General features: G+C 36.9%; 2 protein-coding genes, 3 long non-coding RNA genes and 2 pseudogenes across 23 annotated transcripts; 3 read left to right on the forward strand and 4 right to left on the reverse strand.

Moving 5' to 3' along the window:
• Positions 1 to 36353: 36353 nt before the first annotated feature.
• LOC111095349 lies at positions 36354 to 37912 on the reverse strand. The gene is made up of 2 exons (XR_005356298.1): positions 37690 to 37912; positions 36354 to 37166 (listed from the first exon to the last, which is right to left on the reverse strand). It is a non-coding gene; the product is annotated as an uncharacterized LOC111095349 (long non-coding RNA).
• A 13401-nt stretch (positions 37913 to 51313) lies between these two features.
• Positions 51314 to 54595, reverse strand: LOC119871137. 5 transcript variants are annotated; one of them, XR_005356753.1, is made up of 4 exons: positions 54099 to 54595; positions 53576 to 53784; positions 53043 to 53374; positions 51314 to 52804 (listed from the first exon to the last, which is right to left on the reverse strand). XR_005356753.1 is itself a non-coding variant. In XM_038532395.1 (4 exons), the coding sequence occupies exons 3-4, from the start codon at positions 53352 to 53354 to the stop codon at positions 52560 to 52562; spliced, it is 447 nt and encodes a 148-aa protein (XP_038388323.1). In that variant the 5' UTR covers positions 53355 to 53374; positions 53576 to 53784; positions 54130 to 54305; the 3' UTR covers positions 51314 to 52559. The 5 variants fall into 5 exon arrangements, 3 of the variants coding, with proteins under 3 accessions (XP_038388323.1, XP_038388322.1, XP_038388324.1); XM_038532395.1 differs by having other exon boundaries at positions 53153 to 53374; positions 54130 to 54305; XM_038532394.1 differs by having other exon boundaries at positions 53153 to 53374; positions 54099 to 54305.
• Positions 52597 to 123710, forward strand: TMEM161B (transmembrane protein 161B). Of its 15 annotated transcripts, XM_038532392.1 has the most exons (15): positions 70587 to 70701; positions 71582 to 71679; positions 73295 to 73398; positions 82472 to 82536; positions 85192 to 85275; positions 86776 to 86815; positions 87217 to 87314; positions 91793 to 91949; positions 110753 to 110904; positions 111403 to 111463; positions 111965 to 112105; positions 114758 to 114871; positions 116991 to 117165; positions 118434 to 118530; positions 119718 to 120075. In XM_038532392.1, the coding sequence occupies exons 8-15, from the start codon at positions 91885 to 91887 to the stop codon at positions 119993 to 119995; spliced, it is 1083 nt and encodes a 360-aa protein (XP_038388320.1). In that variant the 5' UTR covers positions 70587 to 70701; positions 71582 to 71679; positions 73295 to 73398; positions 82472 to 82536; positions 85192 to 85275; positions 86776 to 86815; positions 87217 to 87314; positions 91793 to 91884; the 3' UTR covers positions 119996 to 120075. The 15 variants fall into 15 exon arrangements, with proteins under 15 accessions (XP_038388315.1, XP_038388307.1, XP_038388312.1 ...); XM_038532389.1 differs by lacking the exon at positions 86776 to 86815; XM_038532390.1 differs by lacking the exon at positions 86776 to 86815 and having other exon boundaries at positions 71582 to 71670.
• Positions 90719 to 151302, reverse strand: LOC111095145. Its single transcript, XR_005356755.1, has 2 exons — positions 151213 to 151302; positions 90719 to 91087 (listed from the first exon to the last, which is right to left on the reverse strand). It is a non-coding gene; the product is annotated as an uncharacterized LOC111095145 (long non-coding RNA).
• A 4854-nt stretch (positions 151303 to 156156) lies between these two features.
• LOC111095147 lies at positions 156157 to 169717 on the forward strand. The gene is made up of 3 exons (XR_005356756.1): positions 156157 to 156649; positions 162535 to 162691; positions 168812 to 169717. It is a non-coding gene; the product is annotated as an uncharacterized LOC111095147 (long non-coding RNA).
• A 46118-nt stretch (positions 169718 to 215835) lies between these two features.
• LOC100685996 lies at positions 215836 to 253719 on the reverse strand (annotated as a pseudogene).
• A 22305-nt stretch (positions 253720 to 276024) lies between these two features.
• LOC119871383 lies at positions 276025 to 276148 on the forward strand (annotated as a pseudogene).
• The last annotated feature ends 12210 nt before the right edge of the window (positions 276149 to 288358 follow it).

Raw genomic sequence — 288358 nt, forward strand, 5'->3', positions numbered from 1 at the left:
TACTAAAGCAAAGGAAATAAAAGCAAAAACTAGGCACTTCATCAAAATAAAAAGCTTCTGCACAGTGAAGTAAATAATTAATAGAGCTAAAAGACAACCTACTGAACAAGAGAGGATATTTGCAAATGACATATATCCATAAAGGGTTAGTATCCAAAATTTATTAAAAAGTTTATACAACTTGGGGATCCCTAGGTGGCTCAGCAATTTAGCACCTGCCTTTGGCCCAGGGCGTGATCCTGGAGTCCTGGGATCGAGACCCACATCAGGCTCCCTGCATGGGGCCTGCTTCTCTCTCTGCCTGTGTCTCTGTCTCTCTCTCTTTCTCTCTCTGTCTCTCATGAATAAATAAAATCTTTTTAAAAAATCTTTAAAAAAAATTTATACAACTCAACAACCAAAAACCAAATAATCCAACTAAAAATTGAGCAGAAGACATGCCAGACATTTTTTCAAAAAGACATCCAAATGGCAAATAGACACATGAAAAGATGCTCAGCATCATTTATCATCAGGAAAATGCAAATCAAAACCACAATGAGCTATCACCTCACACCACAAGAAAAAACAAGTGTTGGGAAGATATGGAGAAATAGGAACCCTGGTGCACTGTTGGTGAGAATGCTAACTGATGCAGCCATTGTGGAAAATAGTATGGAGTTAGAAGTAGAACTACCCTACAATCCAGTAAGCACACTACTCCATGTTTACCAAACAACAACAACACTAATTCGGAAGGATATATACACCCCTATGTTCATTGCAGCATTATTTACAATAGCCAAACTATGGAAGCAGCTCAAGTATCTATCAATTGATGAATATTTGTGTATATATATATATAATTCAACCATAAAAAATACTATAACATTTCCATTTGCAACAACATGGATGGATCTAGAGGGCATAACAGTAAGCAAAATAAGTCAGAGAAAGACAAATATATGATTTAATTCGTATGTAAAACTTAAGAAACAAATGAGAAAAAGTAAAAAATGGGAGAGAGGGACGCCTGGGTGGCTCAGCGGTTGAGCCACTGCCTTTGGCCCAGGGCGTGATCCCAGAGTCCCAGGATCCAGTCCCACTTCCGACTTCTTGCATGGAGCCTGCTTCTCCCTCTGCCTGTCTCTGCCTCTCTCTCTCTCTCCATGTGTGTCTCTCATGAATAAATAAATAAAATCTTTAAAAGAAAAAAGAAGAGATAAAACAAGAAACAGATTTTTAACTATTGAGAACAAACTGATGGTTGCCAGAGAGAAGGTGGGTAGGGGGATGAGTGAAATAAGCAGTAGGAATTAAAAGTATTCTTATCATGAGGAATGCTGAATAATGTATAAAATTGTTGAATCAACATATTGTAACTTGAAACTAAACTTGTACTTTAACTTACTGAAGTTAAAATTAAAAACTTAATAATAAAGAGAGCATGAAGACATTTTCAAAAAATTAAATTAATATTAACCCAAATTAGATTAAGCTGTTTAATGGAATCCTGAGGGCAACCACTAACAAAATAACTCAAAAATAATAATAAAATAAATGACAAGAGAATAAAATGATATACTGAAAAAAATCTAAGATACAAAATAAAGGTAGTAGTGGAAGAATAAAGGAATAAAGAAGACATAAAAAAATAAATATCAAAGTGATGGACATAGGGCAGCCCCGGTGATGCAGAGGTTTAGCACTGCCTGCTGCCTGGGGTGTGATCCTGGAGACCCGGGATCGAGTCCCACATTGGGCTTCCTGTATGGAGCCTGCTTCTCCCTCTGCCTGTGTCTCTGCCTCTCTCTCTCTCTCTCTCTCTATGTCTCTATGAATAAATAAAATCTTAAAAAAAAAGTGATGGACATAAATCCTACCTTATCAGTAATTACATTAAATGTAAATGTATTAAATAGTCTTATCAAAAGACAAAGAATGGCAGAGTGGTTCAAAAAAATCTAATCATGTGCTATATAAAGAGACACCCTTGCAAAGATACAAATATGTTGAAAGTAAAATAATAGAAAACAGAATTATCATGGAAATAATAATAGGGAGCTGGAGTGGCTTTACAAATGTAATTTAAATAATATTCCCAGCTGAACCAGGAAAGGAAATTATGATTATTTTTCCTTTGTTGCTTAACTCTATTTGTTTAGAACTAATACTTGTCTTTTCTTATTTGCTTAACTTTCCATATATTTATGAATGATTCCATCCAAACTTTTAACAAGTTATATAAATCTCTCAAATGCTCAAAAGTATCAGATATTCCATTATTTTCTTTTTTTTAATATTTTATTTAAATTCAATTTTCCAACATATAGTATAACACCCAATGCTCATCCTATCATTTTCATCTTCCTAATGGAGACTCTCACAGAGTCTCTGCCACGCTCCACTATGAATGAGTTATCCTCTATTCCTGCATTTTTTTTTTTTTTTTTGTCCTGAGATTTCCCTTCATGAGCATCATGGTTATTAACTTCATCTCTCTGTTGGGTTGGAAATACTGTTTTTGGTTTGCCAGTTCTTTCTTGGTTTGATCCCTCATTTTGAAGAATTCAGCCTTCAGTAGCTTCCTGAGCAAAGGGAACAGGGAAAATATATTTCTTAGAACTTGCCTAGCTGAAATTTATTTATCCTACAGTAAATCTTGATTAAAAGTTTTCTTAATACAGAACTTTAGGACAGAAGTAATTTTTCTTCAGAATTTTGAAAGTGAACCCCAGTTAGCCTTGAACTTCCTCTATTCCAATGAGAAGTATAAAACTATTTTGATTTTTCATTCATGTTATGTAACCTGTTATTTTCTTTCTAGAATACCATTTCCATTGTACTAAAATTTTGCAATGATATATTTTGGTATGAGTATTTCATCTATGTTATGGAGCATTCTGGGGGCTCTTTTTTCTTTTTCTTCACATTCCTAAGGATATAAGGTAAAGATTTAACTTACATGTAGTATTTAGTGATCAATGCAAAGGACACAGGAACACAGTACAATTAGCAAAACTAGCTAATTAGCTCTTTTTTTTTAAACAGAAATTACTCTTATAGCATTTCCTTTTTTTTTTTAAGATTTTATTTATTTATTCATGAGAAACAGAGAGAGAGAGAGTATGAGAGAGAGAGAGGCACAGAGACACAGACAGAGGGAGAAGTAGGCTCCATGCAGGGAGCCCAACACGGACTCCATCCCAGGTCCCCAGAATCACTCTGGGCCAAAGGCAGCGCCAAACCACTGAGCCACCCAGGCTGCCCTAGCTTTTTTTTTTTTTTTTTAATTTTATTTATTTATTCATGAGAGACACAGAAAGAGAGGCAGAGACACAGGTAGAGGAAGAAGCAGGCTCCATGCAAGGAGCTGGATGTGGGATTTAATCCTGGGAATCCGATCAGACCCTGAGCCAAAGGCAGACGCTCAACTGCTGAGCCACCCAGGCGTCCAGCTAATTAGCTCTTAATCGCTTGATCTACAAGCAGCATAGCATAGGTAATTCTTGGTTACCTCATAAAAGAGAAGGAATAGCTGTTTGAAGCAAATGGATGGATTTTTTTTTTTTTAAAACAACTCCAATTTGGTGACTAAGGCAATGAAACAGAAAGACTGGCATAGTGAAGTTTTGTGTATAATGTTGGTAATTCTGGGTAATTGTAAGGAAAGGTTACCCCTGATCAAGATATAACAGACATTTTAGCTTTAATCAAATGTTCTAATGTGAGATAATCTTTCAGACTCAGAATGCCTTTTATTTTTCTCATGTTTACAAACTTTGCCACTTTCACCTCAAACATAATAGATATATTTTTGTGAGGTATAAATCCTTTGTAAAGCTGTGTTAAATCTAAATAAGATTGGAATAAAATTTAAGGAAATGTATTCTATTATCAAAATTCTATTGCTCAATTTTTTCTTCTTTTTTTTTTTTTTTTTTCTGAAGCTGAAATCAAAGCATTCATCCTAAGGTACACTACTATGAATACATAACACAATGACTTTTAGAGGCTATACTGTAAAAGTAAAAAAGAAGATGATGGAGGAAGGGAAAGGGATATGTTTAACTTGAGAACGTGGCAAATAATTTGTTTGAATGTTATTTTATTTGTAGTATTTTATCTCTTTAAATCCTACAACATAAAGATAAATAATATGTGCAGTAAAATGTCAGCTTTTCCAAAGTACACTTTTTTCCAATCCATGAAGATTGATAGACATTTAATAAAGAAGCTTTTTTAATTAAAAAATATTATTGAGATATTATTGACATAACAAACAAGTTTTATTGTTTTTTTTTTTTTAAGATTTTTATTTATTCATGAGAGACACAGAGAGAGAGGCAGAGACATAGGCAGAGGGAGAAGCAGGCTCCTCACTGGGAGCCGGATGTGGGACTCAATCCCAGGATGCTGGGATCACACCCTGAGCCGAAGGCAGATGCTCAACTGCTGAGCCACCCAGGAGTCCCAGTTTTATTCTTTCTTATGTTGGGAGATGAACCTGATACATATACATATATTTAATTGTCCTGTTCTCAAGTTACTTTAAAGATTGTATTTATTGAGGCACTTGGGTGGCTCAGCCTCGAGCGTCTGCCTTTGGCTCAGGTCATGATTCCGGGTTCCTGGGATTGAGTCCAGCATCAGGCTCCCCATAGGACACCTGCTTCTCCTTCTGCCCATATCTCTGCCTCTCTCTTAAAAAAAAAAAAAAAAGATTGTATTTATTTTTTGAAAGAGAGAGAGCATGAGCAGTGGGAGGGCCAGAGGGAGAGGGAGAGAGACTCTTAAGCAGGCTCCACACCCAGTGCAGAGCCAGATGAGGGGCTTGAGCTCACAACCCTGAGGTCATGACCTGAGCCAAAATAAGAGATGAACATTTAATCCAGATGCCCATCAAATTGCTTTAATTGTTATGGTAAAAAAAATGTTAATTCCTAGAAACAGTAATACTTCAACATCTTATTGAATTTCACCAGAGGGAAAACACTTCTAAGGATATGGTTCATTGCTCTCAACCATTGAATTTATAAATTCATCTAGAGGATCCCTGAGTGGCGCAGTGGTTTGGTGCCTGCCTTTGGCCCAGGGTGCGATCCTGGAGACCCGGGATCGAATCCCACATCGGGCTCCCGGTGCATGGAGCCTGCTTCTCCCTCTGCCTATGTCTCTGCCTCTCTCTCTCTCTCTGTGTGACTATCATACATAAATTAAAAAAAAAAAAAAGAAATTCATCTAGAAATTAGATAAATGACTCAGAGAAAAACAACTTTAAAGTGAGACATTTAATATGTCTATGATTACCTTTCTTTATCTTGATGTTATTTGTATAAGCCTAGTAAATCCTGAACGAACCTTATAAACTAGATTTTTAAAATAATATACTCTTTGAAAAATAATTTTGGGTTATAAGATTTAAGATAGTCATATTTCTGGACTCTCAAAAGATATTCTTGACCTCTCTCTTATTACTACTTAAAAATGTTATTTTGTTAATTACATAATGAGTTGTTTGGTTGAAATAGGAAGGAAAAATAAAGGAAGGTGAAAAAAGGAAATGAAGTGGTAACTGCTACAGAAATTTGAGAAAAAGGCAGAAATTACCAAATATTTGGGAACTGCATTTTAACATTGACCAACTCAAGGAACAGATATGAGACTGGAAGTCCAACTGAAAACTAATTTACCTGAATCCCTAATGGTAACAGTGTGCCATTTTAAATTGAAACAGTGCTCACTTTTTAAGATTCTGATGTAGTTATATGAGTTATTCTCACATCTAGAAATAAAAAAGTCAAGTTCTGATCTTTTGAATATAACATTTAAATCCTGTATTTTCACCAAAGTACATGTTCTTCCAAGTAGGATTCCTAAAGGTTTAAAATTTTCATTCTATCAAAAAGGAGAGCTCTGGTATTTTTCTTCCCACTTAATCCCACTCCTCCATTACAAGGTAGTCTGCAATGACATGCTGAGTGACGAATCATATACAACCTAAATTAATGCATGAACCTTTTTATTTTTATTTTTTAATTTAAATTAAATTAACATATAGTGTATTATTGGTTTCAGAGGTAGAGTTTAGTGATTCATCAGTGTTAAATAATACCCAGCACTCATTACATCATGTGCCCTCCTTAAGGTCTATCACCCACTTACCCCATCCTCCCATTCCTCTCCCCTCCAGCAACCTCCAGTTTGTTTCCTATTATTAAGAGCCTTTTATGCTTTGTCTCCCTCTCTGATTTTGTCTTATTTTCCCCTCCCTTTTCCTATGATCCTCTGTTTTGTTTCTTAAACCACATCGAATGAGATCATATAATAATTGTCTTTCTCAGATTTGACTTATGTCGCTTAGCATAATAACCTCTAGTTCAATCCATATCGTTGCAAATGGAGAACTTTCTTTCTTTCTTTCTTTCTTTCTTTCTTTCTTTCTTTCTTTCTTTCTTTCTTTCTTTCTTCTTTCTTCTTTCTTTCTTTTTTTTTATGGCTGAGTGGCATTCAATTGTATTTATATATGCCCCATCTTCTTTATCCATTCATCTGTTGATGGAAATCTGGGCTCTTTCCATAGTTTGACTACTGTGGACATTGCTGCTGTAAACATTGCTGCTGCACTGGGGTGCAGGTGCCTCTTCAGATCATACTACATTTGTATCTTTGGAGTAAAACCCTAGTAGTGCAATTGCTGGGTCATAAAGTAGCTCTATTTTCAATTTTTTGAGAAACCTCCATACTGTTTTCCAGAATGACGGCACCAGCTTGCATTTCCACCAACAGTATACAAGGGTTGTCCTTTCTCCACATCTTCACCAACATCTGTTATTTACTGACTTGTTCATTTTAGCCATTCTGACTGGTGAGAGGTGGTATCTCATTGTGGTTTTGATTTTTATTTCCCTGAAGCCAAGTGATGTTGAGCATTTTATTATGTGTCTGTTGGCCATTTGTATGCCTTTTTGGAGAAATGTCTGTTCATGTCTTCTGCCCATTTCTTGATTGTTTGTTTTTTGGGTATTGAGTTTGATAAACTAGACACTCCTTTTTTTAAACTTATTTTTTACTTTTTGTGTATATTTTTATTGGAGTTCAATTTGCCAACATATAATACCCAGTGCTCCCTCTCAGTGCCTGTCACCCGGTCACCCCATCCCCCTGCCCACCTCCCCTTCCACTACCCCTTGTTCATTTCCCAGAGTTAGGAGTTTCTCATGTTCTGTCACCCTCTCTGATATTTTCACTCATTTTCTCTCCTTTACCCTATAATCCCTTGCGTAATACCCTCCAGTTCCATCCATGTGGAAGCAAATGGTGGGTATTCATTGGATAAACTAGACACTTCTCGAGATGTATCTAGCAAGACGTGTCTAGAAAGAAGTTGCTGTGGCCAAGGTCACAGAAGTTGCTGCCTGTGTTCTCCTCTAGGATTTTGATGGATTCCTATCTCACATTTAGATCTCTCATCCATTTTGAGTCTATTTTTGTGTATGGTTTAAGAAAATGGTCCAGTTTCATTCTTTTGTATGTGGCTGTCCAATTTTCCCAACACCATTTGTTGGAGAGGCTGTATTTTTTCAATTATATGTTCCTTCCTTCCTGCTTTGTCAAAGATGAATTGACCATAAAGGTGAGGGTCCATTTCTGGGTTCTCTATTCTGTTCCATGGATCTATGTGTCCGTTTATGTGCCAGTGCCATACTGTCTTGATGATCACAGCTTTGTAATAGAGCTTGGGCTCTGGAATTGTGATGCCACAAGTTTTGGTGTTCTTTTTCAACATTCGTTTGGCTTTTTGGGGTCTTTTCTGGTTCCATACGAATTTTAGGATTATTTATTCCAACTCTAAGAAATGAATTGATGGTATTTTGATAGGGATCATATTGAATGTATAGATTTCTCTGTGTAGTGTAGACATTTTAACAATATTTGTTCTTCCAAACCATGAGCATAGAACATTTTTCCATTTCTTTGTGTTTTCCTCAATTTCTTTCATGAGTATTCTATAGATTTCTGGGTACTGATCCTTTGCCTCTTTGGTTAGGTTTATTCCTAAGTATCTTATGATTATTGGCACAATTATAAATGGGATTGACTCCTTAATTTCTCTTTCTTCTGTCTCATTGTTAGTATATAGAAATGCAACTGATTTCTGTGCATTGATTTTATACTGAATTTCTGTATGAGTTCTAGCAATTTTGGATTGGAGTCTTTTGCGTTTTCCACATAGAGTATCATGTGCATGATTCTTTTTAATGTTAATTTCTAACCCACAAAAGCACAGTCTCATACAAGAAGATTATACTACAAAACTTCAAATAACCACCTGAATAACTCTATTGAGGTGACTGTATTAAAGTAGATAAGTGGTTTGAATGGCCACATGCTCATGAAGGCCATATACCTTGTGAGCATAAATTAGTTAAAAAATAAATGTCCAACATGCTAACAGAAGTGATCTTCCAAATTATTTCAAAACACACAATTTCTTCTAGGTAGTATTCACCATGAAATTAGTTCTCACAATGACAAATGCCAGAGTCCTCCACAAAAGTCTTCCCTTTACACATAAAAAGCAAAGAGAGTGAAATGAGAAAGATTCAAACTTACATTATTCTCATGTTGTATGTAGATTTCCAAACTTTACTATGAAAATCTTCAAACTTTGATCTAATTTATGATCAATTTGTAAAGAGTGCTATAGATTCTTGAAAGATCATTTATCCTCTACTCATGGGGTACAAAATTAAAGATATTTATTTCTAACAATTAGAATTTGTATCCATTACTCTTACAGTTTTGTTTTGTAAATTTTGATGATATGTCAGATACATAATCACTTATTTCTGTTATAAAGTTACCTTTATAAAAATAAAATAATCATCATCTTTGCCCTGTTTGGTGCTCTTTCCTTGCCCTGGGTTCTACTCTGGCCATCATTAATAATTGAACATGTGCTTTTTCCCTTTTGTCCTTTTTCTCTTTGTTTTTACTTTGTTTGAAATAGTTTAGGTATCTTACTTTAAAACATTTCTATTTTGTTTGGCAATATGTCTCTTTGTAAAGAACACATAATTGACTTTGTATTTTGACTTAGTCTGAGAATATTTATGTATTTTAATTGAAAATTTTAACCCACTGACACTTACTGTCCTAGCTGACAGCTTCATGCATTTTAACATGTGTCATTTTTGTTTTTATGTTTCTTTGATAATTCTGTTGATTTCTATTTTGATTTCTATTTTTGCTGTAAGAAAATTGAAATTTTAGTACTTATTCTAGTGGTGTTGATAATATCTGATATTATCTGATAATTTTACTAAAGATTGCCATCACATTACATAAATAAATCCATGTTTCTTTAATGATTAATATACCAAATAAAATAAAAAGAATCAGGAGGACTTTGATGGAGCACTCAGTGTCCGCCACTCTGCTGTGGGTCTCCAGCAGATAAAAGGGGCAAGATGGTGGAGGAGTAGGATCCCCAGGTCACCTGTCCTCACCAACTTATAACTTTTAAATCATACTGAAAACCTACGAATTCGACCTGATATTTAAAGAGAGAACAGCTGGAACACTCAGAGAAAAGAGTTTGCACTTCTAACAAGTACAACTCATTTTTAGCCATGCTGCACTAAGCAAAATGACTAGAAAGAAGAACTCACCACAAAAAAGAATCAGGAACAGTACTCTCTGCCACAGAGTTACAGAATTTAGATTATAATTCAATGTCAGAAAGCCAATTCAGAAGCACAGTTATAAAGCTACTGGTGGATCTGGAAAAAAGCATAAAGGATTCAAGAGACTTCATGACTGCAGAATTTAGATCTAATCAGGCCAAAATTAAAAATCAATTAAATGAGATGCAATCCAAAATGGAGGTGCTAACAGTGAGAGTTAATGAGGTAGAAGAAAGAGTGAGTGACATAGAAGACAAATTGATGGCAAGGAAGGATGCTGAGGAAAAAAGAGAAACACAATTAAAAGACAATGAGGAAAGTTAAGAGAAATAAATGACAGCCTCAGAAGGAAAAATCTATGTTTAATTGGGGTTCCAGAGGTTGCGGAGAGAGACAGAGGACCAGAAAACATATTTGAACAAATCATAGCTGAGAACTTCCCTAATTTGGGGAAGGAAACAGACATTCAAATCCAGGAGACAGAGAGGTCCCCCCCAAAATCAATAAAAAACATTCAACGCCTCAACATTTAATAGTGAAACTTGCAAATTCCAAAGATAAAGAGAAAATCCTTAAAGAAGCAAGAGACAAGAGGTCCCTAAGTTATACGGGGAGAAATATTAGATTAACAGCAGCCCTCTCCACAGAGACCTGGCAGACCAGAAAGGCTGGCAGGATATATTCAGGGTCCTAAATGAGAAGAACATGCAGCCAAGAATACTTTATCCAGCAAGGCTCTCATTCAGAATAGAAGGAGAGATAAAGAGCTTCCAAGATAGGCAGAAACTGAAAGAATATGTGATCACCAAAGCAGCTCTGCAAGAAACATTAAGGGAGACTCTGTAAAAGAAAGGGGACACCCAAAGAAATAATCCACAAAAACAGGGACTGAATAGGTATTATGATGGCACTAAATTCATATCTTTCATTAGTAACTCTGAACGTGAATGGGCTTAATGATCCCATCAAAAGGCGTAGGGGTTCAGACTGGATAAAAAAGCAAGAGCCATCTATTTGCTGTCTACAAGAGACTCATTTTAGACCTAAGGACGCCTACAGCCTGAAAGTGAAAGGTTGGAAAACCATTTACCATTCAAATTATCCTCAAAAGAAAGCAGGGGTAGCCATCCTCATAGCAGATAAATTAGGGTTTACCCCGAAGACTGTAGTGAGAGATGAAGAGGGACACTATATCATACTTAAAGGATCTATCCAACAAGAGGACCTAACAATCATGAATATGTATGCCCCTGATGTGGGAGATGCCAAGTATCAATCAATTAATAACTAAAGTAAAGACATACTTAGATAATAATACACTAATACTGGGAGACTTCAACGGCACTTTCTGCAAATGACAGGTTTTCTAAGTATAACATCTCCAAAGAAACAAGAGCTTTAAATGATACACTGGACCAGATGGATTTCACAGATATTTATAGAACTTTACATACATATGCAACTGAATACACATTCTTCTCAACTGCACTTGGAACTTTCTCCAGAATAGACCACATACTAGGTCACAAATCAGGTCTCAACTGATACCAAAAGATTGGGATTGTCCCCTGCATATTTTCAGACCATAATGCTTTGAAACTAGAACTCAGTCACAAGAAGAAATTTTGAAGAAACTCAAACACGTGGAGGTTAAAGAGCATCCTGCTAAAAGATGAAAGAGTCAACCAGAAAATTAGAGAAGAATTAAAAAGATTCATGGAAACTAATGAGAATGAAGGTATAACCATTCAAAATCTTTGGGATGCAGCAAAAGCAGTCCTGAGAGCAAAATACATCACATTGCAAGCCTCCCTCAAAAAACTGGAAAAAACTCAAATACACAAGCTAACTTTGCGCCTAAAGGAACTGGAGAAAGAACAGCAAATAAAACCTACACCAAGCAGAAGAAGATAATTAATAAAGATTTGAGCAGAACTCAATGAAATAGAGACCAGAAGAACTGTGGAACAGATCAACAAAACTAGGAGTTGGTTTTTGAAAGAATTAATAAGATAGGTAAACCATTAGCCAGCCTTATTAAAAACAAAAAGACTCTAATTAATAAAATCATGAATAAAAAATAAGAGATCACAACAAATACCAAGGAAATACAAATGATTTTAAAAACATATTATGAGCAGCTATACGCCAATAAATTAGGCAATCTAGAAGAAATGGACGCATTTCTGGAAAACCACAAATTACCAAAAGTGGAACAGGAAGAAATAGAAAACCTGAACAGGTCGATAACCAGGGAGGAAATTGAAGCCATCATCAGACCTCCCAAGACACAAAAGCCCAGGGCCAGATGGCTTCCCAGGGGAATTCTATCAAATGTTTAAAGAAGAAACCACACCTATTCTACTAAAGCTGTTCCTGAAAGATAGAAAGGGATGGAATACTTCCAAACTCGTTTTATAAGGCCAGCGTCACCTTAATTCCAAAACCAGACAAAGACTCCACCAAAAAGGAGAATTATAGACCAATATCCCTGATGAACACAGAGGCAAAAATTCTCAACAAGATACTAGCCAGTAGGATCCAACAATACATTAAGATTATTCACCCTGACCAAGTGGGATTTATCCCCGGGAAGCAAAGCTAGTTCAACACTCGTAAAGCAATCAATGTGATACATCATATTGACAAGAGAAAAAACAAGAACCATATGATCCTCTCAATAAGATGCAGAGAAAGCATTTGATAAAATACAGCATCCATTCCTGATCAAAACTTTTCAGAGTGTAGGGATAGAGGGAAATTCCTCAGCATCTTAAAAGCCAGCTACGAAAGCCCACAGCAAATATCATTCTTAATGGGGAAACACTGGGAGCCTTTCCCCTAAGATCAGGAATAAGACGGGGATGTCCACTCTTACCACTGCTATTCAACATAGTACTGGAAGTCCTAGCCTCAGCAATCAGGCAACAAAAAGAAATAAAAGGCATTCATATTGGCAGAGAAGTCAAACTCTCCCTCTTTGCAGATGACATGATACTGTGCATAGAAAACCCAAAAGACTCCACCCCAAGGTTGCTAGAACTCATACAGCAATTCGGCAACGTGGCAGGATACAAAATCAATGCCCAGAAATCAGTGGCGTTTCTATGCACTAACAATGAGACTGAAGAAAGAGAAATTAAGGAGTCAATCCCATTTACAATTGCACCCAAAAGCATAAGATACCTAGGAATAAACCTAACCAAAGAGGTAAAGGATCTATACCCTAAAAACTATCGAACACTTCTGAAGGAAATTGAGGAAGACACAAAGAGATGGAAAAATATTCCATGCTCATGGATTGGAAGAATTAATATTGTGAAAATGTCAATGCTACCCAGGGCAATTTACACATTCAATGCAATCCCTGTCAAAATACCATGGGCAAAAAAAAAAAAAAAATTACCATGGCTTTCTTCAGAGAGTTGGAACAAATAATCTTAAGATTTGTGTGGAAGCAGAAAAGACCCCAAATAGCCGGGGGAATATTGAAAAAGAAAACCAGAGCCGGGGGCATCACTATGCTGGATTTCAAGCTGTACTACAAAGCTGTGATGATCAAGACAGTGTGGTACTGGCACATAAACAGACACATAGATCAGTGGAACAGAATAGAGATCCCAGAAGTGGGCCCTCAACTCTATGGTCAACTAATATTCAACAAAGCAGGTAAAACTATCCACTGGAAAAAGGACAGTCTCTTCAATAAATGGTGTTGCGAAAATTGGACAGCCACGTGCAGAAAAATGAAACTAGACCATTCTCTTACACCAGACACAAAAATACACTCAAAATGGTTGAAAGATCTAAATGTGAGACAAGAATCCATCAAAATCCTAGAGGAGAACACAGGCAACACCCTTTTTTAACTTGGCCACATCAACTTCTTGCAAGACACATCTATGAAGGTGAGGGAAACAAAAGCAAAAAATGAACTATTGGGACTTCATCAAAATAAAAAGCTTCTGCACAGCAAAAGAAACAGTCAACAAAACTAAAAAACAACCTACAGAATGGGAGAAGATATTTGCAAATGACCTATCAGATAAAGGGCTAGTATCCAAGATCTAGAAAGAACTTCTTAAACTCAACAGCAAAGAAACAAACAATCCAATCATGAAGTGGGAAAAAGACATGAACAGAAATTTCACCAAAGAAAACATACACATGGCCAACATGCACATGAGAAAATGTCCCGTATCACTTGCCATCAGGGAAATACAAATCCAAACCACAATGATCTCATTGTGGCGAATGAGAGTGAGAATGGTGAAAACTAACAAGACAGGAAACAACAAATGTTGGAGAGGATGTGGAGAAAGGGGAACCCTCTTGTACTGTTGGTGGGAATGTGAACTGGTGTAGCCACTCTGGAAAACTGTGTGGAGGTTCCTCAAAGAGTTAAATATAGAACTGCCCTACGACCCAGCTATTGCACTACAGGGGATTTACCCCAAAGGTATTGATGTAGGGAAATGGCAGGACACCTGTACCCCAATGTCCGTAGCAGCAATGTCCACAATAGCCAAACTGTGGAAGAAGCCTCGGTGTCCATCAAAAGATGAATGGATAAAGAAGATGTGGTTTATGTATACAATGGAATATTCCTCAGCCATCAGAAAGGACGAATACCCACCATTTGTTTCAACGTGGATGGAACTGGAGGGTAATATGCTGTGTGAAGTAAGTCAATTGGAGAAGGACATATGGTTTCATTCATTCAGGGAATATAAAAAAATAGTGAAAGGGAATAAAGGGGAAAGGAGAGAAAATGAGTGGGAAATATCAGTGAGGGAGACAGAACATGAGAGACTCCTAACTCTGGGAAAAAACCAAGGGTAGTGGATGGGCAGGTGGGCAGGAGGTGGGGGTGACTGGATGACAGGCACTGAGGGGGGCACTTGACGGGATGAACACTAGGTGTTTTGCTATATGTTGGCAAATTGAACTGCAATAAAAAAATACAAAAAAAAAAAAAAACAGAATTGGTAATACAAAGGAATTAGTACCCCCTTCACCCAACATCCAGATTATTGAATGTCTTTATACTGCATCTTTTAAAAGTGATTTTTGCCTCTTGTTTTGAAATCACTCCAAAAAAAGTTTTATTAATTTAATTCTATATTTCATTGTCTTCAATGTTTATAATTAATTTACAATACCGTAATTGAGTTTTCTGTTTGCTTTGTTTCTCATTTACCTGAAATATGTCTTCACAGTTTATTTAAGACTAGATGAATGGCATATGTTCTGAGACCTTCTATACCTGAGACTTTTTCTGCTGCTTTCAATTGTAAATGACAAATTTTGTTTTGGTTGAAATTTTTGAGTCTCAATCTTTTTTTCCCTCAGAGCTTTAGATGTAGCTCTATTTTCTTCTATTTATTATGAAATGCTATTTTGTTTGTTATAAGCTGTCTAAGACAAGCTCAATTCTTATTATAGGATAAAAACTGTTTTTTTTTTCCCTTTTTCCTAATGCCTCTAGGATCTTTTCATTTGCTTATAATTCCCTACAGTCATGGAGATATATTTAAATAGTATCTATTCCTAGTCTTGTCTTTTCATTAATTTTAATACCTCTTCCATCTATATAGACCAGTCTTTCTTCAGACTAGAAACTTTCTTCTGTTCAGTCTAAAGTTTCACTTTGCTTCCATTTGTTCACTCTCTGTTCCCTATGTTCTCTTTCTATAATCTTCTCTTTCAAAATTTCATTTTTCTCTTTCTTTATTACAGTAGAGTTAACCAAGTGTATCATCCTAATTGCCAAAATATTTTCTATATCTGCAATTTATTACTTGTGACAGTGTTTTCAGTTCTGCAGATGAATTTTCTTTTTGTTTTTTTTCCTGATCTTTCTTCCTATAATTCAGTTCACCTGGATTTTAGCCAATTCCCTTTTTCCAGGTCTGTTATCTCATCTTTTAGTTCCAGTTTCATAGAATCTAAATTTTTCTGGATTTTGAGGGATATAGAGAAAAGCTTTCTAAAATTTCCTATGGTAAACGTTATTCAAAACTGTGGTGTCTATTCATATCATAAAAGTGAAATACTAGAATTTCACATTGCAGAATATTTTCCTAGGCTTCATATTGGTTTTTTTTTCCTATGCATTTATGCTTTAGGAAAAAAAAACCTGTCTAGTTCAGTATTCCCCTCATTGCCTACTTGGTTGTTCTTAGATTCATTGCCTTAGATATTAGGTTGGAGGGATGGTTGATATGTATTTTTTGTATACCATTGTCTGGGTGTTTTTAAAACTGGAAGCAACCCAGATGTTATTCTTCAGCAGGTTTATGGTAAAACACACCAGTTCACCCACACTGTGGAATACTATTCAGCAATAGAAAGAAGAAAATTATTGATACACACAACATCCTGGAGTAATATCAGCAGAGAATTATGCTGAGTGAAAAAAAAAGCCAATGACAAAAGGTTATATACTATACGATTTCATTTACATAACATTCTTGAAATGACAAAATTATAAAAATGGAAAACAGATTAGTAGTTACTAGGGTTCAAGGAAGGAGTGGGAGTGAGTGCAGAATGAAGGCAGTTACAACAGGGATCCTTGTGATGGAAATGTTCTGTATCTTGACTGTATCAATTTCAGTATTCTGGTTGTGATGCTGTACTGTCCTGTACTGTATTGTACTAGTACCATGTGACCACTGGGGGAAATGACAGGTAAAGCGTGTCCTAGATCTCTATATTGCTATTTAGAACCCATGCCAACCTGCAATTAAATCAAAGTAAAAGATTTAATTTTAAAATAATTTTTTAAATAAAAAATATATTGGGCATTTACCAAGAAACCACAAAAGTGACAAAATGGATAGATTATTTGACAGGCATGGGGACAGAGCAACAAAAGATAGAAAAGTGAACCTTCCAGGATCCCTGGGTGGTGCAGCGGTTTAGCGCCTGCCTTTGGCCCAGGGCGTGATCCTGGAGACCTGGGATCGAATCCCACGTCAGGCTCCCTGCATGGGGCCCCCTTCTCCCTCTGCCTGTGTCTCTGCCTCTCTCTCTCTCTCTCACTGTGTGCTTATCATAAATAAATAAAATTTAAAAAAAGTGAACCTTCCAAAACTAAATACCCATAGGCAATATTCATGCTTACACTATATATACATAAAGTATCGTCGAGTACTTGCTCGGATGAAGTGAGCTTGCTTAGGTCCTCTGGCTGTGATCTACCAAAAGATTTCATCCTGAGAGAGGGAGGAAGAGAAAGTGGATCTCAAATTGATAAGCATTCTTTCTCCAAGGCATGGATTATTAAACTCAGTATGAGATCTTTGGAATAAGACCCCATCTGAACCTTCTAGGATTTAACTTGATTGCAATGCCATCTGATTTGCTCAGAGGTCATTTATTTTGCAGTTCTAAACATATAAACTGAAATTTGCTGTGATTTGGGAATCTTGCCTCTTTCACCTCTTAGTTGGTTGGTGCTAAACAACTGTAACAAAGCAGAATTTTCTGCAATTATTTGTGTAGCTTAATGGACAAATCGATGGCTTTTTCTCCTCTGGCCTCTGCTGCTGCCTCTCTACATTTCACATTATTTAATGCCCACGCTGTCACTAAATTGCTACAGTCCTAATATGATAGTTCTAATATGATAATAATGGCTAATCCGCACTGAGTACTTAGTATATGCCAGACACATGCCAGGCACTATTTAAACACTTCACATTTAAACTCATTTAATCTTACTAACAGTCCTGTGGGTTGGCTTTTGTTATTATCACCATTTTACAGATGAGGGACAGGGAGGTGAATTAATTTATCCTAGGTGACACCTGTGCTTCAAATACTGAAGCCAAGAAACAAATCCAAGTGATTTTAACTCTAGAGCTCATACTTTTAACCACTGTGCTTAATTGCCTTCCATGAAACTGTACTATATAGTAAAGTATAAGAAAGTCTTCTAAAAATTGTGTGATAACAAACATAGGATATGACAGATTCTGACTAGTTAGACCTTACATTTTGGTGCAGCTGAGTGACTGAATTTTGGCTACTGATATATGGGCAGTAGGGATACACATCACTTCTAGGGCTGATCCATAAAACCTCCCTGCCATGATTTTCCATTTGCTTTTTCCATCCTTTGATTGAACAGGATAGACTTTAAGGACTTGGAGGAATCTGAATCCAGGCACTGCTGCTGGTAGAGCTCCCTAAGCAGAAATCCATGTTGGGCCCTTGCTTGAGGGAAAGAACTTTCATTGTTTTAAACCTCTTAAATTTGGCATTGTTTATTGTTTGCCAATCTTGAGTCAATACAAGGTGTTATTAGTAGTATTTCTATCCACATTCTCTTCTGTCTTTCACTGTTTTTCTTTTCTTATCCCAAACCAAGCCCCTAACTCCCCAAGATTTTGTTCTCAGCCCTCTAATCTTTTTTCTTTTCACTCTCTCACCTGCTCAGCAATTTTGTGCTTCACTGATTAGTTCCATATGAATAAGTCCCAAGTTTCTTTCTTTTCCCATTCCTCTCTTTTGTAGAGCAACAATACTTTCCTGTCTTTTGGTCACCTCTGTGTAGATGCTTTCCCTCTAGTCCTTCAGACTAGCTATGGCCAAAACCCACCATGCCTTCTTCACTTATCTAGATATGTCACCCCTGCTTCTGTGCTCCCAGACTGGAATCAAAATCTTGAATTTATCTTTTACTTTCTCTGTCCTCTTTCTGTCTTTTCACAGTTCAAGCAATTGTTCCAGCATTCTCCCTGTTTTCTAGTCTTTCTTTTCCATGTCTAATGTCACTGTTCTTTTCTAGATTGCCTCTTTTGAACTTTGTAATGTCCTCGTAATTGGAATTTGGACTTAGACCTGCTTCATCCCAGTCTTTCTCTTCCCCCCCACCACTAATCAAAGATTTACTCAAATCATGCTTAAGTCCCCAATGGCTATTAACTGCAATTACTGCAGTTTTAATCATCACAACTGAATATTTGTAGTCATCAAATCAATAATAATAAAAATAGTTTTTAGTTTTGTCACTGCTTCCTACATTATGTCCTAACTAACTAGTACAATTTTGAATCTAAACAGTCCCAGGATTTTCAACTACATATCAGCATCTTCCTGTTTTTACCCTCATTTCTTGGTTTATCAAAATAGTGCCTTTTGTCAAGGTGTATCTCAAATGCCACTTCATTCATGAAGCCTTTTTTTTTTTTTTAATTTAAGAGACACTTTTTATTATGAGAAAACTTAAATGGACAAAATAATGTAAGGAACCTTCATATACTCATTATCAGCTTCAGTACTTAATTCATGCCTAGTCTAGTTTTATCTGTACCCCTACCTACTACCCTCCTTTTTATTAGGTGTCAAGCTCCATATACTCAGTCCCTCATCTGTGTGTAGCACTAACATTGATGTGAGCATTTTATAACTATTAGGATATATTTGCACCCTCTCCTAGATTTAAAGTCCCTTGAAGGTAAAAAGTGTCTGTTGCTGACCTTCAGCATCTATCCAGTACAAGCCAGTGCCCCAAAGCTAATAGGAAAAACAATAGCAATTTTTATTTTGAATTGATATACCTAATGTTATTTGAAAAGGAGTTATTTTCTCCAGAGTTAATAATTGTATCTTTTGACAAAATTATTTCTATCCACAGCCAACATGAGTACCAATCTTATTTTTGTATTTTCTGAGAAGGAGATCCATGTGCTTCTTTAGTAATCCAATGCCCTATTTAGATTATCTCAATAATCACTCAATTCTATGCTGAACCTTAGCTCAGGGTGACATTGGATAAATCATTTGGAATTAGCATAGTGAATATATTCTCTTTGCCTGTTTCCTTATTAGCAAATTGCATCTTCCCATTCTAGCTCACAAGAGAATTACAAGATTAAATAGGGTAGTCACCTATTTATTATACAAGTTATGAACGATTCAGAATTTCTTTTTTGTCCTTTCTAGATCTGTTGTCCAATTTTGTGTTTTTATTATTCATTAGCTCTCCCTTTAAAGGATGATGCAAAGGGAGAAAGAGGATGTTATGTTTAAATTATTCAGCAGTGGGGTCAGTAAAAAAATTTGGCAGGGTGGAAAATTAAAGCCATTAACTGAAATGAAGATCATCTGCCCTTCATTAACATGAATGATAAAGAATCATGTGTGAAACATTTTGAATTCCTTAGAGAAAGTCTTTATTTATGTTTGTTTATGTGAGTGTGTGCATTTTTATCATGGACATCCTTAATTTCCTCAATTCTGATATTTCACTGATTCAAGAATTTCATCATGCCTTGAGTATGTATAGAATTGAAACATGAACTTCACAAAATCATTTGCCATATTGCCACAATAATTTCTAATGTTGAGAATGAAACTGTGGGTTGTGGTATTTAGTTTCTGTTATGCTTATGCATGCTTTGGAGTGAAATACTAAATCCAACATTAAACCCCAAAATAGGGTTATATAAAAGACTATGCAAAGGGCTCTATCTGAATAGTTAGATTATTTTGCAAGGCTGATGTGGGAACAAGTCACGTAGGTAATAAGTGAGCCTGGGAATTGCCCAGCCTGTCATTTCAGAACATTTTTGTAGTTTCTTATGTATTGTATGTGTGGTTACTCTGATAAAATTATGCCATACGAGCAAAGGTAGGGATAATTATATACTTTAGTGGTATTAATTTGGAGATATGCAAAAATCTAAAGATACATCTTTATTAAAGCCAGGCTGTTTTATCATTGATCAAGGGATGTAGAGGACCTAGAGAAGTCATCTGGACCTCTTTACTTATATTGAATAGTGCCCTAAAATTGTGCCAAGAAGCCTCAAGGCCATACCAGATGTGTTGAGTGCCCCTATCTCCATGCCCATCCCTTTGTCAACCAAAACAGCTCTGCATTTATTGGTCTTAATGAAATGTTGTGTATGGTTGCTTCTTTTTTATTTTCAAATTTAAGTGATTACTCTTAAAAACCATTAGAAAATTACTGCTCAGACTTACCAACCACCCCCCCCTTCTACATAAGATTTTACTTGCACCTAAAGAATCTCTGACATAACAGTTAGGATCTCATTTTTATAGTCCAGTCATACATTATATGATTATTAGTCCATGCCTGAGTTAGACATTGTCTTTTGAAATCTTCATTTCAAATTACTTTAGTTATCAGATCTTTACATTAGGTAAATTATTGAGTTCTTTCCTTAAGAATTTATGTTTTTAAGTATAACTTTCCTCCACCCCTTACCTCTTGATCTCTTAATCTCTAGTTATTCTTTACAGCCTACCAAATTATGGGCAATCTCTGTATCCTGGCATTTGTAGTCCTCAATCACAGGGCACCAGAACTATCTACCACTGCACACTTCCATGCGCCTTGGAATACAGTAGAGCTCAGGGGCCAGAACAAGGTCTCACACATGCTGGGTTGAATTCAGTCTCATAGCAACAGTATCAAGCAACCAAATCTCTGCTATTTTCTGTTATGCTTCTCATTGTTAGGACCAAGTCACTAATTTTTTTAAAACCCTGAGAAAAGAAAAATGTTTTATTTTTCTTCTCTCTCTAAAAAGCAATGCTGCTTAAGCTTTATGGCAAGTGACCATGCATTTTTCTTAGTTCTGTGTTTCTTCTCTCTTTCAAGAAATAGCATATTTCCTCCACATTTAAAACATATTTTTCAGGACACACAAGTAATATATTTAACATTAAATCTGAGGCATTGTTATAAGGTTAATAAATGCTTAATAAAACCACCAGTTTACTTTCTAAAATCACATCAGAAAATAAAAATATAACTTTTTTTATGCTTGTAAATTCAGTACTTCTGAAAGATGCCAAATGAAAGATTGAAATCCTTCATTTATGACCCAGGCAAATAAAATAAGGTAATAAAACACAGAGCTCTATCACAGTTCTTTATTAAGCTTTCTGCTGTATTTTAGGAATACTTTAGAGAAGGCGTTCTTCACATTTAAAACCAAGAAATTTTAAATCAACAGTTTAAAAACTGTGTGGTACATTTTAATTTAATGTTGACTACAACCATGGGAACAATTAGGCTTACTTGTTTTTTGTTTGCTTCTATTCCTGGAAGATTTCTAATACAGTCTCAGTGACCAATTTTCTAGATATCTCTTGTAGCTTATCAGTTTGCTTCCATTCACTAATCATTAGGGCATTTGGATGCATTAGATAGAAATATGATACATGACAGATTTTGATAATGTATATAATTTACCTTAAATACTTTGTGGTGATTGCCAGTGACTGTATTAATTTTATATCTATATTTATATAGGTCATATATAAATATATATACACATATTTTTAGAAACTACATTATAGATCGAATGCTATGTATCTTCAATTGTAGAATATGCTTTTCTTTTTTCTCAAATGGCTCTTTTCAGTTTATTATATGAATCAGCTCTACTAATCACAGTTAAAAACTGCCATCACTTTTACATTATTTGTACAGATTGGATTGGAGGAAGTGGCAGAAGGAAGGGAGGTGCAGAGGTTCTGGAAGCACCGAGAACAGTGAGGAAGTTCAGGAGCTGGGTCCAGTGGTCTCTTTATAAGTTGTGATCCAATGCAATTCTCCTTAGCTTTGTATTTGCAATTATTTCAGGTCACATAAATATTTTCATTTGTTTACCAGAGTAACTTGTCTTTCCCACGCTCACATTCTCATATGAATGTGTTGAAATTAAATATATATGCATATATTCATACAGCAATGAATAATTTCTTGCTTTCGCTTGGAGTCCCTGTCCCTTAGAAACCATCGTTTGTTTACTGCTTCCATTGCATCGTGTTGCCTGTGGCACACCTCTCCCAGTTGTGTGGTCACATGGGCTCCTTATTGTGCCTTAGTTTCAGCTGCCCTGAGAGATTATAGAGTTCTCTGATCTTTAGTTTCTGACATACTACCCCAAACATAACATCAGATTTAGGAATATCAGTCCTGAACTTCCCACTTAATGTGATAACAAACAGAACACATTCCATACAACATGCCTTCCATAAGAGAGCTAAAGGTATACGATAGAAGAAAGGACAGTAGGCATGTTTCCTTCCAACATTAGCAAATTTAAATTTGCTGTGTTGTTTGTTACAAAATGGAAACTTTTTTTTTTTTTAAGATTTTATTTATTTACTCATGAGAGACAGAAAGAGGCAGAGACACAGGGAAGAGGGAGAAGCAGGCTCCATGCAGGGAGCCCGACGTGGGACTCGATCCCGGGTCTCCAGGATCACACCCTGGGCTGAAGGCAGGCGCTAAACGGCTGAGCCACCTGGGCTGCCCATTTTATGTTCTTTCATTCACTTTTTTCCTTACTACAACCCTATGAAGAAGTATTCCCATTACTCCCATTTTACACATGAAGAAACTGAAGCTTAAAGAAGTTAATAATTTTCTGAAGGGCACACAGATAAGAGAGGCTAGGAATCTTACTAGCTCTATCAACCTTCAATACTCAGAGTTTAAGCTTTTAAGCAATGCATGATATTTATCTGGCCCTTGAGGTACTCAAAATCTAATTAAGAGATAAAGAAACAAAAAATGAGAGAACATGGAACAATTAGTGAGCAATTATACCCCATTGCATAAAACTGTTACATGGTAATAACTAGCTTTCTAGTTTATAATCCAAACCATTATTTTAAAAAATTATATATGTATTAAGGAAGGAGAGCCCATCTTCACTTTACTTCTAAGAGAAGAAAAGTAATTGTAGCCTCAAAATGTGGGTTTGCTCTATAACAGAAAAGCTGAAAGATACCTAAAGATCATTTTTAGATGTTATTCATGAGTTTACTCCCCTTTGTCCAATGATCTTTATTCTTTATCTTCTACAGGAGTTTGTCTTTTCGTCCTAGCCTTCCCCTGTAGGAGCCCCAACACTCAGACCTCAGCACTTGATCTCTTTCAGTTCTGCAAATAGCTCATCCCTTCAGCACTCTTACTGTGCAGATGATCGCACTGTGTTTGATTCAGTGTGACTCTGTCTTCAAGAGGGAACGAGAGTTATTTCTTAAATCAGATATTGAAGTTACTACTCTTTCCTGTATTTCTTCTTTCTTTTTCACCTTAAACTAACACTTGATAAATACTGTCTCGTTGAACTTTGCTTTTTTATACCACAGAGAAGGCTTAAATGAGAAAATGTGAGCCCAATGCAAGAATCCACACCCTATTCCAGATCTGGTGCATTCCACTTTCCCTAATTCCATTCAGCCAATTCCTGAACATGGGATGCCTTTCCTTTACCATTCTTTAAGTTGTCACCTCATACTGCTGCTAGGAGGCCATTATGTTCTTTGACATCTATTTTTCTTGAGTCTATCAGCATAGTTTTCCTGTGTACCCCTGTATTGTTTGCCTCGTTACCTTTTAAGTCACTTATGTTCATAGTTTTGCACTGTGTTGCAGATACTTGTATCTGCTTCTAGCTAATGAGACTCTCCAGGGGGGAAATTACAGTTTTTAGAGAAAAATGCTTCTTCTCCGTTGCGGTATCAGTTTAATAGTTTTGGGTAAGTTTAACCACTGAAGGGAATATGGATAGAGATATTTTGGACCAAAGATTCCATTTTTACAAGAGACCTTATTTTAGAATTTTCTGGGTAGGCAGAGTTACTTAAATAAAGTTAAGAATTGAAGACTAGATACCAAGTGTCCTGCTTTTCTTTTGTTTCCAGGCAAATATCCCTAACACTGGATTCATTGTGATATCACATCTGTGGAATAAGTATTTATTGTACAGACTGAACATAAAGTAGTGCCTATGATTAAAATAGGCTTTTTTTAAACCTCAAACTGTAAAATCTGCAGCAAAAATAGTAGGAAAGAAAACATTTATAGGTGTTAGAGTCAAGCTTTGCTACTATTTATATATCTGCTCAAAATTACTGTTCTAAGAAAGACCAATTAAAGTAAGATACAATAAAAAATGAAAAGATAGTAGTCCCTCCCTTTTAAGTGAAAAAAGATCTCTGGTCCAACTAGGGAGTGCTGACTTGGAAAAATTGGTAGTTTGACACTGTGAAAGAAATAAAATTGTCATGAACAAAGGTGAAAAGGGATTATATTTGTCAAGAAGGAACTCCTACTGGATGAACTGTCTGAGGGCTGTGGCATGTCACATCTTGTCTTGGAGAGTTAATGACTGGTAATGTTGAAGGAATAGGTCTTTTGTCAGATCATTACAGCAGTCCTAGTTACAACTGCCTCAAGATGTAATGACTGGTTCAGATAAGGGGCCAAAATACTTCAGGTGAAACATGACTCAATCCAATCACCTTTTCCCTGATTAGGAGAAGGAAGCCAAGGCAGTTTTACCTAGAAAGCACTGAGGGTAAAGGCCTAGGGCAAGAACACAGAAGCTGCTTTTGGTCCTTAGGAAATGAGGGTTGAAGAGTTTGCTTGGCCTCCAATTCTGTGCTTGACTATACTTTGCTCAGTCTTGCTCTACTATAGAATATACTCTTCTAACTTAAGCATTCTGAAAGAGTGAGAATTAAAAATTAAAACTGGTAAATTAAATGAGACTGAATTAAAAATGGTATTGGTCCTTAGAAGAAAGGACAAGATCCTACACAGTTTAGGTACCTTAAGAATACTAGGAGATCAAAGGGGAAATTGTTTCCTTCCAGTTGTGCCAGAGGTCAAAATTATGCCTGGGTATAATGAAGAAGCATTGGTTTTTCTCAACTACTACTATATCCCAGATAGTGATGTGTTTCTAGAACTCACCTACTAATCTTAGCCTGAGGAAGACACAGAAAGACTCCTAACGAGAAAAACACCAAAGGACGTCATTATAATGAATACCAAATAATCCTCTAAACTGTACCTTAACAGTTAATTTTTAAGATACTTTCTTATGGTTTAAAAAAAAATCATAGAAGTTTAAAATGGAACAGCACCTAGTTCACTACTCAGCTCATGGTAGGTGATCAGCAGATGTTAGTATCCTCTTATTCCCTTATCCAAAAATAATTAATATCCTTCATTCCAGTTACAGAGTAGGTCAATTATAGAAATTTGGACAATTCTAAAAAGCATGAAGGAGAAAAAATATCACCTTATAATTCAGCTCTTCAAAGGTAAATATGTAAGATATTGATAATTCATTTTCTTGCCAACATTTTAAATACTTCACATACACAGATATCATCAAGCAAACTTTTTTTTATGATTTCCCCAATAGTTAGATTTCAGGGTTAACAGTGACCCATTAAAGAAATACAGATCTACTAGTGAATTATTTCAACATATAGATTCATCAGATACTGTATGAGTGAAGGATATTATAACAGAGTTGATTTGAAACTTTAAAAATTAGTTTCCACCCCTGGCAAAGGGAGAGTATCTCCTATTAAGCCAACTCTTTCACAGATGACAACAATACAGATGGAGAAAATATCAAAAACAATTATCTGAAGGCATGGGAATATGACCAAAAGCAATAAAAAAATTGGAAGGGAGTGAAAGCCTTAACTGATAGAGTTAATAACACTAAGTGAGTTTCCTATTTCTATGGGGTTTTTTGGCCAGCTGATGTCATGCTGGGCAACTAAAATCTAGATAGAAACCTGCTATCTTACTGCCTTAAAGAACTAATATTCAATTAACTTAACATTTGTGAATAAGTAGAGAGGAACAACAACAACAAAAAGCTGATGGGATAAATAGCAAGTAATAAAGTCGTAAAATTAAATACCACCAGAATAATAGTTACATTAAATATAAATTGGTTAAAAACTGCAGCTAGAAAAGCAGCAAAGAGCTCTTTGAAAGGATTAACAAAAATTATAAGCATCTAGCTAAACTGATCAAGAAAGAATAAAGAGAAAACACAAGTTATCAGTGTCAAGAATAAAAGGTGCACACTACAGATTTTAAAGACAGTAATGGATAGTAAGGAAATATATGAATATCTTTATGCCAACAAATATAACAATTTAGATAACATAGGCAAATTCTTTAAAATATAACTTACTCTAGTGACAAAAAAAAAAAAAGGAAAGTAAAAGAAAATCTGAATAGTCTTCATTTAGAGAAATTGAATTTTTTTTTATCAAAAATCTTCCCCTAGAGAAGGCTCTAGGCTTAGATGATTTCATTGGTAAATCCTATCAGACGTCTAAAGAAGAAATAACACCTGTCATATATAAACTCTTTTAGAAAAGGTAGCAGGAGGGAGAACTTCGCAAATGAATAAATGATACCTATTTTATCTTTTTTAAAAAATATTTTATTTATTTATTTGAGTGAGAGAGAGAAAGTGCAAGAGCAAAAAGAGCAGGGGGAGGAAGAAGCAGACTCCCCACTGAGCTGGGAGCGGGAAGGGGGCTCAATTCTAGGATGCTGCTGGGATCATGCCTGAGCCAGAGGCAGACACTTAACCAACTGAGCCACCCAGGTGCCCCCTCTGCTTTTTGTATTTAAGAAAACATTGTCTGCCTTAAGGTCATGAAGCTATTCTCCTATATTTTCTTTTAGAAGTTTATTTGTTCCACATTAGATTTTTACCCATTTTGAGTTAATTTTATATATAATGTGAGGAAGGGGTCAGGGTTCGTATTTTCCATACAGGTCACCAGTTGATCCAGAATCCTTTATTCAAAAGATCATCTTTTCCACTACTGACTTGTACTTTTGTCATAAATCACATAATTGCATATAGGTAATGACCTCCCCCAAATATTCTATTAAACCTGTTAATTATTCAAGTCAACAATACAATTGTTCGATTGGTGAACAATTTTTTAAGTAGTAAAAAAATTTTTTTAAAAATAAATGACGAAACTAAGTTTAAAAGAGCCCCAAAAAGCACATGGTAAAGAGTAGAAGGAAATGTACTTTCTATCCCGTTCATTAGTAGCCCATTTCTTTCTCTATAAGCAGCCACTGTGTCAGGTACCCAGATATACCAACCATGTCTACTTAATTCCTAGAGTACTGAAAAAAGAAAGCCCCTAATCCCAAAGTCTACACCCTAATTCTAATGTAATGACTTCTCTGTGTGATTCTGATATCAAGTTTCTGGGTGGTTCTGATACAAGTATATTCCAACATAATGTAAAAGTCCATTTTCCTTCACTCTTTTAAAAAGCATGTAGCTGGATTTTTGAAAGCCCAGTTAGACAGGGGCTTTATTTTATTAGGGGAATTTAACTTATTTATATTTATTGTGATTATATTTCTTCTGGCCATTTTATTGGGGATTTAGACTCCCCAGCACCCAGAACTGTAAAAAATTTCTGTTATTTATAAGCTACTCAGTCTATGGTACTTTGTTACAGCAGCCCAAATGAACTAAGATTTTTTTTACTTTGTTATAGACTCAAATGTTTAATGTTTTTTCCGTTTAAAATTATATTGCACTGTTTTTTAAAATAGCTACCATTTGGGGAAGGGTCCTGGGATCAAGCCCCATGTCAGGATCCCTGCTAAGCAGGGAGTCTGCTTCTCCCTCTCCCTCCGCTCTTCCCCTCAGCTGGCTCTCTCTCTCTCTCTCTCAAATAAATAAATAAATAAATAAATAAATAAATAAATAAATAAATAAAATCTTTAAAAAAATACAAAAAGCACTAACCATAGAAGAAAAGACAGTTATTAAATAGACTTCATTAAAATTAAGACCCTTTGTTTATCAAAGGACGTAAAATGAAAGAGTAATCCACAGAGTAGAAGAAAAATGTAAAAAATCTATTGACAAATGACTTATATCTAAAATATATAAATCACTAATATAATCAGCAAAAGAAAGACAACTCAATGTTTTGTAAAATGTGCAAGACTTGAATAGCCACTTCAAAAATGTAGATATGTAAATGGTCAATAAGCAGATGGAAAATGATTTAATATCATTATTGATGAGGGAAATATAAATCAAACCATAATCAGATACCACTATTCATGAAAGTGTTCAAAATCAGATACTATGACTCCTGTGCTTTGCTGGTGAGTTGGAAATTGGTAGAACCCCTCTGCTCCTACCATTTCTATCTCCCCTACAGCCACTAGCAAATTCTCATCATGCCACAAAATTCCTTTGCTCATCACAAGGTGATAGCTTTTCCTTTACAGTTCAACTAGCAAATATCAAGCACATAAAAATAGTCTAAGTATATACATCTGTACACCTGCCCTTCTTATTCATTCATCCTACCTTACTTTCCTTGGTTCCTTATTATAAGACAAAGGAACCTGTGTTTCCTCACTTATTAATGAAGGGATACTCAATCTATCATATTCAACTTAACAGGTAAATGATTTTTGCATTGATATTATTAGGAGACAGGGCATGTGGATAGCTCCTTAAAGACAAAAAACTTAAAATTTTATATTACCCTCAAGGGCCTCTGTATATATTAATCACTCTATAAAGAAGTAATAAATTTACTATGATTATGGTTAGAAAAAAAATGACCAGGATATTATGGAAGTGAAGTTACTCTTATACACATGGCATGACAGGGGAATGAATGATTTTCTTATTTTGTCTGAGTGTTACTTTCATTCTATCTCATTATATACAGTAACATATATTTTTTTCTATTGTAGACGCCCAGAGACCAAATGAAAACAAACAAAAAAATCCACTTCTTTTTCTCTTTCTCCTCATAGTCATTACATATTGAAATCACTGTTTTCTGTGGCCAGAGATTTCCTTCGAGCCTCTCTTGAAATGTAGACTGTGTTCTTCCAAGCTTTTCTCTCCACAGCATTCCTATAGTCAAATCAGAGATTTTAGGAACTAGTGTTACCTCTTGATCTTAATGCTTTCAAAATTCATTTTCAGGAAGAGGAATTGATAGAAAATTCACTTTTTTTCACAGGTAACTGCTTCAAGGAATTATCTTTTAAAATGCAAACAAATGAATTTCTAATGATAGAATTTTAAGGTCTAATAATAAACTAGTAAAAGGTTGGAGGTGAGAAATCTTCCCTCTAACCTTTCTTCTGCTCCTTATAACTATTAAATGATCTCTTTTCCAGGAAGGGTAATTTTGTTTTCAACAGACTGTAAAGTATAGCTATCTGATCTGCCTTTAGTCCCATGTAAAATTTGATCTTTTTTTTCAGACGTATTTCCTCAGAAACTAGGAGGAACTGTCAATGAGTTGAAGTTGAAAAGAAGTGTTTGTTTTTTTCTTCCCAGACTAAAATGACCTAAGTTGCAAAGACTTGGTGATCTCAGTTTTTCTGGAAAGTGCAGTGTTGTTTTTCATGGTTGGTAGTAAACAAAGAACAAAATGCGTCATTGGCAACACTTACCTAAAGCAACCTTTTAGCAGCTTACGATGCACCTGTTTGTAGGTAGGGCCCTAAATATAATAAGAGACCAGCATTCACAACTTCTATAAAAAACAACTTCATTAGCAGTTAAACAAGGTCCAACCATTGCTGCCTTTTTTCTGAGCATGCAAAATGCTTCCACTGTCAACAAGTGATATCATTTCAAAAGTTTATAAACATATGGTGTTTATGAAGCTTTAACATTTTAAAGTCAGTGCCTCATAGTATGGAAAGTCCATAATCCAGAGAGATCAATGGTATGTGTGTGTATATATAATGTTAATAAGATTCCATTATTCAAAGTATAAGTAAGTAAAGAATGCAAAAACACAGAAAGAGGTTGTGGGCTCAATTCTTTTCCATGTATAAACTGTGCCCTAGTAAAGGGTATAGAATCTTTTGAGGTTTCCATTTACTTTAAACTCTCTGCTTCCTTGGTCTTTTTTTTATAAACAGTAAATTAATAAGTAAACACCTGTGATATGGGAGTTGACATTAGCTTCCTTACACCTTAGCTAAAACTTAGCTAAGCTAGAACTTGATAGGCTTAACTTATATGAAACTTGATAGGCTTAGCTAAAACTTGATAGGCTAAAAAACTTAGAAACTCTGCCTTCGGTTTGTGTCTTTGACTTAGCTTCTTTTTTTTACATAGACATTTGAAACTAGGTATCTATAAGAAAAGAATGAAGTTATACAAGGAACTGGTGGCCATGACCTAAGAGACTAGTAGGACAAAATGATTAGGTATATTAATGATAATAATAATTACAGCTATCATATGTGGTACTTAGGACGAAAGGATTGGCTTTGAGCCCTTAATGTATACGAACTCATTTAATCCACGCAAAACCCTTGTAAAGTAATTATCATTCTCAATTTATAGAGGACAAAAATCTAAGGCAAAATTGTTCCTAACATAAGCATAATTAGGAACAGATTTGAACCTAGATTTGAACCTAAGTGGTCTGGCTTTGAAGTAACATTCATTAAGTACCTAAATTCATTCAATTATCTAATTAGTTTTCCAGTCTTTAATCAAATACTTATCAAATTTATTATTTATTTGTTATTTTTATTTTTTAAAAAGATTTTATTTATTTATTTGACAGAGGGAGGGAGAGAGAGCCTAAGCAGGGGGAGCCGCAGAGGGAGAAGGAGAATCAAAGTCCCAGTGCAGGGAGTCTGACATAGGGCTCAATCCCAGGACCCTGGGATCATGACCTGAGCCAAAGGCAGATGCTTAACTGACTTAGCCACTCAGGTGCCCCATCAAATTTGTCTTATGTTCTCAATACTGTGGTGGGCTCCAGGGCATACATGAATGAATTTAACCAGATATGGTACCTGTTCTTATAGAACATGAGGTCTAGTGATGAACACAAGCATTAATCAAATAATTATACAAACAAATGTAAAATTGCAGTAAACCTGGCATACAAAGGAGATACGTATGATGCCATAATGGTTAGTCAGGGAGATTGGGGAAAGTTTTGCTGCAGAACTGACATATGCACTAGATATGAAGGATGAGTAGACTTAAACTAGACAAAGAAGAAAAGGAAGAGATTTCAAGGCAGAGGAAAGACCACATACAAATCCTCTATGGTGAGTGGGAACAGAAGAGTTCTAATAATTGAAGAAAGACCAATGAAGTGGGATCACAGCAGGTAAGAGGGAGAAGAGTGCAAGACAAGGCTTAAAAGGTTAGTAAGTCCAGACCTGGCATTGCAAGATGTTAAACTGAGGCAGGGGTGCTGGTAAAATTACATAAGTAGATTTGTGTTTTAAAAGGATCATTCTGACTTTACTATTGACAGTGGAGTAGAAGAGGACCAATGGGTAATGGACATGAATAAATGAGTAAGATTATTGTAGTGGTCCAGGTGAGGGACGAATGTATCCTGTACTGGATCAATGGTGATGATTAAGAGAAGTGGATAGAATCAAGCTATGGTTGGCTTCAGTAGAAAGAAGAATCAATAGAACTCTCTTGCAAAAAAATAAAATAAATAAATACATAAATAAATAAATAAATAAAGAACTCTCTTGCAAATGTTCTAAGCCAATTTGGTCACACACAACTATTTTGTTTTTGTTTATGTTTTTGTTTTTGTTTTTGTTTTTGTTTAAAGTAGGCTCCACATCCAACATAGGACCCGAACTCACAATCCTAAGATCAAGGGTCATGTGCTCCCCACCGACTGAGCCACCCAGATGCCCCTATTTTGTTCTTTTTGACAGATAAAAGTAGCTACTAATTTTTGAGATAAATATGTGGGGTACTTTGACATAATCATGATACTAAATTAAAATAAAAACAAGTCTCAGACCAAATTCTGTCACATAAATAGACATTTAAAAAAACAGTTATTAGTAAGGAGGCTGACATACAATAGTGCATACAATCTCTTCTAGAAACTCAATTAAGTTTCAGCTCTCCCATCTTTTTATATACTGTAATGTTGTAGTTATCTATTGCTGCATAATAAAGTACCCTCAAATTTAGTGACTTAACATAACAATAAATATTTATTACCTCATAGTTTTTATATATTAAGGCTAAGTCAAATTGGCTGGGTTGTTTTTTAAATATTTTATTTTATTTTATTTTATTTTATTTTATTTTATTTTATTTTATTTTATTTATTTTATTTATTCATGAGAGACACACAGAGAGAGAGAGAGAGGCAGAGACACAGGCAGAGGGAGAAGTAGGCTCCGTGCAGGGAGCCCAATCCCAGGTCTCCAGGATCACACCCTGGGCCAAAGGCAGTGCTAAACTGCTGAGCCACCTGGATTGCCCTCACATAGAGTTGATATGAAAATCTATACAGAGATTTTTGTGCAGACTTAAGTTTATATTTCTCTAGAGCAAATATCCAATAGTTGGATTACTGGATCTTACAGTAAACATGTGTTATGTTGTGAGAAACTGCCAACCTATCTTCTAGAATAGCTGTATTATTTTACATTCCCACTAGCAAAAAGATACAGTTGCTCCACATCTTATCAATACTTGATATTATAAATATTTTAAATTTTAGCTACCCATTCTAACAGGTGTGTGGTGATATCTTATTGTGGTGTTAATTTGAATTTTCCTAATGGCCAATGATATTGGACTGTAATGATGTCTTACACTTATTGTGTTTTACATTTTTACATAGTGTTTTGCATTTTTACAAATATTCAATTAAGGGATCCCTGGGTGACGCAGCGGTTTGGCGCCTGCCTTTGGCCCAGGGCGCGATCCTGGAGACCCGGGATCGAATCCCGCGTCGGGCTCCCGGTGCATGGAACCTGCTTCTCCCTTTGCCTATGTCTCTGCCTCTCTCTCTCTCTCTCTCTCTTTCCCTGTGTGTGTGTGACTATCCTAAATAAATAAAAATTAAAAAAAAACAAATATTCAATTCTTACAAGTGTAGTGTGACATATTTCAAGTGATAAAAGGCCAATGTTATGTAAATCTAGAAAAGACAGACAAATGTAATTACACAAATGCAGAATCAAAACAATTGAAAACTCAAAAGGAACTGAAGGTAATTTAGTCAAACTTCCCCATTTTACAGAGAATGGAATATCAGAGGGACGCCTGAGTGGCTCAGTGGTTGGGCATCTGCCTTTGGCTCAGGGTGTGATCCTGGGGTCCTGGGATGGAGTCCCTCATCAGGCTCCCTGCATGGAGCCTGCTTCTCCCTCTGCCTATGTCTCTGCCTCTCTCTCTCTCTCTCTCTCTGTCTCTCATGAATAAATAAATAAATAAATAAAATCTTTAAAAAAGAGAGAGAGAGAGAGAATGGAGTATCAGAGAGGTTAAATGATTTCTCACAGGGCAGGAATCATACAAAAACCACACTTTTGATGCTCGAATCTCTTCTATAATGTCCAATCAAGTAAATGATGGAGTATGCTTGAATCCTTCAAGGACTGTGAATTCACTCTGTCTCTGTCTCTGTCTCTCTCTCCTTTTTTTTTTTTTTTCCAGTTCTGTTACAAAGTTTCTTGACATTGGGCTGAAATGGCCTATAAACAAGTGAACAAGTCTGTAAGTGTTTTGACATTGAACTGAAATGGCTTACTATAGCTTCTGCCACTGGGTCTAGTTTCGGCCTCTGAGACTTTCCTGTGGAAATGGTCCCTTTTCCACATACTTCAGATACTTGAAGACAGCCACCATGCTCTCTAGGCCAAACATTTACATTTTCCTCTAACCATGTCTTACACGAGCTCCTTTATCATTCTTCTTGCTTGTATGTAAACTGGTTCTAGATTTCATTTTTTTAAAGTTTTATTTATTTATTCATGAGAGACACACACACAGAGAGGATATAGAATATATATAGACATATAACAGTGATTATGACTATGATATCCTATCAAATAGGTTGTACATATATTTTAAGTCATTCATTTTACATTTTTTATAATATAATATGTTATAGATTTACTTATGTATATTTTATGTATGTTTTAGATTATTTCTTAAAGCAATTTCCTAAAAAAAAAAAAAGCTGTGTTGCATAGTATGACTTGTATACAACTTTCCAAAAAATTACCATTTTATATTTATCCAACGATTTTTAAGTATCCATTTCACCACATCTTTGCAAACATGGAATATTATTATTATTTATTGCTTTTCTTTAAATTTGTTGTCTTGACTTGTTTGTAATTGAGAATGCATTTTTAAAATATATTTTTATATCTTTATTGGCTATTTGTATTTCCTCCTTTGGGTGTTTAAGACCTTGTTAAATTTTAGAAAATCAGTTTGTATAAGCTATAATAAGAATATCAGCCCACTGTCATATTCTTGAAAAATATATATTTTCTCAGTTTATTAAACTCCTGAAGGTGTTTCACACATGGTAGGGTCAGTCTATTCCAAGTAGTTTTATGTAGTTAATTTAAAAAAATTTTTTTTACTAAATATGAGGCTTTAAAATGAACACTTATGTTGTAATATAGTTTATGTCCTTACAAGTCTGTTTCACTTACAAGATTTTAAACTATTATAATCCAAGGGCAATACTTTAATCATCTTTCTAAAGCCTAACATAGACATTTATACAGAGTAGATGATGGTCCATAAATTTGTGACATCTAAATTAGTGAGTAAACTTAAAAATCCCTATCAGTTTGTTGGACTCTGCAAATATGGTTACAGACTCCCCAAATTTTATGAATTTTAATTATGACTATCTAGAATTTAGCCCAGAGTCAACATTAAGCTGTTCAAAGATTTGTAAAATATTTTACCCTTTCCAACTTGAAATTGGATAAAAACTTGATAACTATGGGTTCTGTGTCCTCTCTCAAGTCAATGAAATGCAGTCTTGACCCAAACAGAGACTTTGTTTCTACACTAAAAGCCTCTGGAGAGGTTGACTGCTATCTAGGATTCAATACCCTTTGTGTGTTAAGTGATTCCCTGAAACTACTATCACCTAGCCCCTCCCAGCTCCCAACCCTAGCCCCAGTTACTCATAAGAATGTGATGAAAAATGTCAATAATGCCCATTAGGACAGATAAATATTGTTAATTGCGTCTTATTGGTGTACTAGTCTAGTAACCCTCAGGAAAAAATAAAATTAGACAAATTCTGTTTTACAAACCTTTGCTATATTTGGTTGATTACTGTTTTCTTTTATAGATGTTCTCAGAGCATTTTTTTAATAATTCCTTTTAGATTCTCCCCAGATCAATGTGATCCTGTCAGGGAATTAGAGATGTTAGGAATTCTCCATTGAAGGAATAAAGTCCCAGTCAAGAAAAGATTGAAGGGAATCCTTCCAAGTGATATGGATCTCCATATTTTATTACTGGAACCTCTTTAGATGTCCCTAATCCTTTCTATTTCTAAAGGTTTGTGACTGCCGGGTAATATTGAAAAAGTACTTTTTCCATGAGTAGTTTGGACAGAATTGAGTGAAGTATTGGCATAAAGATAGCTATTAGTGCTGCTACAGATCAAGAGGGCAGGGAATGGAAAACATTTGTCAATCAAACAGAAGCTCTCTCTCTCTCTCTCATAATATTAAATACTCTTTGGGGAAACTGAATATTGGCTTGACTTCCTGGTTTTGGCAATGCATGGGGTAACCCTGTCAGGTCTCTTTCAAACTGACAATCTCTGTCCAAGCAGAGACTGTATGGTCTGTATTTTGCTAATGCCAATCTGGTTCACATATTCCCTCCATGAAGTCCCTCAGACTTTCTCCACACTCCACCATCCATGTCACTACCATGACCCCACCCTCTGCCCATTCCTTCCAACGAAAACCTAGTCTACTTAGAGATGTTACTGGATACTTTTTAAACTCTGTGTGTTAACTTTATAGAGCTGCCATAACAAATTACTGCAGACTGGTGACTTAACACAGCAGAAATTTATTATTTTAGAGTTCTGAGGCCAGAAGTCTGAAGTCAAGATGTTAGCAGGGCAGCACTTCTTCTGAAGGATCTAGGATAAAACCTCATTTTTGCCTTTTCCAGCGTCTGCTAGCTGTCACCATTCCTTCACATGTGGCCACATTACTCCCATCTCTGGGGTCATACTGCCTCCTCTTTTCTGTGTTTTCTCCTCTGTCCCATAAGGATACTTGCCCCTGAATTTACATTCTGGTGGATAATCCAGGGCAATTGATCTCCACGTCTCAAGATCTTTAACTCAATTACATCTGCAAAAGACCGTTTTCCCAAAAAAAGGTAACATTCACAGTTTCCTCAGATTTGAGACATGGACATCTTTGATGTCATGCCCCCATTCAACTCACTTCATCTTGCTTAAGGATACAATTTTTCCCTTCTTCTTTCAAGCTGTACGTCTTGAAGCTTTGAAGAAATCCAAGAGAACTGTTCTTCCATCATCATCTCAGCTTTCAAGACTTGTGACTTCACTTTAAGCACTTCTTTGGAAAATTCAGTCCATTCCTTTGTTTCAGTTGCTTCTTTGGGAATTCCCTCTTCCCTGGGCAAATGAATAGTACACCAATGGGAGGGAATATCATTGAGTCAAAAAGCAAATAATTCCACATTTTAAATTTCCACTTCTAACCCTGAAGGCAGACATTTGTCCATGTTTTATGTTCTAGGATCTATTGTTTCCCATAATTCCTCAATGATGGGGATAGTTGTTCTCAGGCCTCTTCTGTGCTCTCCGACTAGTGTTCCACTCCAAAGCCTACAATAAGAGCTGTTCATATCAGATGACATAATATAAATTGATGTGTTGCTATTTACCATGACTACTGTGAGCCTAGCTTAGCATTTTGAATATGCTACTTCCATTACTCAGAACAATGCTATGAAAAAGACATAGTTGTCTCCAAGTTACAGAAGGTGGATGGGAAAAGGGGAAAGGAGATGCAGGATTATATAACTCCCCAAGTGTTGAAGCAGATAATTAAACTCAGATTAGCTTGATGCCACAAACATACACAGCTCTTTCTACTACGTCAACCTACCTTTCATGTTTCCTTTGCAGAGAATGAAGCAAAATAGTATTTAGGGAGGTCTGCTTTCTCTGTCAGCTCTAACCTTAGACCAGAGGCTGCAAGTGGGCTTTTCCCTTCCTTGATCATCTTCTGGCTCTGAATAGAATTTTAAAAAGCCTGTTCTTTGTCCTTTCTTAACATTTTTTTGCAAGTCTCACCTCATTTGGGGGTTTCAGTTTCCTTGACACTATTCTTTTGGGCCCATGTTACCTTCTTATAATTATCCTTGGTATGTGGTTGCTTTCTCCCAAGGTTTCTGTCACTTCCAATTAGCCAGGCAATTCCTCCTTGTTGGTCAGAATTAGGTTCCCCAGTTGCTCTGCTGGGACATCAAATCATGAGAAAGGCAAATCAAAAACTTGTCAAATGTTTTGCCTTTAGCTCAATGAAACTTTTAAAAGGTGACCAGGTATTTGAATTTTCTTTTTTGATTGGTGCATTGCTGCAGATATTGACAAAGGGTATACTATAGGGCACTGTGGTATCAATAATGAATTCTTTTATAAATAATTACATGTGGCAGGATATATTTGGAGCCAGTTTTAAATGTCTCAAATAAAACATTCTAAAGCAGTTTCAAGCTTCCCATATACATCTGATTATTCTAACACATTCCTGTTTCTCACCTCCTGCTCAAGTTAACCACATGAAAAAATATACATATATATATAATATATGTATTATTTATTTATTTTTTCATTCTAATAAACTAACTTTTTGTGCATCTCATTTTTAATATAATCCCAAACCAGAAAGTGGAAGGTGGGGTGAGGAAAAATGACCTTTCTATAGTAAAATAGATGTCAGAAAGTATATGAACTAGTCATAACACAGAGGGCTATGAATTTCAATGGGAAAATATTAGACCTTAGTTTTTGCTAACCTCTAAGTAAAAGTTAACATTTCTTTCAATTGTAACATGTACAATAAACCACAGTGTTATTAGAAGTCCTGGTGACATTTTCATCAATAAAAATCACAGATATTTAGATATTTTTCCCATCACATTACTATAGTTGTAGAAATCTCAAGATACAATTGGTATTTCCTTTTTTTTTTTTTTTTTGGTGTTCACTACTTTTAAATTATGGACATTATTATATCCTCTGCTAGAGTTTGTTATTTGGTGCATTAGTAAAGAAGCACATATATAGCATACTTTTGTTGAATATCTTGATTACTGTTTTTTAAAATAATTTTTTTCATTAATGATTCTATGTATATATTGTACAACTAGAAACATGATTCTAAAAAGGGTTTGATAGGCTCTACCAGACTGCCAAAGGGATCTATAGCACAAAAAAGATTAAGAATATCTTTTATGGACTCTGACATTGTGGTTAAGAACATGTAGTTTGTTCTCACATTGCTTAAGTTCAAACAAATTCTGCTCTGTCACTTACAGTATGACTTTGGCTAAGTTATATATATACTCTTTGTGCCCAAGATTCTTCATATGTAAAATGGAGGTAATACTTACATAAAATTCTTGCTATGAAAATGAAGTAATATCTACAAAGACCTAAACATGTTGCCAGACACACAGTATGTTATTTATCTCCATATCCACCCTGATGACAAAGTTTCTTTCAAATGCTATTTACACTTATCCTATATACAGATTTCTTTTTTACTATGTTGTCACTCTCTAAAATTTAAAATTATGTTAGTAGATATTGGCTAGTTTCAAATGAATATTTATAAAATATATGTGTGATAGAAGGAAGAATGATACAATGAATATTCATATGCCCTCCATCCAGATTAAAAGGAAAAAAGTCGCTTTAGAAAGGTTGAACATATAATTTATTATCTAAACCAGAGCCAATTTGAGAGTGATAGTGCTATTAGTTATAACACCAGGAAAATAGATAAACCAGGACTATTCTGGTTAAACCAAAATGTAAAATCACACTACTTTTATGTTCTTTTGTGCCCTTCCTTATTCTATACCCTTCCTTCTACAGCTAGAGAAAATCACTATTTTGATTTTGTGGTTATCATTCATTCACTTTAATTTATAGACATATCTTATGTTTGTACTCTTAAGCAACATATTGTTTACTTTTATTGGTTCTTTAATTGATAGAAGTGGAATCCTACTATAATATTCTTTTGTGAATTGCTTTTCTGCTCAACACTGTTAGAGATTTATGTCCATGGATTTGTAAGTTATTTTTTCCACTGTTGTATTCTACTGTGTGAGTATACACAATGTATTTAACCATTCTACTGTTGAACAGTTGGACTGTTTCTAGTTTTTATTATTATAAATAATACCGTTAAGAATTTTCTTACTTATTTATCCTGGAACACTTCTCCTGGACCATGAAGAATATACCTCTTCAAGGTTACTAAATAATGCTAAATGATTTTCCAAATTGATTATATCAGTTTATACTCTAACCAGAAATAGTAATGTATGTGTTCTGGGATATTGTCAGACTTTAAAATTTTTGCTTATGTGGTAGGTGTGAAATTGCATTTCCCTGTGTTTGCACATTTCTTTGGGTTTCTTCCTCTGTTAATTGCCTGTTTGGGGGAGTGGGTTATGGTGTAGAACATCATTTTGTTTTGTTTGTTTTTAAACTAAATTGTAGTAGCTATTTACACAATCTGATTGCTAATCCTTTTGTTAGTAGTACAGGTTGTAAAGATTTTCTCTCAGTTTATGGCTTTTCTTCTACTCTCATTATGGTGTCCTTTTTATTTATTTATTTATGTATTTATTTATTTATTTATTTTTTGCTTTTTATTACAGAAAATGCTAAAACATATATAAAAGTATGCAGAATAGAATAATGAGCTCCCATTTACCTATTACCCAGCTTCAACTATTATCAACTCATAACCAATCTTACTTCATTTATACAACCACCCACTTTCCCCATTTCTTATTATCTTAAAGTATATCCTCCACCTTGTATCATTTTATATCTAAATATTTCAATATGTATCTTTAAAAGATAAAGGGCCTTTAAAAATGACTATTTTAATATAATAAATAATTTATAATTCCATAATATTATCAAAGATTCAGTAAGCATTCAAATTTATAATTACCACAATTTTTAAAAAACATTTTATTTATTTATTCATGAGAGAGAGAGAGAGGAAGAGACACAGGCAGAGGGAGAAGCAGGCTCCATGCAGGGAGCCCGATGTGGGACTCGACCCTGGGTCTCCAGGATCAAGCCCTGGGCCAAAGGCAGGCGCTAAACTGCTGAGCCACCCAGGGATCCCCATCACAATTTTTTTTTTAAGTTTGAATCCTGATCCAGACAAGGTTCTGTGGTAGCTATGTTTCAAAGTGGTACCCAATGATTCCTACTCCCTGTTGTTCTCACCCTTGCACAATACCCTCTCACACTGTATCTAGGTTTGAATGTGTGATCAACCTGTTGGTCACATATCTGTGTGATGGTATGTCACTTTTGAGGCTAAATCAAAAGAGACATAAAAGCCATAGTAGCCTCCGCCCCTCTGTCTTGAATCACTTGCCTTAGAGGAAGTCAGACAGCTCTTTGGTGTGATGAACTAAAGTGTGATGCCAAGCAGCCAATAAGAGTAAGCCATCTTGGAAGTGAATCCTCTAGCACCAATTAAACCATCAGATGATGGTAGCCCCAGCTGACAGCTTATTGCTTCCTCACAAAACACCCTGAGCCAGAACCATTCAACTAAGCTGCTTCTGGATTTCTGATCCTCAGGTACTGCATGAAATTAGAAATGTTTGTTGCTTTAAATATTATGTTTTGGTAGTTTGTTATAAAGCAATAAAAATTAATAAAGATTTTGGTACCTGGAAATAGGGTACTGCCATAACAAATACCTAAAATGGAAGAGTGCCCTTGAAAGTGGCAGTGGGCAGAAGGTGGAGGGACTTGGAGGAGAGTGTTAGCCAAAGTTTGAAAGGTTTGTTTATAGATGCTTGATAACTTTGAAGAGGTGGCAGATGAGGTCTTTACAGATTAGAAAAGTCTTATTGAAAATTGGAGGAGGGGCACCTGCCTTCAGCACCAGTAGGTTAAGCGTCTGCCTTCTGCTCGGGGTCATGATCCCAAGGTCTTGGGATTGAGCCCCATGTCAGGCTCTGTGCTCTGTGGGGAGTCTGCTTCTCCCTCTCCCACTCCTCTTGCTTATGCACACACACTCTCTCTAAGAAATAAAATATTTTTTTTAAAAAAAGAAAGAAAACTGGTGGAAAGTGGCAGAAAGTTTGGCAAAGTTAACAGCAAAGTTGTCAGCTGAAGTTAATATGCAAAGTAGAAAATATGCCTAAAAAAAATGAGGATTTCCAGCCAGGATGTTAAAGATGTCACCTGGTTTTCTTCTTGTTGCCTACAGTCAAATGAGGGCGGGGGGAGATAAATTATGGAAGGAAATGGTAAACAATAAGGAGCCAGAACTTGCAGAGTTGAGGATTCCCAACCTCTCCAGGTGATGAATGATGTTAAAATTAGAAAATGGCTCTGAACAAAAAACAAATCTCAGGATGAACGGGAAAATACGAAGTTGAGGATGTAGTTAGTAAAGCCCTGTAGAGACCTCAGAAAATTCTAATGTGTCACCCTCAGATAATTTCCAACAGATAAAAAGGGTGTGCCTCACAGAACCTCTCAAATTACAGGGCTTCTAAGTTCAAGGATGTGGTGCATCTTTCCAAAGTAGAGAGGGTTTATATGGAAGAGTTACGGGTGTTGCTTTGTCTAATGACATGAACTCAACTAAAATTCACAGGAGACCCACAAAGCTTATAGGAGAATTATATTAGCAGAATATACTCTTTAAAAAAAAGACTTTTTAAAGAGAATTATATTACCATGCTGTTTGCCAGCCGATACTGAAGGAACAGAATACTAAATGAAATGAGAGTTTTGGATATCCAACTTTCTACAGGCAGAAAGCAAGCAAACAACATAGAGCTACAAATATGGACAAAGAAGGATAACTCAGCGAGAAACCAGAAGGCAGAGTGAAGAGTTATGGAAAATTATTCTCAGGCCTTGAAACTTTATTGACGAACTGCCAACCTGTTCCCAGGTGGATTTCTTAATTTCTGTCCACTGTATTCTCATTTCCCTCCCTTTGAATACACGTCTATAGTATAGGATAGTAGTTATCCTACCCATTTTACATTAGGTGTGTGGAAGCAGATACTGTGTGTCTTTATAGGTCTTCAGATCAAGAGGAACTCCAGTTAAGGAGCTGTGCTTAAGGAAGTATACCTGAAAAACCTCATTCACACCTGAGCTTGATTCGTATTTCTAGGATTTGAGCTAATGCTATAATGGGATGAGAGGTTTTCTTTTTCTTTTTCTTTTTCTTTTTCTTTTCTTTTCTTTTCTTTTCTTTTCTTTTCTTTTCTTTTCTTTTTTCTTTTCTTTCTTTCTTTCTTTCTTTCTTTCTTTCTTTCTTTCTTTCTTTCTTCTTTCTCTTTCTTTTTTTTTTAATATTTTATTTACTCATGAGAGACACAGAAAAAGAGAGGCAGAGGGAGAAGCATGGTCCATGCAGAGAGCCCAATGTGGGACTTAATCCTGAGATCATGGGATCACGCCCTGAGCTAAAGGCAGATGCCCAACTGCTGAGCCACCCAGGCATCCCTGGGATGAGAGTTTTAATGAGCTTTGGGAGAGGATGAGTGTATTTTGAATATTGGAAGAATGAATCTCTGGAGCCCAGATTGTGATAGTTCCCTCCCACACTGCATCAGGGATAATTTGTATGATTAATAGAATATAGGAGAGGTAATGGTATATCATTTTAAGTGGCTTTGGCTTCTGTCTCTTTCTTGGATCACTTGCTCTGGGAAAAGCCAAGTGCCATGCTGTGAGGACCCTTAGGCAGCCCTGTGAGTGAACCATCTTGGAAGTGGATCTTCTATCACCAGTCAAGCCTTCAGAAGACTGCAGCTTAGCCAATACCTTGAATGCAAACTCATGAGAAACTCTGGGCCAGAATGCCTACCCGAGCCATTCGTGGATCCCTGGCCCTTAGAAATTATAAGTATTTTCAGTTTTAAGCTGTTAAGTCTTTGTTGTGAAGCAGTAGATAACTAATAGAAATTCACATATCGCTTTATATGTCTTATTTTATATTATTTTTATTTAAGTAAGCTCTGTGCTCAAAGTAAGCTCTGTGCTCAAAATGCTTAAACTCATGACCCTAAGATCAAAAGTTATATGCTTTACCAACTGACCCAGCCAACTGTCCTACTTTGTATGTCCTTTTGTTGTTGTTGTTTTATCTTATTTTTAACCATGCTCCATGCCCACCATGAGGCTTGACTCATGACCCTGAGATTTAAGTCATTTGCTTTCCTGATTGAGTCAGCCAGGTAGCAATTTATATGTCTTCTATTTATCTATCTTTTAAAAAAGAGTTATTGATTTATTGATTGATTGATTTAGAGAGAAAGAGAGCATGTGTGTAGGCAAAGTGGAGGCACAGAAAAGAGAGAGAGAGTCTCAAGCAGACTCCTTACTGAGCACAGAGCTCGATGTGGGACTTGTTCTCACTATCCTGAGACCACGATCTGAGGTGAAAACAAGAGTCAATGGTTCAACCAACTGTACCACCCAGGCACTTCTATATGTCTTTTGAATAAGTCTCTTTTAATCTACAATTTCCTCTCTCCTCTCTTTCTCCTGCAACATATTTGTTAAAACTATTTTGTCCCATGATTTTCTATAGACTGGATATTCCTAATCATATAGCCATGGTGTTTAACATGTTCTCTATATTTCCCAGAACCAGGTTCAATTTTGTCAAGATTTTTTAGTTGGCGATGACATATTTTTCCATTAAGAGGCACATAAAGCTTCCTTGTTCATCATGTACAAGCTTCCATGTACATCATACTGTACAACAAATTTATTTATTCATTAGGAATCTCAAAATGACAATTTCCTAATTTAATACATGTATATAGAGAAGCTTCACTTCATTTACTATTTGGTTACCTGTGGTACAGTGCACTTAAAAAAGGCAGGACAAATGCTTAATTTTATAATACTTTTTAAAATTGGTTTTCAAAACAATGAATTCATTTCAGAGCATCCTCCAATGTTGACCAAGTAGATGCTTTTTGTAGTTTTACTAACAAAACTGAATTCATAGATTTATGAACTCGACTTAAAGACATTTCATAATTTTATATGTTCCAATCCACTGTTTTTGATGTGTTCCAATCTGTGTTCAGGGGGATATCAAGGTTTCTGTAAGTCAGTGAGTCCTTGTTGACAGGCAAATTGTCCCATCTTTGGCCAGTGGAATACTTTTCAGTTATCTCCTGAATCCATTTGACATGATTCTAGAATGGCTTACCTGATGTCTTGAAAAACATAAGTGTTCCAGGCTCATCTTCTACATTCCTGTGCCTAACTGAAATCAACTGCCACTGCAAAAGCTTATAGTGTCTTTTAAACAGAGGTTTTTAATGCATTTGAATATAATTCTTCTTTCTTTATTGAGTTTGCATTTCCCTACCACAAGATCATAATCTTGCTATCTTATCTTCTGAAGGTTTAAAATTTTTCCTTTCACATTTAAACTTTAATTTACCTTGAACTGATTTTTCTGTATGGTGTTAAATAGGGAGTTCCAATTTCATTTTCTTCTGTGTAGATATCTGGCACCATTTATTGAAGTGATCTTGCTTTTCCTGCTGGCCTGCAATGCCATCTGTCTTAAATTAAGATTCTTTATAAAAGTACATCTCTTTCTAGACTTATATTCCAGTATAAATAATTTTTTCCATTCCTAATATAAAATCACACTATCCTAATTACTGTACTTTTAACAGATTTATTGAGATATAATCCATATGCCATACAGTTCACCCATTTAAAGTGTTAAGATGGGATGCTTTTTAGGATATTCACAGATATGATATTCACAATCACCATAGTTAATTTCAGAACATTTTCATCACCTCAAAAAGAAACCCCATTTCCTTTATCTATTACAACCCTGTGCTCCCATCTCCCTAAACCTCACCATCCCTAAGCAATTACTAATGTACTATCTTCTATAGATTTCCTATTACAGAAATGTCATATGAATGGAATCATAAATGTGGTCTTTTATGACTGGCTTCTTTCACTTAGCATAATATTTGCAAGGTTCATCCATGTTATAGCAGGTATCAGTATTTCATTTCTTTTCTATAGTCAAATAATATTCCACTGTATGGATATACCACATTTTGTTTATCCTTTGGTAAGCTGATAGACATTTGTGTTGTTTCCACCTTTTGGCTATTATGAAACCTAACTAGTATCATTTTATAATAATTTTTGCTGTCTGACAAGTTAACTTTCTCCATATTAAATCTTCTGCTTCTGGAGTATATTGAAATTCTTGATCCTTTGCTTTTTCATAGAAACTTCAGAATTAGCTTGTCAAGTTTCTGGAAAAACTCAGCTGGTATTTTTAATGCAATTGCTTTCATTGTAGGGGAGATTTGCCATCTTAACACTAGAGTCTCTAAATACTTGAGTAAAGTATATTTTTATTAGACATTCTTTGATGTCTTTTAATAATGTTTTGTGATTTTTTTCCCTTAAAGGAAAAAATTTAAATTTTTAAATTTATTCCTATGTAATTCATATTTTCAAAATGATATGATAAATGATATCTTTTAAAAAATCATTTTCTAACAGTTCATTTCTGCTGGAGAGAAACACACTTTACTTTTATATATTAATATTATATCCAGAATCATTATAAAGTCTTATTTTAAAATTTATCTGTAAATTGTTTCTTCTTCATTTTCAATCTTTTTATCTTTTGTTTTTACTGTCATACAATGCTGGCTGGGATCTCCAATATGGTACTTTTTCCTGATTCTAAGACTGTTTCAAAAAGTTCATTGTTAAATATATTTGTTATAGGTTTTATTCTAATTTGTCAAAGGTTTTATCTGTGTCTATGTTAATTTTTTTAAAGTCTTTTTCTGGGCAATGTTTTCTTTTTTGAAAAATTTCTACTGATTCAATCTCTTACATAGTAATCAGACCATTCATATTTTCTATTTCTTCTTGAACAACTTTTGAAAAGTTACATTTTTCTGGGAAGCATCTACTGCAATTATATGTTACCATTTATTATGATAAAATTGTTCATGATATCTTCTGAATCTCTATAGCATTTGTAATGTCCCCATTTTCTTTTTTTTTTTTTTAAGATTTTTATTTATTTATTCTTGAGAGACACAGAGAAAGAGAGAGGCAGAGACACAGGCAGAGGGAGAAGCAGGCTCCGCACAGGTAGCCTGATGTGGGACTTGATCCCGGGACTCTAGGATCATGCCCGGGGCCAAAGGCAGGCACTAAACCACTGAGCCACCCAGGGATTCTCCACTTCCCCTTCCATTTTCGTTCCTAATATTCTTTGTGTCTGCTTCTTCTTGGGTAATCTTGTCGAAAATTTGTCAATATTATCATTAAAAGGTAAAACCTCTGACTTTGTTGCCTCTCTGTATTGAATATTTGCTTTTTGTTTTATTCATTTTTATTTCCAACACTCTTTTCCTAATTAATCCCTCAGGCATAGGGCAGATTATTAATCTCTAATTTTCAGTCTTCCTTTATTTAATATTTAAAGTTCCCAACTTCCTTGTAAGTACTGTTTTAGTTACACTCTATAGGTGTTAAGATGCAGTAGTTCTGTTATTGTTCAGTTCTGAATACGTATTTTCTATTTTTTGTTGAGAATCCTATGAATTTGGTCCAGCTTACATGAGAATGAGTTTATTTTTCAGATATATGGTTTCCTAGATTTTTGCTATTGATTTCTGTAAAACTAATCATATTGTGATTAGAAAATATCTAATATCAATTCTTTGAAAATTTAAGTTTTTAATGATTAAATTTTGAGATTCATGTGTACTTAAAATATTTTTTATTTCTACTTTTTGTAATGATGGACTTGATAATTTAGAATATTCCTTCTTCTGGAAACAACTAGAAAAGCTGAACAAAATATAAAACAAACATCTGACAGCATTAGAGAGCTAATGAGGCAGTGGAAAATCTGGGGAAAAAAAAGATTAATCTAGCATTCATGACAGATCTTCTTTTGAGGTATTTGCTGATTCCTGAGACGATAGCCTGAACAGCTTGAATAGCGCTTCCGACTGGAGTTAGAAAGGCAAAAACTGGAGTTCAGAGCCTGTGCTGGTAAACTCTACAGACTTCAAGTTGAGACCCCAAAAATCTATACCCCATATGAACTAGAAGTAGACCTGCTCAGAGTCTAATCATCTCAATCTCTGACTTGATTAAAGTAATTTTAGCTTACTAGTACCTAAAACCCCAGCCAGGAAACATAAATTCTTTCTGCAGAAAATATCATTTTAGACTTCAGAGTATAATTTCTTCCCATAATAGTTGGTATTCAATTAAAAATAACAACATAACTTAACAAAATGTTATAAATAAAAATAACATAAGTAATATAAAAAAATACAAGTAATAGGGGCATCTAGCTGGCTCAATCAGAGGAACATGTGATTCTTGTTCTTGGGGTTGTTAGTTCAAGTCCCACATTGCATGTAGAGGTTACTCAAATAAATAAATAATTAAACTTAAAAAATATATATGAGACATACGCAAGTAAATGAGACAATATGATAAACAACCACAGCAAGAAACAAAGGATCTTCAGATAATAGCAGACCCCATAGTTAGACACAGGTTTTAAATAATCATGCTTAATGTGTTTGAGAAAAATAAAAGATCAGATTGAAATAGATAACTGGTAGACAACTAGAAACCATAAAACAGAAACAAACAGAAATGCCCATACTGACAACAACCAAAAAAGTAATAACTGAAATAAATGGTTCAACAGATAGGTTTAACAGGTGAGAGACTATTCAAAAGGAAGCAGTGAACTCAAAGAAAGGTAAGAATTATCCAGAATGAACCATGAGAGGCAAATGAATGGATACATAAGGGATAATGTGAAATGATCTAACATACATTTAAGTGGAGTACCAGAAGAGGAGAAGAGGAAAGAATTGTGGAGAAGCAGTAGAAGAACTGGGAATTTTTCAAAATAGCATAAGAACATTATATCCCAGATTCAAGAAGCATTACAAACCTCAGAAAGAAAACAAACAAAATCCAAAACATTAGTTAGATCATAATAAAACTGCTTCAAATTTAAGACAGACATCTTAAAAGCAGCCATAGAAAAAAGAGATTACTTTTAAAAGGGCAAAAATAAAACTGACATTATTTCTCAAAAAAATTATGGAAGCTGGAAGCAATGGACTGTATCTTCAAAATGATAAAATAGCTAATTCAGTAAACATGTTTTTTGAAAATTAGAGTGAAATAAAGTTTCAGGATACAAAAATTGACTTTATTACCAGCAGATATTTATAAAAAGAAATACTAAAGCATGTTCTTTAGGAAGAAGAAATAATGATCCTAGATAGAGGCTCAGAAACTCAGGGTCATAAAGCGCAAGAGACAGGTAAATGGTTGAATAAATATAAATGCAGAGTAATTGTGTAAAAATGATGTATTTAGGAATTGGAGACATTAAGTATACACTATGTATGTAACGTAAGGGGGGTTGGTAAATATAGTTGATGTGTTCTCAGGTTGTTGTACCATCCAACAGATGGGAGAGGCACAATACAAATTACTAAAAGAATATTTAACTCTCAAGCTGATGGGGTGAAGGAAATAGAAGAAGTAAAAAATTAACCTAAAAGAATGCAAAAAAGGACAAAATTGACATAAGAGACATAGGACAAATAAAGACCAATTGCTATCTTAATAGATTCAAATCTAAGCATATTAGTAACTGTGTTACATGTAAGTGGATTAAACACTTCAATTAAAAAAAATACTATTAGAGTAGATTTAAAAAATATATGATCTCATCCCACTTTTCAGGTTAAAATGCCTTTCTCATCACACTCAGAATAAAATCCAAATCTTTTCCTGGCTTTCAATGCCAATATGACTTAGCCCCTTCATACTCCCTAAACTTACTCTTTTCTTAGTCACCATGCTCTCAACAGTTAGGCTTCTTTTGTTCCTAAAATATTCCAAATTAGTTCATGCCTCAAGGTTTTGTACTACTGTCCCCTCTGCAAACATGATTTCCTCAATTTTTGAAAAGCTGGATTTTCCTGTCAAATAGGAGCTTAAATGGTGCTTTCTTAGAAGCTTTCCTCAGTCACCTCATCTAAAAGCCATCTATTTTAATTGCTTGCCTAGCACTATTACTACCTTATGTTTTTATTTATGGTCTATTACCACTGAAATGTGAATTCCCTCATAGTAGGGACTAAGTGTCTAGGGACTATTTACCATTATTTCTCCAAGTCTAGAACAGTGACTGAAACACAATAGATACTTAGTATTTAATGAATGAAAAAGTTAACTTCGTTTTTAAGCAGTTAGGTATTATGATTTTGTTTATTGCTCTTGGTGGCTGTTTAAAGACTCTCCGAGTAGCAAAAGGTATCAAATGAAACCAAGATCCCATTTATATATGTTAAGGATCCTTGAAAATGTGCAGAGTATACTTTGTGTAAAATTTGCAGTAGTTATTGTAATTAATTAGGTATGTGGTGTGGTCCTAGAAGCAACTTTAGTAATATATAAGTAATGGAAAGTTTCAGAGGAAAGCTACTGAATTATTAAAGGGTTGCAATGTACTTCTGAAGAGCATTTTTCTTTTGTTTTTCCCAAATTAGTAAGATGAGAATTATAGAGAGGTTACAAGGCATAATTTTGAGAAAGAAAGAAGCTCCTTTCATCCATTCTTAAATAAAAGATAATTTTTGAAATTACTCCCTTACAGAAAGGTTTAGAAGGTAGTTCTAGGAATGGTGATTGATCTATTTTGGTAACTTCCTTTTTTAACTTTGTTCTATGTTTAGGATTTTTTTTTTTTCCTCCAAATCAAAGCAATCATACTGGTCACAATTTTGTAGCCTACTCTTTTCACTTGGAAGACAAACTTTTTCCATTAGAAAGACTAATAACTTAAAAAAAAAAAAGGTAAATAAAATCCCACTAAGTATACATGATAGAATTTGACCAATCTCTTATTCCTAATGATCGTTCCTATTTTTTTAACCATTATTACGTATTGCTGCAATCAACATTTTTGTTCAGAAAGCATTTTTTTTTTTTGGTTGGTCCATAAAGCATTTTAAGAGCAACGTAACTGAAGTGACTTTGTCCATAACATTCATTTAAATGGTATTTACGGGGGAGGTAGTCAACACAAAAAGAAGGTCCCAGCTTTCCAGGCACTTATGTCTAAACTATAAGGAGGAAAGTATAAAGACATCATATAAGCACATATTAATCGTATTTACTAAAGAAAAGCAAGAGTAATGGAAATTTCTCAGAAGGGGAGTTAATCAGGTAAACATTTTGCAAAGAATATGGAGCTGGCCTTTGATACAGTGATAGGTGTTAAAGACTGAAAGTGTTCCAGGTCAGTGTGGGTGTTGAAGGAGGATGTAACTTTTTGCTGGTGTTCTTATGTATTTGAGAACAGTTCTCACTCAGGACATTGCAACTCAAAACAAAGCCCTAATTATAAGCAGCCAAGACTTTTACCAAAGATTGGACTCCTAATTCCCTTGCAAGACTACTGAATTTCTTCCTAATTTCTATCATGTACATTTTTTATTCCCTTTCATAATTTTCCCATTTCTTTGAATCTCTGTCAAAGACTCTCATCTACTTTAGGGAATACAAATAGGTAAATCCCTCAACTATACTACATGCAGAAAGTAAAAATATTATAAAATATCTATGGGATTAAAAAAAAAAAAAAAAAGACCGGGAGATGCTGCCTTTAAACATACATGGTATGCATTTTAATCTTTTTAAAAAAATGTCACTTGTAACAGATTTTTCATACTGTAACAGAAACTGGAATATTAAAGGATATTAACCGAGGGTTATTTTCAACTTGTCAAATGCCAAATAAGGAACCCCATGATCTTTTAAAAATCATAAGCAGGTAACGAATACGGACTGTGATTTCCTTTCGTGGTTTTACTCTGGCAGGAATGGATTCCACCCTGATAATAATTCCTGTCTTACTGTCACATGGAGGAGAGGCTTTGTGAACCTCAAGGAGGCTGCCAGGTTTAGGACGGATGTAAGAACCAAAGTGTCAGAAATGAAAGAGTAAGACTTCACACAGTGTGTTGTCACTGACAGACTGATAGCCAGGTTCCTTCTCCACCTTTTCTTCCTCAAGGATAGCAGCTGCTTCCCGCAGATACACAAGCAGAACGACTCCAGTCCTTCTCTACCACGCTTAGCATCTGCAGATGCCCTGGGGCTTGTCTATTTACAGCGTCATCCCTATCCAGCAGAGGTAGGACCCTCGGGGAAGTTCTGGATGGATTCTCAGCAGGTCTGTCTCACAAACTATCTCCCAGCCCCACCCCACCGCCTGCTGCTTCCAAGGTCCTTTCTCTTGTCTGTCACATTATTATTCATCTCTCCCCAAGAGAAAATTTAAGAGTCAAAAACAACTCATACACTCAGTCTCTAGCCCCTTTTCTAATATAAAGCAATTGCCTTGTGGATGCTTCTTTGCGGATGGCTCAGAAGTGGTTCCAAGGGCCCTGCGACCATTCGTGGATTGGCTGCCATGCTCTCCAGGTACCCTGACAAGCAGGGTGCAACAACACCTCTAGCCACCGCTGCCTGCCCAAACTTTTGACTTCTTGGGAAGCTTCCTACTTTACCTTCCCAATTCCACCTTTAGGGCAAAACTAGACAGCGGCAAAAGGAGATCCTAAAAATGAAATTGTAGATACAGCCACGTCTTAAGCACGGATCCCCAAGTTGCGAGACTAGTTTCTGGGTTCAAGGTTTTCTGTATATCCACTTCAAGCACGCCTCCAGGACTGTGCCTTATGACCACATAAAAAGGCACAGAGCACAGAGTTGAAGCGCACAGATTTTTTTTTGGGGGTGGGGGGGGGGGGACGGGGAAACCCGACAACACAAATTTAAGGGGTGCATAGGAGTTTCACTTTTTTCCCAGCCGATGATCTATATAGTTTTTGTTTTTTTTTAAATAAAAGGAAACCGTCCATACTGGAATGTCATAAGTAGGCAGAACTGTCCTGGTTTCTCTGCTCTTGCTCCGTGTTCTTCTGGTTTCCACTGGTCTGCGGGAACAGTGAAGAGACGTCTCAGGATCAAATTCCACTGCCCTGCGGAAGGGGAGAGCTGCAGGGCACACTGAGGCAGGTGAAAGGACGACTCAGGGACAGCCAGGTCTGCGGAGATCCGGCAAGGCTCCAAGAAGGGGCAGCCTGCAAAAGGAAAAGGTAACAAGAAAGGGCGTGGCTCAGCTGGAGCAATTGATGACTGTAGTCCCAGCTGCCCGGGCACGGCCTGTGGTTTCCTCCGTCACTGCGGGGTCGCCCCCCGCCCCCGTCATCAACCTGCGCCCCCATCGCCCCCCACGGCGAGGATGCACTCGGGACCCAGCCACGCAGCCTACCTCCGGCTCCTCACTGGCGCTGCACGGCGCGCCGCCCGCCCACCTACCTGTGCTGCGCCTGCGCCTCCCTCGCGCGCTCTCAAGGTCGGCGCCGCCCCCAGCCTCTACCCTCAGCACCCACGGAAGTGGCAGGAGAGGACGTCCTGCGTCTCCTCACCTCTGCGTGGCGTGGGGTCGCCGGCGTTCAGGAGAGAGGGGCGGGACTTCCTGTCCCGCGCGGGCCGAACTTCCGTCAGAGCCGGAAAACTCTGTCCCTCGCGTTGTTTTAAGAGGCTCGGGGCGGCGGGGTGGGGAGGGAAGGTCCAGGACGGTCCCGGGGACTCCAGGGCGTCCTGTCCGCGACCTGTCCGCGGCGCCATGGTGAGTCTTCCTGTGAAGGCTGGAGGAACAGCAGTGGGGAGCAAGGGGCCAGGAGGTCAGTCCTGGGAAGGTGGCCAGTCGGGTGCCCAGCTGAGGATGGAGCGGGCTGGGGCTGTGGGCTGAGCCGCGGGGGCCGCCCCCCCCCCCACCGCCCCGGGGCTCCTGGGCGCCCGAGGAAGCGGCAGCCGCCCCGCCCAGCCGTGGGGCCCGCCTGCGCTACCGAGTAGGCGGCCGAGGGTCCGTGGCCCATTCACTGCGTGCGGCGCGCGGCGCCAGGTGGTCCCGGAGTTGACCTTGCCGGGCTCCTTGTCGCCGCCCCTCCCTCTTCCTTCGGCTGCTCGGCAGCAGCCGAGCACTTAAGATCTTAGAAATAAATCCCTTTAGCTTCTCCAGGTGGTCACAACGTATCCCTTCGTAGAGGGTCACCACCTGTCACTCAAAGAAAGGGCCAAGTCGGCTTGCCTTGCACGCTCAGCCCATTGGAAATCGGGAAGGGTGTCCGTCTGTCCAATGAAAAATTCAGGCTTCATTCATAAGGAGAGATTTTTATTTGGTAAGGAATATCGCAAATGCTGGGGCAAATAGAAAGAATGCGCTAACCGTAAGATTCGCAAGGGTCTCGAAAGTTAAGCAAGAAAAGGTTTTTTTTTTTTTTTTTTTTTCCCCCCTCTCTCTTTAGGGAGAAGTTAAACAATCCTAGAAAGCGCCCAGGTGTGTGGGGAGGTGCGATGAAAGGGAAGTACCGGTTGACTAGTAGGTCGGAGATTGTGTTACCCTCGGTCCAGCCGGTTCTGAGGAGGAGCTGTGTTAAGCTGACAGCTTCAAACCCAGGGCGGGCCAAAGTTCAGGAACCTGGGGAAGGATGATCTCAACCAGAATTTGAGTAACAGATATTTTGTTCCAGTTAATTCACGGGGACAGGCCATTCAGCCGGTCACTGATGATGAAACAGAGAATGGGAAGTTGCGGGCTTTGTCCTTGACCTTGTCATAGGTAAACAAGTGGGACGTCTTTGAGTTTTCCCTAAGACCTATGGGGGCTGGTGGTTCATTGCAGTAAGCCCCTTTCCAGAACACAAAAGGGAGTGAGAGGCATTTCTTAAAACCTTTGCTGTTTTCCAAGATCACAGGGGTCTGGTAAAGTTCAACATGGTCAATTATTTGACTATATAAGAGATTTCAGGTTCTCATCCGGAGGGCAGTCTGTCTTGGAATTTAGTCTCAGTACACCACGCTTTTCCAGGACCAAATGTTGACATTGTTCAGCTGTTGTGTTTGATGTTGGACTTCTCAATGACTTTGAGAAACTTAGCTGTGAAAGGAAAGAGCTTAAAAATGTGGTTTCTGGTGCAGTCTACCAGCTAATGTAACCTATGACACTTTTGGGCACTGGGTGGGTGTTTAACCTCAGTGAATAATAACACTCTGTATTGATTAAGAGGTCCCCCCCCCCCCCCCGCTTTTGTATCAGTGGAGACAAAGATAGGGAATAGGAGAATGAGAAGGAGCCAAAGACAATAATTAGCCTCTCTACCTCTACTTCCCCACCAGCCTTAATTTTACATAAAGGAAGAATCTGAGGACTAGAAATAAGCATCAGTTTACCCAAGGTAATAATAGTTTGGCATAGCTTGACTAAAACTCAGATCTCCACTTTAATTTAAGCTCAGTTTTGGACTTCTTGCTCTGAAAAGTTAAATAAAAAATACAATAACAATCCTTAAATTTAAAATAGCCACAAAGAAGCTGAATGTGAATTTATTCCCAGTATTCTGTAAGAGGAAGACTCAAAACTTGTAATTTTGTTTTAGGTTAAGGTAAACTCATGCAGTTTCTCAAAATGTCACTTAAGAGAATGTCACCAACTACCAGCCAGGTAGTTGAGTCTATTCTGGTATTGCTTACATTTCTGTGTTAATTTACTTTACTTTAGTGTTCTCGATCATGAAATTGATGTCTCTATATGCAAGTTTGGTCAAAGTGTTTGGAATATATCAAAAGACGGGGTTTAGCCATTAAATGAAGTAAGGGGTTGAATTTATTTTGATTACAGGTTGGTTAAATTAAGGACTTTTGCATTGCTTCGACCTAATGATGTGCAAAGCACGTAGTACTTGAACTCAGAAGACCCACATTCTGTCCATTATTAGTGATAGGATTTGGCAAAATCACTTACCTTAGGAAAGAGTTCCAGTTTCCTCCTAGATAAGAAAAGTACGGCTTGATGAAGACGAAAACACCGTCTAACTCTCACATTTCTGATTCTATGACTTTAGGACCTTTTTCAGAATAGGTATATGTTTCTCATGAAATAAAATTTAGTCTCCACCTTTTTTCTTTATCTTTTTGATTTTTCAAGTTTCATTTGTTTTATCATTTTTTTTTTTAATACATCATGTAGAAATCTTTGGGATCTTTGTCCATATGTTTGGGCAAGTATTTCACTACTGTCTGAAGTACTACTTCAGAATGGAAAACAAGGTCTTGAGACTTCTATATTATTTACTTATTTTAAAGATTTTATTTACTTACTCATTTAAGAAAAAGAGAGAGCGTGTGTACCTTTAGCTCAGGTCTAGATCTTGGGGTCCTGGTATTGAACCCCCAGTTGGGCTCTCTGTTCCGCAGGGATTCTGCTTCTCCCTGTACCCCTTCCCACTGCCACGAGCACACATGCGCTCTCTCTCAAATAGTAAAATCTTTAAAAAATAAAGTGTGTGGGCATAGGGTCGTTCATAGTACTCTCTTATTCTTTTAATGTCCATGAGGCCTGTAGTGATGTCCCCTCTTTCATTTCTGATATTACTAATTTGTGTCCTCTTCTTTTTTCCTCAGCCTGGATAGAAGCTTACTGATTTTATTGATCTTCTCAGATAACCACTTTTCCATTTCATTGATTTTTTTTCTGTATTGATTTCTTTCCAATTTTATTTATTTCTGCTGTTATTTCTTTTGCTTCTGCTTGCTTTGGATTTAATCTCTTTTTTTTTTTTTTTAGTTTCCTAAGGTGGAATTTTAGGTGTTTGATTTTAGATATTCTTTTCTAATATTTGCATTCAATGCTATAAATTCCCATTTAAGCATTGCTTTTGCTGTGTCCCATAAATTCTGATTTGTGTTTTCATTTAATTAAAAATATTTTGAATTTGTCTTGATTTTTTTTTTTTTCCTTTTTGAGCCATGTGTTATTTAAAAATGTGTGGTTTATTATCCCCATATTTTGGGATTTCCCAGTTACCTTTCTGTTACTGATTTCCAGTTTAATTCTAATTGTGATCTGAGGGCAGACATTGTATGATTTCTGTTCTTTTAACTTTGTTAAGGTGTGTTTTATGATCCAGAATGTGGTTCTTGGTGAATGGACATGTGTAGCTTGAGGGATGAGTTTTCAGGTTTTACCAATTAGCCATACTGTGGCAGAGATTTGGATTTCTCAGTTCTCTGACTTTTCCTGTAACTTCTCTCCTTCGCTGCTTCTTTCCTAAAGAAGCTTAGTTTAGATAATAGTAGAGACTGTTCAAGGTGCCTGGGTAACTCAGTTGATTAAGCGTCTGACTCTTGATTTCTCATGGTTCTGATATCTAGCTCCACATTTAACTTAGGATCTAAGACTCCCTCTTCTTCTCCCCCCCCACTTTCTTAAAAAAAAAAAAAAAAAAAAAAAAACAACAACCAAAAAACCTCTCAAAAACAAAGTACAGATTGTTCTCTTGTTTAGCATTTGGTTGATTCAAGATTAATTCTTAAAACTAGCTTATTCTCTGGACTTTGGTCCACTTTTTAAATAGTTTAGTTCTTTCATTTGTTCTAGAGTAAAAATGTAAAGCAAATTTAGTTGATTTTAGAAAATCAGAAGATAGTTGAAAGTGTTTATTTCTAAGAGATAATTTTTTTATTTTCTTAATATTGTGCCCATGTTACTAAGTCAAGCATGAACACAACTTGCTGCAAAGAAACTTTGAAGAAATAAACTTGTTTTTCTACTCCTTATGTACCACCTGCCCTTGAGTTACAGGGAAAAAAATTGTTGAAGTTCTGGTAAAATATACATTCTCTTGGTTTTGATTGATATGATTATACATTTTGTTTTACTCAGCATTTAAAAATCATGCTCTTATCTCAAAAGTATTATTTAGTCAATCATTCATTATTTGTTAAGCACGGTGTATCAGCTGTATCTGTATTCATGGCAACAGGGATATAACTGTTTTTTTTTTTTTTTAAGATTTTATTTATTTATTCATGAGAGAGACAGGGAGAGAGGGGCAGAGACATAGGCAGAGAGAGAAACGGACTCCGTGCAGGGAGCCAGATGTGGGGCTTGATCCCCGGACTCTAGGATCACGCCCTGGGCTTAAGGCAGGCGCTTAACAAGCCTCTGAGCCACCCAGGAGTCCCATAACTGTTTATTAAGCAGAGATAGTCTTGCCTTTGTGCAGTTTATGTTTTACTGGGAGATTCTGGTGATAATCAAATGAGACATAATATATGTTAATCATGACAAATATAACAAAGATAAAGTAGGGTAAGGGATAGAAAATTATTAGTGTAGTTATTTTAGATAGGGCATTCAGGGAAAGCCTCAAGAAGAGGTGACATTGGAACAAGTCATGTATTTAGCATATATGCCTGGTGTCTATACATATTTATGAACAGTACCCTAAAAATATACTGTAATATTAGGCACAAAGTTCATATTGTCTGTAGCTATATTATTCTTTCAATAAAGATAATATTAACCTTTTTTCCAAATAGCAAACAGGAAAGTTTTTTTTAAATAAACCTCTATAATAGTAGATAATATTTTATTTAATAGATTGATTTATGCTACCTTTATTTTTAAAAAGGTTTATTCATTCAAGAGAAAGAGAGAGAGAGAGAATCTCAAGCAGACTCCACACTGAGTGTGGAGTTCGACAGAGGGCTCAGTCTCAGGACCCTGAGATTGACCTGAGCCAAAATCAAAGTCTGATGCTTAACCAGCTGAGCCACCCAGGTGTCGCTCTGCCACCTATTTTTAGTCTTTTAAGTTACTATAGTTCTTGAAAGACACAATTCATTTACTCAAAATATCCTTATTTTACATTCATATCTTTCAGTTACTTAAAAGACTTAGTAATGCCATCGTTAAAGTAGATTAAAGTATCTTGTGTTTTGCCCATAAAGAAAAGATTTAGAAAAACCTGAAATCATTTCAGCTTTTAATACTTTGATATTGAGACTCAGGATCTTAATGTCTGATTATAAGGCTTTATTTATTTATTTATTTATTTATTTAAAAAAATTTTTTAAGGCTTTATTTTTTTAAAAATTTCTAGGTAGTATGAAAAAACAATCTGCTCATCTACACATATTTTTAAAAATGACGAGAAATTCCAATACATATATGGCATGGAAAGTGTGCTTGAACTAGAACTAGATGACCTCTATAGTTTGATTCAAGGTTCTGTGATTCTGAATATGTGAAACTGAATATCATTTGTTTACTTGAATGCACATTGACGGGATAAGGAGGGTATAGTCAATTTGGAGTTCAAGAAGAGTTTCACAAAGGATTGATTGGATTAAGTCTTTTAAGGGTAAGTGGAAGAATGTTAGGTAGATAAATTGAATTTTACTTTTCATCAATAACACTAATTAGTGACAGTTATTTAGGTGTTAATATTTACCTACTCATATTAATTCATTTAAATCTTCATGAAGTGTTTAATCTTGAATTTTTTTTTATCTCTACTTTTTTACCTACTTCTTTTAAAAACCTCTATCCTACAAGGTGTAGAAATGGAGGCACTGCAAAATTGGAGTAACTCTTCCAACGTCGTACAGCTAGCTAGTGGCAGTGGAATTTGACTTTAACCCAGGTGGTTTGGCCATTGTACTGTTGTGCCAGTCTTTTTTTTTTTTTTTTCTGTTGTGCCAGTCTTACCATTTATATTTGATAGGTTTTAACTTATGAGAGTATTAATTTCTAAAATGTTTCCCTATAGAAATAATATGCCGTTATATTTCTAGAAAACCTTTCCCAACCTAGTTAATAACTAATATTACCTCTTATGTAGTATTAGAGAAATTGTTACAGACCTACATAGCACCAATATTTAGCCTAATTTAGGTGCCAAACACATTGGACACTACTGCAGTCATAAGGGTTCAGTCCTTCATATTCCCTTCACCTTAACTGCATTCAGTTAAGGCATTCCTCAAACAGAATTTATTTCCGTCGTGCCTGGGAATGGGCTTCTGGTAACACTGATCAGGTGAGGAGTAATTAGAGAACTGGTGATGAATTTGAATTTATCATCATTGTAAGGAGAGTGTCACACTTGTTGCAAGCCTGTCTCATTGTTAGCCCATTTCTTTTTCTGAGGGCTCTAAGGATTGACTTGCTCCTTTTCCTTTCACTTGAACTACTTGTTGTTTCCAACTAGAACTTAGAATTTTCCCCGTTGTGAAAAAGAATATATTGTAGGCTACCCTCCCATATGTTCACACATCATAAAGGTTTTTGCTGCTAGGAGAGTTTTATTTTTAAAGATTTTATTTATTTATTCATGAGAGAGAGAGAGACAGAGACAGAGACACAGGCAGAAGGAGAAGCAGGCTCCATGCAGGGAGCCCGGTGTGGGACTCCATCCTGGGACTCCAGTATCACGCCCTGGGCCGAAAGGCAGACACTCAACTGCTGAGCCACTCAGGCGTCCCATAGGAGAGTTTTAAAAATCACTTTCCTGTGTTACTTCCAGCTGACCATAAACTCTTGATCATAAAGATCTTTTAGGGAAAAAAGTAGAAGCTCTAGATGATATGATAAGGCTTTGCAATAAATTCTTTGAAGTAGAGAGGTTTGGATTGTGAAGAAATGTGAGATGGAAAATTCTAAGGGACATTGGAGAGCGAAAGGGAGACTTTTCTCCACCGGAAATTACGAAGAAGGAACGGCAACAAGCTGTTCTGCTGTGTATTATAAATACATGATTATAGACTACCATCAGTTGATGTTACAAATAAGGCACTCTAAGGCTATGCAATGCTAGGGCTGCTTTTCTTTTTACAATAAACAATACTTTTATCTTTGTGATAAGTAGTAGAAGCCTTTTGAAATACTAATCTGATTGCTTATTTTTTTAATGTAGTTATCTATGTCTGCCCTTTACATACTGCTTAGCTAATTTTCGTTATCTTTTACCTTTTGTTTGCCAGTGTTTGCCCAAATATAATGATCTACTTAGAAAAGCAGTGCCACACTTTACTGCCTTTTTTTCCTGAAAGAAAAAGTCACATTGGAGGATTCTCCATCATAACTCCATTAAGTTAAATGTTTATTAAATATTTTTATTATTCCACTTTTAAAGTATAAATGATTGAGTAAAAATGTTTCTTTATGGTTTATGAACCTATGTATTCAAGTATGAGTGCTTATGACTAGAATCATTTGTTTCTGAATACAGTCATTCTCAAAAGAAAAGCCATGACTTTTTCCTGAAAGGTTTTGCTTTTATTAATAGTTAAATTATGTTTAAATTCATGCTTACTATCTCTCTCCACCTTTTCCCTATTAGATTAATTAACATTAGGACAGGGAGGCCTCACTATCATTTGTTACTAGACAGCTTAGTTGGTTGGGTAGGGCAGATGCTAACTAGAATTAGAATTAGTTGCAAACTAAATGTGTTTTCTAATCAGGAGGGACAGACAAGACAACTTGGGTAACATTCATTATAATGTTAAGTCATAATTATAATCGAAACATTAGCTCTTTAAGAGTAACAGTCTTTCCCAACTTGATTTTAACTATTATTTATTGAGTGCTTATCCTTGGTTTTGATAGAAAGCTTCTCACTCAGAAGTATTTAAGGTCATCATAGTTCTCCTGATAGTCACTGAAAGAAAATTGCAGGCCACAAAAAAACAAATCATTTAATAAAAGAATTGGCCAAATATCCAGATAAACTTAAAAAACAAAACAAAATAAAACTGTAGAACTATTGATATTCACAGATCTCTTTAGAGAAATTCCTCCACACCAGTATTGAGGGGAGAATGCTGGGCAGTGGGCTAGGTGTACTCCACATCAATTTGTAGCTCTGGTTTACTTGTAGGTCTTCTATAAATTTTAGCTCATTTAATCCTTATGAAGAAAGAATAATCATTCCTATCAGCAGTAAATGCACCTCACAGGCTTTAAAGGTGATTTAGAAATGTATATTTACTAAATATATGAATGCCAACAATCCATTGTATATTTAATTAAAATATTGCAGTCATCAACAATAAGATCTTGGAAGATTTTGGCGATCCTTTGCCAATTCTTGTCATTTTGTAGATAAGGAATAAGTCCCAGAGGGCTTGTCTGACTGCTACTAATGACAAAATGACTTTGATTTTCTTTTTTTTTACGTTTAATTATTCATTATATTAAAATATTTACAATAAGTGCATCTTTCTACTAGTTAAATTTTCTTGACTTTTGTATACGGCTTAAAATTTAGAGTTAAGCTGAAGTTTTTATTTTAAATTTATTTGATGAATCTTTATCAGTGTACTTACCAAAGTTGTTATTTCTAGTTTGTTTAAAAGAAAGTATTTCTAACACGTATCTATTGTATTAAATTGAGAGGATTATTTTGTACAAATAGATAAACCTCTTTCTCTGAGATACAGTATATTATCTGTTGATCTTAAAGTGAATAACTTTCTTTATGCTAAAGTTCAGTGCTTGGCATATAGTAGGAACTTGAAGGTAGAGAAAGATCCTGGGCAAATTAATGCTTTATCCTTTTATTTCATCTAAAGGGTAATATTCATCATATATTGAAAGCCTGCCATGTTAGGTACTTTCTGGGAAGTGGGTGTAGGGCTGTAGAAGTGAGATGAATACTGTATCAGTGGGGCAGAGACCCTTAAATTGTTGGTCATGGTTGAGCATGCTAAGTTTTTTAACAAGGAAAGTTTTATAAGGGAAAATGTTGAGGAATGGATAGGAGTTGGTCTGAAGTAGATGATTTATAAATGTCAAATATAAATTTATTAGTTTTGACTACAAATATACCCCCTACATATTATTTCCTGTAATGTCAAAAACACAGCTAAGGAAGAGTACCAGAATAGCGATGCCTTCTTCCATTGAACCTTTTGTTACTTATCAATACTATAATGAAACATTTATGCATGTCTTAGAGGTGAAGTGACTTATTAACATCTTTAAAAATATTTCATTCTTCATCAATATTTTAATTACTGGCTGGTATTACTTTTATATGAGATACTGCATAATTTACTCAACCTACTGTAACCAGAAAATCATCTTTTAAAATAAAAAACCATTAATTTCAACACTAACATATTCAAACGGTTAATTATATTTAATTAAAGTGCCCTCTATTCTTGTTAAAAAATGTTCTTGTCCTGTTTGTTGTTTGTCTTCCACTTTGCCTTATCAACTTATAGCAAGGAAAATGTCTTAAGTTTATTTCTAAATTCAGTCAAATTCCAAGGAATGGTTTTATATCATCATCTTAAGCAGGAATTCTGGAGCTTTTATTTTTGAATATAGTTAGGTTAAATTCATTCATTTTTCCAATGTTGTAGGTCTAATTAAGATATTTAGGATGTACCAAGACATTTTATTGAGGGTTTTTTATTTTTGACCTTAAACTTCATTAACTTTTTTATTTTGAGTTCGAAAATAGCAAAAATTTCTGTTTGTACTTTTTACTTTAAGAAATTAAAAACATGTTCTGTGTTCTGAAATGTGATGCTGCAAACCAAACACATTCTGTAAGCAGTTAAACTTGAAAACCTATGCGCTTGAATTCAAATTAGGGCTGTTGATAATTGTATTTTACTGTTTTCTTTCTCTCATTTTACCTTCTCATTTATATAATTCTTTTGGTAGTATTATTTTGAAGTATATGAAATTGCTGTTTTGTAGGTCAAACCAGTTAAATATCTGTGATTTCATATGATTCAGTTAATAAATTTATATTAAATCAATGGGTGACCTTGTTTAGCTGGTTTTCTATACAAACCTTTTGTTATTTTCATTTTATTTATTTAGCAAAGTATTCCTATTCTTATTTCCAGACCTGTTTATTGTCTGTAAGGGTTGGAGCTATGTTACAAAACCAGAAAAAGGCCAGGGTAGTAGACCACATAACCCTAAGATTCTCCTTACCTGTTCATGATTGTTTTATGCTGCTTTTACCTGCTTTGGCATTATATGGAAGAACTTCTCATATTAAATCTCCATTAAATCTAGATAGCCCACAATCCTATTAAAGACCCTACTAGAAGTAATCATTTTTTAAAAAATCTATCTGGGATCCATCAGTCATTCACATGTATAAGTTTATCAGACCTTCTTCTGAGTTTCTAGACCTCTTCTCAGTCATATTGCCAAGATCCTGGCCTTGGCATGGTTATTTTCCCCATTATGAAGATACATTTTTAAATATTTTTATATGTCGGTCATTCTAGTGTCCATCAGATTTTCCTCTTATTGCTCATTTTCTACAAAGAATAATTGTGTCCATTATTTCCATCTTTACGTAATCACTTCAGTTTTATCCCTATCAGCTGATGCTACTGTCCTTGTAGAGATACTTTTTTTTTTGCAGAGATAATTTTTTTTTAAGTTATTTTATTTTATTTTATTTTTTATTTATTTATGATAGGCACACAGTGAGAGAGAGAGAGAGGCAGAGACATAGGCAGAGGGAGAAGCAGGCTCCATGCACCGGGAGCCTGACGTGGGATTCGATCCCGGGTCTCCAGGATCGCGCCCTGGGCCAAAGGCAGGCGCTAAACCGCTGCGCCACCCAGGGATCCCTGCAGAGATAATTCTTAATCTTTTGCCTAATTCCCCTTTTTTCCTTTAAAAATCTTTTTGATTTTGGTTTTGCTTTTTTTTTTTCTTTTTAAGTAAGCTCTGCACAACATGGGACCTGAACTCACAAGTGAGTGTGTGCAGGAGTTGCACACTCCACTGACTGAGCCAGCTAGACTCCTGGTTTTTGCTCTTGTTTTTGAAGCAGTTTTAGTTTAGTTCTTATGGTGTTGGTTGGACTATTTCAGAGGACTTCTAATTTACCTCTTTGCTTCCAATTACTTTTAACTTTTTAATTTTTCCCCACAGTGGCAGTTAACCTTTCTAAAATATATTTGATTTGGTTCATTCCAGTCTTAAGATCTTGGACTCTGAGTACCTGTGTGCAATCCATATCAAAGTCTACAGCTTGTGAAGTTGCTCATAATTTTGGATCATGCCATTTACTTCTTAGTATCTATCTAAACTTTTTTTTTCCCTTTTTTCTGTAAGAATGGGATACTTCTTTAACCTTGTAAGATTAGGTCAGATGTCACCTCTGAACCAATGTTTCCTAGTTCTCCCATTTAGATTTAATCACTGCCTCTTTTGGAGTGTTCCCAAATCACTCGCATTGACCTCTACCATACCTTATCACATATAATTTGTAGATGGAAATTAGGAGTGGTTAACACTTTAAGAGTTTGATTAAATTACATGATGCAAGATATGAGTTGTTCCCTCACCTTGAACTTAGATACGGATTGGTTCTAAGACATAAGGTAGATTAGATTATAGCCAAAGCAGTGATATTTACATATCAAAAGATAGAATAATTTTTAGATAGATTTTTGTCTAAGGAAAGAATGTGCCAATTGGAATGCAGTTTTATCAGTTGAAATTCTAGAAGCTCAAATAGCCAAAATTGAACATATTTATCCAGAACTATTTACCATTGAGAGTGTTTTATTTTATACTCCAGCTATTCTCTGTATTTCTTCAAACTTTAGCACTGCCTGCATAAGCCATCCCTCAATTCTACCTTTTGCTCTAAATCACTACTCACCTTGGGGTACCTGGGTAGCTCAGTTGGGTTAAGTGTCTGACTCTTGATTTTGGCTCAGGTCATGATCTCAGGGTCATGGAATTGCGGTTTCAAGCTCGGCGCAGAGTCTGCTTGGAATTCTTTCTCCTTCCCGTCTGCCCCTTCACCTGCTTGTGCTCTTGTGCTCTAAGTAAATAAATAAAATCTTAAAAAATAAAAATAAATTACTACTCACCAGGCAGCCTACTTAAAATTTGACCTCCAAAGGATCATTAAGACAGTAATTGAATATACCCTTAGTGAACTTGAATGTCTGATCCACTTGATAGTTTTATGTTTCACTGTAAATTAGTTGATAAAACTTTTACAACTTCATTATTGTCAGTTTTTCATGTAGATAGTACCAGCAAAGCATGTTTTCTTTGTGTTCTGAAAAACTGAGAATGTAGCCGAGTTGCTGTCCTTAGGAAACCTGCCTCAGGTTTGTTAGTCCACTTCAGTTTCCTTCAGTCTACAGATTTCCTGCCCAGGGGCTGTAGGATTCTATCAATAGGCTAAAACTTCCTGAAATAATCTTTGAGATATTCCTCATTTTTATTCTACATTTGTTTTCTTTCATGTTCAGTCACACTCAGTTAATCTGACTGGTTTCCTTCTGACCTACTTTTATCTTTTTTCCCGCCTAGTCTCAACTGCTTCTACCTTAGTCTTAGGTGTTCTCTTTAGTTGATTAATATATTGCTATATCTCATTTTTCTTATGTTACATGGATTATTTCATCCTTGTACCACTGTCTACTGAAAAGTTTTTCAACACCTCAGCTAAATGTGTCCTCTTGGTTATAATGATTCAACAGTGTAAAATTTTGTCTTCATCTTATTTCTCACAATTCTTTGACATATGATACTAAAGTTTGCTTTGATTGAGCTAGGATTTTCACTGTCTCATGGTTACTCTATGTTCCCATTTGTCATGTAGCCTGGAATGCCCTTCATCTCTGATTTCAGTTTCCATGTTAGGTTTTGTCTACTCTGTGAAACTTTCATATCCGGTTTTTTTCTATTTCTGTTTCTACATTTCTATAATGTTTGTTCATCATGCCATGCAATTTTATGCTGCAATATTGCTGTAGTATATTTGTTGTTACCTTATGATAATCTTGGATTTTAAGTTCTGATAAGACTGATTCGTTGGTAGTAATGCCCTTCATTCAGTCGTTCAACAAATATCAAGACCCGTATTATGTGCCTTGAACTATTCTAAATGTCATTGTGTCATTTGGGATATAACAGTCATTGAAATGCAAAATTCCTTTGCCAAGTTCCTGATAACAGCCAGCAAGATATTGGGTGTATGTTAGACAGCTTGTACTTGTAAATTAAATTTTTGTTTGCTTTTCTTATATGTAGATGTAAATAATTCTATAGTGACATGATTTGGACTTAACATGATTTTTAGCATTGTTTGAGTGAGATCCTAACTCATTTGTCACATGACATATAGTGATAATATAGTTCTTATCACCAAAGTAAGGGACATTATATCTATAGTACTGCTACTATCTTTTGTACAGTTCTTCCTCTCAAACCTGAGCTTAGCTGTCTTGGTACTGCTGGGTGATCCGTCATCTATTCTTTGCATGTTATTCAGAGTGATTTTTCTTAAATATTGCTCCAATGGTACTACTTTTCATAGTTTTCCCATAGCCTTCGGGTTAAATTCTAAACCCATTTCATTTTGAAGCAGGTATCACTGATGGTCACCAGACTGAGCCATTGGGTCTTGACTTAGGCTTTATGTTCCAAAGTGTCCTTTCACAGCTTTTCATCCTTAATCATTTTTTTTTCTCTCTCCTTTTGCTGTGTTTTCAAAATCTTCTGCCTGTCTTCTCATCACTTTGTATTGTGATGGTCCATTTACTTTCCTAGCTCCCTGACTGCTCATTGGTGACAGGGACTGTGTTATTTCTCCCTATTGCATGTGAGCGATCTAATGATCATCAGCACATGTATTTTGTTGGTTGCTCATTAAATATTAATCAAATGCACTGAATTTAGTGGAAAAAGTATTAGGTTGGAAATTACGGGTTTGGGTTTTGGTTAAGTCTATAACTTTGATCTTTGTTTGAACCCTGATTTCCTCATTTATAAATTATTTAGAGATGGTTTAAGTGCTCAAAGTGTGAATTCTAAGTTTTATATAAATCTAGGTTGAAATAAAATGTATACTTTTAAATTATTTGAACATCGTTAAGAAGTCTATCTCAACATGTCTAGTTATCACTAAAACATGTAAACATTCAAGAGACAAAAACCAGGAAGGTCATTGGGTAATGTGGGGAATTCCGATTGGATGAGGGGCCACCAAATGTGGACTGTCCACAGTGGATGGGGGCTGGCAGCACAAGAGCAATGGGTGGGACAGCAGAGCAGAGACTGCCTGCTGTGGTGAGGGGCCACATTTATAGGGTGGAGTAAGGAAGTAGGGGACAAAGGGAATTTTCCCCGTTTTTGGTAATCTTAGGAACTGTACTTGGCTGTAATTGGTCAGTTAAGGCTTGTGGTTATTTTGAGGTGGGTTGCTTGATGAGCCTTTTTGCATTCAGCTCATGGTCACTATGGGCCCTTTTGCCTTACTGTGGTTTCCATTGCTCAAGCCTGTTGCCTAAAAGCATCCTCTACAGGTAATATCCTTTTTCCTTTTTCTCCCTTCTACCTTCTTCAGGGATATTATACTTGAAATGCTTTGAGGTGGTCTGAGTCCCAAGTATATATGCAAATATGGCTTCTAATGGTGATCAGCCTGTGCTGTGTGTCAGCTGGAGGGCTAGTTTAATGAAACAACAAAATATCAACTCCACTGAGTCTGACACAGAATTCCAAGTTCAAATTTAAAATTGTAGCACTTTGGGACTCTTGGGTGGTTCAGTGGTTGAGCGCTTGCCTTCGGTCCAGGGCATGATCCTGGGGTCCTGGGATCAAGTCCCACATCAGATTCCTTGTGTGGAGCCTGCTTCTCCCTCTGCCTGTGTCTCTGCCTCTGTATCTCTCATGAATAAATAAAATCTTTTTAAAAAAATTGTAGCATTTATATTTAAATTTTAGGAGTTTTATTTTCAATATTGACAAGATAAAATATTAGTATCCGATATATTTTATTTCTTGGAGGATTGTTTAATCTTCCTTGGCAAGAACTTTTTTTAACCTACCCAGAAATAATTACTGACAAAGATCAAAAGGATTATTCTAGAGACTAACTTTGCCTTGCTCTTCATGGCCTCAGGTTAATAGATATGTAAAGGTTGAAACCTAAGTTGCCCTAGTGTTTTACCCTTCTTGGGTGCTTATGAGCTATTTCATAAGTGACTTTTCCCAGTTCTAGTTATCAAGAGAATCAGGGCCTAGGGTCAATGAATCTAGACAGAAATGATCTCTTTGGTCAAGTTATTGTTTTGATACATTAATAAAAGCATTAAAGCTACTTGGGTCAGTGATCCATATGGTTGTGTTTGAGTTTTCGGCCATGATGGGCTTTGTAGCCTCACTACACCTCTGCCCAGTTAAAAAGCTTTCTATTGTGAAATATATGGTTGTTCATGGTTAAATTTATTTAATCATTCTCTTTAATTAAAAATGAGAAATGTCCAGGAAATTTTATTTTTAAGTTAAACAGTTCAAAAATTCTGCTTTTGTATAAAAGTAGACATAGATGCTAAGTTGGGCAGTGAAGATAGGTTATTAGAATGGTTTGTTTTAAAGTTTCAAATTGTTGTGTCTCAGCAAATTGAATACTTTTTATATTTTAAGCCTTGCAATGTATGTTGTAATTGCATACTAGTAATATCTCAAAAGTCGATCTAAATTTAGTGTTTGTAGTTTATTAAATAGGTAATATATAATTCTGTAAAATGATTGCCATTTTGAAAGTCTATTTGATGGACTTTTTTCTCAATATGTATAAAAAGGGAAAACTTTGGTGAAATGGTTGCCACATAATTCTACCTCTCCAAAAGATTAGATACATTCTTGGAAAGACTTACTGACTTCTATTAGAGTTCTGTCAGAAGAGTTGCATAATTGTTTAGCACAGTGTGTAGGTGAGGTTTTGAGAAAATATTTCCAACTTTGTTTAAAAAGGTGGAAGTGGCATAATAAAGGAATAGTGTGAGATTACAGTTTTGCTTTGACCATTGTTTAGTCAGACATTAACCACTACATTGAGATTGGTGTTTGCCTTTCTTGGGGTTGTTCTCATTCATTCCTCCTTTGCCTCCATATTCGATAAGCCTCTGAATTTTGCAATAAGATCTTCAGAATGCTTTTCTCTCCTGAGTACCAAGGATATCACTGTAATTTAAAGTTTCCTTATTTCTGGTCTGAGTCATTACAGACACCTAATTGATATTCCTAATTTTAATCCAGTTTGCTGATTTTTGTTTTTTGCCTTCACGTGGTTTACATCTTTAGTATTGTCTATCAGTGATATCCTGCTTAGTGATTTGGAATAAGAGGAGAGAGTTGAGCAAAATATCTTCCCCAGTTCATCACATTTATTAGATATGACTAAGATACGACTTCTGCTATTTAGGAGCTTACACTCTAATAAATTGGTATATATGTTTGTGAAAGATTGTACTAGATGACCTTGAAGATTCTGTGACACTATCACTGCTTTAAAGACTAGTTTGAGATTCACTTTGTCCACAAAACTTTCCCTGCCTAAAAACTTATCTTCTGCTTTTAAGTCTATAATCTCAAATAGACCAACCTTCTGACATACTTGCTAATATATTTCTTGGCCTTGTTCTGCCTGAAAGAGTTCTTTGTAATGGCATTCATTGTATGGAGATTGCAGAACTTCTATCACAAACCACACAGAAAATAGGATAGTAAATTCAAGTGATAGGAAATGTGAAAGTAGAAAGGTAAAAATGTAACCTCTTTGATGTTAGGTGAATATAAAAGTGGTCTGAACCTTAACCCAATTGGTAGAATTTAAGGCACTAAAATATCCACAGTAAAACCAGAGTTAAGGCAGGTTTCAAAAGCATTTTAAAAGCAGTCCTGTTTAAGAGCCATTTTTACTTCCTTTTTTTGGAGATCTGTCATATTTTTTCCTCTTTTTTTAATTAGGCATTTGGTCTTTTAGTACAGTAGTTACCCACCCTCACCGCCCTCCCCTTTCCTGCCGTCTGTGGTTTCACTTTCCATGGTTTCAGTTACCCACGGTCAACCATGGTCTGGGAGCAGATGATTCTCCTTCTGATATATTATTAGAAGGTCAGTAGTAACCCCATAGTATGTCACAATGCCTTTGACATTCACCTCACTTCATCCAATCACATAGGCATTTTGTCATTCCACATCATCACAAGGATGTAAGTAAGATATCTTGTGGGAGAGAGACACTACATTCATGTAACATTTCTAATTCTATTTTGTTGTTGACAGCTGTTCATCTCTAACTGAACCAGAGTTATAAATTAAATTTTATTGTAGGTATGTATGTACAGGAAAAACATTGTATATATAAGATTTGATACTGTCCAAGGTTTCAGACCTTCACAGGGGGTCTTGGAATGTAGTTCCCACAGCATAGGGGATGGGTGGGAGGGCAAAGGGGGACTACTGTAGTTGATTTATAAGAACTCTATTTGTAATATAAGGAAATTATCCCTTTGTGATGTGAGTTACAAATACTCTTTCCCAGTTAGTCATTTGACATTATTTATATTGTCCTCTATTACAGAAATTTGATTTTTTTTAAATTAATGAAGTTTATTTTTTAGAGTAGTTTTAGATTCACAGCAAAATTAATAGGAAATACAGATCATTCCTGTATACCCTTTTCTTGCACATGTTCAGTCCCCTGTCCTTCCCCCCTTTATCACCAGTTCACTCTATAGTAGTACATTTGTTGCAGAGATGAACAATCAGTTGAACAGTTTGTTACAATGAAGTTTAATTTTTTCAACTTATTTTTTGGAGACTGTTGGTATTTTTTGTAAAGCTTCTCTGTTCTTAAAATTTAGAAAGTTTATAGAATTAAAATTTTTAAAAGGCTAACTTAATAAAATAACAGTGATAATAACAACAAATACTACTAATACATATTGAGCTTTTACTCTGTATCAGGTGTAATTCCTAACTATGTTATTAGGTTGAATTAGTAGCTTTATTTTATAGGAGATATAATAGAAATACAAAATGTTTAAATAACTTGTGCAAAGTCATGGAACTAGTTGATGGCTGATTCTGTCCTAGGCAGTTTGGGTCTAGAATCCATGCTTGTAAGCCTGTACGCTATACTGCTTCTTTTTAATCACACTTTTACATTTTTTCTGTTTTTATTTTGTTTTGTTTTGTTTTGGTATATTAGGTTTGAGGTAGGAATTCAACTTATTTTTGGACTGCTTGGATAGAGGGAGGAGCTAGCAAAGAGAAGTATGAAGAATTGATCATCATGGTGTGAGTAAAGTAAGGCATGTGGTAGAGCTTGTGGGATACTGCTGTGATTTAAGATAAGGAAAGATAATTTGGCAAGATGAAATGATCTTGGTGGTAGATGTTTCAGTGGAGTGGGCTGAAGCAGAAGTCAGATGGGTACAGTGTGAGAGTATAAGAACATAGAAATAGAGAAAAAGTTGCTATGAATATGAAGGAGGAGGGCTGTAGAATGAGGGAAAATTGTTATATTTCAGAAGGATGAGAGACCTTTACAGATGCTACAATGTAGGTAGGAAGGATTTAGATACAGAAGACATTAAAGAAGATATAGTAAATAAGGTAGTAGTTGAGGCTTTTAAAAAACAAAGAAGAGTTTGGGCTCTGAAGCACAGATGCGGTGATTTGTATAGAAGATGCTTCGTTATTTCTAGAGGATATTAGGAAAAGATGGGTGCAGATAGACATGATTGCAAGCTTGTTGGTAGCAAGTGAGAGTACCCATTTGATGGTGGTTCTTTTCTTTTTTTTGAAAATTTTATTTTTATTTATTTGAGAGAGTGAGAGAGCCAGAAAAAGCACAAGCAAGGGGAGGGACAGAAGGAGAGGGAGAAGCAGGCTCCTGGCTAAGCAGGGAGCCTGACATGGGGCTTGATATGGGGCTTGATCCCAGGACTGTGGGATCATGACCTGAGCCAAAGATAGATGCTTAACTGACTGAGCCACCCAGGCGTGCCCTTTTATTTTTTTTTTTTTAGATTGATTTATTTATTTTGGGGGGGAGGGGCAGAGGGAGAGAGAATTTCAGGCCAGCTCCCTGCAGAGCAGGGAGCCTGATGTGGGGCTCTGTCTCACAACCCTGAAATCATGACCTGGACTGAAATCAAGAGTCAGGCACTTAACCAACTGAGTCACCTGGACGCCCTAATGGTGTTTATTTTCTTTATGAAGTAGAAGATGTTCTCTACTGAGTGGAAAGTTAGAAGTTTGAGGGAGGTTGGAGGTGTGAGGAGATGGAAGAAGGTTTTGAATTAGTTATCATAGAGAACAGGGAAGGATTAATGAGAGTAAAATAACGTTTTTGGATATTATTGAAGGCCTGTCCACTGGAAGTTGGTGATGACATCATGAATTAATTTTTTTTTTCTAGTGACTTTCAGGCCAGTTATCACAGTTTTAATATAGTTAATGCTTTTAAATCATTCACTTAATCATTTAATTATCAGTACCACCTTAGAAGTAAAAGCTAGGGCATACTCCTTTAAAGCTTGCCAAACTAGTATTTTAAGTGTATTGAATAGAGTAGTAAGTTTGGAGAAGGATGAAGAAATTGCTACTTTTCACTTCATTTTGATACCCTTAAATAATGGAGAAAGTTTCTTGGGAATTGATTTTAAATGTGCATGCTAACTCATTTAACTTTTATTAACATGGCTGTTACCCTTGGGTAATTTGTAGAGGATTATGAGATGAGATTAAATGTTTTAAGCTTAAACATGTGGTCTTGAATGCTTAAATGCCAGAATAATATGTATTTTAATAGTAAACTCATCTTTTTTAAGGTATAATTTTCAGAATGTATAGAAAATTTTCCACAGTGTCCTCAAATCTATATTCATTCATTGTTAAACTTGTTTGTTTTATACAGGGTGTGATAGGTATACAGCTGGTTGTTACCATGGTGATGGCCAGTGTCATGCAGAAGATTATACCTCACTATTCTCTTGCTCGATGGCTACTCTGTAATGGCAGGTAAGGCAAAGATAGGCTAATTGTGTCTGGCACTTACAAATCTCTATTTAGTTCAAATCTCTAGTTGATTGACTTCCCAGAAGTTAAGCATGAATTTGTTTTCTAAAAACATAACAAAAGAAGGTTATAAGAAAAATCTAGCTTCCTTATTTTTCTTACTTGAGATATTAGTAGTTTATTTTTTTAGTATAAAGGTAATTGGATCATGGTCAAGAATTCGGTCCTCCCCCTTTCCTGTCACCTTTTATCCATGGCCAATGAAAATACCAAATAACTTTACTATAGTTACCTTCTTAAAAGATTGGTTAACAAGGGGATGAGATTTTTTCTATTGTTGGAAAAAATGACTGAGAGTATATGTCTCATTATTGGTGACTCAGTTGAGAGTTTGTTATGAGAATTAGGGGTTCTTTGTTTTACCGCAAAGAATTTTAAACTTCAACTTGAGAAGGAGGAGGCAAAGTTATTTTGTAAGATTTTAATTTTGTCTACTGCACTATAAGCTTACTACTATTCCCAGCCCTTCCACAAAGGAGCTAGGTTTTCTTGTTGATATTTGTACAATAAAATAATAAAATTGAAGGTAAACAAGTTGAATATAGGGTATATGAGACAAATGCAGGAAGATTGCATAAAGAAATAAATGCCAAAATCCTGTGCAATTATGAAAGGTAAGTTATAGATTTGGTATCATGACTAAAGTTTTACTCTAATTGTTCATCTCCAGTGAATAACCAAATTCTGTTTACTGATTTGTAGGTCCATTTTCTTTTGTTTAAAACTTTTGGAGTCAGAAAACAATGGATAGCTCTTATCCTCCTAATGATTTCATACACTGAAAGACAAATAATAAGTCTTTATTATTAGCTAAAGGCTATTCTATCCATAAAGCTTAAATTTCCTTTAGAATTTATTTTCTAGTTAAATATTCTTCTCTATGCTTCATGCTTTTTTCATATCATTTAAATATAGAAAAATATTATGACTGCTTAAAATTTGATCACTGATATACAACACACAGACACATATATGGAATATGTGAGAGAACAGCTATTTAAAAACATGTTTTATTAGCAAAGTAAATAATGACTATAAAGTTTTAGTGAAATTGAAAACCTCTATCAGTTATTTTTAAGAAAAATCAGTCATTTGCAACTAGTGTTTAACTGTGTAGTCTTATGCCCTATATAGTCTTGTTTACTTTTTTGCTTATCAAAACCCTTTTCCATAGATCATGAAAGGATAAAAACCAGCTGGGCAAATTATCATACATTCTAAAAAAATGGAATCTGAAATTAATGAACTAGATTAAAAAATATGTTGAGGTAGCTTGTTTTCTACCGAGAATTCCATATTTATAGACTCTTTATGGTGAGTCTCCAGTGAGACTTTCAGATCTCTTTTTGGCTCTAAAGATCTTGGCAGTCTTGTTTCATTTTAGGGTACAAGCAATTTCCATGTTCTTACATAATATGCTTTCCATTGTTTCTATCAAACTTACATTCACCAGTAAAAACTAAAACTTCAGGGATTGAAAGCCTATTCTTTCCTCTTTGTTAATATTGGAATTATGTATTATAATTAATCTTTTACTTTTTTGACAAGACTGTTTCATAAATATACTACTAATTTGAGGGGGGAGTTCAGCCTTTAAAAGTAAACATGAAGTTGATAATATTTTGTGATCCTGATTGCTTTTGTAAACAGATTAACTTTAGTGTTAATTAATGCTGCCTCTAATTCCAAATCAGGTTCCAAGGATAGCAATCTGAATTTTCTAGTAATAGTTAAATCATTTAATTTCCTCTGTTATATTTTGTGTTTTTAAATTCATCAATTTCCTTTCTGTTATATTTTGTTTTGTGTCTTTCTTTAATGTTAATCCTGAGGTTTTTAGGTCATGAAGTCAGTGCTTAATTTTGTTGCCTAACAGTTGAATAGGATCGTTGATTTTATTCTCTTGGGATAATTATTATTTTATCATCCTTTTATGATATGAAATTATGATATGAGGTTAACTATTTTGATATTGATAAAATGTAAGATGTCTTCTAAATTGCTCACGTAAAAATATTGATCAGAAATGACAGTTTATATTTTAAACCATATGATGCTTTTGAGTTTAAAAAAGAGAAAGATCTGAGGGGCATTCTTTATCATCTGTAAAATGTTTAAAGGAATTTAAGAGGAGAGGCTCATGGTTTGGGAGTGACTATTGAATAGAACAATTCAAGTGAATAGATGTGTAGATACCATGATAGATTAGAAGAGAGACTTGTTTTTAGGTTCTGCATCTATCGTTCTAATATTTGTTCCCCTAATATATCTTCATATTGTAAATAAATATCCATATTTTTCTTAAAAGTTATGGCTTGTCTTTTTGTATCATATAAATTAATTTATGTCCATATTTCTCATCAGTCTGTGTCTTTTGGAATGGAAGGTTTAAAGTGCCATCAGATTTTATTATGTTTATTATAATAAGTAAGCCTGCCATTTACTTGAAGAAGTCATACCTTGAAGGAATAAACAGTTTTGCTTTTAAATTAGCAGCCATTTTATTTTTTTATTTTTTATTCTTAAAAAAGATTTTATTTGTTTATTCATGAGACACACAGAGAGGCAGAGAGGTAGGCAGAGGGAGAAGCAGGATGCATACAGGGAACCTGATGTGAAACTCGATCCCAGGACCCAAGGATCACGTCCTGGGTCTAAGGCAGGCTCTTAACCACTGAGCCACCCAGGCGTCCCAGCAGCCTTTTTAATATAAAAAAATTAACTAGTTTTCTAGATCTTGTTAAATAACATGTATTGCTGTTAGTGTTGTAGATCTCTAGTTTAACAGAAAAACCCACTAAAGTTGTTAGCCTGGTTGTTTTTTTTTTTTCCTTAAGATTTATTATTTATTTATTTATTTATTTATTTATTTATTTATTTATTTATTTATGATAGACACACACAGAGAGAGAGAGGCAGAGACACAGGCAGAGAGAGAAGCAGGCTCCATGCCGGGAACCCGATGCGGGACTCGATCCCCGGACTCCACGACCCCGCCCTGGGCCAAAGGCAGGCCCCAAACCGCTTAGCCACCCAGGGATCCCCAGTTAGCCTGGTTTAATTCCATTAATATCGCCTTTACAATGTTATAAAACTTAATCCTGATAAAAATTTTTATTTCTGTTATCCCATTTGGATGTGTATACATTATGAACTAGGTAGAGAGAAGGTGTGTTTGGGGTATGTCATGGCCCCAGAAATCTCAGCGTCTAAACTTAGTTTCTTAATCCATTTCCTCAGGAAAGAATCAGGGTCAGATGGGAGAATCAGGAAGGGATTGGGCAGGTCTCCAGGTAGATTCTTCACAAAATGATATTTTAAGGATTAAGCTGACTTTCAAGTGGTAACTTAGGGAGTCTACGCTTCTTCCTATTTGTTGGGTGTCTTGTTCCTCCTCCTACCTTGGAATCTTCTGTTACAGATGCTGAGCCATTTGACAACTGAAGGAAGTAGGCTATGCATCTTTTAGGTGATTCAAGGGGACTTGCTTAGAAATAGTTGTATCAGCTCTGTCCACATTCCTTAGGTTGGGGCCCTGTGAGTTCAGACCAAAGTGCATGGGAACCTGGGAATGTGTTATGTTTCATTGTACCAAGGAAGTAAAAGCAAGATTGAGTATCTGGTCCTTTTCTGCTGTAGGTGATGTGTTTACACATGAGAAAATAGGTTTTAACTTTACTCACATTCACAGGCTGAAAAATGAAACCGATCTAGGCTTTTTATCCTAGAGTTTAGTTCAGAGCATAGTATTTATTTTATGTATGGCTGCTTATCAACTACAGACGTTGTCCTGGAATTGACATACTTGAACAGAGTTTGGAATTTGATGGTGGTGAGCTTTTCTATGATTACTATGGCTTCTGTTGGCAGTATACAGAATAATCTATTTTAGATTTTTTTTCTACTTATTTTATGGTAGTGGTACTTAGCCTCATATAAACTATTTTTCAGGTTATATATTGTTAGTGTATGATTTCTTTTCACTTACTGTATTCTTCTGGCTTTTCTATGACTACATGGCCATCTTTTATTCTGAATTAAAAGACAACCTCAGCATTGATTTTGATTACCACAAACATGCTAAGTGTGAAGTAGAGTTTAAGAAGTATCATCTGTTGTTCAAATTATACGTCTCACGTCACTATTTGAAATTAAATTTATTCCACATTATTAAATTATAAATATTTTGTATTCCGTTCTTGCAGTTTTCTTTACTAGAAAAGATTTTTTTCTTCTCTAATGTTGTTCTCTTTTTTTACATGACTTTTTATGTAACTATCAAATTTTTTGGAAAGGATTCTGCTTTAACAAGAACTTAAGTAACAAAATCTCTTCTGCCTGTAACCTGTGAGCATGTATTATTAACCTTGAAAACTCAACTATGAAGAGTCTAGTGCTCTCAGACTGCTCAGTTCTTCCCTCTCTCCCCAAAAGGAGGAAAAATCATGGGAAGTTGGTTTCTCTGTGCCTTTAATATGAACTGCTTTCCGTAACATAAAGAACATTTCTAACAGTTACTTAGATCATCCAGAGGTGTTCTTTATCATGTCCAGTATACTACTGTATTGTAGCCAAAGTATTCTCTACTTTTTATTGTAATTAAAGTTCCTTTTTGTTTTGAAGTTTGCTTGGCCTCTCTTTACATGGAGGTAAGTGATAGGTTACATTCTTTGTACATTTGAATAGTGGGTTTTGCATGAGGAAGTAGGCTTTTTTTGCTTTATTTTTGTAATAGCTTCCTTGTTGATCCGCTTTCCATTTCCTTTATTGTTTAGCTCAAACCTAACACATTTTTTTCTACCCCTTTATTTCCTAAGGCTTTCACTTTGGTCTGCTACTTCCTATCATATGTCCCTCATTGAAAACATGTTACGGTTAGATTTATTCTGATTTTGTCTCATCCTATATTGGGTAAAGAGCGTGTAACAACACCTTCATATTCAGTTGCTTTAATTCTTTTTGCATGTTGCCTGATCCAAGTATCTGCAAGTTCCCTTTGGTAAGAGAAACCTACTATTCAAATGCACAGTAGGTGGGACCTAAGACCTAAGGGAAAGATTTAAATTGTCAGCTACCACCCTTATGGAATGCCTGAGTCCTTGCTCTCCTTGCCTTAGTGGTCTGAACTTCCAGTTCCAGAATGCGATGCTGTTCTATTAAAATTTCCAGTAAATAACAAGAGAATTGTATACGTATAGCGATATTTTAGCTATTTGTGCTAAAAGGTTTTCTAGGTTTTAAGTGGTATTTGTTTTTTCTTATTTTTCTTTTCACTTGTCAAAATTATTGAGATTTAGAATGAAGACTGAAAGTATCTTTAGTGATCTATGTTTTGAAATAGTTTTGTATGATTATTTATGTATTAAAACCTTTTTGCTCTCAGTACCAAGCTTTTCACTATTTGTTCATGTTTAGATTTCCATTTTAAATTTATGAAATTTTTACTTCTGAAAACTTTTAAAATGGTTTGCTTTAAATGACATTGCCATTTAATTTTATTTGAAAAGTCTAGATCAATACATTCTATATTTTCTATTACATGTTGTTTCAGTGCTATTGAACTTTAGTAAGAAAAGTTAATAGTCTGATAGTATTTATATAAGAGGTTTACATAAGAAAATTAATAAAAAATTATTTCAGTGATTTAGTGAAGTGGAACAGTAGGTTAACTTTATTATCTGAGACACTGCTGACAATTTGAATATAGGTGAAAAAAATGCCACTGAATAGCCAAGGTAAAGGTAATAAAATACCCTGAGATTAATGCCTTTAACTTAAATGCAAGAAGTTCAGTTTTTTAGTGAGATCTTATTAATACTTTTTATTTTTTAAAGTTTTTTCCTTGTTTCAAACACTATACATGCCTATGATATAGAAAAAGATAATAAATTGATAAGGAAAAATTAGAGGTAATGAACTGTATTCTCATCAGCTAAAGATAATCACTGTGTACATTTGTTGTACTTCCTTCTAATCTATTCATATTTTCCTGTCATGGTTGTGATGATATTGTATGTGCAATTTTATAACATTAATTCAAAACATTTTTTCTCTAATTGTATTTTTGTAACCATCCTTATTAACTGCTACATAGAATCTAAAGGTAATTAGCTTTTATGTCTGTCTTCCAAGCCCATATTAGAAAGGCATGGTGCAGCAATTACAAGCAGATTGCAAGTTATTTTGGTAAGATAGACATACCAACTAACAGCAAAAGAAAAAGCTAAAAACTGAGACATGAGCTTAAAGTGTATATTATGTGGGAACCACATGTATGGAATCCAACTGGGTATGAAGCACTGTTTGTTAAGGAAAACTATGCAACTCTGCTTCTAGGTTTTCTTTTGAACTTTCAGACCTTAGCTACTCCATGCTGCCTGGCGGTCTTTGTGTGCTCTACTTCTCAGGCAGCTTTCAACCTAAATCCTTTTTCCTCAAATACTAAGTAAGCTTGCCTGCATCAGCCTCAGCCTCAGGCTAAATTCTTGAAACCAGAGCCCAGCCCTTATTTTTTTCCCCACCAAACCCACAACCCTAGTTACATGATCAATCCCTCTTTATTTTTAAAAAAATGTTTATAAATTTTAATTTTGGCCTGAGATGGAGGCGTTCTGTTGGGGCCCAATTCCTGCATTTGTGTTCTACACCCCTTTCTCTCTAACTTTCACGTAGACTGCTCCTTTGGCCCTTTGATTTCTTGCTTGTCATTAATTGCTTCATTTCCATTAGATTATTCCTGTTAGCACATACACACATACGCACACTGTTTTGTTTTGTTTTAATGTTTTAAAGGTCTCCTATTGGGGCGCCTGGGTGGCTTAGTCAGTTAAGTGTCTGCCTTTGGCTCAGGTCATGATCCCAGAGTCCTGGGATCAAGCCCCACATTGTTTTAGGGCTCTCTATTCAAGGAGGAGCCTGCTTCTTCCTCTGCCACTCCCCCCTGCTTATGCTCTCTCACTCTCTCAAATAAAAAATAAATAAAATAAAATGAAATCTTTTATTAAAAATAACAGCAACAATAAATAGAGTCACAGCCCTTTCTCCCTTCTGCCTTAAAAAAACATGGCCCCTCCCATGACCATTTCTTAGTTTTGGTCTATTTCCCTGTTTTCCATTACAGCTGCATCTCTCACATGCATTGTCTTCATGAACTCTACTTTTTATTTCCTTATTAACTACTTAGCCTTCTACCATGTTTTATTTTCCCCTTAGGTGCTCTTATTGATTCCATAAATACCACAATTATGTAATGACTCCAGGTTACTTCTGAGCTTTAGATTCTTATGTATGGTATCCACTTGATGTTTTCACTTGATGTCTCATAGGCACTTAAAAACTTAGCATGTTTAAATTTTTGATTCTTCCTCTTCTGCTACATCTCAGAAAATGACCTATTGACTCAGTGTCCAAAATATATCTTCTTTCCTTGCCTGCTTCTAATTCACAGAGCAGCAAAAAAAAAAAAAAAAAAAAAGATGTTAAAAGGCAAAACGAGTTATTTTTGTCTCCTGCTTTGAGACCATTATTTTAGCTAAAATCTAAACCCCATACCATGATCCAAGAGGCTTTGCATGATCTGTTCTCTTTTTCTCTCTTTAGCCTCCCTCATACTTTTTTTTTTTTTTTTTTTTTTTTGCCTATGGTGCGACTGCCTTTTTGGCCTTTTGGTTACTGCAGTGTTCCGTGTTCTTTCATGCCTCTGTGCTTTTGGACATGCTCTTCTCTGCCTGAAATGCTGTTCCCTTCCATTCTTCTCATCCTTTAGGTTTCTGGGTAAATTCCTTATCAGAGGAGTTTTCCTAACCTACAACCTAAGGCTTGTCTCTCTCATTTTCATCATTTGTTTGGTTCTTTTGTGTAGTATCCAAATTGTGATTTTTTTGTTTTTTGGTCATTTTTTAATTGGTTAAATTCTGCCCCAGCTAGAATATAAGCATCAAGAAAGCAGGAACTTTGACTTTATTGTATGTGATATATCTCCATTGTCCATCAGAGTACTTGGCTATAGGGAGCTCTGTAAGTTCTGATGAATGAACAAGTGGATGGATAGGATAGTACAGGAGTAACAGACTAGAAGTGGCCCTAAGAGCACCCAGCATCCTTACATTCCAGCTTTGAACAATAATTATTACTGATGTAGATGACCTGAGTTGCCCAGTAAAAAGTATAGTAAGTGCAATCCATTTTAGAAAAATGGGTTCACAAAATGAGATTAAATAAGTTCGAGTTTATTTAAAAAGAAAATGGGTCCTAGAAAATGTAAGGATCGTAAAATATTTCATTATTATAGTGTTCTAAAAGTAACTTAAGTTTTCCTGTACTAAGAGTTCTTTCACTGATAATAGTGATTATTTCTCATAGCTAAATGACTGGTTTTAGTCTTTATAAGTGAGATATTACTTAAGTGTTCTTCTAAATGTTATGCACTCAATCCGCATCATTCATGGATTCTGTATTTGTGATTTGCGTACTTGCTGAAGTTCATTTGTAACCCCCAAATTCATACTTGTGGTGCTTCCAAGGTCATTCATAGATGTATCCAGAGTGGCAAAAAATTTTAGTGGCCCATTGCCCACATTCCCAGCTGATGCCTTGTTTCACCTTACATGTTGTAAATGAGTGTGCTTTTCATGGTCTATTTAGTATCATGTTGTTTACATTTTAGCTTTTTGTTGATTTCACTATTTAAAATGGCCTCCAAACATAGTGCTGAAGGGCTGGCTATCTAGTGTTTCTAAGCACAAGAAGGCTATGATGTGCCTTATGGAGAAAATTTGCTAGAAATATTCACAACTTAGGAAAATACTGTCCTTAATACTACAGTTATTAAGTAAACTTTGTTTAGGCATGAGTTATGGTGCTGTTGGCTGGGAATTAAATGTGAATGAATCAACAGTATATATTAAATAAGGTGTCTTTAAACATAAACACACATAAAACAAAGTTTTGTATTGATTGGTTGATGAAAATGTTGTGACCAGAGGCTCGCAGGAACCTAACCCTGTATTTCCCCTAGGAGCAATGTTCAGTGTTCGCGGCGACTTTATAGAACATAACTACCGCGAATAACAAGAATCGACTGTAAGTTAAAATTCTGGACTTAAATCGAAATTTCAGGAAGTCCCTCCTCACCCATGTTAATTATAGTTTAGAGACTTTTTGGTTGGGGTATATATTTTAAAACCTTTCAACTAAGAGGAAAACTGAATTCATTTTGGTTCAGTGATCCTTTTTGAGCACTTACTATATGCCAGTAACTGTACTAGTTTTGAAGTATACAAAAACAAGTCATAAAATCTTCACTCCAAGAATCTTTCAGTTAGGGGAGTATTTGATTTTAATCAAACTGGTCTGATACCAGCTGCAATTTAATTTTGACACTACCTGCAGTTAACGTAGACTCCATGGGTTAAAGACAAAAGTTCTAAGAATGCCTACGCTTCCAGATACTAGCTGCAAGTTCTTGGAATCCCTAGGCCACCCATACTTCTGAAAACTGACTACTGGCTACAAATTGGGGCGTTTCTATGACACCCCTCCTGTTCAATAGTTTGCTAGAACAACTAGGACTCAGGAAAGTGCTATACTTATGATTATAGTTTTATTATAAAGATGATACAGTAAGTGGTTTGGGAAGAACAGTTTCTGTGGCCTCTCTGTGGAGTTGGGGCCTGTCATCCTCTAAGTACATTAGTGTTTTGGCCAAGCAAGATGCTCCTCTGAGTTTCATTGTTCAGAGAGTTTATGGAGTTTCATTACATAGGTGTGATTTTAAATACGTGGACACATGATTGAACTTAATTTCTAGCCTCCATCTCCCTCCTGCAGATTGTATGTCTAAGAATCCCAATTCTAATCACATAGTTGATATTTCTGGTAATTAGCCACCATCCTGAAGTTACCTGAAGGTCCACCAGGAGTCCCCTAGTTAACATAACAAAGATACCCCCCCCCCCCCCCATCACTCAGGAAATTCCAAAGGCTTTTAAAGCTCTTTGTCCAGAACTGGGGACATGACCAGATACATTCTTTTTTATACCACAGGGCAAATTGCCTTATAAATAGTAAAAGGTAAATTAGAAGTTTGCCAGATAGGGTCATAGATGTTTATAAGCAGATAGAAGAATATATGCAGAAACATCAAGGGATGAATGAATTTATGGAATAAAATGTTTAGTTAGCTAGAATGTCATGTTCAACAGGGGAATTGTTGAAGGTGAGTCTGGTAAAATAGATAGTAGTCAGATCATGAAAATCTTTGGAAATAGGTCACAAATCCTATGCACATTTGGGCCTTACAGTTCGGATTTTAATGGAAAATTTCAAACAAAGAGTAAACATAACAATACAGTGAATATATGATGATTATAATGATCTCCTATGTACATATCACAGTTAACACCTGGTGGTCAGCTTGTTTCATCTGTGTTCCCCTTCATCTCTCCTACCCCCAACATACTATTTTGTAGCAAATATTATTTCATTCATAGATATTTCTGTGTATATCTTTAAAATATGTGAGCTTTTAAAAATAACTATAATCCTGTTTTTACAGCTAAGAGTTTAAGAGTTTTTAACAGTAATTTCCTAACATCATCAGATGCTCAGTCATTATTCAAATTGCCAGTTCTGCAGTGTTTTTTAAAAACAGCAAATCAGTTGCTAACATTTTTTAATTGAGATATTTTACTTTAAAAATTTAGATTTTTGTGATTGAAAAATTGGTAGGTTTAGCAATTTTAGGTGTATGTTTCTCCTTTATAAGAACAGAGCCTTGATCAAAGTCTTTGCCTAGCTGCCTACTCACTGCTTTACCTTGTGAAGACTCTTGGAAAGGAATTAAACAGGCATTTACCTTGATAGCATTTACATTACGGAAAGATAACTAGAGTTGGGATCAGAATGCATTTAGGAGAGTGTCCAGGAAAGACAAGGAGACCAGTTAGAGAGTGTTGGTAGTAGTCAGAGCTAGAGAGGCACATGTGCTGAACTCGGGTTCTTACAGGGGGCAGAGAAGTTTAGAATTTTAAGAGTTAAACAATAGAATTAATGACAAATATGTGGAGAGGACATACTGAAGATAAAACCTGAATATCAAATTTAGGTAGTTGGTAGATAGGAAATTCAGGTGAGACAGGAAATTGAGAATGAGCAAGGGAGTAGTGCTTGGGAGGGAATAAGTGATTCATTCAGGGTATTTTGATGGTGTGGTAAAGGTGAATACGTACACACAGTTGTTGGAGCCCTAACTTACATAAAGTTTGAGAATTCTCCAAGTAAATTAAAGGAGGGGAAGATAGGAAAGGTAAGCAAAGACTACTTGTAGTTTTGAGGACATTGAAAGGATGCTTTTTAAAACAACTATCCATTCTTTCTGTGTAAATGAAGGATAGGTGGAGAATTCTAATGTGCTCCTGCCAGCTTGCCTGCAGAGTCCATTTACTTTTAGTAGTACACCTATTAGCCTTAATATATAATAATAATTGTCAGTTATAAGAAATATATCTATAAACAGCATTGCAGGGTCTGGCATCTAGTAAGTGCTTGGTAAGTGCTGGATTTGAATTGAAACCCTTTTAAGGCGTAAGCAGTAGTATCTAATTCAGATTAGAGTTTTTCACCTGGGATTTCCCTTCAGTGTCTTCACAAATAGGAAAATCAATAAATATTTGTACAGTAAATGAATAATTCTGGTGATTTTAATTCCTTTATTTAAAAGGATTCTTTTTTTCTTAGTTTGAGATGGTATCAACATCCTACAGAAGAAGAATTAAGAATTCTTGCAGGGAAGCAGCAGAAAGGGAAAAGCAGAAAAGACAGGTAAGTTACATTGCTGAGCTTATAAAGTGTTAAGTGTTTGATACAATTTATGTAAAGATATTTTGTACTTTGGTTAAAGGAACATTTATTGCTAATGCTATGAGCATCGAAAAATTCAAGATTAAAACTCATGATCTAAGATAATTTTGAATTATGCTTTAAGAAAACCGAGTATGTAATAATTTAATATATGAGCACAGAAGTGATTGTTTTACTTAAGAATGGTTAATTATATTCTTGTGTTTAAATTATGAAAACAGTGTAGCCATCATACTAAAACTTGGTGGAGGTTGACTGGGGAGAAAACCAGAGCCTGTGTTTTGACCCTATAACTCTTTTACCTGTTGATTTGGGTTCTTTTCCAGGTTTTGCTGTTATTCAGTATTATGATTTTGGGCAAATTTGCCTGCTTTTGACCTCTTTTCTTCATTTTTCAAATAAAAAATGTAGGCAGTATAATTTCCTAGGTCCCATTCAGTTGCTGAATATTATATTGGCATTTTAAGTTATGAAGAAAACTTCCTGCTAATAAACTCCTTGAGTGGACCACAGCAGCGTTATCTGTGAAATGGAAGGACCAAACATAGTAATTTTGAAGGATCTTTCCAGCTTTAAAATTTTATATCTCTTCTTAAATTGAATTCTCAAGGAAAGTACATGATAATTAGCCTCTCTATATGGACCTTAGTGTCCTCAGTTGGGGAGGACTTCTTAGAACCTGAAAGTATGATTCTAATATATTACAAAATGTCAGTGACAACAAATTTATCACCAAATTTCTCATGTGTATCATAAAAATTATATTAACCTGGGCTAATGCATTTGTAGGTGCTAAAGTTTTTTTTTTAAACATTAATGATTATTTGTCATGAAATAGGAAATTCTAAAAAGACTTTTCTGATTTTGCTACCATTCTCTTTTACACTTATTGGTGCAAATATACCTTGAAGATCATTGGAATATTAAGTGTTAGCCCTCCTCTATATTATTTTAAAAAGGCTGTACATGTACAAAAAAGATACAAAAATGACACTGTTTTATTCCTGGTAGCAATAATTATTTTTTCATTTACTGACATGAATTAATATTTTTACTGAGGTTTTCCCAGAATAAATGAAAATTGTTTCTTGGTATTGTAATTACTGCTGTTGAAACTTAAATTTATTACTTTCTATGTATGCGTGATTGTCTTTAAAACTTAAATTTGGGAATGATACATGTGCACCTGAAGCATTCTTTTATTTTCCCCATTTGTGATTCAGTAAAAGCAACTCCAGATTCCTTTCACATGACTGAATTTCTTACACATATAAATCTTAATATATTTCTTCAACTCTGACTTGTTTATAGCTATAGGTCTTTTTATATGTATGTGTGGATATGTATAATTTCCAAGAGAAAGACATTTTGTCTTCAATTTGCTTTTATTCTTGTACCTAAAGTAATAGTTTCAAAGTGAAATACAAGGAAAGATACCAGTTCCTTGCCTTTGCTTTCTAGGGGAATTTCATGTCACAGAGGAGCCACTTTACCCTTTTAGGTATTCTGAAGTTTTCTTCAATATGTTTAAATATTATGTGATAATGGCATTACTTTAATTTTTGATTTGTTTTTATTCTTGTACCTAAAGAAAAAGAGGTTAGTTGTCTTTAAATCTACAGAATAGAGTGGGTGAAATATTAAGCTAGTAGTCAAGATTATGTCACTAATTTAGGTAACTCCCTGGTAATCTGCATATTCACATAATAATTTACATCCATATTTTGTAGTCTCCCCTGTAAAAATTACATTTGACTATATTTTACCTCCTTTTTGCTGAAATATTAGAAATTCTTTTTTTTACTGTGAAATTTAAAACCCCATTTGTGATTAGTCGATAGAAGCACTTAGATAACAGTATAGGTAACTTGTTTTTTGTGTCTTTTGTCTCATTTTTTATAGGAAATATAATGGTCACATTGAAAGTAAGCCACTAACTATTCCAAAGGATATTGACCTCCATCTAGAAACAAAGTCAGTTACAGAAGTGGATACTTTAGGTAAGGGAAATCTTGATAAAATGTTCTGTAAATCTCAATTTTATACTATGCTAAGTGAAAGTTTCATTTTATCTATTGTGGCTAGATTTATTGTTTGGTTTTTAATCTTTAAGTCCATTTTATAGAATATGAAATCTTTTTCAGAACTTAGAAGCTCAAAATGACTTCACTGAATTGAATTTTTTTTTCTATTCACCTAACCTGTACTAAGGATTATTTTTCCCATTTTTCAGAAGAGGCTGACTTACATGTTTGTTGCACAGTTTCTATTTTATGTTGAGATCACAGTCACTTTTCATTATTTCGAATTCTAGACTTCTTACCTTATATACCATTCTGCTCCTTCTATGATGTGGCTTGCAGAAATGCATTTGTGTGTTTGTGTTTAATTACCTGTACTTACAAGACTGAACTTTATGCTTATGTTTAGTAGAAAGGAAAATGACTTTAGAGAAATGAAATAGATAGGAATCAGAAAACTTATTCAGGATTTACTCTTACTTACAGGATATCTCTGTTAGGTTATGTAGTTTTTTCCGCCTATATCCCAATGTTTTAATGGTATAATAACTATAATGATTTTTTTTTTAATTTTTATTTATTTATGATAGAGAGAGAGAGAGGCAGAGACACAGGCAGAGGGAGAAGCAGGCTCCATGCACCGGGAGCCCGATGTGGGATTCGATCCCAGGTCTCCAGGATCACGCCCTGGGCCAAAGGCAGGCGCCAAACCGCTGCACCACCCACGATCCCTAACTATAATGATTTTATATTTAAAATTTATGTGAAATTATTTGAATCCTCTAAGAGAGTGGCATCTAAGGTGATACTGATTCTCAAACCTGACCATCAGAATCACTTGAGCAGCTCTTTGAAAAGAAAGATTCTTCATTTCTACCCCTGGAGATCCAGTAAATATAGAGTGGGTTCTGGGAATTTGTGTTTTTGTTCTTGTTTGTTATTGTTGTTTTTTTTTTAATTTATTTAAATTCAATTTGCTAACATATAGTGTAACACGTAGTACTCATCTCCTCATTTGAATTTGTGTTTTTTTTTAAATGCTCTTAGTGGTTCTGACTTTTGATCAGGTTTGAGAAATAATGGTTTACATGGTAAGTGAAGAATAAAAATAACATTAAAAAATAATTTTGGTAATGTACAAATATCATTATGTAATTGGTCCTTCATGGGCTAAGTCATAACCACCCTTGAAAAACCTTAGTAGATTCATGTAGCATCTCATGTAGAATTATTTAGTGATACAAAATGGCTTCAAGATATTTGAAAGTTGATTCTATATTTACAAAGATTTTTTTTTTAAGATTTTTTTTTTTTATGTATGTGTGTATATATATATATACAAAGAGTGTCCTGGAACCCAAAAATGTCAACGAGGAACAGTATAAATCAGTATCATTACAACTGTGTTGGGACTGGTTATATCATCCTCTTTTTTCTTTTTAATTATTTTTCATGCAAAATTTAAAATACTTGAAAGCACTTTGACTTTTTGACTGTCACATTAGTTTACTAATCTTTTATGTGGACTTACTTGTATAAAATGTTCACAGATGTGTAAATACAAGAATATATACACATTCTCCCTAATTTCTAATGCAAATTTTTGTCTTTTCTAATAACTGATGTTAAATAGTTAATTACCAGCTTATTAGCTTTATTAATGGCTTAAATGTGAGTATTTACCAGGCATTGTTTTAAATGCTTTACTTTTACTAACCTTCCAGTTCTGTGAGATATGTAACTGTAATGGACTTTTTTTTTTTTTTTTTAACTCTTTGAACTTCTAGAGTTAAATATTTAATTTGGTATGGTTTACACACCAAATGTGGTAGAGCCGGTTAGAACTAGGCAATTGGTAATGAACCTAAGAAGATTTTAATTGGAGATTGGGTGGCTCAGCAGTTAAGAGCTGTCTTCAGCCCAGGGCATGATCCTGGAGTCCCAGGATCCAGTCCTGCATCGGGCTCCCTGCATGGACCCTGCTTCTCCCTCTGCCTTTCTCTCTCTCTCTCTGTATCTCTCATGAATAAATAAATAAAATTTAAAAAAAAAGATTTAAATTAAGGCCTTAGCACACAACTTACTCAATATATTGTTTCATTTGTACAGTTTTAAAACTAATTGCAAATGGCACTAGTTTAACAACTGGCCACATAATTTCAAGAATAGAATAATGGGGAGATGTTTTATTTATGTTTATGTAATCATTTGTGAATGGATGCTAAGTATGTGTGTTTAGGTAAAAGTAATGGGTTTTCTCCCTAAATTTAAGGTACACTCATGAGCTTAAGGCAAACCACGAGGCTTGATGAACTCTGAGTTTTCTTTTGATTCCAGTAGCCTAATAAAAGGCACATAGTTAATTATATTATTGAATAGAAAAAGAATATAATACTTGTGTTAAATATATAGCCAAGCATATGTATAATTTGTACTTTTGTTGAATGTGTATATATTATTGTTATCCCACTAAGTATCTTTAAAGTGTGTCTTAATTTGTATTAGCTATTGATTATAAGAACCTTTTAAAACACAAAAATATTTGATATGTCACTTGGCTGTTTGCTCTGAGTGAATTCCCTGGAGGAAGCCTCTGTGAATGTGGGCATGAAGAATTGGAACACTTAATTCAGTTATTAATAAAAATTGAAAGCCTAAAATTATTGATATTGTCTACTCATTTAGATAAATGGATATTTGTATACCCAAATGGATATTTGTTTATCTGTCTATTCTACCCATTTCCCTGTCTGGAAAGTCATTGTAAAGGGTGATTATTAGAGGAGAAGTGATGTGACTAGAGCGTGAGACTCTTTCAACTACTTGAGGGTAAATCTTTAGACTTGATGTTCATAAGCTATTATATTTATCACCAAAAACAAAAAAACCTAACAGTTAAAATAACTTGAAGCATATTAAAAACTTACCCAATCATAAAAGGATGTAGAATTTTTGCTGTCTTATAGAAATGTAAGTTTAATTGGTTTGTTTTGATATTTTAAATAAGTTATGCTTTGAGTGGTATTTTATTTTCAAAATAGTTTTTCTGTGAATGCATGATTTTAAAATATTCTCAGATATTATATTTTACAAATAAAATTTTTTATAACAATGTAGATCATTTTATTATGTACCAGTGGGAACATAGAAATTACTGTTTATGTGTGTGACTTATTCCCACATTTCAAAACATCTTCTACAAAATGATGCTGATACTTTGGACTGTACTCAAGTAAAAGTAAACCAGAATATCTGAGATGAAAAGGGAGATGGAATCATACTTACTATCAGAGAATGCTAATTTTAATGCAAACCCTTTGTTGGAAGGGATATGGTTTTATGGAAAATCGACAGGCATTTCATCAGTTTTTCTTGCAGGAACATACGAGTGAATAAAAAGTGTATTTATTGTTATTTTAATCTGATTAAATCACAGAATTATTAATCCTCCTTTAGTGCATGCAGTTAATAACTGGCAAAGTTCAACTCTCCTACTTCACAGAAATGAAAAGTATAAGTAAACTTCTCTTTGTACACCAAGTTATGTCCTCAAGTTAAAGTATCATACTTTAGATTCTTTAAAAAAATCTTGAGGCTCCATTAATTGAATATCTGACTCTCAGTTCTGGCGCAGATCGTGCTCTCCGGGTTGTAGGACTGAATGAACCCTGAGTCAGGCTCTGTAGTCCGTGCAGAGTCTACTGGATGTTGTCTCCCTCTCCTGCTCCTCTCACAGCTCATGCTTTCTCTCTCTGTAAAATAAGTAAAAACAATCTTTAAAAAAAACAAAAACAAAAACAAAAACCTGGAGAGCCTGGGTGGCTCAGTGGTTTAGCGCTGCCTTCAGCCCATGGCATGATCCTGGAGACCCAGGATCAAGTCCCATGTTGGGCTCCCTGCATGGAGCCTGCTTCTCCCTCTGCCTGTGTCTCTGCCCCCTCCTCTCTCTCTCTGTCTCTCTCTGTCTCTCATGAATAAATAAATAAAATCTTAAAAAAAAAAAAAGAACCAAAACTTGATATTTATTTATTTATTTATAAAGATTTCTAAATCTATAAATCCCAGGACTCCAGGATCACGCCCTGAGCTGAAGGCAGATGCTCAACTACTGAGCCATCCAAGCATCCCATACTTGATTTTTAATTTCTGTAAAAAACAGATAATCAGCTGAGAAGATACCAGATCATTTTGCAATCATATATTTTTAACAATAGTTTAAATAATTTTTGGTAATTACTCCAGGTTTAAAAAAAATTAGGAAGTATTAAAATTAAATTTTAAGCATCAACATTCTTAATCTGTTTCCTGCATTTTTTGATTCTTGTATTTATAAACCTTACATTGCATATCAACAAGTAAATAAAGTCTAGCATGTTTAGTTAATTACAGATAATCCTCCTTAGCTATTTATTTATGAAAGTTTAAGTAAACTATTATTTTTAACCTTTATTTTTCAGCGTTGCATTATTTTCCAGAATACCAGTGGCTGGTGGATTTCACAGTGGCTGCTACAGTTGTGTATCTAGTAACTGAAGTCTACTACAATTTTATGAAGCCCACACAGGAAATGAATATCAGCTTAGTCTGGTGCCTGCTTGTTTTATCTTTTGCAGTGTATCCTTCAAAACATCATTGATATTAATTTATAAGTTTTTACTCCTTTTATAGCTAACACAATTAGATCTTGTCTCTGATTCGAAAAAACTTTAGATCATTGGAGAATATTTTTTTGTTGTTGAAATCCTCTTTACTTAATAGAAAAGACTTTCGAAGTAGAGGTAGATAGTTTAAAAAATGAAATTCAAGAAAAGATGCCAGTTCCTTGCCTTTGCTTTCTTTTGTGAATTTCATGTCACAGAGGAACCACTTTACCTTGTTTTATGTATTCCAAGATTTTCTTCTTTATGTATAAATATTATGTAATAATGATGTTTCTTTAATTTTAGATTATTACACCTTTCTCCCCCTTCCTTTTTCTTCCTTCTGTTCTCCCAAAATAGTAAGGAAACAAATGTTTTACCAAATCATCAGTCAGTTTTAGTGATACCAATGAAAATATTATAGCTATTTATCACCTTACTGGAACAATTTTTTAATCTTGTTAAATATGCTAAACTTTTTTGAAGAAATCTAAACCTCAGTAGTTAAAGTACATCATTTCTATTTGTTTTGCCATGGGAGTATCCTCTGGAGCTCTCAATTGTGTAAACTTACTGCATAGCTGTTAACCTGGGGTTTTCTTCACTGTCTTCCTAAGAATTCTCTATGCCTTTTTTTGGATCACAACATGTGTTCTTCCTTGCTTTACAGCCCTTTGTCAGAGTGCATTCTCCTATAGTGTCCTGGAAAGGGATGCCATGGTTTTTACTTTTGAAATCTTACATGCCTGAAATTATTTTTTTTTCCCTAATACTCGGTTGATAGTTTGGCTCAATACAAATTCTAAGAAAGAAATAGTAGGGATCCCTGGGTGTCTCAGTGGTTGAGCATCTACCTTCGGCCCAGGACGTGATCCTGGAGTCCCAGGACTGAGTCCCATATCAGGCACCCTGCATGGAGCCTGCTTCTTCCTCTGCCTGTGTTTCTACCTCATTCTCTCTCTTTCTCTCTCTCTCTCCTCCCCCCCCTCGGTATCTCATGAATAAATAAATTCTTTAAAAAAAGAAAGAAAAAAGCATTTTTTCCTGGGACTTTTGAAGGCTCTTGAGAAAGTAGATGCCTTCTTGCTCTTGGCGTTTGCCTCCCTTTCCCCTCCCATACACCCTCCAGATGCTTTTCTCTTTTGGTGTTCTGAAGTTTTCATTATTAATTATGTTAAATTCTAGGTTTAGCTTTTAAATCTGGGGAACTCATCCTTTATTACTGGGCAGTTTCCCCCCTTCTATTAAAATTAAACATTTCCTCTTCCATTTCTGCCTTTTCAGAGACAGCTCCTTTTTGTTTGATGTTTACAGCTGTTATTTCTCTGTGGGTACAAAGCTCGTGCTTGATGTTAGTTTTAGGCTTTAACTGTTGCCGTTTCACTCTGTCAGTGAGGACTTGGCACATCTTCCTGGCTTGTCATCTATCATTGATCATTACCAATTCACCTTGTCTTATAAATACAGTAATGTCATTTTTTTAGAGGAATTTTACTGCTTTTTTCTTCTCGTTCATTGTATTTATGTACTTAAAACAAATTCCTTTATACTGTCATTTTGGTGGGGATTAGGGAGAGACCAGAAGTCACTGGATGTGCTCAATCTGCTATTTTTATCCAGAAGTTTTATATTGATTCTCTGATAAAATTCTGTTTTCTGTCATCTTTTTCAGGGACTCTTAGTAATGACATGTTCTTTGAATGGTTTTTTAATATATCTCCCTTTTTCCATTTATCTTACTGTGTTTTCTTGATTTTTCTCTTAATTTACTCTCTTAACCCTTCTGTTGAATTTTTTATATCAATTAAAACAGTTTTTTTTAAGACTTTTGGATGTTCTGTTTTCCTAGCATTCTTGTGTCATGGATGTCTAATATCGTTTTAGTTCAAGTATATTAGTATCTTTTAATTTGTACCTTGTGTTATTTTCTGAGTATCCCCCTCCATTTTTTACTTGAATCATTGTCCTGTTAGAGATTGTTCTTAAATGTCTCATGACCTTTGATTATCTGTTTATTATATTCAAGAAGAGGCATTTAAAAAACAGAAGTTTTGTGCAAGTAGCTGGAACTTGTTGATTGGTGGCCTTTTTTGTAGGTGACTGAGTAGGGACCTTACATTATCCTTGAGGGGACTTTTGGATATCAGTGTGTGCAGGTTTTGGGGTCTATCATTTTCTCCAACAAGAATTGTCCATTTTTTCATTTTTGGGGTATAAGTCTGACAGCCAGTGTTACGGATACTGATTGGAGAAGGTTCAGAGACTTAGCATTTCATGTACAGGCATTAATTAAATGCATGTCTGAGGTCCCTCTCTGCCCCTTGTTTTCAGGTCTTTGTCACCCTGGGGTTTGCATGGTACTCCCCAAGCCCAATCTTTTCTGATATAACATCTTTAGATAGTATTTCTTCTAGGTTCTGCCAGAGTTGGGGAAAGGCCCTGACCTAATCTGTATGATTAGGCGAGACAAGATCTGCCAAGTCTGATTACTGCTATTATAGACGTTCAATCTGTCATCTGATTTTCATTTGTTCTGCAACCTTTCCTTCAAAGGTCCCCTCTATCTCTCATTTCCTTACTTTTCCAGAGCTGATGAATGAGTTGGCTTTCTTTTTACTGGGTTTCTCCCTTGTACACCCAGCAGAGCAGAGTAAACAGAAGCTTAAATCAGTTAGTGGTTGTCCATCTATTCAGACTGTCTTCCAAACTTTTGTTGACATTGCTTTTCTAGAAACTGTCAACTTTTCCTATTCTTTGTTTTTGATGGCCTTTCGTTTCTTTGCTATATGGTTAGTCAGATTTTGGGATTAAGCAGAATAAATGTATATCCTGTATCTTTTATATTTAACTATAGACTACTGAACTTTTAAAACTACAAGTGGATACTATTTTAAATATGATATGATTTGACATTCAACACCGGTGTGCTCCTTATTGATGCTTTTGGATTGATTGAGGTATAATGTAGACCAGAAGAGCCAGAACAAAGTCTTTAAGAGTTGACATCTTCACCAAGTATGTATTCTGCTGGATAGAAATACTGATCATATGTGTCAATTGAGGAACATCCCTGGGTATCTCATGCTATACTGATTTTAAGAGGAGATTTAGTTGAAGCAGTTAGAATATTACTTTTTAATTCTATAGTATTAAATATGTAAAAATACTGTGCAGTCAGAATAAAGACCCAACCATAGATGTCAAGTTATATAAACACACTAAAAATATCTTAACTTGATAATTAGCACTAGCTGACTACATGCCTTGTTGTTTATTTCATACTTTGAGTTCTCATGTTTTCTGAAATATTGCTTATTTTGGAATGTTCCTGTCTTAATTTTCATCATGGTTGATGGTCTGATATTGAAATGGTGTTTGTGGTATTTATGTAGAAATGCATATTTGATACCCAGTTTTATTTAATGTTATATAATTCTTAATTCCAATTTACCAGAGAAATTAGAAAGATGTACCTCTTCCCAGCTACTCAGATTATTGTTTATGTGAATAAATTTCATCTTTCATTTCACTCAGTAATGCCTAATAATGTGAGAGCAAAGGTCCCACACAGTCTTCAGTACTGAACTGCCTCTCCTTAGTTTTAAGTAGTGCACTCGTGAAATGCACCAAACAATAGCATCTCTGCGGGAATCTGGTAGCTGGCTGTCTCGCCATCCTAGAGAAGACAGAAAGTGCTGAAGGGCTTTAGAATCAAAGCTATTTTCTGCCAACTTTAACCCTCCACAAAGGGGATAGAGAAGAAGAAGGAAAGTAGAATTGTGTGTATGTTTAGGTACGTGATTCCCCTTCAAACTTGTGGCATGTGAGAAAATGACCTACTGCCTTCTGTGGTATGCAGGAAACCAGAATTCAATGCCAGCTATCCAGATTTAACACCAGGGAGGAGTCTGTTTATAGCCTTTTATCTTAGTTATAACATATCTGGTTTGCTTTTCACGCCATATGAACAGTGTATAACTGCAATGACCTCTGCCTGGCTTCTCTTTATTTTCTTATTGTATGTGCCTACTTATTAGTCAAACACATGTCTCCATTGATTACATAGGACAATAGCTCCACTTAATTCCAGAGTCACACATACATCAGTTGATTCAGAAATTCTCTGCAGTTGTTACTGATAAATTGTCCTTTGTTAAAATGGTCCCAAATTTAGACATGTATAAACTTAAATAATTGGTTCACTTAAAAGTAAGGAGGAAAACTGTTCTATTTCATGGTCATTTTTTTTTTCCTCCCCATCCGTTTTATTTGACATCCTTACATAGAACCACAGTTATAACTTCTACAGAATCTTGAAAGTTCTAAAAAGCACAGGAATGAGGTTTTTTCTTTTCTTTTTTTTTTAATGTGTGACACTGAAATCTTCAACTCTTATATGTAAAACTGGCCTGCCTCTTGTCATAGCTGTGTATTGTTTCAGCAATGTTGTACATGCATCTCAGCTATCATACCTTCTGGTCTCACTCCTAAACCCTAACTAATTTTCAGCTTTACTCCCTTGCCCATTTATAATTCTAACCACCTTATTTGACCAAGTGTGTGTGTTCCAGGTCCATTTATGCCAAATTACATGGTATGGGGAAGATAAAGGGTAAAGAAAGCCTTAAAGTGAGGATGGAACAGTTGTAAATTGTCTCTCCTGCATGATGGCCTGTGAAGTCTTAGAGTCAGTGGAGAAATGTTTACTGATTTTATAATGTAAAGTGTATCATTTTCATTTATGAATAAAGGAAAAGCAAAAGGTAAAAATGATGCTTACAAAAAATTCAGTAATCCTTTATATTTTAATTTTTAAAAGTTTTACTTCTACCAATCTATGGATTTTTTTTTTTCAAAGAACCTTTTCTTACAAATAAGCTGTATCACAGAGTAATATTGAGTCAATTACGTGAATTTGAGTGAGAAGAAAGCTATTCTACAAAGAATGATAAAGCTTCTCAGTAGTCCTATTATATTTGGTTAAAGGACTGGATCATTAGTCACATTTCCACACTGCTTGTATTTTACAATGTGGATAGTTTAAGGTACAAAACCCTATTATGTATGTTTTTAAGGCTATGCTTAAAATTTTTAATTTGCTTTGGTTGCCAGACATGCAAATTTCATACAATGTGAAAAGTTGGGAATGGTTTAAATGGAAATAAATTCTAAGGTTTTCTGTATTAAATATTCAATTCTATATGTAGATTTGTAAATTAAAGTGTGCACCTTAAATGCTGCATTTGTTTGCTGTAGGAAATAGACAACCAAAGCAAACTTAGCACAACATGGTCACCTTTTCTGTACCTTAAAGGATTCTAAATGACTGTATTCTTACTTTACAAAATGTTCTGCTTCATATCAATAAGAAAAATGAAACACTAAAACCCTGAGGTGAACTGCGTAAGCTATCAAGTCTCCTGGTGAGAAAGGAACAGAGTAAAAGCAATTGAATCTAAGCCAAAGTACTCAGTTAAAAATTTGTACATAGCATGATGTTTCAAAGATTATTTCTTTTGGAGATCTTCTGTGATACTAATATTGCCAAATTTTTTGCCTTTCAGATCAGAAACCTAGAGTTATGAAGAGAATTTACTTTGGGAGATAAAACCAGTATTTCTGGCTCATTAATTTATAATTAAGACTTTTTTTCCCTTTTAGCTAGGAAGTGATAATTTTCTTCCTACATCTAAAAATTTAAGGATAATCTTCATTGTTTTGCTTTATTTTAGTACAGAAGATTAGTTAATAGTTTTTTGTTTGCTTGCTTTTATTTTTAAATAAAACCTATGTTTTGTGCTTTTAAAAAATCTATGACTGTTGTTCTCTTCCACCATCTGGTTAGGTTAATGGTGGCTGTAAACTTTTGTGGGACAAATTTTAAACATACATAATAGTTTTTGCTTAAATCTGAGAGAAAAAAAAAAGAGAAAAAAATCTGAGAGAAATTTAAGTTCAGTTTCTTTTCTCTTTAAAGTAATTGAACCTTCTCTAAAAAATAAAAAAAAAATTTAAGTTTAAGTTGTCCAAGTTAATTGTATTTTTTAAGTTGGAAGACAGGATCAATTCTTTTTAGAAAGATTTTACTTGAGAGGTTATAAGGATTAATGTACTTTTCATTATAGTATATGTACTGTAGCAGATTCTTGGTATAGTTTATAGGTTTCTTTGCAGTGAGAATGCAAAGTACAGTGTGCTTTGAGTATTTTGGTTGCTTTTTATATAAAAATAGATGTAATAGGGTTAGCTATTTGAATAGGAAAAAATGTTTTATTGTTAGTGGTCACGAAAACAAGACTATAATCTTTCACAGAGTAGAAAACTTTGAGTTTACATGAAAATAACTTAGTTGAGTGGAAACACAATCTATTTTAAAAAGGATAATCAGGGGCGCCCAGGTGGCTCAGTTAGTTAAGTGTCTCCTTTGGCTCAGGTCATGATTCGGGGGTCCTGGTATTGAGCCCCACATTGGGCTTCATGCTCTGTGGGGAGCCTGCTCCCTCTTCCTCTGCCTGCAGCTCCCGCTGCTTGTGGTTTCTCTCTCTCTCTCTCTCTCTCAAATAAATAAATAAATAAATAAATAAATAAATAAATAAATAAATCTTTTTTTTTTAAGGTAATCGTGAATTTTATGAAAAAGTTTTGAGAAACCTCTGAAAATCTGTGTTTATTCTTAGGTTTTATCCATTAGATTTGTGTGTTGTGAACAAAATACTTATAATGTGATCTCTATTTTCCTTCTCAAAAAAAGCATTATAAATATCTTCAGGTAATTTCAAGATGTTAGGGTATAGAAAACCTTTTCTTAATATGGGAATTGAGTCTTTAAAACAATATAAGTAGAAACTAAATTGAAACAGTGTCTTGGTAAGTAGATATTCTTTAAGTTGTTATCCTAGATGTGAGAGAAATTTCCCATTTTAGATCTAAAAATTAAGCCTATTCATCATTTAAAAGCTCTTTTCGCCAGCTCAAAGATAAATATATTTAAAATTTCCTACTTGTTAAATCTTACCACTTGTCTTTGACTTTTCTTACCTGTTGAAGTTTTGGTTGAAATTTTGGTATTTGCATGTTACAGTTGTCTAATTCTAGTTGTGAAAAATGTTGATATTAGAACTTTAAAAATGTCAGCCATGTGGCAGAAAAAAATTTATTCCATCCCTAATGTTCTTTTCATTTCAGGGGTTAAGATTTTGTAATCTAAAGCAAAATAAGCCCTTAAAGTATGTGGCTCATTCATCTGGGACTGAGGAATTATAAAAAGGAAAAGAAAAAAAAAATGACTACTTGCATTGGTAGTTTTGCATATGCAGTTTAGAATATTTACTAATACAATAATCTTTATGAAAGCCTAACTTCTAGAATGATCTGTGAAAATAATAGCGAGATAAAGGTAGCAGAAGAGTTTACTCATAAAGTACTTGACTATTATTTCCATTAAATCCTAAATCAGGAAATGCTGTGTCTTTACCTAGTGTTTTTTGCTATACTTGTCAGTAAATAGAAGCCTAATTTTTTTGGTATACATTATCAGGTTATATTTATTTATGAAAGGACAAAAGTAAGTATATCTTACTTGTAAATTGTGGACAATTTATGAAGCAAGAACAGATTTAAAGAAACTAAAAGAAATTGCATTTTGAAAGCCATTCCTGTAGTATTTCAGGTATAGTCTATTATTTTTCTATATAAATGACTTATGGTTAATAAGCATATTCATGGGATTAGAGCATAAAAGGATTTTTCTTATTTCAAAATAATTTATGTAGGTATTAGAGAAATTTGATAAGTAGCTCAACAAAAAACTTTGTTACTATGTTAGCTAGTATAGACAGTCTCTGTAAATGATCTCAAAATAAAGTTACCACATTTGTCAGTGAGGAACTCTAAATGGGATATCACAATGTAGGTTTCTCCTGGCTTAAAAAAATAAGCTGGTTTTATATTCTGTTATGTCAAATGCTAACAAAAGTCTTTGTCTTCATAGGAAGTTTTTCTTTAGTCTACTACTATACACTACTTAATAACTTTGGACTCATTATATATTTGTTGAATAAAATGCACATTGCTCTCAAAGTTTGGTAAAACAAGCAGTTGAGTTTTGAGTTGAAACATGAAGATTTGGGCAGCCCCGGTGGCTTAGCGTTTAGCACCGCCTTCAGCCAGGAACGTGATCCTGGAGACCCGGGATTGAGTCCCGCATCGGGCTCCCTGCATGGAGCCTGCTTCTCCCTCTGCCTGTGTCTCTGTCTCTCTCCTTTTGTGTCTCTCATGAATAAATAAATGAAGTCTTTATAAGAAAAAAAAAAAAAAAGAAACATGAAGATTCTACAAAATGAAACCCCAGGTTAGACTTGAGTTGGTTCAGCAAATCTTTACAAAATTCTTCTGGCCAGGAACAAACTTTTAGGTCCTGTATTGCTGGAAAATACTCAGGTCTTTTTCTTTTGGAGGGAGAGTAGAACTCTTGGAAAAGCTGCCTGTTTACTTCTTATAAAATAGGTTAAATATTTGTTCTGTTCTCTTCTGGGTTGTGTATACAGCAGGTCTGTACCAGTGGATGATTAGAGTGTATTGAAATCATACAGTTTTATGATGCTAGTGTTTCATAGCATCGAAACATTTCTAACAGTTGATTAATATTAATTACTGTTAACATTTCACTATATTTTAATAAGATATGGAAATAATTTCAGTGCATGAGATTGAAAGGTTAGTAAAATATACATACGTGCTTTAGGCTGTGGGTTCATAGTTGATTAGGTTCTGTTAAACTCCAGGACGTAATGTACTTTTTTCTGGAGTTGAGGGTATGTAGTAGATCAAGACTTTATTAAAACCTAGATTGAATTTCTTGAAATGTTAACTTCTGTCAAATAATATATACACATAGGTTATATAGACAAAAGTACTTAACGTATTAAAAACGGAGTCTGCTTCCTGAACCTCCTTGCCACTTCTCCTGTTTTAGCTGGTTATTTTGGCTTTAAAAAATTTTTGTATTTCTGGGGCAGCCCGGGTGGCTCAGTGGTTTAGCGCCGCCTTTGGCCCAAGGCCTGATCCTGGAGACCCGGGATCAAGTCCCACGTTGGGCTCCCTGCATGGAGCCTGCTTCTCTGCCTGTGTCTCTGCCTGCCCCCCCCCCCCTCTCTCTCTCTCTCATGAATAAATAAAATCTTAAAAAAAAATCTTCCTTTAAAAATATTTTTTGTATTTCTGAATATAATACACTACTGTTACTTCGACAATTCTGATAGGTGAGGATTTTTCCGTTCTTAAATTATGGCATCCTCTGTGCTTCTCCTTTATGTTCTTAATTTAATTAATTTACAGTTTTACTGAAAAGTGTCAATATTCAGTGATTATTATACCTATGTAAATATTATTCATATGTGTACATTATAAGGTGCTATAGCTTCTTTTGTCATTTTTTCATTAATTTTTAAAAATTCACTTCTTTGCATTTATTATTATTATTTTTGTATTAATTCCACTTGCTTTTCCATATTGTTTTCCACAAGGTTGCTTATAACTTGTATATGTTCACCCACCCTCTTCCTTCCATGTGAGGATATCCTTCCCGGAAACCTCCATTCTCTAGCTTTTACCTGGAGGGATTGCCCTCAGGCCTACAAGATACCCATCTTCCTGGGACTTATTTTTGTTATCATCTTGGAATTCTCTTTGCCTTTCTCCCAAGTTTAATCTCCCATTTCCAGAACTCAGTATTTTTCACTTTCTTGGTTTGCTCAGATATTTTGGTGGAGCTTTCTGCCAAAGTGAGCATGCACGGTAACTAGTTTTAGACTGCAGTCTTGAAAGTGTCTTAATTCTGTACTCATTAACCTAAATATAGAATTTCAGGTCGTCGATATTTTTCTTCATAATTCTGAAGACAGTACTTCATTGTTCTCAATCTCAAACTTGACTTTTCAGAAGTACAGTGTCATGATATGGAATCTTTTGCATATGATTTTATTTTTCTTAGGAAGTTTTTACAATCTTTGGTTCTGAAGATTTGTGATCACGGACTCTGTTGGAAATCTTTTTTTCATTCTTTTGTGCTGGGCTTTTGGTAGGCTATTTTAATTTGGAAACTTTGCGTTTGGAAATATCTTTTATGATGTCTTTGATAACTTATTCTCTTTTGTAATCTCTCCACCACCTGTTCTCTTTCTGTCTATTACTTTTGTTAGTCAGATACTGTACCTCTTAGATTGGTCTCTCTTTTTGTCACGCTTTCAGCTTGATAGAACTTTCCTCAACTTTATCTTTCAAATCTTTTAAAATTTGTTTTGTGTGTTCTATTGGTTTTTGGTTAGCCTTATGAAATACAGATATATCTTATATGTAGATATCTGTGTATAAAAACCTACATGTAAAAATTTTTTTATTCTGCTTGTATCATCTTTCTTTCTTCCAAGTTACTTTTTCTCCAATGCTTTTTTTTTTCTCTTTTGCATAAGATGCTACACTCTAATACAGGGATTGATAAACTGGCCTGCTGCATCGGAGTTAAATCCTGTCTTAGCTCTTGAGCAGAGAATGGTTTTTAACGTTTTAAAGGGTTATTTAAAGAAATTAAAAAGAAGAATATGCTACAGAGACGTTGATGGTCCACAAAGCCTAGAATATTTACTATCTGTTAACAAAGTTTTCTGATCTTTGCTTTAATGTCTGTGGATTCCAGGCTTTTCCTCCATGTTTAAGAGTCAGAGACACTACAAGTGAATTGGAAACTGTATGTAAGTAGGGCTTGCTTAGCTTTCCTGGAAATTAAAACTTGGTAATGTTGAAGCTAGTTTTGTTACGGGTAGACCATAATGTTGTTATTTATTGGTTTTTTATTTGGGGCTTTTTGGTTTCTCTAGAAGAGAATCTAATCTCCTTGCCTGAGTGTGTGAATCTGCTGCACATGTTTGGAAGGCGAGAACACTTCTGATTATCCAGGCTTTCATTTATTCTGATTTCAGTACAGTTACCTTCATCTAAATTCTCTACTTCACATTCAGAGTTCCTTCAGAGGCCAAATCTTCATCTTCTGCTGGAGTCACAGTGAAGTTTGTTACCTGGCTGCACAGGGAGTGGAGAGTTGGGCATCCAATTTCTATTTAAGTAGAAGTCAACTCATGCCTGTTTCCAGCCTGACCTAACACTGCTGTGTTTTGTAGATTACTGTACCTCCTAACTTAGATTTTCATGGAAAAAGATTAAAAAAGTTTAAACATAACTGGGAATTGTATATGAAGTAAAATTAACTAAGTTCTTTTATCATTATATAATCTGTTTGACCTTATATACATTCCCATACTATCTTTTTGGTATTGAAAGTTCAGGATTTTATTCTGTTACATAGAAAACATGGTTTTTGCTAAAAATTACAAAGAAATCTTTTTTTTTTATTGGTGTTCAATTTACCAACATACAGAATAACCCCCAGTGCCCGTCACCCAATCACTCCCACCCCCTGCCCTCCTCCCCTTCAACCCCCCTAGTTTGTTTCCCAGAGTTAGCAGTCTTTACGTTCTGTCTCCCTTTCTGATATTTCCCACACATTTCTTCTCCCTTCCCTTATATTCCCTTTCACTATTATTTATATTCCCTACATGAATGAGAACATATAATGTTTGTCCTTCTCCGACTTACTTACTTCACTCAGCATAATACCCTCCAGTTCCATCCACGTTGAAGCAAATGGTGGGTATTTGTCATTTCTAATGGCTGAGTAATATTCCATTGTATACATAAACCACATCTTCTTTATCCATTCATCTTTCGTTGGACACCGAGGCTCCTTCCACAGCTTGGCTATTGTGGACATTGCTGCTATAAATATCGGGGTGCAGGTGTCCAGGCGTTTCATTGCATCTGTATCTTTGGGGTAAATCCCCAACAGTGCAATTGCTGGGTCATAGGGGAGGTCTATTTTTAATTCTTTGAGGAACCTCCACACAGTTTTCCAGAGTGGCTGCACCAGTTCACATTCTCACCAACAGTGTAAGAGGGTTCCCTTTTCTCCGCATCCTCTCCAACATTTGTTGTTTCCTGCCTTGTTAATTTGCCCCATTCTCACTGGTGTGAGGTGGTATCTCGTTGTGGTTTTGATTTGTATTTCCCTGATGGCAAGTGATGCAGAGCATTTTCTCATATGCATGTTGGCCATGTCTATGTCTTCCTCTGTGAGATTTCTGTTCATGTCTTTTGCCCATTTCATGATTGGATTGTTTGTTTCTTTGGTGTTGAGTTTAATAAGTTCTTTATAGATCTTGGAAACTAGCTCTTTATCTGATATGTCATTTGCAAATATCTTCTCCCATTCTGTAGGTTGTCTTTTAGTTTTGTTGACTGTATCCTTTGCTGTGCAAAAGCTTCTTATCTTGATGAAGTCCCAATAGTTCATTTTTACTTTTGTTTCTTTTGCCTTCATGGATGTATCTTGCAAGAAGTTACTGTGGCCGAGTCAAAAAGGGTGTTGCCTGTGTTCTTCTTAGGATTTTGATGGGATCTTGTCTCACATTAAGATCTTTCATCCGGGATCCCTGGGTGGCGCAGTGGTTTGGCACCTGCCTTTGGCCCAGGGCGCAATCCTGGAGACCTGGGATCAAGTCCCACGTCGGGCTCCCGGTGCATGGAGCCTGCTTCTCCCTCTGCCTGTGTCTCTGCCTCTCTCTCTCTCTCTCTCTCTCTCTCTCCCTGTGTGACTATCATAAGTAAATTTAAAAAAAAAATAAAAAAGATCTTTCATCCATTTTGAGTTTATCTTTGTGTATGGTGAAAGAGAGTGGTCTAGTTTCATTCTTCTGCATGTGGATGTCCAATTTTCCCAGCACTATTTATTGAAGAGACTGTCTTTCTTCCAATGGATAGTCTTTCCTCCTTTATCGAATATTAGTTGACCATAAAGTTCAGGGTGAAATCTTTAATATTCAAAGGAGCCCTCTGAGTTTGTAGATGTATTAATTGCATTTACAACTGAAGAAATTGGAGACACAGAGAGGTTAATTAAGTTTATGTAGGGAGGATCACATTGTAAGAGTAGAACCAAGATTCAGGCAGGCAGCCTAGATCTAGAGAATACTTTCTTCCCATCTATGTTACACTATAGTTCACGATAGCATATGATAGAGGGGGGAGCCTGGCTGACTCAGTCATATTAGCATCCAATTCCTGATCTCAGCTCAGGTCTTGATCCTGAGGACTGTGAGTTCAAGCCCTATGTTGGGCTCCACACTGGATGTGGAGCCTACTTTTTTTAAAAAAAGAAAAAAGCATATGACATACATAGCAGGTGAATTATAGTTGTGATTGCTAGGAGTTCAGAAGACAGGATGTCCGGGCTGGAGAGTTAGTGGTAAGCTTCATAAAGGATGTGGAGCTTGAGTAGGTAGGAGGAAGGGAATAAGGTAGTTCAGATAATAGGTTGTGATCTAAGACACTATAGCTGTTACATTTAGGAGGTGGTAAATATACCATTCTGATTTAAGTGGAGGCTTGGGGATTGTTGAATGAAAACTTGACCATAATGTTTGTTAGTCATATCGTAATATTACATTTCTGAATAACGTATGTGTTTTTTATACTGTGGGTTATGGGAAGGTTTTATTCTAATATGGGACTGAATAGTAAGAATCATCTGGTATTCAATATGAATTGTAGATGCAGAGATATAACACTTTAGGTAGTGATATGAGGAATATTAGGCTTCCTGCCTGGATTAGATTGCATCTAATTTTGTTTTTTGTTTTTTTCCATTGAAGGTTGACATATTTTGAAATTATTTTGTGGTAACAAAGTATTGCAGTGGGTGTAATATTTGAGAAATTTCATTTTGGTCATTTGATACCACTTTTGGCTAAGATGTTGTTTTGCTTTTTATTGTAAGTGAAGGAGTTGGAAATTGTCTCTAGTTTCTTGTATCCATTTTTAGTAAAAATGAAGCCATGGTTTTCCAGCCTGGGCTTAGGGCCCTTAGGCAATGAGAGAGATCATAGCAAATCTCAAAAGCAGTTCAATTGTGATTTGGTGGTGAGGGAGGTGGGTTGTATTTTGGTTTTTAATCTTACTCTGGTTTTCCTTATTCTTTCCCAGTGTGTAAGCTCTTCGTTATAATGTCAAGAGAGAGACCTATAGTGTTTGATACTCCTAAAATGAGTCACCAGAGTCATTTCTTTTTTTTTTTTTTTTAAGTTTTGGAGAAGAGTTCAATGAACGGAATCAGAATATCCTAGACTAGAGAAAAATTGGAGCATCTGTATTCTAGAATTTCATCATCAGTCTTAAACAGTGTTTTGTGTTTCATTCCTTGAATGCTAAAAGTTAGGATGAAGTTTAAAAGACTTGTAAAATTGTTCCTAATTTGCTTTCTTAGAATATGTGCTCAGAGATAGATTCTCTACTACATTATAAGAAAAACAATGATTTGCAGGGTGAAAAGCTTCAGTAGTCCTATTTATTGAAAAAGTCTTTTTTTTTTTTTATTATTTGCTTTCATAATGCTTACACTTAACCTGGTTTCAGCTCTTAGTAAAGTGATTAATGTCACTTAATCATAGATATAATGAGGTTATGCTTTTATAACTGCACTATTTAAAAAATTGTATAGTAGAATCTTACATGTGTAATGTAAATTAAGTAAGCAATCTTTGTTTTTTCTCTGAAGGATGTTTTAAGCAGAGAAGTCTGTGGTATTTAGTAATTTGAACTACTAAAAACTAAATTATAATGTAAATTTAAACCACAATGTGTTCGTTACTTTTGTTAATTAGCAAACTGTCCCACAAGCTTAGATTATGCAAAGTAGTTTAGGTTAATGCTTTGTAATGCTTTTTTCCTGCATGCACACACAGGTGTGCTTCCTCTCAGAAGCATCTTTCATTACAAACAATATATATTTCACCCAAGTTAATGGCATAGGCTTGCACTGATGACGGGGCAGTTTTTGCCTTTATTTCCCCTCACTGGAGACTTTTGATTACTGTCAGGCCCTATCTTGGGTATATAGTCCCCCCCCCCCCCCCCCCCCCCCCCCCGCAAAAGTCTCTATACTTTAAGCAACTATAGATTACCAGTGTTTGTCTTTGATACTAGTATAAATGCAAAAACTCTGAAATGAATATATTATTATGGAAGTGAAGAAAAAAGTAGTGGTAAGATATATGTAATGATTTAGTTGTAGAAAAGTTAAAAACAATTCATATTACATTTTAAAATGATGTGGAACCTAACTGTGCTTTGTTAAACCCTCATTAGTCATTTTAATTGAAATTGACATCCTATCAATTTGACAGTCCTCCTTAAGCTGAATATTACAAAATCATGCCAACTTTTGCAATGAAGTGATCTACTCCTACTGCATGTAAATAAGTTAGTAGCCATTAGCCAAAGTAGGAAAAAGATTGACAAATATGTTTAGGGAAAACTTGTTAGCTGATATAATGTTAGCTGATTTTAGGGAGAATTGTGAATGAGTAACAGATGGAATATCACAAAATATTACATTGGAAAGTAACTGCAATGTAAGTATCACTCCTGGAATTCTTACTGTAAATTGCAGAGGTTGTTGGTTTTACAGATGTATAAGACTTGAAGATTTAGAAAAATAATTTAGTTACCCCTCACCCCTTAGTGCTCAATATCATGGAAACTGACATCTATTATTGTGTAGGTTGTTTTTTACTTGAGTAGAGTTTCAGATTTCTTTCTTGTTCTGTAACCAGAGTACTGCAGAGATAAATTGAGCAAGGTAACTTTGTGATAGGGTGCTGAATATTTGCTGGAGGTTCATAATTGTAAACTAATGGCATATGCTTATTAGTATTTTTTTTTTTTAACATTAAAGAAGTAATTTGGTCAGGGGCACCAGAGTACCTCCATTGGTTAAGTGTCTGCCTTTGGCTCAGGTCATGATCTCAGGGTCCTGGGATTGAGCCCTAAGTCAAGGCTTCCTGCTGAGCAGGGAGCCTGCTTCTCCCTCTCCTTCTGTCTGCAGCTCCTCCTGTTTGTGCTCTCTCACTTTCTCTCAAATAAATACATAAAATCTGTATATAAAAAAAAAGTAATTTATTCAAATACTTAACCAGCATATATTTAACCTGAGTTATGGAGGATATAAAGAAGATGCTTAGACTACCTCGCAAATGGCTTCAGAAGGTGTTTGCTGAAGTTCTGTATGTGTATTCTGGTGTTTGTTTATATATATATATATATATATCCTAAAGCAGGTATTCACTATAGTAAATATGATAACATGCAGAAGTCTTTTTAATAAAAAAGTTCAGGGGTTATTATCTGGGTTTTCATTATCTGGATGTAGCTTTGAAGCAAATCAGGTGTTTTATTTATAGAATGTAGCATAAATATTATAACCTATGAAGAATTATATTAAAAAGTTGAAATCAGTTTCTAGTATAGCGATTTGTAGGTAGTATCTCCACAAACTAATGTGTAGATTGTATTCTAATATGCTTAGAAATATTTTTTTTTAGAGAAGTAATGCTATAAATGGCCTCTTCCCTGGCAATATTAGCCTAGGAGAGTTCATTTTGTCTACAATTTGGCTTACAGGACCATGGTTTTCAAAAGAAAATAACACCATTACTAATAATTAGGGAAACAAAAAGTATTTATCTTGCATTATGGTATTTAAGATAAAGAAGAGAGATTTATGTGAAAAGAGAATAGCTGGAGTGGAAATAACAGATGAGAATAGTAAATGGCAGGAAAAGGATGATACTGAAAAATGAGCTGAATATAGTATAGGGTGTTAATAAAATACTTTCCATCACACATTGTTCTGGGGGCCTGGTTACTCTAGAATAGGTGGGTAAGATGAGCTATTCCTATACTTCCTTCCTTCCTTCATTTATTTATTTACATTTTAAAGGGGGGAACTATCCACCACAAAGGCCTTAAGAAAAGGAAGCCACTACCTTTATAAAAACCCAGGCAGTCTTTTAAATTTATGACCATGGGTGGTAAATAATTTATATTTTTGTTATTACCAATAATAAAACCAGATCTTTAGACTAAAACATTTTCTACATTGAGTGTTTTTTTTTCTTTGAGTATATTATCCCGAGGAATAGTGTCGAATTTGATACCATTCTTCAAAAGATCGATTTACCCTTAAAGCATAGAAATTAATACTATTTTAGCTTACCTAAACTGCCATAAAAACATTATTTCTATGGCAAAATTCCTTCATTGATTGAGTACCTCCTGTGTGCCAGGCATTTTTCTTGGCACTCCAGCTACAGCATTGAACAAGAGACAATCTTTGATTTAATGGACTTCACATTCTAGGAGAGATTTATTTCAAGTTTCGCTTGAAAAATGCCAAAAAGTCAACTATCCTTATTACCTTTAAGTTGGCTTACTTTAGGATATTCATTATCCTAGATAGTATCCGGAAAAAAAAAAAAAAAGAGAAGGGGTAGTAAGTTTATTAACCATTTTTAAATAGGGCAAAAAAAAGACAGCTTCTTTTTAAGAAGTAAGGATGAGAGTTGGTATCCTTTCCCAGCTTTCCGTGAAGAAGGATTCTTCTGATCATGAGAGTGTTTGAACTATTCACTCTGTCATGGCAGCTCTATTTTTAGAAGGTTTCATGTGTTACTGCTGAACTACCACATAACTTAGGTACTGTATACAGTAGCAGAGGCAGTATAATAAGTTGTTAAGTGAACACTCTGGATCCAGACCACCTAGATTTAAACCCTACTTCCTCTAATTAAACTGTGTGATCTTGGGCAAGTTACTTGAATTTTCTGTGCCACAGTTTTAAAATCTGTGAAGTAATGATAATAGTTGGCTGTGTGAGTATGAAATTGGTTAATTGGTAATGCTTGGCACTTGCAAGTACTAAGTGACAGCTGTTACTATTTTCCATGCTTGACATACAGTTGATATAGAAGTTAACTTTTCTAGATTTTCTCTTGTTTGTTTCTGGCCAAGCACCTTATTATTTTGTTTGGCAGGTTTATGCTTTCAAGAACAATTTCATGTAATGGAAATCTGGGTTCTAGCCTTGCATCATCCACAGGTTTGATCTTGATTTGATCAATTAGTTGGAGGAGTGGAGGAGTTCAGATAAAATAATCTAAAATGTTTATGTAAGATAAAAGCATTTTAATTTTTTTAATAGGTGAGCATGTTGAACCTTTTTGGCTGTTTTGAGTACTCAACTGGAACTTATTTTTGTAGTTTTTTGTTTAATGGTGATCCTTGAAATGATGATACCAGGTACCACAGCTTGCCAGTGGCTATAAGTAATTCTCAAATTTTGAATTATTGGGTGATGTACAGATGATTTCTGTTATGTGTGTGGGTGTGTTTAATTCTAAATATAAGTTACTTGAAAAACATGCCCAAGGAAAGGTAGTTTCCTAAAATAACTCTACCTTGGTTTTTCATGTCACTGAGAATCTATTTCATAAAATTACTAAAATAACCTCCTAGTAAAATTGGAGTCCGATAAAACAAATACATTCTTTTCCTAGTTACAGTTTCACGTGTATATGTGCACTTTGCAATAATTTAAAAATGTTATAAACTTCGCTAAAATTTGCTTTGTTTTTATGTCTTATTTCCTGGAAGACTAATCAGATTTTCAGTAGTTTTTCACTTCTATCCAAAGGGCACCATGTAGATAAGCATGCTGTAGAATCAAAATAAATGTGGTAGTCAGATTTTATTGAAGTTCAATTCCCGTAAAGATGGTTGTATTTAACTCTCATGAAGTTACGTGTGGTTTTTCCTGAACTTTTTCTTCTGCAGCAAAGTTCTATTTTCATTAACTACACACTATTTTAAAGTAGAAGATGGTGGTGAAAGATCAGTCTGTGTTACCTTTGGATTTTTTTTCTTTGTGAAAGCAATGGCAGTCTTGATTGTGACAGAAAATTATCTGGAATTTGGACTTGAAACAGGTAATCATTTCATAGAAGTTTAAACATCAGTTTTGCTTTCTCAAGTGTTAATATTTTTTACTTCATTAAGTTTTATATCTGATATGTTTTTAAAATTAGGTTTGAGATGTATATTCTGTAATGTAAATAATGAACTTTTATTATTCTTAAGATCTTCCCTTTTTTGTTTCAGCTAAATTTTTTGTTACTTTTTTCCAAAAATGCTGCCCCCTCATTTTTTCCTTACAGTTAAATAAGTTTCTGCAATGCTGAAGTTTACTCACATAGATAAAGATGCAAATTTTGATGCAAATTTTATGCACACTTATGGAATGTACAAATATCAAAGGGATGTTTTCAAAGACTGTTCCTGCTAATAACCAAATTTTATTGCATTATGGCATACTAATTAGCACATGAAAGAGCTAAGCTAGTCACTTCAAGATTTAAGATGTTCTGTTTCCTAACATTTTATTTCCAAAGAAAGATTCTGTATTAAGAATTTTTTTTTCCCTGCAGGTTTTACAAATTTTTCAGATAGTGCGATGCAGTTTCTTGAAAAGCAAGGTTTAGAATCTCAGTAAGTTTTTAAAAATATTATCACTTAAGTTTAAATTTTTTCGTTTTTCGTAAAACAGCATTTATTATAAGTGGCTTTGTGTTTTTAAGCCTTGAAAAGAATTCCTTTTTAAAGTAGGACTTTTAGAAGTATCCTCACTTGTAATTTTTACATACGTATAAAGACAGTATGTTTCATAGAATTCCTATTTGGATTTGCTTTTATTTGATTTAATTCCAGAGATTAAATAAATTAATACCTGAGTCATATATCAAATTCTGTGTTTAATATGCAGGTTGGGTTGTTACCCGTATGGCTAGAGATGCCTGATTTAGTTTACACTTCACCAATATCCTTTATCAATAATTGAGTAAAAGCAGTCTTTTTGTAAAAGCTCACTTAGTTTTTGTTATTGTTATTATTGTGGTTTATAAAGTAATTGATTAGAGGAAAGGAAATTCCCAGAAAGTTGACTTACAGAACTTACTGTCTTTTTTTTTTTTTTTTAATTTTTATTTATAGGGGTCCTGTTTCAAAACTTACTTTCAAATTTTTCCTGGCTATTTTCTGTTCACTCATTGGGGCTTTTTTGACATTTCCTGGATTACGACTGGCTCAAATGCATCTGGATGCCCTGAATTTGGCAACAGAAAAAATTACACAGTAAGCGGAAAATGTACATAAGCACATGCAGATAAATATATGTTTTCCATCTTAATGAAGGTATATTATTGTAATGAAATAATTATTGTATTGAAAATTAATAACCATTTGATGTCACACTACTTCCTCTTCTATAAGCAGGTGTCTTTTATTCACTTCTAAATTTTAAGTCCTGTGATTAAAAACATACATCAATTACTAAATTTCTTTTTTTACTTGTTAAGAAATGGAAATACCAGTATTTATCTTCTTTTTAACTCAGAAGTCAGGGTTTATGATACTGTAATCTCTACAACTGAACAAAGGATCTATGGAAATTCTCTTAAATCAACAGTTTTTTAAAAAATATTTAAATTGTATGTAAATCTTATTTTTTTATTTAAAAATGGTTTGAAAGTTCACTCTATGCATAAGAAATGTATGTTTTTCTAAATTGATCTGTTTATGAGATTTTGTTAAATTCATACATTATTTGGGAATTGCTGCTACTGTACAGTATTGAATATCATAGATTACTTTTAACTGCCAAATTCTATTTTAATTATCAAATGGAGAACTCCTATTTGAATCCCTGCATATAGTTCAAAGCTCATTTACTACATTCTTTGTGGTTGCTATGATATTTTTTGTTGATGTTAGACACCTTAGCAGAACGACAGGTTTATATCTTTCAATTCATATCCAGACCCAAATTTCCATCTTGTCTTTATGTTTGCAGTAGAAGCTCAAGTTGAGAATATTCCATTTTGATTTATGTATATATTATCTTTGAGTTTCTCTGAGTGATCATTTTTAACATTTCTGCCCTTAAAGCCCTGTATTTAATGATGCTGATTCTCTGGTCTTTATATTCTTACTTATCTCTTACCTATGTCATTTTCCTTTAATTTTGAATCTTTTTTTGTTTTTCCTTCCCTCCATTTTTCTACATGTTGTGTTTGTGTGTGCATGCACACGTGTTTGCATGTGTGCCTACTTCTTCTCACCTCCCAGTACCCACTTCTTCATCCCTCTTTTTTTCCCCCCTCCTTTTACTCAGCATGCTCTTGGCTGCATCCTGTCTTTCTCCCAACATCCATCCATCTCTCTAATGGCTTCTTTTAAAACAAAACCTGTTTCTACCCCTCCTCTCTGCACACACACTTCAGTCCACTAACCCCAGTGTTAGGATTTAAATAAGCTGAAAGGGTGGGTGGAGGGGAGCCCTTCACCAGCTACTGAAACCGCTGTGGGCTGCTCCTTGATACTAGAGTGTTCCCTAGCAACACTGCATACCTAATACTGCTGCTTTCTTCCCCCGCACCCGGTGGTTTACCCAGGCTGGGGGATGAAAGAATCACTTTATAAAAACATTTAAAGCATTTAGTAGTGGTTTGGGATTGGGAGGGGGCACATCTTAGTTTTCTTTACAGTAAAACATAGCTTCTTTTTAAGATTTTTTCCTTTTGGGGTTTGGAGCTTTATTTTCAGTTTGTTGCAACTCCTGACTGTGTTTAGCACTCTGCCGTGATATAGGAGTGTGGGCAAGCTTGTTCTGTTGTGAGACTAGCATGATTGGCACAAAGGACAATGTTTCCCTCAGCCCCGTGCCCAGGCATTAGTCCTGTTTAATGCCAGAGCTTAGAACCAAAGTTCCACCGTTCCCTGTCAGGTGTTCATGGTTTTCTGACGCAGCCCTGTTTGCCTCACATGGATCACAGTCATTTGCACTGTAGTGAAGATTTTGAAATGTGTGTGCACGTGTGTATGCGTGTGTATTTAAAATCCTCCAGTTTAGCCCTTCACTGTGATTGATCATGAAAACAGAACATGGTAAAATAGAAGGATTCTCTTTTCTAAAATAAGAACAGTCTTTACCAGTTATCTATCTTTGTAGGGTACAAACTTGGGACAATAACTAACAGTGAAATTATAACTCAAACCTAAAACCTTTTGGTGTATTCAGTATATTGCCTTTCTGGAGTATGTACATTTTCTTGGTATGTATAGGATAGGGAAATGAACTTCATAATACTTCATGAAGAAATAAAAATATATGAATCATTTATAATTTTAACAGTGTTATTAAAACAGTATACATGATCATTGCATATTGAAAGTTTCCTTAGTTATAAGCTGTTGTAGTAGGTTCCATGTGCCATATGCCTTCTAGTGGACCTTGCTAATAATCACTGACTCTTACTTATATTTAATGAGGAGGCACTTTGTTTTAGCTTGCACTGAAAAAGTATCAAAAGATGATGCCTGTGTACTGACAATCCATTGGATTCATTGACTGTGTTAAGTTAGTCATTTAGGTACCTGTGTTATCAAATCAGGGATGTAGTAGGGGATTGTTAACACTAGAATAGAACTGAACACTGTTAGACTTTAGTGCTATATCTGCCTTTAACCTGTAATATTGCCATGAGCAAGTCATTTAACTTTCCTGAATCTAAATGTTCTCATTTGAAAAATTCAGATAATGAGGTAGTTTTGCAGGGGCTCAAATCAGTGTTGAGTAATAATGATAAATAGAAAATAATGATGACAGTAGTACCTTAATACAGAATACTGAAAATAAGTTTCTGTCTTCATTTTGTAAATTCCAAGTTTAATGTATTAATGTATTTTGTTCCTTGGTTTTTATATTTATTTCTTACATACTTTCAGAACATTGCTTCATATCAACTTCTTGGCTCCTTTATTTATGGTTCTGCTGTGGGTAAAACCAATCACCAAAGACTACATTATGAACCCACCATTGGGTAAAGAAAGTGTCCCTTTGTAAGTATGGGTATTTGAGGGCTGATTTTTGTTTCCTTAGAGAATCAAAACTGCTTTCCAAAATGGTATATACTATATTTAAGTTTTTTAACGATAATATTAGGATACTGGTTTTTTTTTTGATACTGTGTTTTTAAGCATTAATAGAAATGCTAAAAGATGTGTTCTAAAACTGAAGCTACAAATCATCATTTGACCTTTTCATGATCTTCCTTAATGAATGTGAATGATCATTAATCCACACTGATGTTATCTTGTACACTTGTAAGATTTTCTGTCTTCTCTCTTAATGTCCAGTTGCTATCTGACATTATTGTGTTTGGGGGCCTATTTTTAATATACTTTTTGCCGTTCTTTTTTTTTTCCTTAATTGTGAAAATTACGGAAGATAAAATGAGTAGTATAAATGGATACTCATATTCAGTCTTACTAGCATAAGAGTTGCTAGTATTTTCCATATTTACTTCACTTTTGTTTTGTTTTGTTTGATGTAGTAGTTTTTCAAGTGAATTAGGGATCTAACATATTCATCCCTAAGTACATGAGTATTCACCTCTAAGAAATAAGGACATTTTCTGGCATAGTATTATCATCATCCCTATCAAATAAAAAATAATGCCTTACCATTATTATCTAATATTAGGTCATATTTTCCTTTTTAACAGAAGAAGATAGTAAGGAAACACAGAAACAATTTATTAAAAGGTGCTAATAACTATACTTGATATATTAACTCATTAACCTTATGAAACTATGTTCCATAAGTAATAGAAAGTAATAGAAAGATTCAGACAAAGCTGGTTCAAACCCTACTTCTGATCTCACTGAAACTGTCATGTGAGGGAGATGATTTAACTTCACTGAGCCTCTGTTTCCCCATCTGGAAAATGAAGATAATAGTATCTACCTCACAAAGTTATCATTGGAATTAAATGAAAGAATGCATGTAATGCAACCAGCTGGAAGTAAATGCTTAATCAATGTTTCTTTCACTGCTTTGCCTTGTCAAAATTAAAGTAGAAAACCTTGACTAGTCATTGACTCCACAGTATACATTTTATATTATGTATTTCTTTTAGATCCTGGTACAGATTTGTCTTGGAGTATATAATCAGTGATGACCATGACTTTTTTTTTTTTTTTTAAGTTAATCTTATTGAACTAGGGAAGTATTCATTGAAGCTGTAATGTTTTTCCCCCACACAAGTAAGTCTTAATGATAATTTTAACTTGACAGATTCCCAGTGTTTTTAAAAGTAATTTCACACATTTCAACTGTCCTATTAAGCGCCTGATGTATGCTAGAGATTAGAATAGGTACGGAGCATGGTCTAACTGTTGCTTTCAAATTACTCGTGGTGTTAGCTTTTATCAAAGGAGAAACCATGGTCTTTTAAAAACATTAAGCCACGAAAGGACATCAGAAATTACCTCTGCTTCCTAAATTCCTTTAAGGATCCCTCTCCAGTCAACTGGGAAAAAAGTCATAAGGGTACATCTTCTACCTGGAATCCTCATTTTAGTCTTGAGGAATTGCTCATAACTGAGGCAGCTTGAGCTCATAGGTTAAGTGACTCGTTGGAGAGAAATCTGAGACCAATTTCTTCATTAATATATCAGAATTACTGGTTTTCCTAGGATCCCAGTCAGGAACTCAGCAGAGTGAGAGATTTATTCAAATATCTTTGTAATCAGACAAAATTCTATGCATGTGGTTCACTTCATAGTTCCAAAGACAGTCTCCTATAGTTTCCTTCTTTCTCCTGCTTTCCAGTGTAAGAGCTCTCAGCTTCTCTTCATTTTACAACCAGTTTTTTTTTTTTTTTTTCATGAAGGAGGGTAGATAGAGAAAAGGACCCCATGTATCCTCTACACGTTTCTTCTAGATATCTGTTACTAGTATTCTTTCGTGGTAGGTACATTATCTTTCTAGTTCTATTATACAAGTCAAAAGTATTATATAGAAAGTGTAGTATAGTGTGGGATACTTTTGTTTTATATCTCCAATTGTAACTAAATATAGGTATCATATATTTTATATGGTGAACACTGACACATATAACTAGATGTTAATGTATTTTGGTCTTTGAGAGCACCATATCAACTTTTTGATCTGTAGAATGACAGAAGCGACATTCGATACTCTGCGACTCTGGTTAATAATCCTGCTGTGTGCTTTGCGGTTGGCCATGATGCGCAGTCACCTACAAGCTTACTTAAACTTAGCCCAGAAATGTGTGGATCAAATGAAGAAAGAAGCAGGGCGAATAAGTACAGTTGAGCTACAGAAAATGGTAAGCTTCATACTGTAGTCACTGAAAAATAGCAAACACTGTATTGTAAGAAAACAAAGCATTTAACTTCCCTTACTGTTTTTTTAAAAGCATTTATTTATTTATTCATGAGAGACACAGAGAGAGAAGCAGAGACACAGGCAGAGGGAGAAGCAGGCTCCATGCAGGGAGCCCGATGCAGGACCCAATCCCAGTACTCCAGGATCACATCCTGAGCTGAAGGCAGACTCTCAACCACTGAGTCACCCGGGCATTCCTTAACTTCCCTTAATAGTAATTTTATCCCATAGTACTCTTGATGTTAAATAAATGGCATAATCCTAAATTGAAAGATACTGAAGAGATCTTGATCTGATTTTGGTGCTAAGTGAACAAACAGTCTCAGGTCCTCTTCCTGCCTTAGTACTTAAAGTATCATATAGTTTGGATTGCAGTGCTGTGGTATATCTACTGTTGCTAAATGAGACACCCCCCCCCCCACATTGATTTGGAAGACATTACAATATATTGTCTAGCCTTTAAGACTTACGAGGTAGGAAATATTAGTTTTAGTGACTAACTTGATTCCATGTGACATTATTCGAAGTATTTGAACATAAAATGTAAATAACTTAATGGGAATTTCAGAGAAAGAAAGGGCTAGGAATCCATCCACCATTATAGTTAACTGGATCTGTATAATCTGATCATGTCTTTTTTCAAAATTTGGTTTTGGGTACTTTATTCTTCACTGTCTTTCATAGTCAGGGGTGTTCATTAAGATTCAGACACTTTAAAAAAAAGATTTAGACACTTTGTTTTATCTTACGTATTTTCATTCTGTATAATTTTACCTCAGATTTTAGTTGAATATGTTCATATAGAATAGAGATTTAATGTTTTTATTTACTAGGGGTTTATGACTCAGCCTGTCATTTTTATTTAGTTTGATGTTTGTGGTGTCTGTCTAGAGATACAAGCATTTTGTTTTATATTTGAAATGTAAGTGAATATACTAATTGAATTTAAGTGGTTATTTTCTCCAATTTATATTAACCACTTAACTATTTTCAAAGAATTTATTTTAATATTTTCACATTTAAAAACTTGTCTTCAAACTGAGCCTTCCTGAAGTCAGTTTGGAGTCATTTATAATGAAGTGCAAACTTAATAGCATTTAGCTTCCTTCACATGATGGGATTACCTATCTCTTAAGCAATTCATTTTGACAATTATATGAAAGTTTAATTCACTCATAACATGTCACTTAAAAATGCTTTTGGTTGCAGGTGGCTCGAGTCTTTTATTACCTTTGTGTCATTGCCCTGCAGTATGTGGCACCTCTGGTAATGCTGCTTCACACAACTCTGCTTTTGAAAACACTAGGTAGGCCTGCCCTGGTAACTGGGAAATACGTTGTTTTACTTTCTACCTATAATGAATAATGCTTTTTGTTACCTACAAAGCAGTATGCTTCTTAAAATTGTTTTCTTTAAAAGTTTTAAGAAGAAATATGGTAAACTTTTAAAAGTTGATTCATAATATTGATTTTGAAAACTCAGGTCCATATAGTTCTAATAATATTATGCTTTATATATAGGAGCTGTCTGCTAAAGATTAATCCCCAAATTTACTGAGTAACTTGAGTGAGCACTCTTAGTCTTATTTATTTTGTATTGTAAAAAGGATTATAAAAGATTTTGCTAATGCCTGACATTTCAGTTATTATAAGGTAATTGTATACTTATATGAATTGCAGGGTCCTTTGGTGAGTTCTACTTTAGATATTGACAGGATAAAGATTTTTCAGCAGAAGAACAAAGTTCTCATATAAATCTGTTCACTAAACTATCAAGTTCCTGTGTTGTGTTATTCGAGAACTGTCTATTACTGTATTGATCATTTCCCTTTGCTGAGATCAGGCAGTCAGCCAGTGTGGGGGTTTAAGAAGCCCAAAGGAACTAAATGTATTATTTGGGTGGGCTTTGTAGATACCATAGATGATGATAGATGTAAATGGCCTTTAGGAATCTATGGAACATAAAGAGGTAGCTCAGTTATAAATTATGTGACTCATATCCTATCCAACATAGGAAAATATATGATGAAAAACTTTTGGAAGCTATTAATAGTCTCTCACATTGAAATCATAGATAGTTTCTGAGAAAGAAATTTATTCTGATATTCTAAAGGTAGAAAAGATTTCTAAGAAGTTACTGAGTCTTTCCCTGTCATTCCAGTAGAGGTAGTTGATTAATGTATTCTACAAGGGAGAAAATTGTTATTATTATTTTACCAGGTTTTAGTGCAGCTAATTAAAAGTAAATTAGACTTTTATCTCTACTTTTACTGATATAAGACCAGCTTGTAGTCTAATCAAATTAAATGACTTTTTTTTTTTTTTTAACCGGGTATGTAGAAACTCTATGTTACTTCATTTTCAATAGGAAATAGTTTGTTATGCTACTAAATTTCTTGTTTTTAATTTCAAGTATATGTTAAAGATTTTCGTTTCAATTAGAAGCCTTGGAATTGTTACTCTTCAAGTTTTACTTGTGTCTTGAATTTTCTAGGTAATCATTCCTGGGGGATTTATCCAGAATCTAGCTCTACCTTGCCAGTGGATAATACTCTACCCTCCAATTCTGTTTCCTCTGAATTACCATCTGCTGATGGGAAGATGAAGGTAACTGTTACACAAATAACAGTGGCACTGAGCAGCTTAAAAAATATTTTCACTCCTCTGCTTTTTCGAGGACTTCTGTCTTTTCTGACCTGGTGGATTGCTGCTTGTCTCTTTTCTACAAGCCTTTTTGGGCTTTTCTATCACCAGTATCTGACTGTGGCATGAATCTTAATTAACAAAAACGGATATCCAAGTCACACTCGAAATTGAAATATTTGTGCTGTCGGAAACCAGAAGAAAGCAAATACAAAGGAAAAAAAAACATATCAGAATATTTTGTTTTAAATGCTTCCTCTGTATTCTCAGGGTGAATCAATGGTATAATATTTAAAATTACAGAGTAGATTATTAACTGCTATACTGTGGCATTGGAATTTTAACTCCTTGTATTAACTAATGTGAGAGGGCTATCTACAGGGGTAATACTTTTGATTACCTTGGTTTACAGAAACCTCCAGCAGTCTTTGAAACTTCTCATTTGACTCCACTTATTGATTGATTGCTCTTAATGGTATAAAGGTACTGTTAATATTCATATTGGCTGCCTATAGAACAATCTTCAAACTGAGCCATGCTTTGGGGGAGGGAAAGGAGCTAAAATCACTTCTGTTGGTAGTATGTTAGTCACTCTTCAAACAACAATAGCAAAATCCAACAGAAAGGACGAAATAGCTACTGTATATTACAGTAAAGAAAGCTGCATAGTAATTTTAAATTTTATGGAGATGTACATGCTTAATATCTACAAGTACTGCTGCTTGAGAGTAGCAAGAATATTGTTTTAAAATGTATTCTATCCAATTTGAGGGATCTTTTAATATGATTGGCTATATGAACATTTGCAATCTTGCTAATAGGCTTGGAACTCCCATATTTTATTCTGTGATCCTAAATATAGTTCTTTTATTAGTCTAAAGATATTTATCAACATTGATCAGACTTTTAAAAATTTACTTTAATCCTGCTGACTACCTGTATGTATTGTATATATTATATATTAAATATATAATATATTGAGATTATAAAAGGTGAAAATATTGGATCCTTATATTTTAAGTTGCTGAATGTATATTAAATGTGGTTGAATGAGATGTGTTTGTATCTAGAAATTTTCTTTCTTTTTGGAATGAGATTAAAATATGTTTTGAAAGTTCATCAGATCAAGCAATTTATTTGTGTTACCTATGTGTGAGACTGCTTAGGATTTTATAAGTACTTGGGATGATTTCTCCCAAATTAAAATTGTTTTTCTGTCATTTTCAAAAAACAGAACTTTTCCCGCTAACCAAATCTACAGGAATCATTTAAACCCATGGTAAATAGGAATTCGTTTAGGTTTATGGTGTTTAGAATAAGAAATGTTAATAATTTTTTTTACAGAATGAAATTGAAGGTAACTTGAATGAAAAATTCATAGGAAGTGAAAAAAGATCTAAAAATGTTTTTGATGCTTTGTTTATCTAAAACCCCAAATTAAGAGCTTCAGTTATAAAGGGAATGAATATAAGGGATAAATAAAGTCTGTTTCCTTTTTCAACAAATAGCAGAATTTATAGATAAACATTCTTCCATTGAATGTTCTTGAGAGGCTATATGTTAGTGCTATGGTTTCAGTGCTATTGTCACTATTGAAAGAAATTTTGAATCTCTTTTGGAATTTCAAGGTTTGTGGTTCACATTCATTTGAATAATCACAGTACAGCAAGTTCCTGTCTTTTGGTATAGATTAAGTATTGTGGAATTAGCTGACATTTCTAAATATGAGTGAGTAATAAGTGCTTAATTTGGATAAAACTCTGGTTGATATGAATTATTAATATAGCCTAATGGTAGTTCATGTGTATTTCCAAAAGGAACATTCCAAATACATCTTGAGATAACAGCATCCACTAAAATAAGTGTCTTTTAATAAGATTATAGCAAAGCATGATATTTATTTTGTATGTGAAAGTTCTCACATGTTGGATTTGAAAAGAACCTCACCTGATACTTATAAAACCATTTTTATTGAAGAGCTATGTTTTTAAAACTATAATTTAAGTTATTATTTTGAGTTTCAAAGATTGTACCATGGTATTATATAGGGTGGGGCAGGGGGAGGCATAGAATTTATTATTGGATGAAATAACCTGCATTTCTAAAATACTATTGATTCACTCTTTTTAGACTTGAATTCTCCCTAAGTGTACTGTGAACTTGTTCAAACTGCACATTAATTTAAGTAATGGGTTTGGTTTAGGTTTTTTTTAGCCTTTCCAAACAAATTTGAAGAATATGATGGTTGTAACTACTAACTGGTTTATTTAAGCATCTTGTCTATGTATACAAATTCTGTTTCTGAGTGTAAAGGGTTTATACTTTCTGTAAATCAAATAATATTTTTTAATTGAGATATAATTGACATATAACATTGTATTTGCTTTAGATGTACAACATAATTTTATATATATATATATTTTATATATATATAGCAAAATGATTCCAAATAATATTTTAATATTCTTAGGCCAGTAGAATTCTTTTATTATTTATGTTGGGCTCTAGTCAATATAAATAAGTGCTTCATAGATCAGTTATTTTATATTTTTGTTAAATTAACTAGGAATCCTTATAATCTTGTTTCATATGATTTGTGGAATTGCTTTTGACAATATGTTGATTCCTGTCCCCCCCAATTCCCTGCCCATTACATGATAAAAATCCAAGCTGTATTCTCCCTCCTACCCCCATTGATGTGTCTGAAATGAAAAGCATATAATTTTATCTTAATATCCGTATGCATTTTGATTATCTTTGGCATTTTCCCCAGAATTCCAATTGCTATGCTTAAATGACCAACGCATCCAAGCAGAATGGGCTCATTGTCTTATTGTTTCTGATATAAATATCATTGGTAAAATAGTGACATTTCTTCTTGAGTTATGATTCAGAACAGATATTCATCCATTAATGGAATTGATAGGTCCAGGAAGCAATAAGTAGAATTCATTATGAAATCTATAATTGGAACTTCACTGGATAGATTTTATTCTTTCAAATGAAAGATTAAATTCTCAGTACTGAAAAGCATAGGGTCTCAACATTCTCTGAATTCAAACACACTTTCTGAGCCATCTCATAATTGAAAATGGTCTATCATGGTATATGGCTCTATTCAGCAAAATAAAACTAAGTGATTTTTGAATGTAGATCATCCCACATCTTCACAGACCTTTAGGTGGCCTAAAGAATCAGATTTAAACACAATTATGATCTGAGACCATGAGCCCAGTATCTCAGATATTTCTACAATATTGTCTTTTAACTCCTACTTGTCTCATTATGTCTGTACCCTGGCTTCATAACTGAGCTGGTTATGTGCCATGATAACTCTGACATGGACACTAAGGATGATCACAAAACTAATGTTAACCTTTCTCTTCTTTAAAGTGGTAAAAATTTTACTTAGTCTTTTTTTTTTCTTCCTAAGAAAAAAGAAAAACCAGATATAGCTTGTCCATATGCTTATTTTATGTTAAAATTGAACTCCTTTCTTTTTAGCTACAAACTATTATGTTGGGTGGGCCTCTCTTTAGTGATTCAGAGTGTGTATTTTCTATTTCATTGTTGAAATGTTTCTTTTCCCCTTATAATTCCCTGTATATGGTTACTCCCCTCCTTTCTCTCACTTGGCAGAAGACCTATTCATCGTCTTAAATGAAGAAACAATATAATTTTATGGAAAGAATGTTAGTTTAATAATCAAGAAATATCCCATTGCTGCCTTCAGTTAGCTATTTTTTGCACTTACTAAGTGTTCAACCTCTACTAATTAAATAGAATTGAAGTATCATCACTTTTGACCTCAGTTTTATCATAAAATAAAAAAATTTACATTAAATGTATGGCTATATATTTGTACAGCTGGTATCAATTTTTTGTGTGTGTTAGCATGAGAAAAATGAATAGCAATTTTTGGCTTCAGGAGCAGTCACAGATCAGGTTAGAGGACATTCACTTTTCCTTGGAAATAACTTCACCAAGTGTTTTTTTCAGAAACATTTTGCTTTGTACTCTTTTAATTATTCATTCAGTAAATATTTATTTGGTATCTATAATATTCCAGAAACTACCCTACATACAACAGTGAACAAAACCTCAAAATTCTTCCCCTCGAGCTTAGAGTCTGGTTCAGGAATGCAACTAAATGAATATGAGTCAAATGTAGGAGATGTTAGTGATCTAATAAGTGGAGATTGGGGAGGAATCAGGGAAGGGAGAAAGAATATGAAGATGGAGGATAGGGATAAAGTAAAATTTTAAGCAGAGCATTGAGAGAAAGCCTCACTGAGAAAGTAATTGGAGTAATGACTGACTTGTAGGAAGTAAGACCCTTCATAGTGGGTTTTTTGTTTTTTTTTTTTTCTTATGATCCCTGTAGTTTATTTGTTGACAAAACACCTCGATTGCTTGGACTTTGCTATTTGTGTGCTCACTAACGAAATACTTGAAAAGATAAACAGTATTATATTTCCGATTCGGTGTATTGTACAGAAAGGATTATAGGCATTATATGCTGCTTGTTTGCCAATGAACAGTAAAGCATGTAAGAAATATAATCTGAGTCCGCTTGTTATAGTTTTTCTGTCAAGTGCTTTTTAACTTAATTCAGACATGTTTACATTTTATTTTAGTAGAACTTTTAAAGACTCAAAGGATTTTAAATGAGTTACAGGACCCTGGAGCAATATGATATGTCCACTTGGCAGACAAATTTTGCCCACCAGTTCTTTTATCTGTCAGATAATCTGTTACACAGAGGTAATTAACAAAGGGTAACATGGCTGAGGACAAATTTGATTAATAGCATCTTAGCAAAATTTTAAATGTTATAACACAATTTGAGTAAATCAAGTGTACCCACTGCTGAAGTATTAAAAATGAAAGAGATGTATTTTTTAAAATAGTTCTTTACAAAAATTAGCTTTAACATCTATTTTATTTGGAATGCATTTTTCTTTCTGTAATTCTAGTGAAACAATTTATATTTATGAATAGAAAATTCTAAAAGACTAAACAAACGAAACTAGTTTCGTTAGTAGAATTACTTTAAGGAGCAATGATAAGTTACAGGAATTACTCTGTGTTTATGTGTATATTTTTTTAAGATTTTTTATTTATTTATTCATAGAGACACAGATAGAGAGAGAGGCAGAGACACAGGCAGTGGGAGAAGCAGGCTCCACGCAACAAGCCTGATGTGGGACTCGATCCCGGGTCTCCAGGATCACACCCCGGGCTGCAGGCGGCGCTAAACTGCTGCGCCACCGGGGCTCCCCTTTATGTATATATTTTTAACGTTTCCTCAGAGCATGAACTGTAACTTTTTTCCACATATTTAAATTTCTATCATTATAGTAAATGGTCGCTGTACCGGTTTTTTTGTTTTTTGTTTTTTTTTTTGATGTACTGGTTTTGATAAGTGGCTTATGTCTAAAGTTGATACTCTGGCAACTGAATGGTCTGTTGAAATTGAGTATCAACATCAGAGAAAAAAACTGAATTGTAGGAAAAACCCAAAATTTTATTTTTCAAATTTTATTTATTTTTAAAGATTTTATTTATTTATTCATGAGAGACAGAGAAAGAGAGAGAGAGGCAGAGCATAGGCAGAGGTAGAAGCAGGGAGCCCATGCAGGGAACCCAATATGGGACTCAATCCGAGGACCCCAGGATCACGCCCTGAGCCGAAGGCAGATGCTTAAACAGCAAGCTGCCCAGGCATCCCTATTTTTCAAACTTTAATCATTTAAAGTTTTTTTAATTTAGTGAAATATTAAAGGAGTACCATTGCAACAATGGAAAAAGCAGAGTCTTTTCAACTCTTGGTACTAGAATAATGAGATATCCACATTTTAAAAAGTGAACCTCAATCTTTCATTTGTAGTCTATAGTACCTCAGACTACACACAAAATTGAATTCAAGAGAGACCACATACCTCATTTTAAAAGCTAAAACCATATAGTTTTTAGAGGAAGTTATAAGAATAGTTTGGTCATTTTAGGGATGGGCAAAGGTTTCTTAGTATGTAAACAACAATCATAAAATTTGTTTTAGTGATAAAATAGATTTCATACAGATTAAAAACTTCTCATCAAAAAACCTGTTAAGAAAATAGACACGTCATAGTTTGAGATTAGAATACTTGTGAAATGAGACAGAGGACTGGTGTTCAGGATGATATATAAACAGTTACTGAAAAGAAAAGATTAAGGACTGAGCAAGAAATTTAAATAGAGACTTCACAGTTGACCATAAAGCACATGAAAAAGTACTCATCTCTGGCAGTTTTAATGTGATGATCCTTGTTGTTACAATTTTCTTAAATTTCTTGTACTGAATTTGTTGAGGTTCTTAGATCACCAGGTTTTCATCTCAGGTCAAGTTAAAGACTTGACTGGTTTTTCCATTTTGAGAAAAGAAATCAAAATGCGGTTGCAATGCATTGTTGGATTTTACAATTTTTTTGACAGCTCTTTTGCAGAAAAAGGTGTTGAAAAGAGTGTTCAATTCTTAAAAGTTAGGATGGTTCAATAAAATGTTAAGTACTAGCACTATCTAGATCATGCATAAAGATTTTTCAATTATGTGATCAGACATGCAATAAATTTGATAATAGTTTTCTTTGCCTCTTTTAAGTATTGATTCTGCTTGAGAGTTCTTGGCAGATGGAGGGGATTTTAGTTTTCACATTTTAAGTGGAAGAGCACTTTCTGGTTTTGTCACTTAGAGTACCACTTTAGAAGTACCATGTTTGTAATTATTAATCTAATTTGCTGATTGTAAAGCACCAAAAAACTTTTTGTTATTTTTTAAAAGGTGAATTTATTTCACAACTCATTGGCACTGTTTTGTTTAGGTGATTTTTCCTGTGTTTATTTTGGATAGTTTTTATGGCTATGTCTTGAAGCTGACTAATTTTTTTTTATAGTTTCTAATCTGGTGCTTAAGTCATCCACTGTATTTTTCATCTTGGGTCCTTTTTTTAATCTCTAGAAGTTCAATTTGGTTATTTCCTACATGTCTCTCTTTAACAGGTTTATACTTTCTTGAAAATACAGAATATAATTTATAATAATTGATTCAATGTATTGGTCTGGTAATTTTTTTTTTTAAGTAGGTTCCACACCTAGCATGAATCCCAACAAGGGGCTTGAACTCATGACCCTGATGAGATAAAAAGTTGGATGCTTAACCAACTGAGCCACCAGGTGCCCCAATTTCTTTCATTTTCTGTCTCACTTTGGAACTTTGTGTGTGTGTGTGTGTTTAAATTTTATTTATTCATGATAGAGAGAGAGAGAGAGGCAGAGACACAGGCAGAGGGAGAAGTGGGCCCCATGCAGGAAGCCTGACGTGGGACTCGATCCCAGGACTCCAGGATCACGCCCTGGGCCAAAGGCGGGTGCTAAACTGCTGAGCCACACAGGGATCCCTGGACCTTGTGTGTATTGATTAATTTTTCTTCTCATTGTGGTTCATATTTTCTACTTTATTTGCCTTCTTGAAACTCTTTGGATGGCAAACACTGAATTTAGCCTTTGTGGGTACTGAATATTTTTGTATTTCTTTAAATATTCCTGAGCTTTTTTCTGGGATGCAGCTAAGTTACTAGGAAACCTAGGAGACACTTGATTCTTTTGATTTGCTGTTAAGACAGGGGCAAAGAGCAGCTTTTAACTTGGTGCTAATTTTTACCTACCAGTGAGGAAATACCCTTCTGAATACTCTACCAATCCCCATTTTGAGTCCTGGGAACAGGAACTGTCCCCAATCATTTGAGTCCTAAGGATTGTCTACCTGTCCCTTTCTGGTGGTTCTTTCCCCAACATTGAGTAATTTCCTCAAATGCATCCATTGATCAGAACTCAGCTGAAGACATACATGAAAGAACTCTCTGCCAATCTCTAGAGCTCCCCTCTGCAACTCTCCTTTCTGATCACTCTTCTCTGATTTTTAGTTGCCTTTTCCTCCACCAGATTCTCAACTCAGGGAAACCACTGGGTTCAGGTTAGTTTCTTTTTCCCTGTGCTGTGGCTAGAGTGCTTCAGTCAGTAAACTAGAACAGAGTTCACTTCATAATTTCCTTCTTTCAGGGATTACAGTCCTGTGCTGCCCTTTCAATAGTTCTATAGGATAGAATACATCTGATCCCTACTAATTTCATTGTGGCTGGAAGTAGAAGGCCCCAACTTCTGAGTTTTAATTTTTTTATTAGAGAATTTCTATTCTCCATGAAGAGTCTGTTCAGAGACAGCCTTCTATTCACATACTATTTTAAAATATGTATCACTCAACATCGTTTGTCATCAGGAGAATGCAAATTTGAACCACATGAGGTATTGCTATATATCCACTGGAATGGTTAAAATGGCTCAGTGATTGAGCATCTGCCTTTGGCTCAGGTTGTGATCCTGGGGTCCTGGGATTGAGTCCTGCATCAGGCTCTCCAGTGGGAGCCTGCTTCTCCCTCTGCCTATGTCTCTGCCTCTCATGAATAAATAATAAAATCTTTTTAAAAATAGAAAAAATAAAGATAAAAACTCTGAGGGCATCTGGGTGGCTCAGTTGGTTAAACATCCAACTCTTGATCTCTGCTCAGGTCTTGATCTCTGCTCAGGTCTTGATCTCAGGGTCAAGAGTTTAAGCCCTGTGAGGCTACTTAAAAACAAGCCTCTGATACCACTAAATGGTGACAAGGATATGAAGCAACTGGAATACTCAGACTTTGTGCTACAGCTACACTAGAAATGGCACAGTCTCTTTGTTAAAAGTTAGTAGTTTTGTTTTATGAAACTAAGAAAATATACCTGCCCAACAACCCTTAAGTGTTTACTCAAGAGAAATAAAAAATATATTCACCAAAAAGACTTAAGAATATTCATAGCAGCTTTATTCATAATAGCCCCAGACTGAAAACAGCACAGGTGTCCGTCATTAGTAGAATAGACACATCAGTGTATGGGTTCAGTGGAATACTCAGCATAGTGGTGCATAACAATACACACACAGTGACTTCATCATAAAGGGGACAGGATGAGAATGGGGGGAAAATGCTAGTTTGACAGTGGAGAAACCTAGTAACCTGTATCCCAACAAAGTGCTCATGGTTAACGTCAGTGAATTATGTTAATAGTATGTACCCTTAATATGATGTAATGAGAATAGCACTTTTTTGCTGTGGTCCTCCTCCCCAGAACCCATAACACCAGTATGTATAATCATGAGGAAAACATCAAAAGAGGTCCCAATTGAAGGACATTTTATAAAATATCTGACCAATAGTTCTCAGAACTTTCAAGAATATAAAAAAGAAGGAAATTCTGAGAAATTGTTAGAGCCAAGATGAGACTAAGGAGACATAATGACTAAATATAATGTTGTATCCTAGATGGGATCCTGGGAGAGAAAAGGGCTTTAGGTAAAAACTAAGGAAATCTGAACAAAGTATGGACTTTAGATAATAATGATGTTTCAGTATTGGTTCATTAGTTGTGATAAATGTACCATAATATAGGATGTTAATAAAAGGAGCAACTGAATATGGGGTATATAGATCTTTTATACTATATTTCCAATTTTTCTGTAAATCTGAAACTTTTCTAAAAGTTTTTAAAATATATATGAAATTGGGGGCACCTGGGTGGCTCAGTGGTTGAGCGTCTGCCTTTGGCTCAGGTTGTGATCCTGGGGTCCTGGGATCGAGTCCCACATTGGACTCTCTGCGGGGAGCCTGCTTCTCCCTCTGCCTATGCCTCTGCCTCTCTGTGTCTCTCATGAATAAATAAATAAAATCTTAAAATATATATGAAGTTTATCTACAGTTTATTAAAGTTAGATAAATATTAGACTCCAAGAATGCTAAGAACAGAGCTTATAATTTTCTGAATACAATGGAGTGTTTATTGTAATATATTCTTCATGAAGCTAAGTTGATACAATTTTAAGGTTCTTTATTCTAAGATTGTTTTAGAGTTTGTGATGTTAAAATAACTTTTGCTTTGAAATGACACTAATCAGTAGATTTGGTCTACTACTTTACAATCATTTAAAAAGTTAGTTAAAAAAATAAAATAAAATAAAAAGTTGGTTATTAGTCCCTGAAATAAAAAAAAAAATCTGAGAGCCATAGCCTTTATCAGTTCATTACCTGAAAACTTTAAGAAAATTTATCATCCTCTGGGTAGTGCTAAAATGCTATTTCTCTATGGTACTTTTCTTATGTCTACCTTTTAAGAGTCCAGATATGTATCTGATCCTTTCCGACACCCTTGAGCAAAGGAAATAAAAGTAGAAGAACCAGATAAAATGAGAGTTCCCACAGTCTCATCTCACATCCATCCAGTGGTGAAAGGAAGTGCCAGGATCTTCCAAAGTTCCGAATCCAAGAAAAGAACTCTTTCTTACCTTTCTTACCAATAAGGTGGAAAACGAAGGCACCTTCATTTGGCATCTCAGGGTAATAGATTCCAAAAGCAGTAGGAATCTGTCCATAATGGAAACCAAGAAGGTTAATCATGGGTTTTCATGTTTTAGGGTGGGGTGAGTTGGGGCATTTTGTTCCTAGATTTACAGGACTTGTAAGTTGCACTGACCTTTTCAAGTTATCTGGAAATAATTTAAGCCTTCATCAGCTTCTGCAACTGCTATCACATTGTAGCAGTACATTTAAAAAGCAAGGTGAAGTCTCAAGTGTTCTCATAGATAGCTATACCTCTGTACATGAAGTGTAAGTTTAAGTGATGTGTATCTATCATTCAAATGTGCATTAGTTTGCCCAGCAAACGTCTAGTGGCTACTCTTTGCTGCTATAATGTGTGCTGTGCACATAAACGTGAACAAGATCGTCTTCGCCTTGAAGTGGCTTCTCATCTAGTTGAGAGACATGATTGCCATACAGTATGATAAGTACTCTGTTAAAGATTAATGTGTATTTGATTTTTAGGGAAAACTTTATGAAGGACAAAAGCTTCCTTGAAAGTTGGAAGTTTGTGCAGTTGAATTGGCTGAATGTTAAGAAAATCAAGATGGTAAGAGTTATCGAGGCAGAAATTTCAAACTTCAAACTTAGTAATTAGAATAATATTGAAAGAAAAGATACATTCACCGATCACAGATACAGGGACAACAGTATGAAACATTACTAAAACTACTATTTCAGAGGTCTGCAAATTAGAATAATAAACTTGATTTTAATAGAATCCCTTATTTGTAAGATGAGAGGGAAAAAAGGTCTACCTCAGAATCCCTTTCCTTAATTTCTTTGTAACTGCTAATGGAAGGCAAAGCAGAAAACACTATGTATAAAGTGTACAGACATGTATAAAGCATACATGTATCCAGAGACAAAGACAAAGCTAGAGCAGCCTTGAGGTGGAGTTTAGATTAGAGATGGTGAAGTATGGATGAGTTGGGTGCTGCAGAGAGGGGAGAGGTGGTCCTATAGCAGAATATCTTTGCACATTCAGTGCCAAGACAAAGACCATGTGATAGTCTCAGATGAAGATAATTATTTGCTAGTAGGCAAAATGAAGAGAGTTGTAGCAGCTGTTTTCCTGGATCTCCCCAACTTTAGCATTCTCTGCAAAATGTACAGCTTAAGATGGCTGACTCAGACTCACCCGAACCCCTGGTTGAGGGGTGCCTGACATTGGATGGTGTTGAAGTATGTGGGGCATCCAGCTAAAGGGATATATGTCATTCAAGTTTAGTAGGGGTGCATTTATGTGGTCGTCTGTCCATGTGAAGTCCATGTGTAGTTATTGTTGCCCATCCAACTAGAGGGTTGGTTGGCTTCTAGAATATATTTCTAACTCCCACTGTACTGACTCATCCAGCATCATGTCATGAGATGCTGGTCAGAGGTATGTCATTTAATAAAAATACATTGTTTTCCTGGATTTTGTGACATAGCGGTTATTTTTAATGTTCTAATTATTGTGATGTGGTTTTTTTCACTGTAAGTAGCTATTCACTTTTTAATCTAATTCTGTATACATAATTACATATTTTTTAAGAGAGTCCCCCAAATTATTTATGCTTCAGAACCCACAAAACCTGAATCTGCCCATGTTTAATTCATCTAATGGGACTTCAACTCATTTCTCCCTTCTGCTCTAATAACCAATCAATCAAACAAAGAAGTGACAATAATTTGTCCGCCTGCCTACTGATGCATATAAGTACGAGAAGGTAAAATTCTACTTCACATTTAGACATACAAATCTTTAAAAAGGAACCTGTCTAGTTGAGGTAGTGTTTTCACCTGCCCGAGTTTCAGTTATGCATAATCAGTTACCCCAAAACTCTGACACCCAAATAGTTCTTTTCTGTCTAATACTGTGAGAAGATGAAAGGCACAGGATTGGTTCTAGAGTTGAAGATACATGGTCACCAAAGAGGCAAACTGGTTGGAAGAAGGAGGCTGGGAATGTAGAAAGCCAAGACCTGCCACATCCCTGTTTATCATTATCTGGTAGTTACAAACAGAAGCTTTGGACAAGGGAACCATACCTCACTGGGGAACTTTTAAAAATTATTTGCAGTGACCCTGAAGATGCCTCCAGAGACCACTTAGCAAGAAGATAACTGTTAAAATATGTTTGAAACTTCCTGAGAAGTTTGGCAGCTTTGATAGGCTTGATATTTCTCAGATGAGTAGGAAAATGGTCAAAAGATTTGGCATGCAGAGGAGGCTGATTGGACAGATGAAGGCTGAATATAGGACTCTAGATGTAGTTGGGTGACTTTTGAGGGCTATTTTGTAGGTAAGAATAAGTGGAAGGATCTTGGGAAGGAAGACACAGGGATTCAGATCCTAGCTTATTATGGCTTCTTCTGCGGTATTATGAGAATACCAGTACCTTCCAGGGTATTCAGGTTTGTCGTGAAAATAAAAATAAACCAGTGACTGACAGATCAGGGGTTCATAATCTGGGGTACATAAATGACCTGGAAAAAGGAAAGTAAACGTCCTTAAAATAGCTCAGCAGACTCGAATTTTCATTCAAATATATGTGTGTGAATATTTTGAAGAGAAAGTGGTTCATAATTTTCATCAAATTCTCAGAGGTTTGTGACTAAAAAGGTGAAGAGTCATTGAAGTAGAGCTCATTTATGTTCGAAGATGAATTGCTAAGGGAAAGTTCTGAAATCTTTGAAAGTAGAATAGTCACCAAAAAGTAAAATCTGGGACAGGAGAGAAATAGGTTATAGTGGGGAAATGATCAAGTGACACTGATTAAATAAAGCAGTTCTGTATTTGTACTCAGTACTAATCTTCGTAAGGTATATTTCTGTTTATATAATGAAAAGAATATACAATATTTTTCTCTTTTTCATCCACATGAACACGGTTGATATATTTTCAATGCAGGTAATTTTTTCTTTTTTCAGTGCAAGTAATTTTAAAAAGCATTGGCGTGGGAGATTAAAAATTGATGATGTGGTCCTGGCCCTACCACCTTAAAAATTAGGTAATTTTGTGCAAGTCATTTGCCTCAGTTTCCTCAGGTGTAAAACAGTAGTAGTAAACTACTTCCTTTTTAACAATTATGTTTCAAAAATTGGCTAGTGAGCATATGTTGAATTTCTTTGAGGAAGGAGGTACTTAAAATCAAGGTGTTATAGCATCTTTTTCTTTCAAAATTCAGTCTTTACAAATTTTAACAATAATGATACCCTGATTTGTTTTAATCATTTATTGAGGAGCTTAAACTATTGGTATCTGCACTTTACAGGCCTATCATATTGATGGTGAGCCACCCAGGCACCCTAAAACTATCTTAAATTTACATCTAAGTTTCAAGTACAGTACAAAGGGCTTTGTTTTTAATTTGCTGAACTATTGGATAGTAAATTGCTCACAGAATCACCCTTTCACTTCCTAATCCTATAGTGTTTTCTTGCCAAAGACATTCTCCTGTATAATCAGAGTACAACCATCAAAATCAGAAATTTGATATTGATACATGACTTCCATTTAAATCTTAAGCCACAGTCAGGATTCGCCAATTTTGTTGATAATATCCTTTATGTAATCCATTACAGCATTTCACTCACTGAATTTAGTTGTCATGCCCTTGAGTCTAAAATAGCTTTTTAATCTTTTCTTGGCTTTCATAGCCTTAACCATTTTGAAGATTTTAGGCTGGTTATTTTATAGGATGACCCTCAGTTTGGATTTCTCTAATGTTTATGGGTAAATTCAGGTTATTCAACTTTGGGAGGATTATCACAGAAGTGACATCTTGCACTTTTTGTTGTATCCTATCAGCTGGCACACAATTATTAATATTCACTTTAATCCCTAATTAAAGTGGTGTCTGCCACTCTGAAGATGTTTTTTTTTTAATCTTTTTAATAAGTGTTTTGTGGAGAGATACTTTGAAAAAATGTAAATATTGTGGTCCTCACCAAACATACAATTAATAAATCATATGGGCTCATGTTTATTAAATGAGCCACTATCTGTTACTATTGTTATTTATTTTCATGCTCTTACTGTCCTAGATATGCCAGTGGAAGTTCCTTCAACCTGGCTTCCATGACCTTTGGACATGTCTCCATTGTTTTCTGAGATATTCCTTATTTTCTGGCACAGCAAGGTATTCCAGACTCATCTTGCTTTTTCTCTACTCTGGAATCAATCATTTTTATAAGAAACCTGGGTTTCTTTTAGTGGAGGATGATAATTAGAAACCAAGAAATGACCATTCAGGTGTGTTGATTGCTTTTGGATCATCCTTGTTCACAGACTTTCTCAGTGGACAGAGCTATGAAATAGAGGAATCTTTTTTTAAATTTTTTTTAATTTATTTATTTATGATAGTTACACAGAGAGAGAGAGAGAGAGAGGCAGAGACACAGGCAGAGGGAGAAGCAGACTCCATGCAGGGAGCCCGATGTGGGACTCGATCCCGGGTCTCCAGGATCAGGCCCTGGGCCGAAGGTAGCGCTAAACCACTGCGCCACCCAGGGATCCCTGAAATAGAGGAATATTAAGTGCACACATGCTTGTGCAGGCATGCAGATGCTCATTATGATTTTTTTTTTTTTAGATTTTATTTATTCATGAGAGACGCAGAGAGAGAAGCAGGCTCCATGCAGGGAACCCGATGCGGGACTTGATTCCAGGACTCCAGGATCATGCCCTGGGCTAAAGGGAGACGCTCAACTGCTGAGCCACCCAGTGTCCCTGATTTTTCATATTCCATCTGGATATATTGACAACCATTGCAGTGCCATCTCCCCCACCATGGATGCCCACCTGAAGCCCTTAAGCACTACATTTATTCAAGAGGAGGAAGGGGTCAAAAAGTACTTTTTAAATGTCTGAATAAAACAACTTAAGGGGACGCCTGGGTGGCTCAGTGGTTGAGCATCTGCCTTTGGCTCAGGGCGTGATCCTGGGGTCCTAGGGTCGAGCCCCATGTCAGGCTCTTCACAGGGAGCCTGCTTCTCCCTCTCCCTATGTCTCTCTCTCTCTGTGTCTCTCATGAATAAATAAAATCTTAAAAATAAAAACAAAACTAACTTGAGTTGTTACCTTTGTGTCAAGTTCCTCCATCCTCTTGATGTATTTTATCTCCTTTTCCAAACTAATCTGCGTTTCTCTGGGTACATGATAGAGTTCTTGCCTCATCAAAAGAGGAATATAAAGAGTCAGTGTTTTTCTACCTTTAGGTTTTTTGTGTTTAGCTCAGTATTTCTTGCTTAGTATTTATAGCAAGAAATGCGTTATTGTAGGAGTGTCGCATACACTGCAAGATATTTTGTATCCCTGACTCTACATTCACTATTGCCACCTGAGGCCCCCCACTTAAAAATGGGATAACCTAAAAAGTGAAAACAAAGCACTTTTACACCTTTCCAGCTGACTTGTAGGAAGGCAACCTTCCCCTAGTTGAGAACCCCCAGAGCTCTTTGCAATTTGTATAATAGCTGTTTCCTAATACATTCTTAGGTTCATATTAATTGACATGGAAACTCACAGAATAGTTTACCTCAGTCTATTCTCCATCAGGTAGGTGGGTTAGCCTTGTAAAAATCAGTGCTTTCTTTTTCAATCCAAAAAAAAAAAATATATATATATATGTGTTTTTTGGCTTGGTAACTGTCCCCTGTTGATCCTATCTTGGACCTAGTCCCAAAACCAAATACTACTTTGTAGGGAGACTTTCTTCTGTCATTGAAATGTCCTTTAAATTAAGGCACCAGGGGATCCCTAGATGGCTCAGCGGTTTAGCGCCTGCCTTCGGCCCAGGGTGTGATCCTGGAGTCCCGGGATCGAGTCCCGCGTCGGGCTCCCGGCATGGAGCCTGCTTCTCCCTCTGCCTGTGTCTCTGCCTCTCTCTTTCTCTCTATCATAAAATAAATAAATAAATCTTTAAATTAAGGCCCCAAATATATATAAAATGCATGTTATTAGCTTTAGAGCTGTATATTTTCATAGGAATGGTAGATTCGGTTTAGTCAAGTCAGGTTCTAGTTAACAGTCAAGGCTGTACACACCAGGCTCGTAAATAGAGAGTGACTGGATGTCCTTCCTGCTATGTGCTGAAGACTTTATTTTTCCCTGATTAGACAAGGAGGGACCATCGTTTCTCCTGGGCAACAGGCTATTGGAACAAGTTCGTCCTCCTCCTTCACTGTTGGTGTGTATAGTAAGTAGCCTACTTGCGATGGGAAGATAGCACAGTCTTCAGCTAGAGAGTACCATAGAGTAGGTGGCTTCTATAAAACAATAGAAAGTGATTGCTCATGGTTCTGGAGGCTAGAAGTTCAAGATCAGAATGTCAGCATAGTTACATTTTGATGAGGGCCCTCTTCTGGGTTATAGATGGCTGACTTCTCACTGTGTCCTGTGATGGAAGAGGGTTGGATAGAGAGGTCTCTGGGATCTCTTTTAAAAAAAATTGATCCAGGTGGGCTCCATCTCATGACCTAATCTCCTAAAGGTCCCACCTCTTAATAACTATCATGTTGGGGGCTGGGATTTCAACACATGAATTTGGTTCAGTCCATTGCACCCTTGGACTCAATAATAGCTCGCTTGTGTTCTGCCCTTAATTTGAGTTCTTGGGGTGCCTGAATGGTTCAGTCGGTTAAGCGTCTGACTCTTGATTTCAGCCCAGATCATGTTCTCAGGGTTGTGAGATCAAGCCCTGCCCTGGGCTCTGCGCTCAGCATGGAGAGTCTGCTTGGGATTCTCTCCTTTTCTCCCAACCCCTCTCCAGGCTTGTATGTGTGTGTGCATTCTCTCTCTCAAATAAATAAAATCTTTATTTAAAAAAAAAAAAAAAAAAGGGAGGGCAGCCTGGGTGGCTCAGTGGCTTAGCGCCGCCTTCAGCCCAGGGCCTGATCCTGGAGACCTGGGATCGAGTTCCCACGAACCTGCTTCTCCCTCTGCCTGTGTCTCTGCCTATCTCTCTCTCTCTCTTGAACAAATAAATAAAATCTTTAAAAAGTAATAATTAAATTTAAAAAAGGAATTTGAGTTCTTGTTTAAAGGAGAAAAAAAATCTGCCCTTAGTTCCACCAACTATACAAGTATAGGAAGAGGAAAAAAGGTTGAATCCATGCTTTGAGAAAAATTAAACTTGAGAGTAAGCTTTGTATGAATACACGTTATGATTTTAAAAATTAGCGGGGCTCACTGCTCTGTTTTGGGTAGAACCCATAACAGAGATGTTTACTGCTTACCAAGTTATGTGAATGTTCCCTCGTATTTCCCAGCTCTTTTGCAGTTAGGCAGGGCCATGTGACTAGTTCTACCAACTAGGGTGAGCTAGAACTATGAGAAGAGATGTGTGTCACCTAGCCTCAAATTGGTAAGGATGTGTTACTTTTACTGCTTTCAAGTGAACTAAATTTGAGTTCTACTAAAACTGGACGTAGAATGTTTCTAAGATAATTTCAAGCTATCCCAGGAAATGAAAGACATTACATTATTGAACATCTTCATTTAGAAACTAATGGTGTAGTTTTATTCTATTTCATTCTAAACAAGTCTGAACCAGGGTTGATACTCTTTATCTGAAAGGACCTAATCTGAATGGGATCAATAACTTAAAGAAAAAGGCAAATCAGAAAATTGTGTCAACCTGACAGTATTTTAGTGCTCTTCAGTTAGTGGTTTAGGCCATAAGAAATTTATTTTGACTCAAAAAGAAACACATACCATAGAGTGCCTTAATTCACTTACTTTGCCTTCCCTTCCCTTACTTTCCCTGGCATCCTGGTACATGTTATTTCAAGGGCTTCCCAAAGACTTGCATCAGCAGTTTTGTACCTATGAATGACCTTCATTTAGGATCCTGGATAGATGTAATACACACACACACCCCTATACCCCTACACCCCTACCTTTAGGTATCTTATCTAAAATCAAATATTTCTTCATCTGAAAAAATTTTAGGAGTTTGATTATTTTGTGCTATTGAAAAATGGAGATTTTGCACATTGTGTCCTTTATGACCATTTTTTTTTTTTGCACTTGGTGAACAACAAAAACAAGGAGGAAAAAAAACACAGAACAATTTCACACCTAAAATTGAAGGAGTTGATTACTGTCATTTTGGTGATGTACCTTTTATATGTTTGCAGTGGTTAAGAAAGACTTTATGGTTTGGAGCATGAGCACTTTAAAGTGATTCAAAATTATTGAAGAGCTACAAATTTTATAAAGTGCTTCAATTTGTTACTGACTAGAGCAGCAGTGGAATGATTCGGCAGCGCTTTTAGTACTATGCACAGCCTGCAAATGCTCTCATAATCTTTCCAGGTGCTGCTGCTTTACATGTAGGGGCTCTGAATGTTCCTGCCTCGAGACACTCCATTGCTAACCGAAGCAGAGCTTCTGTTCTGGAGACCCGCATGCCACAAAAGTAGTGCTCCCACAAGGGTGTAATTTTGGCAATGCTGCTAACCCCAAAGCAGTCGTTGTTACTTGGCTTTGCCAGAATTTTAAAAATTCGTCTAAAAAACTGCTGGACTACTGGTCACTTAACTTAGTGTGTGGATGGACATAGGCATGTGGGGAGTGCAAAATAAGTGTCCTGAGTGTGGGCAAAGTGGCTTAGACACTGCCAAATGAGAAAGTGACCTTTTAGTCCCTTTGAGACAGAGACTAATGTTTTAAAAAGTTGGTGCTTTTAAGAGAGGTCAAAACTTTGTAAAAACAGGTTTTAAAGATTTCTGTCTGCTTTGCCATTAGCTTGCATAATTTTGCTGGACTCTGGTTTGCATGTTTTAGAGCACCGGTTAAGCCCTGCTTATGTAACATAGGAAAAATGAGGCATAATCTTTGAAATTTAAAATGACCACATGGTTTAGACACTGACTTGTAATTTGGGGTTCCATCAAAGCATGTGTATAACTCTGCCTTTTAAAATTGATTTACACCCCCGAGGTGTCCCGAATAAGTACACGGCTCCTCCATGTGATGACTGACAGTGGCACATTTCATTTCTTTAGAACTAGAGTTGTAGAGCCCAGCCAGTTCATTAAAGGAGAAGGTAATCTTAAAGCTAAATGCAAAAAATCAGTTCAAAGACGTAACCAGTTTGGGATTGGTGGGGTGTAGGTGGTGGTAGCATTCAGCAAGTCTCTGGTTTCTGAGTTTCTGGCAACATTAGGTGTCTGGAAAACCTTGATCTATTTTGTTACCTCACCCAGGTAATTCTTGCCAGAGATGAGGTTAGATGATATCCAAGACTCCCATCTCACCATGTGCTTTTACCACTGTGCTTTTGATCATTGATTCTATTTAAAAACATGCCGCATCCTGAGAACTTAGCATGTTAGAATATAGCATATAAATAAACTCTAAAACCAACACGATATTCCAGTTTTTATGCATGATTTGAGTGCCCAGCACCCCCAAATTTAAAGGCACTAAGCATTTCTCCCTATCTGGCTGTCTTGGAGTTTCCAGTGAATATTCTGTGAATGCCTGTTTTGTCACCTAAAATATGAAGCAAAATTGATTTCTGACAAGATTCAAGACTTCGGAGCCATGGTTTGGTAAGGAAGAGACTCTCGTTCATCATACTTCCCAAAGACAACAGTGGAAAAGTTGTATGTCATTTTAAGATCAGAACTTTGTAGGAAAATAAAGTATCCCTCCAGCTTCCTTGTCTTTTTCTCTTTAAGTGAACTAATACATGTAAAGAACTTAAGTCTGTTTGACTCTTATTACTGTTTTATCATTTGTTTCATTTTTTAAAGATTTTATTTACTCATGAGAGACCCAGAGACACAGGCAGAGGGAGAAGCCAGCTTCCTGCGGGGAGCCCCATGTGGGACTCCATCCTGGGACTCCAGGATCACGCCCTGGGCCAAAGGTAGACACTCAACCAGGCGTCCCTATCATTTGTTTTGTTATCATGTTTCCTCCTTTTATTTACTCGATTACATTTTTTCTCCAAGTAGTCTTGTGTATCCTTGTCTTTTTTTTTTTTTTCTTTTTTAAGATTTTATTTATTTGGCGGGGGAAGCAGGGTGAAGGGCAGAGGGAGAAGCAGACTCCACTGAGCAGAGGGCCTGATGTGCTTGATCCCAGGACCTTGAGATCATGACCTGAGCAGAAGGCAGCTGCTTAACTGATTGAACCACCCAGGCACCCTTTCCTCGATTTTTTTTTTAAGATTTTATTTATTCATGAGAGACTCAGAGAGAGAGGCAGAGACACAGGCAGAGGGAGAAGCAGGCTGCATGGTGGGAGCCTGACGTGAGACTCGATCCCAGATCCCAGGATCACATGCTGAGCCAGAGGCAGACGCTCAAGCACCGAGCCACCTAGGCATCCCTCATCTTTTTTGAGGTACTACTTTTTCTTATTAGGACAATTGGAATTGACTGCGACTCCCAATTCTGCTTCAAAGGGCCCCAGATAAAACTCTGGTGAGTGTGTGTCATTCTGCCCCTGGTTGTGTCTGTCGGAGAATTTCAACCAGATGCATTTAGTTTTGCCTGATGTACTTTGTGGTTTATTTGATTAAAGTGTGAGCACCTGGATGCGTGTAAACAGAACATTTAAATATCCAGACATTGTGTTCTCATCAAGAAAATCTAAGGACTGCAAGTGGAAATTGCTAGAACTTGGTAACATAATCAAGAATGAAAGATATTGGTCTTTTTTTTTTTTTAAGATGTTGTTTATTAATGAGACACACAGAAAGAGAGGGGGGCAGAGACACAGGCAGAGGGAGAAGCAGGCTCCATGCAGGGAGCCCGACATAGGACTCGATCTGGGGTCTCCAGGATCAGGCCCTGGGCTGAAGGCAGCGCTAAACCACTGAGCCACCCGGGTGTCCCAATGTTGGTCTTTATCAAGCAGACAAGCAGCTGTAAGTGAGGGACATTTGCATTAATATTCTAACTCAGCCCCCAGCCAAGCACATGTGGTGTGAAACCCTTTAACCTCACCTCAACAGTGTGCTTCGTATACCAAGGCCATAGCACCTACACGTCCATTCAGTGGCTTTATAGGGTTGGTCTAAGAAAGGAAACCTGATTTGCCTTTAGGGCTTATGGAACTTATTTTTGAATTATGTAAGTCAGGCTCTTGTTTTTAAGCTAAATACATTGAAGGAGTGCAAACACTTTATAAGCTGGATATTATTTTGACTTAAGCCCTTTATGCCATGTAAAGGCCCTTCTCATTTCTACCTATCAAAATCCCATCCCTTGTTCTCTGCTGGATATTGTTTTTTTGTTTTGTTTTGTTTTTTAAAGATTTCGTTTATATTTTCATGAGATTCACAGAGAAAGAGAGGCAAAGACGCAGACAGAAGGAAAAGCAGGCTTCCTTCAAGGAGCCTGATGCAAAACTCGATCCTGGATCCCGGGATCACGCCCTGAGCAGAAGACAGACGCTCAACTGCTGAGCCACCCGGGCGTCCCTCTGCTAAATGTCTAGTATTGCACTTGCGCAGGTGACCCCTGTGACATGTATCACACACTGCAGACCCTTATTCCTGATACATCTTACTACATCTAATTCCCCAAACCTGATTGTCAGTTTCGGAACCTTGTTTGGACATACAGTTCCTTCAGCATTTACTCAACACATGTTTATCAATTGACCACATTGTGCAAGAGCTGTGCTAGGCACTGGAGATACAGTGGAGAAAATCATGACCACAGCCATTTTGGAGCTGATCTATAAGGTGAATAGATGAATGAGGGTCAAATAATGTGTATTGGGATGCCTCTGTGGCTCAGCAGTTGAGCATCTGCCTTTGGGTCAGGGTGTGATCCTTGGGTCCTGGGATCGAGTCCCGCATTGGGCTCCCTGCATGGAGCCTGTTTCTCCCTCTGCCTGTGTTTGTGCCTCTCTATGTATCTCTCATGAATCAATCAATCAATCAATCAATCTTTTTTTAAAAAACACCAAATAATGTGTATCATTTGCAATATTAAATACAATGCTGTGACCATAATGATGGTACTGAAGGTACTTTTTTTTTTAAGGGTACTTTTTAAAAAAGATTTTATGTATGTATTTGAGAGAGTAAGCAAGGGGGGAGTGGGGCAGAGAGAGAGGAAGAAGCAGATTCCCTCCTGAGTGAGCAGCCCAAGGTGGGGATGGATCCCAGGACTCTAATCATGATAATCCGAAGGCAGATGCTTAACTGACTGAGCCACCCAGGCTGCCCTGGGACTGAGGTACTTTTAAGAAAGGATCTAATATTCTGTATTTGTTGGTAAGCAAACTTAGAACTACTAGTGGAATGTCAACTGTTGGTGTGTATACTTTTGCTACAGATAGGATTTTCTAGTTTATTCAAGTAGCTTTTGAAAAGATGTGGTATAGGGATCCCTGGATGACTCAGCGGTTTAGTGCCTGCCCAGGGCGTGATCCTGGAGTTCTGGGATCGAGTTCCACATTGGGCTCCCGGCATGGAGCCTGCTTTTCTCTCTGCCAGTGTCTCTGCCTCCCTCTCTGTGTGTCTCTCATGAATAAATAAATAAATAAAATCTTTTTAAAAAATGTATAAATAAATATCAAAAAACTCCAAGATTGTCTTTTCTAGACTCTTTTTTGTTTCAGATTTTTATTTAGATTCTATTTAGTTAACATATAGTGTAACATTGGTTTCAGGAATAGAATTTAGTGATTCATCACCTACACATAACACCCAGTGCTCAACACAAATGCCCTCCTTAATACCCATCACCCATTTAGCCCATCCCCTACTCACCTCCCTCCATCAACCCCCAATTTGTTCTCTGTAGTTAAGAGACTCTCCATGCTAATCTTCTCTGTATCATTCCAATTTTAGTATACGGGCTGCCAAAGCAAGCACTGTCTTTTCTAGGCTCTTAACACTAACATAGGACTTCCTAGAAATATTTTATACCCATTTTACATTTTGAAGCATAGTTTGCAAAATTAAATAGTTATGTTTGGTCATTCAAATCATCAAAGACTATGCCTTAGAACCAACTTATAATGTATATTGAACTCAGGTTCATGATTGATTACAAACTGCCAATAAAAAGCAATAAATCAGATGTATGAAATCAGTAAAGTGTAAACAATATAAAAAGGTTTTTAAATTTTTTAAACATAAGCTTTTGACTTGACATGGCAGTCCAGTCTGACCCTCCTTAAAACAATAAATTATAGAAAACCATCTTTAAGAGTATAAAAGAATATAAGAAGAATCCAACTATAAAAGAGAGATTATGTAAAAGTTCTAGAAATTGAAAAATAGATGGAGAAGTGGTGGGGCACCAGATGACTCAGTGGCTAAGTGTCTGCCTTCAGCTCAGGTCATGATCCCAGGGTCCTGGGATTAAGTCCCACATCAGGCTCCCTGCAGGGAGCTTGCTTCTGTCTCTGCCTGTGTTTCTGCCTCTTTCTCTGTGCCTCTCATGAATAAATAAATAAAATCTAAAAAAAAAAAAAAAAAAAAAAAGATGAAGTGGTAACTAATGAACCAGGGAGGGAGCAGCCACTACCTAGAATATATGCAGAGATGACTATAGGCAAATAAGGGTCTAGACTCCTTGTGAAACCCTGAAAGGCTCAGAACTCAGGTGTGAGGGAGGATGGAAGTGAAATGTGTGACCACAGACAGGCATTTTACTGTTTATATTGAGGGCCACCTGGATGGCTTAGTCAGGTAAGGGTCTGCCTCTGGCTCAGGTCATGATCCTAGGGTCCTGGGATCAAGTCCCACATCAGTATCTCTGCTCAGTGGGGAGTCTGCTTCTCCCTCTGCCTCTATCTGCCATTCCCCAACTTGTGCCCGCTCTCTCTTTGTCAAAAAAATAAAAACATTTGTAAAAAGATTATATTGAAATGATAAATCCCCCCACTGCAATGTGTAGAGTATAGGCAATTGTATCACTTTGCAATATAATAAAAGGCCTTCTCTATGGAAATTGTCAAAGTGGATCCAGGAACTTGTGCTGGTATTGATACTGCAGAACAAGTTATGGCAATTATGTGTTCTTCAATAAAATGGCTAGCTTTCTAATTATATTTTATTAATAGAACTGCCTATAAATAAGACCCTCCCATGTTCAGAGAGCACTCAGCCATTTTACTATTTCCTATTTATAAACAGATACTAAGCATCTCTAAACATTCGAGGAGAGCCAGCAATATGAATGAGGAAGGCCCAGAAAAAGTCATAAAAAGAAACAGACACAGAGATGACAGTACCCTGAAGAAAATAGGTAGTTCAGGAACAACAACAACAGAAAAAATCCTTAAAAATTCTAATGTATACCATGGAAAAAGTAGAAAGCATGATACATCCGTAAAATAACAATGAGATGCTATGAAAAAAGATTATAGATGACGATGAGATGCTATGAAAAAAGATTATAGATGAAGTAAGTGCTCCTTGAATCTAAAAATGTGATTATCGGGACACCTGAGTGGCTCAGAAGTTGAGTGTCTGCCTTAGGCTCAGGGCATGATCCCAGGGTCCAGGGATCGAGTGTCGCATTGGGCTCCCCACAGGGAGCCTGCTTCTCCCTCTGTCTATGTCTCCACCTCCCTCTGTGAGTCTCTCATGAATAAATAAAATCTTTTTAAAAAATAATAAAAATGATTATCAAACTAAAAAAATATAATTGAATGAATAAAATTAAATTTCAAAACCAGGAAACAAGTAGAAAAGTAAATGGAAAATATAATGGACATACAAGAAAGAATTAATCTTAAAAGCTAATAGGAATTCTAAAAACAGAAAAAGACAACTAAAGAAAGAAACTAGTTGAAGACCGTGAGCAATTAGATTGAAGGTATCCATTCAGTGCTCAGAACAGTGAATAAATGCAGACCTATATTCAATACATTATTTAAATTGTACAGAACACTAAGGATAAAGAGAAGACGAAGTTTCCTGGGAGTAGGAGTGCCTAAACATTTACAACAGAAAAGGAATATGATTCAGTTGATCTTCACATGAGCCATAGCAAAAGAGAATGGATAAGTATCTTAAATTTTCTGAAGGAAAATATTTTAAACCTAGAATTCTTTACCCTCCCCCCAAAAAAAAGACATGAGGGGCACCTGAGTGGCTCAGTCAGTCAAGCATCCAGCTCTTGATTTTGGCTCAGGTCATGATCTCAGGGTTGTGAGATGGAGCCCTGCATTGTGATCCTTACTCAGTGGGGTGTCTGCTTAACATTCTGTCTCCCCCCACACCTTGTGTAGGCTTGCACTTTCTCTCATTCTCTTTCTCTCTCAAATAAATAAATCGTAAAAAAAAAAAAAAAAAAAAAAAAAAAAAAGAGAGAGAGAGATCCAATGTAGAAAATATTGGCTATGACCCAAGAAAGTAATGAAGGGATGTCTCAGCCTAACAGTTGTAGAGACAGCTTAGAGAGAAATATGTCAAGATTGGAGGAAAAGAAAAGAAACCTCTTACAGGGAGGTTTGAGATAGATTTCAGAGGTTTGATCCTATCAAAACTTATGGAGGCAACAAAGAATATCTAAGAAAAAAAGGCAATAGGAAACTCCAGGAAAAACAAAAAGCGTACAAGAGTATACTACAGTTGGGCAATAATAATAATAATTACACTGTCACAGTTGTAAAATTTATTGATTTTCAACTTTATATTTAACTTATAAAAGCATATATAAACTTAATTTTATGAATTTAAAAAGCAGAATGTAATGTCATCAAATTAGCTAAGATAATAAAATACAAAAAATACTATTTGGGTGGTGAGAGATGGGAAGAGAGCTAAAGTGTGACATCAAAGGATATTACCTGAGATTGTTGCATCAAGAAATACATGTAAAATGTATTATTTAAAATTAAAAAGGGGGCACCTGGGTGGTCCAGTCTGTTAAGCTGCTCTCAGCTACTGTCATGACCCCAGAGACCTGGGATCCAGTGCTGCATCAGGCTCCTTGCTCAGCAGAGAGACTGCTTTTCCCTCTGCGTCCAACTGCCACTTCCCCTGCTTGTGTTCTCTCCCTCTCTTTGTCAAATAAAGAAATAAAATCTTAAAAAAAAAAAGTTGAAAAGATAAACAGTGTAAAGTAGAAAGTGGTGAGGAAACTATAATTGGGAAAATGTATGGGAAGTGGTACAGGTAACCCATATCTGCATTTCCCATGGCAGGAAGTTTACGACAATGTCCCAAATTAACAACAACAACAACAAAAATGTATAAACATAATATTTAGCAATATGATAGTAATCACCAGAAAAAAAAGGAAATCAGGGGCACCTGGGGGTGCCTCAGTGGTTGAGTGTCTGCCTTTGTCTCAGGTTGTGATCCTGGGGTCCTGGGATTGAGTTCTGCATCAGGCTCCCCCCAGGGACCCTTCTCTCCCTCTGCCTCTCTCTCTGTACCTCTCACAAATAAATAAAATCTTTAAAAAAAAGAAAAAATCAGAAACAATTGAAAACATTTAAAATGATTATGAGGGACTATAATGAAAGTGAAGAAAGGGCAGGACACTGTCCTCTTCCTCATAAGTCAACCTGTTATTTTTTTACAACATATGTATCTTTTACCTCAATAAAAAATTTTTAAAAATAAGTGTATAGGGGCACCAGGGTGACTCAGTCAGCTAAGCATCTGCCTTAGGCTCATGTCATGATCTCAGGGTCCTGGGATTGAGCCCTATGTCAGGCTCCCTGCTCACTAGGATGCCTGCTTCTCCCTCTCCTCCCCAGTTGTGCTCTCTGTTGCTATCTCTGTCTCTTTCAAATAAATAAAATCTTTTTTAAGAGTATATAATTAAATAGATATAATTGACATATAATTTAAAAATATATATTATGAGCAGGAAAAGCTCTTCTTTTAGGGAGATGAGTGACCAGATTAAAAAGTCTGTCCCTTCATTTTAAGTTTCCTCATGCCCTTGCACACATCTTCCTCATATTCTAGGCCTTCTCCAAATTAGATCTTTTTAACACTTCCAAGACAGTATTTCTGATGGGGGCAGGGAGACTGTGAGTTTATCTCTGAAATATAAAGAACATAACTTTGGTTTTATATTAAGTGTGACAGAAACACTCTCTGTAGATAACATATTGGGAAAAACAGTGGGGATGTTGTGGAAGTAGCTAGAGGAGCCTAACAACTGAAAATCGACATTTCAATTTTCAAAATAGAGTCAATGCTGCGATTAGGCTATAATTCAATCTTATAATCGATGTCACCCACAATAACTGATATTTACTATATACTTACTTTATAGAAAGTACTTTGTTTCCATTATATTTAATCACAATTCCATAAGGTTAGTATTTTTATTACTAATTTACAGTTGAAGAATTGAGGCTCGGAGAGGTTAGGTAACTGGCCCAAGGTCTCACAGCCAAAAAGTGAGGATTTAGAGATATGAACCCAACTCAACTGACTCTACAGTTCACATTATACTGCCTATTTATTTATTCATCATTAGAAATATGAATATAATCTTTGGATTCTTTGAAGAACCTGCTATTTTCTGAATATTATTTTAATTCCCACATTCTTATCTTCTCTCAACAAATTATGTGACCACCAATTTAACACTGTTTTGTTTGAAGTATCACCCAAATGGCTAAGAACTCTGTCTAGAACTTGACAGCCTCCATTTGAAACTTGGGTCAACTGTATCATATGATGCTGAGCAGTGAGTCAACGTCTCTTGCCTTGATCTCTTCACCTGTAAGCTGGTCATAATATTCCATGTCTCAGTTGGTTTTCCTGGGATACTGAATGGGATAATCCACGTAAAACGCTAAGAACAATGCCTGACCCAATAATCTCTTGGCCTTCCCAAGGAAGTTTCATTTTTACTTCTCCCATTTTCATCAGTTGGAAGACTTTTAAAAAATAAGTTTATGATAATGGACTGCTTAATTTTCTTTCAGATTTATGATATGTGTTTAGTATTTTTTCTTGTGTTCATTTTGTATTTTTCATTTAAGAGCACTTATAGGAAGTATCCTAGGAATTACTAAAAAGCTGCCACTTTTCCCATGATTCAAATAGTCAAATAGACACTGAGCACTCTACATATCCATTCATTCATTTATTAATTAACTCCTTCTCCCACAGATGTGCCAGGTATGCTAAAGACATACCAGTGTTCTAACTCTATCTACAAAAAGGCAGGCAAAATATGGTGCCCAAATTGGTATTTGATCTTCTGTATTGTATGAATGCTAACTGTGGTAGGAATTAAGATAATGGTATCTGGAATTCTGAATGTGTCTCTGTTAAGTCACTTGTAATCTGTTAACATTTAATAATTAAATGGTTGTGGACTAGTGCAGCAGAATGGGGCCAAAAATCCTGTCAATGAATGCAAGAGGATCTTAAGCAGCTTATTGAAATAAAAAGAAAGGTAAAGTTTCTAAAATGGTATTCAGCCTTTATTCTGTGATGGAAAGAAAAATGCCAGTGCTTTAATTGCAAACATGGTTTCTTAAAGCATTCCAAGTTTTCCTTAGAGACTTTCAGAACCAGGGATTGACTATCCTTGTGCCTGCTTGGATAGAAAAGGGCTTGATAAAAGTGTTATGTCTGCTGGCACAGTTTAATCACTTAATACCTTGTTCCAATTGAAAACATAACCCAACCCCATTCAGATGATTGAGCACCTACACTTGATCTGTCTATGGCTTGTGCAGTCACTGATATTTCCAAGGGAAGTCTCGTGATTGTCAAAATGGAAATTAATTTCATAGACTTGGGCCAAATTGAAAAAAAAAATTGTTCATTGTAATCTGCTGCTGCTGATTCCTGAAAATGTTGTTCAGACTAAATAAGCTCAGGTCAGCCTAGAAGAATGGGCCGAGGTGGGGGACTGGGTATTGGGAATAGAACAGGGACTGTGGGGAGAGGAGGAAGAGAACTGAGAAAAGATTATTACTGGAGAAAAAGACAACTTCAGGGACCATGTCAGAGAGCATATTCTCCACATATTTCTTTTTCTTGAAGTTTATTTATTTATTTTTAGTTATCTCCACACCCAATGTGAGGCTCAAACTCACGACCCTGAGATCAAGAATCTCATGCTCCTCCAACTGAGCCAGCTAGGTACTCCTCCACATAGTTCTTGATTCTTATAATCACTGAAATAAGCTAGCTGGCTTCCAGAGAAAGTTATAAAATCGTCAAAGGTATTAATTCACAACCTTCAGTAATAGGTGGAGGGAAAAATTTAAGCTCTTTTTTAGGGTCTATAAAAATCTTACCGATAACACCATTCCTGAGATCTTCATTTTCTCCAACTAGATGGAGTGCTACAGTAGAGGGTCACAAAGCATTCAGTTCCCTTAAATTACTTTAAGAATTAATCCTCTCATCCATGCAAAGGAATGCAAATGAAATGATTGCTGGATTTATTGTGTTTTTGCCTACAAATGCTTCCAGTATAGGACAGTGGTTCTTAAACTTTCCTGAATCAGGAGTCTCTTTGGGAATCTAGTGAGATAGGAGGACCTCATTTACAGAAAAGTGGGTATATGCATCAAGGTACACATTTCTTTATAATCCCTCCTGTATTCCCTTAGACTGTTATGGGGCAATGGATCAGGTTACTCAGTCCTACCAGACAGTTAAAACAGAGTATTATACAGACAGTTAAAATACAAACTGATTGTATAAAATAGCCAGGAAAATGTTTATTGTCTTTATGTAACTGCACAGCACATTGAAGTAAAATATTTTTAAAAACTATAATTTTTTTAAGTATAATTTTTGAACTGTAGATTATTCAGTCTCCAAAATGAACAAAGCTGAGACCCAATAAGGAGAAAAGACTTCATGTTCACCCACTAGCTTGTGACGGAGAAAAAGGCTATATGATGTTCTGTGGGTATACATGTGTGTGCTAAACTTTCAAACTCCTATATGAAAAGAGTAGATTTAAAGGACAAATTTAACTTTTAAGAAGGCACTGTTTTTTGTGAATAATACCTATTCTGATTTCTACCCCAATATATTAGGGCATTATGTAGCAAAAGGAGGAATTAAATTCAGAAATGCTTGCATCTATATTTATTAAATCAAAACCTCATTAGGATAAATATTTTTATTATTTATCCATTTTTAAAATGTCACCTATTTCTAACTCAGGTGTGTAAAAATACAGTATTTTTTCTTCAAAGAATTTTGGAGGCAATTAATTTTCATGAAGTTTTCACGAAAGCTTTCATGAAGCTTTAAATTCAAGAAATTTCAACACTATTTTCCAGGGAAGATTATTTGAAAATAAATACTTTTGGAATTGTGAAATCGATCAATTTGTTAAAAACTCAAGTGGTTTCAGTTTATGAATCAGATATAAACAAGCAGAACAAATAGGCAATAAATTAAGTGCTATTAGGAAGGATTTTAACCTTGCAATCTTATCCGGGCTGTGTGTAAGAACCTTCTGCGAAGAATCAGTGGGAGGATGGAGAGAGGCCCTGGCATCTGCCTTCCTTGCATAAGTTGGATTGGGGCTCACATTCTGAGACACCCAGACGTTGACCCTCAGCTTGTCCTGTTGAGGCATTGCTGCCTCCTCTGGAACAGCTATTGTCTGTGAACAACCGGAGGTCTGAAAGCACTGTCCCCACTTCTGTACTCATCCTCCAGCCTTGGAGGCTTTAGAGAAGGGATATTGTTTTGACCTTAAGCTCCTTCCAGAAGACTGGGTTCTGAAGGGGGTTACTGCCAGGTGATTAATTCCCACTCTGGAGGCTGTCAGCCCCCCGGAGCCAGCTGCTGTTTGTCCGGGGAGGCAGAGGCGGCTTCCTGCGGCCTGGTGTGCCCCTGCCACTCTGAGCCCAGAGCTGTTTCGGGGCAGACCCCTCCCCGCTCTCCCCGGCCGGCCAGGGGTTTCAGGGTTCAAGCTGGCTTTGAGCCCAACTCACCTTCCAGAGAACCGTGGCCTTCCTGGCCAAAGGGATCAAAGGCTCTGGACCCGGCGTCTGTAGGAAGCAGAGGCACTGGCCTTTCGCTTCCTGAAAGTTCTGCCAACTTTACTTGTGTCCATTTCCGGGCCGGCTCTCTTTGGCTCTCTGAGGGGAGCTGGAGAGGATAAAATTGTTTCTCAAATTGCAGTGCTGCAAGGGCAAGCTCCGTTAGTGGGTGGGGGGTGGGGTGCGGGGAGAAGATGCTCGGCAGCCTAGTCCAGCCTCCCCCCCTCCGCTGGCGCTTGCCCAGCGGGGATGCAAGAAATGGGGGAGAAGTGACACCCTCCAATTTTTGCATTCTAGCTTCTGCCAGAGGACATTGCTTGGGGTCTATTTCTTTGTTTTGCTTTAGTTTTTTTTTTTTTTTTTTTGGTTTCTACTTTCCCCCCGTTCTGTTTGGAAGCACGCACCTGCTGTGGTTGACCTCTGCCCCCCCAAGCACACTCTCTCCGCCCTTTTGCTGCGCCCCTAAGCTCCAAGGTGAACGTCTGTGTTGGCAGCCCCCCCCCCCCCCCCAGCTTCCCCGCACTGACCACAGCCTCCCGCCTTAGTCCGCCCTCCTTGACCGCTCCCCCTTCCCGGGAGCCGGAGAGGTCAACAGCTCGACTCCAGGAGCCGGGTCCTTCCACACCTGGGCGTCACTTTTGAGATTTTCCCGCGCTCCACGGATAGAACCAAGCTGCGACCCCCGCCAGGGGCGCGGGCTGCACGCTCGAGCCGAGAAGCCCGGGAAGAGCTGGGCCAAGCCCCACCCGGGTCCTCGCGTTGGTCTCAAAGACTTTTTAGGGACCCTCTCACGTCTTTGCTTTGCCGGAGCTTTACATCTCACTTCTGTTATAAATTCCCAAAAGGAAAGCAGGCGATGGGGGAGGGACCATGGAGGGGAAAAGAGAAAAAAAAAAAAAAGAAGAAGAAGAGCGAAAAGGAGACTCTTGAAAAAAAAAAAAAAAAGAAAAGGAGACTCTTGGATCATATATTTATTTTATATAAAGAAATGATACATATGTAATTTTAGATTTTCTTCCGATTTAGAGTTCTGAGGCTATAGAAAACCTATTTTTAACACCCCCCTTCTCTCATAACGGCCTTGATTGCTTAAATTGCTTCTAATTGGGTGGCACATATTACTGGAGACGAAGGACGCATGACAAGCAGCCTTCATTCTTTCGCAAATTTAGATAATGTCTCCGGATGAGTATCTTTTCCGATCTGGAAGAGCTAGAAAACTCTTAAACTGCCCCGCAGTTTTCCTGAGGGGTTTTGTGCAATAGAAGAGAAAGGTCCTGACCACCGCACGGTCATGCAAATAAATAGACGGCGTTTTGCCCAGCGCGCCGCGCCACCCTCTAGGGCCAGCGCTGCCCTCCGGGGCTGGCGGGGCGCGGAGAGTAAACATACTTTTTTTTTTTTTCTTCTTCCCCTTTTCTTTAGTTTTCTTTTCTTTTTTTCTTTCTTCTTTCTTTCTTTCTTTTTTTTTTTTTTTTTAACTCAGTCTTCCTTCCTTCCCTTCTCTGATGCATGTAAAAGTTTTTAGGAAGCCCCTTTGGCGACGTAAACCAGCTGCTGCGCCCCGTGCGCGGCCTGCCCCGGGCCTGGGTGGCCCTGGGAGCCCCCCGCGCGCCGCGCCAGCCCCGACAGCTGCAGCAAGGCCGCCCCGGGAGGGTCGGGCCCGCCGGGCCCCCGGAGGCGACGAGCCGCCCGACGCTGACAGGTGGAGCCCCAAGTGGGGTGCGTCGAGGCCGCGGTGGGAGGTGAGGGCTGGGCTTCTCTAAAGTGCTCTGGGGGTGGGGGGCGGTGGGTAGATCGCCCCCGAGAAGAGCAGACATCTGAAGGGGGTGGCAGTTGAGATGATTATGGTCAACTGAACAAATGAGACACGCAGACACGCTGCGCATCATTGTGCCACCCTGCGGCCTCACTGTTGGCACGACCCCCAGACAGACGCATAGGGGACTAAAGTTCTCATTTTTTTAAAAGGATTTTATTCATTTAGTCATGAAAGAGAGAGAGAGAGAGAAGCAGGCTCCACGCAGGGAGCCTACATGGGACTCGATCCCGGGTCTCCAGGATCACGCCCTGGGCCGAAGGCAGGCGCCAAACTGCTGCGCCACCCAGGCGCCCCTAAAGTTCTTATTTAAGGCCAGGAGACGTGACAAGGGGAAGGGTCCTGTTCGGAGTCGCCTTGCAATTCTTCCCGAAAAAGGAAGAGCCCAGGATGGCGCGGGAAGCGCCTTCAGGGCACCTTGGGTTGTGTCGCAGCCCAGTCCCGGGTGAGGCCCGGCCGGCCCAGGGTCTGGGAGCTTGTGGGTCCTTGGAGGTGAGCTGCAGGCGGGGGCCCCGCCGGGGAGTACGGGTGGGCGGCGCCGGGCCCCGCGGAGGCTCACCTGCTGGTCCCCGCAGCACCCACCCACCGCCTGTCTTGTCCCGTTAGGCGTCAAAGGGAGTGCACGTCACTTTTGGACGAACGTGGCACTTCTGCTGCATCAAAGGCCCACTGCTAGCCAGCTGCACGGTTTCCGCGGGCCCTCAGGGTCACTGGGGTAGCCCGAGGAAGAAAGGTTTGGGCACTGAGAAATATTCAACGGTGGCCAAACTGGTTGCTGCAGGAGGCGTGCGCCTCACCTCCGGCCTTGGCTGGGTCCCCCCCAATGCTGCGGACACTCCCCGGCTGCCTCACTTGTGCAGCTGCCCCTCTCCTAGTCCTGAAGGTGCAACGCAGGGGAAAACATCACGGTGTGGGGGGCACGGGCCCCTCCAAAGGGTCAGGAAAATCCCTCCTACCCAGGAGGTGCCTTTCGGGGCGGCAGTTTGAAAACTAAGAGACAACATCAAAGCTTCTCCTTTCAAAAAGGTAGCCCTGGGGGTCCCAAACCGATTTTTTTGGCTGCCAAGGAAGCAATTGGCTGAAACGAAATTGGGGTTCCAATAGGGTCAGGGAAAGCCCAGGGCCCCTGGCCCGGTTCTGGAGGCCAGAAGGGCGCTTCTCGCCCCCGCCCCTTCCAGGAGGAGAAGGGAAAAGGAGGAGACAGGGCAGAGAGGGGGAGAGGGGAGAGCGCAGGGGAGAAAGGAAGGGAGAAGAGGGGGATATTTAGCAAGTTAAGAGGTTAAATATTTGAACAGATTTGTAAATATATAGACAGCCCTTGTTATTTGGAATGTGTAATAATGCCTTTTGTGGTGCCGTCTGGCTGGGAGGCTGCGGGGAGACCTCTCCCAGCACCTTCCTCCCAGGGAAGTCAACTGGAAAGCTCTGGAGCTCCCCAAACAACAACAGGGCTACTACCCTCCTTTGGGGAAGGGGAATTCGCCCTCCTTCCTGTCTTAAAAAAAAAAAAAAATACGAAGGAAAAGAAAAAAGAAAAGCCGAATAAATGAAAATGTTTATTTTTTTTATTAGGTATGATTTTTTTTTTTTCCAGGAGCATTCCAGAAAGCCATCTCCAGGCTGAAGTAATTTCAAAGTATTGTTTAAGCTGATGACATACTCTAGCTCTCAGTTATCTATTGTGCATCCATTATTTCTTTGAACCTAACTGTCTGGCAGGCGTGTGCGCGCGCGCGTGCACGTGTGTGTGTGTGTGTGTGTGTGTGTGTGTGTGTGTGTTTAGAGAACCTGGGTTCACTAGCGGTTCTTCTGTGGCTTAGCTGGAAGGGGGGGGTTCTTTACGTTTTTCTCACGATAGTGTTTTCTGGAAAACTGTACTGATGGCAGCTGATGGCATCTGTCCTCTGCCTGTGCCCGTGGGCGGAGGACACAGGCTGCGGGTGTGTCCCGCCCCCAGTCGCGCGTGCGTGTGCGTGTCCGTGTGTGTGTATACACGCATTATCTGGTGTGTGCCTCAAATGGAGCCTTTTTTTTTTTGCTCCTGTCGCCGTCCTGCGTGTATTAGTGTTATGCAAATAGAATCATCCTGCTTGAGTATTTTTTGGAGGGGGAGGGGATGAGCCTTTTAAATTCTTCTCCCATCTCTTCTCGGCAGTCTTTCCCCTGCGTGTGCATTTACTGCGATGGCTTTTCCGGGGGTGGGGGGTGTGCATGCGTGCGGGGTGGTGGTGGTGGTGGTGGTGGTGGTGGTGTGCGGGCAGTGGGCGTGTGCCCCAGCGTGTGGCCGAGCGTGTAGGGCCCGCGGGCACCTTGCGAGCGATGCGCGCTCCCCCCGGGTGTCCCGCGTGGCCGGGCCCCGCCCCCACCGCCCTGGGGTTCTCGGGGTGACCCTGCGCCCATCCACGTACGTGCGCCTGTCCCCCTGCCTACGCGCATTGTCTCTCTCCGTAATCCGCACGTTTCACATATATTCTCTTATCTTTTGGCAAAGTGCCTTTTTTATTCCCGGAAGAATATTTATTGATGTGATCATCTGAAATGAAAAGTGGTCTCCCATGAAGGAGATGGAAGAGAAAGGAGTGTTCATCTTTCTTAATAGACGGGGCAGAGCCAGTTGACTGGATCACAGGGTCTCTCCGCACTTTCTGCGTGTGTCTGGGTGCGGGGGTGGGGGCAGGGCCGGAGCGGGGGAGGGGAGCGCAGGCGCCTCAATCGGGAACAAAGATGGGCCATCGCGCCCCCTCGCGGCCAGGCTTCGGGTTGCGCCTCCCGGGCCGGCTTCAGCCACAGGAATCCTGTCATTTCCTCCGTTAAGCCAATCAGCAGCCGCGTCTCAGACCCGGCCTCCGGCCGCCACCCAATCAGCGGGCGCCATGCAAATCGCCGCTTCCGTCCCGGGGACCCGCGGCGGGTCCGCGTCCTCCCCGCCCTCCCGCGCTCCCGCCCGAGCAGCTGCCGGCCGAGGGGGCCGTGCCGGGCGCCTGCCTCATGCATATGCAGACGAGCTGCCCCCGCCCCGCCCCGCCCCGCGCCCCCCGCGCCCCCGCGCCCCCGCGCCCCCGCCGCGTCCGCGCGCCCGGCCGGGCGCTGCTCCGAGCTGCGGTCCCGGGCAGCTGCTTCCCCGAAGGAGGCCTGCGCGCGCTCCTGGAACGCGACAGGCAGAGGGAGGAAGGTACTCTCCTTGAAATCCCCTCGAAGGTCAAGTTGGAGGCTTGCGGAGCCGGGGCGAAAGGCGGCGAGCGTGCCTCTGCGGGTGTGCAAGGGAGGCTCTGCACGCAGGACGGTTGTGAAACGTCTCTCTCCTCCCAAACACCGGGTCCGTTGCTCTGAAACACACAGTGTGCTTGGTCACGTCCAAAGGCAGGACGCTGGTAGACGGTTTCGAGAGCCCAGAGCTACAGCGTGGATTTGTCCTGGACCTCGGGCTACACAGCTTCCAAAACTGCAAAGGATTGGAGATGAGCTCGCACGGCGTTAGAGCTCCCTAGTGCTGGAGAGAGTGGGGGGCGGGGCGGCTACAGACCTGCCGCAGCGCCCGCCCGCGCAGTGCCGGGGGCTTAAGCCGCGCAGGTGAGCCCACCTGGGGCACAAACGCGCACCCATGAAAGGAAAACCAAATCCCGGAAGAAAAAAAGACCTGGGAGTAGTAGGTTGCTATTGTACTTCCATCCAGACCCTGGTTTCCGGCCTTTCAGAGCCACCGGGAAAGGGTAGGCGAGCTTTGGACACTGCTCAGAGCTGACCTTGAGGCGCACGCAGGGGACAGGTGTCGCTGGAGAAAATCGCGCTTTCCATAGTGCTTTGAGATCCTCTAGTGAGAGAGGGGGGAAATGGTCAAGTGGTCTTGTTTCATAGATGCCCACTTGGACGTAGGACTGTCTAAAGGACTTTGTGGTGGGAATTGAGTCCGTTGCCCCTCAAATTTTATGCCATGGAGAAGTGAGTAGAGGGTGCAAGATTTGAAATATTTCGTCATCATTTACTCATTCAGCACGTGACCACGGAGTGCGCATCGCATGCCAGGCACGCAGCATCCCCCTTCGATGCGAAGCACCCGTGTATGCGCCTGGATTCTCAGGTGTGATGGAAATTAGGGAGAGGAACAGGGATTTGGGGATGGTTTTGGCCCTAGAGTTGCCCATTGTCTTGCAGAAAGAGGTGACAGGAAGGACAGATAAATGTGTAACATGGAGCATGGAAACGTCTTAAATCTCTGTCCGGAATACGGTGAATTCGTATATTGGCATATTCCTGCAGTGAAATACTCCGCAGCAGTTAAAAATGAATAGTTTGTCTTCAAAGCATGCTGGATGAAAAAAGCAAATTGCAAAAAACAAAAACAAAAAAAACAAAAAACAAAAGCCCCAAAACAAACAAAAAACAAACGTGGGATATTGATGTTAATATTAGCAATGATTATTGTAAAAAGATTTTTAAAACCTTTCCAAATATAAAAGTTGTTACATAATTATGTATACAAAATAGAAGTATACAGACATGTCCTGCCACCTTCAGGACGGAGGATATCCCTGGGAGAGAAGGATCCTTGCACCATATGGGCTTGAGCTATATGAATAAGGTTTATTTCCTTAAAGAAGAAAGGTGGGGTGAGGGGAGGAAGAGAGAATTAGAAAGATAAGAGAACATGGAGAAGTATGGGAAGACTGTGTTGAAGTGGAGACATTGAAGCTAACCGCTTGAAGTGACAAGCAAGAGCTAAATGGGAATATTCAAAACATGAGAAAGAAATACTGAAGCTTTTGCACTTTTTATTTAATTTTTAATATCCATACTGTAAAATTCACTTTTGGGGGGTATAGCATTCTATGAGTTTTACTAGTGCAAGGAGTCACATAACCATCCCCACAAGCAGGAAACAAGTGTTCCATTACTCGCTCCCCAAATGCCTTTGTGCTAGCCTTATTTATTTTATTTATTTATTTATTTATTTATTTATTTATTTATTTATTTATTTAGTGCTAGCCTTTATAATCAACCTTTACCATTTGTAGTCACCTCCCCTATAACTTTAAATGCTGAAAACCACTCCATCCCTATAGTTTTGCCTTTTTTCAGAATGTCATATAAATTGAATCATACAGTATGTAGCTTTTTCTTTGCGTCTAATTTCCTTCACTTAGAATAATGAATTTGTCTTCATCTGTGCTGGGTTGTTAGATGTAGTTAGTTCCCATATAATTTGTCCCTTTTGACTGCTGAGCAGTATTTCATGGCATGGACATACCACAGATAGTTTCTCTTTTTTACCAGTTGAAGGCCATTTGAGTTGTTTCTGGTGTACAGTCTTTTTTTCTTTTCTAAGTAAGCTCTGTGCCCAACGTGGGGCTTGAACCCACGACCCTGAGATCGAGAGTTGCATGCTCCACTAAGTCAGCCAGGCACCCCTGGTGTGCAGTTACTTGATTCCAGAGAGTGGACTCATTGTTGTCTAGGGTGTTGTCATGTATAATGTGGGTCTTTTATGACTGGTCATTGTATTATATTGTTAAATGTCTTCACTTATTTCCTCCAGAGGTGAAATCTGTAATCTGATTTAAGGACCGTGCGTTGTGAGCTAGGTATGGCCTACTCAGCCAGATGTATAGAAAAACATACATGTTCACAGTCATTTGGAATTGCCCTATAACTAATTTAGTTGTGAGTGCAGTAGGACGTACTAACTAGAGACTCTGATGGTCAGCTTGTGTGAATTTGCATGTATGGCTGATGACCTAACAGTTCTAACTCTGAGCATCTGTGTATTTCCAAGTGTGCAACTATGGCTTGTTTCTAAATATTTCCTTAAATCCTATTGAAAGATGGACCTTGGCCTTTTGAGATCCAGCTTGAGCTTCAGTGGCAGGCTGAAGTTTCCATGTATCTGATTCAAGATGGTGATTTATATCACTATTCCAGGGGTTCCAAACACTTATAAGGATTCTGTGTAGTTCCAGATCCTGGTCTATAGTGTCAGTCCTCAACGGTTTGGTTTCTTCTTGTTTGGTCTTCTGGTTGTTTCTCACTGGGACCCTGAGAGACTGACACCTGGGCTCTATAGAGTAGGTGCTGATTCAGAAATAGAGTACACCTGTGGGGTTATAAACATTTCTTAACATATATGCCTCAGAGTTCCAAAGCCAAATATCAGATGCTTGTGAGTTATCTACTACTTGGAGCCTTATTGGATTTATTTACTTTTAAAACCTGTAGCCCTGTAATGGTTATTTGAAAGCTGTTTTGGTCAAAGGCAACTGGCCCTGTTTTAAGGTTCAAGGTGGAAATGAGAGAACCAAACATTGTAATTTGACTACTCTCTGGATGTGGGTTTGAGTAGAGAAGAGGACACTCCCAGCTGTAAAGAGTGATTATGGTGTTGTGATCAAAGGTACTGTTTCTCATCCTTGTTCCGTTGCTAAAACAGCCCGGAATTTCTTTCTTTTTTTTTTTTTTAAAGATTTTATTTAATTTATTTATTCATGAGAGACACACAGAGAGAGGCAGACACAGGCAGAGGGAGAAGGAGGCTCCCTGCAGGGACCCTGATGTGGGACTGGGTCCCGGGACTCCAGGATCACGCCCTGAGCCGAAGGCTGCAGCTCAATGGCTGAGCCACCCAAGCATCCTAACAGACCGGAATTTCAATTTAAATTGTATCCAGGGGCTACACTGACACTTTGCAGGTCATCCTTAGTCTTAGTTCTAATAATTAGCACCACCCTTTGGTAAATGACTCTAGAGACAAAAGTTTCATTTAACTAGTCAACTAAAGGACCAGTTGGTAAAATAGCCACTTGTAATTTACTTTGGATACATGTAAGGAGAGGTTATAGAGGTGACACATCAAGAGCTAGAGCGGCCACATTTGAGCTTTGTTAAGGCTTGTGAGACCTTGAGAACAACCCTATCTTATGTGTACACAATTTTCTTGCTTACAAAAGGGCAAAGGAGCAAACATGTTGCTATTTTTTGTTTTAAGATTCCCCCAGCAAGAAGCACTTTATGAGCTCCTCTTCTCTTCCGGGTGGTTTGGCTGGTCTAATAATTGAATTGATCTAAGACAGATGAACAGGAGAAAAACAGAATCCATGCCTACAGGAGCCCCGTAAAAATATGAGACCCAAAGGCAGCCAGGTAATTGAGGCTTACATAACATCCTGAGCAAGGGAAAGGGATAGAGATGTTCGACACAGAGGGACAGAAGGCCATTTACTGGAAGGCAGAGAAGTTGTTTGGAAAACAAAGGTTAGCCTGTTATGCAGATAACTTTCTTGGGTAAAAAGGTATCTCTGATAATAGCTCCTTTCCAATGTAAATTTAGGCAGCTGAGGAGGAGGTAAAGAGCTTTTCCTGAATCTGCTGGGTTTTGATTGCCTTTAGCTCAAAATAATCCTTATGCCACAGAGACATATTTTGGGGTGGCAAATCTGCTCCCCTTTGAGGCATAAGTGAGTGCCTTATCATAATGTAGGAATAATGACATCTCAAGGCTTGTATGATGCATTCACAATCAAGGAAAGTCCCAGAACGGGGTTGACTCAGCAGTACCTGACCAGGATGCTTAATGCAGTGATGAATACCTTTGCTCCTAGGAATTAAATATAGAGGTGCCTGGAGCTTGTGTAAGGTTCCCTGTGCCATTTGCAAAAGGTACTCAGAGAAAAGATAGGCTGATTTTAATTTTGATGTTTTAATCATCGGTTTAAGTACATTTATGATTTGCTTTGCAAAATGTCAACAGGCATCCCAAGTGGATAATATTTTTAAAAGATTGAATTTCTTATATTTATTCTAATATCATTTCAAAAATATGGTCATTAGTGCCTACAGGTTCATTGGTTAGAACAACCCACTCAGATGATTATTTAAAAACATCTGACAACACTTTTTGTTATTTTCCACATTGTCCCCAATTTTCACTGATTAGAATTTTAGCAAGATAGATCTAAAGGCTTCATTCTAGTTCTGATACATTTAGGAAGGGCTTCAAATAGCATTCCTATCTACAAGATGGCCCAAGGACACTCTGAGAAGATATAATTTATTATCTGATGTATTACATATGCATTTCATGTTATAAATAATATTATGCTTTTGTATATTATATACCCAACTATTGACAAAACACTTTCACATAGATTATCTCATTTCATGTAAATTATCTCAGGATAACCTTCTATGAGGACTGTGAAAAGGATAAGTTTGTTCTTCTTATTTTATGGTAAATGGTATGGAGGTTCAGAAATATTGAAAACAGCTCGCTTTTTTGTAGAGCTTTTTCTTTGTGCCAGGCAGTGTTCTAAGAACTTTCCATGTTTCAATTCATGTGGTCTAGATAGCAGCTGTAGGAAGCACATACTCTTATTCTCCTTTTCCTTCTATTGACTGAACTGCAGAGGTACAGAGAGAGAAAGTAACTTGTCCCAAGCTACAGAATGAGTAGGTAGTGGAGTCCCCTGAGAATCCACCGGCCTGGTTCCAGACCCCAGTGATTAACCGGTACACTCTCTACCCAGTCAGAGTTCAGCAATTTGCCCAGGCAATTTGGCCACTAAGTGTAGAATCATTAACTTCCAACATGGGTTTTCTGATACCCAGTCAAGTGCCTTTCCATTGTGCATTTGGTTCTAACTTCTCTCATTGTCTTTGCTTTATTGTGTCCCACGTTTTACTACCTTATGGACATCGCATATTTCCCCTAATGGAATGTGAGCTTCCTTAGTGCAGAGAAGAGAGAATGATTCCTTTTCTACATGGACTCTCCTTTACCATGTCTGGAAATTGTTCCAAGATAGAAGGAGTCGCTTAAAATATATTGAATTGAATCGAAGTTGTGGAACTCCTTGAACATTTTAGGCCTGAGAATTTGCAGCTGGATCTTTGGTGACATAAAAATGGTTGACAGGGGCACCTGGGTGGCTAAGTCAGTTAAGCATCTGCCTGCAGCTGGGGGCGTGATCCCAGAGTCCTGGGATTGAGTCCCACATTGGGCACCCTGCTCCGTGTAGAGTTTACCTCTTTCTCCCCCCTGCTTGTGTTCTCTCTCTCTCAAATAAAGAAAATCTTAACAAAAAAGAAAGTGGTTGACAGTGGGAAAGGGGCAGTGATTAAACCAGGGAAAAAGGGAAAGAATTGATGTGATAGGAAAAAGTGCGATAACCATGTTTATATAATCCTTACTATGTGCCAGACATTTTTTACATATCAACCTATACGATCCTTATGACATTTTATTATATCCTCCTTTAATGAAAGGGGAGAATGAGGCACAGAGGTTATATGACCAACATATAAATATACATGTTTCTGGGTGTGTACGTGTGTAGAAGGAGAGAGAAAGTCATGTACATTGTTGCCCATCTCCCTATCTCCCACATAACAATTCCCAAGGGTTTCCTGGTATACTCATTTGACTTTCTTTTTTCTTTTTTTTAAAGATTTTATTTATTTATTTTTAGAGAGAGAGAGAGAGCGTGCGCATGCAAGTAGGGAGAAGGGCAGAAGGAGAGAATCTTAAGGAGACTCTTCGCTGAGTGTGGAGCTGGATCTCACGACTGGAGATCAAGATCTGAGCTGAAACCAAGAAGCAGCCACTCAACTAACCGAAGAACCCAGGTGACCCTATCTATTTGATTTTCATCAGATATTTTCTATCCTAGATGCCCTACACTACTGACTTTTCCTCCTCTAATCTCTGCAAAGCACCACACCTATCTTTCTAAAATATGTATCTGATTCTGCTCTTTGTATTAAAACATTTACTGGGATCCCTGGGATCCCTGTGGCGCAGCTGTTTGGAGCCTGCCTTTGGCCCAGGGCGCGATCCTGGAGACCCCGGATCGAGTCCCGCGTCGGGTTCCCGGTGCATGGAGCCTGCTTCTCCCTCTGCCTATGTCTCTGCCTCTCTCTCTCTCTGTGTGTGTGTGTGTGTGACTATCATAAATAAATAAATAAATAAATAAATAAATAAATAAATAAATAAATAAATAAAAATAAAATATTTACTGATTTCTCATTGCTAAGAGGTTATGTGGCCAGCCACATCACAGCCCTGTTTTACATTTTCATCATCATTTCAGCCTCCTTTTCCCAGGCCTTTTATTATGATTGTATTTAAACCCTTCTTAATCCCTGCATGGACCATGTACTTTAATTCTCCTGTGGCTTGTTGGGAAGGGAGAATTTTTCTTTACCTTTCAGAGGTTCTTTGGCTGGTCTGAGAATTAGATTGACATGAGACAGATTAACAGGAGGAAATCAAATCTAATTTTGTATATACAGGAAGCCCACATACATTCAAAGGAGAGGAGGACAGCTCACAGGGCAGTAAGAGGAGCTGGTGACTGGTAATTAGATGTTTGCCTTGCCATACAGATGGGTCACTCAGATAAAATTTATCTCTGGTAGAAACTCTCATTCTGAAAAAGACTCCCAATTTAAATTCTAGGAAGTTAGGGGAGGGCAAATTTTCTCTTTTGCCCGCTTGGTCTTGATTACCTTCAGCTCAAAATATTTCACGTGCCAAAGTGGCAGAATTTGGGGAGATTTGTTCTAAGCTTCTTCATGACTTAATCCATATTGTCCTTTCTGCCTAGAATGCTGTTCCCCCACTTTTTATCTGGCGAATTGCACTTATCCTGCGGGATGGAGTTCAAATGTATTTCTTGATGAAGCTTTTTGTGATCCTATAGATAGAATTAATATATCACTCCACTGATATATTTATAAAGATCTACTGAATGCTTAAGTCCTGCAATTATTATTATTGATGAAGAGAATGCGATTCAGAGGCTTGTCCAATATCACTTGCATAGTAAATTTTCAGACAGATATGCCTGACCCTAAAACCTATAAATGTAGCCACTTTGTTTTGTTTCCTCCTTTGATAGCCCATATTAGAGTACATATCACTTTCTCTTCAATAGTATGAACTCCAGAAAAACCAGTTATTTACTTCACATGCTTTCTGCCTAGTGCAGTGTCTGTACTATATAAGAAGCTCAGAGAGAGAGAGAGAGAATGAGAGAAGAAGCTCCATGAACACAGGTAAAAGACTGAATGGATGTCCCTTACCTGGCCCATTGTATCCCACACCACAGATCATACCCCCACACTACTGACTTCTGCAGTGGCTAGCCACAAAATTGACCATCTTGGCAGCTGTTGCCAGTGAGAGTCTTTATTCAACGTATTTAATAGGTATGGCCAGAAAATAATGGCAAGGTACAATTTATTCTACAATACTTGGGCTGCAGGTGCTGTCTTTTTTGTTTTATATTTCTGAATGAATCAGAACTGGCTTGAATCTTATCTTTATGATAGACATAAATATCTATGTTATAACCTAGGAGTATCCCTTCCCTTATTCAGAAATATTTAAGAATCCTATGAGTTTACGGAGGTCCCACAGAAAAGGCCCATGGCTGCTCTGGGCCCAGGAGAACTCTTGTTGGGGCCATTGTGGCATTGCTTCCGGGTACCACATGGTGCTACCATAGATTTCCAGGTCAGGATGCTTCTCTGATGAGCATTTCCACAGGACATGCATCTCAGTGACCATCCTTTGGGTTTGTGTATTATCCAAGGACATGCTAGGTGGTATCCACTGTCCACAGTCAACCCCTGGAGATTCATCCACAGGGGTCTAGCAGTCTTCCCTTTCCCTTACCCCAAACAAAGGATCAATTCCTCTTCTTTTTCTGACAACGAAGCTTGTTTGTTAATAGAAAGATCCAGACCACAAAGACACAAATGTATATTTACCTCCATAGTCTAGAAACACTTCCCTTCCTTTATAAAAATTCCTTCTTCCAAGGACAAATTGGAAGACTTCATGGTATCTTCTTGCTAAAGGAGCTACAACAAGATCTTCACCAGGTTGCCCTTTTAAGTAGTTAAATCTTTAGTGGGGTTTCCAGTTGAAATAACAAAAATGTACTTAATGGTACACATAAGTGATAGTTGTTCTTTTTAAAGGAGTCACTTGCTGTACATTATTGTAGTTTGCCACCATCATCTCAACAGTTTTTTGATTCCACCCTCAGGTTTTCAGAGCCTGTAGCCCAATTTTTAAAAAATCATTCCCAAAGAGCACAAATATTTATGTTTGAAAATGGATTTGATTTCGGAAAGAGTCCAGCGTTATTTGGCTTAGTTTTGTGAATAAAATCAGCGTGAAAAGCTGCTTTTGGTATGAAAGGAGGTGAAACTGTAAGGTAATACCACTGATTTTGTACGTCTTAACAAGTCCATAAGGAACTTTCTGAGTATAGTGTCATGGATGGAGGGTCAGGGAAGTAAATATCTAGCTTCCAAAAGTGACTACAGTAAGAATGGTACAATCTGAATACAAGTATTCTGGAATATTTGTGACCAACAAGTGTCATTATTGTCTACGATTCTATAATTTGCATATTATGTCCAAAATTTTTGCTGAAAATAGCAATGGACTAGCGCTTCTCAAATTCCATGTGAACAAGAATGCTCTAAGGTATTAAAATGCAGATTGTGAATCAAGAGCTCTGGTGTAAGCCCAAGATTCAACATTTCTAAACAGCTCCCATCCAAACATGATGGTCCAGGGACCTCTCTGAGTATCACTATCCTAGACTCTCTAAATAGCTCTCTTAAGCAAGTTAAATCTTGATTTGCCCATTGATTTTGGTGCCCACATTAAACTACACATGAGTTTGTTTTTTAGCAAAATATTTCTTTATGTTCCTATATATGAACTTTGTGTCAGAACAGATAATTTTCTGTGTACTTTATCAATGAAGATGCAGCAGTGACCCCATGACATTTTCCTTAGATTGGGTATTTTCTTTATTCAGAACATAACAGACACTTCCATGGGGAAAAAAATGATAAAGTAATTTAAGTGTTCAACTTCACTAATTATTACATGGCAGTTATTATCACATGAGAGAAAGCAAGGTACATTTTGATATATTTAAAGTTGTTATTTCTGATTTGACAATTTTTGAAACTGATGTTACAAAAGTTCTTTTGCTAGCTAGCTAAAAACAAAATCCTATTTCACAGCTAAAATGTAAACAGCTAAGATGTAATCGGAGGACTAAATTTTCACAGCTACAAAAACACAGCTGTGAAGCATAACTTTAGATTGTAATAAAACCAAATAGTTCTGCATGCTAATAATGGATATTACAAATAAAGATGAGAATGACTTTGTTAGAATTTTTAGTATTTAAATACCTTCGCTAATGTTACCTGTTTAACTGAGAATGTTCTCAAGCTACCTGCCACATATACATCTATTGAATGTCTAATATATAGATTTTGCTAGGATCTAGTGATACAGAGTTGCATATGATAAATCATTCTTTCAAGGAGTTATTTTGTATTGCATAACATGTTCTGTGTCAGTTCGTTTGAGGATCTTTTTTCAGGTTATAAAACTAGTGCATGCAAATTGGAAAAATATTAGAAAAATACAAAAGAGAATTACAAAAAGCAAAATATACATTATTAAAAGACCTACCACTGTTAATATTTTATATTGTATTTAAGTTTCCACTGACCTAATTCTAAGTATTATTATTTATGGCTTCTTGGTGTGCTTTATTATTATTATTTTTAACGGTGGAAATAACTCTTGCTGGTCAGTGTCAAGGTATATTGCAGTTGAATTTTTATGCCTATGTTGGCATGGGCTGGATTTTGGAAACCCACAATAATGTTGTATATGATGTGTGTGTGTGTGTGTGTGTGTGTGTGTGTGTTAGTATGGAGACTTAAAATTACTAAGGAATTGGAGCAGTGGCTGGAATGCCATCTAACTCTGTAGATACTACCTTTATGATATAACTGATAGTGTTTATATCCCTAGAGTTACTTATGTGCTTATTATGTTTTGCTTTCGGTTTTGTGATAAATTTCTTAGATTGTGATAATTTTTTTTAAGATTTTGTTTATTCATGAGACATACACACACACACACACACACACACACACACACAGAGGCAGAGACACAGGCAGAGGGAGAAGCAGGCTCCCTGCAGGGAGCCTGATGTGGGACTTGATCCAGGATCTTGGATTCATGACCTGAGCCAAAGGCAGATGCTCAACCACTGAGTCACCCAGGTGCCCCAAGATTATGATAATTTTAAATTGGGAGTCAGTGGACCTAGTTCTTTACTAAAACCTGTCACACATTTTTATCATCTGTAAAATAAGGTACATTAACTACATATCCTTGGTTTTCTTGATGTCTTGAATTTTAAAATTCTGTGGCTATTTTTATTTATTTTATTTATTTATTAAGTTTCCTTTTTTTAAATTTTTATTTATTTATGATAGTCACACACACAGAGAGAGAGAGAGAGACAGAGACACAGGCAGAGGGAGAAGCAGGCTCCATGCAGGGAGCCTGACGTGGGATTCGATCCCGGGTCTCCAGGATCGCGCCCTGGGCCAAAGGCAGGCGCCAAACCGCTGCGCCACCCAGGGATCCCTATTTTCAAATTTATATCTTGTGTGTAAATAGATCTATCCTCATAGATCCCTTCATATACTTTTTTTTTTTAAATAATTTTATTGAATACACTGCAAGGGAGCGGTAAGCAGGACAGCAAGGGAGAGATGGTTTGTGATATGTTCGTATATTTTTGATAATCACCTGAATCAGTGTAAACCTAAAGTTTCTTTTAAAATCTATAATTTGGAGGTCCCTGGGTGGCTCAGTTGGTTGAGCAGCCAGCTCTTGATTTTGGCTCAGGTCATGATCTCAGGGTCCTGGGATCAAGTCCCACATTAGCTCCACCCTCAGCAGGGAGTCTGCTTAAAGAGTCTCTCTCTCTCTCTCTCTTCCCTCCTCCCCACTTGTACTCTCTCTCCCTCCTCCCAATAAATAAATAAATCTTGTAAAAATTAAAATCTATAATTGGAATAATAATCTAGAAAAGAGCTTGTCAAATTATTGCATGTAGGCTAAATCTGACCCACTGACTATTTTGTAAATAAAATTTTATTGGAACACAGCTACACCTATTCATTTGTGTATTATCTATGGCTGCTTTAAAGCTATAAATGGTGGAGTTGAGTAGTTGTGTTAGGGACTGTATTTACTATCTGAACTGTCATAGAAAAAAGCTTGTTGATCTTGATCAAGATTAATGATCTTTTGGATCAATAAATGTGCTTTTCTTTGGATACTCAGAATGACTATGAATAAGTATGGTATCTTAGTTACAGCAGCAGGGGATATAGATATGGAAGACATTGCCTGGGTCATATAAACTAGCCCCTGGTTTTGTAAAAAGGGCTTTTTCCTAAATGGAATTTAGTTGGGCTTGATTTCCAGAGGTCAGCTAGATCTGCATCAGATAAATGCCGCATCTGTTGTCATGAGAGAAACTAGAGTATCAGAGTGAACTCTTTAAACCTGCAAGATTCATCTTGAATGACTCGGGCAGAAGCATTTTCAATTAATATAGGGACCCTTTGTAATAAAAACCAGGCCAGGAAAGCCGTGAGCTTTTAATATCGCAGGGTTAGAGGTACTATTTCACAAGGAATAGGGGCCAAAGTCATGTTAATAGTTGATGTACACATTTCTCATGAAGATTAGATAGGGCCTTGCTCAAGTCTTTGGAAGAAGATGAACCTTTCTGTGATTAGGGGTGTAAACCTTAAAGTATTTGGCAGGAAAGTGAATTGCAACATTACTGGTGAAAAGTGTCCTCACTGACCTTGAACTACCCACCTTTTGCATAGACCATGGACTTGGAGGAAGCTTAAACAGAGACAGACCTCTCTGAATTCCTAATGAAGCCTGAGACAGCAGAGTTTGCAAAGCAGAAGATGGACCAGACCCAGGACTCAGTGGCGGAAGAGTGGTTTGTCCTTTTTTGAGAGGGGCTGAAGAGAAGACAGCTGAAAGGACCTGAAGACGCTTGGGAGAAGGTGAGAGAAAGGGAGGGAGAGTGTCCTCTTGGAATCTCCTCCAGAGGCTGAGATAGAGGGACCTTGCCTCCTCTGGTACTGTGAAAAGTCTACATAAGTAGACGTTCATGACCTCAAAGATTTGGATCCTTTGCTGCTTTGGGACACCCTGCAAGCCTTTGGTAAAAGAATGCTAAAATATCTGTCAGGGTCTAGTTGGTATTCTGGTGAAAGAGTTCTGGAATGAATTCAGTTTGAATCTGAATAAATACCAATCTGCCCATTTGCAGACCACCAGGAAAAGGGCTGCCCAGCCTGAGTGTTCAGGGGCTCCTTCCTCTGATTCTTCATTCCTTTGCTGAACAGAAAGGACACTCCTGCTCTCTGCTCCAGAGAGCTTAAAACTGTTAACTGGGTGGGAAATTATCAGTTGTTTGAGATGATTGGAACTGAATTGAGGTTTTCTTTGTGAAGCAAATAGAAGATTTAAAAGATTATTGAAAATAATTTAATTTTCAAGAGAAACTGAAGCATCTTGTATCAGCAACAAATAGAAAAATTAACTTCTCTTTTTATTTATTCCTTTCAGCCTTTTTCTTGTTGTCATGGCATTAATTACTCTGATGTTATCACAGAGAGTGGAAATGTACTAAACCCTTTTCATTTAGAAAATATTTTAAAAATCACTTCCTGAGGTTCAGATGATTTGGGAGAAAAATTAAAACTGAACTTTATTCAGATGCTTGGGCTTTCTTTTTCTTTTCTTTTCTTTTCTTTTCTTTTCTTTTCTTTTTCTTTCTTCTTTCCTTCTATCCATCCATCCATTTTCTTCATCTGCTGGACCAATGTAACAACATAAGCTGACAGCCTGAGTTGCCTATTATATACTGGTAAGATCAACACACTAGGCAGTATTATCCTGAAATGTCTAGAAGAATTGTCCTCGATAATAATGGCTTCTGGGGAAAGATTGGTAAGTCACTTGCATGTTTTTATGTTTAGGCAGAGTTTGACCTTCAAATAACGTATTAATTTAAAAAAGTTTATTTAGGGAGGCTTGGGTGCCTCAGTCAGTAAAGCATCTATCTTACTCTTGATCTCAGCTCAGGTCTTGATCTCAGGGTCATGAGTTTAAGCCCTGTGTTGGGCTCTGCTCTGGACATGGAGTCCGCTTAAAAAAATTCACTTAATGAAAACTAGTCAAGCAAATACTCTAAGTTATTAAGATAAAAATATTAGGCCGAATCACATGAACTTGCTGATATTTAGACATCTTGAACTAAGACAATGGCAATTTTGTGTTTCAAGCTAATACATAGATAGACTCTTGAGCATTCCCCCCTTGTTTTTTAATTTATCCTATTGCAGTTTTCCAAGACAAAAAAAAATGTATTCCTTTCTCCACTCCTGAAAGAAGAATCTAGCATAGTATTTCTAAAGATCTTAGATATCCTTACTGGCTTTCTCTTACTCAGTTTTCTTTTGTTTTTTTTTACATCCATTAAGCCCTAGAGAAGAGAGGGTTAGAAGGTGATGTTTTGAGCTGAGTTTAAAAGGAGAATAGCAGATTTTCTAGGTCCTAGTAGGGTCTTCCATAGAATAGAGAGAAGGGTCATATGTGGGTGATGTGTGAGACTACAAACCCAGACCATCCTGCCATGCAGTGTTCTGTGAGGAGAGAGGCCCTCTCAGGCAGTCATAAGTGGATGTTTAGGTTCTGCAGTCTTGAGGGTCATGGAGGAAGGCCTCTGTGGCCAAGCTTTGGAAATTGCCTTGGAATAACTGATATGGGCCTGGTCAATATAATGTATTGAAGACTGATGGCCTTTTCTCAAAATTTCTGGACTATACTCTTATATAACCCTACAGAGTGTTCCTAAAACATGATTCAGTTTGAACTTTCCTTCCACTTTAGCAGGTATAGGCAGAGCCAGATTAATTTGTGTGTGCTTGCACTCACTTGTGTACATGCACACATTCTCTCTCTCTCTTTCTCTCTCATACACACACACACACACACACACACACATGCACACACAGTTGTTTCCTGCATCCATGTGTTGTGGAGGAAATTCATACTTTTTACCTGAATTTCCTACTATACAGATGAAATAACTGATTGAACATTTTACTTTCCTAGTGGTTACGTTGCATAATAGATATATAACTTACACTTGTCTTTTCACTTGACTTTTATAAGGTGAGAATCTAATGAAATTTTATTTCTGATACTCTTTTTCTCCTATCCCTCTTTTCTATCCACCTTTAAAAGTGTAGAATAAACGAGAGGTGAGAAATACAACTTGAAATGATACTGAGCATTCTTTAAGCAGTAAATAGTCGAATGAGTGGTAGAAGGGAAATAATTTGGTATAGGATTTGTTACTATATGAAGTTCATCTATTCCACCACTTAGTGCATTGCTTTCTACCTTTCCATCTCTTTGGATTACCTTCAGTGCACAATCATTTTCCTGCTGATGGGCTGATCTTAATTTTCTCTGGAGAGAAATCTGGTTTTGTTTATTTGTTTCCTGAACTTCCTCCACCACCTCTCTCTCTTTTGTTTCAGGAACAAATTCTTTCAAATTTCTTATAATGTTTTCCAGTTATCAATTTGTCTATTTATCCTTTCTATTAGGCCATCACTGAAGGTTAAAATGGGCACAAGTCTCAAGTGTCACGATACTCTACTGGATGTATTCTGGCTGTACAAGACTTTTTTGCTTAGGTCCTTGGTTTATGATTCTTCATTCAGTGTTGAGCTTTACTAATTTAAAATATATTCACCATAATTCACCATAATAATTCAAGACAGACCTAGTCAGGATCTGAGATTCACATTTTTTTATAGTGCTCTTCAAGTGAAATTTTGGGACTACTGGTCCATGATCAGGCTGTATGACCAATATGAATAAAATGGAAGATCACAGTGTGATTGGCTGAATCTTTCACGATTTTCTGAACTGTAATTTCTACTGTAGGGCTCACATATGGTGAGAATTTTTTTTAAAGCCCCAAGTGGAATACCTAAGATACAGATAAATTTTTTTTTTTTTTGTCTCTTCAAGGTATAAAAAGTAGTCTGGGAAACTGGCCAACATACTGACGTTTCTTTGGCATTATTACTTTTTTTTTTTTTACAACAATGGGAAGAATATTTATTATTGGGATTATTCTAGGAATTCTAAGAACTATGGCAGTCATAATCATTTTGATTCAATTTTTCTGTCTGGTTCTCTCTGAATGTGATGGGATAGAAACAGCTATTCATTTTTCAACCTTTTATGTTTTTGGAGGAGGGTAGTTCTTGTTTATTGGCATAAAAGGTGATTCCATATGTGGGTATTATTTAGGGGGTACCCTGAACGTGTCTGGACAGAGATGTTTCCCACCGTTTCCTTGCACTCCACCTTAAGTAATTCATTTCCATACGTTGAACATATTTTTTTCTGCTGTTGTCCTCTCCTAACAATTTAGTGTAATTAATTTCCATCAGATTTCTTTATTCCTATTTTGAACAGATTCAACCAATATCAAAGATGTTCAAGGCATTCAGTCTAATGAAAAAGGAGAGGAGAGAACACAGGGAAGAGGAAGGGATATTCATCATGTTATTTTACTGTGTGAATGTTTCAAACACATATATTAGAGGCCTCATGGGTTTTCCTTCTTCAAAAGAAACTTAAAAATCATTCTAAAACCAATTCTCAAGCGTAGCATTAGTTAATGGTGGAACACTGTTTTCCTGTTACTACATGGACACTTCTATTAGAATTTAAGGCAAGGTTTTCTTTGATTATAAAGATGGGGACCACATTTGATGTGAAATATCTCTAGAGTATTTATCAGTAACTTGAAGGTGCTTAGCTACATTTTTTAATATTTGTATGATGATTATATTCATAGAATCTGCTCTTTTGTTTTTTTTTTTGCTCTTTTGTTATCATTGACATTATTGATGCCTCTAAATTTTTTGTTTGATAAACTATTTTCTTCTTATTTTTTCCTCAGCTTTGTTGAGATTTAATTCACACATAACATTGTTTAAGGTGTACAACGTGTTGATTTGATATACTTATATATTATGAAATGATTGGCACCATATTGAAACATGAGCTAACATCTCCATCACGTCACGTAATTACCATTTCTTTTTTGTGGCAAGAACATTTCTGATCTACTCTCTTAGCAACTTTCAAGTATATAATACAGTATTGTTAACTACAATCATGCAGTGCGTTGGGTTTTTGTAACTTATACATCTTATAACTGGAAGTTTGTACCCTCTTAACAACTTCTCCCCATTTTCCTCACCCCTCAGGCCCTAATAGCCACCATTTTACTCTCTATTTCTATGAGTTTGATTTTTTCTGGATTCTACATGTAAATAGTATCATATAGTATTTGTCTTTGTCTAACTTATTTGACTTAGCATAATGCCCTCAAGGTCCACCCATGTGATTGCAAATTGCAGATTTCCTTCTTTATCATAGCTAAAGAATATGTTCAATTCTTCTAATTTCTCTTTTTAAGATTTTCTAGTTCCACATTTGTACACATTTGAATGCTTGTGTTTGATCCCTAGAAGTTGTTAAGTGTATGTATTTCAATTTGAAAATACACCATTATGTTTATTAAGAACTAATTCAAAATATTATATAAAGATGGCAAGGTTTTTATTTTTGTATGTATTTTTTTTATCTTAGTCTGGTGGGAAATATACTAAAAGATTCTAATTTTCTGCAATGGGGAGAATTTCATTTAGCATCTCATTAATATTGGTTCCAATCAGAAGTCTGAAATTTAATCCTTGGATTAAATAAATTCCTTGTTTTTTCTTTTAGCATGTTGAAACTTATTCAGTGTAAACGCGTGTTTTACTGTAAACTAATGGAGTATGTTTCTAGTGAGTAATTTGGTAACTGTCTAGCTTGTGTTCTTACAAGTACAAGTAGTATTGTGAGCCTGGTGGAAGTAAGAAGAATGCTGTACTCATTTTCCTATATCCAGAGCCTCGCATGATATCTAGTATACTCCAGGTGCATCCCCTGACATGTTGAGTCGATGACCTAGTGGTGATAGAATAAGAGTAAATAAGGATGATTAGGTAAGTAAACATGGCGTGGGCATAAGCAAATACTTCATGAAACCTTTGTGATTTTACCCATATATTCAACTATTGCTATGAATATACTACATGAGAAATAATACAAATTTGAGTATACTTGCTTACAGAAGTTTATTATTACACATTTTGATCTTCGGTGACTTATTTATAGAGAAAATTTAAAAGGAAGACTGATTTGTTGGGAAGATGATTATTTTAAAGAATGTGAATGTATGACTTTAAAAGTTAATCCTGTACTATTTGGTATTGTACTCTTAGTTTTCACATATATTTATTTATATAATCTCTACAACTATATTGCAAATCTGGGCTTTCAGTAGCTTCCATTCCCCACATATGTAAGGAGTCAATAACATTTATCAAATGTTACTATTAGGTTCAGGGTTCACGGAGTGACCTATATGACCTTCTGTGTTTCCCCAAATGTAAAATTTGGAGAATAATACTTTTTCTACACTATTTATAAAAAGTTTGTGTTTACGCTTTGGGTCTTATATTTTGTAATGATATAAATTGAAATAAGAATGAGCATCTTGGCAGTTTAACAACTAAGTGTTTTAACATGTACATTTGAAAGAGCAAGGTATAAAGCCTTCTGCTTTTTTTTTACTGGCATTGGAAGCCTGGTTTTGCTACACCTTCTACCTTGGGAATGATGTATAAGTTCTTTGAACCTGCATATGCTCTCCTATAAATGGCTTTTGTGATTTTTTCTTTATGGTGGTATTGGGAGGTTAAATTTGATAACATGTAATTCTTTTTTTTTTTTTTAAGATTTTTGCTTATTTATTCATGAGAAATACAGAGAGAGACAGACAGAGATGTAGGCAGGGGAAGAAGCAGACTCCCCGCAGGGAGCCTGGCGTGGGACTCTATCCCAGGCCCTGGGACCACGCCCTGAGCCAGAGGCACATGCTCAACCACTGAGCCACCCAGGCGTCCCATGATAACTTGTGTAATTAATAATATTGTGCCCAACACAAGGTAGATATTTAACAAATATGGGCATTATCACCTGCCCCGGCTTTCTGTCTTGTACTTTTGGCAATTTGAATGACTTCATAGCCTCGAGTAAAGTTGGTCTGTCTTTAATGAGCATTTTCTCATAAGCTCAGGCCTGCATTTCCAGTCACCTTCCAGAGATCTATACATTGTATCCTTGCTTGCCCCTATAACTTGACGTGGCTCAAACCAAATTTAACTTTTCTTTTCTTTTTTTTTTTATTTTATTTTATTTTTTTTTCAAATTTAACTTTTCAATTCATTTTCTCCCCTTCCACTATTCCCTATTTGTTATTTAAGTCACCATTCCATAGTAACCAGTCCAAAGAGTTTGGGCTAAGTTTCATTCACTTTGTTTCTCTTATGCTCTACATTTAATTTGTTGGAATTTGGGAAAACTGATTTGGCATATCATAGTAGAAGACCATTTCCTCCATCCCCCAACAATGCCTGAAGGATGTCAATTGCTGGGTGAGGTCAACATCTTTCAAGTCTGGCTAGATTTGCCCACAGCCTCCAGGTTCAAAACCCTCTCCTCAGATAGTGCCGGGTGAACCCTGACTCATTCTTTTCTGGCTTTCTGATGTAGACTCCTGGCCTTGTACTCTAATTTCGGATTAAAAAAAAATTCAGATAGGCATGATACAGCCAATCAGATTTCAAGTTTCTTTGTAATGATCATATTCTATGTTGTCACCCACTTAACATCTATACATTTACCCTTACTTTATTTGTCAAGTTTAAAAAATGAAACTCATTTGTTATGGGTTGAGGATTCCTAGTTTTACTATGAGAGAATTTATATAGTGTTACCAATCAGTCCATGAGATTTTTTTAAAAAGATTTATTTATTTATTTATTCATGAGAGACACAGATAGAGGCAAAGACGTAGGTAAAAGAAGAAGCAGGTTCCCTGCAGGGAGCCTGATGCGGGGACTTGACCCCAGGATCCCAGGGTCACACCCCGCGTGGAAAGCAGACGCTCAACCACTGAACCACCCAGCTGCCCCTAATTAATGTTTTTCAAGTTTGGTTCTCTTAAAGGAAATGCTATGCCCTTCTTGACACTCAACCACTGAGCCACCCAGGCGTCCCAGTCCATGAGTTTTTATTTTACCTCATATACATCCTATACTGGAAGAGATGGGGAGAATTCCTCCCCACGTGTCTTATCAAGGGAGAAAAGCTTTCCCAGATAACTCTTGGAAGACTTCTCTATACATCTTATTAGCCAGGACTGGGCTACTTTCTTCTGCCCTGGTGCACATGTAACCAGGTAAGTGAATATCTGTTATTTTTAGTCCCTATATTTGTTAGGAAGAAAGGGGAAGGTTGGGAAGGCTCTCAGGTAGGTGTTTAAATCCATTTTGCATTTCTGCCAAATGTACTTCTCTGAGTACATTTCTAAAGAAAATGTCATCACTCTGGTCTTAAACTTTCAGTAACTTTATTACCAGCTCATACAGTATATAATACAGCTCTTTCTTTCATCTTCTACTTTACTCTCCCATGACTGTTTAGTGAATCCTCAACAGCCCCAACTTGTCCCTGTGTTGGCACCTTAGCTCATGGCATTTCCTCCTCTTAAAATCCTGTCTGCAGTCCCACCAAGGGCCGACTCACCCCTATGGCTTTCCACTGCATGAGGCCAGCTCAGTTACTCTCCATCAGCTGGGATTTCTCTTTTCTCTCAACTTCCTTAGTGCTTTCTGTCCACTATAGAACCTAACCACTCATGGACTTATCATTTGAGTTTTGATCACTCACAAAAGCCCACAAAGGTACAATTCAAAAGGCATTTTTAACACTGCTGAGGTGCAATCCAAATCTTGAATGCTGCCAAGTGGGAGTGCAGTAGTGAATTTTCTCATGGGGAAGTGAGTCATGCACGGCCGAGTATCTAGACCTCAGCGAGGCTTCACTGTTCTTTCTTTGTTGTAATATAGGCAATAAGTTTTGTGAACTCATTAAAAGCTGTGCTCCATTGTGGAAAATGGCTGTTAATCGAGAGATAAAACTTAAGATGAAAGTTGAAAAGGTAGTTAGCTTTTGGTTTGAGGAGAGGCATAGAGAAGGGGTAATTCTCCAGTAAATGTGATTTATGAGTTTGCCACAAGCCTGAGAAAATACTGATTCTTGATTTTATGATATAGACAACTTCTTACCTTGTATTGTGATTATTTATGTATGAGACCTCTTGAGGATGATAATATTTCAGAAGGCAGGGAGCAAATCATATGACATAGTTTGGTGGTTCTGGAGGCAGAAGAATTGGGATTAACTTATAACTCTGCCAATTCCTTAAGACTGTGTGACCTTTGGGAAGATAGTTGACTGTATAAGCTTTTTGTTTCTCCATCCATGAAGTGATGAAAAAATACCTATTTTAGGGCTATGGAATGGAATAGCATCTGGCAAAGTGCCACTTAAATTGTAAAACTACAGATGATTAAATGATTATCATTATTTATGTCCCCACAATATCAATCATGAGATGAGACACTAAGATTTGTCGAATGAATAAATGAATGAGGGAATGAATGAAAAGCTATCACAATAACCCTGTTATAAGAATAAAAATACTTTTTATAGTAGCATCTGAGGTTCTAAGGCATTTATTTGCTTGCATTACTAAAATATGGAAATCAATAAAAATCATTACTGAGAATTAAATACCAGTAGATTATATCAACTTTAATATGAAACTGAATTTCTTTGAGTACATTGGCTATTCATAAACTGCTGGGCCTACACTTCACTGTTTATAGCATTACTGGAGCCCTTCATGTGCATCACAGCTTTGTGGTTCCTCTGGGACTATCCATTATTCCACAGATCCATTATCATCTATAATTCTCTTTAAAAACCTAATAAAATTTACTGTAGGATGCCTGTGCTGTGTATTGTCCTCAAACATAAACTTTTCCACATCTTTCTTGAGTGTTGAGCTTTTAAAGGATCTGATGTTATTGGAATGGTAGCTCACTCATGCTTCAGATTTATACCTCTCCAAGGTAAGGGACAGGTGCTGCTATCCTGGCCAGAAAGGGATTAGATACAATGCCACGAGCTGGTCTGGGCGGGCATTAAGTGGTTTAATTTTTCTATAACCAGAAAAGGAAATGAATGAATGAATGAATGAATGGGATTATTTTCCTCCCTCTGGAATATATGCATTATTCCAGTTAAATAATTTGCAAGTATTTAAATCGATCACAAACTAACAGACTATGGAGATCCAGGACATGAGAATGCATATGAGGATGTTTCTCTTAAAATATCGGCACACTCACCCTCATCATTGGACATCATTCTTGAGATTCAAGGGGATTGAAATTTACTTTCTCGACAACATTGGTGAGCTCTTTCACTGTTGTCCCTGCTGAGAGGTCTTAAGCTTGTTGTGTTTTGTGTTTCCTGCTCCTTGCCAAGCATAGGGGAATAGCTTCTTTTCTACCACTCTGTTAAATGTTCCAGTTTCTTGCGTTTTGAGTTTACGAGTACCCTAGAGCATTGTGTATATGTGGAGGTGGCAGTGGGGGATTATTTGAAGTAACAACCAGTGTGTTGATGCAGGCAGACATCACTTCAGCAGGGCTGTCACTGGGAGAGGTAGTGGGTAAGAGGGTGCAGTGTCCTCAGGCACCAGATGTCGGAGAAGCCACATGGGAGGTGTGGTAGGCTGAAAAATGATCTCCCATTGATAAGGACATCTGAATCCCTGGAACCCATGTGTGTTGCTGTAAATAGCAAAAGAAGCTTTGTAGATATGGTGGGGTTAAAGATCTTGTGATAGGGAGGTTATGCTGGATTAGCCAAATGGGTCCTAAATATAACCACAAGACTCCTTATACGGGGGAGGGTAGAAGGGCAAAAGTAGAAGGTAATGCAATGATGGGAACAGTGAGAGGAAAGGCAATGTGACGTGGGGTCATGCAACAAGGAACGACAGCTTCTAGAGGCTGGGAAAGGCAAGGAAATATTCTCCTTTAGAGCTCTGGGAAGAAATTAACCCTGCCTTGATTTTAGCCCTGTAAGACTTACTTGGGACTTCTGACTTCCAGAAGTGTAAGAGGATCAATTTGTGCTGTTCTAAACCACTACTTTTGTGGTGATTTGTTACAGTGGCCATAGGAAAGTAATACAGGAGGTTTGGCTGGAGTGGCTTGAACCTGGCTGGCTGGCAATGAAGTCTTTTCTCCCTTTATAATCCAGGGCATTCTCATGGGTATGTAAGCAGAGGCTGTTCAGTTCAGTTCACAGGCCTCCTGGTTACCAGGCTTTCTTCCTGAAGGCTAGGATCAGGGCTCTTCACTCTTAAAATGAGTTATTTTCTTCATTTTCTTTCATTTTGACAGATCTTGATGGCTCCGAAAGCCTAGAACCAGAATCAACTGCAGAAGTTGTCCACCTTCCTCAAATTCATGTAGGGTTTAATTTTCAAATGTTCCTTAGAAACTATTCATTGTAATACATCACAAGGAGGAAGGTAAACAACATAGTTGTGTTTCCACATGGAAGCAAGTGGAACATGTGTGTCCTGCTGCACAATTATGTCCTAGAACTCCTGGGTACCCTTTCCTCCTTATTTTTGTGGCAGAGCTAGAATTACTGCTTAGGTCGCATGACCAAATTCCTCTGGGTATGTACCTTGAACTGATAATAAAAGAGAAAAGATTCCATACTGTGTGCAGAGTTCTGTAATTTTTGGCCTAGGAAGAACTTAACCGTAGCCCAGGCTTTATATTACAAAAATGCATAGAACAAGTGATTTATGTCAAAAGTATGTATTACGTAAGAGTTGGAAAAAAATCTTATCTATCCAAAGCTGTAATTTCCAAATAAAACTCCTTTCTGAGCTGCCAGCACATATGTCTGATTTAGGCCTATTCTGAGAAAAACTGGCTGAGTTATCAAAACTTCATTAATATAATTTGTTTAAATGGAAGTAGTACCGTATGCCTGGCTTAACCAGAACTTAAATGAAAAGGGAGTGGAAATACTCCATATAATATAATTAACATGACCTCACTCACTTGTAAAAAGTGAAGTTGTAAAGTCAACAAAGGAAGCCCTGTGGTATAGTGTTTGGCTTTGAAAATGCTAAATAATTAGAAAATAGCCTAATGGTAACAATAACAGATATGTGATGCTCCTTTAGGATCTTCACTTGCAAAATTTTCTCCATCTACCTCCTTTTTTCTTCAGTGATGCACATCCCCCTAAAACACACAAACAAGTCTCTGTGGCCTACAGTGTTAACTCCTGAGAGCCTTTAGTGTAACCTAAAGAAAACCATCAAAAACATACGTACATCTAAATGCTGCCAATTTGAAACCTTATTACTAGAAGCCATAGGCCCTGGAATTATCCTTGTCAGAGCTAAGAAGGCAGCCAACCTTCCCAGCAGTCTCTTTTGCATCTCTGAACTTCAGTAACATCGAGTTTCTAGGGCTGGGACTAATGGTGTGACAATTGCACAGTGCTCCCTCCTCTCTTCAATTCTGTTTCTAAAGGTCGGGATGACCTACAGTGTGACAAAATAGGCTAGTTGTTTGGTTGAGCCAGGTGTCCTTTGAGAAGCTAAGAAAAGGAATAACAGTGTCACGAAATCATTAGTGTACCATATATTATAAGCCATAAATGACAGCTCTGAGTGAGACTGTCTTGCTTGGGAGTCCGCCACTTGCTGCTGGAATCATCCCTTAGTGGGTGGGAACTGGCACCTCACCAAATATCCGTGCCCTCAGAACCAGCGACCATGGACCTAGCAATTGGAGCAGGTCTAAGAAAGTTGCTTACAAATAGACAAAGGAAGATATATATATATATATATATATATAAAATATAAATATACATATATTATATATATATGATATATATATAAAATATAAAGGTGAATATATATAAAGATATATATAATACAAAGGAAGATATATAATATTTATTTATTTATTTATTTATTTATTTATTTATTTATTTATTTAATTCAGGAGACAAGATCTTTCATGTGGTATCATCACTCCAAGGCTATTTTAAAAAAATCAGAATATTGTGAATTGATGAATTTTCTATAGGTGTTGGCAGGAGTAACTGAAATCATCCCAGAGCATGCCAAATCCTGCTCACCATATCTCCCATTCTGTGAAAAGTAAATAAAGATAGGAACAAAACCAAAAATAAACAGCAGATTGCCCATCTAATATTGGAGTTGGCCCATCCTATCAGCTCCGAAAAACTCCAATCAGTAAATTCTGCCTTCCGATCATTGCCAAATTGCTAAATATTGGTTAGACAAGTCCTTGTTATCTTCCTGGCTCTGAGATTCTAGATTCCATGTCTAGGGAGCCTCTGTACCAATGTCTTGCTAACTTTCATCTATTCCCTTGCACACTATCCAGGCACAAGTGGTTCCTTTCTGCTGTCTCCTCCATCTCCAGCTCAGCCAGGTCTTTCCCCAAGAATGACCTTTTCATCTGCATTCTCTCGGGAGCCTGTAGCATTGGCTTAGGGATGCTAACAGATTGGGTAGCAGTGGGGTTGGAGAAGGAGGCTGCAGGTCTTAAGGGCCGCTGCTGGTCCTGAATTATCAGTGAACACTAGGTGTTCTAATCTTGGAGTATTCCTACCTAAGCTCTCAGAGTTCTATTTTGATGAAAATTTTGTGATTTATAAATATGGCTATATTTTATGAGAATTACAAGTAAAATCCCAAGAACTTTCTAAAAAAAGCTTCTTGGTTCTAGTTGCATATGCAACTTGAGTTGCATATCACTCAGGACAGGTTAGGGTGTAGTAACATCCCTCATATCTCAGGCGCTCAAATGAACAAATGTTTATTTTTCACTTGTGACATGTGTATCATAGGTTGGCAAGGTGCTCTGCTTTTCAAGGACCCACATACTATGTATGTATCCCACTATGATTCATGCCTCTAGATTGCCTGAGGTCAGGAGAATGTGGTGAATTGTGTACCAACTTGTAAAACTTCTACCAGAAGTGACACATGTCACTTGGTCACATTTAATTGGCCAAAGCAAGCCCATATTTATGTCTGCTTTGTGAATCGGAATATTTGTGAATAACTGTAATGAGTCTTTTTGTGGCACCAGTTCCTATGGTTATACTTTGTGATTTCTTCCCTAGATTTATGAAAATTCTGGCTAAAAAATTATTTATTAATTTATTTGACAGACACAAAGAGAGAGAGAGAGAGAGAGAGAGCATGTACGAATGGGGGTAGGGGAAGATAGAGGGGGAACGAGGCTTTCTGCTAAGCAGGGAGCCCGACTTGGGGCTTAATCCAAAGACCCTGAGATCGTGACCCGAACCGAAGGCAAACACCTAACCAAGTGGCCTGAAGATTTTATCTTTTATCTTTTTCCCTCATCTGCTCTTTCCACCTCTCTTCTATAAGTGAACCTGGCTTTCTCCTTAATGATGTTATTTTCCATGAAATTCCTCCCAGTACAGACTTCCCCCTTTCCCCTTCCTTTATCGCTAATGCAGAAGACAAAGAAAAGGGTCAACATTCTTTGTTCACCATTACCAATTCTAGAGTATTGTTCCGGCTGTTGACATTCAGTAATCCCTCCTCTTTATAGCTGTCTCATGCCACCTTCCTCTATGCAGCTGCTATGGTATCCTAAGGCCCCCAGTACTTTCTGTGTTGCCATGCCAGTGACTCCACAGTTTCTTACTTCCTTGACACCAGTGATCCTCACCTCCACTCCATCCTTGAATCTCATCATCTATGTGCACAATCTCTAGTTGCGAGTATCCAGCCTCTTACCAAAGCTCTTTAATGCCGATCATTCTAAATTTGTTGCTCAGACTGACCCCGTCTTCACTTTCATCACAACCCTGCCTCAGCTCTTTTCCCTCTAGTCTGTTAGCCCCTTTATGACATCATTTCTTTCCTGACTATCCTGCTTTCCATGGCCAGCCAACTCAGCAGTGCTTTGCTTATTCCCTAAAATTCCCCACTGACCTTGAACTTCCAATCGCTTCCTTGCTGGGCTGCAGAGTGCTGCTAGAGAAAGCTGTGCTGATTGAGTCTGCCACACATTCGTGCTCGTTCACTTTAACCAAACCCTCATTTCTGCTCAGCACTTCTTTTATTCATCTCTTGCTGACTCACTGCACATCCCACACAGCAGTTTTTCCAAACATTTTTAACTTTCTTTGAGATTCAAGCCCCGCTCCAGATATGGCCCCAAAATACCTTTTCAGTTTCATCTCTCATTTCTCCCCAAAAGCTCTTTGCCTGTGCTTTCCAAACTCCACACATTTGCTCTTCCTTTTATACCTTCCTCTGTTATCTCCAATGAAAATGCCACCTAATTTACTTCCTCCTCTGTGGAGACGCTTTTCTCCTCCGACAGAGGTTATGATTTCTTGTAAATGTCCATGTGATTTTTATTATCTGTTTTGAGCTTAGCAAATCCTACCTCATACTAGGTACTTATACACAGGTACCATCTCCCCAGTTTTATTGTGTGTTCCTTGGAAGGGGAAATCATGATGGTTTGTATACATAGTGTCTATAGTGTCTTGCTGTTAGTAGGTAGATGTTCACTTGAAGTTTGGTGGATGTACTGGAGAAATAAATGTTAGTTAGCAGGCTGGAGAATGGTCCCCCCCCTTCTTCAGGAAGAACTAAAAGTAATATTAAAGGTAAAGATTTTTTTTAAAATCTATTCTAGTTACTTAAGTCTTTATGTAACAGGTAGTTTTGGATGCTAATACGGATAGATTGAATGTATTTGGAGAGTACTAAAAGAGTTGTGTGAAAGAGCCATATTTCATATAATGTTCTTGAATTCTGTGATTCCTTTCCATGCAGGATAATTAAGATCTGTATTTCATTTCTCGTTGTTTTATCCATATTTTTAAATACCCAAGTCAGTAAAGGCAATAGGTCACACACTGAATTTTGTCTTAAAACAAGCTTCTTTAAGTTCTGGTCTCCAGAAATACATTTTATTTAAAAGTAGATGTGACCTTTTTGGGATTTGCATGTAACACCTTATCCCTGCCTGAGTGTGGAATTGTTTGAGAGGTAAAACAAAAGATAGATGCAGTGCCCAGGGGTCCCCTTTATTATCAGCAAAGCGGATGTTGGAGAATGTGGCCAATAATAGGATTCCTATTATCGTATTGCAGAGTGAGACATGCTCATCCAGCTAAGGGCAGCCCCAGGTCAGCAGAAGCTTTCCCATGTGGGGGCCTGCCCCTGTACAACTTCCAGCATGGAAGAGCAGAGCAGAATGCCAGCTTCCTATGGTAGACAGGATCTACACATGCCTCTGGCTTCTCCCTGTACCTGTATCCAGGTAAGTTTCTCTATTTGATGAGAAGACAAGGTGGGGCAAAAAGGTGAGTACTTGGGGAAAAACACTTCCTCCAGAATGGGATAAGAGCATTCCTAGCTAACATTCTTGAACATGATGGTATGTTGTATTTGCCTGTAGGATGATTGGTAGTCATCAATGATGAGCAATCTAGTCATTTCTGTCTCTGCCTTGAGTGATACTTCTAGTATTAACCAAATGGCATATTTATTTTGCAACTTTTATTAGATACTCTTAAGACATTAAAATAGGTGAAAAATGATTAACTTCTTAGATAAAACAAATTGATGTATGCTCAATTTGTTATGGGCTCAACCATATAACACATGGGAATAACGGTACCTAATCTAAATAGTTAGATTAATACCTATGTGGAGGCTTCAATGTCGCCACACAACTGAATACCTTATTGATGTGAAATTAATATGAATAGAAGACATTTAGCTAGGACAGAGCATATCCAAGCATTTTTTTTTTTTGGCCCATAGTAAGTCCCTTCCCTAAAACTTTTAAGGGTACATATACATTATTTTTACTCTTGACAATGTTTCTCTTTTTATTTATAATATTTGACTATATACTTAGCATCTCTTTTTGTTTATTATATTTACTATTTATTTTGGCTCCAGGAATTGATCAACCCAGTTAAACAACCAATAGATTGAGAGAAAGAATTGGTTTGATGGCTCACTTAATGGACAAGTACTTTTCTGAATTTGCTATTACCTAAGCTTTACTGTTAATACTTGTTTTATTAATTATATTAGTTTTGGATTTATAGTACCTGATTTTACTATTGTTTTTCCTTCTTTTGTACTGGTTTACATTGACTCACAGATCACTCCCCGTGTTTGTTGAGATTATTTCCCTGCTGTCCAGCCAGCATCCTGCCATTTCTGTCATTCCCTTATTCCCTCCCCTAATAATGCACTTGGATTTTGTTGAAATCTTTAAGCACTTGAACTTTCCTTCTGTTTCCTTTTACCTCATTGGTTCCTCAGTGTTTTATATTCTGTAGCACACTTGTATTCTTTGTCTACTCAGTGTCCTTTGAGGGAATCACTGGTACTCTAACCTCAGTTTATGGATCAGATGGCACTGTTATCCCCTGAGTCCAGGGGTGGACATGTGACCAGGCTTGGCCAATCCTAATACTCCATTTCTTTAGTTGTTATGATTAGTTTAGGGGTGGACATGTCAATCCAGATTTGGTTGGCATTACTGGGGAAGAGGCATCCACTGTCTCTTGGGGTTTCTAAATTGGTGAAAGGTAAGCCTGTTCCTGCTACTTATCATTTTGGCTACTGCTCAGGGAGGACCTGTCAGAGAATGAAGCCCACACAGATAGAAAAGCAGAGCTGAGAGACAGAGTTAGGTTTCAAGGTTTCAGTTAAGCAAATGAAATCACATGTTCCTAAAGGGATACTTACTTTTTCAATATTTAGCTTCATGAGCTAGATGGTTCCTTTTCTCCCTTATGCCAAGTTGAGTCCTAAATACTTCCACTCTTATCTAGACTGGATCACATTTCTGTTTTCTTTCTTTCTTTTTTCTTTGCCATCTCTCTCCTTTCTTTTACAAAGATATTTTGCCACCTGAGATGCTTTGGATCAGTCCAGATCACCTCCTTCATGTCTAAACTGCTGACTGCTAATAGTATCAAGGAACTACCAAAGTTGGCGCCACTACAACCTTGTGACCCTTTTTAGGTGGGCCCTTCCTGCTGCCCATTGATCCCTGACTATGTGTCAGAAGCTTTTCTGGGCACCGAGGATACAGAAAAGAATATGTCAGATAAGACTGCTGTCATATGAAACATTCTGTTAAGGCAAACAGTTAAGCAAAAATGCAAACAAATGCATGATGTAATTTCAGGCAGTGACACATATTATAAAGAAAAAAAAAGTATGGGAGTAGAGAGTGACATAGGTTTTGGAGATTATTTCATATGAGGTAGGAAAGAAAGTCTTCTTGATAGCCCTTTGAATAGAAACTTAGATAAAGTGAGGGAACCAGTCATGTAAAGTCTCCAGTAAGGATCAAGAAGCCCAAAGACCCTAAAGCAAAAAAGAACACAGAAAGTCCCAATGATAAAAATGGAAGGTTAGTGTGACTGGAATATAGGTAAAATGGAAGGAAATGAGACATGTCAGAGTCATGGTTTGAGCACACAGAGCTACATATCTCCTGAAATCTCTACCTGGTTATGATGTTACCACATTAAACAGAGCAGATCTAAAAGTGAATTTCTTTTTCTTTTTTTTTTTAAGATTTTATTTATTTATTCATGAGAGACACAGAAAGAGAGAGAGGCAGAGACACAGGCAGAGGGAACATCAGCCTCCATGCAGGGAGCTGGATGCGGGACTTGATCCTGGGACCCCAGGACCACGCCCTGAGCCGAAGGCAGATGCTCAACTGCTGAGCCACCCAGGGGTCCCTAAAAGTGAATTTCTTAAGATTTCTCCTTACCCACCATCTTCTCTTCTCTTTTTCCTATCGCAGCAAATGGAACTACCCTCAGTACGGGCACCCAAGTAGGAAATGTCATGGTCATCCTCCTTTCTCTTCTTGCCTTTATCTGATCATTTACCAATTCCTGTCATCTCTATCTCTTAGATTTAGTTTAAATTTGCCCTCCAGCCTTGCTGCTAGTGCCTTAGTTCAGGACTTTATCATTTCTTTCTTGGATAGTGCAAAGACTCTTCAACCTCTATTCTTGTCCCCTGGCAGTTCATCCTTCAGAAGATGACTTCTCTAAAATATGGATTTTATTTTGTTAATCCATTTCATAAAATCCTCCAATCCTCTATTTCCATGGCTACTATCCAAGCCCCTTTGCATGGCTTACAGGGTCTTTCATAGTCTGGCTCCTGCCTACCTTTCTAGCTCCTTCTTCCCCCTCCATGTCTCATTTTGTTCCCAGCTTTACCAGAATGATGCCTTGCCCTGCATTCTGCACACTTGCACTCTCCCTCTGGAATGACCGACCACTACAGCTTTTACTTTCCTGGATAATGCCAAAGTATTTTGCAAGTCTCAGCTCCAGCGTTCCTTTGTATCTATTCCTACAGAACTCCATATCTAGACATGCTCTAGCAGTTTTCATGTTGTTTTGCAACCATTTGTACATTTGTCTTTTGATGGCAAACTCTTTGAAGGCAAATTATTTTGTGGGGGGGGGTCATTTCTTTTTTTCCTAATGCATAGCATGGTACAGGCACACAGTGGTTACTCAATGATTCTGAACAAACAGGGGTATTATAATCTTCATGAAATTCTTTCTTCAGAAACACGTTATAACTTACGTAGTTCAAGAATACAGTATTTTTTATAAAAGTAATTTAGACTTTTATTTTACCATTCTATTTGTCCTTATAATATAAAGTGATTCACATGTACATAAAGAGGCACACAAGCACTAACACATTTTAATCCATATATCTCTTGGAAGTCCATCTATAACCTAGTTGTTTAACTTATTTAGGGCATTGCTTCAAATTTATTTTTTCAATTAATAAAATTGTACCCTTTGTGGTTATTACTCCATGGGGTGTAAGCACAGAATTTAAAACTTCAATTAAAATACATAAAACAAAACAGCAGCAGTTAAAATAATATATTTGAAAAATCTTAGCTTAAAATGATGCCCCAATGGGGAAGGACAATTTAAAAAGACACACACACACACACACACACACACACACACGCAGAAGCAGCTATGAAGAATAAAATGTTGATGATTTAAAAATAGTCTTTTTTGTATCATAAAAAATAGATGTGGATTTACACTTTGCTCTTTTAAATTGTCATCTCTTATTTTGTGGGCAATGTTTCTTCCTAACTGAGTAAACAGTCAGTATTCATATCATTGTCTAAAAAAACCCTGAGAGATTGGGTCACTCTCTTTATGTATTTTTAACAGCAGGAACTTCTCAGTCACAACAAGAAGGTGCCAATAGAAACTTAGAGATTGAGACTGAAATCCTTTATGGATTTTTGCTTTGTCTTTAATACTTAGAAATAACCAGGGATCTCTTTCATTTTCATTTACTGTAAATTATATTGGTTGGGGCTTCGGCTAAAAAGTAGAAGTTGAATGAAGAACATTTATCTAGCCAATAAAAAAAATCAAGGGGATCCCTGGGTGGCTCAGCGGTTTAGTGCCTGCCTTTGGCCCAGGGTGCGATCCTGGGGTCCCAGGATCGAGTCCCACATCGGTCTCCCTGCAAGGGGCCTGCTTCTCCTTCTGCCTGGCCTCTCTCTATGTCTGTCTGTCTCTCTCTCTCTATGTCTAACATGAATAAGTAAATAAATAAAAATCTTTAAAAAAATCAAAACAAGGAGGTGAGGAAATATAAAGGCTGATCTATACAATTCCAGGGATTGTTGACAGAGGTTTTTACCTAAACACTTTATTATAAAAAAAAAAAATGTTATTCAAATGCCTTGACGTGAAGTAGGTTTTGTGAGGTTCTGGATACAATTTCAGGTGGTTTTCCAACACTCCAATAAAATAAACATTTTTTGAGAGTCTGTTATGTGCAAGATCCCATGGGAGATAGAAGGCAGAGTAAGTTATGCTACCTGCCTTCAAGAAGTTTATAACTCTGTTGGAGTAAAGAAGGTGTGCACATGGATAGAACATAAGCAGATTAAACCTAGTGGATTATGTACACATTTATTTGTACCATCCTGAAATACTGTACAGTAAAAAAAACTAAGGAGGCATGAACTGATAGGCATACCAGAATGGGAACAGATACAACAATAGAGCAAACCATTTTTAGAACATAGGAATGAGTAGAAGAATTGGCAGAGGTAGAAAACTGATTCTAAGTGTCTACAGATGGTAACGGCAATGAGAAGTCAAATTTTGCTACAGGATCTTAGAAAATCTCAGAAATTGAAGATATTTGGTATCACTGAAGACAGAAATAAAGCATGGGATTGAAAACAGGGGGAAATGGTTGGAAATTGCTATACCAAGATGCTAGGTCCTCCTTCCCTCTCCAATGTTAACAGAAAGCAGAGGTTTTATTTTTTAAGAAAATTGAAGTGATGAGTCTCATGTGAATGGTGGGAGGAAAGATACTATAGAAAAAGCGGATGACTAAGTGAAAATCTTTATGCTGAGTGGTTAAGACTACCTGACCTCCATGAGCTACTTGGCTAAAAGAAGCAGCTCACAGGCAGGAGGGTGGAAAATTGTCTCTGGAGGTTCCAAACTATCATTGAGTATATGTATCTGTCCACAGAGACTGATCTAAATCACTCATCCAAAGGGCTATGGCTAGACAGCACTGAAACCTACCAAGTGACAATTTCCATCTTACACAGTTGCTAAACAATTTTCTAGTATTTCACTCTTAAATGTGAATGGACAACAAGTCAGCAGATCTATGAGGATAGCCTTCAACAAGAAAGACAGAGGAAAATGTGTGTATGTGTGCATGTATGAGAGAGAGAGACAAAAGGAAAGAGAACAAAAAGAACTCAGGAAAATATAGATAAGACAGGAAACAGAAGAAATGCACCTTTCTCCTGCTTCAAAGCCATTAATAAAATCTTTGGAGAGCTGAGTGAATGTATTCTTTCTGTGAATCAAGAACAAGACAGCATTAAAAAGAACACTTAGAAAAAAACACAAACAAAAGAGCCCTTTGGAATTAAACATAAAATAGCCAAAATAATTTTTTTAAAAAAAGGTAAAAAGTTTGGAAGTTAAGACCATTTTCCAGAAAGTAGAAGAAAAAGGACAAAGAAATGGTCTTTTAAAAGGCAAGAAAATATAAGAACATTCAAAGACCAATCCGGAAAGACTAATATCTGATTCATAATATTTCCATAAAGAGAATGGGAAGAAAGTGAACAAAGAAGTCATATAAGAACACTCGCCAGAATTAAAAGGCATACATTTCCACACTGAAAGAGCCCACTGAGTGCCCAACATGAGGGCCTGCAAAAGATCCATACCAACACACCTCACTGGGAAATTTCAGGATAAGATTATAAAGAAGATTCTTTAAATTTTTAAAGTAGCTCACATATAAGGATCAAGAATTATGATGGCATCAAATTTCTTAGTAGCAACAAAGGAAGCTTAGAATTCTCTATCCATTCGAACTATTATACAACAAACACATTTTGCATGCAAGATCTCAGAACATGTGCCTCCTTTTGCAGAACCCACTTAAGACTTACTCTAAGAAAATGAGGTTGTAATTATGATCAAACAGGACATGGGCACAAGAACATAGGGATTCCATGTAGGAAGAAGAAGAGGAAATAACTAGGATGACAACAGAGTGACAGGACTGCTAGACAGTCTAGGATGGAACGGGGGCATGGAAGTTTCTAGAAGCACTGGTGCAGGAGACCACTGTTTTTCATTCTAAGATGACATGATGAATTGACTTAAAAATGTTCAGTTTTTCTCTTGTTTTTACTTTGATAAAAAGTAAAATTAAAATAATAAGGTTTCAAGAAAAGATGCTCTGTACTATCTAAGGGATTTGCAAACATAGTGCTTTGGCAGAGAATCATTCTGTTTAGAAGGCAGTTTTCATGGAGAAGGGTGAGCATGCTAGAGATTTGGTGTTTGACAATCACCACAGACTTCTCTGCATGTATCAGACTCCCTTGCAGGTAGACTGGGCCCATGTGACTGGGTTGTGGCCAATGAGATATGAATGGAAGCCATTTGTGGGCCTGGCCCTTAAAATAGTCCTGCAAAATCCTGTGGATATATTTTTTTCTCTATGGTGGCAGCCTTGGGGGCTAGATTCCAGGTGGTGAAGAGAATGCCTGACCCACGCATGACTTTTCATGAAGGAGAAATATACTTTATTGTGTTAAACCACTGAGATTTGGGGCTTCACTTGTTAACACAGCATTCTTTGTGGGCTACATAGAAGGTAAGAGGCAGCATGGAGTAGTTACTAAAGGCAGGAATTCTGGAACTGGACTGATTGGGTTCGGATCCTAGTGCCTGTGGGATCTTTGGCAAGTCAACTTTAACGTTTCCGAGTCTCATTGTCCTCATCTTTAAAACCAGGGTGGCAATAGTACCTACCGCATAGGGTTGCTGTGAGGATTCAATAATTTAATATGTAAAGCACTTAGGGCAGTTCTTAGCACGTAGTAAGTTCTTCTAAGTGTTGGCTATTATTATTATTATAGATTTTATTATTTCACACAGAGTGAGAGAGAGTGAGCCCAAGCAGGGGGAAGGAGAAAGGGAGAAGCAGGCTGCCTACAGAGCAGGGAGCCTGCTGTGAGACTGATCCCAGAACTCCTTGATCATGACCTGAGCTGAAGGCAGATGCTTAACTGGCTGACCCACCAGGGCACCCAGTGTTGGTATTATTATATCACAAGTAGGGAAGCAAGAAATGGCATTGTAGGGGAAAGTAATAGAACAAAATAGAATGATATGGTGTACAAAAGTAGAAATGAAATATAAAGATGGTTAGGGTATGAAGGCTAGCGTAATTATTATGGTTTGATCAGGGGAGGAGACCCACTACGAGGGATGTGAAATAAGGGAGTTTCTAACAAAAGTTTGACTGCACATGATTTGGGGAGCCAGGGAGAAGTCCGTGGCAGGTTGTTTCTTGTTTCTGGAGATGGGAGGCTAGCAGGACTGGCAAGTGGGAAGAGATGGAGAGTGTAAAGAGGGCGAGAGCAAAGACAAAGGCTGCATTGGAAGCTGCAGTTAATCACTACCTCCAACCTTGAGGACATGCGTGCCCTGCAGAAGAACCATAGCGTGATCCAGCAGATTCAGCATCAACGTATGTGAATGGCAGTGGAGCCTAGAACCCTCCATTTACTGATTCTCAGAACACAGTGGCTCCAGTTTCACTTTTGGCTCCAAATCCCACGAAACTTTCTCTTTTGGCCAACTAACCCAGAATCATATAAGGAGAAGACTTTGGGCCATGTAGGTCCAGATGGGGATCAAATTGTAGAGAGGGACTCTGGATGCCAGGCTGATGAATTCGGGCTTTCCTGTGTTGGCTTTGGAGGGCAGTTGAAAGCAGACAAGATTAATAGATTCGGGATTGAAAGCTGTGGGACCCTCAGCTAAGTTGCTTTTGAAGATGTTGATGTGTGTTAGAGTTGATTTTATTCGCTATTTATTGCATACCTACCGTGTATTTGTAAATCATTTCTGCCTTGTTTTATTACTTAGGAAGACTCACTGCACTTGTGGGTTTTTTTTTTTTTGTTGTTGTTGTTGTTCATATAAAGTAATCTTTATCACGAGTACCTATCGATAATTCCAGCAAAAAGAGGATTAGACAGGAGGTACGATTCAGTGTCATTGCCAGTAAAATAGTAATAATATCATCTGTTTTTAAAGTGCTTTAGGGCTTTTGGAGGACAGGTATTGCTGGCTGTAGGTATAAAGTTAAAAAGGAAATTTAAGATGAATGATGCTTTTATGGTGATGGCTGCGTAGCGTGTTGCAGAGGGACAGGCGAACCGCAGTGTTTAAGAAAAATGAACGCCGCTACTTACTGGCACAAGCTGTCCCAGTTTAATCTTTCCAAAGAGTAGTTCTCCTTTTTGGCAGCGCTGGAAACAAAGGTATAGTGACTCTCTAAACAGAATTGCCTGCAATAGGATTGTCATGGTGCTAGATCTGCCCTTCTCCACTTATTGATATTCTCTTATCCTTCAAGGTCTACATTTACCCCATTCCATCCTTGAGACTTCTCTGATGCCTTCATTGAAGAGGCATATTTCCTTTCTTCACCTTTGTGATACTTTGGATTAGATTTTGAAAATTATTCTCATTATACATGGCTATCTTTTACACCAAAATGTACAGCAGGAGAGGGAGATCTGGATTCCAATCCTAATTTTCTACTTACTGTGTGATCTTAGGCAGTACTTAACATCCCTTGGATTCAATTTCAGTTTCCTTAAGCTCAAAAAAATTTCATTGACGTACCTGCCACATAGGTGTAAGATGAACACTAGTCTCCTCATCATGCCTTTCCTTTCTTTAAGTTTATTACGGTATCTCCAGTTGGCTTTGATCACCTTAAAGATAATCATTAATCATTGTTAAGACAAACAAATCTTAATCATTGTTAACTCCTCAGCGTTCAGCCCAGTGTCTGACCACAGGCGTTCGATAGGATGCCATGATGAGCAGATTAAAGAACACGGAGGCAACCCAGTGTAGCTGGGGCTCCTACTGAATAATGCTGCTGGGATTGAGGCAGATTCCCTGTCTGGAGTCTTGATACATACTTTCCAGGGGCACTTCTTGTTTTATCAGAGAATTAGGCCGCACAGCTGAGTGGAGCTTCTATGGTGACATCCACTGCTGAAGGTGAAACAAAATCAAAAGTACTTCTGGAAAGAACAGAAAGAAGCTTTTGAGGTTTCCCCATCCCTAGTTTTCACTAGGGCCCAGGGGATGCTTTCAGATGTAGAGCGTGATGGAGTGTTGGCTCCCAGAAGTCCACCTTCCTGTCTTGAGCAGAATATCAAAGCGAAGGCGGCCTTTCTGAGAGAGCTTCCTCCCATGCTGGGCCCTGCTGAAAGACCATTATTAACCCCACCAATTCATGTCCAAGTGGCATCAATCATTTGGGTCACACAATGCCTGACTGTAAATTATGACATTATCTCTGAGTAGGAAGGTGATAATAATAATAATCATTAAAAAAAAGAAAGCTCCCGGCATGGCCCCAGCCGGCTGAGGACCTTCGCCGGATCTGTCATATTTGTTTTGAACATGAAAGGCTTGGCTGTTCCCTTGCAGGCCCATACATCACGGGGCCTGTCATGGGTGTCTGTAGGACCAGTTGACACAGCTCAGAACAGCAGCTGCTGGATGGCTTTGGGGAGCCTGACTCAAGAAACAGTTGCTGGGGTACGGGGACCGCAAGCATTCTTCCACAGACTGACATCCTGTTGTGCTGTCCTGCCACTGCCCTCGGTAAGTCACAACGAGGAGTAAACTGCTGTCACCGAGATGAAAGGCCCCCTTCCTCTGATCTCTCCACTACAAAATTACTTCAGTGCCACACTGTATTTTATGTCAATACCTATTTTATTTTTCAAAATTGAAAAAGATATAAGTACATTGTTCCCTGAATTCCTGATGCTCTGGGTAACCTAGCAACTGACTATGCCACGCAGCATACAACAGAATATTATCATGCACTCCACTCAACTAACAAGCAAGCAGCACAGATTTCCCTTGCAGATGATTTAGGCTAAATTAACGGTTAATAGTTGCTATTAATATTAAAAATAATAATAACCTCCCTTTTTCATTTCTTAGAGCTCGATTTGTAGGGAATAATGCTTGGTTCTAATTGTACATGTGGGAGAGTGTTTTTCACTGAGCCTACATCTTCCAAGCTATTTGCATGGGATTTAGGTAGCCAGCAGCATGCTGCAAAGTGATAATCATATGAAACAGGCGAATACATTCAGGACATTTGGAAACCATGCAAAATTTTCAAGTTCAAAATTGACTCACGCTTTCCACCTTTGGGAAGATGCTGTCAATAAAGGGCTTGCGTGCAGCGATCAGGCTGTTTGGCCATGCTGACACTGCCCCCAGTCCTCTGAGAAGGCCACCAGGGAGCCCTCTGGCAGGCAGCTCCAGGACAAGAACGAGGCCGGAACAAGTGTCAGGGTCAGGGAGAAGTTCAAGGAGTTTTGACCCCAAAGAACACAGCAAGGTCATGGCGCAGAGCAAGAGTCTGCTGATGAATGACAGAGGTTACAGGGAAGGGAGGAAAGAGTAAAACAGAAGTTGGATAGAACAAAGGAGCAGAAAAAGACGTCTCCGGGAGCCGGGGGGTAGAGCATCAAATGCACCTAGGTAGCATCATGAAACAGAGGTGGGTGGGCTCTGGTTTGATAACAGACCAGCAGTTCACAAGTTGGCGGACGGGTATCAAAAACGAGCATTTATGTCCACTTGCCCTTCCCTTGAGATTTCCTTTCTAGTTGACCCACCTATTTGTGTTCTGGGAAAATAAGCTACTCAGTTAAACACACACAGACACACACACAATTTTCATTAATGGGGCCGTGTGAATAATTCACTATTCACTTGCTCTTCTTTTCCTCCCTTTAAAAGCAATCAATTTAATTTGGTAGCTTCTTTCCTGAGCCTCTGGAACTTTGAGAAGCTGTTGCAACTTTCTTAGAACTCAGACCTCAAAAAGAACCCTTGAAACGTCCTGCTGTTTCTCTCCTTAACTAGTCACCTCAATCTGAAGAACTAAGGGCCTTTCATTTTGAGTACATCCTGCTGCTTTTTAATAATCTACGAGCGAATTAGGCATTTTCGCCTTCAGGTTACAGCTGTTGCAAAGAATGTTTCCTTCCAATGACGAAGAAAATAGTTTAATACTTTCTGAGACTCTGAACAACCTGTTATGTGAAAAAAGTGCCTGGTTTCTCATCTAAATCGAATTAACTTCAGCTGTAGATATCACTGTAAAGCTGATTCTGAAAATACTCTTGTTTTTTCTTAATTAGAACAAAAATTTAAGAGCACATTTTGCTTGCCAGTAGGCCAAAGCAAGTTTTGCTTATTTAAAAAGCATTTTGATATTTGTAATCAAGGAACAGCCAGCCTTTTCTGTGTCTAGTTTCTAAGTGCTCACAGTTTGTGCCGATTAAGTAGCAAACCATTTGGTTGCACTCCTTGCCACCGGGGAACTGACAGGACACTAAATATCATTGCAGTGCAGCAAAGCATGGAGATGCTCCGAGGACAGCAGAGCTGAAAACACGAATACAATGCATGAGCTTTTGACTGGATGGCAGGAGGGCGATGAGAATCTGGGAACCAACAACAGTCTGAAATTGTGCAGTGTTTGGATTTGCTCCCTTTTAAAAAAAGTATTTTAGAGAGCAGAGTACTGGTGGGGTGATTTTTTTCCATGCAAGCATTGAAGGATCAGCTGCATTAAAAAAAAAAAAAAAAAAAGTCACATTAATGTATTTGTGCCCAAACACTTGTAAAAGCCAGACCACCCACGGGGGATGTGTTCTTGTCAAAGACGCTGTGGAGTGACCTGTGGGTCGGAGGGTTTCTGTTGCTGAGGTGATGGGATGGGCGGCTGGCAGAGATGACTGCCTTCAGGATTTGCAAGAGCCCGTCAGGGCCGTGGCACAGAATGGGTGTGTCCCCAGTGCACTAGAATCAATCTGCTAATTGTTTCAGGTATGGAATTGTGGGGAGGGTGTGGCCTTAATGGTCATCCCAGGAGAGGTTAACTTCTCTTTTCTCTATTCTAAAATGCCTTCTATTAAAAGAGCATTGGTACAATGGGGAAACGTTAGGAGGGCAACGAAGAAATCCTGGGACAGATGACAAAGACAACTGATTGAAATGCTCATGGTTCTGGTGTATTGTAGCGCGAGTGAGGAGACCACGGGTCCTGTTTCCATCTAGAAATAACTGTGAACAGATGGACAGTAGTTTAAAAAAAAAAAAGAGAGTGGCTTGAAAATAGAATTTGAACTTTGTGAGTTTTATATACAGTAAATTGCCAATATTACAAAAAATACCGAATACTACTAAAAAAAATCCTTCAGAGTTATATCTAGACAGACCAAAATACGATGCTCACATGCTTATCACAGGGTGCTGTTAGTAAGTGAACAATGCCGCCCCCCCCTTGCCTGCGACTGAGCACACCTGTTGACAGCACGAGCTGAGGGTGGTCCTGGCCTACACCCATTTTATGCTGAGAACTTGAGAACACCTCTCTAGTGTAAGGATGGGGTGGTGTCATTTGCCCTCAGTGAATCCTAATGCTTTTCAGGGTTTGTTCCTGCTTCCTTCGTCCACAGCTCCCACCCAGTACTGGTAAGCAATACTCTCAGGCCACTCTTTAACATGACAGTGTTAGAGATATCACCTCCGGGCCTTCTCAGTTGGGTGTTTGTATCTTACGCAGACACTTGGAGTGGACATCATTTAACCCAAAGACATATAATGTTAGTGATGACCATCTGGGCATGCCAGTGCAGGAGGCTTATTCTGATGGGAGACAAGCCCAGTCTCCCTCATATTATTTCAGGCCAGCAAGTATAATTGCACTCTGTCTTTCCATTGAGTGCCAAAGTCCTAATATATTCATTGTCTCCAAACTTTTTATCAGAACATTCCCATTGGTAAAAATATCTCTCATTTTAGGGGCACCTGGGTGGCTCAGTTGGTTAAGCCACTGTCTTCAGCTCAGGTCATGATCCCAGGGTCCTAGGATCAAGCCCCATGTTGGGCTTCCAGTTCAGTGGAGAGCCTGCCTCTCCCTCTCCTCACTGTTTGTGCTGGTGCACTCTCGCTCAAATAAATAAATTAAATCTTAAAAAAAAAAAAAAAAAAAGAAACCCACCTCATTTTAGACATAGAATTTGCCTATTTATAGATGCTGCTTTGTTATATCTTAAATTCAAATGACTTGTTAAAACAAGATAACATTGGGTTAGAGGCCATCTTTAGCCCCTTGAGGAAGTCTTTCTTTCTTTTCTTTTTTTTTAAGATTTATGTATTTGTTTTAGAAAGAGAAAGAGAGCACACATGGACAGGGGGTGGGTGGGGGCAGAGGGAGAGGGAGAGGGAGAGTGTGGGGCCTGATGCAGGACTGAGATCATGACCTGAGCCGAAAACAAGAGTCGATGCTTAACCAAGGGAGCATCGACTCAGGAGCCCTGGGGAACTGTAGATAAGGACAGTGATAGGCAGGATATGTTGTTATTAGCATTTTACTCTGGTTAAAGTCCATATAATATGCTTAGAAGAAGCATCAGAAAGTGTTAGAAGTTGGTACGATATACTGAACATTTGATTAAAATAGTACAGCGTTTAAGCAATATTCTTGCTTTAAGATATGAATATAGATCAGATCAGACAGCAACCAACAGCTAAACACCTAAACAAAAGTCCATTCTGTGATTTGAAATTAGATACTATTATTAAGTGTGTCATAAAAACAGGGCCCTGATTTTCTTTCACCCATCTCCTTACTCCTTTCTTGTTTTCTTTTCTCACCATCTGCCCCCTATTGGAATCAGACAGACACATTCTGGCAAACCAGGAATGTCCTTAAACCACTCCTGCTCCCAAAGAAGCAGCAGCCCACTTTGAGGAGTGACGTAGGGGACTGCAGGACGCTGTGATTGGCAGCCCTGCCAATCTGTCCCGAACCCGGGGAACACATGATGGGCCTTGATGATCCCTGTACTTACAGCTTCCTAACAAATAAATTCTGTGGTCTTTTAGCACTCCACACAGCACCTTTCTTTTGCTACTTTGTGAGTGGCCTGTCTTAAAATTCAAGCAAGGCAGCTTGCCTGGATTTTGTTGTTGTGTGTGAAGGTACATGGCAAATCAAGACTGCATAGTCCTCATGAAGAAGATGTTCTGTTAGATAAGAGTCCAGAGCCCTGGGATACAGCCTGCCATGCCAGTGCCTAGGAGTCTAGAATGCCCAGCAAGGAGACACGGATGTTTTACCTTGTTCCTGAATAATTCAGTGCACTTCCTGGGGGCCCTTATTTCTTTTCAAGCATGCAGTGGACATCAAAAAATGTTGCTGGAGGTTTAAAATTTCTCTCCCGATCAAAATAATTATATTATTTCAAACCAGAAAAAGAAAGTTGAATAAGGAAGTTGGAAATTGCATTTCACATGGCCTTGCCTCAGCCCTTTGCATTGAAGTATTTAAAATGTATGTAGAGAAAAAGTTAGAAAAATTGAAAAGGCATTTTTGTTTCAAAAATAAAATCCCCATCCCTGAATGTAAACGTGAACTACAGTCATAATTTTTCATGTGTTTTTGAATTGTAATTATAAAAATGGCAACTTTACTGGAGTAAATGGCTGGCACGAGAAATTAATTAGTTCACACTTTTTAATGTTTGTAGTTTCTTTCATTCAAGGAGCACCAAGTAACACACAAACACTGGCATAAACTAGAGATCCACCGCAAACCTACGCCCACACGTACCCGAATGAAACCTTTACTAGTTAAGTCCATTAGTTCTAGTCACAGATGGCAGGCAACTGAGTTAGAGATCAGAGGCATGGTCTGCTCTGGTCATCTCCCTCATGGGGTCATTTGCTTGGCAGGAGGACAATGCTAGACACATGCTAACAGGGTTAATTGCAGCCACACGTAGGTTTTCTTTTTGGATGACAGGGCCCTGCCTTAAAATTGATCCACGCACTGCCGAGGGACTAATTCTGGGCTTCCTTTCAGCCCCATCCTCACCCTGTGACAGACTGTTGCTACCTACGGGCCCTCGGACACACTCGCCTGGGTTTGCACGAAGTGTGGGAACAGGCACAGAGCTGGGTCAGAGGGCATGGAGCCAATGTCGCTACATGCATGTCTCCGCTTTTGTGCTGGCCCTGGCTTCGTCCTACTTTATGCAGATTCCACCTCTGCGAGATCCAGATTGTGCCATATGGGATTCCTGTGTATTACTAGCGAGGACACATGCCTGTGGGAACTATTCTAATGAAGGAGCAACCCAGGCACTGCTGCCTGAACAGTTGCTTTTCCCAGGAGAATTTCTGTAAGGGGGGTTGAGGGGTGACGTCTGGGGGCAAAGACATTCTCAATGTCTGGGAAAAGAGTTGTGTGTCTGGTTCTTTACAGAGTGTGTGTATGGAGATGGGAAGTTTTAGGGTAGAATTTTCTGAGGAAGAGAAATTTACTTTTTTTTTCCCCTTATTTTTTCTCCTCTCTTCCCTTTGTTCTTTTTATTACCATTATTTTTTGTGTGTGCGTGTGCTTGTGCATGGTCTTGTGTATTTGCTTTATCACTTCTGATGTTTGCTTTCCTTCCATCTAATTATGCTTAATTTTAACATGTCATGCTTGGATTTTCTCTCTGATTCTGTTGCTTATCTGTTGTTTCAAGTCATATTTCCTTTGCAGATTCCGCATTCCTTTATCAATCCTCATATATTTTGAAGTTGCACCTCTTCCTCTCTTCCTCCTATGGGTTATAACTTTGTACATTTCTGTCCCTCAGCATCGATGCTCCTCTCTCTTCCTTTTTCCCCCAACCCCTATTGTTTATAATTATTGTATGGTTTCATTTAATTAATTTTTGATGGAAGCATTTGCTTTACAGTTACTGAATAAAAATAAAAACAAAAGATGTTCTTTTTTTGCCTTTCTTCTCAGCCTTCTTTATATCCTTAGCCCATCTTTAAGGCATTTTTCCTTTTCATCCATCTTTCTAATCCCAGAAGTAATTCTTGCTTTCTATTGCATGAATGCGTTCATCTCTAAATTCCAGTTTCTCTCTATCCCCTACTTATATTTTCTCCTCTTTTTAGTTCAAGTGAAGATTTTATTGATTGCAGATTTTATTTTGCTCTGTTTAAGTAGTTAATATACTTTGTATAATGCTATTACTTTTCAGAGCTTGAGATTTAGTTTTATATAGTCAAAAGAGTACGTAACTCGAGGTAAGATGACCTGGGTAGAGACCTGACCTAATCTCTTGTCATAGGTTCACTCATGTCCCTTATTCACTCACTCATTCATTACTTACTGAATTTATTAAACATGTCTCAATGTCTAGTCTGTGCTCCCATGGTCCTGGGTAAATACCTATTCATTCGTGCCTATGATTAGCCTGATCTCAGAATTCTTCATTTGCAATAATCCTCTTCTAGACTGATTGACTCATTTAGGGGGGCATTGAGGCTTTCTTCGACAAGGACAATTATGCACCATGACCATTTTTCTGATGACAACTTTTCAAGTTGTGAATAGAAAAAAATATTGAGAGCTGAGACCTACAAGGTTTCCTCTGGCTTACATTTTACAACTTCAATTGAATGGTTCAGTGTCTGTTTTCAGATAACCTTGGTCTTTCATAAAGACACCTTGGTTTGGTTTCACTAGTATTTATAGCTGGAGGTGAATTGATAAGTAGGGCTTCTTTTTCCTATGGATGGGATGTTTTAACAGGTGCTGAGGAGCCACTTGGTTTTTTATACTGGTACTCCAGAGTTAGAAATTCATTCCTTCAGCTTATGAAATAGTTTTACGTTAAAATAGAAATACTCCTGGAATGGTAAATATCCAGTGTAATGCTTCAAAATATCTAGTCTAATCTCTTTCCCCCTAAAGGATACATTTTGGTAGCCAAAGGAAGCCAGCTTAAGGGGGGAAACTAGAAATTGTAAGGTAGTTTTGTAGTACTAAAGTACAAGAAATGTGTGTTTTGCACATTATCAGCCCTACTACAAAGGCAACTATTTGCCATAGAATGAAACTTCTCATCATCCTTCATTGTCACAATGTTTAAAGGTCTTGTTGAACTACAATAATTTTTGATAGGACCTCCTTTGACTTTCAAAAATATCCCAATTTGATGCAGTACATTGTCATTCTATTTCTAGGTAACATGGTAGGGCAGAGGAGATAAAAAAGAAACATTTAAGAATGGTGTTCTTTTTATTTTTAAAAAAATCTATTATTTTTTCTTTGTTTTTATTTTATTGCTTTATATTTACTTGTGAATTTATTGCTATATCCTCCTCCATTTTTTCAAGTATTTTTGAATCTTTATGCATTATTATTATTACTGCTTGGTGTAATTTATTCCACTTTGGGCATCTTTTCCTATTCTGACCTAAGATCAGATGCATTCCTCTCATTCTCTGATCTGACGTCTTGAGATGCTTTGCCTTCCTTATATATATTACTGGGTGAAACCCTTATTCAATAAGAACAAAGAATAAAACCTTCATTCATGTTTTAAATCAAGAATAGGAGATTAAGACTTTAACTTTGGCATCTGCCATTTATAGACTGTATGATTTTACCTTCTTATTTTTAAATATTTTATTTATTTATTTATTTATTTATTTATTTATTTATTTATTTATTCATGAGAGACACAGAGAGATCATAGAGAGACAGGCAGAGACATAGGCAGAGGCAGGCTTCCCATGGGGAGCCTGATGCAGGACTTGATCCTGGGACTCTGGGATCACGACCTGAGCCAAAGGCCACTGAGCCACCCAGGTGCCCAAGACTTTATGATTTTAGACAAGTTATGTAGCCTTCCTGAGCCTCAATTTCTTCTTCTATAAGGTGGGGATAATACGATTTATCTTGTTAGGGATTTTGTGAAAATTCAAGGATATCAATTCTTGACACAGAAGCAGAACAAAAATATATGGCCCCCTTTCCTTATGGAAAGTATGGTTAAACTTAAAATAGGTTATTTTGGGGACACCTTGGATATCTTAAGTGATTTAAGTGTCTGCCTTTGGCTCAGGTCCCGATCTAAGAATCCTGGGATAGAGCCCTATATGAAGCTCCCTGCTCAGAGGAGCCTGCTTCCCCCTCTCCTCTTCTCCACTGTTTGTGCTCTTTCTCTCTCAAATAAATAATTAAAATTTAAAAATAAAAAGTGAAACAAAACTAAAGTAGGTTATTCTTTAAAGACACCATTTCTAAACAGTGACATTAATATACTTCAGTTTATTAGCGCAAATCTCCAATTTCTTTAGGGCATCACCTTTCTGGTCCTGATTTACTTCTTTTTTTTTTTTTTTTAAGACTTTATCTCTTTATTCATGTGAGACACACAGAGAGAGAGGCAGAGACACAGGCAGAGGGAGAAGCAGGCCCCATGCAGGGAGTCTGATATGGGACTCGATCCTGGGACTCCAGGATCATGCCCTGAGCCAAAGGCAGATGTTCAACTGCTCAGCCACCCAGGCATCCCTGGTCCTGATTTACTTCTGATTCTCTTTTCCCATTGTTCCAGATGTTACTCAAAGATATTCAGGAGATATGGTGGCATTCTTCCAAGTTCCACCAGGAAGTAATGTTACTGAAAGTCCATTTTTTGGCCAAAAGCACAGATTCCCCCAGATTTTCAAAGAAATGGTGATAATATAGAGTAGCCATCATTTCAATTATGTTAAAAAAAGAAAAAGAAAAAGAAAAAGAAGAAGACTTGAATTTCAAACAACTTTCCAGGGTCTCTGGGAGTGTCTTGTGAGGCTCTCATAGCCTCTTCAGGTTTGCAATGCTCAGTGGTAGATTTTCAAACCAACAACAAGTAATCCCTTTGTTATCTCTTCCATTACCATGGCTGCACATCACTCCATCTCCCATCCAGGAGTTTGGAGAGAAAAAAGACTAAACTTTTTTCAATTTCCTCCTTAAGAAAAAATCAACTAAATGTAATGTGGAGAATATTTTTAAAATTTTACTTGGTCCCAAACCCATGTCAATGTGATTACATAATTTAGATTCAATTTAGATTAAAAATATTAGAAAAAATTCTCTCTTGAGTTGAATTTTGCTTCCTTTCATTATTTACTCAAACATGTTATTGAAGGCATTATAGTATGGTGATTTTTAAAAAAGTTATATTTAGGGTAACTCTAGAGTCCTACTATAAGTTTACAAGAATACCACAATTCAACCTAGATTGGGTGACATGTGAAGAGGATTTGGGCAGGGCCCCATCCTTTTCTTGACAGAAGAAAAAGAATTTATAATGTAGAAATGAGATTGCTTCTTCATATACCACCTCATCATTGAAATACTTATAAAGGTAATCTGCATGCAAGGATATTTCTTTGGCTGGTCTGATGTTGGTTATTGGGCTAGATCTGGTAGTTGCAATTTAGTTGAAAGCCAGAGTGAAATAATTTATTTTATCTCAGGAGCTTGCATGAAGAGGTGCAGACACTTAGCAGATTTCTTATACACAACAGGCTATATCACTACTTGTAACATAAAGATGATATTTGTGTTCATCCTTTCAAAAGAGGACCCTAAGCTCTGATTTTCCATTGCCAAAGGTGATAAGCTACTATAGAGACTCAACTCAGAGAGCCACTAATCCCCATAAAAGGCCAGCAAATGAAGAAGAGAGGTTAAGGTCATTGACTAGAAGCTATACTATTCTTTACTGATAGATGGAATGTTGGCTAAAGAAAATTCTTTTATTTTCAGAATTACTCTGCCAAGGGAGAAAACATGAACTTGCTACTAGAAAAAATAACCTTGTTGGAAATACAACTAAGCTTTTTTTTGGAGTAGTCCTAAAAGAATGAAGCATGCTTTGTGTAAAAGAAATTATGTCCTTAGATGCCCAACTTTTCCATAGTCATTTTCTTTTTCATCTTGGTTTTGTTGAGTTGCCACCTGTGCGCTCACATGCCATGTTTGTGTGGGTAAGAGATACTTCTCTCTTCAAAAGAATAGGTCAACTTTACTCGCTGATTCTGTGCTAACTTATGTATTAGTATATCTGCTTCTGCATTTTCCCATATACAAAGACTGAAGTCATTTGACCAAGATGGAACCTTAAAAACACTTTTATTCTTTAAACAGAAATGGAACTCTTCTACTGTTTCCACTTCTAATGTGTGAGGAAGATGAGAGCCTTCTTGAATAGTGGTTTTTGTCAATCACATGTTTGAAGGGGCCTAAGGAGCCACTGAAATGTCACTATTCTAGAAACACATTTTATACAAAGTGTGACTTACAGGTCCCCAGTGTTTGTTCTCTAGATTGCATTAGAAAATGAGGTAGGCCATGGTAGGGTACAGAATGTAGATAAGAGATAACCCCAAAACATTTACCTAACAAGGTCTTGGCTGTGTACTAAACACAGATTTTTAAAAAAATTCTCAAGTGTCTTTCATTTTTAACAACATTAATATTTGATGGATCCCAACTGATACTTACTATTACTGTAATGGCAATATGCATTACTGAGTCTCTCCTAGCCTAGTGCAATTTGCCTTACTGCAAATATTCTATATTGCTTTTGATAGTGATTCTTGATGTACCCAATTCTGACCAAGACGCAGGTAAGTTATTGGTGAAGTTAAGTCACATTAATACCTTTAGATCTGGGATGCAATGATGTATGAGTCAAAGTGCTATAACAAATGACCACAAACCTAGTAGCTTAAACTAACATCCATTTTTATTTATTTTTTGTTTAAGGTTTTATTTATTTATTCATGCGAGACACAGAGAGAAGCAGAGACACAGGCAGAGGGAGAAGCAGGCTCCATGTAGGGAGCCTGATGTGAGACTCGATCCCGAAACCCGGGGACCACGACCTGAGCTGAAGGCAGACGCTCAACCACTGAGCTGCCCAGACGTCCCAATAACATCCATTTTTAAACTAATGGTTAAAACAGTTACCAAACTGTTCTGTAGGTCAGAAGTCTGTCATAGCAAGACTGGGTTTTGTGGATCAGAGTCTCACAAGCCTAAAATTGAGGGGTTTGTGTGCTGTACTCTTCCAAGCTCATATGGTTGTGGCAGAAATCAGTTCCTTGGGGTTATGGGCCTGAAGATTATATTTCCTTGCTGACTGACAGCCGGAGGCTGCTTTCAGGCTCCTAACAGCCCCCAACATTCCTTGCCATGTGGCTCCCTCTGTCTTCAAACCAGCAATGGAGATTCAATGTTGTGTCAGATTCCTCTCACATTTTTTTTTAAAGATGTTATTTATTTATTTATTCATGAGAGACAAAGAGAGAGGCAGAGACACAGGCAGAGGGAGAAGCAGGCTCCATGCAGGGAGCCCGATATGGGACTCGATCCCTGGACCCTGGGATCATGCCCTGGGCTGAAGGCAGACGCTCAACTGCTGAGCCACCCGGGCATCCCTCCTCTCACATTTTGAAACTCTCTCTCTCTTTTTAATGAAAAGTTCTATCCCTTTTTAAGAGCTCACCTAATTGGGCCAGATACATTCAGGTTAGTATTTTCTAGAGACAGCAGAATTTGAGAACTATTTACACCTGCTAAAGCCCTTCAGCGGACAATAGTTCTCCTCCCTCAGCAGTGGTTTCGCTTTCTGAGTTTCGCCTCTTAGGGTTTTGGTTACCCACGGTTCCCTGTGGTGGGGAAGCAGATTATCCTTCTGACGGATCATCGGAAGGTCAATGGTAGGCCAACTCTATGTCCCAGTCCCTCCGTCCCTCACCTCACGCCATCTCCACATGGGCCTTTTACCATCCCGCATCATCACAAGAAAGGTGAGTACAGTTCAATCAGATATTTTATGAGGCACCTGGGCATGGCTTTGTCTGTTAAGCGTGGAACTCTTGGTTTCGGCCTCCGTCATGATCTCATGGGTTGTGGGATCCAGCCCCTTGTGGAACCTGGCTTTGGGCTCTGAGCTCAGTGGGTGGTCAGCTTGGGGCTTCCCTCCCTCTGCCCCTGCCCCCACTTGCTCTGTCTCTCTCCCTCTCATAAATAAATAAATCTTTTTTAAAAAGATATTTTGAGGGAGAGTGTGTAAGAATAAGAGACCACATTTACATAAGCTTTTTTTTTTTAGCTTTTTTTTTTTTTAAGATTTTATTTATTTATTCATGAGAGACACACAGAGAGAGGCAGAGACACAGGCAGAGGGAGAAGCAGTCTCCATGCAGGAAGCCCGACGCAGGACTCGATCCTGGGACTCCAGGATCAGGCCCTAGGCCGGAGGCAGACGCTCAACCGCTGAACCACTCAGGCGTCCCAACATAAGCTTTTATTGCAGTGTATTATTTTTTTTTAAAGATTTTATTCATTTATTCATGAGAGACACAGAGAGGCAGAGACACAGGCAGAGGGAGAAGCAGGGAGCCCAACGTGGGACTCGATCCCAGGACCCCGGGATCACGCCTCTGGCCAAAGGGAGGAGTTCAACCACCGAGCCATCCAGGTGTCCCTTTTGCAGTGTATTATTATAATTATTTTGAGTCATGATGGTTTGACTAGTGATTTTTCAATGGTGTGGAAGTGAAACACATAGAAATGGAACTTCAAATTTTGAATTTTGATCTTTTTCTGGGCTGGTGATATGCAGTGCAGTACTGTCCCATGATATTGGGCAGCAGCAATGAGCCACAGCTTCCATTCAGCCATACCATGTGGAGGGTAGACAACCCCTACATTTACAACCATTCTGCACCCATACAACCATTCTATACCTGCATTACAGTATCCAATAAATTGCATGAGGTAGTCAACACTTGATTATCAAATAGGCTTTATGTATATGATTCTGTCCAATTGTAGGCTAATGCAAGTGTTCTGAGCACATTTAAGGCAGGTTAGGCTAAGCTATGATGTTAGGTAGGCTAGGTGTATTACATGCATTTTCAGCTTAGGATAGTATACTGGAATGAACCCCATTAGAAATCAAGGAAGATCTGTATTTTGTTATTGGTTATTGTTGTTAATCTTTTACTCTGCATAATTTATAAATTAAACTTGATCATAAGTATGTATATGTAGGAGAAAACATAATATATATAGGGTTTGGTACTATCTGCATTTCAGGCATCACTGAGGGTCTTGGAATGTATCCCCTGTGGATGAGGGGAAACTATTGGGTTAATGTTTGACTACTTGGGAAGGTGTGTCTATACCAGGAAGTAGGAATTTTGGGGTCCATCTGAGAGGTCTGCTTACCTCACCAAGAATACTATTCTTTCATATCTGAGTTAGTGGGATTAACTATATATATATAACTGGAATATATAACAAAAGAATTTGGCCTTTGCCTTGATGACAAACATCAAAGAATTTAATAAGTTACTTTATTTAATCTTAATATAGTCCAAATCTTAATGTAGTCCAATGCCAGTTTGGTTCAGTACTTCTACTAATATAGATAAAGAAATAAAAATAAATATAGAGATATACACTTTATGTCCTTGTAAGGGTCACACCTAATATACTGTCTAAACTGAAACCAAAATGCAGTGATCTGCATAAATCAAGCAACTTTTAGTACTTGCTGTGTTTTAGGCACAGTCCTGGATGATGGAGATAGAGACAGGGTACTATAGCTCAAGTTAATTTCTTAAATCTAATTATATTTCAGTTAAAACATCAAAGGCATTTTAATGACATTCCAATTTATGTGCAAGGATAAGCAAGCAATAATAGTTTTTTAAAAGTATTAATAAGAGAGGTGTACTTCAAATGATACTTAATAATTTGGCAGTACTACAATAATTAACACAGGATGGGTCAGCACAGTAATGTAGGCAGATCAATAGGACATAATTAAAAACTTAGAAAAATCAGAAACATCCTGATATATATATATACATACACATATATATACACATAAGACTTTAATATAATTTTAATGTATAATTAAGTTACCATTTAAATTACTGATATTATGTTATGAGAACTGTGAACTATTTGGGGAAAAAATAGAGCTACATTTCTTTTTCATCATACATACAAAAATCAATTCCAGATGATAAAAAATGTAAAGGCTAATCATGAGAACTTAAAATTATATGAGAATATAAGGTACATATTTGTATTATTTGAGGGTCGAGGAAAATCTTCCTTTTTTTTTTTTTTTGAGGAAAATCTTCTTAAGCATGATCCCTAAGCATATGCCAACATAGAAATTGATAGATTTCTCATACTCCATAGCAAACTCTTTTGCAGATCAGAAGACATATTAAATAAAATAGAATGGTAAGTCATGAAATAAAAAATGTTTCCACATATATGGCAGAAATACCATTGTTGCATAATGAGCTTTTACAAATCAATAAATAAAACAATTCAGGAAGAAAAAAACAAAAGGCCTAAGTAAGAAATTCACAATAAAGAAATACAAATGACCTCCCTCAAAAGAAAAATGCTCAGTCACTAATAATCAAAGAAATTAAAGCTAAAAACCAGAGATGTAATTTTCACCTGAAAGAACTGGCAAAAAAAGTTTGCATATTAAGTGTGGGAGAAAATGTGGGAAAATGGATATGCAGACCTTTTGGAAGCTAATCAATTTGAAGAAAAGTCCTGAAAGTCTGTGTAGTCTTTTACCCATAATTCAGTTTTTATTAATATATCTTTAAGGATAGCTAAGAATAAATACAAAGCTTTAACCACAGTATTTATTACAGTATAACTTATAAGAATTAGATCTAGTCTAAATGTCCAAAATAAGTCATGGTAACTTTATGACTATTATATGGTATTTTGGATTTTTATTTTTATCTTTTTTTTTTTTTTTTAAAGTAGGCTCCATGCCCAGTGTAGAGCCCAACATGAGGCTTGAACTCACAACTCTGAGTTCAAGACCTGAGCTGAGATTAAGAGTCAGATGCTGGGGATCCCTGGGTGGCTCAGCATTTGGCGCCTGCCTTTGGCCCAGGGCGCGATCCTGGAGTCCCGGGATCGAGTCCCAGGATCGAGTCCCGCGTCAGGCTCCCAGCATGGAGCCTGCTTCTCCCTCCTCCTGAATCTCTGCCTCTCTTTCTCTCTATGCCTATCATAAATAAATAAATAAATCTTAAAAAAAAAAAAAAGAGTCAGATGCTTAACTGACAGCCACCCAGGCACCCCTTGGATTATTTTTATAAAGGAATATTTCATTCCTTAATGAATGTTAATTATATATGTAATTAAAAAAATCTTTTCTTCATTATATATAACTACTTCCCCCCAAATGTATATGTTAATTTTCGGGATATATGGATATAAAACTGTTTATACATATAACATTTTTATACAGTAATTGTATGTGTATATATATGTGTGTGTATATGTATTTATATATATAAACAGTTATATCTATCTATATATCTATATAAAAAGTTTTATACCTATATGTCCCAAAAGTTAACAATTTAATTGTATCTGAATTTTGGGATTATAGGTAATCTAAATTTTATTTTAGTTGGTTTTTATTTTCTAGATTTTCTGTGATAAGTGTGTTATTTTTAGTGATCCATTCCCCCTTTATTATAGATAATTTTGTTACCCAAAATAAGCTGGCAGTGGAACATAGCACAAAGAGCAGAGAGTTCGAATGTGGTGGAGCTGCATTTGAATCCTGGCTCACAGTTCCCTGCTTCTCCTGGGGGATAATTGTCCTGGATCAGATGCTTGCCCTCATCCAATCAGCTGTAGCAGAGGGTTATGTGTTCGAAAATCTGGCTGCCTAAGGACTAGCTGTCAGCACAGCTGAGTGAGTGTTACTGGCTCATCTTGGGGATACAGCAGACCGAACAATGAACTATAATACAACAGGAAGTGGTAAGCTTTTGGATTCAGTCAAGTGCTAATGGACTCATGGAGAGAGGGATGGGGATAGAAGACCCTGAGAAAAACATCACTGAAAAGGTGACTTGCAAATGATCTTTCTAGATGGTATAATTCACTAGCTGATGAAGAGGAGACAGGGCAGGTGAAATGTCATAGAGGCAGAAGAGGCATCATGAAAGAAGGATGGAGGCATGAAAACACTGCATCTTTGGAGAGCAGTAGGCAGGATGGTTATTGGAGAGAGAAGTACATGCAAAATAAGGTGAGAAAGGTAGGTAGAGAGCTAGCTGGATTCGGACTCTGAATATTTAGGGCAATCACTTTTGCCGTTTGTTGTTTCTGAAAATAACATTTCAATTTAAAGAGTCTCCTGCTATCACCCAGAGTTGTTCAGTCCTGGCAGAACTTTAGGAGTCACTTTGGAACCTTTAAAAAGTAAGGATGCCTGGGGCCCCAACCTGAATCCCAAATCCAGATTTCAGGGGATTGGGCTTGAGTGTGTATTAAGAGAGCTTCCCGGGTGATTGAAACTGGGCAAAGAAGGTCAAGGGCCATTGTTATAAACTATGCTATGTGACCTGTCTCCTGTTTTCTGTATAGTCTCTGACTCCCTCTTTTGGTTTCAGGCTATTTAAAAAGAGACGCCAGACTCTCTGGGTATAACTAGATTAGTCTTGAATTACGCTTTTCTAAGATTATGGACTTCACTGAATGACTTTTAGAGCTTGGTAAATGACTTTTAGAGCTTGACTTTTAGAGCTCTACTAGTAATAGTTTCATCACATGCCAGTTTCTTTATGGTTCGCAACTGTCATCTCAAATTTCTACCACCTTTAAAATTTTGTCCCAGAGCCATGCTGCTGAGGCCTCTCTAATTGCCCTCCTGGGCAGGCACCCATTTCCTACTGGTTCTTACACTCACCCCTGTAGCCCTTTCCTGCCTTTCTTGGTTATGACCAATCATGAATGGTCTCTTCCTTTTGGGATCTTTATCTCTCAGATGATTCTTTCCACAAAAGTGAATATAGTTTTTCTCTAATCTTTTTAGAGATTAGAGGCATATTTTTCAAAGACTATCATTTACTCTTTAAACATTTAGCTTTCCTTAGAATTATCAATATCAATATTCCTATTGTTTCTTTTCTTCAACTGACAACTCTAGGCATTCTTTATTATCACGTTATTTCTGAATATGGAAACATGGAAGAATTAAAACTCTTCAACAATGCTACTTTTTTAAAAGAGTGCTGGTAAGATGCAGATTTTTTTTAGTGAGGATTAGCCAGGATTTCTCACCTCTAACATCTCCTACGTGAATCAGAGAATTCATTAACATAAAAAGCACCAACCATGGCCCCATAGTCCTAGAACTAATGAACACATAATAAATCCCAGCTCTCTTCGGCAAACTCCGAATGACACAGGCTAAAGAAACATGGTCTTTCAATCCATCAATTTCTATTTTACCTTGATAGCAGTCATGAATGCCTTCCAATGTCAAAGCAGGGCAGAGTTGTAATTCAAAAAGAGTAAGATTTTCAAACCTTGAAAAACCACTTTGGATTTATGGTCCAAATTCAAAATTTTATTCCTTCTCCCAAGCATGGAACTCTCAAAAAAAGGGAAAGGTGGCATATGGAGCTTACTTGCCTTGTCTTCACAGGGGTGCAACAGACTGTAATGTTCTTTTTGGGGCCTCAAATGCATCAACTCAAACTTTTTCAGCTCTGAGATTCATAATCTATAAATATTCAAGAATCACTGTTACCTCAGTTTGTCTAAACATGAGTTTGTCATCCCAACTGTCAATTGAGTGGATAATGAGGACCATCTCTCTCATCAGTTAACTACTCTGCAGACTGGTTGTGCTCTGCTTCTTCAGATTTTGTCTTTGCTCTGAAGTCTTTACTACATTCTCAGCTTTGGGGATTTCTATAACCCTCGTATCTTTTTTCATTTAATGTTATCTCTTGGTGTCTTCTGAAAAAAAGTGATCATCTAAACTAAATGCTGTCTTTTGGATGGCAGGAAACCTATACTTAAAGGGCTGTTTTAAATTTTCCTATCAGCTGAAAACATGTACCTGATTTTCAGTGCAAACATGATTAAATGTTCAATTTATAACTTTATTTAGGAATACATTATGTAATCTACTCTTAAAGACTGTAATGGAACAAATATAGTTTTTTCCAGAACTGAAGTGGAACTAAAATTGTTCAGTAGTTTGGTCTACTGTTAGAAATACAAAAAATTTTCCAACCCGAGCAAAAATAACAGCCCATTGTGGATTGATGTTTGTCTTTTACACAGGAATAGGAAATCAGTTAAGAGATCAAAAGTTCTTTAAAACACTTCTACCCACCACAGGCTTTTGATAACCTTGGAAGGTGATTAGAATGAAAAGAAACAATTAAAAATTAACACCATATTTTTGATAATAAAAATTGGCTACGGAAAGGAAAAATATATTAAAGCATCACTGTAGGATGATTGTGATACCAGAATAGTAGAGACAATCCAAGTCAGCTCTTCTCTTCCTTGTAGAGACCAAACCATGAAAGACTTGCTCTTCCAGGGTCCCACAGGAAGTCACTGATAACATGCCTCCATTCTCTCAGTAAGAGATGAAAGTGGAACTGGGGACACGTGTCTCACATGCCCTTTGGTAAATGCTGAATCTTTTTGTTTTATTTATTTATATTTTTATTTTTTTTTAAAGATTGTATTTATTTATTTGAGAGCATGTGTGTGTGTGTGTGTGTGTGTGTGTGTAAGAGAGAAAGAGAGAGAGAGAGCAAACATGAATGGGGGGTAGGGCAGAGGGAGAGGGAGGAGCAAGTTCTCTGCTGAGCAGGGAGCCCCATGTGAGGCTAGATTTGAGGACCCTGGGATCAGATGATCTGGGCCTAAGGCAGATGCTTAACCGACTGAGCCACCTAGGCACCCTAGGTGTTTTTCTAAAAATATATATATAATGCTATAAAAGTTATATGAGAAGCATATGAGAAGGTGACCACAAATCTAATTAGTTAATCAGGTCTAATTACCACTAGCTATAGTTTCTGAGGTGATTCTCACTGATGCTGCATACAGCTTTTGAAATATTATAGTTTAATAAAAGTAATTTACATGATACTGTTGATGAAGAAGGTAACATAGAACTAACTTACACATGTCTAGATCTGTGTTTTCAAATCATATCCCCTGAGATGGCAGTGGTCGTCTCAGAGGAAAGGGTCCCTAATGGAAAAAGTTTGGAAAACTTGGTTTAAAGAAAGTTTAGGAAGATTCTTTCCTGTAGGACTACTTAGAGCCTGTAATAATCTAAGGAGCCCTGTGAATCCTCCCATTGGGGTAAACTATGTAATATTTCTCAAATATACTTGTCCGTGGAATTCTGATTTTTCACTAAGTAACTATTAACATTCCACCAGAATGCTTGTGCTTTTGAGAAACACAGTTTAGCCATGTAGTTCCAAAATGTCTCTTTCACTTTTTCTGAAACTCAGTTTTTCATGTAACTCATTCTAAATATTTATGTTGACTCTTATGATCTCAATTTAAAATTTCCTAGAGTTCCATTATGAGGAGACTATCGTCCAGATGGGCTCTGTGACTTGCTGGTTGGCTCTCTCTTCTCTCTACTCCATTTGTCCAGAAAATCTCCCTTGACATCCTGCTCTCCCCAGCCCCAGGGGACCCTCTTTCATTCCACTTACCATGGGTGTTACCGTTGTTTGTTTGGACTGCGAGCTCCCTGAGGTCAGGGGCCATGCTGTATTCTTTACATTCCCATTTCCTAGCACAGGGCCTATTGTTTATTAATTCAGCAAATATTTTTTTGACACTGCAAACAAGACAGAGAAGAACGCAGCCTTTTTAGAGCTATAGTCTATTGAGGGAGAGAAGGAAGCAATTGCCAAAAGATGTGAGAAATGCTGTGATAGAAGAAATGCAGACTGTTCTCAGAGAGACACTCTAGGGAAGGTTTCCTGAGGGATTGATACCTATTTTGAGACCCGAAAAATGAACAGGAGCTGGTGGAAAGGTGCATGTAGTAGGCTTTCATGGAATACTCATTGGATGAATTAATGTATTCCTGCAGGAAACAGAACCTTGATTACCTTATTTTTTTCAACTGTTCTTTTTCTTTTCATCCGAAGCAATTCCTTTCTGATTGTTCCAATTCTTGAATCTGTTTTCGAAGTGTCATGAAGTTTTTGGAGACATCCTTAATAGGTTTACTTTTGCAAATATTTTATTGCCCTCACATTCTTATTGCTATTATTGCTAGCATTCATTTCATATTTTTATCAATACTGTGTGTGTATGTTTTGCTTTTTATTTGGTACATACTTTCTGTGCAAGATAACTTTTATAACATTTACAATAAAAATTTTGTGCATAGAAAGGGCATTGAAGCAGTGAAATATTTACATCCAGCATGCGTCTGCATCAAAGTATATTTTACAGATAACTAACTTCTTTTATACTGATTTTAATCATTACTATCATGCTCAACAAGTTTTCAGAACCCTTTTGCATATATTATCTCATTTGAAATGAAAAATTCACAAGATTTTCAATCAGTCATTAACTCCCCAAGCAGCCCTGCAGAGTAGACAATACCAGCATTGTCCCTTTATAAGTAGCCCTACCTCCACGAATGAAGAAGAAACTGAGTCAGAAAGATGATAAATAATTAGTCTGGCCACGAAGTGGTATTATATAGGGCACCTAGCTGTTTTTGGATTTTCAAATATTTACTCATTTTGTTTCTTATGTAAATTTGGCAGATTTCTTTTATCTCTTGGATAAGTACTTCATTGTAGAGAACCTTGAGGATTGTTCTCGGTCATCTTACATGAGAATTATTTGTGCTTAGAGAAATAATACTATATGCTTTACTTTATGGACCACATAGTGCCTAGAGTCTTAAGAAGGGTTGTCTGATATGAGTTTTAGTTTTGAGTTCGTGGCACTTTCATATTCATTTGCAGAGACAGTTCAAAATGTTTAAGTTATGTACCTATCACTATTCTGATGCCATAAACAGGTGTAGAATGCCTGAACACACAACGCTGTGTCTTTGGTTGTGTCTTTTATGTTTTCTTAGCCTAGGTACCAAAGTGCCCTTTAATGGCTTGAAAGTGACTACATGGACAGCAGGTTAAGATTGACCTCAATCAGAGCTAGGTTATTTATTTATTTATTTTAAGAAACTGTTTATTTTCTGTCAACCTTATTTCCATCTTGTTCCTTCTGTGGAAGAGCAGCTTAAGACCACTAAGTGGTCGTTCGTACCCATTCAGTGGCCTGAGCAGTGGGAGCTGCAGACCCATCTTCAGTGGCTGGCTGAGCTCCAGTCTTCAGTGGCAAAGTGCTGAATAGGCACCTGCACACTCCAGGCCAGTCTGCAACTTCAGGCTGAGTAGCAGTGAACTCAGGAGCTCGAGCCGTCCATTCACCCTGAAATTCCTCCTTAGTCACAGCCTTTTCAGCAGCAGCCTGTTCTTCCTTTTCAATCTCTTCAGGATCTCTGCAGAAGTAGAGGTCGGGCAGGACTTCCCATGGGTGCTCTCGGGAAAGGGTGCCACGCATGCACAGGACTTCCTGGGCCAGCATCCACATCAGACCCACTGAGTGAGCTCCCTTGTTGCAAGGGAAGGCATTGTGCACATAGTGCAGAGGAGAGTCTGTTACACAGAGCAATGGTAGGCAGGTGAACATAAGACGCCTCTGTGAGAGGCTGGCGGTCAGCCCTGGGATCAGTAGTAGCCTCCAGAAGCCTTGGCTCTCCTTGGCTGGATCTGGTTAGTGAAGGTTCCAGGAGTGAAGCAGCCAGCAAATCTCAGCACAGCTCGCTGGCCAGTATTCCTGGATGATAGAACACTGACATCAGCTGGGTTTTTTTATTTTTTTTAAGATTTTATTTATTTATTCATGAGAGACACACAGAGAGAGGCAGAGACACAGGCAGAGGGAGACGCAGGCTCCATGTAGGGAATCTGATGTGGGGCTGGATCCCAGGTGTCCAGGATCATGCCCTGGGCCGAAGGCAGATGCTCAACCGCTAAGCCACCCAGAGATCCCCTGGGTTTTCAATGGCAACAGTGGCATCAGCGGCCAACAGAAGCTTCTCCCAGGTTCTCTTCAGATTTATGATGTAGATACCATCCCTTTTCCTTTCGTAGATGTACTGTTCCATTTGGAAGTCAAGGTTGGTGCCACCTAAGTGGGTTCCGGCTGCAAGGAATTTGAGGACATCCTCCTCCTTCATTTGCAGAGCATCAAGGGCTCTGGACGTTTTTTAAGTTTCCCTTTAAGTTACAATGGGAATGCAAAACAACGCCGCCGTATGGATCCTTCCCTGGGTAGCGTGGAAAACGATTCTTTTTTTCTTAATACTAAAATAGGAATTTGTTAACCAATGACTGCATGTAAGTGTAGAAGAAAGAAAGGATCATGGTGTAGTTAACTCTTGGGAGGTTAAAAATGACCATATAGGTGGTCAGAAGATAGTGCATTGACCTTAACTTGCCTACTTTTTTCCCCCTATAGACCCAGTTAGAGGTTTGAATATTAGAAACACCTTTTTTTTTTCATCTAAAAATCATTCATTCATTTACTGAACCTAATGGGGGATGCAGCTAAGAGCAAGAGTAGGCAGAGAAATTTTTAAAAAGCAAACATAGATGCCAAAATATCTTTGCATAATATTTCACAGGCTAAAGATAAGAAGAATGCATCATCATTAGCTCACTTAATTCCAAAGCCAGGTTATTGGTTTTCCAGCCAACTAGAATTTGAAATTAGAATATTAAAGTTATTACAGATACAGGAATATTGATAGCAGTAAGTAGGAACAGCTGAAAGCTGAAAGAGATGAACATAAATAAATAAATAACAGATATAGGAAATAAAAAATAACTATGTAGAAGAATTTCTTTTCAGAGCAATAAACTCAGTGTTAACAGCTAAGAAGAATCTGACTACAAAATAATTGATGTTTATTATGATGGCTCCAAATCATCAATAAAATGATGACTATGTCTGTATAATCAGTTTGAGGAGGTAAGGAAGTATGAAGTATATGTTTCAGAAGGAATTTTATAAAAAGGGTTGAAGTCAACCAAAAAACAGTTTTGATGTTAGTCCTCGTTTGTGTGGAAAATCTTATCCTCTGTCAATGCTAGAAATAAGAGATCCTTATACTTTGTAAAGTAGCTGGTGTCTTCACAATGGGGTTGAAATTGTCCCCAGACATTTAAGGATTTCTTTCTTTCTTTTTTTTTAAATTATTTATTTATTTGTGAGAGAACATGCTAGCACACAAGCAGGAGGAGGGACAGAGGGATAGGGGAAAACAGACTCCCCAGTTAGCGTGAAGCCCAACGCAGGGCATGATCCCAGGGCCCTGAGATCATAACAAGAGCTGAAGTCAGATACTTAACCAACTGAGCCACTCAGGTGCCCTCAGAAATTTAAATTTTCAAAAATAATATTTAAAGTCCCCTCATTTAGAGGCTTAATTTTCTGAGTGATCTTATGACAGGAAAGAGAGATACTAATAACTATTCCCTTTGTAATCATTTGCCCTTTTCATTTGTTTTGTTTATTTTGTTTTTCATGAAAATTTTGATGACTTTGTCTCAGTGCCCTCTTCACTTCAGAGAGCTATTTTATGTCTGTCAAATGTCATGTTACATGCTATAACAACACCACATGGTTATATATAATGCCATAAAATATCTGTATGTGACATCTAGTCACAACTCTGACAAAGAAGATGATCAGATTCCATTATATATTTAAGAGTCTATGTGACATTTACATAGGCTACTTCCATGCTCATCTTTGTGGTGCTAATTTTTAAAATCATCGTTGTTTTCTCGTTTCCTTCAAATTAACCATTATATGGAAAAAAAAGATAATGCAAAACAAAAATTTTGTTTTGTGGAGCTAAAGATACATTCCTTAAAAATCTCAATCATTTTTTTTGTTTTGTTTTTAATAATAAATTTATTTTTTATTGATGTTCAATTTGCCAACATACAGAATAATACCCAGTGCTCATCCTGTCAAGTGCCCACCTCAGTGCCCGCCACCCAGTCACCCCCACACCCTGCCCTCCTCCCCTTCCACCACCCCTAGTTCGTTTCCCAGAGTTAGGGGTCTTTCATGTTCTGTCTCCCTTTCTGATATTTCCCACTTATTTTTCCTCCTTTCCCCTTTATTCCCTTTCACTTTTATTTATATTCCCCAAATGAATGAGACCATATAATGTTTGTCCTTCTCCGATTGACTTATTTCACTCAGCATAATACCCTCCAGTTCCATCCACAAATCTCAATCATTTCTATTAAAACACTGGTGGTCATTGCATACATTCTAGACCATCTGAAACAGATAATTTGTAAATATATAGTAATGTCTCCCAGGCATGCTATTTTAGAAAATTTGTATGAAAAAATTTACAAAACAAGTATATCTCACACTATTATTTTTGAGGGGAGTAATATAAGAACAGGATTATATATTAAAGTAGGAAATATTATTCAACAAAATGGAAAAAAAACCCCTCTGAAGTAGAGAATAGAAGAAAAAGTTGTACCTGGAAAAAAAGGAAAAATAGTGGAATTTTAAAAAGCTTTCTATTTTAATGACATGGTAACAGGGGAGAAAGTGAACTCACATGAGATTTGATTTGCTAGCGTCCCACGATAACTACACCTAGCTTCTGAATTACTGGATTTGGATCTGTGAAACAACTTTAGAAGGAATCCTAAGTGATTGAATTTATTGCACTGGCCATCAGTGTGGGCCTTTCTAGGTGAAGCCCCTCTGTTTTTTGGGGGATTGAGTTGTGTCTTTAGCAACTTGTACATTTCTTCAGGTGTTCCATTAAAAGAATCTCACAAAAAAGAATTTACCCAACTATAGCAGAAAGCCTTTAAACAGAACTGAAGTATCTCAATCTTTTTCTTTTGATGTCTCTTAGGAATTAGCTAAATTATCGCCACTTCATAATTTTACACTATCAGAACTTAAAATGGAGGAGACAGATGTTTAATATTCCAAGCATGACCCAAATACACAATACAAAGAGATCTGAGAGAAAAGACTTTTGCCGAACTCTCCATAGAGCTATAATTGAGAGGAAAAAAGCACCCCAAATAACCAATATATAAATAAAATAAAATAAAAAAACCAAACCAAAAACCAGCCAACCACACACAGTCTCAGTGGTTACCTAACTTATAGTCCATGTCAATTTCTTTCATGCTAAGGGAATGACTAGCTAATTAGAATTTTTGAATAAAACTGTGTGACACCCCCCTCTTTTTTTTACTTTGCATCCTCTTAGTCAGGTATCCGCAAATACTATTCGTGCCAATTGTCTGAGAGAAAAATATAGACTAATTAAAATGCTAATCTTTACACATAAGTACTTGCATGAAAATTAAACACTTGGGCTGCTAATTTATGAATACGTGCTCACACATCAGGAACACTGCAACTAGTGTGGACTTCACAGTCTTGGGCTTAACAGCTTCGTCTACATGTCAAATCCACTTCAGGGCTGAGAGTATCTACCATTGAAATCACCCAGTGTGCCTTCTCTCAAGAGTGTCTAAGGAGAAAAGAAAAGTGATGTGCACTTTGAGAAGATTATTTAAAGCCTGCAGATTCATTAGGAGAGAACTTAATTGTGATCGAATCTATAATCCTTTCAGTTCATCCCATAAATAATAACAGTCTGAACTCTATTGAATCACATGGCCTCTTTTGCACAAACCTATAGAAGAGAGTCCTTAAAATTGAATAGATGGAATTGAATGGACCTGGGAAGTGGGAACTGGAATTTGATGGACAGCCTTTCACCTCTAGGTTATTGGTTTGTATCTGACCCAGGTGATGAAAAGTCGTTGTTCTACAATGGCTGTTTAGTAGTTTTCTGTGTAATGAGCTGTTGGCTCCAGTCCATTCCTCAGTGGACAGGTGTCTGCTCACATTCCCAAATCACCATTCCACTTGTCAGTCACATTTGAGGTCAAGGGCTAAATAGGAACTGGGGCCGAAATTCTTTCTCATTCTGATGAGGACAGGCCTTCCTTTGTTGGTTGACTTGGTTGAAAAAACGAAAACTGCCAGAGTCACTGTTCATGCTCTGCCTATTTTCTGTGTAAGAAGATTTTACTGTGTAGAACTTCTATCATAATGAAAAATTATTAGGTTTTCAAATGGGCATTTTTTTATTGTTACATATCATGGAAAGAGATACTTAAATACACTTCTAGACTCAAGGGACATTAAAATTTAAATGTATTTGCCTAATTGTAACAGGGCTATAGCATTCCAAGAAAGCATTTGTGTCTGACTTTTCTTCATTGACCTGGGAAAATCCTGGTATAGGTTCCAAATCCTGACAAAACTGGCAGGTAGAAGATATTCAGCGGCTGAATGTTATAGGATGTCTTGACTGGAAGAACAGTCCTCTTTGAGGGGAAAGGTAGTAGAAGACATATAGGAAAGTCTTTAATGCTTTTTGGAATTTATAAAATGGAGATAAGCTGTTTTGGCTTAAACCTCATTTAAATACTTTTGTTTCTATAAGTTCCACCATTCTAAAAATATGGATTTATATTTATTAGCATTTCTGGGGAAGTTTGTGGCCTAGAGTGACTGGTCAAGGCCAGAAGTCAGAGGACTCCGATGTTTTAACCCTGAACTCTTGGGAGAGTTTTCCACTACCAATAACTGATATGGTTTCTTACATAAACTGGATATTTCAGACAAAGATATGCTGCCAGTAAGAGTTATACAGTTCCTGTTCACTTGCTTCTGTAGATCTGGTCTCTATTTGCTGGAGAAAGAGTATATCAACTTAGGTTATTTTATTTTCTATCTTGATAGAATTTATTGCCAAATACATTAACTTAATAAAAGGGACTGGATTGAATGACAAACCTTATTTTTATTTTTTACTTTGTTTTATTTTATTTAGTTTTTATTTAAGTACTCTCTACACCCTAGGTGGGGCTCTAACTCACAATCCCAAGATCAAGAATGCTATGGTCTTCTGACTGAGTCAGGTAGGTGCCCCAAATGACAGACCTTAACCTTTCACCCAGCCTTAATTATCATGACCTCGTAAGCTCATTTTTATTTTATTTTTTTTTTTTATTTTTTTTTTTTTTTATTGGTGTTCAATTTACTAACATACAGAATAACACCCAGTGCCCGTCACCCATTCACTCCCACCCCCCGCCCTCCTCCCCTTCTACCACCCCTAGTTCGTTTCCCAGAGTTAGCAGTCTTTATGTTCTGTCTCCCTTTCTGATATTTCCCACACATTTCTTCTCCCTTCCCTTATTTTCCCTTTCACTATTATTTATATTCCCCAAATGAATGAGAACATATAATGTTTGTCCTTCTCCGACTGACTTACTTCACTCAGCATAATACCCTCCAGTTCCATCCACGTTGAAGCAAATGGTGGGTATTTGTCATTTCTAATAGCTGAGTAATATTCCATTGTATACATAAACCACATCTTCTTTATCCATTCATCTTTCGTTGGACACCGAGGCTCCTTCCACAGTTTGGCTATCGTGGCCATTGCTGCTAGAAACATCGGGGTGCAGGTGTCCCAGCGTTTCATTGCATTTGTATCTTTGGGGTAAATCCCCAACAGTGCAATTGCTGGGTCGTAGGGCAGGTATATTTTTAACTGTTTGAGGAACCTCCACACAGTTTTCCACAGTGGCTGCACCAGTTCACATTCCCACCAACAGTGTAAGAGGGTTCCCTTTTCTCCACATCCTCTCCAACATTTGTTGTTTCCTGCCTTGTTAATTTTTCCCATTCTCACTGGTGTGAGGTGGTATCTCATTGTGGTTTTGATTTGTATTTCCCTGATGGCAAGTGATGCAGAGCATTTTCTCATGTGCATGTTGGCCATGTCTATGTCTTCTTCTGTGAGATTTCTGTTCATGTCTTTTGCCCATTTCATGATTGGATTGTTTGTTTCTTTGGTGTTGAGTTTAATAAGTTCTTTATAGATCTTGGAAACTAACCCTTTATCTGATATGTCATTTGCAAATATCTTCTCCCATTCTGTAGGTTGTCTTTGAGTTTTGTTGACTGTATCCTTTGCTGTGCAAAAGCTTCTTATCTTGATGAAGTCCCAATAGTTCATTTTTGCTTTTGTTTCTTTTGCCTTCGTGGATGTATCTTGCAAGAAGTTACTATGGCCGAGTTCAAAAAGGGTGTTGCCTGTGTTCTTCTCTAGGATTTTGATGGAATCTTGTCTCACATTTAGATCTTTCATCCATTTTGAGTTTATCTTTGTGTATGGTGAAAGAGAGTGGTCTAGTTTCATTCTTCTGCATGTGGATGTCCAATTTTCCCAGCACCATTTATTGAAGAGACTGTCTTTCTTCCAATGGATAGTCTTTCCTCCTTTATCGAATATTAGTTGACCATAAAGTTCAGGGTCCACTTCTGGATTCTCTATTCTGTTCCACTGATCTATGTGTCTGTTTTTGTGCCAGTACCACACTGTCTTGATGACCACAGCTTTGTAGTACAACCTGAAATCTGGCATTGTGATGCCCCCAGATATGGTTTTCTTTTTTAAAATTCCCCTGGCTATTCGGGGTCTTTTCTGATTCCACACAAATCTTAAAATAATTTGTTCTAACTCTCTGAAGAAAGTCCATGGTATTTTGATAGGGATTGCATTAAACGTGTATATTGCCCTGGGTAACATTGACATTTTCACAATATTAATTCTGCCAATCCATGAGCATGGAATATTTTTCCATCTCTTTGTGTCTTCCTCAATTTCTTTCAGAAGTGTTCTATAGTTTTGAGGGTATAGATCCTTTACATCTTTGGTGAGGTTTATTCCTAGGTATCTTATGCTTTTGGGTGCAATTGTAAATGGGATTGACTCCTTAATTTCTCTTTCTTCAGTCTCATTGTTAGTGTATAGAAATGCCACTGACTTCTGGGCATTGATTTTGTATCCTGCCACGCTACCGAATTGCTGTATGAGTTCTAGCAATCTTGGGGTGGAGACTTTTGGGTTTTCTATGTAGAGTATCATGTCATCGGCGAAGAGGGAGAGTTTGACTTCTTCTTTGCCAATTTGAATGCCTTTAATGTCTTTTTGTTGTCTGATTGCTGAGGCTAGGACTTCCAGTACTATGTTGAATAGCAGTGGTGAGAGTGGACATCCCTGTCTTGTTCCTGATCTTAGGGGAAAGGCTCCCAGTGCTTCCCCATTGAGAATGATATTTGCTGTGGGCTTTTCATAGATGGCTTTTAAGATGTCGAGGAATGTTCCCTCTATCCCTACACTCTGAAGAGTTTTGATCAGGAATGGATGCTGTATTTTGTCAAATGCTTTCTCTGCATCCAATGAGAGGATCATATGGTTCTTGGTTTTTCTCTTGCTGATATGATGAATCACATTGATTGTTTTACGGGTGTTGAACCAGCCTTGTGTCCCAGGGATAAATCCTACTTGGTCAGGGTGAATAATTTTCTTAATGTACTGTTGGATCCTATTGGCCAGTATCTTGTTGAGAATTTTTGCATCCATGTTCATCAGGGATATTGGTCTGTAATTCTCCTTTTTGGCGGGGTCTTTGTCTGGCTTTGGAATTAAGGTGATGCTGGCTTCATAGAACGAATTTGGAAGTACTCCATCTCTTTCTATCTTTCCAAACAGCTTTAGGAGAATAGGTATGGTTTCTTCTTTAAACGTTTGATAAAATTCTCCTGGGAAGCCATCTGGCCCTGGACTCTTGTGTCTTGGGAGGTTTTTGATGACTGCTTCAATTTCCTCCCTGGTTATTGGCCTGTTCAGGTTTTCTATTTCTTCCTGTTCCAGTTTTGGTAGTTTGTGGCTTTCCAGGAATGCGTCCATTTCTTCTAGATTGCCTAATTTATTGGCGTATAGCTGTTCATAATAGGTTTTTAAAATCGTTTGTATTTCCTTGGTGTTGGTAGTGATCTCTCCTTTCTCATTCATGATTTTATTAATTTGAGTCTTCTCTCTCTTCTTTTTAATAAGGCTGGCTAATGGTTTATCTATCTTATTAATTCTTTCAAAGAACCAACTCCTGGTTCTGTTGATCTGTTCCACAGTTCTTCTGGTCTCAATTTCGTTGAGTTCTGCTCGAATCTTTATTAGCTCCCTTCTTCTCTTGGGTGTAGGATCTATTTGCTGTTTTTTCTCTAGCTCCTTTATGTGTAAGGTTAGCTTTTGTATTTGAGTTCTTTCCAGTTTTTGAATGGATGCTTGTATTGCGATGTATTTCCCCCTTAGGACTGCTTTTGCTGCATCCCAAAGATTTTGAACGGTTGTATCTTCATTCTCATTAGTTTCCATGAATCTTTTTAATTCTTCCTTAATTTCCTGGTTGACCCTTTTATCTTTTAGCAGGATGGTCCTTAACCTCCATGTGTTTGAGGTCCTTCCAAACTTCTTGTTGTGATTTAGTTCTAATTTCAAGGCATTATGGTCCGAGAATATGCAGGGGACAATCCCAATCTTTTGGTATCGGTTCAGACCCGATTTGTGACCCAATATGTGGTCTATTCTGGAGAAAGTTCCATGTGCGCTTGAGAAGAATGTGTATTCAGTTGAGTTTGGATGTAAAGTTCTGTAGATATCTGTGAAATCCATCTGGTCCAGTGTATCATTTAAAGCTCTCGTTTCTTTGGAGATGTTTTGCTTAGAAGACCTATCGAGTATAGAAAGAGCTAGATTGAAGTCACCAAGTATAAGTGTATTATTATCTAAGTATTTCTTCACTTTGGTTAATAATTGATTTATATATTTGGCAGCTCCCACATTTGGAGCATATATATTGAGGATTGTTAAGTCCTCTTGTTGAATAGATCCTTTAAGTATGATATAGTGTCCCTCTTCATCTCTCACTACAGTCTTTGGGGTAAATTTTAGTTTATCTGATATAAGGATGGCTACCCCTGCTTTCTTTTGAGGACCATTCGAATGGTAAATGGTTCTCCAACCTTTTATTTTCAGGCTGTAGGTGTCCTTCTGTCTAAAATGAGTCTCTTGTAGACAGCAAATAGATGGGTCCTGCTTTTTTATCCAGTCTGAAACCCTGCGCCTTTTGATGGGGTCATTAAGCCCGTTCACATTCAGAGTTACTATTGAGAGATATGAGTTTAGTGTCATCATGATATCTATTCAGTCTTTGTTTTTGTGGACTGTTCCACTGAACTTCTTCTTAAAGGGGAATTTTAAGAGGCCCCCTTAAAATTTCTTGCAGAGCTGGTTTGGAGGTCACATATTCTTTTAGTTGCTGCCTGTCTTGGAAGCTCTTTATCTCTCCTTCCATTTTGAATGAGAGCCTTGCTGGATAAAGTATTCTTGGTTGCATGTTCTTTTCATTTAGGACCCTGAATATATCCTGCCAGCCCTTTCTGGCCTGCCAGGTCTCTGTGGAGAGGTCTGCTGTTACCCTAATACTCCTCCCCATAAAAGTCAGGGATTTCTTGTCTCTTGCTGCTTTAAGGATCTTCTCCTTATCTTTGGAATTTGCAAGCTTCACAATTAAATGTCGAGGTGTTGAACGGTTTTTATTGATTTTAGGGGGGGATCTCTCTATTTCCTGGATCTGAATGCCTGTTTCCCTTCCCAGATTAGGAAAGTTTTCAGCTAGAATTTGTTCAAATACATATTCTGGCCCTCTGTCCCTTTCGGCGCCCTCGGGAACCCCAATTAAACGTAGGTTTTTCTTCCTCAGGCTGTCGTTTATTTCCCTTAATCTATCTTCATGGTCTTTTAATTGTTTGTCTCTTTTTTCCTCAGTTTCCCTCTTTGCTGTCAACTTGTCTTCTAGGTCACTCACTCGTTCTTCCACCTCGTTAACCCTCGTCGTTAGGACTTCTAGTTTGGATTGCATCTCATTCAATTGGTTTTTAATTTCTGCCTGATTAGCTCTAAATTCTGCAGTCATGAAGTCTCTTGAGTCCTTTATACTTTTTTCTAGAGCCACCAGTAGCTGTATAATAGTGCTTCTGAATTGGCTTTCTGACATTGAATTGTAATCCAGATTTTGTAACTCTGTGGGAGAGAGGACTGTTTCTGATTCTTTCTTTTGAGGTGAGGTTTTCCTTCTAGTCATTTTGCTCAGTGCAGAGTGGCCAAAAGCAAGTTGTATTGGGAAAAAGAGAAAAAGAGAGGAGAGAAAGAAGGAAAGAAAAGAGAAAGAGAAAAAAAAAAAAGGGGGAGGAAAAAGAAAAAAAAAACGAAAAAAAAAGAAAAAAAAAAAAAGAAGAAAAAGAGAAAGAAAAAGAAAGGAGAAAAAAAGGGGGTGGGGGAAGGAAACAAATCAAAAAGCAAAACAAAACAAAAACAAAAACAAAAACAAAAACAAACAAACAAAAAAAGAACCACCGGGGAGTATCTTCTGATTCTGTGTTCTTTAAGTCCCTTGGCTTCTCCTGGAAGTTGTCCGTCTAGCTGGTGTTCTGGGGGAGGGGCCTGTTGTGCTGATTTTCAGGTGTGAGCAGTTGGGGGAGCTGCTCTGCCCCTGCCTGGTGCAGGGCTCGGTGGGGGTTGTTTACCCCGTGAGGCCGCAGGAGGAACAGCCCCAGTGGCGGGGCAGCTCTGGAAACCTGGAGTCAGCTCCGGCAGGAACTCCTTCTGCAGGGCCTGGAGGCTCCGGGGCGGGGCCGCTGATGTGCTCAGCTGGGGCAGGAGCGTCCTCGCTGTCCTGGGCCCTCCCGGCCTCTGCCTGTCCCGGGGGAGGCCGGATCCTGGGCTGTGTCCCGGCGCCCTGTGCTCCGGAGCCTGCGCTGGTGGATTCGCGCTCCCAGGCCGCGCAGCCCCCTCCGCGGAGCCGCCGCCCGAGCCCCTCCGAGCTGCTCCTGGAACCGCGCAGCCCCCTCCGCACGGAGCCTCTTCTTCTGCCCGAGCCCCTCCGAGCTGCTCCCGGGGCCGCGCAGCCCCCTCCGCGGAGCCGCCCCCGAGCCCCCCCGAGCTGCTCCGGGTCCCTCCGGGTCCCGCCGTGCGCGCTGCAGCCCTTAGGGAGCTCGGCGCACTCTCCTGGGCGCGCAGTTGCTCTGTTACTGTCCCCGGGAGCCCGAGGGCATCCCCGCCCTCCTGGGTCCTGCTCCAACTCCCCGCGAGCCCCTTTCCCCCGGGAAGGTCGGTGCAGCTCCTGCGTCTCCGGGTCGGGGCTCTCCTGTCCTGGGGACACTCCCCCGGCCTCAGCCCGGCTCCTCGCGGGGCCCCTCCCCCTTGGAGGCCTTTGTTCCTTTATTTCTTTTTCCCCGTCTTCCTACCTTGATAGAAGCGCGAACTCTTCTCACTGTAGCATTCCAGCTGGTCTCTCTTTAAATCTCAGGCCGAATTCATAGATTTTCAGGATAATTTGAAGGTTTTCTAGGTAGTTTGGTGGAGACAGGTGATTTGGAGACCCTACTCCTCCGCCATCTTGCTCCTCCCCCCGTAAGCTCATTTTTAAGTCTGAATCTCTCTTTGTGATTACAGATTGCCGGCTAGCTTATCTCACTGTTTCTTTTACTGATAGATCTGATAACAAACATTCTATAGCTGTAGTTCTTAGAAACCGAAAACATAATAAAATACCAGGAACCCCGACGTCTAATATGAAACCAAATGTTTCGCCATTTCTTGAGAGAGATATTTTCATACATTTGGCCGGTTTTCTTGTCTTGTTTTTATATTTGCTTTTCTTAGCTTCATTGAGAAAATGATATATTTTTCTAAGTCTTTATTGGTAAAAACAATACCAGAATTCCCATGGCACCACCTGTAGATAAATATCAATTGATTTTTTCTCTATGCCTTCATGATATTATGATTAGGAAATCTGAAGAGTAAACATTTGATTTGAACCCTGATAATACCTAAATAGTTAATGTTTCCTTCCTTAGGAAACAAGCTTTATTAACTTCAAAATATTAAGAAGTTCAAAGACTGCTTAATATTTTGAAACAGCAATAGTATAGATATATATTGAATGCCAATTAGGTAAGAATCAGTGAGAGCCAAGAGTCTTAGGAAAAATTATGATAAATTTTATTGCAAATTAGAATCAGTGCAGGTAATCAGGACTATTCGTATTATACTCTCCTTTAGTGCGATTTTAAGAATAGAATGATTTGGGGCAGCCTGGTAGCTTAGCGGTTTAGCACTGCCTTCAGCCCAGGGTGTGATCCTGGAGACCCAGGATTGAGTCCCACGTCGGGCTCCCTGCATGGAGCCTGCTTCTCCCTCTGCCTGTGTCTCTGCCTCTTTCTCTCTGTGGGTCTCCCATGAATAAATAAATAAAATCTAAAAAAAAAAAATAGAATGATTCCCTCTTTCTATAAGGGGGCATTTCTTAAGGCAATAGGTAGGCTACTTTATCTACAGTGGTTCCTACTGGACTTGAAGGCCTGTGAAAATCCTGGCACAGCAAGAATCTTATTATACCATGTCATCCATGTTTAACTTCTTTATTCTTATTGTTCTTTGCTGTTCAGTCTGATTGCTCAACACCTCCCTGATTTGTAAGGGTTTAATTCTTAGTGCTTTTCTGATACTTGTTAAATGATGCTTATTGTGGTCATCGTGCCTTCAGGCCCACAATGCAGGACCCTGACAAGTGTGGTAAAGGGATGCCACCCAAATTTCTAGGGCCCGTATTCTACACCAGATCCTCTACCTGAAGGTAGATTAATTTTCAGAAAAACAAGCAAGTCCGTATTCCTCCAGTTTTACTCAAAAAATCATGCTGGATTCCAGTCATATTCAGTAAGTGTGTGTGAAATGAAAGTTTGGGCAGGTGGTAGAGGTGACTTGTGGCACCCCACTCCAGCCTGCAGAGTAAGTGATGCGTATTAGAGACAGATGGGCACAGCGGTGGAGGAGGACCTGGGTTGAAGCCTACATCATCACCAAAGGTGTGGCACGTGTGTGTGTGTGTGTGTGTGTGTGTGTGTGTGTGTGGTGTTTTAAACACTACTGTATTCAGTTAATCACATTGCTGGAAAACAAGTCTTGTGGTGGCATTAGTAGGAGGTTTGCGACAAGTTATTCAGTCTGGCAATTATTGCAAATTAGAACTTTATTCAGGAAAGGATATCAATTTAAGAGTAGAGAGAACACATTTACTATAGTTAATTCAGACCCTCTTTGAATGGGGTACATTTTCTTAGAAGCGGCCATAGAGATAAATGCATCACGTGACTGTCGGAACCGAACTGCTGAATGAAGATATTGGAGGACTGGAGCTATTCATTTCCATTTACAGAATCCAAATTGCTGAAAAGTCATGGGAAGGCAGGAAAGAGACTTGCTGTTTTTTAAAATGCTCCCTGGCATTTGTCTGCCTGCGTCATCCAATGCAGTATCTCATTCTGCTGCCACCCGGAGTCCCATTCACTGGTTTGTTTAACCTCAAAGTGGGAAAGTAACTAACACAAATACATTCATTGTCCATGCTCTAATAGAATTAAGATTCCCAATACACTGCCTGCATTTGAATGAGGTTTGTTACACACTAGCTTTTATGGTCACACCCTTTTCCCTTGATGGTTCTTAAGAATGGCAGAAGCAGGAGACCAGAAATTTTGTAAGCTCATAAATATGAAGCACACTGTGTTTAAATAATGCCAGGGTGGTGATACAAATGGACCAATGCCAGGAAGCTCAAAGTTAAAGCTAACAATTCCTCCTTACACCACTATGAATAAGAAGGAAGGAGAAAGGGGCACTGTGTTCGTTACAGTTGTGCTGCCAGCAGACTAGGATAACTCTGTCTAATGGGCCACTGTGGCACAGAGCTTTGAATCGCACACTGTTTATGCAGAAGACAGGAAGTAGATCTATTCTACTCTAAAAAGGCCAACTTGATGTTGGGGAATTACATAATGTTTGTTTCACACTGTACATTATCAACCTGAGTGATTGTAAGCATTTGGAATAAACCTGTATCTAGTTTCCTGCCAGTCAGTGGCGAAGACAGTGCAGGGCATTAGAAATGGAAGCAGCCACTCTTGTGACTGTGGGCATCAGCTGTTCTTGCAACCGTGCTGCTTGGATGCTGTTGTCTCCTCTTTCCTCCTCCTACAGTAATATCAGGGCCTACACCTAGTTTTGTAAACACTGTGGTGAGGAGTATCAGGGCATCACGTTTCTCTGTCGTTCAGAGGTGGACTCACTGCTTTGACACAAAGTGCTACAGTTTGATGGCTTTTAAAATTTTTAATAATTTTTGCTTTGATATCCTGGAGTTTGCCCTTTGGTTATTTGGTGACTGACTCTCAGGGATCTGAATTTTGCTCTGTCTTTGCCAAAGTGAAACTGGCAGTGTACTTTTGATGATTAGCATGGATTACATTTGTGGTTGTGGAGAAGCCAATGTTTGTCTTCTTCTAAGGCTAAAGTGAGAGAAAGATACATTTCTTTTAATTAGCAATTCTTGGAAGAAGTAATTTTCTAAAATGCGAAAACTTAAAAAATAAAATAATAAATTACATGTCATTTTCTGCTTGATATGAGATTGTGTTGAATAGGCTACCTTCATAATCTTTGACTTCATGTTTCAAATGAACTAAATTTCTTGTTATTCCAAATTGCATATCCTCTGCTTTACCTTCTTTTTGTTTCTTTTACAATGGATTTTAGTGATGGCCTGGATTTCCCAATGCCTGAGTTAACCCATGATTGTAGATAATGTCCATTTGACAACCATGTTCATCCTTTTAGGGTTCTAGATTCTCTTCTGGGCCAATTAAACTGAGAGATGCTTGAATTCTTGAGTATCCCCCTTCCCAGGCTCATGGCTCCAAAGGCCGCACACTTAGGGGTACCGTGTCGGAGGTATAATCTTTTTCCTAGCAGGTTTTAAAGTGTAATAATAATGATGATGATGATACCACTATTAGTACCACTACCAGCTAATTATACTTTACTCATTCATCTCTGGGTACCATCAGTGATGCTAGTTTTAATTAGGAAAAATATATTAATATCTCTGATAATTAGTTACAATAGAAGACTACTACCTGATTTGTGAATATCAAGGAATATAGCTGATTATCCTGTGGCTCAGTGATGTCAGGTCCAGTGTCTCTAGGATTTTCTGGGCCTTTTCCTCAAGTTCCAAGATGGTTGCCACAATTTAAGTCCTCCCCTCTGTGTTCAAAGCAAAAAGTCAGAGGAAAGAGTAGAGCCAGCTGCCATGATCCATTTTACAGGAAAGCAAATATTTCCCTAGTGACTCCTACCAGACTGTTTGATTCTGTCTCACTGGCCAGAATGGCACCATATGACCAGCCCTAGCTGTATGGGAGTCTGGTTTGCGAGTCATTAGCTCTTTCACCTGTGTGAGAATAGGAGAAAGGTGTCAGGAATGGCACGGAGTTAGCCAGACCAAGTGCTCTGCACACTAAAGATTAGGACAGCAAGGCTCAGAGGGCTAAGTGATTTTTTCTTTTTTTTTTTTTTTTTTTTAAGGAGCTGGTGATTGGCAGAGGCAGGATATGAACTCAGGCTGTTTCAGAGCCCATACCCTTAATCATGGTGCCACGTAGCTTCTATTTTTCTTAGGTTCTTTTTTTTTTTTTCCCCTTATGGGGTCTTGGTGACCAGAAGAGATGCTTGTATAAAATAGTTCTCATCAAGTTTGAACCTAGGACTGCAGAACTGTTCCAATTTTTGTTTAATTTATACAGCCCTCATTTGCCACCATATTGCTAAAGATGGAAATCTCTGAAGCATATTATCTAACTGTATTTAAACAGGCTATCATCTTGTCACTTTCATGTGTTGTTGAATCTCACCACTTATGGACAAATACTGTTATTTTAAGAGCTTTAGTTCCTTTTATTATTTTTTTCCCTACAAACTGAGCATGCCCAAGTATGCATTGTAACCTATAATTAAGATACAGGCTGTCTTATTTCCAAGCAATTTTTCCTTCGCACCACAAACCCAGCAATAGTTTCCTACTGCAACTAATTGTCAGAGATATTAATATATTTTCTCCTAATAAAAAAATAGCATCAGAGCTTCCTTTCACTTTTAAGGTCCCTTGGTTATAAATTTTATTAACTTTGTTATCTGACCAGTAGTTAGTTGTAATCATAGACATTTTGGGGATATCTGCATATATTGCCAGAATGTAAGAAAGATAGAAGATATATAGGGGTTCATTAACTAAAAATTAAGGCACCAGGGAATGGCTTTCTTTAGTTCTCACTGCCACTGTTTTCCTTTGCAATTGCTAGTGAATAGAGCCAGGTATAACACCTAGCAGTACCACATATATTACACACAGATTTTATTTGGTTCATAATAAAGGTGATGCATTCCAATTCCAAAATGGATGAGACTTACATAAAGTCTAAAAAAAAAAATCCAACAACTTTACACCGTGAAGGTCCTAGAATATGTAAACATAAAATATGTAATCTATCTTTGATTTGCGCCATAATGCTCCTTTGCTTTGAAATCATGGCTGTATTACCAAACTGACAGTTTTAATGGAAAAAGTGGCTTTCAAAAGCTGCTGTTGAAAACACACTGCATAATTCTCTAAGCCGTGAATATTTTACTACCAGCATATGCAGGGAGGCAGTGAAAACACACTGGCATTTTATTCTCTGCAAGCTGGGGTGGAGGAAATTCACTGGTGTTAAAACTGCATGTTTGTAATACGATGCAAATTCATAAATACCTATGAATGCGCACTGTTGTTATTGGCAGGCAACAACACTTTGTAGAGTCATTTGGAAGATGATAAATGGGTATGCTTTCATTTGTAATTTGCTCATTCAGCAAACATCTATCAAAGGCCCACTATATTTCAGGAACTGTACTAGGCTCAATACAAGATGAACGGAAAACCTCCACAACTGCTTTAAATTTCTCAGGATGATGTTTCATGCAGAAGACTCTGGACAAATACTGCCTGGTCACTTGGTCAGGCTGGAACTCCTGGGCACCGGTCATTGAGTGCGTAGCTCCTTGAGTCTCTTGCATCCTGTGGAGTATGTATGTGGGCCAGGGCACAGTTGATATAGATCCGTTTGTGTACCAGGAGATAGACCTTGACCTTCTGAGACTGTCACTCTTTATGAGGTGAACATGAGAGTGGCCTGTGGGGTAGTGGTTGGGGGACTGGCAGGTTTTGGGATATTTTTGGCTTAGGTGCTAAGGAGTCTGAGCATCAAGGCTAGCTATTTAGGGAGGTGATAAGAAATGCCAGCCTCTTACACCTGGAAATCTTGGACCCCTGATTCTTTGGGAAGGGAAGTTGGGGGTGTGGTTTTTCCCAAGAGAAGGATTAGTCCTTCTTCTTGCTACATCATTGACAAGCCAGCTAGAATGAATCTTGATAGGATCCTGCATCAAAGAGAAAAAAAAAAGGAAGTTATAAATGACATTTTGAGTGTAATTTTGGGGGTGTTTTCCGTCTTACTATTAATTCTTGCTGTCTCTTCCAGTGTCCATTGACTTTTTGACAACAGAGCAGATGGGAGTGTCCCTCTCCTCAGTATGTATGTTGAAGCCCTGGCCCCTAACAATTTAGAATGTGACTACATTTGGAGATAGGGCCTCTAAAAGGTAATTTTTTTTCATAAAATGAATTGGTTTTATGATCTAGAATATGTTTATCTATTGTTCAGTGCTACAGTACACACACACAAAAAACTTCAGAATTGCTCACTCATACCACTAAGAAAAATCTATTAACTGGAGTTTAATAAATCTATAGCTTTCCTCATCTTTAGCCTTGAGTGTACATAGTTTAAAAAAAGCTGTACACAGACGTTGCTAGCTTAGTTCTATTTCCCTTCAGTGTACTTATGTTATTCATTTGAAATTATAGTATTTGTTGTTATTTGTATTTTGGGGTTAAAGAGGTAATTATGATTAAGGAATCCATAAGGATGGGTCTCTGATCCAGTATGACTGGTGTCCTTGGAAGAAGGAGAAAGTCACCAGGGATGTGCATGCACAGAGGAAAGTCTATGTGAGGACACGGCAGGAAACTGCCTTAGAAATAAGCTCCATAACAGGACAGATTTTAAAATTTATTCTTATTCTTTAAATCATAGATCACAGTTGTACTAAGAGATGAATCAGTTTGTTTAGTTTCGTACCCAGTAATGTTTATCAATATCTGACAATTGGAATCACTAAAGAGGAGAGAGAATTTTCTGTTATTGCTGGGTAGAAGTAGGTATGTTAATAGGTAATTTGTTTTGGATGATTCTGCAACTGGTCTTCTAGTTAACGTGGTGGAAGGTGAGGTGTATGGCCAACTTGAGCAATTTGCTACAATCTGCAATGTGGAGAACATTTTCCAAAAGCTGTCTTTTACCTTGTGTACATGATTTCTCATAGGCTTGAACAAAAATGCCTTTGCAATGTGCACATCCTGAGTCTAGGTCAGTCAGCCAAGAGAATTTGTTCAAGATTAAGTTGTATACATAACATACTCGATTGGGTTTAAAGGAAGAATTCTTGCCCTTGAGACATTGGTTGCAATTATATAGACTTTTTTGATAATTGTCTCAGAAGATATAAAAGAAAGCAAAAGAACTGAATAATCTCAGTGGTAAAATATAAACTATATTAGGATAAGAACCAGGTCTGTTTTGCGTACTACTTTATCATAGTACCAAGCATAGTGCTTGTCATACTTTATGTGCTCATGGTTTTTAATTTTAGTTTAGTTTAGTTCAGTTTATTTTAGTTTGATTTAGTCTCTTGTGCTTGAATGGAGTAGGGATTTTATTTTATTTATTATTTTAAAAAAGATTTTATTTGAGAGAGAGAGAGAGAGAGCAAGAGAGGATGTAAGTGGGAGGGGGGTAAAGGAGAGGAGCAGAGAGAAAGGGAAAAGCATACTCCTTGCTGAGCAGAGAGTCTGATGTGGGGCTTTATCCCAGGACCCGAGTAGAAGACAGATGCCCAACTGACTGAGCCACCCAGGCACCCCTGGAATAGGGATTTTAAAACATATTCTTCTGATTCAATGCCAAGTACACTGGTGAAACTAATATCTGATCAGTGCCTATGTAATGTAATATACAAATGGAGATTTAACATTACTTAGTTGACCCAAGTAACCTGGCAACTAATCCAAATTTCTATTGATATATTTGGCAGTATTAAGAGATATAAATAAACATATATTAAAACTCTACTTATTTGAATTTGGTGTATATAAAACCATAGACATGTTCTGTTTCCCTTTCTGATATTTCCCACTTATTTTTTCTCCTTACTCCTAACTCTGGGAAACGAACTAGGGGTGGTGGAAGGGGAGGTGGGTGGGGGGGGTGGGGGTGACCGGGTGGCGGGCACTGAGGTGGGCACTTGATGGGATGAGCACTGGGTGTTATTCTGAATGTTGACAAATTGAACACCAATAAAAAATAAATTTATTAAAAAAATAATTAGAAAATGTAATAAAAAGAAAAAAAACAGACATAGTCTAAACTATTTTAGTAGTGTCTACTCCTAAAAGAAATTAATTATGGATATGAGTTTTTTAAAGGACTTTATTTATTTGAGAGAGAGAAAGATTGCACAAGTAGGGGGCAGGTAGGGGGTAAGGGCAGAGGGTGAGGAAGAAACAGATTCCTCGCTAAACAGGAATTCCAATGCGGAGGCTTGATCCCAGGACCCTGAAATCATGCCCTGAGCTGAAGGCAGATCTTAACCGACTGAGTCACCCAGGTGCCCCTATGGATATGTATTTTTAACCTTTTTATTTTGAGATAATTTTAGACTTATGGGAGAGTTGTAAATATGGTATAAAAAGTTTCTGTATAAGGGTGCCTGGATGGTTCAGTTGGATGAACATTGACTCATGATTTTGGCTCTGGTTGTGATCTCAGAGTTGAGGGATTGAGCCCAATATGGGCTCTGTGCTCATCTCAGAGTCTGCTTCTGATTCTCTCTCTCCTTCTCTTTCTGCCCCTCCCACAATTCATGTGCTCTCTTTCTTTCTCAATTAATCAATCTTAAAAAAAAAATCACAACTTAGAAATTCCATTTATTATTTATTTATTTATTTATTTAAAGATTTTATTTATTTATTCATGAGAGACATAGAGGCAGAGACATAGGCAGAGGGAGAAGCAGGCTCCCTGCAGGGTGCCTGATGTGGGACTTGATCCTGGGACTCCAGGATCACGCCCTGAGCAGAAGGCAAATGCTCAACCACTGAGCCACCCAGGTGCCCTATAAATTCCTTTTAAAAAAAGGTTTCTGTATGCCCTTTACCCAGCTTCCCCTAATATCAAAATCTTACATATCAGAGCACAATTGACACAATCAATAAATTAACATCTGTACAATACTGTGCACTAAATAAGAGACTTTGGATTTTACTGATTTCCCTTTTCTTCCAGAATCTAACCCAGAATCCCATATTAAATTAGCTATTATATCATCTTAGTCTCCTTCATTATATGGAAGTTTCTCAATCTTTCTGATTCTCATGACCTTTAGACTTTTGAAGAGTACTGGTTAGGTATTTTGGAGAATGTCCCTCAATTTGGGTTTGTCTAATGTTTTTTCATGATTGTATTGATGTTATGCACTATTAGGAAAAACACCAAAAAGGTGATATGTGCTTCTCAGTGCATGATATAGGGTTATATTATGTAGATATAACCTGTTACTGGTAATATTAATCTTGGTCCCTAGGTTAAAGGAGATGTCGTCATGTTTCTACACTGCAGAGTTACTATTTTTCTCTTTGTAATTAACATATATTTATTTTGAGGGTGGAACTTTGAAATGATGCAAATATTCCATTTTTCCTTAAGTCTTACACACTAATTTTAGCATCCATCAATGCATCTTGCCTACATCAGTTATTACTGTGATATTCTAATTGTTATTGTCTATTTCTCTTATTACTTGTATGTTTGTTAACTGGGAGGAAGTAAAGAAGTGTTGCCCCTTCTGCTTTATTTGTTTTATAAAGAAGTATTTTTAGGTAAATATACACATATTTACCTAATTATATATATATATATATATATATATATATATATATATATATATATATATTTTAAGTATGTATATCTTACATAAAGGGTACTTATTTTATATTTGGATTATAAGCCATTATTGTTGTTTCTTGCTTAACTTGTTTTAGATTTGACCATTTGGGGTACTCTTAGTTTGGCTCTTATATCCTTTCTCTAGGCCTCCATCTATTTTCTTCTTCTTCTTCTTTTTCCTTTATTTTTTAAAGCACCATAAGATGTCCCAGGCTCCTCTTATATTTTAACTACCCTGGCCTTAGAATCAATCACTTTTCCACAGAGACTTGGTTCTTTTTATTAGAATTGGTACTTAGAAACCATGATCTGAATACTAAGTGTGCTGATTCCTACTGGGATGCCACTGTTTGTTTCTAGGCCTTGTCAGCAGACAGAGCTAGGAAATCTATGTGTATAATTATAGTTACCCCTTCATACACACATCTATATATAGTTTTGTGTCTCCCTATCTGTATATGTATTTAAAATACAAAGAAGCATGTGTTCATATTGATGTGATGAGGTTCATACTGATGAGTTCATACTGAAAGAAACAGAATTGATTGTAGCCTTTCCCCTTTATTTTTACCTCTTTCTCTGACAGCGAGAAGCCTAGCTCTTAATATTGCAGTACATTTACTTATTTGTTCAATCCTATCATGCATATATAGTAATTTTAGGATGACTAACCCATATCTTTGTGAGAAAAAGGCTTATCAATCAGTACAGTTTGTGACAGTTCTTTTTGTCTTTATCTTACCATAACTAGTCAAAATACTGTTTTCCAGAATTACATGGGTCAGCCCCTTTATTCTCCACCCCTTTCAGTGTGGTTATATTATTTATTTGTTATAAGAATAATTTGTTACAATATATATTTGCTTTTGGTTCTCTCGTCTTAGTTGATTTTTAAAAAAATTTTAAATGTCCTCAAATTTCTGATTTACTACAGATAATTAACTCTTTGAGAGTCTGCCCCTATTCTTTGTATTCTAAGTAGTGATAGTGCTCAGGTGATGCTCAGTGAATGCTTACTGAATAGTCTGTACACTAACACTAACAGCTAGTATAGAATTGGCATTGAAAAAAATTCTAAATGAATGGATACAGAGTGACTCGATGGACATACATGACAAAGGTGACCTGAAATGACATTTTTGTTTGCCGACCAAGTCACTTAATTATTGCTAACAAACCATATCAAAACTCAGTGGCTTAAAACAATAAGCATTTATCTAGCATAAGAGTCTGGGCCAAGGTTGACCGATGTTGGTCGGACTCATTCGTATATGGTGGTCAGCTAGTTGGTTAGCTGGAGCCTGTCGAGTATAGCTGGAGTCGGCCTGACTCGTCTATCTGGCCAGGCTAGGCTGAACTCGTTTCGTCTCTACTGGCAAAATTACAAGGGTGAGTGAGTGGAAAGCACGGCCTCTTGAGCCATAGGCTCAGAACTAGCCAGCATCACTGCTTCTGCATTCTGATGGACAAAGTAAGTCACAAAGCAAGTCCAAAGTCAAGATGGGAGGAGCTTCACTATCAGATTGCCAAGGATGTGGACAGGGAGGAATGATGAACTGCAGCCACTTTTGCCATCAGGATATGGAAATACACTGGAGGCTTTTAAAATACTCTCAGTATAAATATTAAAGCCATCCTGCCCCCTACTGGTCATGGTCTTGTGTGTTAATTTTTCTCACCTCTTCCCCTTACCCCAGCGTGCCTTTAAAAAAAAAAAAATCTGATTTGGAAAAGCTGATGTGAGACTCAGAGACCAAAAATTGGCTCTTAGAAGATGTTCATTAAGATTTGCAAATGAATTTTCATTTGTTAGCCATACTTTCTCCCTTTTGCTTACTCCATTATTTCTATCCCTTTTGTTTGTACATAGTTCTTCAAATCTAAATTCATAAACTCATTGAAGAGAGCCAGTGAAATGATCACTGCACATTCACATGTGATAAAAGGAAACTTTCAGAAAATTGGGATCATAGAACTGAACTATATGCTGAGAACTGAAAAGCTTGATCTTATTATATCTTCCTCAGTTGGATGCTTACTTCTTTATTAATAGGGTTAATTACTTGTACACAGTCACTTATATAGATTAAATTATCTTGCATGATATTATTTCTGGCATTTGAACTGTTTCCCTCATAGTCACTCCATTCAAATCAAAGTTTTTCATAATATTTCCTGCATTGTTTTCTCCTCATGGTCCTCACTCCACTCCCAGTGACAGCTTTCATTAGAGTGTAGTCAGTTTTGCTTTAATAGTTATTCTAAGCATTGAACAGTGATGGTGAATGTATCAGGGCTGACATGTTTCATCAATCTAGGATACTTGAAAAGGAATGGTTAAATCAATGCCCCAAAGTTTGATTTTTGCTTCAATACTTTTTGTTGGTTTAAGCAAACTGCTGGGTACAGATGTCTCAAAGTCCCCAGACAGCCTCTGGGAAATACAGCACATCTTGAATAAAAATGTGTCGGAGAAAAGAAAATGATACCCAGAGTCCAAACAGGTGCATCAGGCAATGCATTTAATGAAGTTGCTAAATTTTGATTGTGCAAAACAAGGCTTCAGTAGAAAAAAACCCCAGGAAAGATGATAACTATGTGATTTGCAACAATTGCAATATATGTGTATTACTGTCTTTAGGGAACAATGAATTATTCTAATAAATCCTACATCTATCGTGGAGAAAGAAATCCTCTTTAACTATATTTAATAGTGTTAGTTTAGAGGCAAATGATATTAAAATGACTGAACATTTGGGAATAAAAACAAAAATACCTTACATTTAAAATCTTTTAGTCATTTGCTAAAAAGATAATTCTTTCTTATGATAAAACCACCCAGGGATTGTACCTTCAGGAAGTGAAGAAGAAAAAGCAATTGAGGCAGCATGGTAGTCAGCTGTACCAGAGCAGAATATTTCAAACTGGGCAGTAGGGAGCTCTAGGGTCTTATGTCCCAGGGACTGTTATGTGGAACTCATGCTGGTAAGGACCTACCTGAATGATTCTCCCCTTTCTATCCACCATCACTATCCTCAATCTAGGATGGTAATTATAATTCCATATATTTTGTATATTAGGTTTGTTCCAAAAAGCTCTAAAAAGGAGCAACATAAGCAAACAATGTGATTAAAAAATGGGCAGAGGAACTGAATAGATGTTTTTCTAAAGAAGACATACTGATGGCCCACAAACATATGAAAAGTTCCTTAACATCACTAATCACCTGGGAAATGCAGATCAAACTATGATGAGATATCACCCCATACCAGTCAAAATCATTAGTATCAAAAAGACAAGAAACAATAAGTGTTGGTGAGGATGTGAAGAGGGAACCCTTGCATACTGTTAGTGGAAAAGTAAACTGGTACAGCCACTATAGAAAACAATATGAAGATTCCTCAAAAAGTTTAAAATAGAAATACTGGTAATTCTACTTTTGGGTATTAATTTGAAGAAAACATAAACACTAATTCAAAAAGATAATATGCACCCCTATGTTCATCGCAGCATGTTTTTTTTACAATAGCTGGAATATGGATGCAACATAAATGATCCAACAACACTACTGGATATTTATCCGAAGAATACAAAAACATTAATTCAAAGGGATATGTGCACCCCTATAGTTGTAGCATTGTTTACAATAGCCAAATTATGGAAGCAGCCCAAGTGTCTGTTGATTGATGAATGGATAAAGAAGAGGTAAGTATATGTACACAATGGAATATTATTCAGCCATAATAAAGAAGAATGAAATCTTTCCATTTGCAATGACATGGGTGGAGCTATAGAATATAATGCTCTGTGAAATAAGTCAGACAGAAAAAGACAAATACCATTTGATTTCACTCTTATGTGGAATTTAAGAAACAAAACAAAGAAGCAAAGAGGGGAAAAAAGACAGAGAGACATATTAAGGACCAGATTCTTAATTATGGAGAACAAACTGATGGTTACCAGAGGGCAGGAGGGAATGGATTAAATGAGTGGTGGGGACTAAGGGATGTACTTGTGATGAGCATGGGTGCTGTATGGAAGTGCTGAATCACTATATTGTACACCTGAGACTAATATAACGCTATGTTAATTAATTAACTGGAATTAAAACAAAAACTTAAAAAGCAAAGAAAATTTAAAATAGAAATATCAGCAATTCTACTTTTGGGAATTTACTTGAAGAAAACATAAACACTAATTCAAAAACATTTATGCACCCCTCTGTCCATTATAGCTAAGATATGGAAACAACCTAAATGTCCATTGATAGATAAAAAAAAAGATGTAGTGTATATATAGAGTGGAATATTACTCAGTTGCAAAAAAGTGAAATCTTGCCTTTTGTGGCAACATGGATGGACCTAGAAGGTATTATGCAAATAAAATGAATCAGAGGAAAAAATACCATATGATTTCACTATATATGGAATCTAAACAAACAAACAAACAAAAATAATGAACAGACAAACTGAAATAGAAATAGATATAAATACAGAGAACAAACTGGTGGTTGCCAGAGGGGAGAAGGGTGGGAGGATAGGTGAAATAGGTGAAGGGGATTAAGACATACAGACTTCCAGGTATAAAATAAGTAAGTCACAGGGATGTAAAGTACAGCATAGGAAATATAATCAATAATATTGTGATAACTTTGTGTGGTGACAGGTGGTAACTAAACTTATTGCGGTGATCATTTTGTAATATATAAATGTCAGATCACTGTGTTGTACACTTGAAACTAATACAATATGTCAACTATAATTAAAAAGAGAGAGAGAAAGAAAACTACTCTGGAGTATAAAAAAGGGGGTGGGCTGAAGTCGGAGTAGACCCTTTATCTATTGTTATTTTAAAGGTCGATAAGGCTAGAAATACAGGACAATGTCAGGCAAATGTAAATCAGAACATGACAGGAATGTGCATATGTTTATAACACCTTTTACTCCTGTGTTTGAATCCCCCTACAACTCAAAACAATGGTGACCATAAATCAGTGCTCATATTTTTCATTTCTACGTGATTTGTTTGGTTCTTTAAAAAGTATGTTTGGTCTTATTTTGACATTGTCTTATTCCCAGTCATATCTTTGATTCCATGTTGTAATTCTTTACCATTAAGAATATTTATTTCTTTTATTTGTAAGTTCTAAATCCAATCATAATAAATATAAGTTCATAGGAGTCTAATGTACTGTTTGGTATTTCTGCTGATACTGTCTCATGGTAACTTATTTCTTATGTGTGAAATTTGGGTTGTGAGATTATTTTTGGCTAGGCAATGTTTTTGGAAACTCCATAAGGCCTGGATTATGATTACATTTGCTGTAACAAGGGTCCCAGCATGCCAAGTCCACCTTAGATTAATTTTCAGTCTGGCATTTCTTGGATCACACGTAGGTAGTATAAATTTGAACCTCAAATCTTTGTGAGGGAAAGCCTGTAGCTACAAATTCTCAAAAGAGACTTTTTCCCCACTCGAAGCCTAGGCTGAAATAGATAATTTTTTTTTCACTTTTTTTTTTTTTTTTTGGTGAAAAGAGTTTTTTTCCTGGTCTACCTTTTCATTAATGCTGTAATTCTGCCAATTTCCAAACTTTATATTGGGGTTCTCATCTTTGCAGGTCCAGGTCATATCTTCTATCCCTGGTGTGTAGCTGTTGTAATCCAAGAGCAGCTAACACTCTCAACTATGGTAACTTCTGGTTTTCAACTACTTTGCTTTGAGCCTTCAGAGATGTCATGTTGTTGTTGTTGTTGTTTTTACCATATATGTGTTTCATATTAGGAAGTTTTTCAGAATGTCTGTCTCTGATATTGAAATCAAATCAAAATCCAATAGCACTGTTTTGAGGATGTTCAGAAAAAGGAGGCATAGTTCATATGAGACTCCATGTATAGAATCGTAAAAAATATTGGACAACCATAAGGAAATAATGAATCAGTCCTTTCATGCTGGAGCAATTTGAGTCATCTATCTAGTCATTAGGAGGTAGTTCTAGGATCTTGAATTTATTGACATAACATTTTTTTAAAAATTTGAGGAACAAAATAACAAAGGATAGTTAACTTTACATTCTTTGAGGATGTTCAATAACAAAACTCCCCAACCGTACCTACTGACATCATCATTTCATGAAAGAAAATATATTTTTACATCAACACTCTAGGAATGATGAAATCCCAGATATCCATGCTATGTAGTAGTGTGCCATCTGTTTGTTTATCTCTGTCCGTGTCTTCTCAGACTAATCCAAATGGTATTGTTTCTAGTTTCTAGTGATGCAATCGTGATATGGATCTGAATTGTTTGTAGTCTTTTCTGTTGATGAGACAGTAGAATCTTTTCCTAGACATTTGGACAAGGTAGTTTACTCAGGCACAAAATGTATCATGGCTACCCTGGGATGTCCTAGAAATGCAGATCACACTGACAGGTTTCATTTTGTATCAGAGTAGGTAATAGCTAGAAAGGAGCTCTAGAATTTATTGTTAGCTCCCTAGATATATCTAGTTTTCTGTGACTTGACCAAGATATTTATTGTTAGGTGATTTCATCATAAACACAAAGTGACCTTGTCACAGACCAGATCTCAGATTTCTTAACATTCTATTAGCATCTCTTTGAGGTAGAGAAACATAATGGTTAACATTTATTGACTGCCTTATATGTTTCAGGAAGGATAGTAAGATTTTTACATATGTGTGCATTTAATCCCCAAATACCCCTTGTTGATAGTTACTATTATCTCCTCTTTACTAATGGGAAGCTAGGACTTGATAATGTAATAGTTTAAATAACTTGCACAAGGACACACACATGCACAGAACACAGCAGTCTTGCCTGCAGCCTGGTTGACAGGGTGGTGAATAGGTGGGAAGAAGCCTTCTCTAAGTATACTCTTGCTTTTCCCCTCCGTGAGCAATCACTGCATCACTTCCTCACGTGGCAGGTATCAGTGGTGGTGACCCCTTTTCTAGTGCAAAAGTCTGCTGACTGGTAACATGGTAGGCATTATGGTGAGGAAGAGATGAAAGTGGGCACTTGCTCTTGGCCGCTTTAAATATTCATATAAGCTCACAAGCGAAAACAAGTAGATGCCTGAGGAGTACAACTCACAAAAAAGAAAGACAACTATGGTGGCTACCATTAGCTTTCTGCAAAATTAATTCTTTCCTTGCTAAGTTAGGTAACATTTTCAGGTCTCCCGGTCAGCTAGATGTGGCCATGTGATTAAGTTTTCATCAATGGGATATAAGCAGAAATGATACATGTTGGTCCTGGGCATGCTTCTTGCAGACTTTCTCGCTCCCTCCACTGGCTAGGACTCTGACCTGATGGTGAACCATCTTCAACTCTGCTGATGGTTCCAGTGACCCAGGAATGAACGAGCACTAAAGGGAAGGAATCTGGTGTTCAGAATGGTCGCATGGGGCATAGCTACCCCGCTGACAACTGTTTTCCTCAGATCTATTAAGTGAAGAAATTAAGTGTCTATCTTTCATAATCGACTGCATTTTTAGATCTTTCTGTAATAATAGGTTAGCCATATTTAACTAATATAAAAACAAATTGGACAATGTATCTATCTTACATGATCCTAAAGCAGATTATCAAAGCAGAATTATCATGAATTTAAAAGAGGTATGATAAAATGTGCTTGAGGAGATTAATGAGGATGGTAGGGAAATGAAACAAGAAATGGTACCAAAGTGGAAATGTTTGGTATTACAGTGACTTGCGTCTTCCCTTTTCTACTTTTTCTGAAAGTTGCAGGTACCTGCTAAGCCTAGGTGCCTCTCATCTATCTACTTTCCTCTTTCCCCAACCTGTTGACATCTCTTGTCTCCTGTCATTTCCTCTCCTGTTTGTCTTTGTGAGTTTGTCTCCTACATTCCTTTGCTGTCATTTTAAGAGGAAGCCTAGGAAAAGGCGAGTGTGTTCATGTTTCACAGAAGGCTCAGGTTTTTCTCATAGATCTTCTTTATTGGAACATGGGTGCTTTTTGCATGTTTACATTTTCCATAGTATAAAGTACTTTTATAAAATGTAAAATTTATAAATATTTGTTAGACATTACAGGAAGGTTAAGTAAATTATGGTATTCATGTGTTAGAATACTATGTGGCCATTAGAATGATGTTAATGAAGGTTTTTAGTGACAAGAAAATATTCATGTTTAATATTAATTTAAAAAACATATAAAATTGTATATACAGTTATGTAACTCTAGTGTGTAACATAAAACATGCACAGGATAAAAGATCATCAGAAAGTCTGACAAACTACCTTGTTACATCTAAGGAGCTGGAGGTTTTCTTTAGTATTTTTTGATTTTTTTTCTCAAATGTTTATTACTCTGCTACAAATATGAATCAATTATTCATTGAATTTACACATAAGTTTTCAAAGGCCTCTATTAAAAGCTTGTGATATGAAAAATCATATATTTTCTCTGACCTTGTGTAATATCTGCAGTGTTATGATGCACAGCAATGGTTGGTAAATGATGCACTGTGGCCTAATTGTGGCTTGCTCCTGTTTTTGTAAAGTTTCATTGGAACCCAGGCATACTCATTCATTTACGTGTTGCCCATTGATGCTTCCATGCTGTAATAGTAGAACTGGGTAGTTGTGACAGAGTCCACATGGCCTTTGAGAGCTAAAATATTTATTTTCTGGCTCTCTACAGAAAAAGTTGTTGACCCCTGATAAAGAGGAAAACTTACTTTGTCATGTTGTACACATAATACATGCACCTATTCCAAAGTATGTTGCTAGAGGTCTTCTAAGAAGAATTGATCTTTTCTCACAATGCTACAATGGATTGTTCTTAGTAATTTGAAAAACATTCAAACTATTATTCAGTTATCTTTAATTATTTGAAAGCATTGCAGAATTAACCATGAAGTAGAATTTGGTGACCACACAGTAAGTCCAGTGCAGGTGCTTCTTCTTGCACTTATACCAACGATTGTTTCCTCTTTCAAGGACATATGATAGAGTTGGCTTGTGTTTAGGAGTCATGTTGTTGGAAAAAAGTCAGTACATTTAGGTACAGAGTTATAGTCAGGGCAATGAGAGGCTCTCCCATTACAAGAGTTATGGGATTGATGTGGCCCACATCAAGTTTCTGTGGGGACAGAAACTTACATCTAGAGCTCACTGACTTTTAGAACTAGAGCTATCTTAGAAATGAGCTCAGTCAAATTATAGTAATAGTGTCCTAATAGAGAATACTCAGGTTGAGTATGATTTAAGCTTATAAACCTCAAGAACCTACTGTATGTCAGGTTCTTTCTTTTTTGTTGTTTTAAATTTCATTTTTTTAATGAATTACTTTTCCTCTCTCTCTGAATATATATATTTTAATTTTAGTATAGTTAACATACAGTATGTTATGTACTAGTTTCAGGTGTACCAGATGCTTTCACGTACCATTTTTCTAGTTATAAATCCAGTGATAGAGAATTCCTATGTCATAAGTGAGCCTGTTTCATACTTTGGCAGCTCTGTCAAAAAACTATACTGTATATTTTATACTAGTATATGCCTTTCTATCAACTTCAATCATTGATCCTAGTTCCAATAAACTGAATTCTTCTGCTAAATGGCAGACATTCATATAGTTGAAGACAACTATCATGTCTCCGTTGAATCTTGAATAATCCCAAACTCTTGAGCTCTTTAGAACAATTTGAAAAACAGTATGGATTGGATGTATTGAATTGCATGTTTTCATTTTTTTGATATATTAAAAGAATGTCTTTTTAGCAAAAGTCTTCAAGATTTTTAAATGAAAAAAACATTTCTGATATTCTGGAAACAATAATGTTATGAAATGTTTAGTCATTTTAAGCATCAATAAGCAGATTTAGTAGCCTGTAAATCAGAGACTTTTTATCATTTATGTCAAATTCTACTTTATGACCCTCTCTCATAATTATTTCTCTGTGAAATTTAAGTTAGGCTTTGAATTGTCACTGACCCAAGTACCGTTCTCCTTTCTTTTCTCTTTTAATTTTTTTTTTTTTTGATATGTTGGTAACCCGTAAGACCAAGCTTTTCCATCATCATGGATACAGAGAATAAAATCTGATCATATTTACCCCTGGGCAAAGAGGAAGTGGTATTTAAATAGGTCAGGTGATTTTGCTTGCTCTTTCACGTAAGTGCTGGGTGTGAGTTTGTATTCCCTCTGTTGGCCACACCAGTCCCTAACTCTGATGGTGTGAGTCTCTTGCGGCCCTGATTGTAGCTCTAGTATTTAAATGTATATATTTTTTTCCGATGAAATAACATGAAAACTCCATCATATGGTCTTTAACAGAGGAAACAATCATTGGTATCAGTTCAAGGAGAAGCACCTATGTTGGACTTATTGCCATGTCTCTGAACTCTACTTTGTGGTTAATTTGTGAGTTATTTATTTATTTATTTATTTATTTATTTATTTATTGTAATTGTGACTGTATTTCCTCCCTGGTTTGACTTTTTTTAAAAAAATATTTTATTTTTAATTAAACTCTACACCTGTCGTGTGCTCAAATCCATAGTCCCTAGATCACGAGTCACATGCTCTACCAACTGAGCCAGCCAGGCACCCCTCTTTGCTTTGACTTTTTAAACTTACCCATGGTTAGGTAAGATTTAGCTTAAAGGCTAATTATTTCTTTTTTTATTCCTTTAAAAGAACAGTTAGGGAAGCATTCCTTGAAACACTTTGTTGGGAGAAAAAAGAAAGTTTTAATAGCCTAAGAAAGGATGTGACAGACGTTGCATCAGCTGTTGAGTAACTGTGAGCCAAACTGAGAAGTGGAAATGCAAGTATTAGAAGCCCATTCAAATGAAAGGAAGAGGTTTGATTCTAAGCTTACCGTATTTATAAGAATAATTGAAAATTTGGCTTTTTCTACAAAGATGCAGAAATATATGGATCAGTAGAAATCTCAGCATGTTTGCCCAGAAGTTACTCTCCACCTGACCAGTGCTGACTGACAGAGACTTCAAGAAGCAATATGCGAAAGTGGTTGGTCCAGGGAAGTCAGAAGGAAGATAATAAAAAGCAAACCCCTTTAATCCCTTAATGTCATTTCCTTTTGGGATTTGTGTGTTTCCTAGAAACTCTGAGTGCTTCTCTGAGTAGGAAATGGAGAGATGCAGTAGTCACTTTACTTGTCATTTACAATTTTTTGCTTATAAGAATTTGAGACATGTGAGTGACAAGGTGAATATATGGGACGGGGAAGGGTTGTTGTTGAATGATGGGAACAGAATTGAGTGAATGTTACTGTTCAACTTCAGGCGTGTTAACCTAGTGACTTTAAATAAAAATACTTTGGGTTCTTGTTAATCCTCTATCTACACAATAGGCACTGGATTTTAAAGCAAAATGGAATTTCTTTGTTTTAAATTCACCGATTAATACAACAGAAGACTACTAACATTTTATTTTCATTTTTATATAACAAATACTCAACGTTTACAAAGTGCCAGCCACCATTGTAATCACTTGATAGATATTAATTGATTTAATTCTCATAACAACACTATGAAGTAGTTACTCTGATGCCTATTTTTATAGGTGGGGAAACTGAGGTATGGATATGTTAAGTAACTTGTTCAAAGTCATTTGACTGGTAAGTGACAAAGTCAGCTTTAGCCTCTTCTGTTTAATCCCAGAATGTCAAATAAATATTATTTTAGAATGTGTAACCCTGATGAAAAAGTGGTTGAAAAGTACTGTTCTAGAGAACAAAACCAAAGTAAAACACAAAAATTCTACTACTACAAATAACTAAAAAATAACTAACACGTTTGAATGTGTGGTTGATCTCATTGGAAAGTAATCACTAAGTTCTAGGAATAAGCCTTGGTGGGGAGCCAGTACCTGCTGCTGTAGCTACCGGGTATGGGAATGGGAGGTAAATTGGTTGATAGAGATTGTAATATAAGTACTTCATTGTTGCTCACATGAAGATGGCAGATTAGGATTTGGGCTTATCCAATGAGGTCAATTAAAATTGAAATCTCCACATAATGTTAAGATACTCGGAACATTACAACTTCAGCAAAAGGGAGAATAGAAAGATATCTGCCATTTTCTCTTGGCTTGGATTTTGGGTGGAATAAAAGAGCTCTTTTAGAATGGGTAACCATGGTCTGTGCTTCATGCAAAGATGAGGGTTAAACCCCCAAACTGAGAAATTAACAAGTCTAAGGAAATTATCCAGAATGCAGCAAAGAGAGTTACAGATTGGAAATTACAAAAGAGGAATGGAGGGTAAAAATAAAAGGTTCAATCTATGCCTATTAGGACTTCCAGAAGGAATGAATAAAGATAATAAGGGAAAGTTTTTCAGTATCACAATGTGTCCCAGGGGTGATAAATAAAATTTTTCTCATACCTCAGACATCAAGCAAAACTGCAAAACGCCAAAGGCCAAATGAGAAATCTTGAAAACAAAAACAAAGAAAAGAAGGATTATCTATAAAAGAATTCCAGCTAGACTAAGCTGTAAACTTTTCAGTAACAGTAAGAAGCCAGAGGACAATATAGTCTTTAAAATGGTGAAACAAATGAATTATTAACCTAGAAATCTGTATCTAAACTTCTAACTATCCATGAGTTAGGGAAAAATACATTTTTTGGGGTAAAGATTTTATTTATTTATTCATGAGAAACACACACACACACACAGAGGCAGAAACAAAAGCAGAAGGAGAAGCAGGGAGCCTGATGTGGGACTTGATCCAGGGACTCCGGGATCATACCCTGAGCTAAAGGCAGATGCTTAACCGCTGTGCCTCACCCAGGTGTCCTGGGAAAAATACATTTCCAAACAAACAAAACAAGTTTCTTACTATAGCAAGAAGGATATTAACCTAGGGAAAAGGAGTAAGGTATAAGAGTGTTGAACAAATAGATTTGTAAACTTGACTTTAAATTTAAACAGATATTAACTATAAATGAATATGATAAATATTGAATAATTTGAGAAATTAGATCAAATAAAATGGAAATAAAATGCTTACACAATTAACTTATAAAGGGAGGAAAGAATAGAAATTAAAGCATTCTACAATTCTGAATTTATTTGCTTTACATATGTCCTCTTTTATTCACTGTCTGTTCACATCTTTAGCCTATTTAAAAATGTGCTCAAGTTTTCAGATTTCTTTATACATTTTTGGTACAAGTCTTTTTTCAGTTATGTGGTTTAAAAATATTTTCTCATGGTCTGTAGCTTATCTTTTCTTTTTTTATAACAGTATTTTCTGCAGAGCAAAACTTTAAAATTTTGAAGTCCAGTTTATCAATTTTTTTCTTACATGGTTGAACTTTTGGTGTCTTTTCAAAGAACAACTTTTCCTACTAGAATTTGTTTTATTCTAAAAGTTTTATACTTTTGGATTTGACATCTAGACCTGTGACTCTTCTTGAATTAAATTTTGAATAAGATGTGTCATTTAGGTTGAGATTTTATTTTGGCATACAGATGTCAAATTATTCCAACACCACTGTTGGAAGATTATCCTGTCTCTGAGTTGCCCTTATGCTTTTTATAAAAAATCATTGGGAAAAATGTGCATTTTTGTGCTCTATTCTGTTTCATTGATCTATTTTTTTAATAATAAATTTATTTTTTATTGGTGTTCAATTTGCCAACATACAGAATAACACCCAGATATGTTTGTTCCATCATAAGTATTACACTCTTAATTATTATATTTTTATAGTAAGTCTTAAAATTGGGTAGTATGAGTCCTTCAACCTTATTCTTTTCAAAATTGTTTTGGCTGTTCTACTTCTTTTGCCTTTCATATAAATCTTACAATATACTTGACTATATATACAAATTTTTTTTGCTGGTATTTGGATTGGAATTGAGTTATATTTATACCTTGATTTGGAGAGAATTGACATCTTTACTATGTTGAGTCTTCTAGTCCTTGAACCCAGTATGCTCCTACCTTTACAGATTTCATCTATGCCCTGTAGTTTTCAGCATTGATATGTGTCCTTCAGATTCAGATGTTGAAGTCCTAATCCCCACTTCCTCAGAAAGTAACCTTATTTGTATACAGGGCCTTTAGAGAGTTAATCAAGTTAAAATGAGATCATTAGGTTGGGCCTGAATTCAATATGACTGGTGTCCTCAGAAAAGGAGAAATTTGGAGATAGCACACACAGAGAATGCTATGCAAGATGAAAGTAGAGATCCATGTGTGCAGGAATCAAGCACCGCCAACGATTGCCAGCAAACTACTAGAAGCTAGAAAAGAGTCATACAACAGATCTTTTCCTCATAGCCATCAGAGGGAGTCTAACCTTGCTCACATGCTGATCTTGGACTTCTAGCCTCTAGAACTATAAGACAATATTTTCTGTTGTTTAAGCCATTTTGTTTGTGAAACTTTATTATGGCACCTCTAGGAAAACAAACATCAAATCTACATATTTTGTTAGATTTATGTCTAAGTATTTCATTTTTTGAACTTTCATTAACTAAAGTTCTAATTATCTCCCTGGCAAATGTTGAGTAGTGCATGTGCATCATATTAAGATAAGAATTTCTCAAATTTACCAGTTTTGTGATATTTCAACTAAAAATGCTATTGTTTAAAGGGAAACTACAAATTTCAAGTCAGTTCTCTGGGCCCTTACCACTACTTTTTCTTTTTTTACTGTTATTATCTATTTAATTTAATTTGCCCAGTTAAATATCCTTGTGTACTATTTGGCAGCTTCATTGCATATTTGTGAAGAAATACTTTGAATCAGATTATATCTTGACATTTAACAATTTATATGTATTTCTTGAAATTAGAGTTAAGTGGTACTTGGGTGGCTCAGTTGGTTAAGTGACTGCCTTGGGCTCAGGTAATACGTTGGGGTCCTGGGATTGAGCCCTGCATCAGCTCCCTGCTCAGCAGGGAGTCTGTTTCTCCCTCTCCCTCTGCACCCGCCTCCCCCCACCCCCTCCCTGCTACCTCATGTGAGTGTGCGTGTGCATGATCTCTCTCTCTCAAATAAATAAATAAAATCTTTAAAAAAAAAAAGAAAGTAGAATTAAAGCAAATACTCATTGAGTCTCCCATACAGGGCAGCATTTCTCAGAAAAAGATTTACAGATCTTGTAAAATTAAATCCATTACATTTTTTACTAAACTCATTTATTTTTCAAAAAGAAGGCATTGTAAGGTCATGCTCATGGAGTCTCAGAGTTTTTTGTTAACTTCTCCCTTTTTACTCCCCAGAGTCCTCACAGCCACCACACTGTGAGGCTAAAACTGATTTAAAAATCAAATCAGTTTTCTAAATACTTTCCTAATCCATGCACATCTCTTCTTTGTCACAAAGATGTCTTCCATGGTTGTTGTCTGGCTCTCTGGTTGAGTAGATGCTGCAGGGTGTATCCCATTGATAACACTCTGTGATCCTGTGAATCATGGAGTATTGAATGTGCTCTTTGGATCTCCTTTCCCCAACTGTAAGTTCCATGCTGGCAGGGGCAAAGTCCACTTGCTCCCTGTTGGTGTCTTCAGTCCTGGCACAGTACTTAGTCACCATGAATTTAGTTCTAGTGTATAGCAGCAGGTGCTCCACATAGATCTATGCATGTAATGAATGAATAAAAGGGAAAAAATGCAGCTGAGTTGAATAGTAAAGTTGAATTTTAGTTGAATTTAAAAAAAAATTCCAATTTTATAACCATTTAATGTAGACAATTATCTTTTTTTGGCGTTTATTATCCATTTTACTGGAAGGCTAAGAAATCCCATGTATTCAGTTTTGTAGTTATAACCTAAATTAATTATACCTTACCAGCCAAATTGACTTTCAACACTTTATTCCAAGCTTGTAACACTGGTCTCGGTGTTGACATCCAGTGTTCAAATCAAATATAGGCATCCTGAACTTTCATAGTGAATTTAAACCTGAATATACCAGGAATTGCAAGGTCAAAGATTCTTCTTTCACTTCTTTCACTTTTCCTGACTTACTAGTAAGTACCTTGGGGCATAAGGTTGTGTTTCCTGAACTGAAGCTCTATGAGGTTGCATCTGAATGTCCCACATATTGGTGAAAGCCTACTAAGTAGACATGCATTTATCTGGATAATTGGTAAACAGTGATGATTCCACATACAGAATGTTCCTATAAGTAGTTTGGTATAAAAGATAGTCTGGCATGGTGGAATGAAATGCTGTCCTAAGTTTCCAGCATGTAGATTTCTATTTTCAGTTTCTTCATTTGAGCAAATCATTCTACGGTCTCTCATTGCTTTCATTTTTTCCCTTTATGATAGGTCTTTTTTTTTTTTTTAATTGAGGTACGGTCTGCCAACATATAGTGTAACACCCAGTGCTCATCCCATCAAGTGCCCTCCTCTGTACCTGTCGCCCAGTTATGATGCGTCTAATGGTACCCACCTTGTGGAGATCAATAGGAATTAACGCAGATTGTCCCAGAACTCCTTAGAAAAGAGTTATATATTTTCCTAGAAAATTATTTTTGTACTAAACCTGAAATAAGTAGAATCCAGGTCAACTTTATTTAATGCTTATCTCCTAAGACATTAGCAGCTAAAAGGTTGGGACTCTAGCTTGGTGAAGTGTTCATCATACTCTGCTTGGGTCCACTCAGGTGTGGCTTCACAACTGAGTTTTTCTGCTTTGTCTGGATATTTGGAGTTGTTTATTTATTTATTTATTTTATTTTTTTATTTTTTTTGGAGTTGTTTAGACATAGTCTGTGAGTGTTCAGGAAATGCTGACTTAAAATATTTAATGAGTGAGTCATTCATCATCAAATGTTCCCGAAACATAGGTAAGATATTGTCACCCTCACCTGCCCATTTTTATTTGATAAATGCTAATTGATATTATCTGACTTTCAAATGAATGATAAGAAGGTGGGTTTGTTACGTCCCTTCTTATTAATTTCGGTTGAATAGTTCTGACTTTCACCTAACCCTGATGAATAGTTAGTATCTGGTTGTCTTGTGTTTGCTTCATGCCTCAGCGCTATTGGGAATAATATAAAGGAAAGCTGCCTTCCCTAAAGAGGGAGAGCAAAGGAATATGTAAGCCAGTAGAAAAAAGATAAAAGAAGACTGACTATAATGATAATACAGAGATTCATAGATAGATCCTTAAAAATCATGAATCCCATCGAAATAAAAATTTTCTCTGGGGAGCACTCTGAGGTCTTACTTATTTTCTTAATTTCAGGTTTTTTTAAAAAAATTAAATTCAATTTGCCGACATATAACACCCAGTGCTCATCCCATCAGGTGCCCTCCTAGTGCCTGTCATCCAGCTACGCCATCCCCCCACCCACCTCCCCTTCCACAATCCTTTGTCTCCCAGATTTAGGAGTCTCTTATGATTTGTCTCCCTCTCTAATTTTTCCCACTCAGTTCCCCTCCTTTCCCTTATAATCCCTTTCACTGTTTTCTATTAAAAATACAGATTAATGAAAAGTTGAAGTTAGTATTTAATTGTAATTATGGTCCTTTTTTTAAGATTTCATTTTTAAGTTCTCTCTACAGATTCAATGTGGGCTCAAACTCACAATCCTGAGATAAAGAGTCTCATGTTCCACCATGCCCCCTCTTAATTTTGGTCATTTTTTATTTTTTTTGTTTTTTTATTTCTTTTAAGATTTTATTTATTTATGAGAGACACACACAGAGAAAGGCAGAGACACAGGCAGAGGGAGAAGCAGGCTCCAAGCAAGGAGCCTGATGTGAGACTCGATCCCAGGACTCCAGGACCATGCCCTGGGCTGAAGGCGGCGCTAAACCCCTGAGCCACCCAGGGATCCTCAGCTTTTGGTCATTTTTAAATGAATGTGTACAAATACACAAGGTGAAGCAATGTATTTTTGTATATGAATACATTGCTTGAGGATTAGTAGACTAATAATGATTTATGAAAACACATCTCACAAATTTTTCAAGTGTGTCAATCATTTAACTCAAAATCAGTTATTGGATTTTACAATTAACAATATGCTTTGTAGAGTAAATAATTCTCATTTCCATAATGGTTGTATGGCCTTAGTATGTCAGGCTTTTTTCTATTTTAGCAGCAAATCAATTGAAAATATAGTAAGAGTTGATAGTACCACACCAATTCACCATAATAATTTGGGATGAAAAAATTAACCTCAAGCTAGGCTACATTCTCACTTACTCATGACCTGTTTCAGGGACACTAATCACAGAAGGAAATGGAATTAGCTTTTGCTTGTATTTCTTGGTTGCACTGTGGTCTTGGCCTTGTTAATGGCTCTCTTCTCTTAACTGTTTTAAAAAGAAGAGGAGTAGCCATGTGACCAATGGAGAAGACTACAGAACATCCAGAGCTCTCTACATAGAATAACTTGGGAATTCAGATGTCTGGAAGTCTTTTTTTTTTTTTTTTAAGATTTTATTTATTTATTCATGAGAGACAGAGAGAGAGAGAGAGAGAGAGAGAGAGAGAGGCAGAGACACAAGCAGAGGGAGAAGCAGGCTCTATGCAGGGAGCCTGATGTGGGACTCGACCCTGGGTCTCCAGGATCAGGCCCTGGGCTGAAGGTGGAGCTAAACCGCTTAGCCACCTGGGCTTCCTGATGGCTGGAAGTCTTGACATGAAATTGAGTTTGGAAGACACTCTGAAAATCACTCTCAAAAGACAATGTGTCAATCATTCTTTTCCACTAAGTCTATAACCTTGTCTTAAAGGAGCAGTGGTGGCACATCTTAAATTTCTTTTTTTTAAATATTATTTATTTATTTATTCATGAGAGACAGAGAGAGGCAGAGACATAGGCAAATGGAGGATAAGCAGGCTCTCTGCAAGGAGCCTGATGTGGGGATTGATCACAGAACTTTGGGATCACGCCCTGAGCCAAAGGCAGACACTCAACCACTGAGCCACTCGGGCATCCCACATCTTAAATTTCTACCGAAAGATAAGTCAGTGACTTGAAAAAGACAGTTCATACCAGCAATATCACTAATATCAAATTGCCCTGTAGAGGAAGGTAAAAGAGTGAAAGCTGTGAGAAATGGAAGCATGGAGAACAGGCCCATTTTCTCTAGCATTCTAAACTGTGATAAGTACCTGATCATAACCGTGTCTCAATTTCTTGCCTCAGAGCCAAGTTAGTACCACCTGGTGTGATTTGAAATGACCCCAAAAGAGCTGGTGATGCCTCATGTTAAATTGTGGAAGTCATTCTATTTAGCAGGTATTATCCCTCTCCAAGTTAAAAAGGTTATTATATTTTTCTCAGTTCATTTTGCCCCCTTCATTCCTGACATTAACTCAGAGTATCTTTGCCCATCAGAGGATCTGCTTCTGCTTTATTCACTTCAGCTTTTGCCTTTAGTGTGGGTTATAACAGTCAAGCCCTGTTCTTATAAAGGAGTTTTATCATGGACAATATATCATGGATTATTTGGTCCATTGGTTTTTCAGGGGCATGGGGTATTGCAGAAACACTACCACTGGAGCTCTGTGCTCAGGCTTTTATTTTATGTCTGCCCATAAGTTCTGTTTCCAATTCTGATCCTGGAATTTCAATGGACAAGTGAAGGGAAGTAGAGAGCCAAAAGGGCACATTATTGATACGAGTTTCTATCAGCACTCCTTCCGAAATCCTATCTACTTGAGGGTATTATAATTTCAAGAGACAGTAAAAGCCACAGAACACTATTTTGTTCTTTAGGCGGGTTTGCTGATGATAATGTGCTGATTGGCTACAGTCCAGAAAGATGACTTCCTTGACCCCTGCCTAACTATGGAAGTCAGGGGTACAGGTTGATACTAGTGAACTCCATCCAGTCAAAAAAATGTAGGGAAACATCAGGGGGATTGGTTTAATAATTTCTAGTCACTTTGTCTCTAGGCTGAGCAGCCTGACTTTAGGAATGCACAGTAGTACTAGAAAGGATAACTTCAAAATGCCATGATGATCTGCTCTGGAGCCCAGTGGGGGCTCTGATGTATTCTAAAGGAACCAGAAAAAAATTTCCAGTTTTTTGAAGAATATCCCTAAGAAGATGAAATAATCTGGTTATTCTAGGGGACAAATGAAATTGTCGCCCTAAACTTTTAGGGTAATACTGAGAGTCTTTCATATGCACATCAGCCTGGTTCAAGCATATGGTAACTTTTTAAGATGTTATTTAGACTTTTCTAGACTTTTCTAGCGATTTTGGTCAAGAAAAGATAAATGCAAACTCCTTTCCTGCCTACCTAAAGAGGGATACAGTAAGGCTTGCTTTTTTTTCCACCTGAAACTACCATGAGACTAGGTTGTTGGCCAGCACCTGGGATTGCCTAGGTTACTTCAAGAGAAAATAGATGAAAAGAAATGTTGACTTACTTCAAATCTATCATCATGTAATTTAAACCATTTCCTAGGTCAGTTTTCCCATTTCTCATAGGGAGCTGCCTCTTCCTGTTCATGATTCTTAGTGAGGATATGGTGATATTTATCAATTGCTTATGAGGAAACACAGTGAAGAATATTACATAAAACAACACTATTATTTTTATTTATGTATCTTTAAGTGGAGAGTAGTTATATGTTATTCAAAAGTGGTTTTATGGGGCATCCAGTATAGCTGCTAGGGCAGGTCAAACTCAAATAATTTCTCAGAATATCTTGTTGCTTTGTACAGGCACATTAATAGAAAAAGTTCTCTAATATTCATTTTGATGAACAATTAGTTTAGGGGAAATCTCCTGGACAGATTGTGGTCTTATATCACAGAGTTGAAATTTAATGATTTCAAAACAGTTGTCTTCAGTGCCAACAGAAACCAAAGATAAATTATATTTAATTAGTAAAATGTCTTTAATACATGGCCTATAGGTTGCAGGAACCAACTAGTATTTGTAAGCATATTATCCAAATTCTTAAGTGGAGGGCATTGTAGAAGTTGCATTATAGTATATTGGGTTCAAATTGAAAAACAATTCTAACTTGTACAGTGCCTGGAAGGCAAGGAAATGGAAAAGAAAAGATACTTTTAATTAGGCTAATACTTTCTATCCTTAAATATAACTTGGATGTTATAAAAAAGAATAAAACACTTAGAAAAACAATTCATAAAACTAGTTGAAAAGATTGACAAAGAATCCCCCTGCCCCCAACACACACACACACACACGCACACTCCTTTCTCCTGGAGGCTAACCTCCAAACAAAATCTTAGGCTGAAGTTTTAAATGTCTGCTGCAGACAATTGGCACTTCCCAAGTACAGACTGCCAAGTGCACAAAGAGCAAAGTTTAGCCAAAGTTCATTTTCAGGTCATCCACCCTGGAACCATCAATCTGGGCAACCTCTGGGTAACCTCTTCCAAGCTTGTGGACTGGAGCGAGATCCTTTGCAGCCTCATTAGAGCATGCAACGATTAATTTGTGTTAAATAGGAAATTAAACAGTCATGTACAGTGTAGAGTGGAGGTCAAAAAGTGCATCTTGAGGTGCATTCACAATCTCTGTTTGGGAGTCCTCCCAGGCTGGCAGGGAGGTGGGGCAGACTCAGAAGAGAAATAATTGTATAGGACAAACATTACAAAACCTCCATGACAAAAAAGCATACAGAACTAGGAGAGAAATTTGACTTGAGAATAAATCACCATTGTTTTTAATGTTGCTCAGACATGCCTGTCTTTCAGAAGACTTAGGGTGAGAACTGAGGCAAAAATGGCTTCACAAATCGGGTGTATTAACCCAGAAAACTCACCGTTGTCCTTGAACTTACTTTTGATTGTAGCCTAGACTTGTATTCATGAACTAGAAATTCTGTCATGAGAAAATGAGAGGGAAGGTCTAATGTGGAGTTCTATTGAGTGAAAGCTATTTGTGAATTCATGGTGAATTGAACCATTGTCTTCAGAGATACCATTTTGACATAATTAGATAAGTTAATGGTTAGCAGTAGCAATGCACACAGGAAATTTTGAAAAATAAAATGCTATTCACTTCTTAGCAATAGAAGAATGCAAAGTTTCCAACTACTATTTTATCCAAGAACTGTGATTAACTGTGATTATCTATCTATCTATCTATATTTCTATCTATATTTCTATCTATCTATTATCAATCAATCTGGAATTTTACTATAATAAATTTCATTATTTGAAAGTTAATTTTTTATATTAGTAAAATAGGAAGTAAAAAACCATGGCACAAATTGAACTCCAATTAAAAAAAAATAAAAAAAAACCCATGGCATTCTATGTTATATGTGGGGATGTAATGAGATTTATAAAGGCTTTTGTTTTCTTTATTTTTTTTTGTTTTCTTTATGTTTTTTGATGAACCTAGTACAATATGTCTATAATGACAAATTACAGGTCAAATAAAATAGTATGTCATCCATGTGATAAGGAATAAAATTGAAATAATGAAAATGTAAATATAGGTGGTTGAAAGATGATGTTTAAGGTTGCAATACTTTTATAAGAGTTATAAAACAGTCATTTCTCCTAATGAGAGTTACACACTCTCCTCTCTGCCTCCATGAAACTTTATTCCTTTTTTATTCTTGTACTTTCTTGTGTTATGTTTTATGTGATAGTTTCTCCTATAGTATTTTTGAAGTAAGTGATGAGTATAAAGGCAATCTTGAGATCTTTAAAAACAATTTCAATGTGATATTAAAAAAATCTGATTTTTAAGGAATGGTTATAGAGTGACAGTTACTGTAATATTACCACAGTTTAATGTATATCTTCATGATTGAAGAGAATACTGAATTTGAGTTAGAGGTTGGTGGATAAAGATTTAACTTTTACTATTCAAATTCATACCTGCTTTGTTAAAAATATCTGTTATAGAGTATAAAGAAGGGAAGAAGGGAAGGATAGAATCCTTAGGCATTCTAGTGTTTAAGAGTTAAGTAGAGGTGATGTAAAGAGAAGAAATGGCTAGAGAGGTAGAAAGGGAATTATGAGAGTGATTAATTAAGCTAAGGAATGGGAGCACCCAAGTTTAAGTAAAGAGGCCAAGAGAAATTTATATTAAAAGGAGTCTGTAGGATTTGATCAACAGAAACCTTTGCTTGAATGATTTCTGACTTTTATGGCAGCCATTAGCCTTATATAGGTTTGGGAGGAGTAAGTTATTTTTTTCCTCTGGCTCATCAGACCATCAAGTTTGGATTTGTAGAGCTTAGAGACCAAATCCTATAACACAAAAGATAACCTTGAGGCCCTTTTCTGGTCATAAAAATATCAGTCTCATAAAATGATTAAAAGTGATAATGTTCAGTCTATAAATTAATCAGGGGAAATGGGGACATAAATTTTAGCAACTTTGTGTCATGAGTTTGTGTAAAAGATTTTGTTAGAAGAAAAGACCATGTGATGTGAACTATGTTTCCAGATAAGGAGATGGCTGAGCAAATGAATCCTTGCTTAATCACCTGTTCTATTTTTTATGATTTAATATATGAATCTCTTTTACATGATTGCATTTTAGATTTGATTGATTTTGGTTTTTAATTGTTAAATATGGAATTGATTAGACTTAGTTTTATGGGAATATAATTGGATGTAAATTAGTCTTTGGTAAAATTTAAATTGAAAATATATTAGGCAAATTCCTTAACCTTTCCTTTTTTTTTGCCTCAGTTTCTTCATTTGTAAGATTAAAGCTTTGGACTAGATGGCCTTGAAGGTCCTTGTGAGGTCTAATAGTTGAAGACTACTGTTTTATTTAGAGGAAATAACTATATAGTTAATCAAAGCCTTCATTTTTCAAGTGATTATTTTGGTTTCTGAAAGCTTATGAGAAATCCCTTCACTTATGACTATTTTTTTCCATTATCTAGACTTGTCCTCATATAGATGGGGGCTAATAATCACATGAGTGGTAACGTGGAAAATGATGTCTTTCTTTCCCGTAGCCAAATTTTAAACAAAAAGGATGGTAGGCTCTCAGCAACCGGTGCTGTCTGCCTGACTTACATAGTATTGAATTATTACAAAATCACAGTCATTTTTAGAATTGTTTCAAATCTTGAGAAAATGCCTACTAGTTCATATAGCTAGCAGGCAGAGCTGCTCGCCCACAGCCTGATGCCATGACGTGTAATTCTTTCCTGTAGTCCCTACCCCTGCAGTCAAAGCTGGCTGCCTCTCATGCCATTTAGTGAAGTTGTCAGAGTATGGCATATGCTACCTCCAGAACCTGAAGAGGCATACCAGGTGTCATTCTTTCTTAGTGGTGAGAACTCCAGGATATAATTTGTATTTTACTTTTGAGGGAATGTTCTGGCATATGAAGATCACTTGACCCCTTAAAACTTCACTGTTATGTGAGGTCCCTGAATCCTTATAAGGTTTTTCATAGACTCTCTGGAGCCCATGTATCATACCAAGATCTCCCATATGTTTATCAGTTCTTACTCATCTGGTCTGAATAACATAATGTCATCAATATAGTGGGCCATTGTGATGTTTTGTGGAATGTACAGATGATCCAGGTGATTCATTTGGACTATATATGACAGAAGCTGCAGAGTTAAGGGGGCAAGACTAAATGTGTATGATTGTCCATATCATCTCATATGAATATAAACTACTCCTGGTCCTCTTTCCTGATAGAAGTGGAAAAGATCACGTTTCCCAGATAGATTGTACCTGAGGCTATATTAATCTGCTGTAGTAAATATACCACATCTGGCACATAGTTGTAATTGATTAAGTTTGTGGTTTTCAAATGCCATGTACAGGATCCATTTGGCTTGTACGGTTCATTAGGGCTATGATGTATTTAGATAGGGTATTATGGTAGCTACTACCTCTACATTCTTTAGTGCTATGAGGGTGGCACTAACCTCTGCCACCACCACCAAAATGAAACATTTTTAGTTGTGAAAGAGATATATGAGGGGTTTACATTAGGCTTTCTCTACTATGACAGCTTTTATCCTATATACCAAGGACCAGCTGTGGAGGTTCTATAGACTACAAAGTATGTCCATTTCAGTTACTGATCTGGTAACCAAAGCAATGGCCACCATGGACTTTATGGACCTGCTATGTGCCAGACTTGGTCCAGGACTGTACTTAATACCTGGTTTCCATATATCTCCACTCTTATAGAGGGCCATGATGAGTCTTTGGGCCTCTAGTTATCAATGTTTATTAATTAATTTATTTTATTTTAATTCCAGTATAGTTAACATACAGCATTATATTCGTTTCAGGTGTATAATATAGTGATTGAACAATTCCATGTATTACTCAGTGCTCATCAAGACAAATGTATTCTTTAATCCTCATCATCTATTTCATCCATGCCCCCATCCACCTCCCCTCTGGTAACCATCAGTCTGTTCTCTATAGTTTAGAGTGTTTTTGGTTTGTTTCTCTCTGTTTTTTTTTTTTCTCTTTTGTCCATTTGTTTTGTTTCTTATTTATTTCAAGTTTTTATTTAAATTCTAGTTAGTTATGGTAAAATTGGTTTCAGGTATAGAATTTAGTGATTCATCACTTACATACAACACCCACTGCTCATCACAAGTGCCCTTCTTAATACTCATCACCCATTTAGTCCATCCCCCTGCCCACCTTCTTTCCAGCAACCCTATTTGTTCTCTATAGTTAAGAGTCTCTTTTATGGTTTGCCTTCCTCTTTTTTTTACTTTTTTCCCCTGTGTTCATCCGTTTTGTTTCTTGAATTCCACATATGAATAAAATCATATGATATGTGTCTTTCTCTGACTTAGCATTATACTCTCTAGGTCCAAGCATGTTGTTGCAAATGGCAAAATTCCATTCTTTTTATCCATAAATAATATTATATATATAAATATATATATATATTTGTATACATTGTGTGCATATATATAGTATTTATATAATATATATCCATTCATCATTCAGTGGATATTTGGGCTGCTTCCATAATTTGGCTATTGCAAATAATGCTTCAGTGAACATAAGGGTGCATATATCCTTTCCAATTAGTGTTTTTGTATTCTTTAGGTAAATACCCAGCAGTGTGATTCCTGGATCATAGGGTAGTTCTATTTTTAATTTTTTGAGGATCCTCCATATTGTTTTCCACAGCAGCTGCACCAGTTTGCATTCCCACCAACAGTGCACCAGGATTCCTTTTTCTCCACATCCTTGCTGACACTTGTTGTTTCTTGTGTTTTTGATTTTAGCCGTTCTGACTGGTATATCTTGCTGTAGTTTTGATTTGCATTTCCCTGATGATGAGTGATGCTGAGCATATTTTCATGTATCTATTGGCCATCTGGATGTATTCTTTGATGAAATGTTTGTTTATGTCTTCCGTCCATTTTAAGTTGCATTATTTGTTTTGAGGGTGATGAATTATCTAAGTTCTTTATATATTTTGGTTACTAGCCCTTTATCAGATATGTCATTTGGAATTATCTTCTTCCATTCAGTAGGAATGTCTTTTAGTTTTGTGAATTGTTTCCTTCACTGTGCAGAAGCTTTTTATTTTGATGTAATCAAAATAAATCAAATATTACATTTTGATGTAATCCTAATAGTTTAATTTTTGCTTTTGCTTCCCTTGACTCGGTTGACATGCCTAGAAAAATGTTGCTATGGCTGATGTCAGAGACATTACTGTCTGTGCTTTCTTCCAGGGTTTTTATGATATCAGTTCTCACATTTAGGTCTTTAATCCATCTTGAGCTTGTTTTTGTAAATGGTATAAGAAAATGATCCAGTTTCATTATTTTGCATGTAACTGAACTAGTTTTCTCAGCATCATTTGTTGAAGAGACTGTCCCATTGCATATTCTTGCCCCTTTGTTGAAGATTAATTGACCATATAATTGTGAGTTTGTTTCTGCGCTTTGTATCCTGTTCTCTTGATCTATCTATTTTTGTGGTAGTACCATACTGTTTTGGTTACTACAGTTTGTAGTATAACTTGAAATCTGGAATTGTGATGACTCCAGCTTTGTTTTTCTTTTTAAGATTGCTTTGGCTATTTGGGGTCTTCTTTGGTTAAGTTTATTCCTAGCTACTGTATTGTTTTTTGTTACAGTCATAAATGGGATTGTTTTCTTTTTTTGTAAATGGGATTTTTTCCCCTTAATTTCTCTTTCTTCTGCCTTATTGTTAGTGTATATAAATGCAATTAATTTCTCAACATTGATTTTGTATCCTGTGACTAAGCTTACTGAATTCATTTATTATTTCTAGTACTTTTTTAGTGGAGTCTTTAGGGTTTTATATATATAATGTTATATCATTTGCAAATAGTGAGAGTTTTACTTCTTTCTTCATCCACTTTGGATGCCTTTTTTTCCTTTTCTTGTTGATTGCTATGGCTAGGACTTCCAATACTATGTTGAATAAAAATGGTGAGACTGGACATCCTTATCTTGTTTCTGACCTTAGGGGAAGGTTTCAGGTTTTCACCATTGTGTATGATGTTAGCTGTAGGTTTTTCATATATGGCCTTTATTATGTTGAGGTATGTTCCCTCTAAGCTTACTTTGCTGAGAGATTTATTTTTATTATGAATAGATGTTGTACCTCTTCAAATGGTTTTTCTGCATCTATTGAAATTATCATAAGATTTTTATTCTTTCTGTTACTGATGTGTTGTATCATGTTGAGTGATGTGCAAATATTGAACTACCCTTGCATCCTGGAAATAAATCTAACTTGGTCCTGGTGAATTATTTTTTTAATGTATTGTTGGATTCCATTTGCTAATAGTTTGTTGAGGATTTTTGCATTTATGTTTATTGGAGATAGTGGCCTCTGGCTTTTTTTTTTTTTTTTTTATAATGTCTTTATCTGGTTTTGGTATCAGGGTAATACTGGCCTCATAGAATGAATTTGGAAGTTTTTCTTCCTCTTCTATTTTTTGGAATAGTTTGGGAAGAATAAATAGATATTAGCTCTTCTTATCAATGTTAATTTAGATTCTGCATTCAGTGGACCTCAAAAAGTGTCAATGTTCCTCTTTTCCTAGTTAATGGTTATCTGAGTAAATGACTATAAACCCTTTTAAGCAAGGACTGCTGTATATACTTGCTGTGCTGTTGCAAGGTTCTTTCTCCTGGGGACCCACCATCTCTTTCAGGCGTTGGATCTTAGGTCTAAGAACTGGATCAGTTTGCAAAGTGAGCTTTTCACTGGGGCAGCTGCCCTAAACATCTTGATTATCTACCCTTGATTTCTTTTTGTTGTGCAAATTAGGAAATATACTTATTAGGTGCCCATCTCTTTCCCTTAGGAATTCTATGTTCTTTGAATCATCTCCATAGCTCCTTGGGAGCAGTTACTCACTCATAATGATAATAGCCCCCACCTTGCTTCTGATTGTTTAGCATCATTACTCCTTGGCCTCTATTACTATTTCTATTATCCCTAGTTGACTCTATCATGTCTACTGCTTTCTGGAATAGCATCTCCTACCATTAGTCCTAGCCTACAGAGGACAGCCACTGAGTTTCTTTCTTTCTTTCTTTTTTCTAATTTAAATTCAATTTGGCGACATATAGTATAACACCCAGTGCTCATCCCATCAAGTGCCCTCCTCAGTGCCCGTCACCTAGTTACCGCATACTCTCACCCACCTCCCTTCTGCAACCCTTTGTTTCTCAGAGTTAGGAGTCTCTCATGGTTTGTCTCCGTCTCTAATTTTTCCCACTCAGTTCCCCTCCTTTCCCTTATAATCCCTTTCATTATTTCTTATATCCACTGAGTTTCTGAGTGATTTTGGTACCCTCTAACCAGTACATTACTTATTATGTTTTCTAAGGTCACCCATGGCATATAGTCCCCTGATGTGCTTCTAGTCATTTGTAGTCCATCTACTACAGAATGCCCATTTCCCTAAACCTGTGGATCCTTTCCTTCACATCTGGCATTTCTATGTGTGGATCACAGCCTTTTTTAGGGTTCCAAAGATTGTCCAGGGGTATGTTTGCATTGTTACCTGGTCCCTGCCAGGATGTTAAATTATGTATCATGGGCAAATGCTTCCACATCAACAAATTTTCCTATATGCAAATTTATGCTTTATATATCCTTGATCTAGTACCATCAGGGTCTAGTTTTACTTTCCTAGCTCCCACTGATATATTTTTTCTAGGGCCTGTAACTTCTTCAGTATATTCTTATTTTGCCTTTTTTCCCTCAATAGGCCCAGAACTTTCTTGTCAAGTTATGTCATGACTTGATCCTAACAATTGGTTTGGGAGCTAGAGAAGGAAGTAGAAGTAGATCTTGAGAAGGGCATCTGGTATCTTTCAGAGCAGAGGCTCTGCATCATCTTCAAGGAAGGAGGGAACACTAGCTTTTTTCAACACTTAGGGAGGTCGAGAGGTTTCAGTGAAACTTAAAGTTTCCAGATTTTTGAGTGCATCAACCTAAATGTTCCCATCCTATATTATATGCTCCTATTTTTTCCACATCAGAGCCCTGACCTTGGAATAGCAGACCTGTTGAGGCTGAGAATTCAGTATTTTCTGGAAATATGCTGTGTCACAATTAAATACTAGGTATGATACTTAGCTTTTCCTGCCCTTTGACTGCAAAAGAGTGGAGCCCCATTATATGCTTCTAAGGAGGGCCTGCGGCTTTCACATTTTGCTTTAAACTAATGGTAATTATCTTTAGCCTTTCATTATAATCAGTATTGCTAAGTCCTCCAGATTGCTCAGATATCTGAGATACTGCTTATGCCCATGTGTTCCCTTCCACCAGTTTGCTATTGGTGAGAATTATTACAATGGAACTGTTATAGTATGATGGGCTATCAGTAATCTACCTAGCGCCAATGACAGGTTCCATGTTACCAGCTGGCCAGTAGGTGATCCAGCTCTAACATTTCATTCTAGATTCTACTACCTAGGATTACTCTTGGTATAGTCTCTTAGATCAAATTCCCTGGAAAAATATCCTGAGACAGAGTTGTGTCTTCAGGTGGTTTACTGGTCATACTCTTGGGCATGAGATAGATAAAGAAGTAAAAAAGCAGGATGGAGATATTAAATTGTGATGCATTTGGAAGAAAAGCTTCAGCTGATCATATGAGCTGGGATGGTCTCTAAGAACTGTCTCAATTTGAGGCAGGGAGGGCAAACATTTCGGTCTCCAAAGAAAGCAGTCACTAAATGAAAGTTACCATTAAAAGTGGAGTAAAACTTTGGGCAGATGGCTTTTTTTCTATCAAAGCCCATTTACAGGAGGAAACTTGACTCTAAGCAGTCAATATCCAATATCTGTAATATAGGGGAATAAATGTCATGGTCCTGTATGTGGATCTTGGCAGCATTCCATAACATTTGCTGTAGATGTCATAAGAAGTGGTGTTTTAGCATTCTTTAAGTTTGTCTCTGTTTTGTGTTATTTAAATATTTTTTATTTTATTTTTTAAGTTTTTATTTAATTTCCAATAATATTAGTTTAATAAAGTTTAATATTAGTTTCAGTTTTAGGTGTACAATTTAGTGATTCAATACCAGGTGCTCATCACAACAAGTGGCCTCCTTAATCCCCTCACCTATTTCACCCACCTCCCCACTGGTAACCATCTGTTCTCTATAGTTAAGTCTGTTTCTTGGCTTGTCTCTTTTTCTCCTTTGCTTGTTTGTTTTGTTTCTTAAATTTCACATATGAGTGAAATTATATGGTATTTATCTTTCTCTGACTGACTTATTTCACTTAGCATTTTACTCTCTAGCTCTGTCCATGTTGTTGCAAATGGCAAGATTTCATTCTTTTTTTATGGTTGAATAATATGTCTTTGCATATATGTATATTTTTTCTTTGTATATATATTTATCATCTATCTATCTATCTATCTATCTATCTATCTATCTATCTATCTATCTATCTATCTATCTATTTATCTACACCTCATATCTTCTTATCCATTCATTAGTCAATGGACATTTGGGCTCTTTCCATAATTTGGCTATTGTAGATGATGCTGCTATAAACATGTTATTTTTATTATTTTTTGTTTATTTTAAGTAACCTCTACCCCGAACATGTGGCTTGAACTCATAAGCTGGAGATCAAAGTCACATGTTCTACTGACTGAGCCAGCCAGATGTCATTTTGTTTTAGTAGTATTCTTAAAAATGAGTGTTCTCATTTATGAAAAAAAGTAGCTTCATTCAAAAAACCAAAGCCTGTAAACTTTCTAATTTCTAAATTTCTAATCTTTTTTCCCTCTGATTTTTAAATTGAATTTTCTTAAGACTTGTGGTAATTGGAGAAATTAATTTGGTTTTGAAGTACCTTAATAAAAGTGAGTTAGCAAAAAGTCAGCATTAGAAAACACTAGTTTCTTAGAGCCTATCATGCTTCCTATTTAAAAATGGTGTGGTTTGCTGCCGATATTCCTCTCCAGGAAGATTCTATCCACCCCTCAATCAAGATAAGACATGCTTTGTTCCAGAGCTACTGAGAGTGTTGGTTGCTATAGCTCACACATTCCTTCTAAAGTTGCCTCGGAATTGCCCTTGGCCAAAGGAAGCCACTTTGCAGATGGTTATGGCCTGTCTCCAGTTCCATGGCACCACTCATCCCTTCATTGGGCCACATGGGGTATAAAAGCTTGGTCCCCTTGCCTCAGTTTGGGACAATTTGGAAGGACCATTGCTACTAGAGTTCATCACAGGAAATGCTAAGGTCTCTGTTACAACTGTCTCATGGTTCGACCCTTCCCTCTGTCCAGTTCTGCTTTCCCTTTTTCTTTCTGTGTATTGTGCTGAGAGCATTTTCCAATAAATTTCCCAAAGGCAAATATCTATCTCAAATCTGTTTCTAGAAAACCCAGCCTGAGAAAATATTCTTTTTGTCACTTGATTATGAAAGAAAGGGAAATCATTCCTCCAAATAATAATGATAAAACAAGGTAGGTACATAATGTATTATATTCTAAAATCTGTTTTATTTAAAGATCTTATTTATTTATTCAGGAGAGACACAGAGAGAGTGGCAGAGACCTAGGCGGAAGGAGAAGCAGGCTCCATGCAGGAGCCCAATGTGAGACTTGATCCGGGACTGCAGGATCATGATCTGGGTCGAAGGCAGGAGCTAAACCGTTGAGCACCCAGGTGTGCCTAAAATCTAATTTTCAAAGGCAAGAGTCACATTTCCTGTTAAGCATATCAACATGAAAATATTTTAAACTGATTATTCTGACTAAATTTTTAGTGCCTGCTATCCAATTGTGATTAGCAGTTTGTTAGTTATAATAAAAACATTTCAATTACTCTTCTTTTTCTCTTCATATATGGTTCCAGATAATAACTCAGGGAATGGTCTTTCACTAAAATGAACTTTGTCAGAAAGACTGGGGAAAAGACATTGCAAGATTTTAAGGGAACTATGTTATTGCCAACCTTAAGATGTAAGATAAATTTTTAAAAAATATTCTCAGAAACAAAATTAGGAACATTTTGTTTTCTGGGTCACCTTGGCAAAGAAATGTAATGTCTCTGAGCACCACTTGTCCCTTTTGTAAAATGGAGACAATACTGACACTTTCAGCAAAAACTTTGGTTAATGTTCATTCAGCCTAGACTCCATTTAAAAGCATCTTGAAGTTATATTACAGACTTCTGTAGCAGGCAATATGGCTGAGTAGATGTTCAGAGAACACTTTTTAGGGAAGGACACTTAAAATACTGGATAAAATATTTAAAAATCTCATATTTTTAAATACATGGCTAATTTGTGGGCTGAAAGGAGCATCTTCAGAAACCAAAATGAGAAAGCGTAAATCTAGATATATAAACAATTACACTATTGGGCATTATCTGAGAGGAGAGGGAAGGGAAGGGAAGAGTATTTGCATTGCCCAGTTAGCCTACCTGAATTTGTTCACACTGTACACATGTGATAAAGGCAACAAAACTTGAGGCCTTGATAGGTGGCAAGATCATATCAGAGATACTGCACAAAGTTACTACGCTGCCAGAGGCCATGAGAGCAACCCTTTTCCCCTAGATTGCTTAGTCATGACTGTGACACCAGTCCATTGTGCCTGCCACATTCATGGAACATGTATTAAGATTTCTAAATGGTCACCAAGAGAGGGGCAGGTGCTTCCTACCCTTCCTCCTAGAATCTTCACTATACACAGAAATCAATTCCAGTCAGCTAAAAGATTTCAGTGGGAAAGGCAAGTCTTCAATACTTTTAGAAGTAAATATGTAATTTCTGCATAGGAATGGATTAATACATCAAAATCACAAAACATGAAGAAAAAAATGATAAATATGACATTAATTTATCAAAAGATTCCCCCAAACAGGTAAAATGTCAAGTCACAAACTGACAGAAAATATTTGCAACATGTATAATCAATAAAGGATAGCATCTAAAATATTTAAAAAAAACCCAGAAAACCAATAAAAAAGGTAAACAATCTTCTGGAGAAGGTAAAAGATGTTAATAGACATTTCATAGGAGAGGAAAAATGAATAACCAATAAACTTATGAAAAGATATTCAACTTTATTAGTAATCAGAGATATGCCAACTTAAACCACAGTGAGATACATTCTATATCTATTATATTGGTAAAACTTAAAGTAAATTCACCAAAATTTGATGAAGATATAATAAACTGCACAGTCATTTTAGAAAACACCTTGGCATGATTTAATGAATTTGATATACTTCATACACTCCTTCATAACTTCTACAAACCATCAATTTTAGACATAGACTTTACAATGTTTTCTAAGTCCTGATGTGCTAAGAACAGTTTGATATATACCACTTTTCCTATCTCTTTGCTTTCCCCCAAGTTTTTCTAGCTTGATAAAATTTATTGTTTTATCATTATACTTAAAGGACATATATGATTTACTTAATGAATCCCTCTTATTAGGGACTACGTTTTGGCAATTCTTTACTCATTTTTCATCATTTTTTCCTTCTAAAAATATGTAGGCAATATGAAGCAATTAAATTCAATGTTTAGATTTGGTCCACCATCAGTAGGGTACACATGGCTCTCCCATGGGATCTGCTTAAGTCAGATTGATAGTTAAGAATCCCCTGAAAGACACTACCACCCGATGGTTAACATAGGGGATCATCTGAACTAGCTGCTTTTTCTAATTCTCTCTTCATCTCTTAGTGATCTTACAAATGTTTTTCTGTTTCTCTTAACATCCTAAAACAACATTTTTTCCACCTTAAGGGATATACATTTTTTTCCAGATTTCCTTAAAAATATTTTAAAAGAGAAGTACCTCTCAAGAACAGTATCTCATCTAAATCATTTAAAAATGTTCTTCAGAACCTACTGAAAATTTTCTACCTATTTCCTTATCGAACTAATTGTGTTTTTCATGAAACAAGGAATTCTTAAAACAGGTACACAAAAAGTTATAGTAGTCTCATTACTTTTTGTTGTCTTTATGTGTTTGTATTTTTTTCTTTTCCTTAAAGTCTTTGTGTATTTAAAGTTTTTAGTATTGCGTGGCTGTTCCCATATTTTTCACCATGAATGCATGTCTTTTCAACCTTCACCTATAGAGATTCTGCTTAAATGTAGCTTAATTTTATGTGAAGAAATGCATTCTGAGTTAGTAAATGGGGGATTGACTATGATTATAAATAGTGCCACCTTGTAACATTTTAGGGCAATGGCAACCATGCAGTCTTAATAATTCCTAATGTGTTCAGCTTATCCAAGTAAACCCCATTTAAGCATGATAATACTTTATCTAGTAAACTCCTTTTATAGTCTCTTCCATCTTTCCATCCTCAAATACTTATCCAGTCTACAATTTGCTATTGATAGAAAGATGTGCTAATGATATAAACATACATAGTTTCTCAGTGCTAGGTATATGTCTTTTAGAAAGTACAATATTTCCCCATGTCCTAAGACATTTTAGTAAATAGAAACAGTGGCTTTGGGTATTTGACAGAGATAGAATTGTACAGTATAAAAAATTGTACAGTACACATACTATGTCAGTATATATTGTTTGAGCAGTTTAAGCTAGTTCTAATACTAGAACCATTATATCTCTATAATTTAATCTAGAGTATTAAGTTCAGCTGAACTAAATCCAACTGACCAAATTGCCTAGTTACATACAATTCTACCACAAGATAAAGAAAATTCTATTTGTGGACCATATAAAACACTAACAGATTGGAAGAATACGGTTGGCTTAAAGAGATTCAACTCAAGGGTAGAGCTGTGTCCATGGGGGGTCAGAATTGTTCAGTTTAGGAGATGTTGTATGTTTGTACAAAGACTATGATTTTATTGATAATTTTTTCTGTGTCATAACCCAAGAGGGTCAATAAGATGTTTTTTGTTTGTTTTTAAGAAATACAAGGATAACTTTTATGTCTTCATTAGAAAAATAATTTAACAGCAATAGTGATTAACACTTACTTGAGAAACCCTGAGGTAGTTCTAAAAGAATTTCATAGCACAAAGTTTGAAAGGATTCCCTCCTCCTTTATTGTGTGAGGAGAGGGGAAAAAATCATTCTCAATGACACTTCAAATGTAAATTACCCAGTTTAAAAATGATCAAAGGCAGAGGAAAACATGTTGAAGATCACTATGACTGTCTTGAATCACATTTCTAAGGGCATGACACCAGTGACATGATTGCTTACCTTTTGTGTTATTAGACTATGATGGGCAATAACCACTGAATTCTGACTGAGATAAACCATCAAAAGATTATGTTTCCCATATCAAACTGTCAACTCAAACATTTTATTTATCTCTTGGTTCTTCCTTTGGGAAGCCAAATATGGGGGAATGAATGCCAGTGTGATGTTGGATAAGACTTGGATTGTTCTCACCTACAAGACAGCTTCAAATAACCTTTGCTTCTCCCCCCCCCACCTTTATTGATATATACTTGATATATAACATTATTTGAGTTTAAGGTGTACAGTATAATGATTTGATATACGTATATATTGCGAAAAGGTTACTACAATGTTAACACATCTATACCTCACATAGTTACATATTTTTTGTGTGGTAAGAACTTTACTCTCTTAGCAACTTTAAAATACACAATACATTATTGTTAACTATAGTCACCATGCTGTATATTATACCCCCAGAACTTATTTATTGTATAACTAAAAGCTTGTACCCTTCACCCATTTTTACTCCCCAAACCACATCTGCCTACTACTGTCTCAGGTAACCACAAATCTGTTCTCTGTTTCTAGGAGGTTTTTTTTTTTTTTTTTCTTTCAGATTCTGCATATAGGTGAGATAATTTACTATTTGTCTTTGTCTGACTTATTTCACTTAGCCTAACGTCCTCAACTTTTGCATCTATAATTCATTCCCTTTCTAATGAATATTTAGGTATTTTGGGAATACCATTTTGGATATTAATATTTTCCTCTGATTCCCAGTCAGTCAGCCTGTCATGTTGGATACTTAGGGGTGATTAAAGGGGAACATTAGAATGTCCAGTTAGCTCAGTTGGTCCGAGCATGGTGCTAAAAGGAAATAATAAGACAAAAAAATATCCGATGTGGTGGAGATGTTTACAATGAAGACAAGGAGAGTAGGAACAATCAAAATAGCAGAATTTAATACAACCAAGGAAAAACAGTTATAAAAATGACAAACTTCTTGCCATAGGTCAGCCTATCGGGAGGAATATATTGAGCACCTGAAGCATATACACTAGGATTGAGTTTGGTCTTGAGGAGTTTACTAGACCAGGTTATCTTTCTATGGAGGCATCTCCCAGTAGGAGGACAGAATCATCTACAGGCCTGCTGCTTTCTTCCCATGCTATAACTTTTAGATTTAATCAGCATGTTAAACCTCACCAAAAAGGAAAGTTCAAATTCAAATGGTCTTATTGGCAAATTCCACCAAATATAAAAAACATGGTGCCAATCATACACAAAATCTTCCATTCAAAAGAATGACCATATTCCAATGTGTTTATGAGGCCAGCATAAACTTCATACCAAAATCCGAGAAGGTTAGTATTAGACAAATATCAGGCCAATCTCATTCATGAATGTAGATACCAAAATTCTAGACCTGTATGAGCAATCTGAAACTGTCAATATATGAAAAGGATGTTATATCATAATCAAATATATTTTAACCCATAAATGCAAGATTGGTTTAACATTGGCAAATCAATTAGTGTCATTTTTCACATTAACAGTAATAAAAAAGTAGATGCAGAAAAATAATTTGATAAAATTCAAAATTCATTCATGATAAAAACTTTTAACAAACTAGAAATAGAGGAAAAATCCTTAATTTGGTCATGGACATCTACAAAAAGCCTATAGCAAGCACCATACTGAAAGGACTGTTGCAAACTTTCCTCTGAGCTAGGAATGAGAAAGGAAGGCCTTACTTCTATTGTATATTGTTTTGTGGGCAAGAGAAATTAAAAGGTATAAGGATTCAAAACAAAGAAATAAAAAATGTTTTCTTAGATAATATAATTATATGCATTGAAATCCAAAGCAGTGTGCACTTAAGTTATATAATTAATAAGTTTAGCAAGTTTTCTGGGTATAAGGTCAACATACAAATTTTTATATATTTCTACATAACAGAATAAAATTAGAAAATGTAAATTAGTGTTAAAAATAACTATTTTTAGTAGCATTAAAAACACAAAATCCGTGGATATAAATCTAATGAAGGATATGTGAGGCATCTACACACAAACTTATAAAACATTATTAATGGAAATTAAAGATAAATCACAGGATGTGTGTACCATGTTTATTGATTACAGGATGTAACGTATAGATGTCAACAGATTACGTAAAGATTTATAGATTTAAATCACAAGCAAAATCTAAATCACTTAGATTTAAAAAAAAATTTTTTTTTAAAGATTTTATTTATTCATGAGAGACACACAGAGAGAGGCAGAGACATAGGCAGAGAGAGAAGCAGGCTCCATGAAGAGAGCCCGATGCGGGACTCAATTCCGGGTCTCCAGGATTGAGTCCTGGGCCAAAGGCAGACACTCAACTGCTGAGCCACCCAGGCGTCCCCCCCCCCCTTTTTTTTTTAATTTTTAAAATTAACAGGGTGATTCTAAAATTTATATGGAAATTCAAAAAGCTAAGAATATCCAAAATACTTTTAAAGTGGCAGAAAAATATAGACAACTCATACTATTGAATATCTGGCCTACAAGTCACAGTAATTGCTAATAGACCCATAGAATAGAAAAGAATAATCAGAACTGAATGTACACAAACATGAAGACTTGATTTATGATTAAAGTTAAAGAATAGCAGGGTAATGCAAAGACAGTCTTTTCAGTTGATGGTGCTGGGTCAATTAAATATTCATATGGGAAAAAATAAAATTCAACCTCTGTCTTTCTCCATTATTAAGTCTGGTTGAGCTCTGAGCATTGGTAGAATTGTAGCCAATGAGGTATATCTGAGGCACAATTGTTGCTAATTGAAATTCTGGTTGAAGACTAGAGCTAAATATAAATAGTAAACTAATAAACATTTCTAGAAAATAACATAAAAGAAAATCTGCATGATCTTGCCATGAGGAAAGATTTCTCAATATGAGGAAAAAAGCATTAACCACAAGTGAAAATATAAATAAATTAGACTACATTAAAATTAAGACGTTTTAATCATCAGAGGACACTGAGGAGAAAGTGAAAAGGCAAGCCACATAGTAGGAGAAGATATTTGCAATACATGCAGTTGACCAAGGTCTCATTCCCAAATATAGAAAGAGTTTCTACAAATCAGTAAGAGGACTAGATAATCCTTATAATAATGGACTCTTGCTTTTAAAACTTTATTTTTAATTTTTATTTCTTAAAAATTTTATTATCAAAGTATAGTTGATAGAGAATATTATATTGGTTTCAGGTATATAACACAGTGATTTGACATACAGTATGCTGTGCTCACCGCAATAATTGTCACCATACAATGTTATTACAATATTATTGACTGTATTCTCAATGCTGTACTTTTCATCCCTGTTACTTATTTTATAACTGGAAACTTGTATTCCAGTTATCTTAATCCTTTTCACTTATTTCACTCTTCCTCCTACCATCCTCTCCTCTGGCAACCATCAGTTTCTTCTCTGCATTTATGAGTCTGTTTCTATTTTTTTGTGTATTTTTTGTTTGTTTTTTAGATTCCACATATAAATGAAATCACATGGTATTTGTCTTTCTCTGACTTATTTCACTTAGCATAATAGTCTCTAGTTTCATCTGTGTTGTTGCAAATGGCATGATCTTATTCTTTTTTGGGGGTTAATATCCCGTAATATATATCAATTCTTTATCCATTTATCAGTCTTTGGGGATGCGTGGGTGGCTCAGTGGTTGAGCGTCTGCCTTCAGCTTAGGGCGTGATCCTGGAGTCCTGTTATGGAGTCCCACATCGGGCTCCCTGCATGGACCTGCTTCTATCTCTGCCTATGTCTCTGCCTCTGTCTTTGTCTCTTATGAATAAATAAATAAAAATCTTTAAAAAATACAACTATTTATCAGTCTGTGAACATTTAGGTTGCTTCTGTATCTTCGCTATTGTAAATAATGCTGCAGAGGATATGGGGGTACCTAATTTTCTCAAATTAGTGTTTTCACATTTTCTTTGGGTAAATACCCAACTAGTGGAATTACTAGATTATATGGTAAATTTCTATTTTTGACTTTTTTGAGGAATCTCTATACTGTTTTCCACAGTGGTTGCACCAATTTGCATTCCCACCAACAGTGCACAAGTGTTCCCTTTTTAAAACAACCTTACCAATAGTTGTTACTTCTTGTCTTTTTGATGCTAGCAATTCTGACAGCATGAGGTGATATCTCATTTTGGTTTGGGTTTGCATTTGTCTGATGATTAGTGATGTTGAACATCTTTTCATGTGTCTGTTAGCCATCTGTATGTCTTTGTTGGAAAAAAAATGTCTTTTTGGATCCTCTGTCCATTTTTAAATTGTGTTATTTATTTTTTTGGTGTTCAATTGTATAAGTTCTTTATATATTTTGGACAATATTTGAATAATAATATCCTTTATTGGATATATCATTTGCAAATATCTTCTTCCATTCAGTAGGTTGCCTCTTTACTTTGTTCATGATTTCCTTTGCTGTACAAGAGCTTTTTATTTCAGGGTAGCCCAAGTAGTTATTTTTTGCCTTTGTTTCCCTGGCCTATGGAAATATCTATAAAAATATTGCTAAGGTTGATGTCCAAGATATTATTGTCTATGTACTAAAGTTGTGCGTACTCAACTTATGACCTAAGGATTCTAATTTTTTATGAATAGGATCAATGGATATTGACACAGAAATACATATATAAGAATGTTTGTGGTATTATTATTTGTAAAGCACAAACTAGAAATGCTTGATGACAGTAAGATGGATAGATTAGGATTATTTATGCATTTAAGTGCTACATTGCTACAAACATCAATGAACTTTAGTTACATGCAACAATATGAGTTGACTTCAAAAGAAGAAGGACAGACACAAAAGAATATATATTGCTGATTCCACATATATAAAGACTGAAAATAGGTTAACTAATGGTGTTCAAAGTCAAGATAGTGGTTATCCTTGGAGAAGAGGAGATGTAAGTGACTTTTTCTTCTTACACCTGATAGATGTTTACATGGATGTGTTCACATTGTGGTAATACATGGATTCATTATGTATGCATGTATGTATGTATGTAAGTATGTAATCTCCAATCTGAACCAATTCTCTTGAGAGCTACAGCTAACCCCAGGTCAAAGCCACCTTATTACCATCATTTCTCACATGACTTGATGTAACATTTTCGTGATTTTTCTCTCTGCTTTTATTCTTAATCCTCTTTAAAGGAGAATGTTCTTGACACAGTATCCAGAAGTTTCTCTTAAAAATTAAGTCAAAGTATATTACTCTGCTGCTCAAAATCCTATAGTGGTTCCATGTTTCATACAGTGTAAAAGCTGTGAAGCCCTTACATTCACCTACAAGAACCTACATGGTCTGATTCTCAATGACCTTTGTGTTATTATCTTCTATTCCTCCCTGCCAGCTTACTTGTCCCTCACAACTCCACGGTACCCACCTTGGCCCTCTTGCAGTACCTGGAACATAACAACGTGCTCCTTTCCACCAGTGTTGTTCTACTAGTCTGGCATGCTCTTTCTTGAGATGGGGTCTAACTTACTCCTTCCAAATCTCTTTTTGATGTTACTTTTCATGATGCTTCTCTCACAATCCTATTTAAAATGATAACTTGGCCCTCCCCCATTAGTTCTCCAACTTCCCTTTACCTTGCCTTCATTCTTATTTTGTATGTAACACTTCTGTCTCTTTAGCATACCATATTTTGCCTTTATTTTTTATTCTTATTATTACTTTTCTTTCCTTGCTAGAAAAAAATAACACATTTGTTATCTGTCACTTCCTTCAGGGATTCTTCTTTCATTCACCAATACATCTCAAGAACTTAAAACATTGTAGGTAAATATTTGTGGAATAAATGAATGAATAAATCTATTGAATGTATGACATGTGACAAAATTTCTGTTGGGCATTGGGGGTGTGATGTTGAGCAAAACCAAGAATAGACACTGCTCTCACAGACCGTTTGCCAATTTGAGAGGTGGTTATCGCATGAAAACATAAACAAATGTTTAGTTGCAAGTGTGATAAGAGCTAATTGTGTAATTGAGAATACACAATTCAGGAATTTATTTTGGTCTGAGGTGGGTCAAGAAAAGGTGTACCAGAGAAAGTGATGTTTGAGCTGCGATATGATGAAGGTGGGCAAGAGATTCCAACTTCTTAGACCTGGAATGGGGCCCAGGTATGAACATTTTAAAGAAAATTCTGCTGGTATTTCTAATATAAAGGCAGCCTGGAGAACCACCCTATACCAAGGCTTTTCCACCTTTAATTTATAAGTCACCTGGAATCTTGCTAACATTCAGATTCTTATTCAGAAGGTCAGGTATGGGCCCTGAGACTCTATGGGTCTATGAAGCTCCTAGATGATGCTGATGGTCTGTGGGTTACATCCTGAGAAGTAAGGCTATATAATGTTGGCCCCAAACTGTCTCATGAAGACACAGTGTTTTATACATTATCAGCTAATTTGGAATCCTCCCTCCTTGCTTCAGTTATATGGACTATGTATCCTGAGAATCTGAATATTTCAGCTCACAACATGGATGTTGTTCAGCTGCCTCATAAATTTGTATTAGGTAGGCTTTGTTTACATGTTCTATGTGTATATTTGTGCATGTATGTTGTTTGTTTTTCTCTTCCCCTTTGGGCTGGGTCCTCCCACAGAGCAGGGACTGTGTTCAAGTCTTTGTGCCCTCTGTCAAATCCATTGTGGCCATGATAAATACTCAGTTTCTATTGAATAGTACTAATTCTATCCAGGCAAATCCTTTTCTTTCCATATGTATCAAGGATGATGTAAATTATACTTTGAAATTCATTTTCATTCATTTTCACCTTGCCATGAATATAAATGACAACACTTATATTTACAGCATGCCTGGTCAAACACATATTTATGAGAAAAATTAAAGACTATAATAAATGTAATAAGTAATAGTAGAAAATAACAGTAATAAAAATATTCATATTTTCAACTGATTGTCAGAGTATTTTTAAGAACTCTGGGGAGAATTTGAGTTTTCAAAAATAGAACATTATTTCAAGTTTATTTGTTGAGTACAGAGTTGTACCAGGAAAAGCATGGTTACTTTTTCTTCCCTCCCTCCCTCCCTCCCTCCCTCCCTCCCTCCCTCCCTCCCTCCCTCCTTCCTTCCTTCCTTCCTTCCTTCCTTCCTTCCTTCCTTCCTTCCTTCCTTCCTTCCTTCCTTCCAATATGTCCTAATTACACAGTTTTGTTGCAAGCTTTTTAAGAGCAGGGGTTTTAACTAACTTTTGAGTTAGTATTTATTTAGCACCTATTTTGGGGGCTTGAGTTTGCAAGGATATTAAAAGCCTATGGTAATGATTAGGAAAAGAGTCAAGGGTATATCTGAATGTTGATGTTTACTTTAAGTGGAAGGGATAATGCTCCCCTGAGATAGCTCACCTATATTGGCCAAAGCCACATACACTGATTTTCTACTTAAACCAGAAATTCATTGAGTAGATAGTTTAAAATTGAAACAACAACAAAGGTACACTTACTGAGTGCCATTCTAGGCACTTATATTAACTTGTTTAGAAGGCAATTATTATTAGCTCAGTTTTATAGACTAGACTCTGAGGGTCAGAAAGGCTAAAATTGAAAATTACCTCTTCCTTGAAGTGGAGTGTATTTGAGATAACACATTAAAATTAGACTATTTCAGAAAGGCAATGGAATAGAGCAAAAAAAAAAAAAAAACATAGCTCTGGAATCAGACAGATTCACATGAGAATCCTGGCTCTGCCACTAATTCACTATAAATCCTTGGGTAAATCACTTAACCTCTCAGGACTGCAGTTTTCTCATCTATGAAATGAGATAAAATCACATATCCTACTTATTTTACTTGAACTACTTTGACCCACCTTGACTAGGAAGTAGACTAAAGAGGAACTGACTTGGTGTATCACCTCATAGGCACCCTTCTGTCACCGAAAAAAATCAAATTATAAAATAATGTTTCTTCTCTCCTTTCCTCCTCCCTTTTTTCTTCTTCCTAAGTAACTACCATTTGTTATGCACCTGCTTTGTATCAAATTCTTTACATACATAAACTAAGCTTTTTAAAATTTCCTCTCTTCTGTCTTTTATTTATTCCCAGTTACTTTTTTTCTGAGTGATCCAGTGAAAGAGGTATTGGTAACCCTCAATTACAAAGGAATTAAGTAGGAGTCTGGTCCAGTTCACCATTGCAAGTCATGCATGGATGCTTGAACCATATACCTTAAGAGATAAAAAGCTAGAATAAAGTTAATATAAGCATGGTGGGGACATGTTCATCTATGTGTTTTAGTTCTGTCACTTAGTGGCAATAAGAAGGGATTTGGAGAATACTTATTAAATTGGGGATGACCCATTGGAAGGCAAAAACAACAACATCAAAATCACAACAATGACTGCAATCTTTATATGTGTCAGAAATTGTGCTTTCCATGTACAGTCTCACAGCAACTCTGTAAGGAATGAGTATTTTAACCTCATTTTACATATGATAAAATTGAGCCCCATGGATTAACCTTGCATAATTTTGAGTTGAGATCCAGATTTTTCTTCACATGTTTAAATAGATTCAAACATGTAGTTTCTCATATATTGCAAAATTGATAGCTTGAAATAAATATTAGTAGCCATTATCATGCATTTATGCCATATATGAATGTAGATGAACCTCACAAACATGGTGCTGAGTAAAAGACAGCAGAAAAATAACATGTAGTGTATGACTCCATTTATAAAGTTCAAAAACAAGTACATCTTAGCTAGAATATTGTAGCAAGGACAGCATATTGGAAGCAAAGTAGTTAACTTTGGGAAGGTAGTGATTGGGGCAATATGCTGCCTATGAAATAGAAATATCATGTGTTTCTGAGTTACTGGTAATGTTCTTACTCTTGATCTGCTGGATGCTGATTTACATGTTCATTTGGTGAAAATTTATAGAGCTACACTTATTTTTTTGTTTTTCTGAAGTTGGCTGAATAGATGCTATCAACCAGATGCTAGAGTAGCTATGAGACTTATACCTATAGGATCATCCTGGAACCCCAGGCCAGGCTGGTTCCCAAACTGAGGCCTGGCAAATGGAGCACTCCAACTGGCCAGAGTAGAATTTCTTTTGGAGGATTGGTGATTTGAGACCACTAGGGTAGTGCTTACATAGCTGATTTGGAATGATTCAAATTGTTTATATAAATGGGGGCCTAAAAATTTTTTTTAAAAGATTGTATGTATTTATTTATGAGAGACACACACAGAGAGAGGCAGAGACATAGACAGAGGGAGAAGCCTGCTCCTCGCAGGGAGCCCAATGTGGGACTCGATCCCTGGACCAGGATCACACCCTGAGCGGAAGGCAGGTGCTCAACTGCTGAGCCACCCAGGTGTCCCTAGATGCTATATTTAGATTAAAAGTAAATAAATAAAAAAATTCATAAATAAGCTCCACTTTAATTTTATTTTTATATAATTTATTATATATATAATCATATATAATATAATATTGTATATATTATTTATAATTTTATATAATTTCTTTTATTCCTTGAGCCTATATTTCCATTCCATTTTTCTTGTAGAATTTTAACTTAGTTGAATTAAAAATTTTAATTATCTTGTAACCATAATGTTCTAAGCCTTAAAAAATGTTTTCTTTAGGGTTGAATTAGCAATGTATCAAAATATTATAAATTTTGATATAAAATTTTTAAACATTAGAAATAAATTTTATTAGTGCATTTTAAAATTAGGTGGATAGCCTATTCTTGGGAGTCAACAATTGAAATGAAAGATGGGTCAATTACAATTCTATTCCCGCTATGGATTTAAGCATGGAATGATTGGAAGGCCTTACAGGAATAGAAGGAATTTGTTTATTTTTAATAACAATCTCTGACAAGTTTTTGAATTTATTCTGAATTGAATACCAAAGACCACAGGAATATATTACCAAAATTATTTTTAATAATCTGTAATCATGATAGTTTCTTTTTCAATTTTATTGAGAGCAGAGAATTGTGAAAGAATTTATACAGTTGTCTTTATTTACCTAGTTTCTGAATTTCTAGTGAGCATAACAAGAGCATTTCAGGGAGACTCATCAAGTAACTAACTGTACTTGTTTCTCTTTAATTTAGAGGCACTTTTTAAAAAATCTGATATATTCAGATACTGCTGGGAACATTGAAACATTGTAACTTTCAGTATGCCTTTGCTAATACAATAATCTTTGATAAATTGCATTTATTATATCAGATGCTTTAAATATTTTTTCATCAAAACTTTGGAACTACACATTTAACTCATTTGAATTAAGGAACACATCTGTCATATAACCAAATAAGCAGACTAGTTTTCATTATCAAACCAATTAGATGAATTAGATTTACTTTCTCTCAGATAAGTCTGCACTTATCAATTCAAATAAATGTGTTAGTACAGGCTGCCTGACACCTCACTTCTTAATGCTGATTTTAGGTCAGGCAAGTCACAGAGCCTTACTAGAACCCTGTTGCCTAAATGAAAAAAAGCTCTACTACTTTAAATATATTTTACCCATACAGTCTAGCTTTATTCTCTCAGGCTCTTCTTTAAGAGTGATACATTTTTTTTTTGGATAAATATTTGGGTGATACATGAGATGCTGCAGAGTCCAAAACATCTAAATCCATTACATCCCAACTGAGGCCAAAGCTCCTGTTTTTATGCTACACTTGGCTTTTAGCAAAAATGTGTATAAGACAAAGAAAAATATGAGGCCTAGCAAAGATTTATAAAGTCTTGATTAAAAGAGACTTTAGTACCAAATCTTTTAGTTTTTTTTCTTTGGGACCCTGAACGTTTTTAAATATCTTAAGGCAGTGCAATATAGTAACATTTGGAATGAGGGAAAATTTATTTATCTGTCTACATATGTATATAACTATGTAGCTATTTATGTGGGGAAAGCACAAATGAGAAAATGAAAAGAATGAAATGAGAAAGGAGAACTGTAGAATTCCCTCCATCTAAAACCATTCTTAGATCAGTTTTGTGAAAGAACATATATGGAAGGTGAGGATCTGGAAAATGACCCCCCTCAAAACCATATTTGGTTGTGTAGTTTTGGTTGTGTGAAAATTGTTTTTCGCTCTCAAGGATTCTTATTCTCTTTTTGAAGAATGCTGCTATAGAAGTACCAATGAGAGGGTCTAGGAGGTCTATGTGTCAACAGAATTCAGAGAGAAGTGGTGAAGGTGATTGAAGTAACTCATGGAGTTCACTGGTTGTGGAGGTGAGTGTATTTAGAAGGGGACAAAAGAGGCCTGTTTTAGGTCAGAAATGAATGGGGCTTGGTGGGGGGCAATGATAGTATTGAGTAATTTCAAGTTTGCCCAGTGATGGTTGAAAGCAGTAGATTTAATGTTTGGGGAAAGAAGCAAGGTGTTTATCTTTTGCTGGAAGGAGCCTCCTAGGGGTTAGGATATGGTCATTTGACATATTGATTGATTTGAAGAGGATAGGGTAAAAAATTTGAGGATCAAGAAGAGGATGATAGGAATATTTCTCTCTTGGGAGATTGTTCTGGGATTAAGGGGATGGAAAGGAAATCATATTTTTGTTATATCCCTATTTGTGTCTTGCAGTATTGCATACCCAGTAAATTCTTGATAAATATTTGTTAATTGATTAGTTCATAGGCAATGTGATTAAAGTTTCTGTCTGTTAAAATCACTGACAGTTCAGAAGAGGGATTCTTCACTGTTCATCACATATTACATAAATGGTAGGTCAAATTACAGTAATTTATTAAAGAAATTACAATTCAGGGAGTATTTTATTCTGAGAAATTGTAAGGTAGTCAAATAATTTCCATGTAAGCAGAGTTGCTTCAATTTCCACAATCGAGTTACCCAGTAGTGGACTTTTGATAGTTTTGATAATAGGCTGCATGTTTTAAACAGTATCTGAGAAACATCTTTCCTATTACTCCTACTTTCCTCTCGGGAGACAAATATTATGGAAAGTAAACATGCAAGGAGGTTCTAGTAAAGAATGGAATTGTGTATATTCTTTAATTAAAGCAAGGTTTTCTTCCTCAGAATTTTTGATAACCTCTAAGAGTTTGAGAGAAAACACACATGAAAATGTGAATGCAGGTACACATACCTTGGTAGTTTCCCAGAGGAGAAGAAACCACTCTCATTAGTTAGCAAAGATAAGAATAGAAATAATGGATTTAAATTTGAACAAGAAGTGTTTGAGAGAGTGGGGGAAAAATATAACAGTGAGATCAACTGGGAAATGAAACCAATTTCTGGAAGAGTTGATGAGATCAAAATCACATGAAACCTTAAGGTTGTAGCTTGTCAAACACCTACAGAAGAAGGATGTACCGTGTATTCAACATTCTCTAAAGACACAAGTAAAGAAAAGTGAGAGCAGCGAGCAGAGGGACAGAGGGTATTTGAATCCCTGGTCCTGTGTAGTTTTCTTTCTTCTCCAGTGTGAAATGAGAGGAGTTGGAGGCTGTGTACATGCCTGCATGGCAAGTAGGGATAGTGACTCCACTGCTGTGCGATAGCCATCTATGGCTGAACCTGGGAGCTGAGCCCAGGAATCCTTTGAATCTTTTTCTTTTCCATTTCTAATGGGAACTTAGAGAACATTGAAGCAGATTTTTCTCTTTACCACCAGGAAGTGCAGTTTTAAGGGGTAAAAGATACTCTTTCCTGGAAAGATGAGGTCATTAAAAGGCTCATAGAGATTTACTACATTGCAGGGCATGTAAAGGCCTAGAAGAGATCATGACTGAGCACACGGGATAGGCATTTTTTTTTTTTTTCCTGCTCAACTCAGAAGTCACCAGAGAGAATGATGTTCTGTGAGTGGAATTTATCTATTCAAGGCAAGTGAAAACCTGGATAGAATAATTGAGAACAGAGAATACCTATGACCATTTCTAACAGACCTGAGGAGCGAACTTAAATGCAGAAGTGGTGATATAGGACTGATTATAAAAATGATGCCTTAAAATTGTTTATAGTTTAGTTTATAGGTTGCCTGCCAGAGGGGTAGTCTCACATACATAAGTAAAACCATTTTTTAACAGATTCAGTTGTTAGCTCTTGTTATTGTGAGGTTAGGCCATTTATGACACACAGAGGCCCCTGTGCATTTGAACATGTTTTTAAAGCCTCCTATGTCCCTCAAACAGCTGAGCTGTGTTGTGGCCAGCTGTGCCTTATGTGGAGAACATTTCTATTACCACAGTTATGAGACAAATTGTGTCTCCCTCCAAATCCATATGTGGAAGTCCTAACTCCTGATACCCCATAATGTGAATTCATTTGGAGATAGGGTCTTTACAGAGGTAATCAATTTAAAATGAGGTCATTAGGGTGGGCCCTAATCCAGCATGACTGGTGTCCTTATAAAAAGAGAAATTCAGACACAGAGATATATATGGAGGAAATACAGTGTGAAGAGGCTTAGGGAGATGTTGGCCATCTACAAGCCCAAGTGAGAGGTCTGGGATAGATCTTTCCCTCACAGCCCTCAGCACCAACCTTGCTCACACCTTGACTTCAGACTTTTAGCCTCTAGAACTATGAGCCAATAAATTTCTATTGTTCAAGCCACCTAGTTTGTAGTCCTTTATTATGGGAGCCCTAAGACACTCATGTACCTACTAATTAGGGATTCACATATACTATTTTCTTCCTTACTTCTCTCTTTTTTTCTTTCCTGCCTCACTTCGCTCCCCTCCCCTTCCCTCCTCTCCCCCTTCCCTTCCATTTTTTTTGTCTTCTTTTTTTCTTCCTTTTTTTTCTCCTTCCCTTCCCACTTCCCTTCCCTTCCCTTCCTTCTTCATGCACCTACCATGTGCTTGACATTGAGAATATAATAATCTTGGCTCTCAAAGAACTTCTAGCTGTATGATGAAGATATATGTATGAGTGAACAGTTTTAAAATGCTGAAGTAGGGGATCCCTGGGTAGCTCAGAAGTTTAGCACCTGCCTTCGGCCCAGGGCGTGATCCTGGAGTCCTGGGATCGAGTCCCACATCAGGCTCCCTGCATGGAACCTGCTTCTCCCTCCGCCTGTGTCTCTGCTTCTCTATCTCTTTCTCTTTCTCGAATAAATAAATAAAATCTTAAAAAATGCTGAAGTAGAAGAAGTAGGAGGTATTCAATTCAATTCAACTATTTGGTGTCTACTATGTATGTCTTCAGGTTGAAGAGCTATTTAATCTAAGAGATAGTTTTCTCATTTGTGAAATGGGAAAAATGGTGTCTCCCAGTGGGATTTTTGTAAATTTTAAATGGGATACTGAATGTAAAATATATAGGACAGGGTCTGTGTCTTAGCTTAGGTTGCTATAACAAAATATCAGAGACCAGGTGGCTTAAACAACAGACATTTATTTAAAGTACTAGAGTACTAGAATTTATTCCCAGTACTAAAGGCTGGGAAGATCAGGGTCCCAGCACATTTGGTTCCTAGTGACAGCTCCCTTCCTGATTTGTAGACAAGCAGCCTTCTTGTTGTGCACTCGCATGTCCTTTCCTCTGTGTGTGCATGTGGAGGGAGAGATATCTTTCTGTTTTCCTATTGTTTTAAGGGCACTAACTCCACCTATTCCAAACCCAATGACCTCCCAAAGACCCCACCTCCAAATACCATTACATTAGAAGTCAGGATATCAACAGATGAATTTTGAGGGGTCACAAATACACAACCCATAAGAGTGTGAAGCATAATATATAGTAAATATTATTAATTGCTGCTTGGGGAATATGATAACTGGAACAGTATGCAGACAAATCATTAAGTTGCCAGAATAACCAAGCAGAATGTGTAGTCCAGAATTCTACTTTGCTCTTCATATAAGCTTTTCATCAGAGATATGTGCGAGGCATGGCTTTAGTTTTTACAAAGATCTAGGTTAGACCTTCCTGCCTAGCCTTGAGGTTCTGGGGCCGCCAAAGCACTCTTTCATTTATGAGAAATAGCTTTGTTTTGGGACCTCCAAGGGCAATGAGAGTGCTCTTGGATTTGGTTA

The sequence above is a fragment of the Canis lupus genome, chromosome 3 (assembly GCF_011100685.1).
Source record: "Canis lupus familiaris isolate Mischka breed German Shepherd chromosome 3, alternate assembly UU_Cfam_GSD_1.0, whole genome shotgun sequence".
Taxonomy (NCBI): Eukaryota; Metazoa; Chordata; class Mammalia; order Carnivora; family Canidae; genus Canis; species Canis lupus.

What these genes read in the sequence shown, in the direction of transcription:
- TMEM161B (XM_038532379.1), top strand. An exon ending in TGGCTACTCTGTAATGGCAG is followed by an intron (nt 73,399 to 85,191) that starts GTAAGGCAAAGA and finishes TTTTTTTCTTAG; the next exon opens with TTTGAGATGGTATCAACATC. An exon ending in GGGAAAAGCAGAAAAGACAG is followed by an intron (nt 85,276 to 87,216) that starts GTAAGTTACATT and finishes CATTTTTTATAG; the next exon opens with GAAATATAATGGTCACATTG.
- LOC119871137 (XM_038532395.1), bottom strand. Translation starts at nt 53,354, where the DNA reads ATGGCGCCGCGGACAGGTCGCGGACAGGACGCCCTGGAGTCCCCGGGA. An exon ending in CGACCCCACGCCACGCAGAG is followed by an intron (nt 52,805 to 53,152) that starts GTGAGGAGACGC and finishes TTCCTTTTGCAG; the next exon opens with GCTGCCCCTTCTTGGAGCCT.